Source organism: Lissotriton vulgaris, chromosome 7 (genome assembly GCF_964263255.1).
Source record: "Lissotriton vulgaris chromosome 7, aLisVul1.2, whole genome shotgun sequence".
NCBI lineage: Eukaryota > Metazoa > Chordata > Amphibia > Caudata > Salamandridae > Lissotriton > Lissotriton vulgaris.
The window spans coordinates 853,784,918-854,056,704 of record NC_141695.1 but is presented as its reverse complement, the minus strand read 5'-3'; the positions used below and the strand labels follow the sequence as shown (position 1 = coordinate 854,056,704).

The window sequence follows — 271,787 nt, the reverse complement described above, 5'->3', positions numbered from 1 at the left end:
TTGGGTTCCAGTGGTGGAGCTTAAGAAATGTCTACCACTCAAACATGTAATACATTCTCTTGGCCATCAGCGAGTGGGAACACATGCTGTTGGTAATTCTTTGGCTGATGAGGCAGCAAAATCTACAGTAGCCACGTGTTCCATAGCAGCAGTTACAAGGTCCATGATTAAAGTAGATAATGATATTCTGGTGGCAAATACTGCCACAAAGGATAGGACTGCGTATCCACAGGGCTTCCTTTCAAAATATTCTTACCATTTATCTCCCGAATAAGTTCCTTATGCTCAAATTTCGTCAGTTAGGGATCGCAGGTTTGCTTTGATCATAGCGCGCATGAAGGCATGGCTTCTGAATATACCATAGTGTCTCTATTTTACAGCAATGATATTGGTGGCGTGGTTTATACAAACAAACACGTAATTATGTACTTTTTTGTGACATTTGTCAACAGATCACACCGTCTACGGTTTCACAACCACCTCAAACACAGCTATATATATATATAATCAGCTGTTTGGCTGTGATCACTGAGGTCCATTGACTTCTGATACAGCATATAAATATATTTTTGTTGCAGTTGATTTGTGCACTAGATTCCTATGGGTTTGGCCACAACGCAGCGCTGACGCTCGAAACATCATTAGAGATCTCTTTGTCTGGATGTTTGCCGTGGCACCTTTCATTCAGACCAAGGTCCAGCGTTCGCCTCTAAGACATACAAGGACGCAATAAATTCTTTGGGGGTGCTGTTGCAGTTTTCGTCTCCATACAGGCCTGAGAGCAATTCGATAGTGGAGCGAATGAACTGTGACTTAAAGCAATCTTTGACAGCTAGAGTCTTAGGTACTGGCAGGAACTGGCTGGCCCATTTGTATGGAGTTCGACGTGCACTCAATCATCTCACAAGAAGACCTCTGGGTGGGCGGACCCCATATGAAATGCTCTTTGGCATTAAAATGTTTGTTCCTGGCCTTGATGTTCCAGACGTTGTGGCGGCTGCCACAATTGACGGTGATAACCATTCCACTATGTTACAGGACCCACAAAAGACCTGTGACAGCTTTGCTACAGAACATTTACCCTCTTCTGATGAATCAGCAATTCTGATCCCAGTCGCCGGCTGGCACCCCACAATTGGTGATCTGGGATGAGAAAAGCTGGAGAACAAAACAAAATTTGGTCCCTCTTACCGTCCACCTATCCTGGTTCTTAGACTGAAGGGTACTCATACTGTGATACTACCACCTTTGCCTGGCAGCAAAGATAACCGATGCATTTCAATTTACAATGTCAAAGTACACCCTCTGGCCAATTCTGAATAGTGTGACCCCTTGTGTTTCATGCAACGCTAATTCTTTGAATCAGATGCCTTCAACCTCTTTGAATCATGCCTGTGTCATGGAGGGTGAGATTGAGGCTACCAATGAACTTTTGCCAGTCAAGACTTCATCCGCTTCTAAGGCAAACGTTGAGTATGCTTATCCTGCGGATGAGTCCCACATTGATGTAACAGATGGTCCTTTACATCTTCATGCTGATGCTGCACTGCCACCGTTGTTGAACTTGGGAGCTAGTGGTTATTATGGGGACTGTACAAGCTTCTCTTATGACTCTTCCTCCTCGTCCTCCTCAGTGACACCTTCACCAACAAGAACAAGCATTTTCCTCTCTTGGTTCAAAAAGACTTACATAGTCCCACCCTGGACTGCATCATTTGGTTGGTGCTTATGCTGATTTTCGAAAACACTTTGTGGGAAGTTCACATATTTCTCTGACTACAATGCATCCAATCCTGGGTCCTATTTCTTTAAGGGAAAAATATTTCTCAATCTAAATTTATTCTGGCGCACACTAAATCAATATATTCAAATTCATTTAGAACCGATTTGGCTTTGCAAGGCTATGAGCACTGAAAAAGTACAATTGACTGGTAATCAATTTGAGGCACTAAAGTTTGGCAAGTCCAAGGAACAGAGAGTTTGCATCTTGCATGTCTAATTCCAGCTCAGATATTGTTTCTAAATGATACAGTACACCAAACTACTTGTTTTGGCTTGGCTACGACAAAAAATTTGAACATTCCGTTCATTCAATCATTGATTGAGTACGATAATTGGCATAGTCACACCAATTATACAATTGATCTGCTACAAGCTTTGTTTTTAAATGACAGTTTAAATATTACTGAGGTTGACTCATCAGGGTGATTGTTGTGGCAAACCAATTCTAATGCTTGTCAACTGCGTTTTATAATGCAACCGCCGGCTTCACACAATCCAGAGCTGACCCCCGTTACCCCGATTCACATTCAGTCATTACCTATTCAGTTGGAAAATTGTGTCAACAATGGTTGGAACACTCCACTCTGTCGTCAGTGAAACAACACCTGTCTCTCTTGACGAGTGACTTCAATTTGGCTGATTTCATTTTAGGTACTAGAACTCCTGGATCCAAAAGATTCATCTATGCAGCTTACAATGAAGTATGGAAACTTTCACAGATGGAAGCAGCGTTCCATCTTTGCTAAATTGACAAAGCTAATTTGGAAAAAGTCCTTGCAGTAGTCAACAATAGCATAAATACATTGTCTTCACGTAATTATACTTTGGATAATATTGTTTCATCTGTTATTGATATTGTTCAAAGTGATGTATCCGTGTTATACCATGGTCAGAATCAATTACGATCAGTGATGCAGTTTGCCTGGACATTGCAGACACTTAAAATGGAAAAAGTACCATGGGAATATTTAAACGCTTCAGCATTGTTTTTACTGTTTAATTTAACCGATAAACAGAGATTCAGGTGCATGAAGGACGCTACTTACACACTGTTACACATTGAACAACTAGAACATTTGCCATTTTCGGTGGCCGAAACTGATTCAGCGGTATGGTTAATTCATTGCATTATTTCACTGGCATTTTCGCTGTTTCAATTTAAATTGTGGATGAAACATCTCCCAATTGGCCACTTTGAACTCATGGGTAGTGCATTCCTTTAATAATTGTGGTCCCTGCCTTTCACCTACAGATGTCAACGGGAGGGTACATAAGTTTTCCTGACAGGAGAGTACTGTGATTCAACGGTAGGACATTCCCTAGTTTGCAAACACATTAAATTGCACAGCGCCTGTAATGTTTCCGTGCCAAGTCTTGCTTGTTTTTTAAAGGGAACGCCTGTCCCAACAATAATTCCTGCTCTCACGTTTCTTTCTAACAGCAGTTATCTTATTTGAATAACCACGACGGCTGTAGCTTATAGGCAGGAATCCTGTATGTAGTAACAGTTTCAGAGCAAGTTACTTGTTGTAGCAATGTGCTTTTTCCACCCCCACATGGGAATGTAGATAGTTACTGTTAGATTTGGGGGTCTCTAGTTGGCACAGGTAGGTACGTATGATAAATAGGGACCCTCTCTTCTAGTCAGGATAAGGGGATTACACTCCTGAAATAACCCCTGCCCCCCCCCCCCGGTAGCTTGGCACGAGCAGAAGGGCTTTGATTCAGAGGCGTTGTAAATTAAGCAGTTGTGACCACATACAGTAACCCAGTGACAACACTACAAATGGACCCCACACAGGTTTTATATCCAAAATAAGTATACTTTATATAGAGTGACCACAAGACCATAAACGACAAAAATACACAATAAGATCACTTTAAGATGGTAGATTTAGGCTTAGTTCAGTTCAGTTCTTAGATGCGACACTCTGCGTCAATGTACCTTAGATTGTGTTGCGCTTCCACGACAAGCAGTGTCTCAGCAATGGGAAATGCGGCAAAGTTCAGATACAAAGAAATAAAGACGTGAAGATCTTCCAGAAGCGGCACGCTTCTCGGGGATACGAGACGTTCTCGGTTCGATGCGTGGACTGCAGCGGCGACACCCTTACGATGCGGCGGCAACAGCTCCAGTGGCGATGCTCTTCTCCCACGATGTGTGAAGCTTCCGCTCAATGCGACAACTACAGCGGCGACATCCAAGATGTGATGGCAGCAGCTCCGACGGCGGCGCGCTTCTCTGGGATGCGAGGTGCTCTTGGTCGATGCGGTGCAATGCAACAGTTTCAGCAGCGACACCCTCCTTTGGAGTTGAGACGGCAGGCACTGCGACTTCGACACGCTCCGAACTCGTTCATCTCCTGATGATGTTTTGCATTCTGTCCATCACCTGTTGTTTTTGCATTTGTCACCCCGAGTGGAATGGGTATGCTCAGACGTGAGTCCCGTGCACTCCATGCCACTGGAATCAAGCTATCCAGTCTGATACAGAAGACCTTGCTCATTTTTATAAATATGTCGGATCTGGCCTTGTGACTTCTTTTCAGATGATCTTTGGAGTAATACCGGCATTCATTCTTTTTATTTTTTCCAGTGCATTTGGAGGGTTCCCCTTAATATTAGCATTGGCATTGGCAGCAAGCGTCTTGATTCTTCTGCTCCAATTATGCAATGGCTGCCCATCATGTGGTAATGACAGACCAGGCTAATGGCAACTTTACAGAGGCCAAATGCAACAACTTTTTGGATGCTTACCACTAGCAATGCTTAGCATAAGTTATGACTTAACTTTTCACTTTGCGTATTTCACTTGAGTGCAACCTGTGTTCCATTGCCAGTGATGCCCTTTCTATTGGGCCTTAGATTTATGCCTCTCCAATACGTCATACACAGACCTGGATTATGATCTGTTAATGGGTCCATTAGTGGCCCATGACAAGGCCTGTTCTGAAGATAACCGTATGGCTTGTGCGGATGCAATTGGAGTGTTGGTTGAGTGGAATATCTGTGCAGCTGCACAGCACCTTTTGAAACGGAGTTTCATCGAATACCACACAAGTTGCCAGGATATGATTTTAGAGGCATCAGATTATGAGGAACACGTGTGTTCCTTCGACCTACTTGATTGGATGGCATCCCTTTTTGTTATGAACAACAGGGATGTCCTTTTAGAAAGATTGGTATTCTTAAATTCACGTACCTTGATGGATTTTCCAACTCCAACTTAATCCCATTTAAAAATGAAGAACAACATTTTTAAATGAAATATATATTTGTTCTGTTGAAAATGTTCCAATTAGTTTTTTTCAAGCGCTTCCAGACTCTGCTTACCTTTGAACTTTGTTTGGGTCTTTTATCTATATGCTACGACCTGGCCAAGGCGAGGGTGTAGCATGGCCGCTAAGGTCATTGTCGACATGGCTAAGTTAGCATGAGCTCTTCTGCCATGATGCTGCTTTTCCGCACGCTACTACATGACTTTTTTTTCCAAAACTCTGTTTGTGCCTTTCACATGAGAAGTGTCTGCTTTCTGCATTCTCTGCCTGTTCCTGGAGTGTAGTCTGAACATGCTGAGCAAGGTCGATTAGCAATGCCCCTTGTTATTCTGTTCTGGTCAGTCCTTAGCACCTAGACAAAACACGCTGACACAGCTGCTTTTGCTGAAATTCATGTTTTGCTATTACGGGATGGCATGTTGGTTTAACACACACTTGGAGAGGGGCCTTTTCAGGTAGAAGAGCTTTGCTGTACCTGTGATGTAGAAATAACATCTAGGCACTAAGGTATGGGGTCTGCTGACAAAGCCCAGAGATCTTCCTTTATACAATAAAACGTCTTCTTGCCAAGGGGAGGGTGGTTAGGCCTTATAGCACTTAATCTACTGTTGGTATATCATGACATTCCCCTTTGTAATCTATGGACTTGTTGTGATGCTAACTGTCTTCTGTTTATGCGTTATGCTGCTGGTAGTGCCTCGTATACTGCATTATAGAGCACTATAGTTACAATAAACATTTTGAACTATAACAGTGACTCTGTCAATTCTTATTGTGGACAAGTACGAGTGAGTGAGCGAAAGGGTATGTCTTGCTACCGCGATTTCTGAGAGAGTTGGGAGTGTTGTGTTCTGGGTTGTCTAATCATTTGAAGCTTTGTGATTATGTTGGAGATCGAATGAGACACTATAGCTAGTCGGTCCTGAGATTTTGGGTACCGAGAAAGTAGGAAGGCTTAGCCCCTACACACCTAGGTCCTGTTTTCCTGCGCACAGTTCTGTGTATGTGCAGAATCCCTGCAACAACAGTGGATGGCAATAGAAGGAACTAAGGAAAACATGTCTGCGCAGAGCGCAGTGCAGTGAAGGACTGGAGTGAAGAGGGTCTCCCTTGATTAATTGCAGGGCACGGGGGCCCACTCTTTGTACATTCGAAGGGGGTTGCAGTGTTAGGTGCCCAGGCTAGGCCCATGTAGCAAAGCTGGTCATTTCTTACAATGCCCTATTTTTCACGTTAACATTTCAGCAACAGCCTTTTCACATATTTGCGTCCACAACAATGTTGGATCAATTTTGCTGAAACTTCTTTGTTCACACATCTAGCTTTGTACAACATTATCATGATGCCTTGGTCATCATGTACATGGCTCTTCTACGAACTATGTACAAATGTTGTTTCTATCTTCATCCATGGGGTGACAGGGCTATCTACACATCCATAACATCACTAATTTATATACACAAATCCCAAGACTGCTTTCTATTATAAATAAAGAGCATCTCATAAGATTAGCAGAGGAGGCACTTCAGCTGACACTGAAGGTCCCTGCATGCTGAGACTTCACCACACAGCGGTCTGACATCTCGTGAGGGGTCCCAGTTTGTGACCAAAACGGTGTCCTTCATTCTCTATTACCAGGTAATGGGGTTGGATCGTCCCTTGGTGTGGTACTTAGCTCTACACCTACACACACTCTAGGCACACATAGGAGTACACCTGATTAATGTCTTGTTCATATACCTGCATATATACACTGTTTTAGTGCCATGGTAGAGCTGTACCTACTATTTACTCCTATGGTGCTTGTAATCACTTTCATCTGCTTCTGTCTACTGATTATTGCAGCACATGTTTTCTGTACAAGACTAGTGTTGGATCAATAAATATATTGAAAACATCCCACTGTGTATTCTATATATTTTTCTGAGCACGAGTGACTGAGTGAAAGGTTCTGATCTGTTTCCACAATCCCTAAGGGGTCAGGGTTGTCATGTTCAATTGGCGCCAGAAATCATTCGCTTCCTGGTAAGGCTATGGGGGCTTGTGCTGGCACTATGAGCTATCTGGTCTCTAGGCCAACATATCCTGCGGGGGCACTCGGAATCATTTTCAGCACCACACCCAAAGTTTGTGTTGTCCAACAAATGCACAGGTCCTACAGATTAGTGGAAACTACACAACAGTGGACCCACAGATAGCGTGGAGGAGGGGGCCTCTCGTCCGTCCCCCCACCTGAGTTCTACTTGAGACTGGTAGCATGGAGGCAGGCTGGGAAGTTGCAGTATACCAGAGGACACTGAAGGTGATCTTAGATGGCCACTCGCACTTCTTTGAAACACCAAGAGGCATGGGATTGCTTGGAAATCCATGGAAGTGGCTGCATCCAGGTGATACTATTGAGACGGGATGAGGATGTCACCTAGAGGAGGAAAGGTGGGGGATTCACCCCCAAAGGAGAAGCAGACACAGACGATGGTCATGATCTGATGCAGGAGTGGTGGTGTGACCAGATGGAACGCTGGACTTGGAGGCGCAGCGCCAAGTACGCGAAGAGGCCAGCGCGTTGGTCGGGATGGTCGCATTGGTTGCGTCCTTCAGTATGGAGCCCAATCGGTTGAATGATCCTGACCCCACAGTAGGAGATACTGCCGTGATCTGCAGAGCACAGGGGGGGGGCGATATCTCAATTTTTTTAAGGGTGCCTCTATAGCAGTCCTCTCATTGAAACAGAGAAGTGACTTGTGTAGGAAGGGAAGCCAGACAAGGAAGGTGACTTTAAGCTCGCTACCATCCGGGATCTCTATTCTTGGCTTGTGTTGGTCCCTTTTAGGCCTTTTTCAGAACCTAGAAGCATAAACTAGAGGATAGCTGCTTAATATGATGATAGATCCCTTATTCTTGACTCTAATCCATCTATTGCCTATTGGCTTTGACATAATTATGTGTCCTTTCACCATCCTACCTATAGTAGAGGGTGGATCCTGTAGTCCTGAATTTATATTACATATTGGTATGGTTTGTGTAGGTACTCTGACAGAGCTAAGTGTTATTTCATCCTTCTCAGGCCTACAAGGCCCAGAACTAGAGAGACTCCATTTTGCTTTTGTCCCTGCAGACTGAGATGCTTGCAGAGTAAAGGTGATGTTTTAGTTATGAGGTGTTGTTCGCCCTTTGCGAACTGGAGAGAACCGGCCAGAGCTGAATCTAATCAGGAAGTGTCTCTGGGCTCAGGTCTCTAGACGAAACAAGCAGCTGGTCACTGTGGGAGCGTCTAGAGTAAGGAGCCTGGTACATGGAATCGGTGGGAGGAGGCTGCTGGCTGGAACTTTCCATGAGGAGAGAGCATTCCATATTAGTGAAGTGCAGAGGCGGAGTCAGTTAGAAGTAGAAGGAGTGGAGTTGCAGAATAAGAAGGAGTTGGAGCAGAGGAGAGAAGAAGAGACAGTCGATGCTTGGAACAGAGAGAGAAGTCAGTTAGTCAGTTTGTCAGTGAGACAGTTGGAACCAGAGAAAGAAGAAGATGCTTGGAACAGAGAGAAGACAGACAGACAGTCAGTGAGCTGGAACCAGAGAGAGAAGTCAGAAGCAGTTGTGAGCAGATGGTGTTTTGAACAGAGAGAAGTGAGATAATGTTTTGAACTGAAGGAAGCAGTCAGAAGCAGTTACTTATCAGAAGGAGTTGTGATCAGCTGGAGTCTGAAGTGATGCCTTTTGGAAGAGACTGAAGTTATATCGTGGATTAGTCTGTGGGAGCAGCTGGAGTGAATTGGACATTGGAACTGAGATAATCAGACAGAGTGAAGAAGCTAGTGGAGCGAACGGTTATCAGAGCGGCAGAAACTATTAGGCTGAAGCTGGAAGGTGGAGAGAGTTTGTGGGGGAGAGGAATCCAGTGCAGAGTGATCAGCGCAGATGCGTGTATCTGAGACGAGCTAAGGCACAGACGAGAGAGGAACCCAGATGACAGCTAGAGCAAGACTTCATACTAATCAGGTGATATTTGTCCTTTACATTTAAACATTAACCTTGTCCCTATTGTGTTGCTAATCCTTTTCCTTTCAGCGGTGTGCAGTCTATTTACAGTCCCTGTTAGTTACATGTGGATGTGGTATAGTAATAAAGCTTTACAGAGACCCCGCAGATCTGTGTATGTGTTATAGTATAGTGTTATATTGCTATTGTTGTTTTGATAAATAAAGGAACCCCAGTTCTTAGTGAACCAGTGTGCATGTGTTTTTCTTATGATAAAGCTAACCTTTATCAAAAGGTAGGAGGAGCGCTTAAATCAGGGAATAACTTTTGCATATAGTGTGTACCTCTTGTTTTTATACCATAAAGGTAACCTGTTCTTCTAGTCAGGTGCTACTGTTTGAACAGACGCTACCCCTGATCAGACAAGTAGTAACTGAATAATTAGGGAGAGAGGAGCCCTTGAACTGGAGGATAAGTTGTACACCGTGTAATTCGGCCATTCCATAATATTATTGTACCTCTAGTGAATAGTGAGAGAAACTTCCCAACATAGAGAGAGAGAGCTGAAGGTATTCATAGGAAAGTGATCGTCGTTGTGTAGCACTGATTGTAGTCAGTGTGTATACCCACAAGATTGTGGCTTGGAGACTATAGAGAGCATCAGGGGGGAAACTGATGTGTATACCCACAGGATTGTGGCTTGTGTATGTATGAAATAGAGAGAGTACCAGGGGGGATACTGGTATTTATACCCACAAGATTGTGGCTTGTTTAATGAGAGCACTGGTTGCGGTCAGTGTGTAATGGTAAGTAATCAGAACTGCCCTAGGGTAGAATAGTCTGGGTCTGAGTTGCCGCGAGACTATAAGGTATGAGTGTGGTGTAGGGCATGGACGTCCTTAGTAATCAGTGAGTATTCCTAGTAATCCCTATAGATTTAGTGGTGTTTCTGATGATATGAGCTTGTATATTGCGAGTTCCCCATCCTCAGGTAGGTACCCAGGTGCCTGGATAGATGGGTCCTGAGGAGGGAGGTGGTTGCGTTTCGGCTGGGTTGGTGGTGCTCTGATGAGCTGATTCTATCTGGTCCGAAAATCCGGTCGTTACACTACCCTACTGTGGAGCTGAATGTTCGACCTGGATTGATGTAGCTCTAAGGGCTGTCTGACCCTCACTGGGTCCTGTGGACAGCGATGGAATGGTCATGGGGAGACATTCTTCATGGGGGCTGGAGACACACACTAGTTGGCCTGACCTCTTTCCCCACCTATTTTTGTTATTCTTGCCTTGATTCCTATTGTTTTGCTTCCGTCTTTATGCACAGTGGGAGTGACTGTGGGACAAGTAGTGGTGACCATAGGGCACATGGGAGTAGGAAGGTGAATAGAATACTTACACAGGAGTCTAAAACTTTACCGTTCTTACTTCTTAGTCTTAGTACACAGTCAATGCCTTACACCACCTCCAAGCACAACCTGACGTTACATGGAAGTTGTTAGATTGGGTGGGCGGGTTAGTGCAAATTACTGGGAAGACACTAGTTTTGTTATGGGGTGTTTACCCCAGTGTGCAATGGGGAGCTGTTCAGACGTTACAGTTAAAGTTCATGCAGCAGCAATGGCATATCACATTTTGTGGAGGTCAGGAGGAGATGGGTGTGGGGGCAGGGAGAGATAGCCATGCCTGGACTCACTCTTGGAATGCCTGATTTAGTATCTATTCTCACATGAAATGTGAGAGGGTTGAATTATTTTGTCAAATGTTACAGGATCCACACATATCTCATTAGAACGGAAGCCCAGAAACTGCATAAAAATGGCTGGGGCAATTATATTCCTCCACCTATTCCTCCGATGCCCAAGGGGTGTCTATATGGGTGGCTCTGAGTGTCCTATTCCAGATGCGGTGTCAGGTAGCGGATGTGGCTGATATATATTACTAGAGGTTATATTAGACGGGCAGGAACTATGTATGCTTAGTGCCTATGCCCCAAACATGGGTGATGAAGAGTTCTTTGGGGCTCTAGAAACTGAACTACTACCATATGCTGGAATGCAAATTATTTGGGTGGAGGATTTTAATTGTGTGTTAGACGGTCAGTTGGACCACCACCCACCCCGGATAGGCACAAAACCGCGACCAGTGGTGGGGTTGCGTGAAACCATGGCTAGACTCTAGTTTGTTGATGTGTGGAGGGAATTCCACCCTGCGGTAAAGGAATATTCGTGTTATTCCCTACTCACAATGCACACAGTAGGCTGGATTGGTTCCTTCTTACCAATGAGGGTGTCCATAATGTAGCAACAGTCAGTTATCATTTGAGGTTCCTTTCTGATCACGCCCCCTTGTTATTGGAGTGCGGCGTGAGGGGCGGCAGTCCCACGATACAGTTATGGAGGTTCCGTCCCAAGGTGCTGGGAGATCCAGAATATATGGCAGCAGCATTCCAGAGCTTCATTGCTACGAATTGAAACACCGCTTGCATGTGTAGCATGCAGTGGGCTGCTTTAAAGGTGGTTGTCAGAGTTGTGCACCTAGGAAAAACCTACAGCATTAGAAGAAAGTTGGAGTGGGAGTTGGGGGAGGGAGAGGAACAACTTGCCAGACTGCAGCAGCGGGTCCTGGTATTATTATTATATTTCTTATATAGCGCCAAAATCGACCCCCGAAGGGGTATCTCCGCGCTTGCCTTGGGAACCCGTCCTGGTTTTTCCCTGTGAGATAGCCCCTACAGGGCATCCCCAAGGTGAAAGCCAGGCATCCCGCCGCGGGGGGGCCGTTGTGGAGATTAAGCAAGCTTAATGCCCAGAGTTGCAGAGTGTGAACCCATGATTAGGTCAGGCACCGAAGCGAGAATTATCGAGTCCGTGGACATTTGAGCTCAACACCCTGCCGCGTCGGGAATCGAACCCTGGTCCCGGGTCTGACCTCTGCTTCAGGGTCTGCCTGCTCTAACCAGTGAGCCACACTTCTCTGGTAGGGGAGGGAGATGAGGGGTCTCTTGCGGAGGCAGATAGATTAAAGAAGCTATGTGTAATCTTCCTTCAGGAAATGCAGCTGGCCCGGACCAGATACCTTTAGAGTTTTATAAAACTTTTTGGGGAATTCTGGGTCAAGAGTTAAGTAAAACGATTCAAGCTGCTCAGCTGGGTGAGTCTATTCCAAAGTCTTGGGGGGGTGCGGATATCGTTTTAATTCTAAAAAAAGGAAAGCCGGCTACTGAGCCTGGGTCATATCGCCCGATTACATTAATGAATAACAACACTAAAATATATTCGAAAGCCCTGGCAACAAGATTTGCTGGAGTGATAAGTGCCTTAGTCAGCAGCAATCAACACAGTTTTATTCCCGGAAGAGGAACAACCCATCACACCCGGAAAGTTATAACTCTGTTCGATGCCGCCGAGGTCACAGGAGATCCGATGGCAGTAATGTTGCTGGATGCTGAAAAAGCATTCGATCGGGTCTCCTGGGACTATTTGTGGCATACTTTAGTAAGAGCTGGATTTAAGGGTGGTTTAATAAAAGCTTTACAGACCCTGTACAAGGAACCGGTTGCAGCCTTAAGAGTCAATGGGGGCACCACGGGACAATTTATGATTAAAAGAGGTACACGGCAGGGATGCCCATGTTCTCCATTGTTATTTGCCATGTATATGGATCCACTGATTCGTAAGTTAGATTTATGTCCAGAGATAACTCCGTTACCTACATTGTTGAGACCCTGTAAGATACTCGCCTACGCTGATGACGTGGCAGTGATTACACCAAACCCCACGGAGGCAACTGAATTAATAGAAGAAGAGGCTCATAGATTTGGACAGGTATCGGGGTATGCCCTAAATGCTTCAAAGACCCAGATTATTAAAAATTCAGCGACCATTTGTGACGATAATCGAGTGGTTCAGGCAGGGACCTATCTAGGAATAAATATCTCAGCTGACATAAATAATTTGGTGGAAAAAAATATTGTCCCAATAATAAATAAAACAAAGAAAGATCTGGATCGGTACGAGAATCTACATCTATCGTTAGTAGGTCGAGTCAACATCATCAAAATGATGGTGTTGCCAAAATTTCTGTATATCTTTAGGGCAGTACCGCTCTTATTTGATAACAAATGGTTTAAAATATGCGAGCTAATGATTATTCGTTTCATATGGGCTAGAGGTAAGACACGCAGAGCATTGAGATATATGTCACTCCCGCGGGATCGAGGGGGTTGGTCTCTACCGGATCTAAAGTTGTACTATTGGGCTGCTGCATTTCAAAACATGTTGGGATTGGTCGGGGGGGCTGAGGTGGATGGTTGGGATAATATTGGCTCACTTGCTATTTATGGTTTGGTTTTGGGTAAAAATGCGGAAAATGTTTTTTTGAGATTTAATGAGGAAAGTTATTACAAAAGAACACGGTTTAAGACTATAATGGCTGCTTATAACATATGGAAAGGAATATCCAAAAATATAGGAATTGGGAAATATAATGCTTATACCAGATTTAAAAATAACCCTTCTTTACCTAGCATGGTTTTTTTCAGGAGTTGTATTCCAAGATTGGGAGAGGCGGGGGATAAGAAAGATTGGAGATATCCTGGGAACCCATGGTATACTACAATTCGCAGAATTACAGAATAGATATACTTTGAATACAAAGCATTTTTTTAAATATCACCAAATAAGAAGTTGTATATCAAATAAAAAAGGGGGACCACTGGGTTTTGATAGAACTGTACTGATGGACCTTATAGAAGACGGCTCCGACTGTACTATAAAGAGATTTTATTTGGAAATGACAATACTAAAGAAAGATGATTTGGAGAAATGGATAAATAAATGGTCTGCAGATTTGGATATAGCTAATGATATCTTTAAAGAGTCATTAGAAATGGGAGGAAAGTTGTTGTGTTCATCATCTCTACAGGCTCAACATTACAAGATCTTATATCATTTGTACTACACACCCGGAAAAATTGCTCAATGGGGGGGTCTCTCGGGAACTACCTGTTTTAGGTGTGGTAGTGCGGAGGCGGATTTGATACATATCTTTTCACTTTGCCCACAATTGGATAGAGTAAAACAGGACATTGGGAATTTTCTTCAGAATGTATTATCAACCACAATAGAATTAAATCCAGCTGTTATGTTATTGGGAGTCAGCCCCGACGGACATTTAAATTATGAAAAAATTTTATTTGTAGTAATGGCTATCTTCAGATTGCTAGTGGCCTCGGCATGGCTTGATCCTAATACTCCCACATATCATCAATGGCTGGGCAAGGTATTATCAATACAAAAATTAGAATCTGCTATCTATGCTAGGAAGGGGAAAAAGGGTAAGAAACTTGGTATGCAAATATGGGATCCCCTTATTCGGTGGAAGCTGGGATCTGATCACTGATCATGGGGGGGGGGGGAATGGAGAATGTATTTTATGGAATTCCTTGTTTATATTGTTTATTTTTGGAATAACTATGTATGATTTGGTACTTTATACCTTTATATTTCTATTGTACATATGAATGTGTGCTCTACCATTATGATTTCTATTGTGCCCTGCTCATGTTTTAAGGGGAAAAAAAGGGGGAAAAATTATTCAATAAAAATATTAAAAAATATATTTAAAAAAAGGAGTCTAAAACGTTACCGTTCTTACTTCTTAGTCTTAGTACACACTCAATGCCTTACACCACCTCCAAGCACAACCTGACGTTACATGGAAGTTGTTAGATTGGGTGGGCGGGTTAGTGCAAATTACTGGGAAGACACTAGTTTTGTTATGGGGTGTTTACCCCAGTGGGCAATGGGGAGCTGTTCAGACGTTACAGTTAAAGTTCATGCAGCAGCAATGGCATATCACATTTTGTGGAGGTCAGGAGGAGATGGGTGTGGGGGCAGGGAGAGATAGCCATGCCCGGACTCACTCTTGGAATGCCTGATTTAGTATCTATTCTCACATGAAATGTGAGAGGGTTGAATTATTTTGTCAAATGTTACAGGATCCACACATATCTCATTAGAACGGAAGCCCAGAAACTGCATAAAAATGGCTGGGGCAATTATATTCCTCCACCTATTCCTCCGATGCCCAAGGGGTGTCTATATGGGTGGCTCTGAGTGTCCTATTCCAGATGCGGTGTCAGGTAGCGGATGTGGCTGATATATATTACTAGAGGTTATATTAGACGGGCAGGAACTATGTATGCTTAGTGCCTATGCCCCAAACATGGGTGATGAAGAGTTCTTTGGGGCTCTAGAAACTGAACTACTACCATATGCTGGAATGCAAATTATTTGGGTGGAGGATTTTAATTGTGTGTTAGACGGTCAGTTGGACCACCACCCACCCCGGATAGGCACAAAACCGCGAACAGTGGTGGGGTTGCGTGAAACCATGGCTAGACTCCAGTTTGTTGATGTGTGGAGGGAATTCCACCCTGCGGTAAAGGAATATTCGTGTTATTCCCTACTCACAATGCACACAGTAGGCTGGATTGGTTCCTTCTTACCAATGAGGGTGTCCATAATGTAGAAACAGTCAGTTATCATTTGAGGTTCCTTTCTGATCACGCCCCCTTGTTATTGGAGTGCGGCGTGAAGGGCCGCAGTCCCACGATACGGTTGTGGAGGTTCCATCCCAAGGCGCTGGGAGATCCAGAATATATAGCAGAGGCATTCCAGAGCTTCATTGCTACGAATTGAAACACCGCTTGCATGTGTAGCATGCAGTGGGTTGCTTTAAAGGTGGTTGTCAGACTTGTACACCTAGGAAAAACCTACAGCATTAGAAGAAAGTTGGAGTGGGAGTTGGGGGAGGGAGAGGAACAACTTGCCAGACTGCAGTAGCGGGTCCTGGTAGGGGAGGGAGATGAGGGGTCTCTTGGGAGGCAGATAGGAAGGTAGCGGCCATCTGGAACAGACTGGATTGTCATGTACGGTGAGACTATAGACAGCGCCTTCATACGGAGGGGGATAGTTCGAGTTGCATGTTGGCCTGGCTGCTCAAAAGAGTACGTCCCCCCCACTTATTCTTACTCTGAATAGACCGGATGGCTGGGCAGCTATGGGACAAGTGGCAATCACCCAATTAATATGTGATCACCTCACTAGTGTTTATGCTGCTAGAACACACATGGAGGCCCCCAGAGTAGAAGAGTTCCTAGCACAAATAGACATGCCCCAGTTAATGGAGGCTCAGGCAGAGGGACTTGGAGAAGCCATAACTCAGGAGAAGCTGAGCGAGGCTCTCAGGGATATGACCAGAGGGAAATCGCCAGACCAGATTGTCCACTGGTTGAATATTATCAAGCACACTCAGCCACCCTGCTCCCAGCGCTACATGAGACCTTTCTCGAGGCACACGAATCTGGTGATCTCTCTCCTAATATGCGAGAAACCATTATAATTTTGCTCCCCAAAGAGGGTAGGGACTCTACTGATCTGGGAGCGTACAGACTGCTAATAGTGTTGAATGTGGATGTTAAACTGCTTGCCAAGATTCTAGCTTTACGGCTGAGTCGGGTTATTACACACTTAGTTAGAGATGATCAATATGGCTTACTACTTGGAAGGGGGACACACATGAATCTAAGATGACTATTAAATGTGATGCATGAAACCAGGGCCACAGTTCTTCACACAGGCCTGATTGCCTTAGACATAGAGAAGGTGTTCAATACATTGTCCTGGACGTATCTCTGGGGGGTGCTCAAACAGATGGGACTCGGTGATAGATTCCTGGTATGGGTGTGATTATTATACAAGGCTCTAATGGGGAGAGTACGCATGGGTACCGAAGTGTCTGATGTTTTTAGTATTGAGAGAGGTATGTGGCCCCTTTTTCTGCTTTTATTTGCCCTGGCTATGGAGCCGCTGGTGATGTATCTCAGGGAGAGGATGAAGGATTGGGGCATACAGGTAGGGGACAAGGCTCAAATTGTGTCCATATATGCAGATGACACGTTAATCTATGTAAAAGACACAGAGGACTCGGTGCCCCTCCTCCTGCAGCTGATGCTGCATTTTGACAAGGAGTCAGGTCTGTACATAAATCACCACAAGACAGTGTTGTACCCCTTGGCTGCGCTGGCTCAGTCTTTGGGTCTCCCAGAGGTGGACATTTCTTGGGAGTCCCTGAGTATTCGATACCTGGGTCTGCAAATAGCTCATGACCTGCACCTTCAGTACAAGTTGAATATGGGAAGAGTAATGGAGGGCCTAGAGGTCTCAGTGCATTTCTGAACCACGCTCCCCTTGTCGGTAATGGGTAGAGTAGCTTTAAGTAAAATGGTCCTATTACCACGTTGTCTTTACGTGATGCAGAACTTGTTCTGTGTACTCCACCCACACTCTTTCGACAGATAGATTCGCTGGTGGTGAACCTGGTCTAGGCGTGTAAGCAGAGAAGAGTCTGACTGGAGATCCTGAAACTGGACCTTGACTGGGCTGGTCTTGGCCTCCCAGTTCTCCAACTGTATTACTTAGTGGGTTTATTGCAATATGCGAGCTGTGGTGCAATGATGGACCTAACTGGGAGAAGAAATGACTTGCAGGCTCCACTGAAGTGTCCAACCTTCCCAAGTTGCTGATGAGCGGTAGTAGTTACCAGGGGGCACTCTGTTTATCATTTGTCATGTGGCCCAAGCATGGGAAAATTTCAGTCACAAAGGTTTTAAAACGGGTGCCTTATGCTCAGCTCCTCCTGATCTGATGTTTGCGACACTTCATACGTATCTGTGAGTCTATGGATGTCACTAACTGGCTATCGGGGAAGCTAGAATGCTGGCGATCTCTTTTTAAACTGTACTTTTATGTCAGTGGAGGGGGTTGAAACTCATTATGGCATCAAGTGGAGACAATTTTTGCAATATGCGCGCATATATCGCACAGCCCATGAAATCTGAACTTCCTTTCCTGAGGAGCCCGTGCAATCTTATGTACTGCAGCTGATTTTAAACCCAGGCTCCTTCAAGGAATATAGCCTTAAATTATTATAGGCAGATGAATACAACACTGAAGCAGGCCGCTTGGGATGGAAAGTTGGAGTCACCGCTTAAAGATGGGGAATGGCATAGAGCCCAGGCACTGGTGCAGAAAGTAGCTAGCAACGCCCGATTTAAGTTAGTACACTTTTACTTTCTCTATAGGGCCTATTTGACTGCAAATCGTTGCACAGCTGTACTAGGTGTGTTGATACCCCTTCAGATTTTGGGCACTTTGCATGGGACAGTGCGTGGCTAAAGACGTTTTGGGGTGGGGTACGACAGGAAGTATGCAAAGTGATAAAGGTAGTGGTGGACCAGGCAGCCCAACATTATTTATTAGGGCTGTTGCCTATTTTCAAAAAGGGGGAAAAATTAGATACAAGTTTACCGAGTTGGGCCTAATGCTGGCACGGCAACCAGGAGCGGCTCCGCCGCTAAGGCGGAGTAGCATCGCCCCACTGCTCTCAGAGCAGGGAAAGGAAAAATACAATTAGAATAACCATGTAATTATCATTTTATTTTTCACTACGGAGCTAGGTTAGGGTTGGGCTGGTGTCACGGGGGGAGGAGTGGTGGCACACCCTTTAGTGCGCAAAACTGTTTGGCCAGCCGTCATGAGCCGGCGAAACAGTCATGTGCACTTTGCATGTTCCCCACCTAAACTGCATTGCACAGCCTAATTGGGAGCATACCCAGGCTCCCTGTCTCCGTCTGGGCGCTAAACCATGGCGCTCAGACCAATTACAACGCTGCATTGCACTGTTGTGATTGGCTTAGGGGAGGGAACCTGTGTGCTCCCTGCATCTGTTGAAGCAGAGGAGAAGGCAGCATGAGAAGGGACCGAAGCTGAGGAGAGCCAGCAGCTGGCAAAGGGTAAAGTGTTTTTAATTTTTTTATTTTTTGTCCTGCCCGCCATCATCGTTCCCTGCCAGGCGCCACTGACAATGACGAATAGCCATAAACTGGGCCAGCCATAACCCCCCGACTCTGCCGAAATGGAGGGCTGACTATTTGGAGTAAGTAGCTGCAGAACAGTGTCGGCTCCAGGAGGTACGCACTGACAAATAAACTGAAAGAGACCTAGAGTGTTGTGTTAGCATGCTGGAAACATTGGGCAGGAATCGCACGGACCAGAGTAGGGACGTGGTGCCGGTCGTATCAGAGGGAGGAAGTGAGGTCTCAGTGGTACCTGACTCTGAGGCTGGTCTGATTGAGCAGCTGCCGCTTTTGCCCATACGCTCACCTACCCCTTTCACAACTGGCGGGACCACCTCTGAAACATAACTGGCCTAGGCTTATGCATATGTCCCTCACCACCACATGTGAATATATGAATGCTTGGCTTTTAAATGTGCCCCCGCCCCCCCAATTCTCTGTCCTCACCTGGGAATCCCTAGTTCTGTACCTACCACGTCTCTAGTGTGTAATTCCTTGACAATATTATGCTGCGCTATTGATTTTTGTTTTGACTCAAAAATTGAATAAACAAATGTTCAATAAAAAAAACTATCAAAAATATCAAGATGTTCCTAAAGGACCTTATCTGGAAAATGTAGTGGAACCCCACCAAATCGATCTGTGGCGAAAAATTCAAGTTCTCTTTTACTTTTATTTATTTATTTATTTAAAAGGTTTTATATAGCACTAGCTGGACCCAAGAGTATCAGATCGCTTTACAGGATAAATTACAAGTTCCCATAGGAACAGATCAACAAAGGGCAATTTGATAACATAGAAAAAGGCATTTGAATCTAACAAGTGGATAAGGATAAAACATACTTCAAAGATAATGTTAAGAGAATGAGGACTGTTGATTAAGTAGATAGAGAGGGGTTGATTAGTTAGATTGAGGATGAAAGAAGGAGAGAGATAGTAGGAAAGGTAGTAGGAAGGAGTAAGAGGAGGTGAAGCAAGGATTAAATGGACAGAGAGTTAAAAAATAAAAAAATTAATGACCTCAATATTTGTTGAGAAGAACCAGCTTGAGGTTTTTTTTTAATAGGGGGTAGGAAGGTTTGCAACGCAGATCTTTGGGAAGGGCATTCCAAATAGAGGGGGCATTACCAGAGAATGAACGAGATTGCTTCTTTTTATTTTTGAGCTCAGGGGGGATTAGGGCAAGGGTGTTAGTACTCCTCAGAGATCTGGTACACCCTGCTTTTTGAAGTTTGTCCGAAAGATACGAAAGGGAGTTTTGGTGAAGGGCTTTGTGAGTGATGCAGTCAATCTTGTAGGTGGATCTGCCTTCAATTGGAATCCATTTGAGGTTTTTGAGGACAGGGGAGATGTGATCATGTTTCTTACAGTCAGAGATAAGACTGGCCACCAGATTGAGAACAGATTTAATTGGGGCAAGTTGGACTTTGTGGGAGCCAGCAAGGGTGGCGTTGCCATAGTCAATTCTGGAAAGGACAAGTGATTGTACAACGGATTTGAAGTCGTCAGCTGGAATAAAGGGTTTAATTTTTTTGAGGTGTTGTAGAGTGAAGAGAGCACCTTTAGCGTGTTTTTTATATGAGGGGTGAGATTGAGATTCTGATTGATGCTAATGCCGAGGGATTTGACTGAGTTGGATGTGGTGAGAGAGCAGATGAGTGCTTTGATATCAGAAATCAAGTGTTGGATAGGCAGTGAGTTTTTCTTGCGAGCGGAAAGGATGATTTCAGTTTTTTTGGGGTTAAGTTTGGGGTGGTTAAGGTGAAACCAGGCTTGGATTTTAGTCAGGGCATCGTTGAGATGTAAGATGTCATTGTAGGATGATTTTATAATAAAGTTGAGTATCGTCGGCATAAAGGTGGTAACTGATTTTGGCTTGTTTAAGAATAAGCGTGAGGGGTTCCATGAAGAGGTCGAAAAGAGTTGGGGAGGGGATAGAGCCTTGTGGGACGCCCAGTGAGATAGGTTGAGGTTTGGAGAGGCAGCCGCTAAGTATAATTTGTTGAGTTCTATTTTGGAGATAGGAGGTGAACCACTTGAGGACATTGCCGTCAAAACCGAAGTGGTCCTTAAGGGTCTTAAGTAGGGTGGCATGGTTAACAGTATCAAAGGCCACGGACAGGTCAAGGAGGATGAGGAGGGAGGATTCGCCTTTATCCAAAGAGCGATGAATTTCGTCAGTAATGTGGAGCATTGCAGTTTCCGTGCTGCATCCCTTTCTAAAACCTGATTGGAAAACGTCAAGGAGCTTGAGTGTTTCAATGTGATTACCAGTTGAGTCAGGACGCATTTTTCAAGCGCTTTGGAAAGGAAAGGAAGGTTAGGGATAGGGCGCAGATTGTTTAAGTCGTTAGGGTCTGCTGCCGTGTTTTTGAGGATGGGGGTGATTTGGCCTAGTTGGAGGGAAGCCGGAACACCACCTGTAGCAAAGGAAGAGTTGATAATATTGGTCCGTAGTGGGGCAATGATGTGCTTAAGTTCCTGAACCAAATGTGCGAGAAGGTGATCTTTGGTATGTGAGGATGGTTTGAGTTTGCTGATGATGTTGAGAACAGTGCATTCTGATATCGGATGAAATTCACTCCAGGATGCATTGTTTTTTTGCTGGGGTCAGTAGAGTTAGTATCATACATCATGAGCAACTGCCCGGTTTGGTCGTTGATTATGATAAGTTCATGTTAATAGGGGATTTAAATTATTGGTATAATAACTTGGAAGCAGGACCTCATGCCACAGAACTTTTTGAGCTCCTCTCCAACCTGAACTTCCTTCAACATGTCTTGATTCCTACCCATGAAAAAGGACATATCTTGGACCACATTTGGTCTCATATTATTCCTATTTCCAGCCCCACCGCCTTACCTTGTATATGGTCTGGCCACCATCTACTGCAATTTTCCATCACCTCTCAGGGCAACTTAAAAAACCATGTGCCCTTGGGAGGGCTAGCCAGGAAATGGAGATCTTTAAACATCCAAGATTTCCTATCCACCTTGACTAATTCCCTTCCTACTCTGGCCCCTGACATCAACGTGATGGATAAAGCACTCATTGAGTGGCTTTTTTCTGCTTGTAATGAACATGTTCCCTTAACTAGGTTTTCCCGTGCCCGCCGTATGGATGCCCACAGGTGGTTCTCTACCGACTTAAAAAAACAAAAATTAGAACTCCGCCAACTAGAAAGAAAATGGAGGCATGGCTATCATGACAAAGATAGATTATCATACATGACAGCTCGTAGGAATTACAAGAGCGCCATTTTATCTGCCAAAGCAGCCTTCTTCTCAGAAAAAATCTCCAACGCTCAAAATAAATCGAGAGAAATCTTTAGAGTCATAAACGATCTGTGTAATGATGCCAGAACCTCTCCTTCTCAACCTCCATCCCAACTGATGTGCAATCAGCTTAATGATTTTTTTAAGGAGAAGATTGACATCATAAAGGATAGTATTCAAACTACCCATGTCACTGCAGTCAGCTCGGAAATCTGCAGAAACCCACACAAACTCCAGGCTATCCCTCCCATCGACCCACCCAAATTGTTGGAGCTGATGAATCGAGTAAAGTCTGGTTCCCCCAATGATCCCTGTCCTCCGCATATACTGAAGGAAGTCTACTCTACACTCCCTCAAGGAATACTCCCCCTCCTGAACACTTCCTTATCACAGGGAATAGTCCCCAACTCATTTAAAAATGCTACTTTAGTCCCATTAATTAAGTAACCGGGTGCTGACCTATTCAATCTATCAAATTATCGCCCCATATCTCTCCTTCCATATGGCGCCAAGTTGCTCGAAGCCCATGTGGCCAGCTGCATTTCCAACTTCATAGAGACATCCGACTACCTGGAGCCAAACCAAGCCGGATTCCGCCAGGCACACTCCACCGAGGCGGTGATCCTCGCTGTCCAGAATACTCTAAGGACCAACGCCGATAATGGCATACACCAAGCCCTCGTACTCCTGGACCTGTCGGACGCGTTCGACACGGTGGATCATACCATCTTATTACAGCGTGTCGAACAAGCCGGCCTTAGCGGCTCGGCTTTTGGCTGGATTAAGTCCTTTCTGATGGACAGATCCCAGGCAGTAAAGCTGGAGAACTTTATGGCACCTAAACTCTCCACTACCTGCGGTGTTCCGCAGGGTTCATCATTATCTCCCCTCCTTTTTAATTTATATCTCAAACCGCTACTGCAATCACTAAAAAACAGGAAAGTCACCATCTACAATTATGCGGACGACTTGCAGCTGGTATTCCCTCTCAACTCAACGGACTCTGCTGAGGAATTCCAAACTACTATGCTGCACATTCAGAGCTGGATGGATCAGAACCATCTAAAGCTCAACCCTGGAAAGACCGAGCTGGTACTCCCAGGTAATAGTGCATTGAGTTGGGGCCCTCATTTTTGGCCGAGCTCGATGGGCTCTCCTCCATCTCCCTCTCAGTCGGTGAAGAGCCTTGGGGTCACTCTTAACTCCGACCTTTCACTGAAAAGTCAGGTCGGAATGGTGATCTCTTCCAGCTTTTTTCAATTACGAAAGATCAAGAAAATTGCCCATCTGCTTACTCAATCTGCTCTCATTCAGGTGGTAATCGCCTTGGTCCTTTCCCGACTAGACTTTTCCAACTACATTTATTTGGGCCTACCCCTTGCCCTTTCTAAACGCATGCAGATTGTTCAAAATCAAGCTGCTAGATTAATATTTAAAAGCAATCGCAGGAATTCGGCCAAACCTCTGTTAGCCTCCCTTCATTGGCTTCCTATAGCCCAACGGATCACCTTTAAGGTAGGCTGCATAATTTTCAAAGCTCTCCATGGCAAAAGCCCTAGGTTCGTCAATCATCTGATAAACAAATACGAACCGACCCGTGACCTTCGTTCTGCCCACTTGTCCCTCCTCACGTTGCCTATGTTAAAAAAGAAACGACTTGGTGGATCCCGATTCGCTTACCTTGCCCCAAAAACATGGAACTCCTTCCCCCTGTCACTCCGGAATTGTACTAAGCTGGCGGAGTTCAGGGGAGCTCTGAAGACCTGGTTATTCAAGCAAGCGCACGGTTAGAGTATAGCTTACCATCTGTCTCATTTTAGCGCCATGAAACCCCCGGGGTGACCGTGCGCTTGACAAATTCCGAATAACATAACATAACATAACTGGGGGAGAGGGTGTAGGGGTTGAGGGGGAACAGGTGTAGGGAAGGAAGTGGCAGAAGGTATAGCTGGAGTGCTAATGAGGAGTGGTTGGCTGAGTGGAGTGGGGATGGGGGAGAAAGATTGCTCAACCTTGTTGACTTTATCGGAAAAGAAACTAGCAATTTCTTCACACCTCTCAACAGTGGCTAGTAATTTTGGAGGGCCTGAGGTAGTTTGTTTTCTGACAATGTTAAAAAGTTCTCTGGGACGATTTCTAGCCTGGTCAAATAGGGAACAAAGGAAGGAGGATTTTTCATTGAAGATGTGCTTTTTGTAGTTGGCCCTGGCATTTCTGAGGAGTACCAAATTAGAAGAGGAGGGTTGGTTCCTCCAAATGCATCCTCAACAGCATGGTCCATTCCATGGAGTCTCATAGGACCACTTCCACTGAATTAGGCCAAGGCCTTCTGAAGCCAGCCTTGCAAACACCTACTGCTCCGCAATCTAAAGTTGAAATACGAGGTATAATTTTGGTCCGGAAATGTTCTGCACCTGCATGCCACATGGCTTATTTGCTCGTTTTGCAATTTGAATGTGATCCATCCTATCCGTCCTTATTGGAGTAAAATCTCAAATACAAAAATTGAATTGCAATTCCTTGTTAGTCGGGATGCCACAAACCTGCAAAAACTTTATAGGACCAGCAAAATGTAGTGCCAAAAGTAATTACAAATACACCAAGTGTGATGAAAAAAACAACCCTTAGGGGCTAATCCTGGGTCAGCAAAGGGCAAGTAAATCAGTGCATTGACTTTGGTCCCAAAGTTGCTAAGTGTTAAAAATAGCAAGATGTTCCTAAAAGTTATTATCTGAAAAAAGTAGTAGACCACCACCAAATCAATATGTGTCAGTAAGGGGAAGAGGAACGGTTAAGGTTCTGTCTATTGTTCGTCACACGATTCAGAGACCTGCCCTTATCTGCATCAAACTAATGGTCAACACTTGCATGCTATGAAGATGTCTGAGAGCTAAAGGCAGTAACCTTCTAATTGTTCATAAAATCACCCCCAAGAAACCACTAAGATGTAATTTGTGAATGTCTGACATAATATCGACAGACAGAATATCGAAATGCAAAAATAACGGAGCAAAAATATCGACAGCAAAAATATCGGAATCCTATCTTTATTAAGGTAAGTACAAAAATATCGAAAAAATAATATCGTAGTACAAAAATATCGGAATCAAAAATATCGTTTTTTTAAATGTATTAATAATAATGTAGAAATAATTTTAAAATACATATAATTTTACAAATATTAAATAAAAATATTAAAACAAAATTAAAACTAATACATATACATTTAAAATAAATAAAACACTTAATAATTTAATGTAATTTTAATTTTTTTCATGTAATTTATTTGATTTAATGTAATATTTTTTTGTTTTTACCCTGTACGCCTGTACCCCAAAAACCCAAAACTGACCCTGAACCCTAAAAATATCCCTGTACCCCAAAAACTCAAAACTGACCCTGAAACCTAAAAATACCCCTTTACCCAAAAACTGAAAACTGACCCTTATCCCTAAAAATACCCCTTTACCCAAAAACTGAAAACTGACCCTAAACCCTAAAAATACCCCTTTACCCAAAAACTGAAAACTGACCCTGAACCCTAAAAATACCCCTTTACCCATGAACTGAAAACTGACCCAGAACCCTAAAAATACCCCTTTACCCAAAAACTGAAAACTGACCCAGAACCCTAAAAATACCCCTTTACCCAAAAACTGAAAACTGACCCTGAACCCTAAAAATACCCCTTTACCCAAAAACTGAAAACTGACCCTGAACCCTAAAAATACCCCTTTACCCATGAACTGAAAACTGACCCTGAACCCTAAAAATACCCCTTTACCCAAAAACTGAAAACTGACCCAGAACCCTAAAAATACCCCTTTACCCAAAAACTGAAAACTGACCCTGAACCCTAAAAATACTCCTTTACCCAAAATTAATTAATATTATTTAATTACCAATTAATTATTAATTAACAATAACAATAAAGTAAATATATTAGCACATTTGCTGTAATTAATTTAATTTAATAATTAATATTATTGTTCCCAATTAATTAATTAAGAATAACAATAAATTATATATAAAAAATTACTATATTTAATGTAATTAAATAATTAATATTAATTAGTTACCAACTAATTAATAATTATAAATATGTACAAAATCATATTAATTAATTAACTAATTAATAGAAATTAATTACCAATTAATTATTAATTAAAATATGTACAAACATATATCAATTAATTAATTATTATTAAATTACTTCCCACCCTATTCCCCTATAAACCCATAACCCGCTACAGAACATATTTATCAATTAATCAATTAATTAAAATATAATTAAAAATTATTTCTCAATTAATTAATTAATTATTCCTACTAATTAATAATTAATTTAACATAATTAAATTACTTCCCACCCTATTCCCCTATAAACCCACAACCCGCTACAGTAGTAAAAGACAATATTTAATTAAATTACATTAAAAATAAATAATAAAACATAATAAATACAATATAATATACACTAAATGTATTTAAAAATTGATATTAGTAACATCGAAGTTATTAATTTCGATATTATTGACATCGATATTTACAACTTCGATATTACTGATATCATACTAATATCGATATTAAGACTGTCGATATTACTTACCTTCGATATTTTGTCATATTTGATATTTAAACTTCGATATTTTTGTATATCGATATTTAAAAATCGATATTTTGTCTGTGTACCGTAATTTGTAGTTCCAGAAGCTGGTATCAGGAATGCTTTGCCAAATCGTGATTTACTGGAAGGCGACTTGACTACTGAAAAATTAACAAAATTAATTATTTAAGGTATCTGCTCCAAGGGTATGGATTGGTGCTTTAATGTCACCCAGAGTTTTAAGGTGCCTCAAATGCCATAGGGCTGTTATTGGATTTGCTCTGTCTGTGTGTATTCATAAAGAAAGATGATAGGTGGTCTATGGGAGCTTATTAAATTAATGAGGCTGCCCGCCACATGAGGGCTGGGGTTGGACACACTGGGGGTCCGGCGCTACCCATGACATCATTTCTGGTGCGGTAGTGGGTGGGGAGGTAGGTATATAGACCTCCTCCACTTCACGTTGTTTCCCTCCCTACTGCTTATCTGTCGCCTGGAAGGGTGGCTAGGGTAGGAAGGCTGTTAACTTGTTATTTTGTGTTGCAGGGGGAGTTACAGGGCGATCCAGAGGCTGAATGGTACATAGGGGTACCCTCTTCAGGAGCACAACAAGGGTGCAAATGGCATATAGCCCAGGAAGTCCTTACGGCAGGACCCTGGAGGTACAACAGCGCCCCGTTAGTCCTGCGGACGGTTGTAAACCTGAGCCTGGATACGCTCCGCCCCGTCAAGGGGCATGAGTAAATGGGTGGACTCATGGTCCACAGGTGGTAAGGGGTAACCAGGGCCGGCTCTAGGCATGTGCAAGCTGTGCACCTGCACAGGGCCACCAAACCCCAGGGGCCACCACGCCAATATATATCCTTAATATATTAATCCTCTGAGGATGGATACATATTTGCGTGGTGGCCCCTGGCAGGGATTTGGCGGCCTCTGGCTCTGTTCCACTTCTAAACTCCCTGAACCCCTCCCCTCTTTACTGGCCTGCGCGCTCCGCCCCGCCCGGACCCCCTCTTCCGGGCCCCCTACCTACGCTCCCTGCCCAGGGCCACCATGAGCCTAGAGCCGGCCCTGGGGTAACCCCCCCAAAATGGTGAGCACCGATTGGCTAGGGCCACAGTGCAAGTTGGCTCTTAAGGTGGGCATTGCAGCATAGAGGCTGTCTGCCTTTGGATCACCTGTATGTTGACCCACCATGTTGGCATATTTATTATGCAAAATAAACGTGCAGCAATGTTTTCTCCAACAACCAAGGTGTCTCGTGTGTTCTTTATTATGGTATTGCTGTATTTGTGGGCGGGGAGCGATGCCGATATTGGCACTAAGGTTGACTCGTTCATATGTTCTTATTTCAAGGGCCGTTTAGATGGTCTGTGTGTTAATTATGGGAGCACGTGAAATGGTATGTTTGTTTCCCCTGAAGTCGTTCGGATAGTCTTCGTGCGTTCATTATGAATCTCAATTGATGACCAATCTCTTTTCAAAATACGGTGGATTGATGCCCTGTGTGGCGCAGATGGCAGGTCGGATTCTCGTGTTTCCCTACCGCGGAAGGTTTGTGTGCGTTTATTGGCGGTCGTGTGACAGGTTTCTGTTTCCTGAGCGTTAGGGTTGTATAGGCTGCAGCCTGATCCCTCTTTGTGTCACAGGAAGGGGGCGGAGCCAGCGAGGCAGCAGGGGGAAGGCGGAGTTGGAGGGGCAGCGCTCGGAGGCTGCAGGAGGAGAGAGCCGGGGACCGAGCAGCATCCATCCTCTGCCCCCACCCCGGATCCGGGCCCAGGTAAGCGAGAGGCCTGGCGTGCCTCGATCACTGGCCGGGGATGTCCCCATCTTGTGTCATCCACCATTTCCGACTTATCTCCGCGGAGGTGGGCGGAGGTGCGTTGTTTTTCCATGGCTGCATTTTATGATGGCGATTGCAGTGTCTGTGCGGTTAAGCCCACCCTTCCGATCTAGTTTATCCCTCGCCCAGTCTCTCGTCACCTTCTCGACCACCGCTCTCATGCCCACTTACACCCTTTTCCTCCCCCTCAAGTCGTCCCCCGCCCCCACCCCTTGGCTTTCGCAGCTGTGTTTATTCTCTCGCTTGGGTGATTTCTGAACGTTAAAACCCCAGGATGATCACATGGCAAATATCAGACCCAAAGAACTTACAGCTGTCACTGACCACCCCCAAATAACGTCACTCCTCCCCGCCCCCACTCAGAGAGGAGGGCTCTGTCCAGATGGCAGGTGCACGGGGCGGCATCTGCGCCCTATCTAGCCTTCTCTTCACTGTGGAAAATGTACCCGTTATAACGGCCGGCTAATTGTTCAACTACTACTCATCCACCATCACACTCGTCATCATCCCATTACCCTTCCTTTGCCACATCCACCAATCAGCCAGTGTACCGCCATCCACCCTACCCCATCCTCACACCACACCTACTACTAACTTGGCATCTTCTCTGTTGCCTACCCAGCTCTACCCCTCCTCATCCCAACCATCGCCCACTCATCTACCCTGATCTTGGCCATCCTACCCACCCATCATTTCCCCCACCCGTTCACAATCCTACTACCCGTATGTCTTGCACCTAAAATCAAACTTTGACAATACCGTTCCTCCAACCACCCACCCAGCAATCACACCTGAACTATAACCCAACCTCCTTCATTCAACCCAGCCATACTCCAACTAACCTGTCCGACTAGCGGACTCACCCTGTCACATCATGCCACCAGCCCATCTCAACACTCCCACTCTGCCACCTTGCTATGTTGCCCACTCACTGAACCATTCTGCCACGCATGTATCTTTGCCACCCACACATATTCCATTAAAGACTGTCATCCCACCTCTGGCCCCATTATAGCCATTAGAAGCCTCCACACCACTGAGAAAGGGAGCACGAGGATGGACCTAGAGTAGCATCTGCACCATGACGGGAGAGAGACCAGATGCTCCATGCCCACCCCCCTCTTGAGTAAAGGTCTCCTTTCTTAGTCTGGAGACTATTCTGCCCACTAGATTTAGTTTCTCCTGCAACCTCGAATTCTGTCTTCTGCTGAAGTCGACTTTTTCTTTGCTGGCCATATATATTTGCAGCCTAGAGTCAGTTGGTATTATCAGCTGTTCCTTAGTTCCCTTTCTCCTCTACTTAGGTTCTTCTTTTCATGTAACTAGTTCTCATCCAGGCCCGGTCTGGATTTGTCTCCTTGGTCTCGGTTCCTGTTGCTTCTTACACCTAGAAGGACTATCCGAGTATCATAAAGTGTGAGAACTATCAGCAATAATTCACGGTTCTCCCAGAGTACTATTGACAGGCTCATTGACAAATCATGGCAAAGAGCAAGCAAAAGAGGAAATCCACACAGGGGGCTTACGCCATGGCAGAGAATGGGAAAAACTGATCTGCATCATGCGAGGAAGGGCATGCTCCGTATATACCAGAGAGAGATTTGGAGAACACTTCAACCCTAAGGATTTCACCTCTGTATGGAGTCACATCTTCTGTGGGTCAGCACATAGGGTGGGGGAGGTCTCACAGGAGCATTCAAAGACAGTCCCAAGGAATCTCTTAGGAGGAGTCCAGGCACTGGAGTGCCGAGAGGTGGAGCAGTGCAGGGGATTAGAGACTGGTACACACAGTTTGTGGCTATGAGATTCCTACATGAGCATGGGAAAAGCCCTTACTGCCCAAAGTAGCGTCACATGTTTGACCTGGAAGTCAGGCGTTTCACAAAGGGCCATATCATCCGTCATGAACCACAAAAACCGTTGACAGTGTGTCCTACAAAAATATTGCCTGGTAAAATGATCATTGGAACCAGTGAGGTTTGGTCAATCTAATATATGGATATGGGTGAGATTTCCCAAATGCTGGGATCTGGTGCCGCTGCGAAATAATGGAGTGCCCCTCTGATCACCCATTGCCTCAAGGGTAGACTCTTACACAGTGGTGTTGTTGAGACCTGTGGTCTTTTTACTGTGGTTTCTCTATGTGCTTTTATGTAATCCGTTTGCTCAAGTCTTTATTTTCTATCCCTTCCTATAAAATACCTTTTTTCACATAGGTCTTGTGAAGGATTACGTGTTGAGACTATGGAAGGTCCTAGTGGGTCGTCTCCATTGGAGACCCCCCTCCCCCTGGCAGCTCAGCTTGCTCTTTGGAGGCTGAATCTGGCTACTACTTCCCACAGCACACTCCCACCATCACAATGAGACACCAGACACCAGTAATGGCTGCCAAGTAGCTACGAAAGGAGCCATGCAAAGAGGCTCGCTACCAGACAAAGTTCATGTTGAAAGTGAGACCAAATCCATATTCCCGGGGGGACTCTTATCCTTATGGCGATCTCTCAACTCAAATAATCCAGATCACTTGCATGCAGTTCATTGTCTCCATGTTGCGCCCGCCCATAAGGAATCTCTTCCCAGGCGTAGGGGTCCGTCCTTTTTAAAGAGTTTTGATTCGCCATTATGAATCAATGAGTGTCGCACCTCAGCATTTCCATCGCGACACCTCACCACTGACCTCTATGCCCATCCAGCCCCACCACATCCACCCCCTGGTTCACTTAGGCTACTAACTGACACCCGCTCAACGGTGAGTTACTTGTGAGTGATAGATCAGGTATTATTATTCCCTGTCACTTAGTTTACCCTATGCCTAGTACTGCTGGACCTCATTACCCTTCCACCTTTCTACTTTGCCTGATGCAAGATCCCCTACTGTAGTAACCCTCCTCCTTCCTAATGAGTTCCTATCCAAAGCACGTTTCTTATTCTGCTGCGGCTCTTCTTATGAACGACTTGAATGGCTAGAAGTTGGAAGGGACATTGATATGACCTGACATCACGATTACCATGGTACTATTCTTTCTCTTTGTGTTAAAGGGTCAAGCCTGAAACACCAAGTAAGTCAGTCAGAGGTGGGGTTCCCATCTGCGGCTCGTCTTGTTTCTGCTTCTACATTTCTCAACCACCTCTGGGGTTGTGGCGGTGGAGTCCATGATGTGTTGCAATGTGATGGTGATTGTCACAGGGAGGCTTATCAGCAGAGTGACTGCTGAGAAGGTTGTTAAATTGTGTGCAGAAGATGATATTAATAGGAAGTCAGACAATGTCAGTTTCTGGTCCTTGCTCGCTCTTCCCTGATTTGGATGATGTTTTACAGTGTATGAGGTAACACAAATATTAATAATAATGATAATGCATATAAAAAGAGTACTTCTCTGCTCAGGAGCAGAAAACAAAAGAGGAAGAAGATGGAGGCCAGGGGCTTTTATGGGATTGCAGAGTTCTGACTTCATTGTATAGTCATTTAGTGTGCTATAGCTTGGAACTTTAAAGTGTTTACTGCTCAGAAGTTCTGAATAAAACTGAATACATAATGCTAATCTCCTGCCTTGCCATAAAATCCACCCATTTAGGCAGGTACCTGTTGGCCATCTCCCAAGCTGTAGAGATTAGCATGGACTCTCTCCAACAGTGATTGATTGGCACAATTCTCCAGTTAGAATGTGCAAAGGTTTCTCCACTCTCTGGTGGCCTCAGAGATGAGGTATCTAGCTATTCCTTCTTCCAGCAGTATTTTGAATCCCACAAACCACATTTTTTCTTCGTCACAACAATGCGTATATGATTGACGTGGACCTACTGTGTGGTGTGCATTATGGTTTAGCACGCAATAACCAATCCGATACTCACAGCACCAGCCCATTCTCAGTGACTGGCACCTCCAAATTTACCCTCATGATGGGGTCATGGTGTTTCCTAAAAAGAGGGAGGAGCAGGCATTGTCTCACAACAACGTGCAAGTCTGTTGTTTCACGGCTCCTGCTCCACTACTAAAGATATTTAATGCGCTATATGGAAACTCATCTTCTCTCCTTTTTAAGCTAATCTTCCCCTCACTGTACCTGAAACATACCTTTTCTGTTTCCTCTTTGTTCCTGACATAGCCGAGTAACTAGGGAAACATGGCTGAGGCTAGCTGAGACAACTCTCTAAAACCCCTTGACCATTTGGATTCAGAAATTCCTTTGCCTGGCAGCCAGGAAGGAGATGGAAACACCTTGGAATTACTCTCTCTGCTGGTTGGAGGAGAATTTGATTTCTGAAATTTGTATTTTCATTGGTTCTGACTTCCTGACGTTCCCTAAAATTGGAAAAAGTTCTTGCCCCCTCACCATGTACCTAGGCATTCATCTGAACCAGTTGCATAACAGTGTTGCTATTGGCCCTCATAAAAATAGGAAAATAGGCCCCTCACCTGCACTTTGGGAGTCAAAGACAGCCATTTTTGGATTCCACAGGGCCCCTCGAGACTACGGGCTCGATGCTGCTGCACCTGCTGCATTACTGGTAATTAAAGCACTCATCTGAACTACTAGGAGTACATGCCCAGAAAGGCCTTGTGCCAAGGCCACAACCTTGCTGGTAACTGCTTATCCCCGGATACCCGCTTGGGTGATTAGTAAGCTATACAAATCAATCTAAAATAGCATAACATAAGACCAGAGCCAGGCCTGGGTGCCGGAGAAGCCTTCCTGTTAAAAACTACGGGGAAGAAGGAGCGGCTGAACTGCATGATAAAAGAGAAGAGAGGAGCAGACCTTGGTCATTAGGAAGGCCATACTCAGGCCTAGCGGACTGAAGCTCTTTGGAGCTATGGGCACTTTGCAGCCCATCTAGACTGAAACACACCAAAAATAAACCGCAAACACCAGGGACCATATTATGTATGTGGCACACTGCCCTGAGCCATTGTGCACCTTTAAATGGGTGAGCCAGGCACAGACTCGGTCCTATTGCAGTCAATGTGTTGTGCCCACTGCAGCTGCAAACTCGCACCTGGTCTGGCAGAGGCACATTAGTGAAAGGCAACAACCCAGGCTGCATTTGAAAGGAGGGCAGATTATCCAGCTGTGGGTGCAGTGACGGCATCCGGTGCCAGGGACTGTCAGGGTGGAGTGGCCAGGGGCTGTGGGTGGAGAGGGGGGGGGGGACATGAGCCCACATTTACCCCCTTTGAAGGGTCACCCTTGCGGTGGTCTGGTCTGATTCTGAAATTGAGCAATCTTGGTAGCCCATACAATTCTGGGAGTACATCCATTAGGTTGGCATTAAGTAATGGACCCTAAATCCTTGATCCCTGTACCAAATGGTGGTTGGTAATGGTGGGTTCAGTGGGTGGCCTAGTCCCTGTCACTGGCCCGTTCCGAGACCCTAGCTCCTGTGCCAGTACCCGCAGAGAATGTTGCACCCTGACTGATTCCCCATCCCAGCGACTGTTCTAGGTGTTCCGGAACCCCTGAATGTCAAATTATTTCTAACCCTATTACATTTGGCCACCAAAACATTTGAGAATTTGCCATTGGCATCTGGTATATTTTTGGACCTGTGTAAAGCCCTCTTTCAGTGTGTGAATCTCAGTCACACAGCTCTAGCCCGGTATGTCCCGTTGTGTACCAAAGGGTCCCGACAAACGAGGCAGAGTGAAGGTGTGCCATAGCAAAATTGGTGCTTTCTTTCTGGCACCTTTGCATCACTGACGTACGGGAAACGCAGATACCGCACAGGGTCTACCCATGGAGGTGACATTAGCCCTCGGCCAAATGTTATAACAAAACAATGGCACCTGTCCGTCCATAAATGTCAATATGGGTAGGCCACGTAATAAACTCTCCAAAAAGTGCTACTTACTACCTTCTGATTTTCTGTGTAAATCTTCAATGTAACAGACATATTTTATCTAGCTCTTAGTAAATACCTTTTCTTCATAAATGTGATAGCGCTTCCTGGGCCCTGAGGCTTTACTGCGTCACTCTGTATCCCGACCACCATCGCCTCCTCGAGAAAGAACTGACTGGCGGGAAGGGTCGGTGTCTGAAGGGCGCGCCCTGGTGTGGAGTGTAAAAGTACTTGTGGCTTTGGAAACCGGTAGCAACCGATAGTGCCCTCCACTAATACTGCTCAGTTTGGACAATTACAGCCTAGAGATTACAGCACGAAGAATGGAATGCGGAGAGCGTTATTACTGCACTGTTCAGAAGCTTTTGTACACTTAAGTGAGATTGTTGTGATGGTCTTGTGCATTGGCATTCCAATGCATGGTGCTGTTTGCCAACTCCACTGGAGCTGTGTCTCAACCCCTCGTGCGCATGCCGATTCCTCGAGCCCCAACCTGTGTGCGACCCTTTACTTGTGTTAACTCTATACGCTGGCAGACTGCCAGTGCCCACAATTTTAATCAGCAACATTGTTCTTTGGACGTTTTGGAGGATTTTTTACAGCAACCACTGCGTCAGAGTGCCACGTGGGCTGCAACGAATCCTGACCAGTTCTGCAGTCGTGTCTGTGTGAACAGGAGCCCCTAAAAAATAAACCCTAATCCCATTTTAGGCTTTTACAATGAGCATGTTTCCTAAGCTTTGACAGTCAATAGCTCATCTGAGCTCATGCAGGACAGTGTCCCTTTCAACAGAAACTGCATGCACAGAAGCAGAAAGAGTTAGTGCAGGGAGATAAGAGCGCTACGAGGACACTTGGAAATAGGTCCTCACCAAGAGATGAGCCCTATCCCCGGAAGAAGCTCTGAGTTCTTCCCGCTTTGGGATTTTATTTATGAAACTAAAAAAACATTGTAAATTTGCAGTATGGCTCCATCATGTTGAAGGAGCCGTCAATTCAACTTACAGGGCATTAAGAGGAACTGCTGTGATAGGGGTTCCTGCCAATGCTAGAAATGTCTGCTGAGCCAGCTGGCATTTCTAAATTTGGAGGGCGGCACCTAATTCTGGGCGACATAATCATCAACTTTGTCGCCTTGGCGGAGGAAAGGACCACCCGCACATTTTTTATTGAGCCCAAGGATAGTATTCTCTCTCTGTCTCTGATCTATGGTGTCTTCCAATGGCCAAAAAGCAAACAGGGAAAATGGACTTGACGTGAGGGGAAGAGAGAATGTTCTGAGTTCAGTGACAGAGTTGGAAGATGGAGCTAGAGAGATGCATTTATGTCAGGATTTTAGACTTACAGTAAGCCGCTGTGCCACTTCTTACAAACTACGCAAGTTTCAGTGGCTTCCAGAGGGCAGCTTCTTCCTCTTGCCAATCTTTGGCAATTTGTCCCTGTAATGGATAAAATACCATCTGATCTTGTGAAATTGTAACCCAACTCCAACTTCTGAAATGGCAACTGTCCTAAATCCGAATGACTGCAGAGATTGCACAATTGGTTCTCAGGTTGAATAAGTTAAGTAGATAAGATTAAAACCTTTTGATACTCCGCGTCCATTAGATCAATTTTCCAAAGTTGGGAGGTCTAGAAGAAGTTTTTGAGTAAATGAGTACACAGCCTGCCCAGGGAGTCACACAGTAAATCACAGAGATTGTCTGTTCTGTTACAATAGCACACAGATAATTCCAGAACAATGCATTTACGAACACGGACACGCACACGCATATTCATAGTGCAATCACAGTGGAGTCCTGCAGGCAATCCGAGGGCAGCAGCATAGACAGTCATAGTGCAGTCATACAAAGACAGATGCACAGGCAATGACAGACCAGTACACACGAACACCTCATGTGGCCAAGAGCGTTTGCTATGAAAGTGTTTTGCATAATATTCAGTGTGTAAGTCTTTGAGCTGCCTCTGAGGGAGATTGAGCCTCCACTTAAGCAGTATCACTGCAGACGTCAAGAGGCATGTTTCCTCAGCAGCAAAAGCTAAGGATACCACACCGACCAAGAGGCTTGGACTCTAGCAGCTGAGATCTCACTCAGGCCCTGGAATAAGAAGTCTCTCAGATAGCCAGACCGTGGACTGAGGGCTCTTACACCATAACAGGGGAAGCAGAGCTCTCCATGATCATATCTGGTCTGGGACCACAGTCTTAAAACTTAAAGGAGTCCTGATGTTGTTTTGGGCACGAAGCGATGCATTAAAGGCTCAGGGTTCATACACGGAGGGCTTAGGGTTCAACAGAGCTAGGGGCCCAAAAACTGGAAGTTGAGGGTTTTGACACTATGGAATGCTGACACTGAGAGCTGAGGGCCCTGATGAGCCTAGGGACATGACCTGAGGGCTTGAATGGTGCACTAGTGCTGAAGCCTCGGACCCACACACCCCTTGGAACATCAATGTTGGGGTCTACAGAAGCAGTAACCCCCAATATCACGTGTTATGGCAGTTATTAGTCACTACCACACAATTATGAGTTTGACCTTTGGAATAAGGAGTGACTGGAATCTGTGTGTTGTGCCTATATTTCCTCATGTTTACCTATCCATCTTCCCAAATAAATTCCCCCTGCTTTTTACTGGTGAAATATGTCAGAAGAAAATGACAGAAGTGTGGGTTTTCTGCACAACACATAATTCTCGTTAGCCTATAAATGTACTTTTGCGGTAGAATCAGGATTTCAGGAAGTTCACAATGAGAGGTGCACCATGAGTGATCCACAGCCATGTATAGTAGAGTTAACGCTGCTGTGGAACGTGCGACGGACTTCTACTGAAGTGTCCCTAACATGCTGGGATACATGATCGTCCCCAATGTCAGTGCTTTAAATGGGCAGGTACTACCCAGCACTGAGTACCTGCCCTTCTTTAATTTCAGAGGGAGTGTACCGGCACTTCTCATCACTCCAGCAATACATTTAATAGGAGAGTACCGGCACTTCTCAGGAGGAAACAGGCACTCCAAATAGTGAGTACCTGCACTTCTATATTTCAATTTAAAGCACTGCCCAACATGTTATGGAAACGGGCACTGACAATCTGTCCACATTTTTCAGGTACATTTTAACTGCCCAAATTTCGTGTTTACACTTTTCTTCTTACAACGATAATAATGGTGAAAGTTCACCAAGCATTTACTCTCCTTCCTGAAAATGGCTCATTTGAAGATGTGAAACCCACTTTGGTTGAAATGCCTCTGCCGTCATGGCAGAGAACTCGAGTAGAAAATCTGCCAGTCAAACTCTAAACAGACTTTCGCTCCCTAGGGAGGGCCTGCTGCATCCCTCTGAGAGTCTGCTGGTTTCTGGGACAATTTCCTCAGTCACTGGGGTATAGCCATTCTTTTAGGAGGTTATTCTTCATCTTTAGTCCTTGAGATGAGCCTGTCTGTGTGATAGGGTTAGTGCTATCACATTCTGCCTCTGGGGTGTGGTGTGTGGCTTTCTCTTCAGTGTCTGTGGTGTTGTTTGTGTGAGTGCTCTGTCTCTTTTTTTATTTCAATATAATTTTTATTATTTTTTTACAACATATAATATATAATCGTCTGACTTGGGATGTATGTAATCACTTTCAGTGTCCAGGTGCGGTGAGATCACCTCAGAAATGCGACCTGTGGCCTCGCTTTGGCCCGCCTCTCAGGTGCGTCATTACCTCATGCTCAGGGTTTGACTTGACCTATCTGTGTGTTCCAGACTCTTGCTGCCGGGGTGGTTGCACGTGCGGAAGCACACGCAGGCGTCATGACCACTCACGTGACCTTGGAGGACGCGCTGTCCAATGTGGACCTCTTGGAGGAGCTGCCGCTACCGGACCAGCAGCCATGCATCGAGCCGCCGCCCTCCTCCATTATGTACCAGGTAAGGATGGTTATGTGGTTCCATGTCGCTGTTTAGAATGTACAGAACACTTTGATTCTTGCAGTGTGTCCGTAAATGCATCACATTTACACCCAGCCACGTGCTGCCCACCTGATGCTCTCCCAGCCCCGGTGCTGCTCATGCAGCGCACCCTGATCCAGCTGCACCAATTCATCGGGGCCGGCTTAAGGTACAGAGGGACCCTTCTTAGACCCTAATCCTATGAACATGTTTTGGCCACCTTCCAGGGACAGACGTGCACCACGCAGTAGCAATAAAAAAAATATTATAGCATGGAAACTAACAAATACTTCAAAGACAATATATACAAGCCAAACATTAGTAGCACAGTACGAGCATCAGGGGTGGGGAACACGGTATATTTCGGATGCTGTCAGCCTGATTCTAGCGTAAGCTGCAGGCACCAAGGTCTCTTCATCACGATGAAGGGATCCCTCAGAAAGCCAGGGCCTTTTTCGAAAGAAAGGGATGAAATGCCCTGACTCTGCCACTGCAGTTCAGACACACCCACCCCTTGAATGGACGTGGGCTTCTCTGTCGTGAGAGTTTGGGAGAGGAGCCGAAGTGAGCATGCCTGTAGACGCAGCACTACTAGATTGGTGGGTAGGGCACATCGCAGCCTGGATTCTGTGACTAGCAGATCTATGCCAGTGTAAGCCACTCTGAATCATTTTTAGGTCGAGGACCGTAGGCTGCGCTTACGCAGTTCAGTCCGGAGATTTAATGTTTCTTAGAATGGGGGCTTGAACCCGCCCCTCTTCTCCATTGGCTGGCTTCCTAAATGGAGGCCAGCCATTGGAGGAGAGGGGCATCACTCCGTTCAAGCCCCGTATTTTTCCGATCCGGGGGCGTCTTTTTTCGCTTTTTTCTTGTTTTCTTTCTCTCCTCTTCCCATTGACTGGAATTTGACCTTCCAGCCAATGGGAAGAGGAGAGAAAGAAAACCACGCCAGAATCAGAAATTTATGCTGTTTTCTCCGAGGCATTTCTGCCTCGCCTCGGAGAAAGATGGTGGTGTCATGGCGTTGTACAGGTACGTTTTTTGCCGTCTGTTCCCTTGTTGTGCGTCTGTTCCCTCGTGCTTTCCACACCCCCCCTCGTTGTGCGTCTGTTCCCTCGTGCTTTCCGCCCCCCCCCTCGTTGTGCGTCTGTTCCCTCGTGCTGGCCCCTCGTTGCTTGTTGTGCCTCTGTGCCCTGCTTGTGATCCGGTTTTCGTGCCTCTGTGCCCTGCCCTGCCCTGCTTGTGATCCGGTTTTCGTGCCTCTGTGCCCTGCCCTGCTTGTGATTGGGTTTTTGTGCCTCTGTGCCCCCCTGCCCCCTCGTTGCTTGTGCTTCTGCCCCCTCGTTGCTTGTGCTTGTTTAGCAACTGCCACTGTGCAGAAATTAAACCAAGCCGTTGAAATGTTTTGTCTTTAGTGTGGTAGACTGCCAAAATAAAAAGTATTTAATTAAAAACCGTACTGTTTAGTTTTTACTAATGCTATCTGTGGAAATCAAGTGTTTTGTGTTGGAAGGCTGGCGGTCTTGGCAAGTTACCTGTGCAGTGTCATTTTTATGTGCGAATACTACCAAGCATGCATCTTAATTCCGCGTGCGTGCTTCTCCGTCTCCCCGAAGCACGGATTAGACGAAGCCCTGGGTGTGTAATAACAGCCAGAGCACACAGCTCCACAAAGCCCCCTGAGCTCTGCGCCACGTTCTTGGAGTGCCTCGCTAAGACCTCTGCAGACAGTCTGTCATATCCCCGACTAACAACTGCGAAAGATCTGACAGGCCTGATCCCTGCCTCTTCCACTTCAAAGCCTGACAAGGGCATCATGGGAGTGCCATCTCCTCCAATCTCCACATCAGAGCACCGCCGCTCCTTACAAAAACAGTTCGGAACCGAACCCTAATTGTCTGGCCTGGGTTCTGTGAGTTTGACCCAGCCATGTCAGACTAGTAAGCTCAAGGATGCGTTCGTTTCACTTTCCAGTTGTGTTTAGCTGTTGTGATCCTTGTTCGTTTTCCCCCTTTTCTTAATTGTGGTGTTTGCAGATGGAAAAACTATGGATCTCGACAGCTTTAGACCACTCCTTCGGATATATTCTAATATGCATACATGCCCTTTGCACCATAGCGTCACATGTGTCAACTCACCCTCATTTGGCAGGTGTTACCCTCTTTCTACTGCTATAACCTGCCTGACAAAATGGCTCCATAGACTTTAATGGCATCATCTGATTTTATAAACTATTTCACCCACCCCCTACCCTCCATAGAACTCATTCCCCATTCACCGTAATGGGTTTACCCTCTTGAATGTCTGACATTACCCGTATTTTTAAGTCAAAAGGTTGACAGGTCTGCATAGTGCATTGGTGGGCCCTGAGTTCCCTTCAGGGATCGCGACTGCAGGCAGAGAAGACTCGTGCTTGCTGTCCTGCCCCCCCTCGTTGCTCGTGCTTGCTGTCCTGCCCCCCTCATTGCTCGTGCTTGCTGTCCTCCCCCCCTCGTTGCTTGTGCTTGCTGTCCTGCCCCCTCGTTACTTGTGCTTGCTCCCCTGCCCCCCGTTGCTCATGCTTGCTGTCCTGTGCCCCCTCGTTGCTCGTGCTTGCTGTCCTGCCCTCCCTCGTTGCTCGTGCTTGCTGTCCTCCCCCCCTCGTTGCTTGTGCTTGCTGTCCTGCCCCTCGTTGCTTATGCTTGCTCCCCTGCCCCCTGTTGCTCGTGCTTGCTGTCCTTCCCCCCTCGTTGCTCGTGCTTGCTGTCCTCCCCCCTTGTTCTTGTGCTTGCTGTCTTGCCCCCTCGTTGCTTGTGCTTGCTGTCCTGCCCCCTCGTTGCTCATGCTTGCTCTCCTGCCCCCCTCGTTGCTTGTGCTTGCTTTCCTGCCCCCCTTGTTGCTTGTGCTTGCTGTCCTGCCCCCCTCATTGCTTGTGCTTGCTGTCCTGCCCCCCCTCGTTGCTTATGCTTGCTGTCCTGGCCCCCTCGTTGCTTGTGCTTGCTGTCCTGCCCCCCTCGTTGCTTATGCTTGCTGTCCTGCCCCCCTCGTTGCTCGTGCTTGCTGTCCTGCCCCCTCGTTGCTTGTGCTTCCTGTCCTGCCCCCTCGTTGCTTGTGCTTGCTCCCCTGCCCCCGTTCCTCGTACTGGCTGTCCTGCCCCCCCTCGTTGCTCGTGCTTGCTGTCCTCCCCACCCCTCGTTGCTTGTGCTTGCTGTCTTGCCCCCTCGTTGCTTGTGCTTGCTGTCCTGCCCCCGCTCGATGCTTGTGCTTGCTGTCCTGCCCCCCCTCGTTGCTTGTGCTTGCTGTCTTGCACCCCCTCGTTGCCTGTGCCTGCTGTCCTGCCCCCCTCGTTGCTTATGCTTGCTGTCCTGCCCCCCCTAGTTGCTCGTTCTTGCTGTCCTGCCCCCCCTCGTTGCTTGTGCTTCCTGTCCTGCCCCCTAGTTGCTTGTGCTTGCTCTCCTGCCCCCCCTCATTGCTTGTGCTTGCTGTCCTGCTCCCCTTCATTACTTGTGCTTGCTCCCCTGCCCCCGTTCCTCGTACTGGCTGTCCTGCCCCCCCTCGATGCTTGTGCTTGCTGTCCTGCCCCCCCTCGTTGCTTGTGCTTGCTGTCTTGCACCCCCTTGTTGCCTGTGCCTGCTGTCCTGCCCCCCCTCGTTGCTTATGCTTGCTGTCCTGCCCCCCTCGTTGCTCATGCTTGCTCTCCTGCCCCCCTCGTTGCTTGTGCTTGCTGTCCTGCCCCCTTGTTGCTTGTGCTTGCTGTCCTGCCCCCCTCGTTGCTTGTGCTTGCTGTCCTGCCCCCCCTCGTTGCTTATGCTTGCTGTCCTGGCCCCCTCGTTGCTTGTGCTTGCTGTCCTGCCCCCCTCGTTGCTTATGCTTGCTGTCCTGCCCCCCTCTTTGCTCGTGCTTGCTGTCCTGCCCCTCGTTGCTTGTGCTTCCTGTCCTGCCCCCTCGTTGCTTGTGCTTGCTCCCCTGCCCCCCGTTCCTCGTACTGGCTGTCCTGCCCCCCCTCGTTGCTCGTGCTTGCTGTCCTCCCCCCCTCATTGCTTGTGCTTGCTGTCTTGCCCCCTCGTTGCTTGTGCTTGCTGTCCTGCCCCCCCTCGTTGCTTGTGCTTGCTGTCTTGCACCCCCTCGTTGCCTGTGCCTGCTGTCCTGCCCCCCCTCATTGCATATGCTTGCTGTCCTGCCCCCCCTCGTTGCTCGTGCTTGCTGTCCTGCCCCCCCTCGTTGCTTGTGCTTCCTGTCCTGCCCCCTAGTTGCTTGTGCTTGCTCTCCTGCCCCCCCCTCATTGCTTGTGCTGGCTGTCCTGCCCCCCTTCATTACTTGTGCTTGCTCCCCTGCCCCCGTTCCTCGTACTGGCTGTCCTGCCCCCCCTCGCTGCTCGTGCTTGCTGTCCTCCCCCCCCTCGTTGCTTGTGCTTGCTGTCTTGCCCCCTTGTTGCTTGTGCTTGCTGTCCTGCCCCCCCTCGTTGCTTGTGCTTGCTGTCTTGCACCCCCTCGTTGCCTGTGCCTGCTGTCCTGCCCCCCTCGTTGCTTATGCTTGCTGTCCTGCCCCCCTCGTTGCTCGTGCTTGCTGTCCTGTCCCCCCTCGTTGCTTGTGCTTACTGTCCTGCCCCCTAGTTGCTTGTGCTTGCTCTCCTGCCCCCCCTCGTTGCTTGTGCTTGCTGTCCTGCCCCCCTTCATTGATTGTGCTTGCTCCCCTGCCCCCGTTGCTCGTGCTTGCTGTCCTGCCCCCCCCTCGTTGCTTGTGCTTGCTGTCCTGCCCCTTAGTTGCTTGTGCTTGCTCTCCTGCCCCCGTTGCTCGTGCTTTCTGTCTTGCCCCCCCTCGTTGCTCGTGCTTGCTGTCCTGCCCCCCTCGTTGCTCGTGCTTGCTGTCCTGCCCCCCCCTCGTTGCTTGTGCTTGCTGTCCTGCCCCCTCGTTGCTGGTGCTTGCTCCCCTGCCCCCCCTCGTTGCTTGTGCTTGCTGTCCTGCCCCCCCTCGTTGCTTGTGCTTGCTGTCCTGCCCCCTAATTGCTCGTGCTTGCTCTCCTGCCCTGCTATTGGCATTGTAAATGACAATGCCATTTATTTATGTTTTTAAAAAAAACATAAATAAAAATAATGTCATGAGCAATGCCAATAGCTCTAACTTTAAGAATGCCGAGACCATTGCATTGTAAATACTTGTTTGTTGCTTGTGGGTAGCACTTCCCAGGGTATGTGAGTGGCCTTCCTTAATGCCACTCATTAATATGTCCTGCTCTGTGTTTAATTTGAGCCGGTGGTTGCAAGTGGGGCCTACTGGGACTTATTTTTGAAGACCACTGCTTATTTTTCCTCATCTGACATTGATCCAGAGCAAAGAGAGAAAGACAGAGAAGGAGAAAAAAGGAGGACGAGACATTCAGAAAACAGCGACAAAGGGGGGGTGAAAAACGAGTTGGCCTAATGGCTAGGGCGGTCGACCTAGAAACTGGGGAACTGGGTTCGAGTCTCGGCAATGACGCTGAACATCCTGTGATTCTGGGCGAATCACTTAATCGCCCCGTGCCTAACAAAAATGAATGTGTCCTCATATAAAGCACTCTGGTACCCAAAACTCTGTAAAATAAAATAATAATAAAAAGAGTGAAATAAGGAGGCAGAGAGTGTATGGTGGTGGATGAAAGAGGCATGGGGTAGAATAAAGACTAAGCAGCCCTCGTATTCGCCAACCCCAACATTCTGCAGGGCTAGCAGCTTCCAAGCGTAAGTTTGGACTTCTGCGCTTATATATTTTTTTAACAAATTAAGCACTAATGTTAATAACTAGCACTCCTCGATGCCTGTGAGTAGCATACTTCGATGCCCTTGAGTGCCATGTCTTCGATTAGCACTCATGGATACTTGTGAATTGTGCGCCTACCTACCCCTGAGTGAGGACTCCCAGAGGCCTGCTAGTAGCATTCCTGGAAGGAAGTATCGCTCCTGCACCTTAGCAGCGTTTGTTGATGTCGGCACCTGGCACGTTAATATGTCTGTAAATCAGAATTCTTGGGTAACTCTAAGTGGCATGTACATGTGTGTATAGCAACCATGAATACCTCCCTATGGCATTCCTGTTCGTGTGGGAAGCATGCCTCGCTTACTATGAGTATTATTTACAGATGCCTCTTTATAGACTCTTGATTGTCTGACGACAGTAAGCTTGGTTTTCTTTGAAGATATTGTTATATTTTGGTGTTATTAGCATGGAAAGAGGCATGTGATTAGTACTCGTATATGTCTGGCTGCCGGTGTGTAACATGCCTTAATACATACGAGGAGCACCCCTGGTGCTTCAGCGTACCACCCCAGGGGACTGGGTGCAGTTAGTGGGTAGTATATTTGAACTGTAAATGTCTTAGGGATAGGAAGAATGGTTGTCATTGTGCTTTCTGTCCCTTAGTTGAGGTTCTGTTCTTGTTTTCTCACGGCCTCTGTGTTTGTCCTCCCAGTAGCATAACACGGGCCCCTGCAGCCCCTGCAGCCCCTGCAGTGCATGGGGGGGCAACCCTCCAGGGGGCTCACCCCACTTCAAGGGGGCCCTATTCAGTCCAAGTTCAATGAGTATCTGGAGAATATGGGAGGCTCGGGGTTCCTTCATCACAATTTGCAGGAGTGCCATATCATTTTATGTTACTCTTCTGAGTCCTCCATCATGCTTCATGGCTCATCGGCCAGCTCTGGGGTGGCCATTCCAGTGCTTAATTTGAGCTGGTTGTTACTGGTGTTTGGCCCCGGCACTTGTCAACACTCGCACTTATGACTATCTACCACATGGTGGCGCTGTCTATCTAATTTAGAGGCGAGGACAACAACAGTTGCTTATCCCTTCAATATACATAACAATGACTAATACCAGCACCCAAGCCATACTCTTCTTGATTATGACATTTTTGTTTCTATATGTCTCTGCTCCATGAGCATTTGTAAAGCGCTCTGATACCCGCACAGGTCATGTTTACACTATATAAAACTATCAAATAACTAAATAAATTTTTATAGCTTTGGGGGCCTGGAATAGTCATACTTGTATGCGTGAGATGGTTTTCTAATTGAGTTTGTGGTGTCATTGGTGGCACTGGCACATGCAATGTGTGTGTTTGAGCTTATATAGCGCACAGCTACCCGCAGTGGGTTTCCCGGCGCTTGCTTGGGGAACCCGTCCTGGTATTCCCCTGTGAGATAACCCCGGCAGGGTATCCACAAGGTGAAAGCCAGGCATCCCGCCGCGAGGGGCCGTTGTGGAGATTAAGCAAGCTATTGCCCAGAGTCGCAGAGTGTGAACCCGTGAGTCGAGAAGGCACCGGAGCGAGAATTATCGAGTCCGTGGAATTTTTAGCCCAAGACTCGCCGAGGCGGGGAATTGAACCCTGGTCCAGGGCCGATCTCAGCTTCCGGGTCTGCCACCTCTAACCCCTGAGCCACACTTCTCCACGGGTGGGGCAAGTTGCAATTGCCTCCTGATGAGGGCCTTGGTAATTATTCTTTTACAAATTAGGCACTGGGCAATTGGGCACGTTTTTGACTCGATCAGAGTTTTCTGAGCCGTGACACCGCTGAGCATGGAGTCAGGTGTGGCTACTGTGAGAACAGGGTGTTTCTCGCATAAACTTCCTGTTCATGTGTGGTTTTAGGGGATCTGCATCTCGTTAAGCACATATAGGTCAACAGCAAAAATAGCTTGGTTCTTCTCATTGCACAGCAATTATTAAATGCTAATCAATCATATCAGTTTTGGCTTGCAACCGATACGTGAACAAGTAAATTATTGTATAACAGCACAGTGTGTCAGTACTTGCACTAGTCGATTACAGCATTGTCTCAAAATTAATTTCAATGTATCTTGAGTATTGCTCAATGGTATCTGTTTGCTTAACTGTGCGATGCCTCAGTGTGCATCAGTGTGTGCCAGTCTTTGCATTAGGATGCCAGTATAGCAGAAGTATTTGCACTCAGTAAGGGGTGCCAGCATTTGTCTCAGTTTAGTGTGCCAGTGTTTGTGTCAGGGTGTGCATTCATTGTGTCTATCTATGTCGCATAGTGTGATGTGTCATCATTTATTCCATTGTATAACAATAAATCTAGCATGTCAGATCCATCAGACTGTATAGACTGGGCCCTCTGGTACATACAATAATTGTGAGGTCCATCATGCTTTATGGCATGAGGAAACCTTAAAAAGGAAGTGTTCAGATAGTGCCTACTGTAAGGATCAAGAAGATAAGTAGAATCTTCGAAGTGACATCCTGGCAATTATGGAAATCCCTCACAGAACTGGTCGCACACATCAACACCCAACGAGAATGGTACTGTAATCTTGGCAGAAATCTGAAAAGACTGAGCAGCCACAAGTTATATCTTCCAACACAGAGTTCAACAAGCTTTGGCAAAGGGAATAAGGCAGGCGTTGGCCTTCAGCTGTTTGGCTTTGTCAATGTTTGTTTTGTTTTGTCATGGTTTCTGCAAAATATTATTATTGGGAAAGCTGCTGGGCTCTCAACAATCTAAAAAAACATTGGCTGAAAGATAAAAAAATGTTTGGTTTACAAAAGCACACATTGCCATAGTAGTCCCAGGAAATTAAACAAGCTACTTTGTGTGTAGGTATGCTTCTTGTGGAAGGGCAGAATGCTGTCACTCACTGTGAAGTTAGCCTATGGCTCTAATGGGCTGGCCCACTGCCTTATGCTGTAGTGGGCGGAAGAAAAATATGAATAACACAATAGTAGGCCAATAAATAATGAGGTCTGGGTGAAAGCCCCTACAAGTAAGTATATTATGCATATAGGTTTTGTAAAATCAACGTGTCTGGCCTAACACCAGACCTAAAAAAGGACATGATCATGAGATGATTTGGGTAAGAAGGTTTGCATTTTTAGAAATGGTGTCCACAGAAGGAACCATCAACAGCATCACCATATAAGCCTGTTTATCATTATAACAGGACTCTGTGGACATTTGTACTGGCACATAACTAGAGAGAGAAACAATACCTCAATTTTGAAAAACACGCCCATGTAAAACCAACTTTGGAGACACTTCACTACCTTCTTGTGGCACCCAGGAAAAAATTTTAAACGATTTGCACCATTGGCAAGGCTTCCTGGAGTAAAGGCCCAGGATACCTTCTCAATCTGCCCCTACTTTACATTCCAGGTAGGAACCTTAGATTAACAAACATACACCTTATCCAGCAGCGAATCGTCAAACAATAAACATGAGAAGGCAGGTCTCCAAGCCCCTAAACTGTGGAATACCATGAGCCACATCCTAAAAGCAGAACATAGTAATCCCCAGCAGGGCCGGCTCTAGGGCGGGGAGATCGGTGCCACTGCACCGGGCGCTGACTTGGTGTGGGGTGTCATTTTTGCAAGGATATTAACATTCCAAAAGCACCTGCTGCTGCGTTCCTGACCTCCAGCAATTTTCAGGCATTAATTCAAATGTCAAGATAACTCCCGTGATTAATCATCTTCCTGGAAAGAGATAGGAGGTTTGTCTAGTGGAAGTTTTGACTCATCATAATGTAACGCAGAGGGTTAAAATGCCTGCTGCTAAGAACGTGTACCATGCAGATCAGAAAGTGCATATGATGTAGATACTAAATAGGTCAGTGGGTTTCTGCTTCTGTAAAAGAGCTCTTTTTGTTACTTGTAGTTTATAAGTCAAAATCCTAATATAACATTGAGCTATTAACTGCCATCAAAGAACTGCATGTATACTGCAAGGGATATATGAGCGAGCTATATTTTTTTTGTTGCAGTGTTTTATTATCCTAATCTAATTTCTTTCCCCTGTCAAATCCTTGCAGTATGGGGTGCCACAAGGGTCGGCCCTTAGTCCGACCCTATTTAACATCTATGTGGCGCCCCTTGCGAGGTTAGTAAAATCACAGGGGATGGAAATGGTGTCATACGCCGATGACACAGAAATCATGGTGTCACTGGCCCACTCGGTTTCCACCTCCGCCACCAACTTCAGGATCTGCATGCAAACAGTCTCGGACTGGATGCTCCAGAATTCCCTGAAGTTGAATGGCGACAAAACTGAGATCCTGGTCTTTGGCAAAGACCAGGATATCTGGTCTAGTGAGTGGTGGCCGTCAGCGCTGGGAACCTGTCCATCGCCCTCCCAGTCAGCTAGAAACCTAGGCGTAATTTTTGACACCTCTCTGTCCATGACTCTACAGGTGAATCGAACTGTGGCTACCTGTTGGGGGGTCATAAAAATCCTTAAGAAAATCCTTCACTATCTCTCTCCTTCAGTACGCAAGCAGACGGTGGTGGCATTGGTGGGTTCCAGGTAGGACTACTGCAATGCACTTTATGCAGACTCCAACAAGGGACTCATTCATCGACTTCAGGTCGTGCAGAACGCGGCTGCTCGATTTGTCCTTGCACTTCCCAATGCATCCTCTGCTACAATGGCCAGAAATAGTCTACATTGGCTCCCCATACATCTGAGGATCTCTTTTAAGATGTTATGCTTAGCATACAGAGCTCTGGCAGACGGGCCACTGGATCCTCTAGGTGCCCTGCTGACTCGTTACGTGCCCTGTAGACCTCTTAGATCCTCGGAGATGAATTTGCTGGTGGTTCCTCGTGCCAAAAAGGGTACGCTGGGGTAATAGGGCATTTTCCATTGTAGCCCCCAGACTGTGGAATTCTCTTCCCCAGGAGATTAAGACCCAACCATCTCTGTCCCTTTTTAAAAAAGTGCTGAAAACCTGGTGTTTTATCAAGGCCTACCCACAGTAAGAGTATACTTTAATAGCTGGTATCATTTGGTTAGGCGCCTTGACGTCCTTTGGGCTTAGTTGCGCTATAGAAATTTATTTTCATTTCATTTAATTTCATAATCTTCCCAAAATGGTTAATTTGGTGGAAAACTGTTATTATTAAAGAGAAACCCTAACAATGGTCTTACGTTCTAATTTCAGAATCTGGGCTTTTCCAGAATAGTGACTCAAACAATATTGCCTACCAGTATGAATGACATGTCACTCCTACACTAAACCTTGTAGTCTTGTCTGATGTAACATTTCCTATACACTGATTTACACACATATGATTGTCTTTGTGCAATGTGTGTGTGATGTGAAGTGCTCTGACACCTTTCACTGGTATGAGAGGTGCTTTAATACTAAATGAATCTAGGAGACAGTGGTTATGGAGACTTGTGGGACACTTCTAAAGGGTGCTAGTGAGGGAATCCATGGCACAGGTGCCCATTGGAGGGGGGCGCCAACAAACATTGTCTAACAGGGCGCCACCAGTGTTAAAGCCGGCCCTGGCCTCCAGTTGAGAAAACACTTAATGACTACAGCAGTCTGGGTTTGTGGGTTTGAAACTTGGGGATAGTGGTCTGTGCCGAGGGGGCGCTCACTGATGGCTATTTTACCTTTCGGAATGTTTTGCAGCACTCATTGTCAGCACCACTTAAGTAGGCTGACTTTCTCTGAAGAGTTTTAAGGGAAGCAAAACATCATGATGTCAGGAAGTATTTTAGTGAAAATTTAACTATTAAAATAAAGCAAGATTACTGTATTGAAAATGAATCAGTATTTACATTTTAAATGAAAATTAAAATGAAATGAAAGATGCAAACATTAGGCCTACCATAAAGTTATGGGGCCTTAGAGGAACGCAAATAACTGTGCAAAACTCCGTGCTGCTTTGTTTGAGAATTGTATGTCAAAATATCATGGAGCCAAAATAAAAAACCTAAGTATAGAGACCAAAATATCATGAAGGTATGTGCATTCAGGTGAGTATAGATTTACTGTTTTTAACCCTACATCTACATTGTTTGGCCTCAGTACCGTCTTTGAACTCCCTACTCTTTCTGTCAGTACTGTCCTGTTCTCACAGTATAGTTTGCCTGTCTTTTCTCAAAACCCTCACACAAATACATGGAAAAGTGCTACCAGTTAGGGCTTTGCCTGTGTATAACTCTCCTATATGCCTCAGTGTTTCTAGTTTAAAAAAATGAAATAAATTATCTGAATTTTTCTTCCCTTGCAGGCTAATTTTGACACCAACTTCGAAGACAGAAATGCGTTTGTGACAGGAATAGCCCGATACATCGAGCAGGCCACGGTGCACTCCAGTATGGTGAGTCTTTTTCTTGAGAACACTGAGCAGATCACATCACTCTCCAAGGTCAGGCAGTCACCAACTCCATGTTGAAGAGGCCTTGGTGCATTCATTCCCACATGGAGGCTGACTGTCCCTGTAGCAAATGCATAGCCCATACTACCCCTCTGTGTGCACCGAGCATGTGTCCAAGTATTTATCACACTACACCATGTGGGTGTATAGTCAGCTCTGCGTAGTCTTTGCTTTAATCCTATTTTGGAAGTGTTTCCATGTTGTGGGTGAGGGCCACTGAGGTGTGGTAATCGTGTTTTGGGATGCAGTGCTTGATGGTGACGGATGAGGAAGTGTGAGAGAAAGACATGAATTTTTCATACTTTGTGGCACCTCTAATTAGTGCTGCAGATTGAACAGAGCCCGCCTCTCCTTAGTAATGTATTGACCCGTCACAGGGGGCCTGATTCACAAAAGGCATCTGCACTCCTAGCGGACGCCCGCAGTCGCGGGGGAGTCTCCGCGCGCTGGAGGAATCTCCACAATGAGATTTCTCAGAGCGGTAATTCCGCCAGAGTGCGGTGACACCCCCACGGCTGAGAGACTCTGCCAGGAGTGTGGAGGCCCTTTGTGAATCAGGTCCAGTGTGTTCAAGCAGAGTGTCCAGTAATACCCGAATACAACACTGATCATGCCATGGTGCTCTCCATTCCTGTAACAATCCGTCCCTGGCTCTGTTTTTTCATTTTATATGATTGCCAGGGATCTTGACCACTTGAGTGTCTTCAAGGGTCTTCAGCGCACAGAAGCCAACATTTATTGATTACTCTAGAAATAACCTAGATCTGGTCCGTATAAGGCAGTGAAGAAAGAAATTGGAATTCCTTTGAGGCTTGATGAAACTCATAGTATAACAAAGGTCGAATCAAGTCTCTTGGACTAAATGTAATTATTGGCTCTACCTGAAGGAGGCAGTCTATTTTTGGAGAAATGGAGGACACCTAGGGCCTGATTTAAAGTTCAGCGGATGGGTTACTTAGTCACAAACGTGACAGATATCCCATCCGCCATATTACAAGTTCCATTGGATATAATGCACTTGTAATAAGGGGAACGGGATATCCTTTACTTTTGTGACAGAGTAACCCGTCTGCCGAACTCTAAATCAGGTCCCTAGAGTGGAATTTGGAATTCTGATCTTCCAGTGGGAAAAGAAGCCTCCATCTGTATCCCTATGTGAAGAAGACAATGTAGAAAGAAACCAGCGGAGGGTGGGGAATACAAGGGTCTATTAGTCACTTTGTCACGTTCTGAGGCACTGGGATATTGATAATACCTGCGACAGAGTTTTGAGTTTTGGGACCATAGGTCCCTGGAGGATACTTACTGCTAAACACAAACAGACATTACCACTTTCATGGTCTGTGGCAACAGATGCAGAACATACGTCGTATGAACAAGAGAATACCTATAAGCTCTCAGGAAGCTGTCATCAACCTACAGTGTTTCAACTGAAGGCGAGCAGCCTTGCAATAAAGATGTCTTTACATAGCTATGCATACCTTCAGAGCACCACAACGTTTCATCACTAGATTACTACAGCTGTTGTCTTCACTGAGATAGATGAAATAGCTCGGTCGAAGGGTGATTCTATGTTGTAATGAGACATAAATGGGTGACTCTCTTTCAAAGAATAAGTACAGGAAATGTGTTAAAAAAATTATTTCTGACCTTAGCTCACCTGTAGAACACTCTCCATGGTTTTGTACATGCTGCTGCTCTAAGTACTGCCAATTTCACAGACCTATTCCATAGGCAATGAACCCGCCAACATCTTATTGCTTTATGTTTTAAAACAACATATGGGTCACTCCATCTTCCAAGCATTGACTCCTCGCTGCACACCTCTTTGCCAGGATACAGCTGCAGCCTTCCATGTGCTCATGTGTGCTGTATCGGTTGACCACTCACCAGTCTTGCTACAGGTTCTCAAAAGTTGTGTGTCTGTGATCAGACACCCGCGATCTCCAGCCTCAATGTGGTTTCCAGTCCCCTATGCAATTTGCATAGACTTCGAGATAGTCACTACAGGTCAGACTTTTTCTGAAATGCTGTGTCCAGTTCAACTATGAATTTTACACTTTTATTGGGAAAAAAGATAACACAGAATCCTAATAATGGCGCTCTGGAAAAACAGAAAAGGTTGCTGCTGCTGCTTCTGCTTCCTCGTACACTTTGCAAAGGATTTTGGGAGCATAGAAAGTTCCTTCAGTGGAAAGCCTATTTTGCTGATTCAAAATAGTTTACTAATTTGAGCAGGTATTTATTTTTAAATTTGTAGATTATATGCATTTCTCCATTACCAAGAAGTGCAGTTTTTCTACTGCTAATTTATCCATGTACCAGCCATTGTGACGTCCTTTGGAATTATTTTTTTTTGCTTAAGGGCTTAATTTTGATTGTGCTGGTAGATCCCATACCCTACGTAATCCCTGGCATAGGACCACTTTTCTCCTGCATCTTCCCTTTCTTGGCGTTTTCTCCTGCCAGCAGCTATAAAAGCTCTTGGCTACTCTCCGCCACCTTTTGCATCTTATCATTCTTTAAGTTATTGTGCGGATATGAGTTTACGTGATCTCAAAGGACTCCTCCCCTTCCTACCCTTCGTGAGTATTTGATTCAGTATACACATCTGAGGATTATTCTATTCTGTATACACGTGCACTTGTTCTATTCTTTCTTAAAGGTACTAACTGCCACCAAAATCATCTCATCACTCAGTGGCCGCCGTCACAAGTAAGAGCAATGTGGGGTGGGGTTGGTGGTAGTCGACAGACGAAGAGATAGTGAAAATTGAATTTTAAAAAAATTAAACCACTTACCTTTTGCTCGCCACATCACCGACTCGGCGATGCGGTGAGCACAAGGTAAGTGGTTTTATTTATTTATTTATTTACTTTTCACAAGTCAACGCCGTCTCCGCGTCCTGCTTCAACATCCTCCGAATGCTCCGCAGGATCTTCAAATGGATCCCCCACGACACGAGGAAAACAGTCACCTAGGGCCTCGTCACTAGGAGACTCGACTACGGGAACGCCCTCTACTCAGGAACATCAACCAAGCTACTGAAACGACTACAACGAATCCAGAATGCCTCTGCACGACTGATCCTCGACACCCCCCGTCGCAGCCACATCACACCCCATCTGAGAAGCCTTCACTGGCTCCCCGTCAACAAGAGGATCACCTTCAAAATCCTCATCCACGCACACAAAGCGCTACACAACAATGGACCCACATACCTCAACGACTGACTCAGCTTCCACACCCCCACCCGCAGCCCCCGCTCGACCGGCCTCGCCCTCGCCTCAGTTCCTCGTATCCGGAAAACCACCGCCGGTGGCAGATCCTTCTCCTACCTCACCGCCAAGACCTGGAACGCTCTTCCTATCAGCCTACGACAGACCCAGGACCTGCTGGGCTTCAGAAGACTTCTCAAGACCTGGCTCTTCGACCAATGGCGGCACCCCCACCTGCCCCCCCCCCTACCAGCGCCTTCGGACCCTCACGGGTATGTAGAGCGCTTTATAAATGCAGTGATTTATTGATTGATTGAGATGTGGTCGCAATATTCAGAGCAGCATGCAGAGGTGGCTTGCATAGTGTGCCATCCTGGCGGGATCAGCCCTCCCTTTGCAACTGTAATTTAAACAAAAATATCCAGTGTAAAGGGGAAACATGAAATCCTGATAAGTATGTGTTCTAAAGTCCCAAAAATCCTAACTTGAGGTCTCTTGGAGATTCGCACTGAAGAAACAGGACCACGAGTAAAAATTATAGTTTAGCACAAGGCACTAAACCCAAATGGGCACTTCAAGAGGACCACTACTCTAGAAAAAAACATGCATGTTTAGAAATAATGACGCAGAGGGTAAAAAACCTGATTGTGATGTTCACGGTAACCGTTGCAGAATGAGCAACATAACTGCAAACAGAAATAGCGTTACAGCAAGCAACACACTCCAGCAGTAAGAATCAGGAGGCCAACAGTACTGCCCTTTTATCTCCTTTGCTATCACTTCCACACTTTAGTCTCTTCATCCCCGGCTCTCTGGGCCTGATTTATATATTGGTGGAGAGTGTAGTCTGTCAAAATGGTGTTCCTTTCCCGCCAATCTAGTGGGCCGCCTGCAAAATTAAATTGCAGACAGAACCTAAATTTGGCCAGGGTGGAGACTACACTGTTTCTGCTATGGGCTAACTTCTCCGATGGCCCTGGGGAGTAAGAGCTGTGGTAAAAAATGGTTACATGGCCGGCCACCCAATGTAGTTTGGAGGACATGTAGTACTTTCTTACTGTTCCACACCCCCAGGCAAGGTAAAACCTGGTAGTAAGGAACAGTAAAGACATTCTAATGCTTCCCTTGCCATGGGAGGATTTCCTTGGCGAGGGAAGCATTACTTTTTTCTTTTCAAAACGAAAATCCTGTTTCAGGATTTTCTTTTAAAAAAAAGAATACCGTTTCCCCTGCAGCAAACTGTAAAATGCATTGGCAGGACCTGCCGTGACTGTGGTTCCTGCCAAATAAATGACAGCTTGCAGTCATTTATAAATCTGTCAGATTGAGTATTCTCGACCTCGCAAGCGTAAAGTTCTCCACCAGGCCAAAGGAGAATATTCCGTCTGACAGAATATAAATTTGGCCCTCAGTCTTCATCTTTAGCTACCATGTCATCCTCTACATCGCATGCACTATGTTGACCATACCTTCAAAGTCCAAACTATGGGGTTCAGGGACTCTTTACTTACCTGCAGTAGCGGCACAATAGGATGTGCAGTGCACCATGGAGTTCCATTACATGTACACTTTGTGTATGCATACAAATATCACTTCAGCAATGTTAGAATATACAACTAGGATGCACCCTTATATCCAGACAGGAACAAGGCTCGACTAACACAAACAGATGCAATGGTCCAATGGGGGAAATGTATCCACAGATCTACCCACCTAAGCTCATCAATCACTTTGGGGTGTAGTAGTACGACACTTAATGAATCACTGGGGCGCTAATCAAATTGAAATGCATTGATATATTCAGACGTCATAATAAAATGTGTATTACTGCCTAGTTGACTCATGGCCTTGAATCTTAGATTAAGACGTTGGAATTCAAAGTTTTAATAACCATACAAAGTCACATTTTTACCAGATTCGAAAACTGGAATAAGATCATTTAAGTTAACGACTCCTAGCCATCTCTCTGTCTAAGATGTTTATCTTGGTGCAGCTCTTAGAAGTTAGGGAGGTGTAAACCCTTCTCATCAAAAGAGAGCTATTATTGCTTCACTTCAAATGGGTTTGTCAATGGGTTTGACAATTTCCCCTCTTCAAATGAGTTTCTCAATTTCCTCTTTGCCTTCCTAGAAACAGAGATAACATTCCGCCTAACCCTTTCAAAGCACAGGTAAATGCTACAGTTTTTTTTCCAATTTCAAGAAACGCAACCTTTCAAATGTCAAGGGAATTTTCCAAAAGTCACAAAAAGGAACTGTGGATTTGTTAATGTCTGTACACTGTGTGTAATATTTCTCACTGTTCAAGCAGTGCTACAGATTTCATTCATCTCCAAAGAAATCATTTAATATACACATAAAAGATTTTTGGTTTGGCTGCTTTTAAAGTTATTTTTTTTTCAAAGTTTTCTGCAGCATAAATATAATGCCATTTCTTGGGTCCTGTGGTAGTCTTTGGTTACTGACCAGTAACTGCTATAAATTCTAAAAATGAACATGACTCTTTCAGCATGAGTAAGATAGGATAATTAAAAACCCAAATATAAAAATTACTAGGTGATACTGTCTCCTGGGACATGGTTATAACCCCAGACCCGCTTATAAATAGGTCTAGGCACTGTTTTTCACAAAAACATTATGCCCTGCTGCTGCCATCATCCCCTCTGGCAAACCATTGAATTGCTTTATACTGCAAAGTAAGTGGCTTGAGGAGGCTCATGATCTGGTTGAATGAATAAGACTTCCTTGTTAAATATATATAATAAAATGGGGCAGATGTGACAAACAGAAAGCAGAAACATACACTGCTGACAATGTTTATGCCTTCTGATATGGGAGTCTGGGTGAGAAGCTGGGCAACTGCTCCGCTTCATGCTAAACTCAAAAAGCTAACAACAGCACCTCATAGTCGCACCGGCACATTAAACTAACGATGGCTACATGCGCAAAACAACACACTATAATACGCTGTATAAGGACTGCTGCTCCATTCAGGACAACTACTGCCAGCCTAGCTTTTTCTGAAGCACAAGCACTTTAGACTCACTGACGAGCTTAATGCCCAATTGTGTCATTTTAAACAATGTCTAACAATGGTTTTTAATACTTTTTTCCCTACTGAATCACCCCAACATTTTTGTTTTACTGTTAAGTGTATGCAAAGGTTTTAATTAATCATGCATAATAAAAATTACGTACTTGCTGCTCTGCATATGAGTTGCCAAAACAATCCTAAAACGAATTTACCTAAAGCAACATGCCAGAAAACAAGAGCAGGGTCCCAGCAAAGTTCTAACATGATAATTTAGGCTGCAAAGTCAAATTCTCCAGTCTCCAATCTTTGTATCACTTCCTTGTATGTATGAATACCACCATCTTGTGCAATTTAAGCATAGTGTCCCAAATGACCACCAGTGAAAATACACAGATCTCAACCACACAATCATGAAATATAGTGAAGTGTAGGAGGGGCTGCTGATGTATAGACAGTAGCGGTCGGCGATGCAGTGCGCGCAGCGAAATTCGTTTTATGTATTCATATGTTTACTTACCTGTATTTGGCCGTATTCTGCAGTTTACTACCCCCCACCCTGCCCCACGTCACCATCGGCAGCACTCCCACCACCTACCGCTACTGTGTATAGATACATGGTAAGTAGTGGATCCTGCCCCTTCTTGCCCATGTGTGTGATGTATGGCCCAGTAAAGGACCGATACTCTCCCTAGTGTGGCATTTCTGGATGGGTGTGCCCTCTGTCCTATAGCAGAAAAGGGGGACCGGACAGATATTGTGTGGTGAATGGCAACTTAGAGTGGTTGAGAAACATAGCCATGGTTCAATAGACACTAATAATGGCAAACTGGCCAAACAGAAACTGTCACAAAGCGCACCTTACCTTCCAACTAGAATATTAAGAGTAGGCAAGCACAGTGAATTGTGCAGCTACACACATCATGCATTTCTTTGCTCTGAGTGCTGCATTAATCTCACGTCTACACTGGCTGCCTATGACCAAAAGGATTGACTTTAAAAGCCTATGTCTGACTTTCAAACTCTTAAAACTCTCATCCCCTGAGATTCTGTCCAATCTGCTGGTACCTTACGTACCTACACCCCAGTTACGCTCGGCTGGGCAATATTTGGCTATGATCCCTCGTATGAAGCGCCTCCGAGCCGGGGTGCGTTCCTTTTGCTGTTTAGCGGCTAAACTGTAGAACTCTGCCTACTCAGATTCGTCGCCTGGAAAGCCTGCTGTCCTTTCGAAAGGTCACTAAAACCTACCTGTTTCCCGTGGTTTTGTCCCTAGCCTCTTTATTGACACTGCTACCAGCACCGGGATGCCTCTTCGCTGAGACAGCTGTGCGCTATATAAAAAGAATTAACATAACATAACATAACATTGGTTTCCAGCTCAGGAGTGTACTTGTTTCCCTCAGAGTCTGGGCTTCTTGATGTGTACAACTTGAGGTCCTTGGTCAGATAGAAAGTGATTACTTAAACGGGACTCCGGTTGGTGTAGCAGCTTGGAAGCAGAGTTTATAGGGCCAAAGAAACGAGTCCGTACACAAACGGATGAACAGAATAAGTGTCAATATGTGTAAAAATGTATGACAAAAGGTAGATGAGCCGCTAGGCCCACACCAACCGGTGAATGGGGGGAGGGGCGGTCACAGGATAAACCAAGTTTTAGGCACTATGCCCTCACTTGCCCCTCCTTGGTGGCAGGGGGTAATGCAACAGCCTTATCGCTATTGCTACAGGGGCTTGTCAATGAACACATTTGCAGGAAGGCATTGTGGGGTAGGCCACAAGTGTAAGAGTAGTATGGTGATCTATGGCTCTGATGACACTGAAGGCACACCGGGGCAGGCTGATGCATGCCACAGCGGGAGGCCTTGCTCTGTAGGTCTGTCCCTCAATATGAAGGAATCAGTATATGGACTGCTCACAATGGGCAATTTAGGACTTTCAGCTACTCCAGCAACTGCTCGGGTGTCTTCTTCTCTGGCTGGCTGACAGAAACAGAAGAAGGCATGTTCACATTGTATGACATTGCTGTCCTTTGGAGATGACTGGAAGCACTCCAAAGGCAACGTGCACTTCCTGCACTTGTATGGTAAGCATCAAAGCAGGGGGTGGAAGCTTTACCCTTCCAGAACTTTTTACAGCCAATTTTATTGATGCACCTACCTTACAGACCTATGTGGGTAGGCACAATCCCCCTTTTGCTGTCAGTGAATAGCTTCTCACCGAGGCGTAGCTGTTCAGCAGGCCTCAATGAAGCTGGGACCTAGGGTAGAACTATAATCCACCCAGAGGGTCACCCTGGCAGAAAGTGTCTGGGTCTACAAAATGGAACCAATTTATACCGATCACATGGCTCACTCTCCCCATCACGGACAAACTCCCTGGTGCCCTCAGAACGTGACCCGGCTTTAAAATTTGGAGATATAATTTTCTGTGAGGGGGCGGGTAGGTACAATATTAAGAACACTAGCCTAGCCAACATACACACAACATTCACAAGCACACATATACACACACACACAAACACACTCTCTCTCGCACTGATCTCCTGCCAGCACTGCATCTGGTATTAAAGGGAGGTAAGGATTTGCCACTCTTACTATACTTGTGGGTGCACTTTAAGTGTAGATACTTTCAGCAGAGCTATGCAAGTCATTTGAGTATCCCTCCATTGGCCTCATACACGTTTGAGTACAGTCAAAACACTTAACTGAATAGGTCAGGGCAGCAAGCTTTTCCCCTTGAAAGAAAGCTGTCAACAGGCATATTGTAGTTCCAAATGCATTTCTTCTATTTGCATGCTAGGTGCTACGTTTTATTTTGTATTGAGTCATATGGCCAATGTAAACCAATGGAACAGCGTTCAGATGTTCTCAGAGGGGAAACATCCATTACAGCGCAGTCATTACATCGCACTGCTTTTACAACGCAACTGTTACAACGCAACTGCCTTTACATCGCATGCCATTACAATGCATGTCACTAGAACGCATGCCATTAAAATGCATACCATTACAATGCATACCATTACAACGCATTATAAGGAAGTAATGGTGATTTTTTAGTTTTAGGGTGAGTATGGGTTTTGGGGTAGATGGGAATAGTAATCTTTACCCCTACACTATCCAACATTTACCCTAGTGTTGCACTCACTGTAGTGGGAATAGTAATTTTCACCCATACACTATCCAACACTTACCCTACTGTTGCCCTAAAAGTATTATGCATTGTAATGGTATGCGTTGTAAAGGAATGCATTGTAAAGGTAGTTTTTAAAAAATGTGTTGCAATGGCATGCGTTGTAGAATCATGCGATATAATGGTAGTTGCAATATAAAAACCGCATTGTAAAAGCATGGGTTGTAATTGTAACGTCATATATTCTCTCAGAGACATGCAGGGCTCCAGGGATGATGTGATCTGTTTTCCATGGGCTCAGTCATTGGGGTAGAGGTGCTGGATAAAGTCGACATGACTTACTTGTATATGATATGTCTGGCCTTCTGCACTGTTATCTTGGTTGCTCTGGGCTCAAGTCAGGATAGCTCAGAGACCTTAAGCCCTTACGCCTGAGTATACCAACTAAAATGTCCCAAAAGTTGAGAAAACCGAAACCAACCACTACCAAAACAAGAACCGAGGTTCTAACCAAGGCCTGCAAGTGTTTAGCATGCCAAAGAAAGGCAAGCCCTTTAACGTCTCAGTGCCAGTTTCAACATAGGATTTTGTGGGTCCCATACCCAGTAGCCGATGCACACAGTTCAAAAGTCCTGAAACCTTATAGGGGCTCAAGTTTATCTTCTCTCATACTTGGACTAAATATGTTTACTAAAACATCTGCAACTACACGCTGTGCTGACTTAGTGTTTCCACCGGCAGTATTGTTATTATCCTTCTTTTGAGAGCACACTCACGTTATTCCCTATCATGTGACCATCTAATAGCGAGCGACAGGTTTCAGGAAGGGGGGTGACACCTAGTTTTTGAAATCCTGAGGGCCTGACATCAAGGTCCATCTGATTGGCCACTCATTCATCATTATGCCCATTTTGTGTTCAAATAAAGATTGAAATGTGTGTCTGGTAAGGAACAAAGAAAGACTATTTTTTAATCCATTCTCTGTTTTTGATGGGGTATCTGTGTCACATCTGCGGCCCTGTCAGGGATTTCGTATGGATGGTGTTGGATGACTATGCCATGCATATGTTTGGGACCTTGGCTGGGTAGTACTTAGCAACATGTCCTTTGAAGGAGGGCATACTGTTCTTCCTTTCATAAAAGGGACTCCTTAGCTAAATCACTACTTCATTCATACATTCCACAGATTACATTCACAGTACCCTCCACTCCAAGTTTGCTCTATTTTATTAAATCTTTGAAAAATATTTTTTTTCAGAAGTATGTGTGAAACAGATACAATCTCTGATGAGTCACTGACCCCGTTATCATAATAAGCAACTCGGAAACGCCACAGTTCACTATAGGATTTGCTGCTGATCAAAGCAGCTGAGATCCCCAGGTGAAAATCTATTCAGAAATAAGGAATAACTTGGAGAACTGGATGTGTTAAATATGATTCCCCCATTTATTACCATCCCTAAATTGTCCCTCAAGATCTGTATTATAATGGGCCAGTTTTTTCGACCCCTAATGATAACACTCCAGGCGCAGTAAGGGTACCTCTGGGGGTTGGACTAATCGCACATGTTTATGAAACACAAAGGCCTTCCTTTAATTTCTGAAAGCTGTAATTGTTGGTCTTTGTGAGTGTTGATGTTGTGTCTGAGTGTGTTCTGCTTTGCTGTTAGACACAGTGTTGCACCAAGGCCTGTTTGTGATGTGCATATCTCAGGGCTTGTCCTCTCTAGCATGACGCTAGATGTTCTTCACATCATGTGTGTCTGAATGGCAGTAGTTTAAAAGACGATCTGTTTCACACCAGGCTTTCGAGGTGTTAAGCTCTGTCCATTACGACAAGTGTGTGTGTTGGCGGTAGTGATCTCCAGCTGTCTGCTATTGCTTCTGCCTGTGATGGGGATGGTGACGTGAGCACTATCATGGCTCTGCAGCATAGTCTCCAGCCGCAGGATCCCTAATCGCTGAGCTGTGCATCACTGACATGAACTCCTTGTGTACGAGAAGCAACAGGGATCTGGTGTGGTAGGTCTTCTCACAGGTCTGTTTTCTATGTCTTTTCCAGAATGAGATGCTGGAGGAAGGTCACGAGTATGCAGTGATGTTGTACACCTGGAGGAGCTGCTCGCGAGCCATCCCACAGGTACGAGGGAGGTGCGCAGTCACTGGCACTGGTGTATCTGGGACTGATGCTTAAGATCAGCTGCTGATTTTCATAGTGTTCATCAACATTCATACCAAAGTTGTTCAGTGGCCTCACTGGGTAAGTCCCACTGCTCCGGGTTTCGCCTGGTGGAAAAAAAGATTTCAGCACACGAAGAGCTCACAGAAAGATGACAAAATGATGGAATACTCTGCTTAATGGGCAGGAATGTTAAATAAATTGATTGATCCCCGAATAATATACCACCTTCAATGATATGTGTACTTGCAGGAAAATGCTTCATCAGGAATTTTGCTAATGTAATCTCCCGCCCTCCCCCGGTTTCTCCTCATTTGAAAAGGATGATGCCTCTAAGGGCGCATGTGGTGTTTAATGTCAGAATGGCCTGTAAAGGGTGCACGGTGAATAACACTATAACTGTGCAGTTGGATGTTACTGATAAAAGTCAATGAAAGAAGATTACAAAAAATAATAATAACTGTTCAATTGCCAATAAGTTCTGCCCATGATGCCCATGAGTTACAGGTTGCCTACATTCTGGTTTTCTATAATGTCCTCCGAATGATATTCCTGTTGCCTTTTATTAATACCTCCTTTGAACATTAGTGATGTCCACGTTTCCATTGAATAATATTCTCATCTGCTATGAGGGACAGCTCACTTCCTCATGAGTACATTTTCTATGGACCCTGAATGATATCCCTGTTACCCTTGCCTGGCAGTGCTGTTTCCCATGAACTACATCCATGAGTGATGGCTCTTTTGCTAATGAGTGTGATCTGTTTGGCCCATAATTGTTGCCCCTTTTATCACTCTATGACATCCCTGTACCAATGAGTAAAGGCTCTAATGACCACGAAGTGTGTTTCTACTACCTATGAGTGACATAACCATTGCCTAAGAATAAAGTAGCTCCTGTTGTCGTGAGTGACACTACTGTGATCCTCTTTTCAGGTGAAATGCAATGAGCAGCCGAATCGCGTTGAGATCTACGAGAAGACGGTGGAAGTGCTGGAGCCGGAAGTGAATAAGCTGATGAGGTTCATGTACTTCCAGGTCAGTACTCTGACTGGCTCAACAAGCCCTGGGGTAGAAGTTATGGGGAAGAGGAAGGATAAATGTGAGCAAAGGTGAGAGTGAGAGCGGATTAAAGAAGGCCGGTGAAGATGATGAGTGATTGTGTATGGAGAGGCGTGAGTAGCATAGGAGTGGCATCAAGCTGGATGATGCATGTGGCTGGTAACCACCCTAAGGCCCACAACTGTTCGCACTCTTTTTGCAGCGTAAGGCGATCGAGCGCTTCTGTAATGAAGTGAAGCGGCTCTGTCACGCGGAGCGCAGGAAGGACTTTGTCTCCGAGGCCTACCTGCTAACCCTGGGCAAATTCATCAACATGTTTGCAGTGCTAGATGAACTGAAGAACATGAAGTGCAGCGTGAAGAATGACCACTCGGCGTACAAGAGGTAAGGCAGGAGGGGGGAGACCTATTGAAGCCAGAGGGAGATGGAGAGTGGGAGACCCAAGAGGAGTCCATAGGGCACAGGGTTAGACTGAGGGTCCAGCAGAGGGGGGGGGCAGACCTGGGGAGAAGAGGATACAGAGAAGTGGCCCACAGGGAGAGGGAAACCTGGGATCTGAGAAATAAGTGAAGAGTAGGGTTTGGGTTAAGAGAGACCTAACAAGATGTAGATCTGATGAAAGGAATACACAAGGCAAAGGGATATACGGGGTTGGCAGAGAGACACCAGTGAATGGATACACCTCTTGAGAGTGAAACCATGGTAACCTGGAGAGACTGTGATCAGCAAACAAGGAGATCAGTTTACCTGATAAAATGTGCTTTTCCTATTGTACAAATAGGGCTACAATCGCCAGAATGAAAAGTGATGTGACCGACAAATCAGTACTGGCTGAATATCTGTAACTAATACTGGTTCTGCCCTTGAGGGGAGACGAGGCCCTAGGAAGGACAGGGATCTGGAATCTGAGATGGGGAGGGGAACTTAACAGAGGCCTAGAAGAGAAAGGGGGGGAGCAGCAAGAAGACTGCTTAAAACAACCTGTCTGGAGCGTAAACATGAAGAAAGGGCGATCTCAGGGTTAGAGGGCAGTAAATGTCCTCGTGTGTGACTCAAATGAGCATCGTTTTATAGAGGGGCAGGTGTTAGAGAAAAATTAAAGGTGTGAGTGAATACCTGGCAGGTCTCCATCTTTATGACAGGGATTATGACTCCAGATATTAACACCTAAAATGTTGTGGTTTTTCCTTTATTTAAAAAACGTGTCTCGACCACAGGTCGAACGGCGAGTTTTCTGTTGAAACATATTTCTCTTGAGTGCATTGCGTCTAGTTTGGATGATGGGCACTGGCGTTGCTCTAAAGGCATTTGGAGTTCATTGAGATGGACAGTTCAGTGATTAGAATTTTCTCACAGTCGGGAAAAAGCTGAAAACGAAGAAAAATTTAAACTATACATTTAACAGGTGAAGAAGTCTCTGGAACCATAAGGGATTTTGGCTTGCGGTGCAAAATGGGCCATGTTCACAATAAAATATGATGCGGGATGTATGTGGTTGATAGTAGCTGGGTGGGTGCAATAAAGCAAAAGATTCTAGATGTTAAAAAGAGGAACAAGAACCTAAAATAATAAGATGTTTGCTCTGTCTTTGACATGTTTGTGCTGTTTAATGTAATTTCTCTGTCTGCAGAGCAGCACAATTCTTGAGAAAGATGGCTGACCCCCAATCCATCCAGGAATCTCAGAATCTTTCTATGTTTCTGGCAAACCATAACCGGATCACCCAGGTCAGTGGAGCTGCCATCCCTCTGTGTAAAACTGTGCTTGGTCGTTGTGCGTGCCTATGTAAGGATCTAATATCCATCTGTAACCCTTTGTAAGGATGGACTCTGCCTTTGTCAGATTCTGTTGTCCCTTTAATCACAGTGCATATGGGTCTACTCTGTGTCTCTTTGCACACACGTTCAAAGATCTCTCACAACTCTCTTAATAAGGACCTGCCACTGTTTGCACATGTGTTGCTAGGTTCAACTTTCTTTGCACATTCTGTATAAAAGAATTACTGACTCGCGCTTTGCACTATCCTCTTAATGACCAGATCACTCTTTACACACTCTTAACTTACTTTCTGTTTCTCTCGTTCTCTGTGCATACAATGTATGAACTATTTTCCCCTTTGAAAACGGAGTTAAAGGAGTCGGTTTTCACTGTTTTGTTTTCCCAGTGCCTGCACCAGCAGCTGGAGGTCATTGCTGGCTACGAGGAGCTCTTGGCTGACATAGTCAACATTTGTGTGGATTATTATGAGAACAAGATGTACCTGACGCCCAGTGAGAAGCACATGCTCCTAAAGGTAGAGTATGAAATGCTCATGTTGAGCATGGCAATATTTAGGATGTTTTCCTGGGCATTAGGTGTTTATGGAAACACTTGAAACCTACTATCAAGAAACAAAGGAAGTCCACTTGGGTACTCTGTTTGGATGTATGTCATTACAACGCATGTTTTTACAACGCATGCCATTACAACGCAACTTTTACAATGCAAGTCGTTACAATGACTTGCGTTGGGGGGCGCTGGATAGTGAATAGTTTAATTTACTATTCCAACTCCAGTCCCCGTGGATAGTAGGGAAGGTGTTGGATAGTAATTAAACTATTCCCTATCTTAGAGCGCCCTCCAGCGCAATTCGTTGGAATGACTTGCGTTGTAAAAGTTGCGTCGTAATGGTAATGCGTTGTAAAAGTTGCGTTGTAAAGGATGTTTCCCCTCTGTTTACCACACTGCTTCCCTAAAACACCCACAGCAGCTCCAGTACTAAGATCACCATTAAAGCTCTGCTGCTACATCTAAATCCCGACCTGGATCACCGCCTTTGATTCTAAGTTGTGAGGTGCAAATGTTTCCACTACTGTGCACTCTGCAAGAACATGGCACAAATCTGTGATGCATTGGCATGCTAGATAACCACTCAACAACTGCAACACTTGCTTTTTCCATGTTGATATTATTCACATACAATTATGTAAAAAGTTATACAATCATATAGGGCATTTCTATAACAGAAAGGAAGTGAGAGTGGGGCTCTGACATTTAGACTCCAAAACCGAGGATGGCCAATGTACACTGCTACCTGAAGGCTCATTAGCGACAGTACACTCCTCAAAACTGCTAGTGTCTCTTTCGCATTGAGGTGGGGGTTTTCACGTGGGGCATGGGCCTGAGTCTGAAATGATTCAGCAGGACTTCAGTCAGGCCACAGCTGCATTCTTGGCCACTGCAGGGAGCAGTCCCCATTCTTCACTAAAGCACACAGGCTGCTCTGAGATGCCTGTCCTCCCTGAGAGCTGAGAGTACATGCAGGTGGAGCTAGCAAGACACAAACTGAACCTGTTTCCATGAAGGCGCCCAGAGTAGTGGATCGTAGTTACTAACAAAGGTGGGCATACACATGCACATCAATACTCTCACAAGCGCACACATACTCGCACCCACTATTCACAAGTACAGACACGCAACCATGCATCCACATTCACGCTAATACACATACATTCATACATGCACACCCAAACATTACAAAAAAACACTTACCAGGACGTGGCGGTAATGGGAGGCTCAGTGAGTGGTGGGAGGGAAAGTAAAAGGCACTGCAAGGAACTGTAAACTTTAGGGAGGTAAAACATAACTCGAAGACCCCCCTGTCGCCTGTTAGAAGTGTGGTGTCACTCAGCAGAACTATGCATAGTTTTCTATACAGAAATGGAAAGACAAAGTCAGATAGGAAGTTATGGCTTTTTTCACAAGTGTATGTGGTAGTTTATCTTCATGCTTCCTACTCTGTGTTGAACGATAGACACTCGTGCTTACTTTACCTGTGATAACTCGGAGAGAGATAGAGGTGCGTGAACTGTATAACGATTTGTAAGGGCATAGAATACATTACCTAGCATGGCCACTAGATGGCAGTGTTTACTAAGCAACCCAAAGTAGCTGCACAGAGCTACAAAGCACTGATAACGCTTGGTAATATATATTAGCAATTCGCTTCAGAAATTTTAAGGTTTAATAGCTAAGTTAAAATGAAAAGCAGTTAATTCACGCCAAACAACATTTTATTTTTCAAAAATGTAAATGTGCACATGAAGTGAAATCTCTTGAATTTCCAAAAGTTTAATCATGAAGCCATTGCAGATGTGTTTCTTGAGTTGCGCTTCTACAGTATCATTCATCAGCAATACTGAAATATATGCATGTTACAGGGAGAGTCAGACTAGTGGAAGGCGATCCCTTAGTCGCAAAAATATCTTCTGCCATTGCGCTTCTCGTATATCAATTGTGGCAACGAAGAATGTAGTAAATGACAAAGATTCTTCCACTGCCCCTCTTCGCAGTGCATGTCCAGCAACAGTGCGGTATTTATTTCTACCCCTTCCAAAGAGACAAATATAATGAGTCACCTTACACGTAATTCTGAGAACAGACCTGCTGACTCACAGTCCATACCAGGGGCGGTGGGTGAGATTTTAAAGTGGTGAGGCGGAAAGTGATTTGCATACTGCACCTTAGCGAGCGAGCGAAGCGAGCGAGCCCGAACTCCTAAAGGGGGGTTTTGGGGGATAATCCCCCCCAAGAAAATTTTGAAAAAAAAGAAGAAAAATCGTGCATTTTCAAGCAAATTTGAGAAACCAGGAAGGTTAATAAAGCAATTGTGAAAGTGCAGTTATTACATTAATAGATGGCATAACATAGGTAGCTGCTTATTAGCTTATTAGCCTTAGCTGGCTGGATGGACTCCCACTGCCTAAAGCTCAATGGTTCTAAAACAGAGGTTCTGGTTGTGGGGGGGGAGAGCGACAGCTGGTCGGCAGAGTGGTGGCCTCCATGTCTGGGTCCCACCCCCACACCATGTGAGGAAGCTAAGAATCTGGGAGTATGGGTTAACCCCACTCTCTCCTTTGAGGGCCACATAAGGCGCCTTGTGGGTAAGTGTTTTGGGGTACTGAAGACCCTCAATAAAACACTAGATCTGTTACCCCTAGAGGCCAGAAGGACGATGACGCAGGCGCTGGTGACCTCTCGGTTGGACTATGGGAATATTCTGTTCCTTGGGTCCACCGAGGGATGCTTAGGTCACCTGCAAGTCATCCAGAATGCCGCCGCCAGACTGGTGCTTAGGAGACCGAGGAGAGCAAACTCGCAGAAGGCGTTGGATGCCCTTCACTGGTTGCCAGTGAAGAAACGCGTGTTGTTCAAATGCCTTCTGTTCTGTCACCGTATTGTCTGGGGCAGGTCTCCCACTTATCTCCGGGACTTAGTCAGCCGTTATGAGCCGCCAAGGGCCCTCTGTTCAGAGGGCATTGGGCTGCTGACAGTTCCGAGGGTAAGGAAGGCCAGAATGGGCGGGCGTTCTTTCTCGCTTCAAGCCGCTCAGCAATGGAACAAACTTCCTCCTGCTATGAGACTGGAAAGCAGTGAGACGGCGTTTCGGTCTAGGCTCAAAACACTTCTGTACACTTTGTAGGGACGGGGGTTATGAATGAGGTCTGGGTGTGCTATTAGCTCCACCAGCGCGGGGACACGCCGTGATGGCGTTACTGTGCGCTTTATAAGCTCTTTTATTATTATTATTATTATTCAGTATAACCACAGAGCTTCATACATTCCGTCCTATTATGCTCAGGTGCTGAATTCAGACTATAAGACTTTCATGGAAATCTCAGCTCTAAGAGTAGAAGAAGTTGCATAGGTGGCAATAAACAACCGTGATGGGAAAGCTCAGTCTGACAGACTTTAATCTTTGACCAGGGTCCAAGAATGGAACGCTGGGGCAATTCATGGCTGTCCAAGTAAACTGCGTACAATTTTTCCTCCACGGCCTGCAACATGTTACAGGTCACTTACGTTTCAAGATGTCAGAGTACCTAAGTCCCAACAAGTAACTTTTCTGAGCACAAGAGCCACTGATAGCTATGGGGACACATTATTACATTTTAGAAATCGTTTATTTCATAAAGCAAAAATACGAATTAACCCAATGCTGTTCAGTAACTATCTTTAACTATTGGAATAGTCATTAATTGGCCTCATGAATTACTCATGCCTCAGTAGTCAAGCTTCTAAACTCTGTGCATCTTACCTAGGCACACCCTCACACTGAATCCTGTCACCAGGCCAATTGGCTCTCTTTCAAGAACAGGACCGTATTCAAACCACTTACATGGACATACAAATCAGCAAATTACATGGCATTCAACCTACTCTCTGACACCCTACCATGCTACACACCAACACGGAACTTTAGATTCACCAACCACAACTTTCAAATCAGCAAATTACACGGCTCCCAACACCCTCTCTGACACTCTACTATACTACACGGGATCATGCAGGTGTGACCTGGTGGCATCACCTTACACGTGCATCAAATGTGATCTAAAAGTATCTCTCTATAGCAGCCTGAAACCAGGATCTGAGGTCATCGTTCTACAGGATCACACACATGTGTAAGCATGCAACCATGATCTGAGTGCATGTCTCTACAGGATCATGTAGGTGTGATGCAAAGCAGGTACACTTTTGCTGAATGGTAGAAACCTAGCAATACAAAGAGGAGAGGAATTCACTAAAGGAATCTGACAGGTAATTTGAGAGCAAATCAGCACATGAAGGTGGCAACGTAAGCCGAAAGCATCTGTCTACAAGAAAACTGCAACATGATCTGTAGACTTATGTCTAAAGGAAAATTGCAGCTGGTGGCTATTCATGCGTGCACCTGGTAACATGAGCCGAGACTAACTCAATATAGGACCATTCTGCTGGCAACACACTGATGAAAGAGGCTAGTGGCATTTAGTGCAAACACAGTGCTGGAAAAGAGAAACCTCACCTGAGGTACCAAGGCTGCCTTTACGGAGGGCCAGTGGTTCCTTGAACATAGTAACTCATGCTGAAGGCCACTCCATACAGAAAAAAGGTAGTGTCACCCATGGCAACTATTCAAATAACCAGAGCCACCTCCCCTGGTGTACCTCTCTACAGGATCATACAACCCTGACCACAGGGCAATAGACACAGGATCCTCGAACACTGACAAATGGCCTCTCTCTACATGGATGGGCATCTTGCCTAAGGGATACCTCATGACAGAGAAAGGACAGTGTCACCCAGAAAAGTTCGCTAGAGGGTCGCAACAAGCTGTGGGGTACCTCTACAGGCGCATGGCAAGCTCCCCGGAGGATTACTGATTATAGGAGGGTAACCTCAGGTGGATGCCACAAACTACAGGAATAGAGTAGTGTCAACGTGATAACTAACTTAAGCAACAGGGCAACTTGACCTTATATAACGTTCTGCAGAAACAGAAAAAAACAGCTCAGGAGGCAACTCATCATAGGAGCTGGGTGCTGGGAAAACTCACCCCAGGAACTGGCCAACATAGGTTGGGGCAAGTCACCATAGGAACAATGTCAACCAGAGCATGTAACTGAAGAGGACTACTTCAGGTAGGGGTCGGTGTAAAGAAACAAATTAATCATACAGGAGCAGAATAATGCCATCTAAAAACAACTCAATGTAGGCCTCCAGGATTGTGGACAACTCAACAGAGAAATATGAAAACCTCCATCTGCAGGAAATTGACAATCTAGGCTGTGTGTAATGCACTGTGGTGCTACAATAAACACACCCGAGGGCAGCTCGTTACAAAAACAAGGCAACATCGCCGAGGAGAACTTCATACTTGAGCCAACTCAACTCTCTAAAGAGGCGGAACGTCTCACCCAGGAACAGAGCAAAGTCACCACAGAGAAATACAATACAGGAAATGCGTAACTGGGTACCAGGAGCTAAGGGTGACTCAGCAAACTTACCCAAGAGAACCTCTCTGCAGAAAAAGGGCAATTTCAGCCGAGGAAAACTCTATCCAGCATCAACCATTACAAACCAGAGCAATGTCATCCCAGGAAGGTACACTTTAGGAAATGGGCATAGGAAGCTTGGGCGATACACTACATCAACACAGCAAATTCACCCAAGGACAGATCACTACATAAATAGGCCTCCATGAGCTGAAGAAAACTTTATGTGAGAAGGACCTCACCTGGAGTTACTCTGCAGAGACCCAAAGGTCTCTCCTTCCCCTGAAGGCCACTCACTAGAGAAACTAACCAAAGTCAAAGGAAAGCTACTTGCTTTAGGACCTGGGAACCAGGACTGCCATCTAAACACCACAACAATATGGCAACTTCATCAGAGAGTTTCTATTTCTAGGGATCTGACAACCTGAGGTGAAGGTAATGTACTGTAGCGGCACAACAACCACAACCATGGACAGTTCACCACGGAAGGAGAGCAGGTTCAGCCGGAAGGAGCTCTAAAGGAAGAGTTTCACCCATCGTCACTCTCCGCAGCTATATGGAAAGGACTCCAGCGGATGACTCAGTACAGGGCATTGCTACCCCGGAGAATACACTGCAGAAGATGGGCACCCTGAGCAGAGGGCAGCGCACTTTAGTGACACCAAATGACAGCTTAGTACATCAACCGGGCAACCTCAGCTGATGAGATCTCACTATCGGGAGGAACTCCCTGGCAAACAGGACCACTCATCCGTGGCTACTCACTCCATACACATAACAAGCCACTTGCTGCATGACCAGGGCAGCTGCATGTGAGTGTCAATCACTGCATAAACATGACGACCACATCAGAGTGCCACTCACTGCATGAATAAGGCGACCACCTCAGGGTACACAACACTGCATGAACATGGCAACCACTTAAGGGTGCCACACACTGTGTGAACATAGCAACGATCTGTGACTGCCAATTACTGCATGAACAGGGCAACTGCAGGTGAGTGAGGGCATCCTCATGGACATTTTCAACAAGAACTGATCCACCTGTCCTACATAGTAGACAACCACATCCAAAAGCAACTCATTATAGCGAATATGTTGTTTCCCTTCCAGTGCAAGGATTGTTTCAGCTTCTGTATATTGTGCGCACCCCCGGCCTTGCAACAAGACAGTCTTCCTTGAAGCTGATTGTTGCTGTCTACCCTTCTCTGGTAGAGGTGTTAGGGACAACAGTCCCTTTAATGTATGCTCCCAGCATGCGGGTCCTCAGAGGAACTATCTCTCATACATCATACATGTTCGCATGCATCAGTGTTATAACTATTCCTGCCCCTATTCTTTAAAAGCGCCATAGGCTTAACATTTAAAAGCAGGCTACAATCCACCTGGCGAGCTTTGTAGTGTGTAAAATTCCTCAAACAAAAGGAAACTGCAACACCTATAAGCCCTTGCTTCTAATCAATCTTCGATAAAAAATAATCCTCAGTTAACCCCATCCTGTAATAGGTGTGAAGATGACATTTTTATTATGGAAGTGCCGTCAATCATAATTCCTGGACATAGAATTTCTTCACCATTTTCTCTTTTTATATGGTTAAAAACTGTGAAACTGACTTGTGTCACGAATCATTTCCAAGCCTCCCGACTGTATCTTACATGCCTCTCCCATGCCCTCAGTTTCAATTTTCACACAAGATGCCAGCCATTTGCTATAAAACACGTATTTCACATAATGTATGTGAAAATTACTTGTATTGCCCTGATAGAAAACATGCAATTTCGCCCACCTCTCAAGTACCCTTCACTGGGTTTGGGAAATCTGAAACATTTTTGGAAGCATATATTTTGCAAAGCGTTTTTATCATTGCTGTGGCCATCTTTTAACCTTTAGTTTTGCAGCTTATATCTTTAATTTATCTTGACCAAATCTCGCTTATTCTTAAAGAAATAACACCGCTCTAAATGTGCCACCAATAATATGTAGTAAGGGCAGTGTGCAAAAAGGACAAAATAAATGCAGCAAAACAAACAACTACTTTAAAGAAGGGAAAGTTAAGCCGCTACGAATAAAACAGCGATAAAATCTGATTGAATTTGGACAGGCACTTTTTCGCCTGTGATCTTTTGTATTCCTTGCAAACTTTGCTGATGATTCAACCCAGAATGAAAAACGGCCAGCCACACAAAACTGTGCCAAGGGACTCTCTATAATAGTATTGACTTTACCTAATAAGCATGTACAGCATTGTAGGAGGATATGATTAGTCACTTGCGGCTACGACATCTGCCCGGGAGAGCTGTGCATATTCTCTGACATAAAATGACGTGTTTTACCTAAAGACAAGGGGAGGGTGAAAACCTACCATAAAAACGCTGAACATGCGGCACTGACCTCCGCTTCTCTCTCCTGCCTCGGTGCCTCCTCCTCGCTGCGGGTTGATGCCAGTCTGAAGAAAGCAGACCCACGAGGAGAAATGGAGGCGTCACATCCGGGTGCGGCGTGACATGAACCCGGTGTGCCACCAGCCAATCCTGCGCGATAGGGGTGCACATGCCTACTCGCCCTGTCGCCCCTTGCAAATCTGGGCTACGGCAGGCAGAGAAGTCCCCGCAGGGTCCCACTGGGGTACTGTAGTGCGCATGCTTGAGAAAGCTGCCAACTTTCCCAAGCATGCTCCCCAGCGGGACGGTCTGCTGCAGCCTGGGTGTACTGTCACTCAAGCTGCAGCAGACCACCCCCCTTACGCATTCCTGAAATCGCCGGGTGTGTCCCGGCGGCTGACTCGCAATCCATACAATAAATTACTCTGTACAGAGTAATTTATTGTAAGGATTGCGGCCGCGATGCGGGTCCATGGGGCTGGTGGGGCTACGCCCCTACGCCCCAATGGGCGCACCGCTGCTGGTTCATACGATATTGCCACTCTTTTCATAATCAGTCGGTGAAAAACCAGTGAATCACTAGGATGACCACCTGGTAAAAAGGGAAATTCAGGACAAAGGATCAAAATTCAGGACAAAAATTCAGGACAAAGTGCCATTTTTAGAAGCACATGTGAGGACGTCCCGCAATTATAAAATAGACATCTGATAGAAGTACAAGGCAAAATATGTTTATGTTCTTTAGTATGTTTTACACATTGGAGTGTTGAGCAAACATTCACAAATAGCTGGACAAATTTAAAGAAAAAAAAACTTGTAAAAATACACACTTCAAGCAGAATTTGACAGCCGACATAAGAGGCAGATTTCACAATTCTACCTCACTACCATGTATAATAGTGAAAAGCAGTGGTGTAGCAAAGGGGAGCCGGGGGCACATGTTCTAGGGGCGGCGGCCTCCGCCTTCTCTTAGATAAGGCAGCTTCTGGCAGCAAACGCAAGAGCTGCCACGGGTGGCCGCAGGTCTAGCTATGTCGGCCTCGGCCCAAATTCAACAGGTTTCCGCTGGCTGTTTTAGTAAATTAAAACATCTCTGTAAATTCTTACATTTGCTACCAGAAGATTGGCATAAATCTGTAGTCCATGCCACTGTTACATCCAGGCTGGACTACGCAAACAGCTTATATCTCAGCCTGCCCAAATATGCGATTAGACACTGGCAGATGGTGCATAATGCGGCTGTGAGACTGATCAGGTGCATTCCAGTTCGGCATCATGTCTCTCCCACCAGACCCGGACTGGCCATAGCGAGCACCGGGCAATCCCCCGGTGCGACGCACAAGTGGGGGCCCGGACCCCCCCCCCCCCCCCCCCCCCCCTGGGAAGGGGGATGGGGAGGGCGGCTGAGCACTTTGCCAGGGCCGGTTTTGGTTCCCATTCCGGCCCTGTCTCCCACCTACAGGATCTGCATTGGCTCCCAGTAGCAAAAAGAATATAATTCAAGGCACTGACCTTGCCCTACGGCGCACTGAAGGGAAAGTGTCCCAGCTATCTTAAACTAAGACTATGCTGCTACAAGCAGGCTCGAGTTTTGCGATCGAACACTCAGAACCTGCTCTATGTCCCCCACTTTGCGAAAGCCCGGCTGGGTGAAAGGGCATTCTCTGCTAAAACAGCCAAAATGTGGAATGCCTTACCTGCGTTCCTACGCCAGGCAAATACAGAGTCCTGCTTCAGAAAAGCACTGAAGACATGGCTTTTTAACAATAATTAGGTCTGATCCCAGTTTTCGAAACCACTCTGCATGTGTTGCTTGCTGCTTGAGCGCCGGGACACCTCTGTTGTTGAGGTAGCTGTTTGCGCTTTATAAAACTTCAGTATTATTATTATTATTATTATTATTATTAGTATTATTATTATTATTACATGACTGGTGCCAGAAGCATTGCTCTGTTGGGGAACATAGACTTAGAGTGCACAGGCAAAAACACTACTAGAGAATGTGAAAAAGATAGGAAAATGATGGAGAGAATGAAGAGACAGCTATATGATGAGAGGGAGAGACATAAGGTTGGTCCAGTGAGAGTGAATAGTGAAAGAAGAGGAAAGCAATCAAGGGCATGCCAGCTGAAAGAAAGAACAGACGATGAAAGGAGAAAAGAAGACAGCTGAAAAAGATGGAGCTGAGAAAAGAGTAAAAAACAGACACAGAAAGATGGTGAGGGTGACAGAGATAAGGGTGAAAAGAAAACAAAAAGCCAGAGAAGCATATAAAAGGTTTGATAGGGGGAACCGGGAGAAAGCATGGGGGGACAGAGGCAGAGACAAATGACTACGTAGAGGAGAGGGAACAAATAGAGAAAAGGGAACTGAGAGATGAAAAATTTGAATAGGAAAAGGAACTTTTGGTCAAGATTGCCACTGACCTGTGAGAAGGCCTGCCTTGTGGTCTGTAGCAGGGGGATTTGAATGGTCGCAAAGTGAGTCTGTACTGACTGTTCAATGTTCAGCACACGTTAATTAAGTCAAATGACTGTGTCAAACCCTCACCTGCAAGATGGCCGATGCAGGTGGACTCTTCTGTCCCATAATTACTTTGGAGGAGGAGGATCTTGGTAGTCCTCTAGCTGGTGAGATCCTACAGGATTTGGGAGACCTTTCTCAATTGATAGAAGATGACAGCTCTGGGGTATTCAGTGTTGCACCATGTCTTAGCCTGCAGCACTGTGTAGCCAAAAGCGCCAAGAGATCCCTATGGGGATGATTCGTTGGGCGATATAAATTCTAAATAATAATAATAATATGGAGTGAACAGAGAGATTGGTTCACTTTGTAACTTGTCTGTCAGACCTTTCAATCCCAATACCCATGCATTATATCTTTGAAAATATGGTATTAATCTACTCTTTCACGCAACACAGCACAACAACTTCACTTACTGCACTGTGTTGTATGAAGTGTAAGTAAATATATCCCTCCAAGATTTGGCACAGGTGTCCAGACATATTGTGTTTTGGACCTTGTACAGTGCTCTTCTGCCCTTTAGCTAAGGTTGCAATGCTGAACTCACATACATACATACAGTCAGAAAATCACTGTTAAGAAAAGGAAAGTACATTTTTCAAAGAATTAGGGAGAAATCCATCCAAGGTTCCAGCAGTAATCTGGCAGGTTACAGTGCAGCACTAGAAGATTCTGGGTTTAGAGCACATCAGTCATGATATGTAGCCATTTCTACTTGTGCTCTTCATTTTCCATTAACCAGAAATGTTGAAACAAAAACTTTATAGAAACACTGATTACAATCAAATTCAAACCTTCCGTTCATAGCCTATGCCTTCCTACCAGCTGTACATCAGTCAGCTGCTGAAGTGCTGTTACCTCAGGACTTGGGGTACTGCACAGGCTGCAGGATTGATAGCTATGGCGCTGACAGGGCCGACTTTAGTGCTGGTGCCAGATGGTGTGAGAATTTGTGTTGTGACTCACCCCTACACCTCCTTCTCCAATGAGTTAATCAGTACCACCCTCCAATGGTGCCCCTCATCTCTACATAGATCTGCTCTCATGCGCAGTTAATTTCTTTTACACTGATACTCGTTCCAAGTATGTAGGGTAGACTAGGGTGTTGGAGTACATTATATCACACACATACAGACACAATGGCTTGTATAAGTGTGTAAGCCAATGTATAGGAAATGTTACTTGAGACCAGGGCCACTGGAATTATTCAAATGCCCAGCTGCTGCGATTTTCGTTTACTTATAGATTTGCTGCATTTGTCACATAGTCCATCATCTGCCACATATTCTGCGGAATTTAGCTCAAATAATTCAAAAGTTACAAAAAATATGGCAACACATGTTTCTGCACAGTGGAAGGCCCTTTGCAAAAAGTGACTGGTCATCTTTTTGTTGCTTATTGATATATGTGGGTGTTAAACTGGTACGAATGAGGTGTAACCTATGCCCAGACAGTGTTAACAAGTTTACAAAATGAACAAATAATTAAGTAATACTACTACAAAAATGTGCCCAATTACTCCACATAGTTTGTTTTTTTCTGCTTCATAATTAACTCAAATCTGCCAAATAATTTGGCCGTCTCTGAAGACATAACTATAGTGGCCCTGCTTAAGACAACGAGGACTACAACGTCACATGTTATCCATATTGTTAGGGATTATACGTTAGGACTGCTTAGTCCGGAGAAATAGAAACACAGGATTTAAAACATAATATAGTGGTTGGGGCTGTAAACCTGTTGCTTTCAACTTGAATGCTGCAATTTGATTTTTGTTTATGGCTCACTGTGCTATATTAGGATTACATTTTATGAACTGCAATAAACTAAAAGGTTCCTTGTGACAAAAAAGCAGTAACCCACTGGGCTGTCAACATAAAAAAATAATTCTTAAATCTGCCTGGTACACATTGTGCTTTGCTGGAGGCACACTATCCCTCTGCGCTACTTTATGATGAGTCCAAACGCAGGCACGACAAAACTCAGATCTCTCAAACAAATACATTACTCAACAGAGTTAACTGACATTTTTTAACGTATACATTTCTGGCACACCAGTGATCTGAAATCTGCACCTTTAACCCATAAGAAAATGTCAAAATGCAGATGGCTTCACCTCCCCAGAGTTTGGCCCCTGTGAGATGACACCAGCCCATGAACAAAAGTAGAATGCCATGTCAACGGCTGGGGCAGGAGGAGTCCCAGCAAATGCTGTAACTGCCATGAGGGTTCATGTATGAAAATAAAATGTAACATGTATAAAATTAACAACTGGTCCACTCCTGAGCTTCAGTTCTCTTAAACCCTTCTTCCATATTCCGTAATGCATCTCAATTACACATAATTTAGGATAGGAGTCAATTTTAGGATAACAAACCAATTCAGATATGGTCTCTGAGAGCTGAAAACATATTTAATGCCCATCATTTGAATAACTTGGAAATCAAATCAACATCCTAAAGACTCTCAAACATGGCTCTGAGTGGGCTTTTCAGATGAGTTCCTTTCAGAACACTACAGATTAAAGGACTTCCAATTACAAAAGCACCATGTAACAGAGAGTGCCCTGCTGCTGTTGCCAACCGGTAACAATTAACTGTCCAGTAACTCATGCCTTTCCCAAATCATTCTGCCAAATGTTTGCTATCTTTACTTCATCAGCCTCCACAAGATCTGAACAATTGCCAAACACCAGTGTAACCAGTCCACAAACACTGATATCTCTTCTTTGCCCCTGAGGCTTAGATTTCTTTGAGGAATTCTGAAGCCTCTCTAATGAAAAATCTGTGAATTTTCCTGAATTTTTCCAGACTTGAAGGTTGAGCACACCTCACTAAAATAATGGATGTCCCTCCTCTTGTACGCCTACTACAAACACTTTCAAGGTGGAATCAGAAAAGTAATTTCCACTACCAGTTCCAAAGCTGAAGAAAACAATGTCCAAAAATGGGGTCAGTAGAACTCTCTGACAATTCTACCTTCTCTCTTGGAATAAAACTCGCTAAATCGTAGAGAATTGAGGAAATGCATAGCCTTTCATCCCTTTCCAATTCTTACTGAAAGCATCCTTTACCAAAGCTCTGGATCCGGGCTAACAGACTGATGTAATTCTCTAGTTAAAAGTCAAATGGGAAGCAAATTGATCTCTATAGGTCCCCTACCTGCTTTTTGAAATTGTGAAGTGCAAAATAACATGCTGTCATCTCTAAAAAAAAAATGCATGTTTTTCTTTCCTCTACACTTAGTTTCCTGCAAATTCCTTCCGCATAGATGTTTTTGCTTTATCCAAAGCATTAAATGTGGCCACATATTTCCCATGGGATTTGACCATTTCTTCTTCAAACAAGAGTCTCTAGTTGCCTCGCTAAACTCTTTTTTGGCATTATGTCCCAATGTTAGATTAATTCTCAGTAAAACTGCTTTACTTCTCTATAATATTAGTCCTGCATTTGCAAACTATTGTCACCATTCTGGTAACTTCTGATTTTCAGTTGTGGTTGTCTCCAAACGAATTCCCTGTAAACTCACACATTAAAGTACGGCATCTTTTGCAGGGATATCCTTCCCTCTATTAGTGCCTCTTAGGACACCAAATCCATGGGATATGGCTCAAAAAGTCTCATAAAAAATGTTTCCTCTTCTTGGTACATTTCCTTCCAGGACCCCTAATGGTCATCTTCCGAGACTTACCAAGCTGCCGACTTGTCCTGGACCAAACCCACTTTCCTTTTCCTTTGTAACAGGGCCTTAACTGCATCTTGTAACATTTTCCTTATTTCTTTAAATAATCGTTTTTTAATCTCCTCCTGTGTGTCCATTGTTACTAACTTGCTCTGACATAATAGTAAAAAATAAATGTCATAACAAGTCCTTAAACATTCAAATTATATTGATATTATTTCCCTTACAATCTATTTAAAATTGTTTAGATATACCTTTGTTAGCCGTCTTGTCAAGTAAACTTCCAAGTATTTGAAAATTGAGATAGAAGCGTAACATACATTGAAGAGATGCACACTGCTGAGCGTCATCAGCTGTACTCCTTCTGTTCAGCAACAAAGGCATTTCAGTGTAACATGGTTAGCCTATGCTCTTAGCTAAAATGGTGCATTGCACCTCAAATTTTCCTTTGAGGTTGCACACTCCTCTTCTCTGTATATGCTCTTAGCAACTTGAATGTCGAACATGCCTTGTATCAGCGGCTTAATTAAGTGTGCAAGCACTCGCAGAGTACCAATCGTCCAAAGAATACCTTCATATATTCTAGGTTGTAAACATTTTCTTAAAGAATTTCAATTAAATGCTACAACTTAGAATATATTATTATTTTTCTCTAAGATGAATGTAATTGGTTTACCAGAGAACTTCATAACAGTTAACACATTTCCTTAAAATATTTAAATTTTAAACCACTAAAATGACTCCCATAAATTGTGTAAAAGGACTAACAACTACTCGTACGTATTTAATAACACGCTAAATTAAAGACTATTAAAGGCATTTGACTCTACTGACTGGTCTTTCTTGGATGAAGTCCTAGAATGTATGGGGTTCAGATCGAGAGTCACTCTTATGTGAGGCTCGTCTACTCTACATTTACCCAACGACCCCGGTCCAGGTGAACGGGCCCTGCCAGAACCCTTCCCTAGCCAAGGGTCTCCACTCTCTCCATTCCTCTTTGCTCTGGAACTGTTGGCCAGACTGGTGCGCTGCAACACCCACATTGCTGGCTGGGATTGGGGAGATGGCTTTGAAGACTAAAACGCAACTTTCTCTGACTATGTCCTGATGTTCCTTATTAATCACCATCTCTATGGACCCAAATAAGTATGGCTTCTAACCTAAATGGAGAGGCCTTAGGCCTCCGACTGAATAAAAACAAATCCCTTCTGGTTTCAGTCTGCAGCAATAAGTAATCTGTCTCCTGGCAGGGCACTATGCCGATCTGGTACCATAGTTTTAAATTCCTGGGTGTCATTATAGCCCTGGAACCCAAGCTCACGAGGTCCCTGAACCTCAAGCCGCTCCTTACCAAGAGGAAAAGGAACTATTGTGTTGGTCATCTATACTGCTCACCATCCTGGGGTGAGTCTCCCTCTTTAAAATGATGGTCCTCTCTCGTTTCATGTATACCCTTCAAAACCTTCCATTGATGATCCCTAACTCTTGGTTCACTGCCCTAGCTCATAATGTCCGTTCCTTCCTGTGGTCTAATAACCCCCCTTGTATCATCATAAACAAATGCCAAGAATCACCATATGATAGAAAAATGGGAATGGTTGATATACAGTTGTAATTTCGAGCCTCCCATGTCCTGTCCAGTAACTCATGCCTTTCCCAAATCATTCTGCCAAATGTTTGCTATCTTTAATTCATCAGCCTCCACAAGATCTGAACAATTGCCAAACACCAGTGTAACCAGTCCACAAACACTGATATCTCTTCTTTGCCCCTGAGGCTTAGATTTCATTGAGGAATTCTGAAGCCTCTCTAATGAAAAATCTGTGAATTTTCCTGAATTTTTCCAGACTTGAAGGTTGAGCACACCTCACTAAAATAATGGATGTCCCTCCTCTTGTACGCCTACTACAAACATTTTCAAGGTGGAATCAGAAAAGGAATTCCCACTACCAGTTCCAAAGCTCAAGAAAACAATGTACAAAAATGGGGTCAGTAGAACTCTCTGACAATTCTACCTTCTCTCTTGGAATAAAACTCTCTAAATCATAGAGAATTGAGGAAATGCATAGCCTTTCATCCCTTTCCAATTCTTACTGAAAGCATCCTTTACCAAAGCTCTGGATCCGGGCTAACAGACTGATGTAATTCTCTAGTTAAAAGTCAAATGGGAAGCAAATTGATCTCTATAGGTCCCCTACCTGCTTTTTGAAATTGTGAAGTGCAAAATAACATGCTGTCATCTCTAAAAAAAATGCATGTTTTTCTTTCCTCTACACTTAGTTTCCTGCAAATTCCTTCCGCATAGATGTTTTTGCTTTATCCAAAGCATTAAATGTGGCCACATATTTCCCATGGGATTTGACCATTTCTTCTTCAAACAAGAGTCTCTAGTTGCCTCGCTAAACTCTTTTTTGGCATTATGTCCCAATGTTAGATTAATTCTCAGTAAAACTGCTTTACTTCTCTATAATATTAGTCCTGCATTTGCAAACTATTTTCACCATTCTGGTAACTTCTGATTTTCAGTTGTGGTTGTCTCCAAACGAATTCCCTGTAAACTCACACATTAAAGTACGGCATCTTTTGCAGGGATATCCTTCCCTCTATTAGTGCCTCTTAGGACACCAAATCCATGGGATATGGCTCAAAAAGTCTCATAAAAAATGTTTCCTCTTCTTGGTACATTTCCTTCCAGGACCCCTAATGGTCATCTTCCGAGACTTACCAAGCTGCCGACTTGTCCTGGACCAAACCCACTTTCCTTTTCCTTTGTAGCAGGGCCTTAACTGCATCTTGTAAAATTTTCCTTATTTCTTTAAATAATCGTTTTTTAATCTCCTCCTGTGTGTCCATTGTTACTAACTTGCTCTGACATAATAGTAAAAAATAAATGTCATAACAAGTCCTTAAACATTCAAATTATATTGATATTATTTCCCTTACAATCTATTTAAAATTGTTTAGATATACCTTTGTTAGCCGTCTTGTCAAGTAAACTTCCAAGTATTTGAAAATTGAGATAGAAGCGTAACATACATTGAAGAGATGCACACTGCTGAGCGTCATCAGCTGTACTCCTTCTGTTCAGCAACAAAGGCATTTCAGTGTAACATGGTTAGCCTATGCCCTTAGCTAAAATGGTGCATTGCACCTCAAATTTTCCTTTGAGGTTGCACACTCCTCTTCTCTGTATATGCTCTTAGCAACTTGAATGTCGAACATGCCTTGTATCAGCAGCTTAATTAAGTGTGCAAGCACTCGCAGAGTACCAATCGTCCAAAGAATACCTTCATATATTCTAGGTTGTAAACATTTTCTTAAAGAATTTCAATTAAATGCTACAACTTAGAATATATTATTATTTTTCTCTAAGATGAATGTAATTGGTTTACCAGAGAACTTCATAACAGTTAACACATTTCCTTAAAATATTTAAATTTTAAACCACTAAAATGACTCCCATAAATTGTGTAGAAGGACTAACAACTACTCGTACGTATTTAATAACACGCTAAATTAAAGACTATTAAAGGCATTTGACTCTACTGACTGGTCTTTCTTGGATGAAGTCCTAGAATGTATGGGGTTCAGATCGAGAGTCACTCTTATGTTAGGCTCGTCTCCTCTACATTTACCCAACAACCCCGGTCCAGGTGAACGGGCCCTGCCAGAACCCTTCCCTAGCCGAGGGTCTCCACTCTCTCCATTCCTCTTTGCTCTGGAACTGTTGGCCAGACTGGTGCGCTGCAACACCCACATTGCTGGCTGGGATTGGGGAGATGGCTTTGAAGACTGAAACGCAACTTTCTCTGACTATGTCCTGATGTTCCTTATTAATCACCATCTCTATGGACCCAAATAAGTATGGCTTCTAACCTAAATGGAGAGGCCTTAGGCCTCCGACTGAATAAAAACAAATCCCTTCTGGTTTCAGTCTGCAGCAATAAGTAATCTGTCTCCTGGCAGGGCACTATGCCGATCTGGTACCATAGTTTTAAATTCCTGGGCGTCATTATAGCCCTGGAACCCAAGCTCACGAGGTCCCTGAACCTCAAGACGCTCCTTACCAAGAGGAAAAGGAACTATTGTGTTGGTCATCTATACTGCTCACCATCCTGGGGTGAGTCTCCCTCTTTAAAATGATGGTCCTCTCTCGTTTCATGTATACCCTTCAAAACCTTCCATTGATGATCCCTAACTCTTGGTTCACTGCCCTAGCTCATAATGTCCGTTCCTTCCTGTGGTCTAATAACCCCCCTTGTATCATCATAAACAAATGCCAAGAATCACCATATGATAGAAAAATGGGAATGGTTGATATACAGTTGTAATTTCGAGCCTCCCATGTCCTGGTGGTAAACGACTCGCTATGTGGAAGCTTGATCGACCCGGCATACAGTGCATAACTCTCCTTATTAGGGTTGGGCAAGGTGATTGACTCCTATACAGAGACCCAATCCTCTGAAACCTCCTGGAGGCCAGAGGAATAGTGTGCTTATCTTTGTAGGCGACACTGCGCTTCACGGGTTTGAGTGGTAGATTGACCTGCTAGATCCCCTTTTGCGCAGCCGATACCTCCACCATACAGTGCAACTGAAGAAGTTTGCCAAGTGGGACCAGATCAGAATTTCAACTCTAGGGGGCGTCTGGGGTGAAGCCAATGATGTACCTTCCAGAAACTGCAGGCACAATTAAACATCTCCAAGACCCAGTTCCACAAATTCCTCCAACTCTGACACGCCCTGGCAGAATATAGAACTGACCTAGTTTTCTTGCCCGAGTATAACCCTCTAGAAGCCAAATTCGTAGAGAGAATCAGCAAAGTAGGGGTCTATCAAATTTATGTGACACTAGTAAGTAATGCCCCTGTTCCCCTTCAGACAGAAATGGGAATGCTGTATGGATCCCCTCGAGGACATCAACTGGCGAGAGACCTGTATGGGTCGCCATAAATGGGCTAAGCTTCCTCCACACCTCATATCCTACACCTCAAAACCTATTGCATGCGAGCCGGGTTGCAACCCCTGCCTGTCCACAATGTGACTACCCAGAAGTTGACTTCTACCACGTGACCTTGCAATGACCCTGTATTGAGGACTTCTGAAAACGGACTGGTGACTCCCTCTCCTGAGTACTAGGATATCCGATCGCTCTGACACCGAAGATAGCCTTACTTGGAATCCCGGAGGACCTGGGGAACAATAGGGAAGCCAAGCAGCGGTGAAAGGAGCGACCTATGACCCTGCTCGCAGGCAGGTCGCTCCCCACGCTGCTATATGGCTCTGCCTGCATTGTTTTTGCCTAATCTTGAATTTTTCCCCTGTGCCTAACTTGCTTTCTTGCCCAGACTTGTTTTTATTCCCCTGTGCCTGCACTTGCTTTCTTGCCCAGACTTGTTTTATTCCCCTGTGCCTGTACTTGGTTTCTTGCCCAGACTTGATTTTATTCTCGTGTGCCTGTGCTTGCTTTCTTGCCCAGACTTGTTTTTATTCTCCTGTGCCTAACTTGCTCTCTTGCCCAGACTTGATTTTATTCCTCTGTGCCTGTACTTGTTTTCTTGCCTAAACTTGTTTTTCCTTCCTGTGCCTAGTTCTCCCGCGGCCCTCACCCGATTTTCCCACTGCTGCGTCCCTGCCCACCTGCAATCCCATTCGGCGTCTGCTCCCGCCTCCCAGCTGTTCCTCCCTCCCACATCCCCTGATATGGAAACCGCTACACGGCCACATTACGGCCGCGCTCAGCGGGGGCGCCGCTGGCGCACCAAAGGCAAGCCCATCTGCACCGTCCGTGCCTGGACCGCACCCAGCGCTGGAACCCCTGGCCTCCGCGCCCCCCACCGGACCCGACCCAGACTCAGCTACGACGCCCACTCCCTCCATGCTCTCAACACCGGCCGAGACCAACGCTGCAACCAGGCCACCCCGAAACACACCCACGGTCTCTTCTCCTGGCGCAGCTGCAGATTCACCTGTGACAGAGCCATCAAACCAACAAGAACCAGACCCAACCACCTCCGCTGCATACTCCTCAACACCCGCTCTGCACGCAAACACGCCATCGAGCTCTGGGACCTGCTCAACACCACTGGCCTGGACGTAGCCTTCCTGACCGAGACGTGGTGGAACGACTCCTCTGCACCAGACATCGCCGTAGCCATCCCAGACAGAATCACGATCACCCGCAGGGAACGCGCCAACAGCATCGGAGGAGGAATAGCCATCGTCCACAAGTCCACCCTCAAGGTCACCACCCACGCAGACGACTCCCTCAACACCACCGAACACCTGCACTTCCGGATCCACACCGACCTCAACATGGAACTCTCATCTACAGACCCCCCGGACCCCGTGCCCGCTTCAGCGACTCCATCGCCGACCTTGCCAGCACCCACGCACTCGCCTCCACGGACTACATCCTCCTCGGGGACCTGAACTTCCACCTCGAGAACAACAACGACACCAACTCCTCCACGCTGATCGACAACCTTACCAACCTCGGCCTCAGACAACTTGTCACCGCGCCCACCCACGCCGCTGGTTACACGCTGGACGCCATCTTCTCCACAAGCACCCACGTCACCTTGGACCACACAACTGAATCCCACTGCACCGACCACCGCTGCATTCACTTCACCTTCAAAAAACCAACCATGCTCCATCGCACCCAACAGCTGTCTCGCCACTGCTGGAGCAAAGTCACCGAAGATCAGCTGATCACCACCCTCTCCAAGAACCCACCCACCTAACCCACCAACCCAAACGCCGCAGCCCGCAACCTCAGGCAGTGGATCAACGACTGTGCCAACCCCCTTGCCCCACTGAAGAAACCCTCCAACAACCACGCGAGCAAGAGAGCCACCTTGTTCACCGACGAGCTCCTGGCCTCCAAGCGCGCACGCCGGAAACTGGAGAAGAAATAGAATTTGTGACAAATGGTGGTATTACTGCTGTCTAGGCCTTACCACGGTAAATGTTTAGTGATGCTTGGTGTTGATAAGTGTATAAGTGACAGATATGTGTTACCTACATTTGCTAGCAATTTAAGATGCTTACTTTTTGTATTACTGTTTTCTAAAATTCCAATAAAATTGGTTATAAAAAAAAGGAAACAGAAAATAACTCCTAGTGATGTTATTGACATTGCATCCACAGTCTACATATATTTGTGTGCCAGTTCTTAGAAAATACAATGTGTAGCAATAGGGAAAGGGCTGATTGGAGAGTCAGTAAAAAACATAAAGATAAGATTTCGAAAAGGAATGTTCTTTTGGCTCTAGAGCAATCAGTGTTTTCGGTGCCAAATCCTTGCTGGGTACTCATGGGCATCATGTGATTTGATTTAGGATTTGTAGTAAACAGAATGTGATATCTGTGCCTTTATATTACCCCTGTAACCCTTGGCTTTCAACCACGTTCTCTATCCCCACAACCTCCCATTCCCTGTGCTAATCCACATGTCTTCTCTGACAACATCACCAATGCCGTTTTCCCCTTGATGCACAGCTCGGCCCGGGAGTGCTTCCCACACTATACTGTTCTGTCTGTCCTTCCCTCAACCCCGTGCTCCCTCAGCCTACATTATTACCCCACACAGTGATGAAAGAATAGAAAAGGCAATTACATTCCTATTGGGAACAGATGTTGAATCCCAAAGCATGAACTAATTAAAATATCACCGGGGTAAGGCAAGGTGCTCAAATCACTCAATCTGATCATGCACAAGGGTTAGATGCCAGGTGACCACTATACAATTGCCCCTATCTGACAGATGATAATAAAATAAGCTTCTGAGCAAAATCACCAGGGCAACTGCAGCCTACTGAGCACCCTCATGTAAGGACTAGCCACAAATGTAGACTCAAGAGCAAATGCACATGGATTAATCCAAAGGATGCATATGACACACCAATGCCAAGCCGTCAATGCACTCCTGTTCGATGGAAGGCCACTGGACTGATTTCTTCCACCTCAGAGTGCACGGGATAGCCCACGTTGGAATGATATGTTTGGCCTTTTGAGTGTGGAATTGCAGTAAATAAATGCAGACGCTTTTAAATATGAGTGTGAACACATTTAGAGTTGAGCGGATGCCCATTTACGATGAGTGTGAGCCCATTCTAGGTGAGCATTAGCTCCTACATTTTGAGCGTAATTCCCAACATGGTGAGCATTAGATCTTTAGAGATGAGCATGAAAAGATTTATGTTCAGTATGAGACCATTTAGAGTGAGAGTTAGAAAATTCAAAGTGAGTTTGAGATCATCCTAGGTGAGCATCATTTCTTCAAAGTAGAGCGTGAGGGCATTCAAGGTGAGGATAAGACCATTCAAGGTGAGGATAAGACCATTCAAGGTGATGCTGCCGCCCTTCATGTTAGTTGTAAGGTCATTCAAGGTCAGTGTGGCACTCCGATACGTGGGTCAGCATTCTTTGAAGATCTCTGGGAGCATATCCTTTTGATAAGGCCATTTTGAGGTGATGAAAAAAGTTATGTATAGGTGCGAGACCATTAAGTGAACTGAGTTCTTCGAAACAGTGTGAGTTCGTTTTAAAGGGGTGTAAACTCAGTGAAGATAAGTGTGTGCTAACAGAAGAGAAGTGTAAATTACTTTCTGTACATTTAGCTCACTCAATTTCAGTGTTGAGATGAGGTGAGTTGGTTTGGGAGGAGATTAGCTCATTTTTTTGTGGCCATGAGTCCTTTTCAGCACTGTGTGTCTTCATGGAAAGTGTGGCTATTCTTGGTCAATGAGCTTTTTGGAGGTGAATGTGAACTTATGCAATATGAACCTTATAACATGTTATTTCTTTATGAGTGAGGGTAGCACAATTGAGGTGCATGTCTTCCAGCGGGCTTCCCTGAGTACGGGTCCATTCTAGGTGAGTCCTAAGATATGAGTGTGATTTCAAAGAAATAATAAGCATAGTCTGAGCGTGAGATTGAGTGTGACCCCATTTGTGACATGCACTCCATTTGTGAGTGAATGTGAGTAAATGTCAAAGTGAGTGCATCACCCTATGTGAATGAGAATGCCTTTAAGAGAACTCTTATGGATCACTCATTTTCTCGGCAGGTGATGGGCTTCGGGCTCTATCTCATGGATGGCAACATCAGTAATATCTACAAACTGGACGCCAAGAAGCGTATTAATCTCAGCAAGATCGATAAGTTCTTTAAGGTCAGGCATGATATTCTTTATTTTGTATCCAACCAGGTTTTAAAGCAAAACTAATGTTTCTGTTCGGCAGCGGCTTCCTGAGTTTTTCTCTCTTCCGCTAGTATTTTCTGGTATTTCACCCTTCACTGCTTTGTGACCCTTCCACTACTCCTACTGTTTTTCATCAAACCTTTCGAGACCCTTCGCCACCTGTCTCCTTGCCTGCTGTTGAGTATTAAGCCCCAGTGCAGGTTGTGTATTGAGGTTAGGTGTTTGTCTGTGGCATATTCTCTACCTGACCTTTTTTCCTCTCTGGCAGAGCATGTGCAGACTATGTATCTGTGAAAGCAGTTTTTTTCTTTCTGGCAGGTGAGGCTCAGTCCTACTCATCATGGGATCACTAATGTGGGCCTTGTGTCTAGGGGCCGGGGTGCAAGCATCTTGCATAGGGGCTTTGGGCTTTGATACTATGGGTATGTCTCGGCCCTATAAAGATTATGTCTTCAAAAAGGGTCTTCTTCCTCCAGACAGAGAAGTTGAGTGCTGGTAGCTCCCTGTTTATTTCAGGGTTCAAACCATGTCTGCACTCCAGGATCCACAACATGTTATGCCTCTGATTTAGATAAGCGACCTGTAGACTTTGTACTCTGATCCGATTTTGCCAGTGGTGTTTTTATTACAAAGACCCTCTTCTGTGTCTTGGCCTCTTCTGAGTTCACAGCAGCCAGGACGTTTCAGACACCTCAGTGGAGGTGGTTCTAGGGTCCAATATCATCCTAGGAGAATTTTCCAAATGGTTGCCATCCCTTTTGGATGTTTAGTGCACAAACAGCGTGGCCCTCAGGCTTAAAGAGATGAAACAGATTATTGTTGTAAAGTACCAAGCTATGTCTTAGGCCTAGTACTTATTTAGACAGAGAGGCTATCAGTAGTTAGTGGATCCCAATTCAAGATGATTCCAGTTAACAGTTATGAGAAGATCCCATGCATTTAAGGAAATCTACAGAAGTGTCTAATGTCTCTACCTCACCTGGTGTTCCGGACGAAGAGACTATGGTCTGGTTACACCCCTTCCTCAATAGTGCCTATTGAAAGCCTCCCTCCCTACTATGATGTGACGTCATGCCACTTTCAAGCTACGATGTTACCAAAATCAATGCCACTAGATGTGCATTGGTCTGTTGTAAAATGTTTCTGCTGCAGGGTCCTCGTGCCATGTTGTACTGCATACATAAGTAATGCTAATAAGGGCAATAATGCCAATACAATATAAATGCTGCCACATGAAGTTTGCCTTTTAATCTTCCCTTTGAGTTTCAGGTTCAACATATGCCTAGGGAACTGAGGGCCCGCACTCAATATTCCTGCTCATCTTCAGATATACCTGTGGTACTTGCTAGTGAAGAGAACTAAAATGGTACAGGCCTGAACTTACCAGCATGGGAAAGTCAATTTTCCCCCTCACAAACTGCATGTCCCAAAATAAAATGCCTCTTTAGAATGCTTCTGCCCCCCCCCCTTTCTCCCTGCCTGTAGTCCAGCACAGAGTGTATTTAGGAGGGAGAGACTGGTTTTAATGATGACGCCGACCACTGCAGACTCCCATACCTGGGAAATGTTGGAGTATTCTCACCCCGAGACCTGCCAGAAAGAAGTTTATTTCACAGCTGTAAATAGACACATGCCTGAATTGCTTGAGGGATGGCATCACATAGGCTTCTCATCCCCAAATGATGGTGATTGATTTATGTCATAAATGTAGGCCATTGCAATGGTTATGGCTTATTCATATGTGTAGTTGCGATGAAACACTTTTTCTATTGTCGCAAAGATTAACTCAAGGATACATTTAAATAGTTCTCTAGTATTTGGAGTTTAGAGGAAATGTGGGACTCCAGAGAAAGTTGCTTCTGTCTCTGAGACCATGAGATTGGGCCCGGTATGCCGTCATTTTGACATTATTTCCTCCCTGAGGAATGCCTGCCTTAGGAAATCGGGCTGACAAAACTACCTGTGAGAGAAATACCAAAATGACAAAATGCTTTTTCCACAAAAATGGTATGTTTTCTTGAAAAGGGCATATGCCATCAAGAGAAAGGTAAAAGGGTAGAGAGGGTGTAAAGGGCGAAGACAACGGAGGTGGGTAGCAGGAAGTAATCGATCGAAAATTTAAAAAGGGAGTCAAGCAGGAGTGTAGAAAACGTATGGGTACTAAAAAAAGTGAAGGTGAAAATAAATCAGGAGAAATTCATGGGTATAGTATGGTGAATATAGTAGGAGTGGTCTCTGTGCCCTTTTGTAGGTATTATGTCCAGGAGGGGGACTCCTTAATATCATACTGAGGGGAGGCCGCTACCAGAGGCAGGCACTGTGTCAGAAATGTAGGTATAGCTCTTCCTTCCTGTTGATGTCTCTCCGCCCTGGAGAAAGCAGTGTCTGAAATGGGATCTCCTACTTACTACTGGGTGAAGATCGCCATTAGAAGGTCTTTCTCTGCACAGATGAAGGCAGTGTCTAAGATGAATCTCCCTTCTCGTGCTAGGTGAATCTCTGGGCTTATGGAGCCCTCTCCGCCCTTGGGAAGTCAGAATGTATGACGTGGAGTCGGGCACCTCAAGCTTGCTCCCAGGTGAAGCTTGACACTAAGGTGATCACTCTGCTGTGTCAGGCTTTATGATTGAGATGGGGATCACATTCTTCTGGCAAGGACAATTTAAGGATTACTTGGATTTTCATATCCCAGTAAGTCTGAGATAGGGAACCCCTATTTCTCACAGGTGAACTTCAGTGCTGACAGGTGCTTTTCTTCTCTCTTGCAGCAGCTGCAGGTGGTGCCTCTGTTCGGGGATATGCAGATAGAGCTGGCCAGATACATTAAGACCAGTGCTCACTATGAGGAGAACAAGTCCAAGTGAGTGCCTGCCGTAATGTCTCTTGGACTCTCTGGGAGCTCAGGGAGGGCAGTCATTGGATGTTCTGTGTCATGTGTAAGGACGAATTTCTGTGCACAAGGCCTGTGTTATGTGTGTGAAGTGCCTGCGGGTGTGACGTGTAAGGCTGTGTATGAGATATGAAGTATGTGTGTGAGATATATGGATTTGAGTGATATAAAGTTGTGTGAGAGACCAGGCGCATATATAAAGTGTGCCATGGACACAACATGCATGTGCACCCCCTTTCTGCTCTCCCAGGGCACTTTGGTAATACAGAAGTGGTTGCAGAAGCTTGCAGGGCTACTTCTGTGATACAGGTAATGCAGGTTCATGTGTAGTGCCAACATGGTTTTAAGGAGGTGTTCCCGCATTTCCATGTGTATATGGCCCCACGTCAATGATGGAAACACTTTGCTTCTGTGCCATGCTGCATAATGGACATGTGTGTACAGATGAAAAGGGGCTGTCATGGGATGCACTGACTGAGCATCACAAAGAGGTGCTGCAAGGTCAATTGAGCTACCCAACTGCATCCTCTAAAAGGGGGAAAGGGCATCCCATAGTCCCCCCCCCCCAGACATCCTCCTGCATGCTGGCACAGTCACTCATCTCTGTCTACCTTTCAAAAGCAGGCTGTGTACCACCTGCTCTGTGTAAGACAGAGTGGCTGATTCAAAGAGTAGTCTTCCTTACATTAATGTGCTAGGCACAGGTTACTCCATATTGGCTGGAGTGCCGAAGACTAGAGTATCGATTAAGAGTTTGGTGAGCAGCTTGTCTGTCCGTCAGGGTTGTAAAGCACATTACACCCGCCACCCTGTCTGACTACTGCTCGCCAAATTTAGAGATCACTTCCAGTAGTGTTCTCTGTGCCTTCAGTGGAAACACTGTAACAGCGGCTTCTGTGAAGGGACTAAAAGTATGATGGATAGTTGTTGCGCGTTAGGTGGCGTACACCAAACTATTTTATTTTACATTAAAAAAACTCCCAACCTGAGAGTTTGTTTCCACAAAACAAAAATGACTCCACAACCTAGGAGATTTCCCTCAGGGTATCAGGGGCATTATTTTTGTCTGTCAGTGACTGCCATGTTTTTGCACATGGTGACGGACGCAAAAAATACATTAAATTGTCAGCACTTAATAGGATGGACAGTCTGATGTCCTTATTCGTATGGCACCTGTGATGGGCCATTGGAGTGAGGTTGCTGACAGCGGAGCCAGGGAGGGCACTGCGGTTGAAAACAATGAAAGTCTGCTCGACTTCGAATACACTAGGTAAACTGAGGATTTGGGGGACAGGGTACTCCATCACACGTCTGACCTCTTCATGCTGACTATCACACCTGGCCCATGAGAACAACCACACGCAGTAGACCATGAAGGTAAGGGACTGGCCTTAGAGTCTGCAACTCCCTAACTCCATAAACATCTCTTGTAAGCTTTAAATGTGCCTCAGTGGAAACCTGTGTAAACGGTATTGGTTCAGGCATATCTAAGCGTAGCCAAAAGAGGGGGAATAAACGTTTGCCAGTAGTGTATTGTAATATTTATTTAGCGCTTACTATCCCTATTTGGGGTGCTGAAATGCTTACCTATATGGCTAGCAGGACTACAGAGTGTATAAAAAGAGAGGTCCAGAAGAAATACAGTGGTTCTCACCTGGAGCGCTAAAGCATTATGTAAGAGTGTCAAAGAAAAGAGAAAGCTGTTTTGCAGGGTATTTGGTAAAAGCAATTTACTTTGTGCCCCTGGAGGCAGAGTTACCTAGTGCCTAATAACGTCTATAAATGGTCCAAAGGCAAAGTTCAAACGATCCATAGAAGGACGAAGTCCAGAGAAATCACAACACACTTGAACACTCATTCCACTCAAGCACAGCTATCCATGTAAGCAGCCCAATAATTGAAACAAAGCTGCGACACACTTCAGCCATATTGCACGGCAGAGAGTAATACAAGAAAAATATCTTCGAATCACACTTCAACGGAGCAACTCAAGTGAAATACCATGTGATTCACAACATCTGTTTTTTAGGTGAAGGGTTGTACTTGGCTTGCATATGCCTTTCTGAGGCATCAGCTTCCTTAAGGTTATGTGCAGGTCTAGTTCAGTTTTCTGAAGATGAGTACACAAAACTAGTGGGAGGTTGCAGGTGTATGCTTGCTAACTTGTGTGTCCACAAATTACATGCTTGTAATTCCAAGAGCGTATGTGTTTGTGTAAGTGTATGTGTGTGTGTATGTATAATGTATATGTGTTTGTGGGAGCGTGTTTGGCTGTGCACATGTGTGTGCACTCTTTGGTGTCTGCATGAAAAACAATCTTTGAGTGTATGTCCTCATGACTTTAGATGATGGTCTGTGTGTGTGTGTGTGTGTATATATAAATATATATATGTATAAACATATTTATATATATATATATTAGTGTGTGTGTAACTGTCACTGCTACGCTTCATTTGTCTTTAGGTGTGTGTATACATATTCGTGCTCGTGTCTGTATATACTTGTATATGTGTGTACATATTCGTGCATCTGTGTGTACACATACCTCGCCTTTGTTCCTGCTTTGAGTTCTTTCTTCTCCACCATTTACTTCCGGTTAAGACATTGCTCAGAGCAGAGACCAGAGGCAGCTTCCACATGGCAGAACTATGTTCCTAGGAATTAGTTTAGGAGGAGGGGGTGGCAGAGAATGGCTGGTTCAAGTGACTTGAATAACTGTTTAGCAAGCACTGTAGAGGGGTGATCATCATGTTGATATGTGAGTGTATGTACAGTTGTTGGATGACGTTTCTTGAGAGGGTAGGTATGGCTCATCTAGTAACGGCGTGAGCGCTCTCATTCTCTTTTAATGGCGGAAATGGTTCTCTAGGGCAGAGGTCTCCAAACGGTGGGGTGCGACCCCTATGGGGGCATTGGAGTCCTGGGAAGGGAGTCCGCATTTCCAGGCCTCACTTCTGTCTGGATTCTAAAAGTTGTAAAAAGAAAAAGACAACCATCCGGGAAGCGTCAATGCTTTAGCCGAAGTTAATTGCGTCTCATGTGCTGTGAAAGGAAAAGTCAAGGAAGACAGGTAAAACAATCCTTCCTGCTTGCCTGAATGAAATACACATGTGCGAGTTAATCTGCAAATGTAAAGAGTGCTTGGAAGTGGTTCTGGCATTAATTGCTCAAATCACTCCAAGCATTGTGATGGCAAAGATTTGTCTTTTTTTAGTGGTAGTACGAAGAGTTAACAACTGGGCTGTGAAGTGCACACTTTTAATCGTAATTGCATTTACACAGTGCTTAGCACCCCTTAGGAGGTGTTCAAGGAACAGTTATGCAAAAAACAAAAAACATTACATATGGTCTGGTATTAATAAATTCTACATTTTGGAAGCTCCATTTTATCCTAAAACTATTTGCACAGTTGTAGCAGTCTATGTTATAATATGTGCATGCAAGTATAGAATAATGTCTTAAACATTCATAGAGCTTTCTGTCACAGGCTGTGACCTCTTAGCACTAAAACTACACAAGTCACTATTCTCCACTGCACCAACCAAATTTAATTCTGTGGCTCTCTGGTTACACACAGACCTCTACAGTACAATAACTAATAGAGGTTTCCTAAATTACTACAGTGCATTTCTCACTGAGTAACAACTTTCTAAAATGTATTTTTCTATTTTTCATTTAAGCTACCCATTATTTTATATGTAGCTACCTGATGGTGAATGACCTAAAAAATGAACAAAATATTTGGGGGCTGATTTCTGAGAGACTTGCACCGTCCGAGCGTCACATTTTTTGAACCTTCGATTGCACAAGCTTCTCAATCATATCTATCAGGTGACAAAAAGTAACCCTACGTGGCTTTGCATGGCCTCATATATTTGGAGTAAGACAAAGCAGAGCAAGTCACTGCTTTTTCTAACTCAGTCAAGTAGGCGTTCCATGGGCATTGTGGTGGTTGTTCCCATGCAACGCCCATGGATTTTGATGCTGCTCCAGATTAACGAAACCATGTAAACCTGGGGCAGAGCCTAAACCTTATGCCTCCCCACAGCAGGCTTAAAGAGGAGACATGTTTTCATTTCTCCTCGTTTTTTCCTCTTTCCATGGGTGCTGCATTCTGTAGCTCACATAGAAAGAGGAAAACTCCTCTTGGAATTTTTTTTCCTGCACAAAATCAATCCTGCCTATATTTGCCCTAGGCAGCAATTTGTGTGCCAACGCAGTGGGAAAGGGCAGGAATGCACCATATTTATAAATATGGTGTATTCCTACCCTTTCGCATTGGCGTATGACAGTGCAGCAAGAAGACTTGCGACACTGCCTTACGCCAATTCCTCATAAATGAGGCACTTTCTTTTTAAGCATACCTCTGACCACGCCCTCATGGTCAATGACCTTTGGTTTGATAAACACTCTTTAATATTATTTCCCCACGGTAAAAATGATTTGCTATTGGAATTGGGGGTGTTTATGGTTGTTGATAGTTTTTAATGATGAGAATTACAGAGTTCTTAAAATGTTTGTCAGGAAGGGGTCCTTACGCGTAAATAATTTTGACAGGAGGGTCTTGGCATGAAAAAGTTTGAAGACCTCTGCCCTAGGGTTTGGGTAGAGGGTACATTTAAAAAGTGGGGATTTAACTTTATTCAGGAGGAGGGATTTAATGACTGGGAGCACTGTCTGGAGTGGTGTACTAAAGGAAGAGTTATGTTCCAGTAGAAAATGGTCTGCTATGGAGCACGATGACCAACTAACGTATTTTGCTGGCAATATGCGGCCAATGATCCAACATTTAGCAGCAGCTTCTTGCAAATAATAGTGAAGCAGCAGAGTCATCATTAGATCCCTGCAGCTTTCTAGGGGGTGCGCTGTCTTCACATGGAAAGTTATTTGACCACCATCTTCTCTGCATGAAATCATTGTGGGGTTAAATACACATCTGTGTACCCTCCTCACCCAATGACTTCATACCTCTCACCAGTGATTCATAGCGCCCTCTGTTCTTGTTATCTGGTTTAACTCTGCTTTTCTAAATAATCATCATTGATACCCTTAGCCACCTCTGCATATCTCAAATTGTGCTCCTACCAACAGGTGTTTCCACACTCTTAAGCCTCTTTCCCCAACTTACTGAACTTTCCGTCTGATACTTCTGCCCCTTCACCTGAAAGATCTCCTGACCACTCTCAATTTGTTATTCTGGCGGCTGTTCCCTTGGACCATCCTCTAGCTTTTAGCAGGTGACTCCCACCCAGTTCCTATGCCTCTCAGACTCTCTTACAGGTTTTACTTTCCTGCCCAGGTGGACCTGCACCCAAAGCAGCATCAGCCCCCAGTACAACATCTGTGAGCAGATGGTGCAGATCCGAGACGACCACATCCGATTCATCTCTGAGCTAGCTCGCTACAGCAACAGTGAGGTAAGAGTGAACCCTAGAGAAAATTGTGCATGGGGTTAAAGACTATATTAAAAGTGGTAAAAGTGGCCTGGAAGGACGCAGCAGAGAGAGGAGCGATACTGCCCATGAAAAGATACTGATCTACAGCGAGGCCAGGTGCGAAAGAGAAATCACTGATGGGCTACAGTAGCAAGAGATAAAGATGGCTCCAAAGAAAAAAAGGCTTGAGGGGAAAGAGCTACAGCTCTTGTGAGGTAACAGTGGGACCCAAGGGAAGAGAAGATGGGAAGCAGAGAGACTGGGGAGTAAAAGCAATAAATAAACAGCGAGGAAAGGATTGGTATGGATGGCACGTGAGTGGTGGGCTGGAAGGAGAGGGTGACAGTATCAGTGAGATGGCAGCAGATCCCCTAGAGGAGAAGTCTGTAGCAACACTGAGAGGTCTGTAGCAACAATGAGCTAAGGCTGGATCCGTTGAGTGAAGCTAACATGAGCAGCAAAGAGGAAAGGCAGGGAGGTGCTTCGGAAGCAGGCAAACATCTTTATTGAACAGGAATTTCCAAGTAATTAGCTAAATTAAGACAGTGGGAGAAAGGCATATTAAAGTGAGATGACACTAAGAGGGCACTGAAGAGGCAGAGAGGAGAATGGCATTAGGATGCTCCCCGTATTGTAGGGTGCATGAAGGAGGTGTGCAAGGGCCATAGGAATATAACTATCAAAAGCAATGAATAGAAGGCATGGGAAAGCTAGCAGTGGCCCACATAAAGTAGACAGTATGACAATGGCAACAAAATGTCAGAGAGCAACAATGCATGGCGTTCCATTAAAGGAAAAGAAAGTGTATCCTACCTGGAGTTCCAAGCTGTAAAATATTGTCTGTTTCCCTTTAGGTCTTCTGTAGCTCTGTGGCCAAAGTATGCCAATCCAAAAGTGTGCCACAATGGAGATGTGTGCTAATTTAATATTAATTGTTGCTCTGTATTTTTGCCTGCCTTATGTCTTTGCTTCACAGGTGGTGACTGGCTCTGGGCTCGACAGCCAAAAGTCAGACGAAGAATATAGGGAGCTCTTTGACCTAGCCTTACGTGGTCTCCAGCTGCTGTCCAAGTGGAGTGCCCATGTCATGGAGGTGGTAAGCAGTGGGAATGTGATGTTGGGGTCAGGAAATCCCACAGTATAATAAGGGTGAGGTTAGTTTGGACTGAAAACTATTTAGTCTAGGTTTTTGTGAGCCTACAGCCAGGAACTAAACATTATTTAAAAATGTTTGGCTCAAAGCATTGGAGGGCATATACAGAACTATACATTTAGATAGGAACATAATAGAAATTTAACATGGCAATGTCATTTGTTTGACTCCTTTACAAAAGTTTGTGTGGTCACCAATTACATTTACAACTGTAAAAACGTCGCCCCCCGAATCTGGGTTTAAGCACTTGTCTGACCCTAAATCTCCCTTGCTGCTTAAGAAGTTGTGCCAATGTGGTACTTTTTCCATTGTATTAAGTTTGGAGTTAGGATGGTTACATGGGGATTCCCAGGAGAGAAGTTAAGGTGTCCATTACCAAATAAGTGAATGAATAAAATGCAATAGCCTTGTTCGCATTCATACATTTTTCGAATTGGTTTCTCACCCAATGTGGGTTCTTAGCCTTACTATGAAAAACAGTATTAGTAAGTACATAAGCATAGTGGGTGGAAATAATAGATACATACTCCTGTATTTTCAGAGAACGTATTTTTTGCTGGTGTTGGAAAAAACATGTATTAAAGCACATTTTTACCACACTTAGTCCTGTGGGTTTCCTGGTCTCTGGGCAGTACACAGGGGTACTTGTAGCAAAGGGGCAGTGCTTGAGACCCTCATGGGTGAGTAGCTGCTATTTATAAACCCCCAATTGGTTGATTGATGGAGGTGGAGTGTAGAAATCTATCAGTATTATTGGGCTTTAGCATGAATCTCTAAATTCTCGAAATCTCTAAATGTAGTAGGATCCCTACGTTGAACTGATGAACAGACCATAAATCAAGTTACCAATGCCAGAAGCAGATATTGTTCTTTTACTGATCATTGTTCATTTAAGCACTTGGGTTTTTATTTAAATACTCATCACTTGCTGTCTTCTTTATGTTCTTAATTTTAAAGGTCAACAGACAGGTGCACACACAAACAATCACACACACACTCACACACATACAAAATGTCTATAAGTATATCACACAGAGTTGTTGAGAGTGAAGTTATGTTTTAGTCACATTTGCATTTGCAATGACATGATATGAATTACTTAGAATTTTGCCTCAGGTAACCTATCAGGTCAAGATATTATAAAGAAAATATTTGTTCTACTAACGTTTGATCAGAATTTAAGGGCAGAGAGGTGATAGGAGAGGCTAAAAATAGTGCTTTCCATTCAGCTTCCAATAGGAATTTTTGGGGAAAGCAAAAACACTGAGTTGGACAACAAAATGTAACCTGAAGTCAGAGCTCACCTCAACATGCAATCCTTTTGTGGTTTCTTGAGAAACTGTCAGCATTTAAAGAATATGTAAACTAATAATGAAAAGGAAATATGAATCTAATGATGTTATTCAGTGACCTGCTTTTAATTTGGACTGCTTCTTTGATTGACTGAGACAAGACTGTCTGAAACCTTTTGATGTGAAGGCCATTTCAGGGCCACAGACTATATGCTGTAAATTTGCTATCTTCATGAATGTCAGCCATACCACAGCCATCCCTTGTACAAAGCAATATCCTAAAGGTGCATAAAAAGGACTTTTGGAGAATTATACATTTTTCAGCAGGGTTTACAGACCTGAGGTGCCATATTATAAATTTTAGGTCATACTTTTGCAGTTAGGGTGGCTCAAAACCTTTTTTCTTTAGGTCTCAAGATTTCAGTCCAGGGTTAAACAATTTAGGTAATCGGAATCGGAAGGCTTGCCATGCCCGGGGCTTACACACTGAATATTCTGCATCTTGCATTAACGTCAGCTGTACTGAACAGGAGGAATAGTCACAGGTCATCTATTCCCTGTGAGTTCTAATCACAGTTCCACTGACCACGGCAGTAAACTATCATTGTGGTTCTCTTCGAAGGTCATTTACTGACCTAATTGAATACAAATCCTTCCAGTTTCCCTCAAAAAAACACTTTCCCATATGACACCGCCTTCCACTTTATTGATGACATTGAGCTGTGCAGTTGCAGCGGTGACCCAGGATGCCTGCACCCACCGCATGGCAGGCAACGTTAATGATAGCATCACACATGGCATCACCAAACCCAGTCCTTAATGGCATTGATGTGTCCAGTTTTCACATGCCCTGCAGCGATATAAAATCATGTTCTCTCTATGAAGTCACAGTTCTCTGGTTTCTCACATAACAGTCCTACATCAAAATGCTTTGATTGTTCACATAACTGACATGGCTGGTGGGCTATGTAAGCAAACGACAAGCTGTCTCGTATTGTCTCTGGAGCGCTATTGTTTGAAATGTGTGGTGTGTTTGCCTGCTTTTATTAATTTGTCTGTGTTGGTGTCATATGAGCTCAAGTGCAAGCTCAAAACATGACTCAGACCGCAGCCTTGTCTGTTTACAGACCCTTCCTAAAACTTTGAAAAAAAAAGTAAACCATACTGAAAACAGTGAGTGAAGAGTGCTAAATTGTTAAAGAACACTTCTTCAGAATGCAAAAGGATTGTAATATCATAAAATACTTCTTCTCATTTTAAATTTAATTGAACACTTATAATTTACATTATGCATTCATTGATAAGCTCCATTCTGAATGGGGTGCATTAGATTACTTTCCTAGAACAAGTTGCAAAACGTTTTAATGTAGAAGGTTATTGCAGCTCATAACATTATTGAAGTTAATGGCCAAAATTCTAAATTTAAGCCAGATAACAAATACGGGGATGCACTCAAATGGTACACTGGAGGAAAACATAATGACCCCTTTAGTAATGCCACCTAATCTGTACTCTAATGGCTGATTCTCTTTGGGACAACCAATGGAAGGATGTAGTAATTTTCTACATTTCCCGTAGTTCATACTGTCTGCAGGTGGAGGTCCTCTTTGTCATACAGTACAGGTATACAAATTATGTGGAAGTTTCTGGGCAAACATTTAATTGTGCCCATTGTCTGCCAGGGATGGAGGGACAGTGTGTGAGGTGTGGTGCTTCTCTTTCCCAGGAGGTATGTCTAATGCCATTACTGCTCTGTCTATGTTTCTCCCTGCAGTATTCCTGGAAGCTTGTCCACCCCACAGATAAGTTCTGTAACAAGGACTGTCCAGGTACAGCTGAGGAGTATGAGCGGGCCACGCGTTACAACTACACCAGCGAGGAGAAGTTTGCATTTGTGGAGGTTGGTATGTGCTGCCTGGTTTGCCCCAGTCAGGATGCCGGCCACTTAAGATGATGTGGACAATGAAAATGACAAGGATTGTACTAAAACACAGTGGCCCCTTTTAGATGAAACAGAAGAAAGTTCACATATAGAAATGCATCCCAATTATAGCGTACCCTATAAACAGCCATTATTGTTAGCATTATTTCATAGCTGCAGGTCACATGTTTATTGTGTTGCCCAATGGACATTTATATGCATTACCTCTGGAATTTAGTTTCCTGTTTACACACCTAGCTCTGAAGTGTTGGTGTCAGGTGTGAGTTTGGTTTCACACACATGGCATCGGTTTGTATATAACACATTACACACTGAGATAAGCACTCCTCTGGAACGTATGAGGTGGGTTTCTCTTGCCTCTGTGGTGTAAGGCCCATGTTGTACCCCTGCCTCCTACATTTAGAGTTCAGATTCCACGCTTAGCTCTGGAGTGAAAGGTGAGGATCGAACACTAGATTCTGGAGTACAATGTTTGGGCTGCGCCTTGGATTCTGAAACGTGAGGTTGTGTTGCACTGCTTTCTTTGGAGTATAAGGGCTTAACTACACACCTGCTCCTGGAGTGTAATTGCTAGATTGAATGAGTGAGTGAATGAGTACATATATAATGCAACTGGGCTCTTAGCACAGTAAAGCCAGAAGTGTAATGGTGGTTTGCACCCCTACCTCTGTAGTTTGAGGATTTGGTTGTACATTTTGGTTGGAAGCTTTAAGAGATATGTTACATACTTGTATATTTCAAGTGTAATGCCTAGATTACACTGTAAGGTATGAAGTGTGGCATTCAACCAGAATGTCTAAGTTTTAAATATCATACTATGACACTTTTGTTGCCAAATTAATAACTATCAAAACATTTTGAAGGTAAGTATATACAGGTATAAAATACAGTTGCAATTATAGTACAAATAGGAAACAACATGCATTAAGATACATAGTGACTCAGTTAGAAGCCCAATGATGAAGTGTGCCACGTTTTCAATATGGGTGAGGGCCTTAAATTTACCAGAAACCAACCGGCTTGACTGAACAGATAAGAGACCTTTACAAAATCTGGCTTTTTTTGTGTCTATTGATATTGTTGGAGGAGGAAGGTCCAGGCATATTACCTCTATCACCTTTATTGTATACAGAGTCAGGTTGCACACATAGCTATGTGGTAAGGATCAAGTTAGACACATAGCATTGGTACTTACTCTCCTTTCTTAGCTGTTATCTCGTCTGTCATGGTCTGCATTATGTCTTACGTTATTTATCTGATAACTGCTATCCTATTCCCTCTTTGTTGTCTCTACCCTTTTCTGCTCTCTTGTATTTCCGCCCTCTCTCCCATTTGTGTTTGTTTCACTGTTTCTCTGCTGCATGTGCTCTTCACTGTTAGCTCTTTGTTTCCTTGTTGCCTCTTTAATTCTCTGCTGCCTTCTCTGTTTATCTTGCCCCTTCTCAGTCATCTCTTACTTTCTCGGCTGCCTCTACCTTTCTCTGTAGAATTAACCCTTTTTTCATATCTCTTCTCTGCTCTGTCTCCTCTTTGCTGTGCCCACTCATCTCCAGTCTATCTTACACTATTGCTGTGTTATACTTTTGTGATACCTCTTCTTTTTTTTAATGGTTGTATAAATGTATGCTCGTTCACCTATTCGTTCACCTATTCTCTGCTGCCATTTCTTTACTGTTTTTACAAGTGGTCTTTCACAATTTCACAAGCTACTTTGCTGTCTTCTATCCCGCCCATTCTTTACTGTTTTTCTAGTTTACCTCTGTCTCTCCACTTCACTGCTTCGCTTTGTTTGCATGTTCCCCTTACATACTATCACATATTCTCTCTCTTACCTCTCTTTCTCTGCCGTTGCTTCCAATATCTGATATCTCCCCATTTTCTGACATCTCTTTTCTCTCCCATCCTCTGTTGTTTCTCCCTTTTTCTTCTGCTGCTTCTCCCCTTCCCTTCTTTGACCCCCAGTATTTGTTGTCTCATATCTTCTTATCTGTCTCTTCTCCTCTGATGTCCCACCGTCTTGTGTTATCTCTCCCTTCTGCGTGTTTTGTATTGTGTTTTGTTTGTGAAGTGAATAAAAAAAAATAGTATGTTGAAAACAATTGTTACAGAAGATTGTTATTAAGTTTTTCTATGAGTCTTCTCTGGCTTCTCAACATTGGGTGGCCTATAAGCACCTTCTTCATCTTCTGTTCCTACCATAAGCAGTCTTTCAGATGCAACTATGAGCTCTATCATGTATCTAGGTGGCCATCAGGTAGTCTGCAGTTCCTGCAAGGTTGGTTTGCAAAGGCCTACTTTGAACATTGTTGTCTGAATGCATGATGGTCTCTTGACTGTGTTCCTGTGCTATTCATTCTCTGATGTTCTTCATCATGGGTACCATTTCTCCATACTCCAGGTTATCGCCATGATAAAAGGCTTGCAGGTGCTCATGGGTCGGATGGAAAGTGTCTTTAATCAGGCCATCAGAAACACCATCTACGCGGCACTGCAGGACTTTGCCCAGGTGACCCTGAGGGAGCCTCTCAGGCAAGCCGTAAGGAAGAAGAAAAATGTTCTGATCAGGTGAGCAGAAATAATGGAAATTGCAGAAAGCAGGAGTTCCTGGAATCAGTAGCCAAGCACTTCCTTGGTGTGAATTGTTAATATGGTGTCTGATATCTGGAAATATCTAGAGTCTCTGGAGTTATTAGACATTGGGCACACCTGGAGGGGAGGAATAGCCCAAAAGAGAGGATGGCAGCTCCTACTACATATGAGAGAAATCCATTACTGGGTGTTTGACTGAATTTGGGTGTTAATTATTTTGTTTATAGTAGGTATTTACATGGTGGGGTAGCTGAGCCCTTTATAGAACAGTGTAAATATACCACATGCTGGTTAAATATGCATAATAGAAATTTACAAAAGTGGACAAATAAAACATAGTTTGATCATCAGCAGAGTAGTCCTACATTCTCAGAAATAGTGAAGAATGGTGGGCCTTGCATTCCTGTACCTTATTTGTACACGTATTCAAATTCTATGACTTTCCGTTGTATACAGAGAAAACAAGGGTTTAGTCTCTTGTTTAGATTGTCGGGAGTGGAGGGCAGCCTCAGGTGGAGGAAAAGATCTTGCCCATGGGGGTCAGAAGGTCTCAGAGGTCACAAACAATGCCTGCTCTGGGAGGAGTTGTTCACACCTCCTCCTCCAAGAGGGCAAGTAAGTAAGGAGGTTAAAAGGCCTCTGCCACCTTTGATATGCTACCCAAGGCTTCCCCAGACAGGGGAGATGCCACCCCCTGCACTGGGTCCATGTGGCACCAGGACAGGTGGGAAGATTAGCTATGCAGGAGCGTGTTGCACTGCCAGGCTGGACACACCTCTAGGGTGAACAACCAGAAGTGAACACAAAGTTAGGAATTCCACCATCTTGTGTGTGGTGGAATTAGAAATCCTGGTACAAGTTGATGCCCTCTCCCCAAAGGAAGTAGTCATCTAGGGGGTGTAGTGACCTCAGGGGTAAATAGCCCATTCGCTACTATCCGTCACTCCCCTAATTTGAGTATTTAGGGGACCCCCTGATACCAGGACTTCAGATTTCGATGGACAGAGAGTAGAGGTGGACAAAGAAGAGTGCTGTCACAAGACCAGAGGAGCAACAACTTACTTGGTGGCAACCCTGCCAGCCTGCCTGCTGCCACTGTGCAGACTTCAAGAAACCTGGAGGGCTGCCAGAGCTTAGCCATTCACCAAAGAAACTCCCTTGAAGTAGAGGAGCAACTCACGAGCAGGCACCAAACAAGCAAGGTCCGGTTCACAGTCCTGCTGCTTACCGGTACCATCAACTATCGATGCCCAGGAAGAGGTTGACGTGCTCCCACAGGTCAGATCTGTCCTCCCTCCAAGAGTGGGGATGCCAGGATCAACCAGAGCCGCACAGCAGCAATACGCAAGGTACCATACCCCTTGCAGCCACCAGGGCTTGTTGTGTCCAGTCTGGACACCAAAGTCTTTGAAGACCAACCTGCATGTCGAGGGATTTCAGGGACAGTGAGACCCACATTGACAGTGGCCCAGCTGTCCTGTTTGCCCCTCTTCAGCAAAAATCAGACAAAGAGAGAGAGTCTCTGACCGCCGCCACCAACACCTCAAATTACCTCTGCACCCTCGCCCTATAGCCCCAGTCCAAGAGGTTTAACAGTGCCAGTGGGGTTTTGAGACCTTCAAAGACTGAGCCGACTCTTGGGTGTGCCTGGACTGACTTTCAGTTGCCACCTGCAGCCTTTTTCATGCTGACCCCCTCCAACCACGAGTGTCTCCAGTACGTGACCCAATGCCAAAAGACACCACTGGACCCGAGCCCCACAGCCCGAATAGAAGTGGACCAAAAGTATCCCTACAAGCCCGAGCATCTCAAGGTTTGAGCCCCTCCCCCCCCACGTGGGTTCACCTGAAATGGCCTCCAAGTCCCTGCTTACAGCCTTTTTCTAACTGGACCAATCTTCATTGAAGTGAATGGGGAACCCAATGCTTTAAAGCAACTCTGCACGCGGCCGCACCAGTGCCACTTGAAGTGGCCTGTTGGTGCTGCCTTGGACCTTGCACCATACTCACCTTAAGCCCAAACAACAATTCCGTAACTCATTTTTAAGTTCCAGAATGCAGTACATGAATTTCCCCCATAGCACAACACTACTGCTGCCTGAAATTGCACTGTCAACTTTTGAAAACTGTAAAAATTAATGTCTTTAAAAATAGTTACCCGATTCTGATGATCTTGGCATCTAAATTCATATAAAAGTTTGTGTTTATTTTTATTAATTGGTGTTGGATTTCTTTATTGAGTGTGTATCTCACTTACTGCCTTTGTGTGTACAATAAATGCTTAGCCCTACACTCTGATATGCCTAAATGCTCGCCCACACTACCACAAAAGAGAGCATTTGGGGTGTCATTTGTGACTCTGTAAACCAGTTGTGGTTTCCCTGGACACTTTACACAGTGTATCTTTGGTCCACTGTATAAAGAGCCAGCTCCCTACGTAGGGTACTCATGTTTGATGGGGGGGGGGGAGGTTTAGAATTGTTCATTTGAATGTATTGATGGCTATGGGGTTTTTTTTAGAAAAGAGGAGAAGCATGAGAGAACTGTGCCGAATATGCCCATGTAGTTGTAGTGGATGTCCTGTAGGACTTGATGATCCTTGGTGTTAAAGACATTTTGATGCGTAAGGCCTGGTCAGAGACCAGCTGACTTGCACTGGACGTGTGCTGGATAGGTCTGAGGGATATTAGAGGGAACAGTGTTTGAAGATATGTGCATAGGACAGAAGGGCACAAAATAGAGCTAAAATGTTGTTGAGTGACACTTTCATGGAAGACAGACAAAAGTGCATTAAACAGGACAGGATGACAAGGTGGATGGCGTTTGAATGGGACAGTTTGGATGACACTGGCTGAGGCAGAGTGTCATTATGTATAAAAAGGTTGAAGGCATCAACTAGGAAATGATGGAGTATTACAATGACCTCTATGGAAGGCACTGTAGTGGATGTTATTGAGGGCAGAGGGCTTGGCACAGTAATGCAAGGATCACATATTATTTGGATAGCACTAAAAGCAGCAATTTCAACTTAAGGAGGACAAAATGTTCCTTTAACCAGATTATAGTGCCTAGAAATTAAATGTGGGTGTTGTTCCCAAAACTGTGCAAGAGGTAAAAAAGTTAGATTAATTGTGTCTAGTACGGCACTGGTCAGGTTGAATCAGATGAAGTAGATTGGGAATGCAGATTTAATTCGGTGGGATCTTGTGTTACATCCCCCAAAACAAAGATATCAGTTCTTGCGCTAACAGGGTATAAATGTTGAAGCTATAAACTAATGCCTTTATACTTTTCTGTGACTTTGTTTTATGGCTGAAAGCTTTACAGTAACTGCCATTCCCATTCCCCTAGTGTCCTCCAAGCAATTCGGAAGACGATCTGTGACTGGGAAGGGAGTCGAGAGCCTTCCAATGACCCGTGCCTCAGAGGAGAGAAGGACCCCAAGGGAGGATTTGATATTAAGGTCCCGCGACGAGCAGTAGGACCCTCGAGCACTCAGGTATGTCCATTACATCCATCTATTGCTTCTCAGCAGAGTAATCACTATTAAATGAAGAGGTGGGTAGCAAAGTACCTTAACCTGTTTCTATGTGCAGTGGAAATTCTTTTGATAAATTAAATCCTTATCAACAGTATTCTTAATAAATGGGTTCATCACTGCATACTCCAGAGTCCATCTGCTTCCCCTTATGAAGTCAAACAAATACAGGAGGAAATGAGAAGGAAGTAAAGAGTGGAGTCAGAAGCTTTGTTCAGACTTCTATCCCCATGGTGGCATGTAGCGCAAGCATATGTTATCCTGAGAGATACCTTTTCCGAGTGCAACTAACCCATCTTTAGAAGAATGAAAAACACACAAAGTATCAATCAGGAAAGGATGGATTTCTGCATTTTCTAAAAAACTATTTACTAAGTTCTCTAGATTAAAAACCCATATTCTGCAGATCAATACATTTCTCAGTCATACATGTGTACCTCACTGAGCCATTCTTCCTGTCATCCTGGGTGACTAAACACCCATTCAAAAACTTCTCGCTTAAAGGGTATTTCTTGGTAATAGGAAAGAGAGGCAGGTGTACCATAGATAGTGGGATCATATGCTCACTGGCAAGTACAAAGTCACATCAACAAAATAAAATAGTAAGAAAAAGCCAATAGATGGGATATTTAGGGACAAATAGAGGGGACAGAATGGGTATTGGTATGGTACCAGAATATCGTTATCAGAATGTAGTCAGAAACAAATATTGGGTACTTAATGTTGTTTACAAAAATGCTGCCACATTGGTGTAATGGATAGAAGGTTTAAACCCAATGGGACAATATTTTTGTAAACAATATTAAGGACGTAATATTTATGTCAGACAGTATATCTGTAGATGGCATTCTGCCCCTGCAGCAGTTAGAGTGCTGACAAAATAAATATGTTTTGCAGGGGAGGGGTTCTCATGAAGGTTTTCTGCTAGCCTGTTTGTGGTGCTTGCTTAGGATTTCATCTAGCATGTTCCAGCTCGCACTATGTAGAATGGCACAGCTCCACAGCAGATAAATCAAATACAGAGCATTATTTATGTATGAGCAGAGCCATCCCTCTCAGCTGCCACCATAGGTGAGTTCCCTATAGAACAAGCCTGCCATACAGACTCAGAACCCCTTTTGAAGGTCAAATCTGTGGGGAAATAAAAAGAAGCATCAAATTGGTCACTCACGGGGAATCTGCTGCAGTTAATGCTGCGATTTCACAGGAGGAATCTCAGACTTGTCTTAGGGGCTAATTTAGAGTTTGGTGTTCAGATTACTCCACCACAAATGTGACAAAGTACCCTGCCTGCCAAACTGACGATCCACCCTCCTCATTTAGTCAGGTGGAGCGTAAATATTCAGTTGACAAAGCCCTAGTTGGCTCAGTTGACGGAATACTTTCCGTCTTGTTTTTGTCTTTGAAGAAGTCTTGTAGTCACGAGGCTGGTGACTCCTCCTTCAGTGGGCAGTGTGCATTTGGCTTCGGCTTCATCGTTAGATTGTTTTTTTTCCGCCATTGGGTTCGGATGTGACTTGCTGCGCTCCGTATCGGAATCATTCTCGATGGTATTGTCTCAATCGCGTGCCTTCGATGCGCACCCTCGACAACTTCCATTACTCTTCGACGCCTGCAAACCTTGACGTGGGCCGTTGGGCCTACCCGTGCCGATAAAGACGGACGTTGATGGAACGGACTCCATTTAAAAAATGTCCACAGGGTTGGGCTAAATTTCAACACTCGGACCTCCATCCTGTCTGCATTCTGTGCCTCTCTCCTGAAAATCGAAAGGACAATTGTGAAGCTTGCCTCTCATTTAAATCAAAGAAGACCATCCGGGATCGTCGAGCTTGACGCCGTGACATGCAGCGAGGCACAGGTTCCATTCCGGACATCTTCCATCCAGGTCCCGACAACCTTCCGGAGCCAGAAGAGGTTCCGCACTCCGAAGCAGACGTCTCCAACACCGAAGATGACATCGCCCCGGCTCAAAGAGACGTGAGTACTAAAACCCCGGCCTCGGCCAAGCCCACACCAATTGCACCAGTAACACCTTCGCCTTTGCGCTCAGGTTCACACCGTACTAAAACTTTGAACGCCCCGCCCCCGAGCCCGGCACCGAAGGACAAACAAAAGCCAGCCGGCTCAACCAACCATCCGGTACCAAAAAACTACCCTCTGCACTAAAGGCCCAGCAGGCCGAGTTGCCACTCCTCTTACGACGGCACCGGCGAAGCACTCGGCACCGAAATCTATAAAAGATTCCAAGCACCGAAACACTCCAGTAAATCATGGGAACCGAAGCAACTCGATAAAGCATCGACGCCGAAGCTGCCGGATAAACCACCGGCACCAAAACAGCCGGATAAAACCTCGGTCCCGAAGCAAACAGAGAAATCTTCGGCACCGAAGCACACCGAAAAGACTTTGGTACCATCAAAACACAAAGCACCAAAAATTTCGAAACCGGGTAAAGCTGCTATACCGGACAATGTCCCAAAACATCCAAAAGCAGCTCCCAAGGAATCTTCGATGCCAAGCAAGTCTGTTCAGCCCGAAGAGCTTTTCTTCCTGGATCCAAAGCAGACTACTATATTTATTCACCCAAAGACTGGTCATATAGTCACCAAGCCATCTACAAAGAGGAATCCAGAACATTTCCCAAAAATTCCAGTTCCTCCAAAGAAAATCCATATAGCTACTAACACTTCACCACCACCTTCACCTCCACCACCTATTAACCCTAATTTAATTATTCCACCACTGTACTCTCCAGATTTACAGGATAGTGAAGTTTCACAGGGGCATGGACAATTAGATGAAGACATAATGCCATTAGGTCCTGATAATTCACCACAGGAAACAGACCCATGGCATAAGTATAACACTGAGCCAATGCACGTAAAAGGGCAAACTCCCAAGGGTCAGGTGACACACCACCTCCTGACAAAGAATCTAAGTTATTAGACACATCAGGTAAACGTATGGCGTCTCAGGCTGCGAATTCATGGAAAATAGCAAACACACTAGCCCTTCTAGCAAGATATGATAGGGCTCACTATGATGAGCTAGAGAAGCTCACTCAACATCTGCCCCCAGAATATAAGGACAAAGCTGATGATCTTGTACAGGAAGGCAGACTTATTACTAATACCTCAATCAAATGTGCTCTGGACGCAGCAGACACCGCGTCACGTGCTATAATTACTAGTGTTCTGCTACGTAGACACGCCTGGCTCAGGGTGTCTGGGTTTAAGCAACAATCCCTGCAAAATACAACCCTAAATCAACCATTTGATCAAGAGCACCTTTTTGGACCTGCAGTTGATGCATCTCTAGAAAAAATAAAAAAAGACACAGAAACAGCAAAGTCTATGGGAGCCTTACAGTCATCATCTGCCAGAGGCTCCTTTCGTCGCTCCTTTTATAGAGCAGGTTTCAAAACCAATACGTCAGAACACCCTACATCTTCCTATAAAAGTCCCAACCAGGGCTCCTTTTCTAGGGGATACAATAGAGGAGGTTACAGAGGTAACAACAATAAGGGTAGAGGCAGAGGTAATAACACCCACAACTAACATTAAGCAGTGACTTCCCTACGATTCCCCCCGATCATCCCACTCCTTTTGGGGGACGCATCTCACAGTTCCTACCTGTCTGGAATTCCATCACAACAGACAGGTGGGTAAGACAAATTATCCAGTATGGTTATTACCTGGAACTCACTTCTACACCCCCCAACATTCCTCCAAGACAGCGTCCAATGTCATTAGAACATCTACCGCTCCTCAAACAGGAAGTCGTGGCAATGTTACAAAAAGACGCAATAGAGCCAGTTCCTCTACTTCATCAAGGGACTGGATTCTACTCCCTTTATTTCCTAATCCCAAAAAAGGACGGCTCTCTAAGACTAATTCTGGACCTCAAACCTCTACACTTTAACATTCAATCAGACCACTTCCACATGGTCACTTTACAACAAGTGCTTGCACTACTGCAGCAAGGCGACTTTCTCTCCACTATAGATCTAAAAGACGTCTACTTCCACATTCCAATACATCAATCTCACAGGAAATATCTCAGATTTGTGGTAGATGGTCAACACTACATGTTCAAGATGCTCCCATTCAGAGTCACCACAGCACCCAGGGTTTTCACCAAATGCCTCGCGGTGGTTGCAGCCCATCTCAGAACACAACAAATGCATGTGTTTCCCTACCTAGACGATTGGCTCATAAAAGCAAACTCCCAAAACAGCTGTGTTCAACACATACTTCAAACAATACAGTTGCTTCACAGTCTGGGATTCACAGTAAATCTAGCCAAATCCCATTCCAAACCGTCTACAATGCAACAATATCTAGGGGCAACAGTGAATACTCTCACAGCACTAGCATATCCCAATCCCATCAGGATAAATGCTGTACAAACACTAGTTCGAAGATTTCAACCACAACACACTCTACCAGCAAGAATGTTCATGCAGATAATAGGAATGATGGCATCTTGCATTTTTCTCCTCCCTCATGCAAGACTGCAAATGCGCCCATTACAAGAATGTCTAGCACGTCAGTGGAACCAGGCTCAAGGTCAACTAACAGATCTGGTGTTAGTGGATGACCGCACCCATCGCTCTCTGCAGTGGTGGACCACAACAAACCTTGCCAAAGGACGGTCGTTCCTCAAGCCAGTTCCACAACTATTGCTAACAACAGATGCATCGCTCACCGGCTGGGGAGCACATCTTCAAAACCATACCACTCAAGGTTTATGGACCCCTCAACAAAAGCAATTCCACATCAACTACCTGGAATTATTGGCAATCTCTCTAGCATTGGAGTCGTTTCATCCGCCACTCCTAAACAAAGCTGTCCTAATCCGTACTGACAACATGACAGTAATGTATTACATACAAAAACAGGGGGGGCACACTCTCTCCAGTTATCCCATCTAGCACAAAGCATCTGGAGGTGGGCCATTCCATGAAACATATACCTTCTAGCAGAACATCTACCAGGAGTACACAATCAAATAGGCGATCTGCTCAGTCGTCAAACACAACAGATCCACAAATGGGAACTTCATCCTCGAGTTCTTCTTCCATTCTTTCAGATGTGGTGACAGACAGACATAGATCTGTTTGTCACACACCAAAACACAAAATGCTCAAACTTCACATCCAGGCATCCACACCCATTGTCCAAAGGCAATGAGATACGGATGAACTGGTCAGGCAAATTTGCTTACACTTTTCCGCCTCTCCCACTCATTCCATTGCTAGTGAGGAACCTTAACAGCATTCCCTTACAATGATCCTAGTTGCTCCAACATGGGCAAGGCCACCATGGTTCACAACTCTGTTGCAGCTATCAGTCGTACCTCTCTCCCAAGTTTCTCACTCAGAACCATGGAGAGATAAGACACCCAGATCCCAATCAGCCCAACCATATGATCTGACTCCTGAAATCCTAGAGTTTGGCTTCCTCAATCTTCCACCAGACTGTATGAACGTTATCAAAGAGGCTAGCCGCCCTACAACAAGGGCATGCTATGCTGCAAAATGGAAAAGGTTTGCCACTTATTGCTCTCACAATAAAATTGACCCATTGGCTGCTTCCATTCAAACATCATCTGTTACCTTTTGCATCTACAACAATGTAACCTAGCGTATACAGCCATATGATTACATTTAGCTGCCATAGCGGCCTACTTGCCAAACAGACAACATTTGTAGTTGTTTAGAGTTCCCCCAATTAAAGCTTTTATGGAAGGGCTTTAAAGGATAATCCCACCAAGAGCTCCACCCTCCCCAGTGTGGAATCTCAATATAGTCCTTATCAGACTAATGGGTCCTCCATTTGAACCTCGACACAAATGTGAACTACAGTACCTTACTTGGAAAGTAGCATTTTTAGTCGCCATCACATCTCTCAGAAGAGTAAGCGAACTCCAGGCATTAACCATACAAGAACCATTTTTACAAATCCATCATAACAAAGTGGTTCTTAAAACAAATCCAACATTTTTACCCAAAGTAGTGTCTGCCTTCCATCTAAACCATTCTGTTGAACTACCAGTATTCTTCCCTCAACCAGACTCAGTGGCAGAGAGAGAGCTACACATTCTTGATGTTAAAAAAGCATTACTCTATTACATCGAAAGAACAAAACCCTTTAGAAAAACCAAACGTTTCGTAGCTTTCTCCCCACCTCATAAAGACAATCCTATATCTAAAACAGGAATTGCAAGGTGGATTGTAAAATGCTTACAGATATGCTACCTTAAAGCCATACGCACATTAACCATTCCCCCTAGAGCTCGTTCTATACGCAAACTAGGGGCATCTATGGCATTCTTAGGGAACATTCCCCTAGATGACATATGCAAAGCAGCAACTTGGGCCACAACACAAACCTTCACTAAACACTATTGTGTAGATGTGCAAGCAAAACAACAAGCTAGTGTGGGCCACGCTGTATTAAAAACACTTTTTCAAACTACTGCAACAGATACAGGTAGCCACCGCTAAGGAGGATACTGCTATATAGTCTATGCATAAGTGTACAATCTGCAGCTCAAATGCCTCAAACAGAAATTGCTACTTACCAGTATGCATCTGTTCTTGGCATGTAGAGCTGCAGAGTTGTACATGCCCACCCTCGTTCCCGGATACCTCTATCTGATCCAGTATTATCTTAATTAGATACATCACGCATGGACACCTTTCTATTACTCACTACTTCATCTAACCCTACTGGCAAAACAATCTAACGATGGAGCCGAAGCCCATGCGCACTGTCCACGAAGGAGGAGTCACCAGCCTTGTGACTACAAGACTTCTTCAAAGACAAAAACAACATGCAAACATCTGAGCCCAACACCAGATGGTGATCTATGCATAAGTGTACAACTCTGCAGCTCTAAATGCCAAGAACAGATGCATACTGGTAAGTAGCATTTTCCTTTCTGTCTGTCCCCGGCAGAAAAACCTACTGATAAGGGACAGGAAAAAAAGCTAAAGAGAGCTCCACACACCTGGGGAAATCTCCTACAGTGTGGGGGTCATTAATGTTTTCTTTTTTTAAAACAAAGTTTTGAAAAGCTTGACAGCCGGCCGTCATGGTTGATGGTACCTTCCATCAAATTTTTTATACCTTGATAGGAACTGCTGTGACTGTGGTTCCTATCAATATGCAGAGTCATCTTAAGGGCTGGTGGACAACTCACAATTCAGTGGATTAGATGTTCGTCAGGACGACGGGGTCAAGTACTCCATTGCCCTGAGGGTACATAATCCACCTGCCAAACTCTAAATTAAGCCCTTAATTACAATCCTGTCACCTCTATCTGTGGATCTAAGTCGCTGAAGTACTGAAGATTGTACCTAGAACTGCCTATTGTTATCAACAAAGAGATCTCTGCACTGTGCCTGGATCATAGTGACTGTTGCAATCAATCATTTTAATTTAAGCTGTACATGGTGAGGACAATGCTTGAATCTCTCATCGCTGACAAAAGTGGTTCCAAGAAGACTCTGAGGAGCAGCTTGGATGGGCCCATCGTTCTGGCTATTGAGGAGTTCCACAAGCATTCCTTCTTCTTCACACACCTGCTGAACTGTAGTGGTGAGTGTGAAAACTTCCAATGCTCTTTCAGAGCTATTTCTCCTCTAGATGTCTTTTTCCAAGTTTGAGACTGTTCTGTGTCTTTTCAGAGGCCCTGCAGCAGTGCTGTGACCTGTCGCAGCTTTGGTTTCGGGAATTTTTCCTTGAGCTGACTATGGGCCGGCGGATTCAGTTTCCCATTGAGATGTCCATGCCCTGGATTCTTACCGATCACATACTGGAGACCAAGGAGCCTTCTATGATGGAGTACGTGCTCCGGGGCTGAAGACTGGTGGATGGGGTGCTTTGATCTCAAATGGGATCCTGCTTCTTCAATAGTTGTTGCATCCTTTGTAATTGAAAATAAGTTGAGAAAGGGGCTCCTAGGTTATCGATGGAGACTTTTGTTGTAATTGGAGATAGGGCATCAATACAGCAATCATGTGCAACACGATGCAACACTGCTGATGTGTTCCTCAAATTTAGGTTAGCTTGTATAATATGTGTAAAAAAAGAGAAAACGTTTCTGTGATCTTCAAGGCAGAACCTCTACAGGATATCCAGTGTGCTGGTGTATGATATGCTCTCAATAACCTGTTTTTCCTTTCCGAAGGTATGTCTTGTACCCTTTGGACCTGTACAATGACAGTGCCTACTATGCTTTGACCAAGTTCAAGAAACAATTCCTCTACGATGAGATTGAGGCAGAGGTATGTCTTTGCCACAGATGCAGAAAATCTAAATTCTATCCACAGATCTCTGCTGTTTAGTTTTAATAAAAATAGGAGTGAGGGGATATGAGAGAATGAGAAACTTCTGAAAGATAGGAGAAAGAGAAATAAGTTGAAGACTGCTGGAGATGTGTCCTTATAAAGAGCTTGAGTCCTCTGTTGTACTTGAAGGAAGGTTTGTCTTCTGGGTCCAGGAGTGAGTGCATCCTTATGTTTTCCCCTGGTTGTTGTTATACAGCCATGCCCAGTGTTTTATGTGTCCAGCTACCATCTTGGGCATCAATCCCATCCTATGGCACTTCCCATGCTGTGGGGCTAGCTAGCACTTTGTTCTTCTGCCTTCATACAGGTTCATTTGTGATTTCTTGACTTCACTCTGGAAATATTGCTTCTGGGCTGAGTCCTTAAGACTTCCCATTGTCATCTGATGTGCTATTAGACCTTTCTTGGTCCTTGGAGGTGTTTCTCAATATTCACCGGGTCCTGGGTTGTGTCATTTAGCCTTCTTCATGTCCAATGATGAGTTGTTAGGATGTTGTAATCCCAGGGATTGTTCCTTCACGTTTTTCAATGTCCTCTGATTTGCTGTTGCCCTCTTTAGCTTCAGAATGTGTTCTTTAGCGTTCTCTTATTCCCGAGATATGTGTCTACAGCTTCCCAAGTTATGTTAGGTCCTGGGATGTGTTCTGTAGCCTGCCCAGATCCTTGTAAGAGGTAAGTCAGCTTTCCCAAGCTTCTGGGAGATGTGTTCATTGGCCTTCTCCTTGTCATTTATCTTCCTAGCACGTATTTATTTCCTGGATTAGTCCCTCAGCATTCCCCAGGTCCTGAAGTGTGTCATTTACTCTTGTCTTGGAGCTTGAATGAGTGGGCCATCTGCCTTCTCCAAGGACTAGTGAGACTTCACTTGCTTTTTTCTAGTGTGTTGTGGTTTGTAATTCATTTAGTAGTAGTGGGATGTACATTTTCAGCACCCGCTAGGGAATAGTGTTGTATACTTCTCTCTTCTTCAGGACTCTGTATCCTACACATTCTCTTTGATTCTAGTGCAGTATTTCCTTTAGCATTTCTTGGATTTTAGAGTAGTGTGTTTTGAATCTTTATTTGAGTACTCAGCTGTGTCATTAGGTTATTGCATGTTCCTGTCGATTGTCCTTTTCTCTAGTCTTGGATGCTTTGGTTAGTCTTTCCATAATCTTTTGCAGGGTTTACTGGTTTGTGGTTCTTCTTTCCTTTAGTTACTGAAATGTGCCATTCCCTTTTTATGTGAGTTTTGCTCTGATCCTTCCCCGGTATACTGTGGCATCTCCTCTACTGTTCCTGTCGATTGTCCTAAGTGCTAAGGTGTGTCCTAAGTGCTAAGGTGTGAATTATCGCACCTAATGGCCTTGGCCCTCTGTTAGTGCACTTTACAAGCTCTTTGGAAAGTATAAGAGAAGAATGATGCATTGCTTATTTCAACTGATCTGTATTTATTGCTATTCTCCTAGGTAAACCTGTGTTTCGATCAGTTTGTTTACAAGTTGTCGGATCAGATCTTTGCCTACTACAAAGCTATGTCTGGCAGGTAAGTGTGTCCTAGCCTTGTGTGTATGAGAAAGATAAGGAAAGTGTGGGAATAGAATGTAGTTTGTTTTTGAAGGAAGAACCACAGGATGAGTGCATTGTCTCATTGTGGGAGAGCTACAAGGGGTTATCCAAAACCAGACTATGTAATAAGGGCAAGGCACCAGACAGTGTAGAGTGGACCATGAACCGAGTGATAGTGTTAAAGTCCCTGGGGTGATGATGAGGACGATGCATGCCAAGCCCTGGGGATGATAGTGACTGTGATTATTTATTGTAAGGCACTAGGCCTCATATTGAAATGCAGTGTGTGATAACCTTGGCCCAGTAGTTCATGCCTGAATCATCAGTAGAATGATCTGTATATTGAGACCCCACGACTTTGCCTGGATCCTGGTCATGATGGTCTCGCTCCTTTTACTACAGTGTCCTGCTGGACAAACGGTTCAGAGCAGAGTGTAAGAACTATGGAGTGATCATACCCTACCCACCATCCAACCGTTATGAGACGTTACTGAAGCAGCGACATGTCCAGGTATGTCAGGATAGGATCCCAAGCGCACTGAACACACAATTTTTTTGACATTTTGTGCTCTCACTGCACATTCATTTTGCCTTCTTTCATTCCATCTCCCTTCTCTTTCAGCTGTGCCTTTCTTCCTTAATTTCTTTTGCTCTCTTTCTTGACGTTCATTTCTACAGCTGCTGGGTAGATCCATTGACCTGAACCGACTCATCACCCAGAGAATCTCTGCTGCCATGTACAAGTCTCTGGATCAGGCCATCAGCCGCTTTGAGAGTGAAGATCTGACATCTATTGTGGTATGAATGCCGGAGATAATCTCTTGGCCATATGAATAACTAGGAAACAGGATCAAGAATTTGTTTCTCTTGCTTTTTGGCCGTTGGTTGACTTTAAAGCACCATGGGGAGACAAACCTGTTGGTGCAGTTCTCATAGTGGCCCTGTGATTGAGCAGCCAGCCACGCACATGGCGTAATTCTGGGAGAGGTTCAGTGGATTAGCTGTCAGACATAGCCCATTGCTCTGTTTAGTTCAGTTTAGTGTGATGCCTAGATTCCCAAACCAACAGACATGACCACAGCTGAAACAGATTAGGTTTGGGGTCTAAAGATTTGAACCCCCACAGTGAACCTGCTCAACCACATCACATGTACTTACTGGGGCTGGCCATCAGACAAACCACACAGAAGCTCTTTTTTGTGCAAACCTACACCCAGTGACCAAGCCTAACTGGCCAACTAATTGATGAATATTTTCTATATAAAACCACAGAACAAAATATAGCACATTTTTGATCTCCAGAACACAACAAATTCCAATCACAACACCACTCTTACTCATCAAGGCCATGTTTGTCTTGGGGCACTTACCAGATGGTCCATTTGGGAAACACCACATTCATATATAGGCTCTGTATAGAACAGTGCTAAGAGGCCAACTAATTGCTATATGTGCAATATATAGAAACTTCAGTAACTTAACTCACTTCTAGGAGATGTTCAGTTGTTAATTTTCATTTGTAAGATCTGGCCTTGCAGCTCAATTTGAGTTTTGAGAGGTAGTGATGTTATTCAGTGATGAAACTGTTGTCATGTCTTAGGTATTGTTGGTACCATAGCTCAGTGGTATAGCTCAGTGACACTGTGCCTTGACGGGGGACAGACCATCTGGGTGACTCTTGACTCTGTAGTGGGAAGCAGGTCCAAGGGAAAGTGGTGAAATGGTTCAGTTTCTAATGCTGGTAGTGTCAAACAACTGGTTATTTCATGGCTTACATGACATTGGTTCTTACTCGTGCAGGAGTTGGAGTGGCTGCTGGAGATCAATCGGCTGACACACCGCCTCCTCTGTAAACACCTCACTTTGGACAGCTTTGATGCCATGTTCCGAGAAGCCAATCATAATGTCTCTGCTCCCTATGGGCGCAACACCCTGCATGTCTTCTGGGAGCTCAACTTCGACTTTCTGCCGAACTACTGCTACAATGGCTCAACCAACAGGTGGGTGCAGGGCTGCCCACAAAAGCTAGTCGTACTGCAGACGCTGGCTTATTACTGCCCCTGAACATCTGTGACTCCAGACAAGTTTGGGACTTCCTGTGTAGGCCAGCGGTACCCCAAACAGACCCTCAGTGCTGCTGGAGAGACCAGTTCTCCAAACACATACAGGTGGAAACCAAGCATATTGCAGTCACTCACTCACTAGTGCCTCAAGAGATCCAGAATGTCCATACACACACAGACACTCACACACGCTTGCACTCTCAGCACTGTGATTAAACATTCACCAATGACTCAGACATTTTAGGAGTGCCACAAAGACACTGTATTGCCCATGGATTTGATGAGTGTGAGGAAATGCGCTGTATTATATGGTGTTGTTGTGTGGCCTCAGCATGTAATACACTCACAATACCATCTTTGATCCAAGCATGCTTGTTTTTGAAACTTTTAGTTCAACCGTGGGTTTCTGTTGGTTCGAGCAACAAAGCTTAAACAAAGGAACATTTGTAAAGCATTTAGAAGTACCAGAACAAGGAAATAAGAAAGGCAATAAAAATGAAAGAAATCCAATACCCAATTTATATAAAAATGAATCTTATGTTTATGAAGTTTTAGACACCAAAATTAACAAAATCTGCAAGAGGGTATTTGAGATATAGATTTTAAGTAAACAATAAAACAGTGCTTTATACACAAAATTCTAACAAGCATTGGTAAGCAGAAAGTTTGGAAACTTTGTAAAACGTTTATAAAGTTGTGTTTGAGGCTCACTGGTTAGAGGCGGCAGACCCAGAAGCAGAGGACGGCCCGGGACCAGGGTTCAATCCCCGACGCAAGGCAGGGTCGTGAACCAGGGTCAGCAGACTCGATAATTCTCGCCTCAGTGCCTACTCTAACCAGGGATCACACTCGGCACCTCTGGGCATTAGCTTGCCTCATCTCCACAACGGCCCCCCACAAACGCCGGGGATGCCTGGTTTCACCTTGGAGATATCCAGGAGGGAACATCTCACAAGGAAAACCAGGACGGGTTCCCCAGCGGTCTATAGCGCCAGGACGCCTCCAGGTGGCAGTGCGGTTTACAAGACACACACATTACATTACTACACCTGCCCGGTTTTGCAACCAACTACAGTGGAGGCAGTTACCATGTCACCAAAGCAGTCTCAAATCCAGTTCCTAGCTCTATGGGTGAACTGCCATAGACCTCAATGGTGTGGTCCTGATAAAAGGGACACAGGATGCTGAAGATGCTGTAAAATGCTGAGGATGCTGATGCAGTTGATGAGGGGTTTTCTAGGGTCACTCCATGGTCTTTGTGGGGTGACTTTGGCCACAAGAGTCAGTGTCCTTCGAAGACATCTTTGGTTCAGCAAAAGTCCAATGGCCATTGGACTACTGGTCTCCGGTAACAGTAAAACTAGTGGTTCCCTTTGGTGAAGGCTAGCGTCCGTCTTAGATGACCAAACCACACTCCAATGAGTCTCCGAGGTCCAATAGCCTTGGGCCCAAATATTGGGTGTCGGTGATCAGTCTCCTGGGCCACTGTAAAACGAGCAACAGAGTGGCAACTTTTTAAAAGTTGTATTTACATGAAAGTTACACTAACTTCGAGTTGAGCATTAGGTCAGGTTTAATGCGATTATTTTGATACCTTGAAGTACCCACTTTAGTATTTCCATTCAGAAGTTACGACAGCTGAGTTGTCAATGTGTAACCCCAATCACCAAAAGGGGCTACTAGCCTTTCAACAGTAAGAATGTCAATTTGGGACTTTTATAGTTCGGACATATAAAATGCATGTCCTACTTTTTAATATACAGCACTCTGCCATAGGACTCAATAGGCCTGCTGTAGGGGTAACATATATGTTATAAAGGAGGTTTGGGCTTACCCATTAGTTTAAATGGAAGGCTAAATGTTTAAAACTGCTCTTCTAGTTGGCAGCTGTGAGACATGTTTTCATGCAGTCACATCCAAGATGGCACAATAAGTGCTGCAGCCCGGGTGGAGCACTTTAACTTACAGGCCTTGGTACCATACACTAGGGATTTGTAAGTCAGTAAAGTTAAATCAGTTTGGTATAAAGCAAGCAAACATATACTTTTAAGAGTCAGATTACTGACACCAAGGTCTGGTAGCCGGCCTCAGTTCACTCTCAGAGTAGAAAAGCCAGGAGCATCAGTCCACAACTTCGGGGGTGATCATGCAAAAAAAGAGGCATTTCTTTAAAATGAGTGTAATAAATTAACCCTAGTTGAAAGTAAGTGCCTCAAACTCACACAACAACATTATCCTTGGAGACCAAGCTTGTAATGAACATCTCACACTGAGCAGGGATCTGGGAGGCCCGAAATGAGACATGCAGAGATCCAGTGTGCCCCAAGTGGGGGCAGAGTGGCCGAGGCATAGTAAACGTTTCCCTTGCAGGGCGGTCCTAAAACATACACTCCCAACTGCTCAAAACAAATAAAATACTAGCAATTAACATGTCCCGGAACACCCAAAGGCTCTCACACTCATCATTTCACTGGAGATGAAGATTGCCTGAGTGCCCCACACAACCACTATACTGAGTATAAGTAACAGGGGTGATGTAAACACACACACTTGGCTCCGAACTTGGACACCACATGGTTTTATCCAGGTTGAGTACCTGGGGTACCTCCCTGGAGAACTACAAGTGACCAGCGTTTCCTGAGCCAGTAATCCTGGCTTGGTAGTCACCAAACCGAGTTTAACTGGGTGTGAATCCAACCGGCCATCACCGGTTTAGTGTGTAAATGGTCAGCAATGTGGTTGTTGAATATTAGAGCAAAGGTAAGTGTGTGGCATGTTTCTGCGATTATGAGCATGTCAAGGTTGGTGTGTTTTCAATGAGTTAATCTGTTTAAGATGCTTACCATGGACAAAGCGTCACTAGTTCCAGAGGGTCTCTATTGACTCCATTGAGAACAGAAGTTTAAAAACAAATCTTTAAACATGGTTTATAGGTCAAGCAGAGGAACACTGTTCTCAATTGTTTACAGAAGTACAAAGCAGAATAATGTATAAATGCATGGCTGTCCCGAAGCGGATATGTATACAGTGATGCGTCCATATTAGTTTAAAACGCAGGCCGTGTTTAGATTTAATGATGGATAATGTGACAAGCCGAGAAGGTAATCTATATAAGCTCTTTAATGACAAGATGTGCACTACTGAACAGTGTCATGTTATGCCTGCAAATGAGAGTGTGTGTTATCCTGCATAACAAGTGGCATGACAAATGGACCTAGAGAGGAATGCCCACGTTTTGCCTCCAAAAATTGCAGGCAAAAGCATGTGACAGTGTCATGTAGTAGTTGACACTGCTTCCATTATGCATCATTCTGGCCTTTTGCTTTCTGTTTGGATTGTGTGAATCCACTTGTCCTCCCCTGTCTTCTCTCTGCTTTATCTCTGCTGTATGACCTGCACGAACACATTCTTGTCTTACAACCAGACTCTGATTTCTCCTTCTAGGTTTGTCCGGACTGCCATACCATTCACCCAGGAGCCACAGAGAGACAAACCTGCTAACGTCCAACCCTACTACCTGTACGGGTCAAAGGTCGGTGAAAGTACAAACCCAAAAGTTTAGAAGCTGGACAGTGCATAAGGAACAGGACTTTTTAGGATGCAGAGATGTACATTAGCAACAGTGTACGGCCTGAATTCGGTGACACCCACATACACACACAAACACTGGAGGCCACGTGCATGAGAGCGAGCGATTTAACAGACCCGAAGTACTTGAATGTTAGTCTCTGGTACAAGGCAAATCATCTCGCTTGTAGGGTAAATCCTCTGTTACTGAAAAACTTCCATTTCTAAACGTGATATAACTAGTTTGGTGGCATCTCCTGTAAACCTTCCAGGGACTGAGCTCCTTGACCTGTGGTGAATCTGTATTGATAATTCTCCTTGGCCAAGCAGCAAGTAGTAACTCACTCTGGGAAGCCTGTACACACAAGTCTCTACTCACAAGTGCAGTGGTTCAATCTGATGTTCTGCACAAACTGATCTCTGCTTCCTTCTGCAGGCAGTGACTTTGATTCTTCTGTTTTCTAGCCTTTGAACATTGCTTATAGTCACATCTACAGCTCCTATCGGAACTTCGTGGGCCCACCGCACTTCAAGACGATCTGTCGCCTCTTGGGCTACCAGGGCATTGCCGTTGTGATGGAGGAGCTGCTGAAGATCGTCAAGAGCCTGGTATGGGGGTAGAGATGCCTTGTTCTAAACATCACAGCATTTTCTGAGTCAGCAATCACCTGCCAACGATGTATAAGTAAAGCGCAGGCAAGCCAACACATTGTGGACAAACAGCGGTTCATGACACATACCGATTGTCAGGCCTATGTCGTTTGACCCATGCTGTACTAGCATGTAGGCCTTAAATTATCTTTTTTGTTTGAGCTTCATGAGAAGAGTCTGATCCTATGCACTGTTAAAGGAGCCTAGAAAGGTATGCTGTAACTCAAAAGTGTTTAGGCAGGGAGCTGTCAATCACCCCTATTTGTTTACCTTTTACTTTTAATCTTTTATAAAGCGCATCCTCTGCTGTGGTTTGAATCCTTTTCAGAGATTGTTGGGGTTTGATTGTTGCCATTATGTTGGTTACCTCAGGATCCTAGGACCAAAATATGTCTACTCTCCAATAGGATGAGCAGATATTACCTTTTAGCACTTGACTCTCCTCCGGTAGAGGGGTCGAGTCATCAGCACTTAATCCCGGTGTTGCTATGAGTTAGACACTTAAAATAGTTTTGTTTAGTATTGAGACCTATTGCACTGCACATGTTTTTGCGCGGAAGTAGTGCATCATACATGGGACAGTGTAATGTGTACTGATAATCTAGGCTATGTAAAGTCTTAGCAACATGAATGTGCATTCACAGACACCTGATGTTCAGCAGGGAAATGTTCAAAGTGCTGATAAATGTATTACCACTTTTGTGTGCTCCACCCCAATCTCTTAAGAGAATGCCTAGAATTACTTAACAATACATTCAGCAGGTACTCTCTTTCCAGAGGGCACTGACATCCTGAGAAAGCGGCCTTCACAGGAGCTTAGTAAAGGACAAGAAAGAGCAAATTCCTTTGTAGACAGTAAGTAGTTGTATTATCAGGGCACTCACTAGTCATTCCTTGCACTATACCTGGAAGCCTTCAAACTTATACGTGTGAGGTTAGTAAAAGTTATACTCAACAAAACTGACAGGGCCAACTGAGCCCAGGCAGGTGTGGTCTTACTGCCAAATGGGGAATGACAGTTCTTTGGGGAACATGCCAACGTAGAATATAATCAAATAAATTCATAGAAGTACAGAGAATCTCAATTGTGGTTTTAATATAACAATCATGTTTGTGTTGGCTATCTTGTATGAGAAAGTTAAAGTGATGTAATCATCAGCTGGGTGCCCAGCAGAGGATAAGCTTATCAGTTCAGTTACTAGAAATATTACTTTTCAGTATTAATGAGCAGCCATAAAATGTATTTTTCCTATCCAACTTTCTGATCAGTAGAACACAGAAAAAAAACAACTTCATAACACACAGAGAAAGTGTAAGTAGATAATGCATGATCCTAGTTCTGTGTTTTTAAATTGGTTCCTGCCGTACAGAGAACTTTTTCCCTTAAAAGCAAGCTGCCCGTTTAACGTCAACGTCATCGTTGAAAGACCAAAGCAGGTGCAAAACAATGTTCTTTTTCCTATCTCTATAACATTGAAGCAATTGTGCAAAAGACAGTGGGTATTTAGAAATGCCCTACTCTGAAATCAGAAAACCCAGAGGAATAAGACACAAATGTGTTGAGAACAGCTGAATCTTAGCTATTAGTAATTTGTATGTGCTTGTCCTTCCTTCCTTTACATTCAATTAGTCTTTGCTGGGGTGAAATGAAAGCACTCCTCATGAACAGATCATGTTTTTGGGCCAGAGTCACGTACACCGAACTGGTTTGAGTGAAGTGCTGACATGGTCTATTAGCCCAAGCCCCACTGTGCATCTAAATCACTATTAGAAGGAAAATAAAATACTCCCTTAAGCTAATGGTAGTTTTCATATAAATATACCGAAAAATATATTGAACAGGCATCCTGCCTCAAACACAGTCAGAAGTGTTACCCCTTTTACTAAAACCGCTTTTTAAGTGGCTCATGTCTATTCCCATTTCTGCACAAAGGTGAGAAAACCTGGACAAAAACATTCATAGAAGTAAATTGAGCCAGGGGGTTCATGTGTTACTAGTGTGTTGTGCTGATGTGGTAATTACTGCTCACTGCCATCAGTAGCAGTAATATTTTCTGCACCTGTCTTTGGGATATTGTAGTATTCAGTGAAATGCGTTCAAGTTGCTGTAGTGATCTCTATGCATGGGTGATTTTAACTTTAATTAAAAAAAATTGAATAACTTGAATACACCGGTTGGATTTAGCATGCCCGTCGCCAAGTGGTTTTAACATTCTCTTACTGTCTGTTATTATTGTGAACAAAATGGCTGCCTGGATTTTGTATTGAGTATGAGCGAGTCATAAGCTGCTCTCTAAATTGTTTTTTTAATATATACACATGTTGCTGTGCTCCTCTACTCTTTCTTTGTTTTACCAGTGTGGGGCTGTAGTGGTTTCCTCATACAGTCAGGTCAGACTGACGATTCTCTTTTCCCTTCTCCAGCTGCAGGGAACAGTTCTTCAATATGTGAAAACATTAATTGAGGTGATGCCGAAAATTTGCCGCTTGCCAAGACATGAGTATGGCTCTCCAGGTGAGTGTACAGGAGACTGTACAATTGCACAACTAGAAGCAGGAAAACTGCTAGAGGATTGTAGTAGTGGTTTATAACCATGAAAGTTAAGAGGCTCTAAAAAAAACCCTCACAAAGGCAAGAGAAGTCCTGGTGCAATTATAGGATTTTTGTTTGGAATAAGTTCGGAGTGAAAGTAAAAATGCTTAGGATATGTGTGGTAAATACAAAAGTCCATGGGCCATGTATATAAACCCAGATAGATTTATTGAAGCTTAGTTACAAGGTAAGTTCATCATAAGTAGATAGGTAGATGGAAAAGTAACCCCACCAGGTGCAGCCTCCCTGCCGCTCAGCCTGCATCCACCAACTGACACTCCACACACAAGCCAGCACTCAAGCATTCCGTGAGGTCATCTGACATTCTATCAGGATGTACGACATTACAACGCATGCTTTTACATCGCATGCTTTTACAACGCGGGTTTTACAACGCATACCATTACAACGCATACGGCTTTGGGGCGCTGGTTAGTGAATAGTTTAATTTACTATTCCAACTCCTGTCCCCGTGGATAGTAGGGAAGGTGTTGGACTGTAAATTAAACCTATTCCCTATCCTAGAGCGCCCCCCAGCGTAATGCGTTGTAATGGTTTGCGTTGTAAAAGTTGCGTCATAAAGGCACTGCGTGGTAAAAGTTGTGTTGTAAGTGATGTTTCCCATCCTGGATGAGCAGCAGGAAAGACACAACTAGAGAAATAAATATCACAAGTCAATTATAACAAAATGTTTTGGGGGAGTTAGAAATATCCGCTTTAGATACAAAAGGGAAGAAGTGAAATTGAAATAATATTATTGTCGGTGATAAACATAAAACCTTGGGAAGGATTCTGCTAGCTATTGACCTTGATTAAAATGTCCTAAAATATTCATCTAACTGGTCATATAATGACTATATAAGAATATAGAAGAAGTAACAGGATTGATTTTATACTCTAGTAGAACTACTTTTAAGTTCTCAGTAGTATGTTATGTTTCCTTCCTCTCACCTCCTATGTCTGTTTATTAATGTCTGCTTCATCTTGCCTCTTCTGTCTTGTCTCCCTGGAATGGTTGGTTGTTGAGGTCTGTACTGCTTTGTCTCACATACTTTATCTATTGGCTCCACAGGTATCCTGGAGTTTTTCCATCACCAGCTGAAGGATATTATAGAATATGCAGAGCTGAAGACAGATGTGTTTCAGAGTCTGAGGGAAGTGGGGAATGCTATCCTCTTCTGCCTCCTCATTGAGCAAGCGCTGGTAAGAAAAATCTCTTAAGTCCTCTCACAGAACAGGCACTGAGCAACAACCCGTGTGTGCCCAGATCAGCCAGGATGCCACCCTTGTCCTGTGTTGTTGCATAGCTGCTCTAGTTCTGTGGTCCTCATGTCATTGTCTACTAGCAAAGTAGGCACAGCCACCCACACCTCTTATAGGGCAGGGATGATGCCCCTGCTGTACCATCTTCTTGATGCATTTGTCCTCTTGTCATCTTGGAGACAATGCAACGCCCAACCATTGTCTTGTTATGTCACCTCTGCTGGGGTGTTTCCTTATGATCTCTATCTCAGTTACTTGTGAACTTTCAAACCGGGTCTGGGCTCTTCCAGAGGCTAAACATTTTTTAACTTCTTCAGCTCACATTTAGAAACATTATTGAACTCAAGGCAAGTTCAGTTGTAAAGGGATCATATTTGTGCAAGATCAACACATAGTGGCCCAGTTTAACCAAAGTAATAGGCCACACTTTGAGTCACTTTGAGTAAAAGGCCATCAGAAAGTAATTATCATATTTGCATATAACACTAAGTTATTTTTAAGATGGTTCACATTGACTTTCTGTTAAAAAAAATGTTCTTCAGCGGAATACATGCATTCTTCTTCACCAATCACAAATCGAGGATGTCACTAAATGCTGAGTGACATGGCTTTGGAACCCGCCTCCCTGCCCTGTCTCTCCTCCATTGGCTGGCTTCCTAAATGGAGGCCAGCCATTGGAGGAGAGAGCCGTCACTCCGATTTAGCCCCGTCTCTTTCGGATTCGGGGGCGTAAGTTTTGCTTTTCTTCAGCTCGTGACGTCGTCCATCACTCAGGACAGCAAAACACGCCCCCGAACCCGAAATGCATTGGGACAAACGCACACAAGTTTAATAATTTTCTGTTTTGCTTATCAATGCAATTTGAAAAACAATGACATTTGTTGAATTTGCTTTTGGCATGTTTCTCAGTTTATATGTCAAATTAGTGCTTGATTGCAAAAAAGTAATGCACTGTAAATAATTTTTTGATTATATTCTTTCATTAGTATGTACAACTTTGAGCATTAAATGAAATATGATTACACACCCAACTCATATGATTATGTTAGAAGGTAACTTTTGAAAAGGCATATAGCCCATAAGCTGTGCATCTGGCAGACCAGGGTTTTCCTTGGCCTTATACATATACTTCTAGAACTTGGTAGGGAGGGGGCACTATCCCTTACATCCAGAAGCACGCTAAGATTGACAACCGAGTGATAACACAGGACTATTGAAAAAAACAAGGTGTGCAGATCCACTCTCCTATATTTATAGAAATGGCAGCAATGCCATTTTAGGTCAAGGACCTAAAGGCTGCGCTTACGCAGTCTGGGGTCGGAGAATTATTGTTTCCGAGTAGGGCTTTGGAACCCGCCTCCCTGCCCTGTCTCTCCTCCATTGGCTGGCTTCCTAAACGGAGGCCAGCCATTGGAGGAGAGAGCCGTCACTCCGATTTAGCCCCGTCTCTTTCGGATTCGGGGGCGTAAGTTTTGCCGTTCTTTAGCTCGTGACGTCGTCCGTCACTCAGGACAGCAAAACACCCCCCGAATCCGAAAAATTTCAGAAGCTTGAGGCCGCCATTTTGTTTCCTTCGCAGTGAAGGTGAGTCGTTCCTCGCTGTCCTCTTGCCTTTGATTTGTTGTATTACGCACATTTATTTCCATATGGTTTCAATTAACGCTTCCAGACGCAGGTGCGATAATTGAAAGTATATGGGCGCGTGCACCACTCGCAGCTTTGTTTTTTCCTAAACACGAACGCTTTCGGTTTCGTGATCAGGCTTTTTCCACCCAGCGGGTCCGGAGGCATGCGAGTTAACCCGATCCCCAACACAGCCTGCCTGCAAGCGCTGTGCATTAGGTTTGAAGGGCGAGGCGAGGCAGCTGGGTGTGCTTCCAGGGCACAGATGTGTGCGGACGGCGCGAGCCGGGCAGGATCAGCCGGTAACGGGAACCCGAGCAGCGTCGGACACTGCGAGAAAGCAGTGTCCCGCAGGTGCCGCCGCCGGCTGCATCCTCTCCCGCTGCCACTTAAAAGGCAACAAAGTTCTGGTAATTCCCGACCCAAGGCGATGCGAACTAAAAGACGAGCTCTTCAAAAAGTCAAGTAAGAGTTCACGCTGGGTATGAGGGCACACGCCCCTGCAGCACAAAGACATGAAGTGACATCCGAGCAAGAGATGTAGCTTTAATAATATGGTCTCTTGTATCTTAGAAAGCCGTATTTATTACTTTCCTTGAAACCTAGCTCATCGCCATGTGCACATCTTCTCATCATGGCCTTCATCCCTTAGTCCGCCCCGAACCTTGGGGTCTGAGTTGAGACAAGGGCGGAGGCTTGGCTGTGCAGAAGGGGGGAATAGGGGGGGGAGATGGGACCTGCATTCTTCAGTGGCATTTACAAGGAGGTTAACCAAATCTCGTTTCCCTGATTCGTATCATATGTTGATAAGATGCTCTGTACTGTAGGGAGCTGTTCTGACACATACTCTGTAGAAGAACATGTGCAACTTCTCTGCTTGGCGGCTAGATGTAAACAGTAGCCCGTGACCTCTCCATGACCCTTTCGGCTGTGGAGTCGTATTCGTTTAATTTCGGTGGTGTTTGTGAGTTGCTGCCGCCCCCTGATAGGTGCTGTGTTCTTTCAATTAACTACTGTGCCTGATGGGGTCGATCTGTGCCCTATGCCGGGGGGCAGTGGGAGGGGTTAGGAACATGTTTCCAAGTGTCTTATATGGACATGCACTCATGGGTACGGAGTAGCTGCACTTTGGTCTCTTAAAGGGGGAGTAAGTAGCACAACTCAGCAGGAGTGCTGTACTTTTAACAGGCAGTGCTAGCATTTCTCGGTAGGAAACAGCACTATGGGGTTGTAAGCACCTGCACCTTTAATTCTATTTCCATTCTAGGGACTGGTTACCCATAGATGCCAGGTGCGTGATTCTCGTGTGCTGTGCAGCAGCCAAGACTGAACAAGGGTGAATGCACTTTACAGTGACATTCGTTGTTCAGGTGATGTTGTATTCCGCCTTCAGCTGTTCCTCTTAGGAGTGTGGAAAGGCAGGAACCTGTGAGGTAAATAAAGCACCTATTGTCACCCCTGTATAATGAAATATTATCAGCACTGACTTGTTACAGAACTTTAGGGTGGTCAGGGTGTCAAATATTTTTATTGCATTCGACCACCCTATTGCTTTTCCTGTCGTTTGCATAGTAGCAGTGCTACGACAGATTTACCCTGGAGCGCTCAACACTCCTTCCTCTTACTGAATTTACGTGCACTCATCGACAGCGGAAGGATGACATCTTTAGCGGCCTCATGCAAAACCAAAACCTTTTGAATCCGGGGCGAGCGCACAACTGAGCTGCTCGCGCTTAGCTGACTGAGCTATCGTGGTCATCTATTAGTAATGCAGTGGTTCTAGAACCCCACTGTCGTGCCTATGAACTAAGAATTACAACGGACGACTTTGGAGCTGGGGATCCTGGTTCGAATCTCGGCGTTGGCTCAACACCCTGTGATTCTGGGCTCCTGTAAAGCGCTCCAATACCTTCGGGTCGAGTTCGCGCTCAATATAAACTGCAAATGTACACCTGATACAAAAATATGCAACTTTGTGGTATGTTTTAAACACAAGGCACAGCTGCCCTTCACTTGCCAGGCATTGCACCCAGCTCAGTTCACAGGAAGGCACGAGTGTATTGCAGTCATGGTGTAATTAGGGCCTTCGCAGAAATATATTTTTGACAGTAGAACGTGATGCAATCCTTTTTTTGTAGTTTGGGGTCACCCGTTCAAAATGCCCGCTTATTGTCTTCATTCCTCAAATGCTGAGGTGGCAAAAGCAAGAAACCTAATATGAACATTCGGACTATCCCAAAACAATTTATAGCACACTAAACTTAACCTGAAAATTGCAAGATGCAATATTTATTATTATGACATCGTTCACTAAATACCAAGAAATGGAAGAAGGGATGTACAGAGGCTTCAACTGAAAGGTTTAACAAAAAAATGCTTTAGTGAGTATTGGAGTATTTCATAAAGAGAAAAAAAGCTTTTTAAATGAGAAGATATGTAACTCATTATTGAATAACCTTCAAAGGATGTTAAAAGCTCAGAACGCACCAACTCATCCATCTGGGCCCTGGATATCCCCAAAGGAAAATAACCTTTTTATTTTATAATAAAATGGAAGAAAATTGTGGTGTCTTTGGAATGCCATTTTTTGCTTGCTCTTTGAAGCTCTCTGGTATTTTTGATCCAGTGTCGCCCCTCTCTGCTTTTGACAGCATGTTAAAAGTCGAGTCGAGTGGTTGTTTTGGTGAACTGTGATCCGGATTTCAGCACTTCAAATCCCAGTCCGGGCCTCTGTTTCCTCTTAAAGCCCCATTAACTAGCTTAGGCCTTGCCTGTTCGCTGTGGTGCCCTGGTCCTTCCTCACCTCCTGTTTGGGGTTTTGGGAATGTGTTTGGAGGAGATCACTTTACAAAAGGCGCTACAGCCTCTGAGGGATCCCTCTAACCCAAGGCCTGCTCCCAAGTGACAGCAGGCTCTCTCGATAGAGACAGGCCAAAGCGGGCCCTCCAACTCCCAGGGGTGCTCCCCTCCCGCTGTCCGTGTCTTTTTCCCGCCCCCTCCCGCTAATAAGGTCGCCGCTCTCGTTTCTCTTGAGCCTGGAGAGTTTGGCGGTGTATCAGGAAACTGTTGCCTTTTATGCCAGGTCCATGATGAGCAGTGGAACGAGCGCTAATGAACCTGGGATAGATTGTTCCTGTTTCTCCTGACAGCTTATGTGTGCTGATCAGTGGCATGAGAGGTAAGTGCCGGTCTTGGGCTGGGAGGTATTTGTAGCATGTTTGTTTGTTGCTTATTGTTAGCATGCATTCCAAATCACTCTCAAACACACTACCTCACAACTTTACTCTCTCTCTATCTCACTAGCTCACTCTCTCTCTATCTCACTACCTCACTCGATCTATTTCTATCTCACTATCTCACTCTCACTACCTCACTATATCACGACTCACTCCCTCAAAAATTCACTACATCACTCTTTCACTAACTCAATCTCTATCTCACTACTTCACAACTTCACTCTCTCTCTAACTCACTACCTCACTCTCTCTCTATCACACTACCTCACTCTCTCTCTTTCTATCTCACTAAGTCACGTTCACTCTCTCTTTCACTACCTCACTCTCTCTCTATCTCACTACCTCTCAAACTCACTCACTGTTTCTATCTCACTACCTCAGAACATCCCTCTCCCTCACTACCTCACTCTTTCACTACCTCACTCTCTGTCTCTTACTACCTCACTCTCTATCTACCTCTCTCTCACTACATAACTCTCTCTACCTCACTACTCCACTCTATCTATCTCACTACCTCACTATCTCACAACTTCTCTCTCTCAAAACATCACTACCTCACTCTCTCACTACCTCACTCTCTAGCTCACAACTTCACTTTCTCTCTCTAACTCACTACCTCAATCACTCTCTATCTCACTACCTCTCTCTTTCTATCTCACTAACTCACTTTCACTCTCTTTCACTACCTCTCTCTCTATGTCACTGCATCACAACATCACTCTATGCTTATATCTCACTACCTCACAACATCCCTCTCCCTCACTACCTCACTCTTTCACTACCTCACTCTTTATCTCACTACCTCACTCTCTATCTACCTCACTCTCTCTCTATTTCAATACCTCACTCTCTCTTTCTATCTCACTACCTCACTCTCTCTCTCTGCTAAGGCAATAGGTATCACATATGCACAAAAAAAAGCTAATGCCAATAGAAATGACAATGCCATTTATTTAGGGATACAAAAAGATTAAAAAAAATAATGAGCAATACCATAGCTCTGCCTATAATATTGCCGAGACCATTGCATTGTAAATGCCTGTTAAAAAAGAAACCGAGCTTTCTCAGGAATGACCCTGAGAATTTGGAACTCCCTGCTCCCTGAAATCAGACTGAACCCTTCAACTACATAATCAAAAAAATAAGTTAAAATACTTTTGATGCACACATTTCTACCCTAGAACCTATGTCTCCTATAGCGGGGCACTGAGAGGACGCAGTGTCTACACACATGTTCATCACTTTCCTGCTGTGTCTTGTTTTTTAACCTACTGGCCGTCTCTTGAAAGCACATATATTTGTTGGTTGTTCTACCTGTTTCTTCTTTGCCTAAACATATGTAAAGCTCTCTGAATCCCTGTAGGGTCAAGTTTGCGCTATATAAAACATTATAAATAAATAAGTACAATTTGAAATTGACTAAATTACACTGAATACGTCTTAAGTATAAACTGGGGAGTTTCAACAGAACCAGACATGGAGAGGTGCATTTTTCGGTTGGCTAAAGTATTGTTTGTCATTGCTGGATGTGAACCGTGAAGTCCACGCAATAGTTTACATACTACTAGATGCCAGTAATTATCTGCAAATACAGATATTTGGCCATGACGATGCAGCCTAGATTAGGTAGCCAGTGCCTAATTTGAGCTGGTGGTTGCCCGTGGGGCCCACTGACACTCATCTTTGGGAACCAACACTTAGTTTTTCTCATCGCAAAATGAGAAAGAAGAAGAAATTAAAGGGAGAAGAGTGTCTAGTGTCTAGTAGTCGATGAAAATGGCATGAGATGGACTCCTTGCTACTCACCCTTGTTATACAGTGTGTTGACATGTAATATCGCCAGAAAGGGGCTTCCATGCAAAGCTTTGGGCACAGCACTCGTTCTTTTACAAACCAAGCACGGAAAGTAGCAGACTCGCATGTCGCAGCTCAATGTTTTACTCCATAAGTACAAGTTGTAGAGCCCATGGTTCTCTGGCAACCCCAGATCTCAATCACTACACAGAAGTAGCTCTGTAAGATCATAAGTATTAACATTGATTGGAAAAGCTGTGCGTGTCAGTCAGTCAAAAAGTCTTTATTGCGAATATTTCATCATAAAAGACATACTATACAAATCATTATTTATACAAATATATAAAAAAAGAATCAATTAATCCAGTTAATACAAAGTGGAAGTAGTTATTCATAGTATGTACAGATTAAAACAATTAAATAAATAATAGCTAAAATCGAAGATAAAAAGATATTAAATAGTTAGGCAAAAGACTTGATAAGTTAAAAAACATTAAAAATAATGGGACACTCCTCATTTGACCTTAAACCTTATAGCAGGGCCACTACACCGGATACCCGGCATAAACCTATAGGACCATTTGTTACGGGTTAATCCTTCTAGTCCGAAGAATCCAGGCCCAGCTGATGAATTTGGCCACACCTGTAACCACCAGTTTTGACGTATCGGATTTCAGTATTCAACTCGCAACCTGAGCAGATCTTGTTCCCATTATCCGACATACTGGACGTAACCAAAAGTGTCTAGGATGGGAGTACACAGGGCAAACAAACAGGAAATGGTCAATTGATTCTAACGAACCCACACAAAAGGGGCAGTGACCATTTCCAGCAGTATTCCAATTTTTCGTTAGACCTCGTAAGGGTAGCGAACAGACTCTAAACTGGTGGTACAGCTTACGATCCTGTGGCTTAGTTATAATGCCAAAATGTGGTCTGTGGCGCCTAGGATAAGCGCCAACTCTCTGAGCACAACCTCTGTGAAACGAAATCCGTTTCTATGTTCAATGCGTAGAATACCAAAATAAAGTTTAAACCAAAGTTGTATCAAACTTCTTCATGTTTTATTCACATGGGTTTCTCATTTACGAAGTTTCATTTCCATAACTTATATCTGAAATGCACTTTAGTATATGCATTATAACATCATTTCCCAATGCATTTCGGACAACAGTCCTTCATCAGGGGAATCTGAAAGACAATAATCCAATCTAAGTATGATCGACCGAGACAAAAACAAAACAAAAAAATGCATTCAATCATATCCATTACTAAGTTGAGCAATATATCAATCACTTCTAAAATACAGAACCAAGGTGCCAAATCATACAGTAGTATTGTTCCTGAATGCGTGTTATCCCGAAGTTGTGTTATGAGATAAATTAATTTTAGGTTAAATAAAAGGTAAAGCAAACCCAGTGCTAAGAAGAAAAGTACCCAGAAACTCAATGGTGATTGATTGTGCAAAGTATAACCACAAAAAGATATCCAAAACCAAACAAGATCGTGCGAGCCTCGTGTCCATGAATAGAACTTACAGATAAAGTTGAGCAAGATCCCGCGTCTCACTCGTGTGCCCTTCGCTGGTGAATGTGAACGGCGTGTGCCGTATATACGGAAGTAAAGTGAATGAAACTGACAGCATAGAAAGTGGACTTCTCAAGTGGCGGCCATCTTACAGTGGTTCCGAAGAATGGTGAAAAAAGAAACCGTATACCCGCTTAGAAAATAGTGCATAAACAACGAATGATCAGGGTTCTTATACAAAATACCGGTTCTGCATACAGTGTGAACTTATGGGGAGATAAAACATTTCAGTTAGTTACCCAAAATAGCGGAATTAATGAAACAAAAAATGCCATTCTGAACATAGTTATCTACAGATAACATGTAAATTCCATCCGGTCATTAAGACCGGATGGTTTCATGGATTGAAGATATTTAATCCAGTGGTTTTCACGCTGCAACAAGAAATTGTTATTGTCTCTGTCATCACGCTTAGTAACCACTTCCACAGCAGCGAACCTGAGTTGGCTAATGTTGTGTCTGCTGTCTTTAAAGTGTAAAGCCAAATTAGATTTCACATTCACAGTTCTTATATTACTTTTGTGTTCGTTAATTCTCAATTTCAATTTGCGAGAAGTCTTTCCAGTGTATACCAATCCACACGGACATTTAATGATGTATATTACATTCTCAGTGTCACATGTTGCATTAAATATCAATTTTATGTTGGTGCCCTTCATTGGGTGTTTAATCACAGGCCCTTTGATAAGGTTATTACAGTTTTTGCAATTGAGACAAGGTTGATTCCCTTTGTACGTGATGGAGGAAATGTGTTTAGGGTTTTTTATGATTCCCTTCAAGTTGTTGCCTCTTTTGTATGCAAATAGTGGTTGGTCACAAAAGATATCATTGAAATCCTGTTCTTTGCTGATAATCGGCCAGTGTCTTAATATTGAACTTTTGTATGCCTTTGATGCCTCTGAGTATTTTGATACGACCACATGTCTTCTTACATTGTCCTTTTGTTTTGTCGTCAATACATCCTGACGTTTCAATTTGTCACAGCGTTCTTTGGCATTGGCCAAAATGGTCTTAGGATATCCTCTTTGCTCAAAACGTTTTAACATTTGAGATGCTTGTTCTTCATACTCAGAGGTGTCAGATACAATCCGTTTTACCCGTAGGAGTTGTGAAAATGGAAGATGATTCTTCAATGATCTCTGATGGTAGGAACTGTAATGAAGGGTGTACACTGGAAAGACTTCTCGCAAATTGAAATTGAGAATTAACGAACACAAAAGTAATATAAGAACTGTGAATGTGAAATCTAATTTGGCTTTACACTTTAAAGACAGCAGACACAACATTAGCCAACTCAGGTTCGCTGCTGTGGAAGTGGTTACTAAGCGTGATGACAGAGACAATAACAATTTCTTGTTGCAGCGTGTAAACCACTGGATTAAATATCTTCAATCCATGAAACCATCCGGTCTTAATGAGATATTATAAGGGTATCGTCCACGAAAATGATCAAGGGGACTTTCATGCCAGCTATGGAGGGAGCATCAGTCGGATGGTTGCAGAAATACTTCATAACCCCATTAATAAACAGGGAAAACAAAGTCGGGGCCAAAACACAGCCTTGTCTGACCCCTTTAGAAACATCAAATCTTTCTGTCACTTCCCCTGGCTTGCCCCAACGTACCTGGGCATATGTGTGTTCATGTATGCTAACCAGAAACCTCACTAATTCCACAGGCATACCCATTTCCTGTAGGACTACCCATAGTTTGCTCCTAGGTACAAGGTCAAACGCGGACTGAAGGTCCACGAAGGCTGCAAAAAGCTTGCCTCCCCCTAGAAGTACTTCCTTCCAGTACAAGAGCACAAACCTGAAAGCTTGGTCAAGGATCCCCATATGTATCCGAAACCCCGCCCGTAGCGGTGTTAAAATATCTGTTTCGGACATCCAGCTCTGAATATGTCCCAGTACTAAACGGGTTACAATTTTCTGGGCTGGGTCTATAAGGCTAATCGGCCGATAGTTGGCCGGGGCAGATCGATCACCTTTCTTGTAGATCGGTAATATCTCAGCCCTGAACCAAGAATCGAGAACCGATGCACCAGCAGCAAGGGCGTTGGCTAGAATAGTTTGGTAAGGGACCCACAGATCTTGCTCTTGTTTATACAGATTGGCTGGAATGCAATCAGAACCTGGTGCTTTACCACTTGGAATAGATTTCAAAACAGACCTTACTTCACTGTGTGTAAATGGTGTGAGCGCATCAGAATTAGGACCCAGTAATACCACAGCGTGCCTAACCCTTGTTTTAAACTGGTTCTCAAAAAAGCTAACCCACTGCTGTGGCTCAACATAAGTAGTGGGATTCATATCCTGCGGGCACTTACCCCATTTAAGCAAGTGCCAAAAGTGAGTCATATTCCTTCCCTCACAAGCCTCCAATAAATCCCTCCAACGGTTTTCGTCCCAGCTTTTCCTTGCTTTTAATTGGGCAGATTTGTATATGGCCCTGCAACTTCGTATTGGAGCTGATTTTAAAGCCATAAGCAGAGCTTTATGGGCCTCTCTAAAGCTTGCATCATACCAGGAGCCTGTTCTCTGCACTTTATTTTTGCCGCTGATTGGTATGCTTTTAATAAAAAGATTTTTAAGCCCCACAAATAATTCATTATGAATACTCGGGATTCTGTTTTTAATCATCTCCTGTGTATCACAGTTACTTAACTCAGCCATAGATTTCCTCACAAGGCTCCTAATAGAACCTGAAGTGTCTCATTTGTGGCTAACTTAGGCCACCGAAGCCTTCTCTGGTCGTTAGATAGTGTGACTAATGCCTGCACTGTGTTAGCAGTTTCATTGGTTCCTCCATGAATGAAGCTATCGGTTAGGGACAACTTCAAGGGGTGGTGATCGCTTTCTAGTCTATTAATTACCTCCATATCTGCAATAGTTGGCCAAAACTCCAGATTGGCCAAGATATAATCAATACGACTCACTGATCTACCATTATCAAAAGTCATCTTCCCTACCCTGTCTGACTTTGTTCTTCCGTTGGCTGCCCTCATACCTTTGTCAAGACATAGTCCCTTCAAGTACATGGCCGCTTGTCTCCACTTTCTTATAGGTTGTAATTCCAACTGGGGGACACCCCACAAAGAGTCCTCAACCTCCGTTAACTTCCATCCTCCCCATCCAGGGGTTCAAAACAAGTGTTAAAATCACCTGCCACCATCCTGTGGCCTTCGCTTATCTCCATGCTGAGGAGATTATCCAAAAGCAAAACTGTTGAGGAACATTTCCCACCCTGTAGGCCCCTAGCATAGATATTAACAAGGAGGACATTGAGGCCCTTCATAGAGCACACCCTGGTGACCAAAATATCTGGGCTGTCTATCGACACCTCTACCACCGTGATACCCTCACACTGTCGTACCCAGGTAGTTAGGCCTCCCACTGGTCTCCCACTGGTCTACCCCTATTACCTTTTACCGCGGTTTGAAAAAATTTAAATAACCAGCGCGAAAAAAGGGTTCCACTGCTCATGTTTCCTGGAAGAGCCAAATATCTCCCTGATCAACAAACTCCACCCAATCTGGGACATGTAACTTGGACTCTAAACCCGCTATGTTCCAAGAAAAAACCAAAGTAGAGTCACCAACAGCGTTTGGAGTTATCACTTGGTTAACTAATGTGGTGTGGTGACATGGGAGTACTCTTCTCGGACTTCCAGATAGGGAGATTAGTGTATGTACATGCTCCACACCCTGAGGCACTGATTCATCTTGTTCCAATGCCTCCCACAGTGATTGTACCGAATTCCCTTTAACCTCTGACCGAGGGGGGCATTACTTACCCTCAGTCAGTCATTATCCTCAATGGTGGAAAGGGGAGCAAACCGGTTAAAGGTCATGATAGGCTGAACAACTGGGACGGGAGCTCTGGAAGAAACGCAACGCTCCCTGGCAAACCTAGCCCTCCCAGTTTTATAAAAAACCCCAGGGGTAAGATCTTAACCTCCTCTGTTGTGGGAACATAGTGTGCAGCCATATCTAGAATGTGTTCTACCAGCAACAGGGACCTAAAGCTCAGTACTATACAGTCGCCTGCCAAAGTTTTATGTGAGTGGCCAATCCAATTAATACGTCTCACCATTTTAAATTCCTCAAATAATATTTTGCTGTTCCCAAATCTTTTCCCCAAACAGTGTAGGGCCTTATTCTTAAGATTAGTCCAGTGCTCACTGGACCCGTCAGATAGGGGGGGCACATTGGCTGGGATAACAGTATAAGGGGTTGCTTCCGGGGGGAGATGCAGGCTTGGTAGCATATCGGAGCAACCTACTTCATCCCCATCTAGTCTAGATCCAATATCCAATGACAGCTGTTGCGACGGGATCCTACTGTCATTTCTAGGGGTCACTGTGCTCTGTGTTGGATGTTCCTTGACCGCTGTATGAGACTGAGGGTATCCTACTGTGACACATGGGGCATAGTCACTATTTTTTACTCTATCAGTGACATGGGTAACAGCTAAGTTGCGACTGGACTGGGGTAAAGATGCATCGAGTGATGGTTTACTATTGTTAAGATTAGCTTCGATGCGGTTAAGTCTCTCCACTACTAGATCCAGTTTGTCCAAGACTGGTTTTATAAGGGCTCTTAGCTGGTCCCCCAGAACTGTGCTCAATGACTCAGAACTAAATTGGGCAGTAATTTGCAGTGTCTTATTACTATTTGGGGCAGTAGTGTTCCCATGTGGTTGATCCCCTGGAAGATTAGACGCCGTCGTGGGGGCCTTTTGCTTGCTGGGTCCTCGCCCTTTCCTTTTCTTGCAAGGTGGTTCTATTACTTTCCCTTCATTAACTTTTCTCCCCCTCGTAGTTACCCTGGCTGGACTTTGGGGGCTACTTACAATTAGCGATCGATCTGTAATACCTGACCTGAAGATAACCCCTCAGGGCCAGATGGGGAATAGACTTCTAAACAAATGTCCTCTGGATTGGCCAGCACAACAGGGGGTTGAGCGCATGGTAATGAAAGGGTCGGTTCCAGGGAGAGCCTACGCTCAACAGCTTGCATCTTCTGGTTCAGTGCAGTCTCAGCCCTAGTCAAGTAATCATCAAAGGTCCCCACCACCCTATCCCCAACCTTCCTCTTGCTCATTTCGTATAATTTCTTACACAAATAGAGCCCCTTACAAAGATCCCAAACCTCAACGTTTTACTCCATAAGTACAAGTTGTAGAGCCCATGGTTCTCTGGCAACCCCAGATCTCAATCACTACACAGAAGTAGCTCTGTAAGATCATAAGTATTAGCATTGATTGGAAAAGCTGTGCCACTTAAGCTCTTCCTTTTAGGTGACTTGTCTTGTGACTTTCCCTTGTAGAGGTGACAGCCTGCGGTGCACCATTACTTTTCCGTTGGACAGTAGAGCCTCAGCTGTGCTATTATGTGGGTACAACCAAAATGTACCCTTACAGAGCACATGTGGGAGTAGTACCTGTCCTACCACCTCTTCATTTATCAGACATGTTGCAGTGATCATACTGTCATCTCAGCAGGTTAATGCCTGAAGTCCTCAAGTGAACGATAGGTCTGTGCAGTGGTACCTTGCTTTTCCTGCAGGAAGTGATAATAATAATAATAATAATAATAATAATAATAATAATAATAATAATAATAATAATAATAATAATGAAAATCCACATTTGTAAAGCGCGAACATTCACCCGTAAGGGTCTCCAGGCGCTGGGGGCTTTCGGGAAGATTAAGCAAGCTATTGCCCAGAGTCACATGATGCTAGGCTAATCTGCCGCCGGCATCGGGGATTAAACCGTGATCCCCAGATTCCAGCGTCAGTCGACCTGGCCGCGGCGCCACACCTCTCCCCTGATAGGGTATCAGATACAGGGCACACTCCTTGTGCAGTCTGTACATTGCCACTCATGTTATGTGCTGATTTGTGAGAGAATTGCTTTCCAGACTCTTATTCTGTAACAGAACTCTCATGCAGACTCCTTTCTTCTCCCCACATAGTCGCAGGAAGAAGTCTGCGATCTGCTGCATGCCGCTCCTTTCCAGAACATTTTACCCCGCGTCTATATCAAAGGTAAGAAGACTTCCTGTCATTGCTGAAAGTTTTTATGCTAGCTAGTCTTTCTTTTTTCTCTCTCATTTGCTACTCCTCTGTACAGAGTGCAAAAGGTACTAGAATTATTCTGCAAATAATAGTAGACAACAGGCATTTGGAAAAATACAGTCAATGAGCCCTCTCCAAAAAATAGCTTCAAGCTAATGCACAAAAACGTTACACAAATTGATAAAACCCTTGGATCATCAGACCTCCCATATGCCAGGGTACAGGCCAGAAAGTGCACTTCTCTCCTCGAATGCTTTGCTATGACTTCATTCAAGTAGTGCAGTTTGTCAGCCATTTCCTTGTCAACAAACATTGCTATTGTTATTATTTAAGCCACACTAATGGCCGGTTCTGTCAATCCAGCAAAGCAAGATTATACCTTTCAGCTAACAGCATTCATGAGATAAACAAAAATCACGTAATTGAACACTTCTCTCCGCTTCCATATAACGTCAGCAGGGTATGGCACGCATAACATGAAATCAACGGATTTGCACGCACAACATAAACAAATTTAGTATTTAGTTACAGTTTCACATACTACATGCTAAGTGAAAAAAGACATGGTTTAGACAATGCATGGTGCTTCTTTTCCTAAAGAAGTTGTATTATTTGTCAAACCTAATAAACAGGAAATAAATGACTTGTCTAATTCTCTTCTTGTCAATCAGCTCCTGATCCAAGCAACGTTACCTCATAGCCAAGTGGAGTTCATCGGTGACATTTTGAAACTATAAAATGTTCCCTTACCTTAGGGGGTCATTAAGAGTTTGGCAGATGAGGGGCTTCTACCAAAAAAGCAGTGTGTTCCCCATCAACCAAACCTGTGGTTTACCTAATCCATTCAAAGATGAACAAGGCCAGTGGCGGCTCGCCGAGAGAGTGCTGCAGGTGGGGTGGGGGCAGGGTGGGGCATAGTGGACCTGGGCATACGACTATAAAACTATTTACCTTGTGCTCGCTGCATCGCCGACCCGGCGATGCAGCGAGCGCAAGGTACATCGTTTTATTTATGTAATTCTTACCTAACTCCTGTACGTCGTATGTCCGGGTCCACTACCCCCCACCCTGCCCCTCCCTGCCCCATGCCCTCTGGCCCCGCAGCACTCCCTCGGCGAGCCGCCACTGAACAAGGCACCAACATTACCCTGGTGGTGCCTCAGCTTGCTCTGCAGGCAGAAATACATACATTGACAGCTAAGGGGCTGGGTCAGTCGATATCAGAAAGTCAATTCTATTTAAGTTTTGCAAAGTTATGTTTTTAGTTTTTCTACCCGATTGGAGGAAGCACTTTAGGTAAAAACAATTCTCGTCATGTTGGCGGACTGTCATCTGATAGGAAGCAGTGCTTAATTTGAGCCGGTGGTTTCCGTTGCTAACGGCACTTAATTGTCAAAACCGGCACTTATGACAGCTGCCACATGGTGGTGTTGTTTGTATAATTTAGAGTAGAGGAGAACAGCAATTTTTTTTTAATAAGGCTCCGTTTTCCGTTTTTACAGATAAATACTGACAGAAAACCATGTGCTTCCTTGTTTGTATTTATTTTTAAATGAGTATAAAAATGGAAACCGGGTTGCTTTTGGGTGATTCTAAAGGGAATTTAGTAAAGTGTCTTGAGCAGCAGTAGATATGCACATGGTTGATACTAAACAATAAGGCACAGTGGTTTATTTTTTTCGGATGTTCATTTACCAGTTTCAGCCTAATTTTTCTCTCACAACCCAAAATAAATATGGATAAATACAGATATGATTACCGAAAAATAAATATGGATTAATACAGACGGAAATGCCAAATAAATAAATGCCATAAAACCGGGATCCCTATTTATTACTTAAGTATACATTAAAAACAACTAATACCTGCCACCCAAGCCTTTTTTGAAGACTCTTGGTGGCAATGGCTGGTGGCAGCTGCTGAGGCCTCCTGACGAGGACCCTAGCACTTATTTTATTACAAATTAAGCACGGATGGGAAGACAGAGGTGATGTTCTCCACTGAGCATCAACCTGGCTGACATTCTAACCCACCGTTTTTCACCCAGTATGCCTCTTTGGATAGAGGGTCTGATTTAGGGTTGTTGGATGAAGTAAAGGCAGACATGGTGGTGGAAGACTTTATGACCACCACCCTGCCTTGATCTCACCCGCCAAATTTAGAGATGTCTGCAGGCCCCCAGATATCTCCATACATTGGCATATACCACTATCATGGTGGTTTCTTTCCATGTAGGAAAGGTTTGTCCGGGGGCTCTGTCAAACATGACAGCCAACCAGCAAATGTTTCCATTTTTTTTAAATTTAGTTTTCAAAAATAAAATCCCAAAACAGGAGTTTGTTTAAAAAAAAGAAAACAATGCCCCCCGCATCATTGGAGTTTTCTCCCAAGGTGTGGGAGCATTTTTTGTTCTGCTACACCTCACCTCCAGGTTATACCTGTTGATGGCGAACAATAATTTTTAAAAAAAAGCCATCTGACTGTCCACTCTAAATAGGGAGGGCGGTCAGGGTGTTTTCCACCAAAGGCCTCATCTCCATCAGGCCATCAGTGGACGTTTTACTCAGATGGAATACATTTTACTCTGTCAGCATGAAAACTTACAGTCTGCCTGACTCAAAATCAGTAAGGTGGTCCTTGAGTTTGGAGGACAGAGTGCTCTGTTGCAATTGTGATGTAGTATGTTGTTTACCAAACTCTAAATTAGCCCCAGAGTCCCACCTCGTGCAAATCAGTACTGGCCATGCTCCCCATGGGAACATCCACTCAGAAACTTGGCCATCTCACCCAGTCACCCTGAAACTCTCTGATTTTTATTTGGGGAAACTTAAGATCCACACCCGCAAATCTCACTGAATGAGATACTTCCCTGGATTAAAAGACAAATTGAACAGAAACACTAAATAAGGCACAGGAAGAGAAAAATAGGACCAACCATAGCAGACAGAAGGATATCTGTAGAAAATACATCAGGGCGAGTAGTCCAAAGGCTGGCTACTCGATCTGATGTATTTCAGGCAATCAATTTGCACAATCTAAAACCTGAAACTTTTACATTTATATACATAAACCTGATGTTTTACAGAGCAGTTCTGAACGGCCCCTGGAAGAGTGAAAATCTGCAAGGCACCTTCTAGCTCAGGCAAAGGTTGACTGCTGCAGCATTTGGATAATCTGAGCTAGACTTATGGAAGAGGAGGGCACGTTTTCCTCATCATTTGTGCTCTGTGAGCAGCACAGGCTCTGATTCGCTCAAAACATGCTTTAAATTACCCTCTTAGTAAATTGTTCTCCATTCTAATATGAGCAGTTCAAGCTAATTCCCTTCAAATATATTAGCAGTCACTTCATCTTCCCATCACTTATCTCAAAAACTTGCAACTTCTCAGTGCCTGTGATAGCTCCTGACACCTCTGACCACACCTTACTACTTCCTCAGTGTCTTAACTGACTTCCCTACCTCGAATACCCTCTCACAGCTACTCACTTCCTCTCATAGTCTGTCAAGGCTTCTCACTGCTACAGTCCCTTTTTTATGATTTTCCTCCTGAAAGGTTCTCGCCTCACATGTTAATGTACATTGTTGACTGCATTCCTGTCCACTGACCCTCCATCCCAAGTTAGACTCTAGGCCTTTAGGCCTGGTGGTCCTGTCCACAGACATCCTAACTGTATAGACTGGCACCTCTTATATCTTTGGCTATTGTTGTTATACCACAAAACCCACTGAGATGTAGCTGGTACGTCCTAGAGTTTTGGCCTTTGTGCATCCATCTGGAGATTTACTAATCAGGAGCAGCAGTTAGTCCAATGGGCTACTGTCCCATGGCGCTCCTGACCACAGAACCCCTGGCAGAAGCAGCTTGTTGGTCAGTAAATTGTAGCTCATTGGTGCTTGGGTCTGCAGACCCACTGAGTGCATAGAAGATTAGACAGTGTTATTGTGTGCATTGTTTAGTTTTGCTTCACCATTTTGCCTCTGATGTTGTGTGTTATTTGTGTTACTCTTGGCAGAAGGCGAACGTCTAGAGGTCCGGATGAAGCGATTGGAAGCAAAATATGCCCCTTTGCACTTAGTCCCACTGATTGAGAGGTTGGGAACACCACAGGTAAGAAATGAAGTGTGGGAGCTGGAAAGGGGTGTTGTCATGTCCCTAAAATGCCAAAAGCTGTTTCCATTCGACCCTAGATAACAGATTGATCAGCCAGACTTGCATACAGTGCTTCCTCTCACATTCTGTCCTCTACAACTAGATAGTTTGGGTTAGGACACTCTACAGTGTATGTTCTTATGTTCCATGTTCTATCTTCCTTGAATGGTCTTGGTTGAGGCAGCTCTAATTGACTTTGGTCATGCCAGTAGATTGGACAATAATGTCACACTTCCTTCAGGCTGCTTGCCTTTAACCCAAGAATTGTGCACACTGGAAAATTAACATCATAATGGCTACCTGCAACAAAGGTTTCTTCTTACTCTTTTCTGTGCAAGGTTACGTGCGGCCTTCTGTGACGCCAAGTAGCAGCAGACTTGAGGTAGCTGACATACCACAATATAGGCCAGAACATTATATCACCTAAACCCAAGTGTTCTCAAGCACCATGGTTGCAGAAATTCAATGGTTTCTCAAAGTTCTATGCAGTAAGGAAAATGTAATCAATGCCTGATTTGTAGGTTTTATTACATCAAATTGATAAGTTGATATAAGCTTAATAAATGTGCTCATTATCTGTGAAGTATGTTATTCAAAACCTGAGCTCTATAAACTCAGAAATATGCCTATATCTCTATCAGTAAATCTAGGTCTAGCTATCTATCTATTTCCGTCTAGATAGATAGATAGATCGATAGATAGATAGATAGATAGATAGATAGATAGATAGATAGATAGATAGATAGATAGATAGATAGCTAGATAGATAGATAGATAGATAGATAGATAGATTAAATTACATTAAGCCACGCCATACAATGTAACAGGAGTCATATTGATGAAATATAATCAATTTCATTGTAAGAAGGTGTTCTGCCATATTTACCAACTGTTAAAATAATGTTATGTTTAGTATCTTTAAAACCAGCTCAATTCTTGATCTATATCAAATGTAGTGATACATTATTTATAGGCGGCCAATATGTAAAAATAATATAAAAGGGCATTTAAATCAAATTTGAAATTATATGTTCATAATGAAACCAAAAGAGTCAGCAAGAAGGATGCAATTTGAGTTTTCCCAAGTAGACAATATACTACTAATTATTGATTGTATTTCCATAAATTATTTTCCAATAGCACCCTTTTTATGAAAGTGTAGTGTACTCTGGAATACATGTAATTGATGTATGAGACTACTGAAAACATTATCTCCATAATCATGTAGTACATTGGAGCCAAATCAAAATAGTTATATTGGAAACCTGTACTTACAGGTACATGCATCAATATTGCTTTTTGCGATTCCTTAATTGCGAAAAATAAGGAATCGCAATTAAGGAATTGCAAAATGCAATGCATCAAGAAATCGCTAAATAAATTGCGATTTCTTAATATTCCTTAATTGCGACTCGCAAATTGCGAGTCACAATTAAGATATACCTCCCCATTCATTCCTATAGGCCTAGAGGCCCATAGGAATGAATGGGAAGACATTCTCAATTTGCGATTTGCAATTAGCGAATCGCAAATTGAGAATGCGATTTCAAGGGTGCAGGGGTGTCCAAAGGACACCCTGTTGCACCCCTGAAATCAATCTGTGCACATATGTTGTGCACACACATGTCCTTAGGGCATGTGTGTGCACTACATGGAACTTTGAAAAATGCACAAAAGTGCATTTTTCAAAGTTTTCGCAAATTACTATGAGGTTCAACCTCATGGTAATTTGCTCCCCCTAATTGCAAAATCGCAATTTATTTAAGTTTCATGCATTGCATTTAAGGAATCGCAAAATGCGATTCCTTAAATGCAATCGCAATTTGAGAATTCGCAGATATTTGCGAATTCTCAAATTGCGAGGGCCTTCACCCTTCATGCATTCCAAAAGCAGATTTTGCGATCGCAAACGGACGATTTTTGCGATTCGCACAGTTTGAGATCGCAAAATCCTTTGATGCATGTACCTGGTAATGTTTAGTTTTGCATTAGTGATATTAGAGGCTTTTCTGAAGATCTATGATACATCCGGGGACCAGCATCACTCTGGTTGCTCTGCGAGAACATGTATCTGAACTTCCAATGATTATTCCTTCACTTAAGGCATATTTGAGTATTCTAAAGTCCAGCAAAAAAAGAAAGCAACTACCTCAAATATGAGCTGTAAAACAGTTCCACAGATAGCATTATGTTTCAATGATGAGTTCCAGCTTTGGAGCCTTCAAAATATTCTTGAACTGCTATTATTCTGGATTTAAGGTCTCCCTCACTCACTTCCTTTGCTCCATTTGCCAACACAGTGATTTTTACAAATCCCATTGGATGCCCTGCCTTCTGTTTAGCTTTCAGAAATGCAAAAGTGGAATCAGGACGAATTTCCAACTCATGCAGCTATTATCTTCCCTTTGTTTGCTGTAGAAGACTTTGGCACTCAGAATTTTAGACACAAAAGTGTCCCATTTACAAGGAATTATGGCAGCGCTGTGCCGCAATCAATTTGGCTGCGCCGCGCTGTGTTAATTCTAAAGCACAGGGCTGCGTCATTTCTACAACAATATGACGGACCCATTTGCTCTTTCGATGCACAATTTGCTGCCATGCGTCCATGCAGGTACCCTTTCACCATAGTGCAAGGCTGCCTGCGTTGAGGGGAATGATTGTTGATGTGCAGGAAGGTGTCCCTTCCTGCACATAAACAATCTGAAATTGTGTTTTATACTTTTATGTGTGCTGCTTAATGTAGCACACACAGAAGTTGCAAAATGTCACTTTTTAAATGATTTCCTAGTTCTATATGTGTTGCAGAATGCAGCACGCCTAGAAAGAGGAAATAAACAGGGATAAATAAAACATTTCTCCTCGTTGCACCTCCCTACACCTCCCCTGGGGAGGCATAGCATTCTGATGCATTTCCAGGTTCACAATTTCTTGTAAATCTGGAAATGTGATAGAAGCCTTTGGTGTTGCGTGGGAACACCCACAGCAACACCCATGGCACGCCCCTTTCAAATTTACAAGGACACTAAAACCCATCACAGCAACACCCATGGCACGCCCCTTTCAAATTTACAAGGACACGAAATCCCATGCAGGGTGGCTTTTAGTGTCCTTGTAAATATAGGGCAGCAGATTGCACCGCCAGTCTGTCACACAAAGTGATGCACAGGCGGCGCAAGGGACTTGTAAATAAGCCCCTTAGACTTTCAGAAAGTGAATCGACTTCCAAAATGTGAAGCATGCTGTTGTACGGCTCTCTCTCCATAACTAAAAGCTCTTGCTCTCACTGTACCTTCTCATACGAATCAGATCAATTATTTGTATGGTGCCCGTATATGTATTATTGATCACATGGTGAATAGTTTACTTTTAATTTGTTTATCTTATGTATGTAATGTAATCAACATTACTGTTGCTCATATTTAACATGTATTTGCTCCAGTAGGGCTTTCAGGTTCTGGTTGCCTTTTGGGTTATTCCTTTAACCGTTTGCAGACTCCACCTGAATATATTCTTCAGCTTGGGTGTCTGTTGTGCTCTTGGCTATCTTAGTGCCATCCTTCCACCCCTATGGTACTGGGGAGGGCCAGAGCTGATTAACCCTAGCACAGCCCAGACCGTGTTGTGTACAGGTGTCTAAAGACCATGGCATCTCCCTGGTAAAATGAACCCACACCGCTTTGGTGGGAGCCACAGCATCCCTAAAGTTAATAGGGGCAGAAGGGACAGGGGGTCATTTAAAAGCAGGTAGATGGTCCATAGAAGACCACTGGGTCGTGAACCAGGGTCAAAACGGACTCGATAATTCTCGCCTCAGTGCCTACTCCAACCAGGGAACACACTCGGCAACTCTGGGCATTAAGCTTGCCTCATCTCTACAACGGCCCCCCACAAACGCCGGGGATGCCTGGTTTCACCTTGGAGATACCCAGAAAGGGACCATCTCACAGGGAAAACCAGGACGGGTTCCCCAGCGGTCTTCAGCGCCAGGATACTCCATGGAGTCGCAGTGCGCTTTACAAGTACACCCACATTTACATTTACATTCACTCATCATAGACCCCTGCCAGGCAGGAAGGGATCTTTCGCAGGGAGTAAATGACGACAGTGAAGCTTTGCGATTAGGCACCATGTTTAATGAGCACGCTCAGCAAAGTTTTTTGTTTTTCTAAAATAAACTACCAAAGCAGGAGTCAAAAGCAAAAAAGTAAATGACCCTACCATGGAGGGAGTTTCTCTCTGCTTGAGGGGGCCATTGAGTGACTTCCCTGCCCGGGGCGCCATGCCTCACAGGGAAATCTTCTGACGGTCACCCAGCCTACGTAAGCTGGGATGACTATAGGAATGAGCTGACAGCTCTCAGGCGGACGGACTGAAGGTGTGGTGTGTCCTACCTGGGAGTAGGAGATGCTCCACCATCATAATCCCAGTGCTAATCCCGGCTCTAAATGGAATTGGGGACCGCAGAGTTCCTTCCACTCTGCCAGATTCTAAATTGAATTCCTTAGTCTTATATCAACAGATGGCTGTCACCTTGGAGAATTACGGATATACGAATGGGGCAGGCTTATGTCTCTGAATCTGTTTTCTGCTTTTAGTTACACTATGCTCAAGTCTGTTTAGTGACTTCACTGTAGTCAGAAGGGCGATACTGAGTGGTTGTGCCTTACCCTGGCATGATTCCATGGCATATACAGACGGGTGCCTGTTCATGACGTACCTTGAAGGCACTGAGTAGCCGTTATCTGGGTTGATGTAAACTGAGATCATTAACAGGCCTGGGTCTGGTTCAGATATGATCTCTGTCCACTAAAGAGTTGGTGCTGATTCTGATACATTCTTATATGTTTTAGGGTAGTAAGGAGTAGGTGTTTGCTTCTCTTCTGATTTGCCTGTGCCAAGGTACTGCCTCGTTCGGGCATGATCTGGGTATGATGCAGAGGAGTTGGTGCCTCTTACTAATATGATCTGGAATGTGTTGAGGGGCGAGAACATGCGTTTAATATGACCTGAGAAGTCTGAGGTACTTGGAGTCCGGTTCAGGCATTGTCTGAGGGGAGTATAGAACTGCTTCGCTGTTTGATATAATCGGTGGGGGCTTCAGAGCTGCTGTCTCAGAGCTGGTTTGATCCGATCTGAGAGTCTGTCCTGGCTGGTGAGTGCCCGGTGCTGGCATTTTATGGGAATGCTAACAGGCTGGCACAACATTCATAAATTGCGCGATGACTGGTTCCTCAATGTTCCACAAACTCTTTCAGTTTGATGCCTTTTTTCCGATTCTGATATGCCCATGCTGGGCTACAAGAAGCAGTGCTTGGGTCTGTCTTGTTTTATTGTGTGTGCTTTATTTACTCATGGTTGATTATTACAGATCAGGCTCTGTGGCCTGCATGAGCTGGCAGCACAAACACGTCATCTAGTGTTTACCTTGGCCTGCTCATGTGACATCTGTGACTGCACCTCATCCTGCCTCTTGAGATGTCAGTGTCCGCTCTCCACCTGTCTCTTGTGATGACAGTCCTCGCTCCATGCCTGTCTCTTGCGATATCAGACTGAGAGCCCCGCCCCAGCTGCCCCATATGCAGTTAGTGCTTAAACTTAATAATAAATACAATATCCATGAATCCAAAATGAAAAAAGTTCATAATGAAGAAAAAATTACCATTGATATAATGTAAAGTTTCAAAATTAAAAAGCAAACAATGCAACAGTTAAAATATGGGCTAAGGAAGAAACTGGAGATGTGTATGCGTTACAAATATGGTTAGGATCAGTGTTTAAAGTGGGTTTGGGATACACAAGGATTAAGGATTAATGTTAGTTAAGGGTTAAATTGGGGTAAGTAAGTATTAAGGTTCGCAAGAAGGTAAATGAAAGGTAGCAATGCACACGGTTAAGATTCACTGTTAGATGTAGAAAGAAGAAGAAAGAATGGCAAGGGATATTGTTGATGCCCTAAATTGGACATTTACCCCCAGATTCATCATTGTCATGTTTTGCGAGTCCTTTATAGCGATTATTAAGGAATCGCTATTAAAGACTCACAAAACGGGATTCATGTAGAAATCGCAATATTTATTGCGATTCCTACAGCTTCCTTATTTGCGATTCGCTAATTGCTAAAGGCCCATAGTCATTCCTTATTTGCGATTAGCAATTTGCTCATTGCAAATAAGGAAGCGATTTCAAGGGTGCCAGGGTGTCCAAAGGACACCCTGTAGCACCCTTGAAATGGTAATGTACACTGGTGTTGCGCACACAAGTTTTCGCTATTTACCACGTAGTTAAATTTCGCGGTAAATAGCGGCCCCAGATTGCGAATTCGCAATTTTTAAATGGTTCATAAATTGCATTTAAGGAATCTCAAATTGAGATTCCTTAAATGCAATTCATCAGAATTTAGCGATTTCTATAATTGCGATTTTTGCATTTGGGATGATGAATCCCAAATGCAAAAATAGCGCTCGCAAAGAATCTGGCCCTTTGCGAGCCGAATTTCCTTTGATTAATCTGGCTGTATGTCTTCCTTGATTCCTCGGTTTCATGAAAGGTGCAAAATAAAAGTTTGTCGCTGTGCTTTCTTTCATAATGAGTTAGTTATTCTGCTGTTCTTTATTGTAGCATTCTTCATTTTCACACAGATCCGTTTCTTGCATAATCACCTCTTGTGGAGGGGGGGAGTTGGTGGGTTTGTGAGTGTGTGCTTGTGTGTGTGCATGCATGTGTATAATTGTGTGTTTGTGTGGGCGTAGGGTGTCGTATGAGGCTGCATACGTTCTTGTCTTTCCTGAGACCATCGCAAGGGCAGAGACAGTCTGGATTTAAAGCTCAGTTTTTCTTTTCCCGCTCACCCCAATTTCAGCAAATCGCCATTGCACGAGAAGGGGACCTGCTGACCAAGGAGCGCCTGTGCTGCGGCCTGTCCATGTTCGAGGTGATCCTGACCCGCATCCGCAGCTACCTGCAGGATGCCATCTGGCGGGGCCCGCCCCCCACCAATGGTGTCATGCACGTGGACGAGTGCGTGGAGTTCCACCGCCTGTGGAGTGCCATGCAGTTTGTCTATTGCATTCCAGTGGGGACCAACGAGTTCACAGCTGAGTAAGTGTGTCAGCCCACAGAATCTGCCCATCTTAATTGCTTTTCCCTCTCTCTGCTCACGCTGCTTCTCTGTGGGCTGCAGTTAGATCACTGCCACGTAAATATGTCTGTCTCCAGTATGTGCAGTGCCACTCAGCATAGCCCAGTGCTGTACACTTACTGCCTTCGGTATTTGTCACGTGCTTTGACACCATAGACAGATTACTGCCGCAATAGTCATCAATTCCTGCTCCTTAGTCCAGTCACGTGGCAAAAGCTGTGGGTTTAAAGGTTGCTATCAGTGAGGTATATCCTTAAAGTATCTTTGGGTAAAGAATGTTGGTTGCCCTAAGTGGCAAACGTCATTTGCCAAGTATTACATATTTTAGCGCACATTCGTCCCTCAGTGCTTTACAGGGCATACATTCTGAGTTAGTGCCACACTGGGCAGGGCACGCGTTCTTCCCCACGCAGGGCACCTGGCCCTGTTACAGAGCCTTCTGTAAGCGGCGTGTGTGGACTGAGCCCATATCCTGCCTCAGTGAGAGGTTTAAATGGAGCTAAATGGACCACTTCCATTTCAGCCCTGCATATCTGTCACCATCCTGGCCTGTCCTTTCTACACTTCTCTCACTCATTATCCCTCTCTCCTGTCCCTGATGTCTTTAAGCCCATATTCTTCCCATCCATGGTAGACAGTTCACCATTGTGTTCCATCTTATTCTCGCAGGCAGTGTTTTGGGGATGGCCTGAACTGGGCCGGCTGCGCCATCATTGTCCTGCTGGGACAGCAGCGCCGCTTTGACCTCTTCGACTTCTGTTATCACCTGCTGAAGGTGCAGCGCCAGGATGGCAAAGACGAGATCATAAAAAATGTGGTAAGTTTGTTACATTGGGTTATTGCTTGTGTATTGAACACAGCTTCTTGCAGTGCTGTTCTTTGTAGCATGCGATTCCAGGGTTTCCATCAGAGGCCAGTCTGGGTCTCCCTGAGATAATATGCTTTGGGTATTGAGTGCTGGCACAACTCTCATTGAATTGCATTGTCCTGTTCATTGAGTTACGAGTGTCTCATTTAGATGTTAGAGAGTTCCTGTGTGCTGTTCATTGAATTATGGGTGTGTGATTTAGATGTTAGAGAGCTCAACTGTCTTGTTCGTTGAGTTATACATGTGTGATTTAGATGAATTTTAGCGAGATCACATGTCTTGTACATTGTTATGTGTGTTCAGCTTAGATGTTATAGGGATCTCATGTCTTGTTCGTTGAGTTATACATGTGTGATTTAGATGTTAGAGAGGTCACATATCTTGTTCATTCAGTTATGCATGCATATGTGATTTATATGTTAGAGGGGTACCATGTCTTGTTCAATGAGTTATGGGTGTGTGATTTAGATGTTAGAGGAGTGACGTGTCTTTTTCATTCAGTTATGTGTGTGTGATTTACAAGTTAGAGGGGTCCTATGTCTTGTTCATTCAGTTATAAGTGTGTGTTTCGATGTTAGAGAGGTCCCATGTCTTGTTCATTCAGTAATGTGTGTGTGTGTGTGTGTGTGTTTCGATGTTCAGTTATGTTAGTGTGATTTAGATGTTTGAGGGTCACATGTCGTGTTCATTAAATTATGCGTGTGTGATTTCAATGTTAGAGGGGTCACATGTCTTGTTCTTTCATTTATGGGTGTGGCATTTAGATGTTAGAGAGGTCATGTCTTGTTCATTCAGTTATGAGTATGTAATTTAGGTGGTAAGAGGCCCCCTGTGTTGTTCATTAAGACATGGGCGCCTGATTTAAACTTTAGAGACATCATATCTTGTTTATTAAGGTATGGGTGTGTAAGTTAGATGTTAGAGAAGTCCATATCTTGTTCATTGAGCTATGGGTGTCTGATGTTGATGTTAGAGAGGTTATGTTTTGTTTATTGAGCTATGGGCGTGTAATTTAGAAGTTAGATAGGTCCCATTTCTTGTTTCGTCAAGTTATGGGTGTGTAATTTAGAAGTTAGATAGGTCCCATTTCTTGTTTCGTCAAGTTATGGGTGTGTAATTTAGAAGTTAGAGAGGTCCAATGTCTTGTCTATTGAGCTATTGGTTTGTGGCTTAGTTGTTAAAGGGATCTCATGTCTTGTTCATAAACGTATGGGTATGTGATTTAGACATGTCTTGTTTATTGACTCAAGGGCAGGGCTTAAAGTGCCATGAAAAACGTGGGTGTCTCTAAAAGGAGCATGTCCTATGTAATTTAGGTAAACTAGAATTCTGTGGTTCCCCTCCTGTGCCATCCGACTGGTACCTTAGTTTCTCGCCGAGATGTTATTGCATCACAATATATATAACACAAGTGGCACATACCTTAAACCTCCAGGACTATTGACTGTGTCAAAGATTGTTAACTTCTTTAGATAAATGAGTAACAAAAATGATCTTCTTGTTAATATTTAATAATCAAAATATTGTAACTATGAAATAGTGAGAGTGTGAATTTAAAATTACTGAGGGGTAGTGGTCTGCAGAGTGTCTCAATCACTCCTGTTATGTTCACTTTGTGTCAGACATGGCAATCTTTTTCTAGACTCATCTCGTCCATCTTATTTCGGGCCAGATGCACAAAGCTTTTTTCTGCTTGCAAACAGCCCAATTAGCAAAATTGTGTCGTTTGCGACCAGAATAAAGCATTTTTAATTGTACAAAGTCCAATTTGCTATTCAGTAAGCTATTACTGAATCGCAGATTGGGTTTGCGAGTTGCTATTAGAAAGGGGGCGTGATAAGGGCGTCCCTTCCTAATATGGAGTCGTAGGGGCATGCATGACTGTTTTGCGACTAGAATGCAGCTATCAAAACTTTCATACTTTACCAACTCCGTGAAGGAGGTGGTAATCCATTCGCAAACGGGAATGGGTCCCCTTTGTGAATGTGGGTGCCAGCATTTTTTAAGAGCAGGTAGTGGTCCCACGGACCACTTCCTACTCTTAAAAAAATGAAAAAGACATTTTTAATTTTTCCTTTTGTAAACGCATCCCACTTTCCTCAAATGGAAATGGTCTGGATTTCAAAATAAACGAGCATTTATAATGCAATCGGTCTCACAATTGCGAAATTTTGAGCTATTTGCATTGTAAATGGCAATTCTTTTTATAATAATAAAAGGCATTGTCATTTACAATACCAATAGTTTTGCAAAAAGCGATACCTATTCTATTGCAGAGCACGGTGTCCGTGAAGCGGTCGCTGCGCTCACTATTAAAGAAAGAGAACAGAACGCAGGCACAGCGCTCAGACTGCAAGTAAAAAAAAAAATCAAAACTGAGCGCGGTGTCCTGGAAGCAGGCGCCGCACTTAGCACGCTTTTCTTGTGGAGCGACATAGCGCTCCACAAGAAAAGCGGCCACCATTGTCCTATGTGGACGCACTGCAAATACAAAAAGAAGCTGCCATTGTCCCCATCAGTGTCAATAAACAAAATATTGCTCACTGACTTATAATGCATAATGTGTAACAAGCCAAGTAAAAGGTCCAGTCATTATGGGAGGTAACAAATACATACAAGGCAGTACCAAGGAGGGACTAACAAACCTATTTACGAATCATAAGCCAGCATTTACGAAGGGCAATGACACAAGCCAATGACAAATATGGGCGGAGAGTGGGCGGGGCATCCAGTGCATACTCCAATACAGTATGCCTCGCAGAGCGCGCTGCCGCTAGACTTGACTTAAAAAACTGCTTTATTTAAAAAAAAGCCATCACAGACATGGTAGCCTGCTGACCCCTGCAGGCCACCATCCCTGTTATGTTATACATAGCTGTATGTGATTTCCTAATAGCGAATCACAAAGATTTGCTATTAGGCACTCGAAAACGGATGTCTATGTACATCTGGACCTTCTTTCCTCCACAGAGCCCCCTTTCCACTATTCTGGGTGCACCTATTCGCTCTCTTTCACATTCACAGTTAGGGACATGCCAGAACCTATACAATCAAATGCATAAGCCCCCGCCCCTCTCCAGTCTGATAGAGGTCAATTTTGCACAGGGGTTTGCACCAAACAGCCTCGTTTGTGCTCTCAAAGTAAGACCATCTCCAATCGGGGGCTCTAGATGAGACTTGGCTAAAGCACTAAGGAAGGGTGAGTCACAAAACGGTTGAAACCAGCTGCTTGCCCCAACAAGATTGATCATGCCATCCCCTCGTACTGCCATTCCTCCTCCCCACATTTTCAAACATTTATTCTAGATCCAAGGGACCCTTACTGTGTATCAGAGTCTTTTCAAAATATTTTGGCAGCCTGGGATTTAAGCAATACAGGGCCCTTTGGCAGAACTTTCTGTAACGTTATTTATTAAAGACTCGTAGGCAGTGGTTGATGCGCTATACTTATTTATTCGATGTTTATTTAGGTTTGTCCGAGGAGCGCCGGCCGGCGCTCTGCTCTGTTGATTGCTCGGCGCGCTCATGATGCGCGCGCACCCCGGCGCCAACATGGTCGCCCTACGTTACGTCAACGTGACGTAAAACAACTAGAACGCTACATATCTCCCCCTTTTTATCAAACCCAAGGTCAGTCACTTACAGTTCGCCGTCTAGTTCAAAGTCTTGAAATCGGGCAGGCCTTACAATTTGTCTTCCACTCCTGGTCACCTTATCAATGTTCTCTCGAGCCCCTTGACCCTGCGTTTCCGTATCTTCTGCTCCTCCGCTCATCGCTCCCTCATCGTTCATATTTCCTCCCGGCACGTCCATCTCCGCTCTCGGAGTCTCGCTCCCTTCTTCACCTTCTTGCACTTCCCCTGCACTTGCTCCATCCCCTTGCTCACTTCCGCTGAACCTATCTTCCAAATTCACGTCATCCATGTCTTCACCCTCCGAGGATCGCCGTCCCCATCTCAATATCTTGTTGCACCTGGCCATGAGGTCCTGCGACCACACGTTTCCATCGCTGAGCAGAGCCGCTCGATCGTATACTTCCTTGACTTGCATAGGCTTGCTATACTTGCTGTCTCCTTTCCTTTGTAAGGTGGCTAGCCTTACTCTTACCCACTCTCCTCTTTCTAAGTGAGTGTCCTTCACATTCCTTCGTTTGTTGTAGTTATTGGTGTAGATGGCTTGTGCTCTTTCCAGATTGGCCCTTACTACGGCAGGAGACCACTCACTAGTTACCACCTTCTCCTTCCAGATCCTGTTGTCATGCGTGAAGGGCTCACGTCCTCTCAATATTTGAAACGGGCTGTACCCCGTGCCTGTGGGGGTTATTCTGTAGGCCCACACCATGTTCTCCAGCGCTCTCTTCCAGTCTTTATTGTTAGAGATGGCCGCTTGTATGGCTCCCATCACTACTCTGTTAAATCGTTCAACTAGGCCATTTCCCGCTGGATGGTAAATGGCCGTGTGCTTTATGGAGATGCCATTTCTCTCCATGAATTGTTTCCATCTTTCCGACGTGAACTGTGGTCCATTGTCACTTAAGATGGACTTGGGAATTCCTTCTCTGGTGAACGTTTCGGAAAGAAACTCTAGAATGTTCTCAGTGTCCATAGATTCACTCACTTTTATCTCTGGCCATTTGGAGTAACGATCTATGAGGACACACACATATTTCTGTGTGCTCTGGTCATCAAGCACCGGTCCTAAAATGTCTATAGATAACTCTTCCCATGGGTTTGAGGGATTGTCGAACTTTCCAAGAGCTGGACGTAGTGGCCTCAATGTTTTGTCGGCCCCTTGGCATTGGGGACACTCTCTGACATGCCTCTCTGCTCTTACGTCCATACCTGGCCACCAGTAATTTTGTTTCGCTCTGGCCTTGAGCTTCCCTATGCCAAGATGGCCTTCATGTAATAAGTCCAACAACTTGTTGATGAGATTCCTTGGGGGAATTACCTTGTCTCCCCGGTAGATGAATATACCCTTGTCTCCTACTGACAGTTCCTCTTTCACCTCGTAAAATGGTTTAAGGTTTGTCTTCACCTTTCTCTTCTCTGGCCAACCTTGTATGATGTGCGCCCTTACATCCTTAATGTCGGTATCTTCTTCATACGCTTCAGTCCATTCTTGTATGCTAATTATCTTCTCTTGGTCTTCTATGAGAGCCACCATCTCCCCTCTGTCTGCTGGATCTTCTTCTCCAGGCTCCATGGCCGCTGCTCGACTCAAGTAGTCCGCCACTCGATTCTTGTTTCCAGGGATGTACTCTACATCATATCTGAATTCCAGTAATTTTAAGGACATTTTCGATATCCTGGGTGTGGCGCTGGCATGTCCGCACGATGTTAGTACCTTCACTAACGGCTTGTGGTCCGTCTTGAGCAGGAATCGGGTGCCCCATAAGAATTGCCGGAACCTCGTCGTGGCCCACACTACCGCTAGCATCTCCTTTTCGATGACGCTGTACTTGCCTTCGGTCTCCGTCAATGCTCTGGAGGCGAAGCTGATTGTCTCCATGTCCCCTCTTCCTCGGTCTTGCATAAGTACCGCGCCTAGCCCTTTGTCGCTGGCGTCGGTGATGAGCACGGTGGTGCCTTGTGGGTCGTACCCCTTGAGCGGTATGGCTCCCGAGATCTCCTTTTTGATGACTTCAAATTCTGCTTGGGCTTCCGGTGTCCACTGAAACGCCGTGCTCTCTCTGGTCAGCAACCTCATGTTGTAGGTCTTGGAAGCGAAATGTACCACAAACTTGCTATAGTACTCCGCCATTCCCAGGAACGACCTGACTTCCTCCTTGTTCTTGGGGGGCGGTGCTTCAGCGATGGCCTTCACGCTCTCCGCCTTTGGCGTGATCCCCTGTTGTCCAATTTCATGGCCTAAGTATGTCACTGATTGCAGTCCCAACCGACATTTCGACCATTCTGCCGTGAGACCTTTGGCTTCCAGTGTTTGTAGTACTTTCTCTAGTTTCCGGTCATGATCTCTCCTGTCTCTCCCCATCACCAGAATATCATCCTGGAAATACTGGACGTCTTCGCAGTCTCTGAATAGTTGGTGCATCATTTTTTGAAAGACGGCTGCCGCCGAGGCCAGCCCGAACGGCATGCGACAGAATCTGTAGCACCCAAACGGGGTAATGAACGACGTTAGGCTTTTGCTGTCCGGGTGCAGTGCTACCTGGTGGTAGGCCGATGTAAGGTCAATGGTGGAGTACCACTTGACCCCTCTGGTTTTGGCCAACATCTCCTCTATCCTGGGAAGGGGAAATTTCTCCACCACTATGTTTTTATTAAGTTCTCTCAGGTCCACACAGAGCCTGACCTTTCCGTTGGGTTTCATTACAACCACCAAGGGCGCCAGCCATTCGGCGCATGTGATTGGCTCTATGATGCCCTTCCTTTCCAGGTCTTGGAGTTCCGTCTGGACCGCTTCCCTCACTGCGATGGGCACGTTTCTCACCTTGTGTGCCACTGGAATGGCTCCTTCCTTAAGCACTATCTTATGTTGAAATTTCTCCATTTTTCCTACAGTACCCCCGAACACCTTCGGGTAGTTCTTCTTCCATCTGTTCATGTCCGGCCATTCCTCCTGTTCTGTGAGGAGAATTTGTTCCTTCCCTCCAGGGTCGAGTTTTATACCAAGATCACCCTGGTCTAGCCATCCTAGAACGGAGGGTCCTTTCTCTGCGACATATAGTTTGCACCACGCTGATCGGCCTCTGAACTCAAACAATAGGTGTCGGAAGCCTAACATGGGAATGCGATCCCCGTTGTAGGTGACTGGCCGTATGTCTAGTTTCTCCAGTTCTGGGCCCAACTTGGGTTGGAACTCTTCTTCCCACACTGCTCTCTGCACGATGGTAAAAGGAGATCCAGTGTCTGCCACTACCGTGATGGTGATGCCGCCCATGGACATGTCTAGGACTGGTTTGGTTGATCTCTTGCCGTCCACGCTCATCACTTGGTCGTATATGCATAAGACGGGGACCACTTCTTCCTCCGTGACTTCCTCAAGGTCTTCTTCGCTTTGGTCAACGTATTTCACCATTCCCTTCTGCTGTTTCTTTCGACATACCTTCTCGTAGTGACCTACGATGCCGCAGTGTAGGCATTTGGCCCGGAATGCCGGACATCTTCTGTCGTGGGCTTCATGGGACCAGCTTCCGCACCTGTAGCACGTTTTCTTGTTCTCACTGCTCGCCTGTTTCCCTTGCCATCTGCTGGTTCCTTTGGTTACTGGTTGCTTGTTTCTTTGGTCTTTGCGGTGATCTTCTTCCTGTATCCTGTTCACCATGGTTGGGGTGGCCACCTCTTTCTTGGTTGCATTTGCGCACCTCTTTGCGAGTTCTGCCCTCTTCACTATGACCAACACTTCTTTGAGCGTGGTGTCACCGCTCGCCCACAGTTTGTCTTGTACATTTGCGCTCGTGGTGTGCATGACCACCTGGTCTTTTATGAATTCATCTTCCCACAGCGCGTACTTACACGTGGCTGCCAGTTTTCTCAATGCTGCTACGTACTCTTCGATGGTTTCTCCCACCTTTTGTTTCCTTTGCTGGAAGTTATATCTATCCACTGACACGCAGATGGTGGGGCGATACCGTTCATCTAGGTCCTCCACTGCATGTGCATACACATCGTCGTCTGTGTCTTCTCTCTTCTTCGGTACTAGACTCTTGTATATTCTTAGTCCTTCTGGTCCTAGATTTAGTAGCAGGATGCGTTTCTTCCTCTGAGGAGTGAATTTGTCTTCATTTTCATCTTCTAGAACCCCTATGAAATTGTCTATATACTCCTTCCAGTCCTCCCACTTCATCAGAGGCTCTCCGGGCTTCGGTAGGAATTGTACAGGTGCAATTGCATACCCCGCCGGGGTACTCATCTTCACTTCCTTGGCGCCTGTCCCGTCGGTGTTTTTTTCTGGGGGGCTGCCTGGGGTACTGTTTTTGTTCCCTGTGTGCTTGTTCCTCTGGGGGCTCTTGTTGCTAGACCCCACTTCCTCCTCTTTGGTAGCCAGCGCAGCGCTCCCTGTGCGTGGGTGTGCAGGAAGGTGGCACGTGTGCTCTTGGCTACACTGTGGTCGTGCTGCCTCTCTGGCCTATTTGCCGCTTCTATGCTGTGCTGTGGCACTGCCACACTCCTCGGGTTCCACAATACCTCGGTTCGTTCAATTATGGCTGTCTGTGACGTTTCCCCGACCGTGCTGATCCAGGTAGACCTTCCTGGTGTCTGGATGGGCCAGGTGACCTTGTGCCTGAGTCTTCCTGTGCCTCGTGGGAGCCACGTGGAGTGCTACTCCCTTCTGTGCTCCTAGCGTCGGTCTGGTCGTCTCTCCCGACCTCGTCGCCACTGTAACGTTATTTATTAAAGACTCGTAGGCAGTGGTTGATGCGCTATACTTATTTATTCGATGTTTATTTAGGTTTGTCCGAGGAGCGCCGGCCGGCGCTCTGCTCTGTTGATTGCTCGGCGCGCTCATGATGCGCGCGCACCCCGGCGCCAACATGGTCGCCCTACGTTACGTCAACGTGACGTAAAACAACTAGAACGCTACACTTTCCAATTTTATAAAGTGGCATAAGTACTGTTTTCTAAGCGTCAAAATACACAAAAATGGCGTTTGTCGCCCTCTAGTGGCACTGCTACGTAATATGACTCTCTAGTAATGAAGGCAGTAGGATTGCTTGCAGTTAAAAAACAATAATATAAATACATTTTACTGAAGGATCACGGAGGTCTCAAAGGAGCAAGGTTGGGGGCATATTTTTGACAGCCCAGTAAAGGGAATGAGAGCTATTGTTAGGGAGTAAGCGGGATTGTGGTTCGTTAGGTACCATCAGAGTGGGTTGTAAGTAGTAGGATGTGTAAGCTACAGTGGAGACCACCAAAGAGCCTCTTGACGCAGTAGGAGCACTAGGAGTTAGCTGGATGCTGGAAGGGTGGCAGAAGAAAGCAATAGAGGGGCACTAAGGGTGGCAAAGGACAGAAGACAGCAGACAAGGGTGAACAGAGCTTTGAGGTCCAGACGATGAAGCAGCGCGGGCAATGTGAAGTAAATAACTAAACAAGAGTTGCCTCAGGCACCTGGGAGCAGGAGTGGGGGCAACAGCTGGTGCTGTGGCAAGAATCAGTACAGGACCGAAGAGAAGAAGAACGCAGTCGAGGCAAACCTGTGGAGGCAGAGGTCAGTTAAAAGCAGTATGGGCCAGCAGGCACCATAAAAAGCAATGGGCAGTGAAAAACAGCCAAACCACCAGAGTAGCTCCAGGGGGATGCACTGAAGCAGAAGATTGCAGAAGATAGTAGTGAGTGGCACCAGGCAGAAGACAGATACATACACCACTGCCCCCTCCCTACACACACACGCAACTTGAATTTCACAGGTCTCAGTGAAATTGAGGTTGAAGCTTTATGTGTTGATAATGGTTTCATTGTTTTCAAAATGTTGTTGTGTATCACGCAGCAACTTCCGTGGTGTGGTGGGATTCGCACACTTAAGGTCATCCTGGAGGGTAAAGCAGAGGAGTGTTTTGTGCACTTAAGGGGCACATGTAAGCAGAACAATCAGTTATAAAATAGCAACAAAAGTGAGACTGCAATAACCCACTGATGTCGATGGCCAACTACTGTTGCTTTTATGTAGTTAACTCAATCCGGTCTTACTGTGGATCACCTGTTTAAGTCAAGCTGCACAGGTGTTTTTTAGAATGATGGACTTAAACTCTGGACTATAGGCTCTGCCAAAGCGTGGATCGAACCACCTGCAGTTCATGAAATATCTAAAAACAGAATGATTCAGACTGACCTTTGACTTGGGATGTCCAACCTATGTGTTGATACTGAAATATACTTCCATTACACTCCAGTGAATTCACACTTTCCAAAATATTTTGCTAATAAAATCTTTTTTAAAAAAACAATCTCTCTGATGTTCGCTGCAACACTTTTTATAACTGCTAAATAGATAAATAAACCCACCAAACCCATTCCACCTACCACCAGGAAGCAACATCCTATATCCAGTGTTAAAGCTCCATTAGGGAAAATGAATGTAGTCACTGTATTTTCTGACACCTAAAGAGCCCATCAAAATGAAACAGGTAAGAGATATCCAACTGATGAACAATAGATACAAATAGACAATTTCATATTATTGATAGTGCAGTGCGTAATTCCCACCATTTAAGCAAGGCAATTATATGACAAACATAGACCCTCATTCCAGTGCAACCAGAACACTAGCGACTCTTGTTTAACCACTGGCTGAACACATTCAGGGTTCGTGTTCCTGCCATTCACGATAGCGCCAGTGCCTGGAAGTGTAACAACGTGCCTCTCCCTGGTGGGGGTCCAAAGGAGAAATGACGTCTGTCCGTACCTAAGGAAAGGCTGGTTAGAAAGTGCACCTGAGCAGCTTGGAATCAGGCAAACTAGGCATAATGCATCTGCTGAACCAGTGGGTTTCAAAATTATCATAGGAAAGCCTCAGCTAGTACTAGCGGGAAGATTGCGATTTTGTGACATCACAGATTTCAGACATTTAAGTGCACTAGTATACCAATCGGAGGAAAGTGTATGGTCTTTCAGTGAGGTCTGACAGTTGCATCTGGCAGAAATGAGCTGAAACCAGCTCCTGGGACTTATGGTATCCTGGGCACCTCTGATCCTACGGGCAAGCAGAAATATATGTCGACCAGAAAAATGTCTTATGTCTGAAAAACGAAGATACACAGTCTTGGTGTGGTGACTGAAGTGAAGACAAACAGAGATCCAGTGTCACAAGGAAGCCTCCTTCAAGGAATGAAAACACGAGGGTAATGGAAATTAACAGAAAACATGCATCAAGCACAACACCCGAATCTGAGGACATTTATCCTTGCATTCCCTGACTTCGTAGTGTTAATCTGGATAAGCAATACAACTGCAATCGAAATAACTATATAAAAAGATGCCTTTAAGCTGACTAGTGCAATGAGCAACAAACTTATGAAAGGTATGCTTCAATTGATCTCAGCCCACGGCAACAGGTTGATGTCACATTCCAGTCCATTGTTTTTCACCCACTGTACTGCTCTAGAGAAAGACCAGCCATATACAAAACACCCTTAGTCCTGCTCCAATACAAACAGTCTTGCACGAATTGCTAGATCAGGTCCTCTCCAGTTAGAAATACAAGCAACCACAGACTGGGTTTGGAATTTTCGGCCTTGTCAGTGAGCTGTAGGTTCAGCCCTATGCCACACTGCAACTGGTACGCCCAGACGTGGGTCCGATGCTCGCTGTGCCAGTGGAATCATGCTACACATCAATAACAAGGTGCAATAGGCTAACACCAGCCCGGGGTTCCTTGTTCTCGTTCATAGGTAACCTGGCCTGGTAGTCGTGTTGCGTTGTTGCTGCTGGAGCAGGGCGAAGCTTGATTTGCATGAGAGTGGTTGTTAACTGGAGAGCAGAGTGGGCAAGAAAATGATGAACTAGAATGCAGCCGAGAGTAATTACCGGAGGCAGAGGTTAATTCAGACATTTCACTCATCACCTTTTGTTTTCCTGAGATGGCCATCCTAAGTGAGAATGATATATCCAGACTTGCGCTCCATGCTCACTGTGCCACAGGAATCAAGCTGCAGCTCACTGACAAAACCGGTCTTAAATTATTTGTTTCTGATCAAAGGGTACCTGGCATGGTAGTTCAACTGGGCTGTTCCTATTGGTGCAGCACTATGCCTGATTTTCTTGGGGGTGGTTCGTGTTTGGCATGGTGCAGTGGGCAAAATAATCACATTTTGTTTTCCTCAGTTTGAGCTGTGTAGGACCCTTTGGGTGTGACCCAAGGTAGATTGTGTTATATCTGTATCAGATTCCCAGCAGCTCTGAGTTTTTCACCCCACAACAGCTGACATTGGTGGCACCAAAAAAGAGTCATGTGGTGCCGAACTCAAACGTCAACATGAGGGTTTGGTTACAGATAAATCCTCAGGGAGATGCACACTGCATTAAAAAAAAAATACGCACAACTAGCCAGATCAACAACTAGCCGTGAACACAATGTACAATGCACATAAACATATTGGTTTAGTTCAATTAGCAGTGTACCAAACTAAAGTTACAGCGAGTAAGATATTTCTGCACCAATAACCCTCGGTTTATGGTGTTTTGATTCTCCATAAATGGGAGCATGAGTCGACACTACACACCCCACTGTTCTCACCATTCGCACCCTGGATGTGCATTTTATTTTTAAAGCAATGAGTTCTCTCTTGGTGAGTTTTCAATGCATTGTGTCCGTCTGCACACTGAATTCATGATACTTGAGTTTATGATGCGAAGCATGGATCTAGAGCTGCAGCTATAACAGATCAATAAGTAATGTTTTTGTTCCCAGCCGTCTTATTATATGATTAGTATATGATTTAGGGGAACCGACGACTGTGAACTTAAGGCGTCATTCATGCTCTTCGAGGTGGGAGCCACAGTTCCTCAGGAGCTTTGTGAGTCAGAAACCATACATATGAATGATGTTGTAGTTGTGTAGAGCACTTCAAGGGGATAGTCCTTTTTTCATGGTAAGCTGTAAGGGGCGCACCAATAGGGCATCTAGGTCTTTTTTCGCTACCAGCAAAATATATAGATGTTGAGTTGCGAGGATGATTTTTATCGATAGGTCTCCAACTGCACTGAGAACTGTGGCCATAGAGTTTGGTTCGCTACAGCTCACTGAATGAGCAGCATGAAGGTCTGTTTTTCTATCAATGATCAGGCAAAAATTCTCACAAGACAACATAATAGTACCAAATGCACAGAACTTATTCCAAAAGTTCACCTGCCCCACTTTAGAAACACATCTAAATCAGTGACATCAGTAGTTGTGTACAAACGATAAAGCATATGTTACATAAAATAAATATAGATGTATTTTCTATTACTCCCAGCTTAACAATACGCCATTTGTTGCCTTATTATTTACAATCACTGCGTAAACACCTTTCAGAATTAAGGGTACAATTTATGTAGTTTCTTTGATGTCGTAAACAGCCCTATTTGCAGAATCGGGACATTTGCGACAGCAAATATGCCTTTTTACATGTGCCAGCCCTATTTTGCAATTCATTAACCTATTACTGAATTGCATAATGGGTTAACGATTCGGTACTAGGAATGGGCGTTCTAAGGGCATCCCTTCCTATTAGCGAATTGCAGTGGTATGTGTGAATGTTTTGCGGCCAATATGCGATTGTAAAACATTTGGATTTAGCACCTACTACAAGTAAGTGGTAACCCATTTGCAAATGGTAAGAGGACCCCTTCCCCTTTGTTAGTGTATGCAAAAACGTTTTTTAAGAGCAGCCAGCTGTCCCATGGACCAAGGCCTACTCTTAAAAAATGAAAAGCAAACTTTAAATATTTGTTTTTAAACGCAACCCATTTTTCTTTAAGGAAAACGGTCTGCATTTAAAAAAAAGTTGCTTTATTTGAAAGCACACACAGACATGTTGGACTGCTGGGAACAGCAGGCCACCATCCCTGTGTTTCTAGCGATTCCCAATGGGTTGAAAATGACGACCTACATACAAATATTAATAAGGTATCTCAATTGCGACCCACTGGGAATCGCTAACAGTGTTAAACACACTGCAGTACATTGCTGTTTGTGATTTCATAATAGTGAATCACTAAAATTCGCTATTAAGGAATCGCAAACTCCCAATTTTGTACATCTGCCCCTTAAAGAGGAAAAAACCCAGAAAATAATGAGACATGCAGGTTATGCAGCAGTAAGCATGACCATCTGTATGTTGTGCCCCATTTTATGGACAAAACTTGTAATAGGTGCCAATAAATTCACCTGATAAATTCTGAATAACTCTCTTCAGCACATTCGTGGAATGGGCAGTATACAAGTGCCACCCCAGATTTTAAAGGATAATAACTGTATGCAAGACCGGAACAGTAGTAATTCCCTGATTGGTTGGTGCTCTTTGTTTCCAATTGTTGTTGCCCCATGCACCACCAAAAGCTGCAACCAGAGAATTTGGCTCTCCTGTTACCCTTGAGCGATTGGTGCCACAGTGCCCTTTTTATCACTGTGCCTTAGGCGACTTGTACACCTGAGCTCACTGCAACTTGTTCCCTGTTCATCTGATACCTCTGTGCTCTTCATCTGCAAGTCTGGTGGATGTGAGCACCTTCAGTAGCGTGCCCTGATAAAAAGGTGGCCCTGGGCACACTGATAACTGTGTCCGTAGAAACTGGTGACTTTGGTAAATCCCATTGAGAAATTGATGCTTCTTGCTTCCCTAAGATACGTACCCTGAGTGATTGGTATTCCTGCATGCCCTGTGGGTATTGCACAGTAAATCGGATGCTCAAGTTCATCTTGAGATTTATTAAGTACTGTATGCCCTCAGGTCTTTGCCTTTCATGATTGGTTCTGGTGTTTGCTCCTGAAAACTACGCCTTAAGAAATTGTGCACCCTTTAATAATTGGTGTCCCTACTCCACCCCCAAGATCCGTGACCTAAATCTTTGCACCTGTGAACTCCTTGTTCCTATGTAAATGTGATTCTTTTATGCACCTTGAGAACTGTGCGCTGGGAGTTTGGTAGCCCTGTAGGCCCTGAAAACAGAATGTTCGAGGCATATGAGCTGCAGATTACACACTGTGCATAGATGGCTACCTAGTGTTGGGCCCGGGTGTTTGCAGTTTGTTTTTGTTGTAGAAAAGTCTTTGGAAGTCATGGGATAGGTGACTCCTCCTTTGGATGATACTTCGCATGGACATCGGCTCCATCCCCAGACTGTTTTTTTCCGCCACCGGGCTCGAATGTGTTTCCAACGCTCCGTGTTGGAACAGATTTCCTTCGGCGTGCAATCCTCACCAGCTTCTAAAAATTAGTTTTGAACGTGTTTCCAGTCGACGCTACTCTTCAACACCGAGGACTTCGACTCCAGTCGTCGATGACGGCCTTCGGGCCTAACTAGGCCTCATCCCAACTCATGGAAAGGACGCCATTTAAAAAGTGTCCTCAATGTGGGTCGAAGTTTCCCCACACCGACCTTCATGAGGTGTTTAACCTTTGCCTCTCCCTGGAGCACGAGGCCAGAGACTGTTCGCCTGTGCCTCCTTCCGCTCCAAGAAGACGATCCGGGACCGAAGAGCTAGGAAAACAATGGCTTGTTCTTCAGCTCCGATTCCAGGCGACATCTTCGCAGAGGGCATTGACGTCCCAGAACAACATGGCGTCGACAGCAACTCCGAGGCAGAAGATTCCGATGTCGAAGACGTCACTCCAGCACAGCGGGTCATAAGTAAGACCGTCGGCCCTCGGGCTCGGGTGCACACCAAGACCTTCTACTGCCCCACCTTCGGGCCCTGCTAAGAAGCTACCTAAGCCTTCAGGCGACTCGGGCTCGAGTCGACCTCCCCACAGTGCCGGCGCACACCTACCGGCACCGAAAAAGACAACATCAGCTTCCACCCCAACATCGAAACAATCGGCGCCGAAGAATACCGATACCCCCTCGGCACCGAAACCAAGATCGGAATCAAGCAAACACGCTTCGGATCCTTCAAAAAAACCCGATCCAAAAACTTAATCGGAACCCAGAAAATCATTGGAGTAGAAAAAACAATCGGAGCCGAAAAAGACTCCTGCTTCTCCTGTTAAAGACATTGCCAAAAAAACAAAAGAAGCCATTTCTGTGCCGAAACCTTCCTCTGCACCAAAAGATCAACCTCCTGCAGAGGACTTATTTCACCCAGACCCTTCACAAAAGACTCTGGTTAAAGATCCAACCACTGGTCGACTAACTTTAAGTAAAAAAAACAGCCAGTGGATAAACCTGCATCAGTTCCTCATCCAAAGAAGAAGGAGATGGCTACATCCCCACTCAGAGTTTCTTCTCCTTCTCCTCCACCTATGCCATCACCACCTGTTCCCCTACCACAACATTCCCCTACATCCTCTATCGTACCACATGATGACAACAGAGATGATAGCTCTGACGACATAGGGGGTAATGCAGATGATCCATATATTCCTCCAGGCTCACCTGACCCGTGGGATGATTACAACACCCCAGATGTCCCAAATGTCCCTCAGGACGGCATATACCCCTCTAGGCCTTCCCCACCAGAAAACACTATGAGCTTTAATCAGTTAGTACACAGGGCTGCGCAGTATCATGGGGTGGACATGCATACAGACCCTGTAGATGAAGACTTCCTAATGGATACATTTGATAATGAACAAAAGTCCTCATCCATTTTACCCATGCTCAAAGGAGTAATTAAGCATGCTCCTGAAGTCTTCAAAGACCCAGTTAGAACTCGGGTCATTAACTCACGAATAGACAAGAAATATAAAGCTGCACCTTCAGGTCCAGCATATATTAAAGGCCCAGTTCCACTAGACTCGCTTGTGGTTTCCAATGCACGCAAAAGAGCAAACTCACAAACGTCAGTTGAGGCTCCCCCACCAGACAAAGAGTCTAAACTCCTTGACGTGTCAGGAAAGAGAACTGCCTCCCAAGCAGCAAATATGTGGCGTATTGCCAATCCACAAGCATTATTGGCAAGATATGACAGGGCACATTATGACGAATTGGAATCATTAATGCAGCACCTCCTTGATAAGTATAAAGATAGAGCAAATGAGCTTATCCAAGAAGGGAAAAATATTACAAACACCTCCATTTGTTGTGCACTTGACGCAGCAGACACTGCCTCCAGAGCAGTTAACACTAGTGTTCTGTTGCATAGACACGCCTGGCTATGCATATCAGGGTTCAAACCTGAAGTCCAAAGTGCTATACTCAACCAACCCTTCGATGACCAACACTTATTCGGACCCAATGTAGATGTATCCCTTGAAAAAATGAAAAAGGATACAGATACAGTCAAATCTATGGGAGCCCTGCCAAACGTTCATTTCAATGCTCATCTTATAGAGGCGCCAACAGGGGATACTCTTCAGATACACCTTCCACCTCGTACAAAGCCCCCACACAATCCACCTATAGTAGGGGTTACCAAAGGGGTGGTTACAGAGGTAATAGCAACAAGGGCAGAGGGAAAAACAACAACTCACACTCTGCCTCCACCCCTGCCCAATGACTCCCCTTCCCCGCCCCATTCCACTCCTGTCGGGGGAAGACTACAACAATATCTACCAGCCTGGGAAAACATCACATCAGACAGGTGGGTGCTTCAAATAATCCAGTCAGGTTACTGTCTAAGACTAAAATCCACCCCCCACCCCCAAACATACCACCCAGACAGCGTCCAGTGTCACAGGAACATTTTACACTGCTCAGACAGGAAGTGGTATCTCTCCTGCAAAAAAAATGCAATAGAAATAGTTCCAAAGCATCATCAAAACAAAGGAGTATACCCCCTATATTTCTTAATCCCAAAGAAGGACGAATCTCTAAGACCTATCCTAGACCTCAGACCTCTAAACACAATCGGACCATTTTTATATGGCCACACTTCAACAGGTCCTTCCGCTCCTGTTACAAAACGACTTCCTTGTCACTCTAGATCTCAAGGACGCCTACTTCCACATTCCCATCCACACAGCGCACAGAAAATATCTCAGATTTGTGCTAGACGGGCAGCACTACCAGTTCAAAGTGCTCCCATTCGGAGTCACAACAGCACCAAGGGTGTTTACCAAATGCCTAGCAGTAGTAGCAGCACACTTAAGACAGCAATTTCACGTCTTCCCATATAGCTAGACGACTGGCTCATAAAAGCCAGCTCATACAAACAGTGTGTACAACACACTCATGCTACAATTCAACTGCTCCACAACTTGGGATTCACAGTAAATAACACCAAGTCAGATCTGCAACCCTCACACATACAACAATACCTCAGCGCTACAATAAACACCTAATTAACACTAGCCTACACCTCTCCAGCCTGGATAGCAAGTGTACAAACTCTCCTAACAAGATTCAAACCGCAACACTCGCTTCCAGCTCGAGTGTTCATGCAGCTCATAGGAATGATGGCATCTTGCATATTTATAGTACCTCACGCAAGACTGCAAATGCGTCCACTTCAAGAGTGCCTAGCGCACCAATGGAATCAGGCTCAAGGTCGATTAACAGGCCTAGTGTTGGTAAACAGTTGGACTCATCGCTCTCTGCAATGGTGGAGCACTAAAAACCTTTCAAAGGGCCGTCTGTTTCTAGAGCCAGCTCCTCAAATAATCATGACAGCGGACGCGTCGCTCTCCGGCTGGGGAGCTCACCTACTGCATCACACCATGCAAGGCAGGTGGACACCGCAACAAAAGTTACTCCACATCAACCACTTGGAGTTGCTAGCTATTTTTCTAGCCCTAAAAGCATTCCAAAAACAAATATCAGGCAAAGTTGTCTTGGTCCGCACAGACAATATGACAGCCATGTACTACATAAACAAACAAGGAGGGACACACTCATGTTCCAGGAATACAAACACGTCAGATCCACGAGTTGAAACTTCATCCGCAAGTTCTTCAACCGTTCTTTCAAACGTGGGGACAACCTCAGATAGACCTCTTCGCCACCCACGAAAATGCCAAATGCCCAAACTTCGTACCCAGATACCCACACCCAGTGTCCAAAGGCAATGCGATATGGATGAACTGGTCAGGACAATTTGCGTACTCTTGTCCTCCTCTCCCACTACTTCCGCTAGTGGTACGCAAACTACAGCAACATTGCCTGACACTCATTCTAGTTGCTCCAACTTGGGCCAGCCAACCGTGGTACACCACACTGCTGCAACTATCTGTGGTACCACACCAAAAACTAAGCCTATCTCCACGCCAATTAACACAGAACCATGGAGAGATCAGACAACCAGACCCGGCTCAGCTCAACCTAGCGATCTGGCTCCTGAAGTCATAGAGTTTGGTTACCTCAACCTTCCGCAAGAATGTATGAACGTTACCAAAGGAGCTAGACGTCCCACTACTAGAGCATGCTATGCTGCTAAGTAGAAACGGTTTGTGATATACTGTCAAAACAACAACATAAATCCATTAGATGTGTCTATTAAACACATCATAGGATACCTATTACACCTTCAAAAGTGTAATTTAGCCTACACGTCTATCAGACTACACCTTGCTGCCATTGCAGCATACTTACAGAATAGACAACATCTATCTCTTTTTAGAGTACCAGCTATTAAAGCTTTCATGGAAGGACTTAAAAGAATAATCCCTCCCAGAACACCACCTTCACCAGTGTGGAACTTAAACATTGTTCTCACACGGTTAATGGGACCTCCCTATGAACTCTTACATAAATGTGAGTTGCAATTCCTAACTTGGAAAGTAGCTTTCCTAATAGCCATTACTTCTCTCAGAAGAGTTAGTGAACTGCAAGCATTTACCATTCAAGAACCTTTTCTGCAAATGCAACATTACAAGGTGGTTCTCCGTACTAATCCTAAATTCCTTCCAAAAGTCATTTCACCATTCCATCTAAATCAATCTGTTGAGCTGCAGGTATTTTTCTCGCAGCCACAAACAGTCGCAGAAAGAGCTCTACACACCTTAGATGTCAAATGAGCGTACTGTACTACAGTGAAAGAACACAACATTTTCGTGAAACTAAACAGCTTTTTGTGACTTTTTCACCACCACATAAAGGCAACCCCATATCTAAAACAGGGATAGCTAGGCGGATTGTTAAATGCATACAAATATGTTACATAAAGCCAAACGTATGTTAACTATTCCTCCAAAAGCCCATTCTACAAGAAAAATAGGGGCTTCAATGGCATTCTTAGGGAACATTCCCCTAGATCAGTGGTTCCCAAACTTTTGACTCCTGAGGACCCCCATTGAGCCATCACTGGAAGCCGGGGACCCCCAAGCAATTTGTAAGAGTTACATTTCAAATATTAAAACCGTAATTAAAAAAAAATACACACGTGTGCATACAAAACAAATACTCAAAGTACTAAGGATTTTGGGGCCAGATGTACGACCATTTCATTTAGTGCCTCGCAATTGGCGACACATGGCAAGTGGCAAATTGCGAGTCGCTAAATGAAATGTACAACAGTGTGTTTAACACTGTTTGGGATTCCCAATGGGGTCGCAAATTGGGAGGTTCATTAATATTAATGAGCCTCTCGCAGTTTGCGAGCCCATTGGGAATGGCAGCCCTCCCAGGTATGGTGGCCTGCTGGGCTCTGCAGGCCACCATGTCTGGGACTGCTTTTAAATAAAGCAGTTTTAAAAAGAAAATGCAGCCCATTTACCATGCATTTAAAGAAAAAGGAAATTAAACATTTTCGTTTAATTTTCTAAGGGCAGGCAGAGGTCCCTGGGACCACTGCCTGCCCTTAAATAATAATTTTGCATGCATTTGCAAAGGGGAAGGGGTCCTTTGTACATGGTTTTTAGACTCGCTATTTGGAAGGAAATGCCCCTTCCAAATAGCAAGTTGCAAAACGTATTTAGCGAGTCGCAAACAAATTGCAACTCGCAAAGTAGGCAATGCACATGGCCCAATAGGTTTTTGCATGCGCAAACGGGTTCGCGAACCCGTTCGCACATATAAAAACGGATCATATATCTGGCCCTTAGTATTTTATATTGAAGTAATAGCCCCTCTGTCACATGCATTTCATTTGTTTTATAGCATCTCTCATACCATTGTAGAATGCCAGAGCACTTTACATCACACACATATAGACACATTGATTCATACATGTAAATCAGTGTGTATATAAAATGTTTAAAGAGTGCTTGGTCTGGAAAAGCACCAACTCAGGATTCAGAACATATCACGGTGGCTAGCACTGACTTTAACATTAAAAATGTATTTCCACCCAAATAAATCTTTTTAGCAGCATCAGGATAATGAATAACTGGGGGAAAACATAAGTTAATAACTGGTACCATGCAGTTTGCAAGCAGCTCTTTGATGACAGTTTATAGGTCCCTCTGCTACATTACAATTGTCACTTGTGAAGTGCACAGTAACGAAAGAATCTCTGTGAAAAAAGCAGTAACCACAAACCTCTGCACATAAAATACTGCGTTTTAAAATGCATGTTACACGTTCTTTGCAGTAGGCACATTAACCCTCTGTGCTACATTAGTTAAGTCAAAGCTGCCACTGAACAAAACTCTCCTCACGCTCCAGCAGGTACATTAATCACTGGCATGATCTTGACACTTTTATTGTTGCTGGAAAGCTGCTAATTATACAAGAAACTTTTCCGTGCTTTTAAAACTGTTCCCTACGGACCCCCAGGGAATGTGTCACGGACCCCTGGAGGTCCGCGGACCCCAGTTTGGGAAACACTGCCCTAGATGATATATGCAAAGCAGCTACATGGTCTACACCACACACATTCACAAAGCACTATTGTGTGAATGTGCAAACTAAGCAACAAGCCACTGTGGGCCAGGCTGTACTAAAAACTCTGTTTCAAACAACTGCAACAGATACGGGTGGTCGCCGCTAAGGTGAGTACTGCTATACAATCTATGCACAGTGTGTAATCTGCAGATCATATGCCTCGAACATAAAATGCTACTTACCAGTATGCATCTGTTCTTGGCATGTAGAGCTGCAGAGTTACACACACCCACCCGCCTCCCCGGCTACCTTTATCTTTTCCAGTATTATCTTAATTAGATACAAATCACATGGACATCACTACTTCTTGTACAGCTCCATCACTTCCCTAATGGCGAAAAACAGTCTGGGGATGGAGCCGATGCCCATGCGCAGTATCATCCAAAGGAGGAGTCACCTATCCAGTGACTTCCAAAGACTTTACTACAACAAAAACAAACTGCAAACATCCGGGCCCAACACGAGGTGTCCATCTATGCACAGTGAGTAACTCTGCAGCTCTAAATGCCAAGAACAGATGCGTACTGGTAAGTAGCATCTTCCTTCCTGTACAACTGTACTTCCAGTACTAGCCCTCACAAACCCTGAAAATTGTACTTAGACACACAGAGATGTACACTATGAATAATTAGCCTCTGTATGCCTTTTATGTCTTTAAAATAATACCATACGAATCAGAGGCCCCTTTAAACGTAGAGTGTCATGCTGGTTCTGCTTCTCACATTTAGATATCTGTGCCCTTATGTGCAAAACCCCATGCTTATTTACTTGCAGTACCATATGCACCATTGCCAAAGGCACTCCGGGGCACAATTAGATCCCTTTCTTATTTAACTTTTGTGATCATGACACTTAAATGTGTTCTCCGTTACCCGCCTCCTCTGCACAAAAGTCTCTATCTCCCCAGTCCCACTATCAACGGCAATCTGCTGGTTGAAGCTAATCTCCTCTAATACTGAAATAACTTACTTTTTGGCCTCATCTGCCATTTCCCCTTTCTAACAGAAACCCTTGTAACTCTCCTTTACTTTCTGAAACCTTGAAGTCCAATTTAATTCCAGCATGTGGGTGGAGTCATCAGTCTCTTCTACAACCACGGCTTCTATGGGCCAACAGCTTCCCATCAGAAAAATCTCTCAGCACTTTCTCTTTCAAACAGTCATAGCCACATTAAATATATTGGTCATGAGCAAACCATAACTATTGTACCAGCATGCTCGTGGAACATCCCTATACATAAAGCTCTAAGTCATAACCCACCTCAAGCAGTCCCAAAGAACGCTTGTTGACCTCTCCCTATACATAAGTGGAAAGTGCATTGCATCTGAGCACCCTCCACTAGCATTAGAACCTCTTCATGGAACTCCCCCTGCACACCCCCTTTACTCCATTTGACAAAAACATTATTTTTGGAGAAATACATCGTACATAATGTGCCCAACCCCCACCCCTGCACATCAAACAGTTGACAATTTGGATGACTATCAGAAACAATCCGGGCTCATTACAAATACCTCCTCCTAGTTTCTAAAGCCATTCATGATATCACATTCCACACCTCTATCTATTGGTCCCACTATAGACCCCAACCTGCTTCTTACCCCAGCCAACCTCCACAGTCTAACTGCATCAATACTCACAAGCACCGTCCCTGTTTTTCTTTTGAACACACGGTTCGTCTCTGGATCGGGCTCTCCTGACAATTGTGGTGCACTCCATCCTTTCTCAAGTTTAAATGAGATCTCAAAACCCATTCCTTTAATAAAAAACCTATTTTCCGGCGTATAAGACGACCCGGCGTAAAAGACGACCCCCTACTTTGCTTGCTAAAATGTAGGTTTCGTGCTATACTCGCCGTATAAGACTACCCCCACTTCCAGCGCAGTCCATCGCAGTCCTGCATAGCCGTTTTGAGAATTTATTTTATTTTATTTGGCTCGTACTTTGTTTGCTTTTGTAACCTGCACACTTATCACTTTTTTCTCCAGGAATGTACCGATTGCTACCTCATGTATTTTAGTTGCTCACTATTGTCACTTTTGATCCATGTAACTTAACGTTTGCTTTTGTAATTTGTTCATTTGTAATTTTTCCTCTTGTATCAATACTGTTCCTACTGTAAAGCGCTCTGACACCTTCGGGTAAAGTCCGCGCTATATAAAATCGCATAAACCTTTTAGTGCATGATTGACGCATGTGCTAGTGACGTACCAGTATCCCCCCACAGCCCCCGCGGTGCAAGGGGAGGGGGAGCTCCGGCACTGGGCACGGACGGCAGATTAGAGCCCCTGGCTGGGTCCGAAGCGTGGGCGGGAAATGGTGCAGTTTAGGGAAGTCAAACACAAGACGAACACAAGATCAGCCCCTCGCCAGCCCCTTGCCAGCCAGAGCGGCCAATACGCCTTAGTATTTTCACTGCTTGAGCAATTTATGTTACAGGAGGATTTCTGTAGAAAAACAACCACATCAGCCAAATTAGCTTCGATTCACGCCGTAACGTAACCTGTGCTTTTGCATACAAAGTGCAAGTCTGGAGATTGCATACAAAGTTCATATTTTATACCTATTGCCAAAAAAACACGTGCTCTGATTGCGTGCTCGCGCAGTGTTTTATAATGCAGAAGCAGTCTGACACCTTCGGGTGTAGTCCGCGCTATGTAAAAAACGCATGAAAACATACCGTCAAATTTGGCACCCGGCGTATAAGACGACTTTTTAACACCTTAAAATTTTAAGGGGTTAAAAAGTCGTCTTATACGCCGGAAAATACGGTAGTCATAAGTCATACTAGCTGACAAATCTGCTTTTACCACAGGTGGTGATAAAAAGCGTTTTTACCACTATCTATTTCATTCTTGAACAGTTTCATCCATTATAGTAGGGACACTTGTGGGCTCATGTATTGATTAAGTAAATGGTCTATATGCTGGTTATTCTGTGTATCTGATAAACAAATCACAAATGAGTCAAAGTACTGGAGTGAAGATGACTTCGGGAATCCAGAGAACAGGCCATGTCACTAAAGGGTGTCAACCTCTTAGTGGCTGAGAGTTGAAGACTAGCTCCATGTTGTAAATGTACATGTAAATGTACATGTATTTATATAGCGCAAATCACTGACCCGGTATCTAAGCGCTTGCTTAGGGAACCCGTCCTGGTATTCCCCTGTGAGATACCCCGGCAGGGTATCCACAAGGTGAAAGCCAGGCATCCCATTGCGAGGGGCCGTTGTGGAGATTAAGCAAGCTATTGCCCAGAGTCGCAGAGTGTGAACCCATGAATCGAGTAGGCACCGGAGCGAGAATTGTCGAGTCCGTGGACATTTTAGGACTCAAGACCCGCCGATCTGGGAATTGAACCCTGGTTCCAGGCTGACCTCTGCTTCCAGGTCTGCCTCCTCTAACCAGTGAGCCACACTTCTCAACTATCTTCTTCATTCCTCTCCTTCCGCTGTGGTAAAATTCCTAGGTTCTGGGCAACACAGCTGTTCGCAGCATGTGTGGCTGTAGATCCACATGCTCTGCATACTCCTGCCATCTCGTGTTGGGACCGGGCATTTGGAACTTGTTTTTCTTCAGAGACACACTGGTTCCACCTCAGATTATTTTCTTCCACCATCAGTCTCAGACGCTCATGGACGCTGCTATGAAGCTGACACATTTAATCGTGATAGGTTGCCATTTTATTCAGTGGCAGTTTGGGTCAAGTAGCTCTTACCTTGGCCCCTCAGTAGGAAAACAACTTTTTGAAGTAATAGAAGCTACAGTTCACACTAACAAGACTTAGGAACCGTCAGTTAATACTCGAAGCACATTGAAATACTCCAGCATCACCACAGGCTGAAATGAAGTCTACACTGCATGACCACAGCGCATTTAAAGATCAGTGTCAGTCCAGAATGCCTAATGGCGGAGCCTGAGAAGTACTCCTGAGGGAGTTGTGCATCAAGTATAGAGTCTTGCCACAAAAGAGGTAAACCTTCGGAACAAGCAACTCCAGGTGGTACATCCCAGACTTGAGAGGTTGCATCGACACCTTGAAAGGTTCGCCCAGGGGCACCAAAGATAAATCCGTACCAAGGCCACACTCAACACTGATATCAAAGTGTTCCATCTTCCAGAAGCTGGCAGATGTGCTGGATGGAAAGCAAAAGCAGATTTTCATACACCCTGACACTGGCAAGCTTCTTCCCTGGGCACAGCACCAGGCCTCAGGCACACACTGAAAAAGTGATACCTAGACTTCGAGGAGGAGCTGCTGGCTTTCCCTTTAGTACTAAAAAGGGTTTGAGACTCAGTTACCAGCCCCACCACCACTGTCACCCACACCCTGACATCCATCACCACTGCCCAGTTTCTCCTGTAACCCTCAGACCAATCCCAGACCTTCGGCTGCTAAACAGGTTCATACATTCAGAACACTTTTAGATGAGCACCCTGAAGGATGTCATTCTTGTGGTGCTCCAAGGTGACTTTCTAACAGCTCTCGATCCGAAAGATGTCTACCTCCATATACACTCAGTGCACAACCAATATCAGCAGTTTGTGGTAAGTGTACAGCATTACCACTTCATGGTGCTACCTTTTGGAGTCACATTTGCTCCAAGGGTATTCACAAAGTGTTTGGCAGTGATAGCAGCTCATCTGTGCAGAAATGTCATTCAGGTCTTTACATATCTAGATAATTGGCTGATCAAGAGCAGCAGCAAGAGACCGTGCACACACTTAGGAAGCAATCTCTCTCTACTCCACAGACTGGTCTTCACCATCAATGTGAAGAAATCACATGTACAGTGCCAACAGATTCCGCACTTTCTAAGGTCTGTCCTCAATACGATAACAGTAATACCCCAACAATTTGAGGATGATGGCATTCCAACAGCCACTGCATCTTTTTCAGACTCACAGTCTCGTTCCTCTTCACCCTGTCATACAATTGTTGGAAATTATGGCCTCCTGCATAGCAACTGTGCCATATGCCACATTGCACATTTGTCTCCTCCAGGAATGTCAAGCAGCGCTATGGGCACAAACAAAAGGGCATTGGGAAGATCTAGTGCTGGTAACGACTAAGGCTTTGTATTCTGTGCTTTGGAGTAACAGCCGTTGCAGTTTACCTCCAAAACATGCAATACACTTCACTTCAATTCCAGTGGTCAAAGCCGTTATGGAGGGCCTAAAAAGCTTTTATGAAGGGCTGAAAGGGGCATCCAAAGGCTCCTCCAGCATATAACCTTAATATTGTACTCATAGATAATTCTGTGGAGCTTCTACACTCATGTCAACTACAGTTTCTCTTTTGAAAGGTTGCCTTTTTAATTGCAGTCACCTCTCTAGATAGTGAGCTTTACGCTTTCATAGTACAGGAACCCTTTAGTCACAATCATAGAGACAGGGTTGTTTTACGTGTCAAGCCCAAATTTCCAACTAAAATGTTAGCTTTTTTCATATCAACCAGACCATTGGATTCAGTGTGTTCTTTCCTCAACCATGGTCGGTGGCAGAAAGGGCCCTTAATATACTCAATGTCAAAAGGGTGCTCATGTATCACTTTAACAGGACTAAGCCTTTGGGAACTCTACTCGACGTTCAGTAGCATTTGCTAACCCACACAGAGGTTCTGCCGTTTTTAGGTCGAATTCAACGTTTGCTGACAACATCTTGAGGACATTCGGAAAGCTTCCCTGGCTGTGTGGTTTGTAACTCACATTTGCTTGCTTTCTATTTGCTGGCTCTATTTATTGGGCTGTCCAGCTTGAGTTTGTCCCTACCCTTGCCCAAACCATATTTACTGTACTCTTCCACCAGTACAGAACTTCTGTAAATAGGCCTTTAAATCTTGTTCTTATCTTCTCATATTTGCTGCGCTTTCAAAGACGGAGGTCAAATGTCAGGCTCTGTCTTCCAGGGAGCTTGGTGTTTACTTTTCTTTCTCTGACTCCAAAGCAAGCAGGCTTACATGACAAACATGCAGACTACTGCGGGAACTGTGCACAGATATATCATAATTTAAAAAGAACTAATGAAGCCCTTTTTTGATAATTCTGCAGTGTGGTGGAAACAGATATTTTAATACAATCAAAACAAATCATGTACACATATTTTCTACTTTTTTGACTTGTATTCTTTTATCAGCAAAACTATGTCTGTACAAATGTAATGGTCATTTCATTTTGAAGATGTGTTGTCTGTAATGGCAGTATCAATCAATCAAGCAGGTGATTTGTAAAGCACGCTACTCACCTGTCAGGGTTTCAAGGTGGTGGGAAGGGGGGGCGGCTCCGAATTAGTCGAAGAAGCAGGTCTTTAGGTCCCTCCTGAACGTGTGCAGGGTTGGGGGGCGTCTGATGTTCACAGGGACCTCGTTCCAGGTCTTGGCTGAGATGTAGGAGAAGGCTCTCCCGCCTATTCTAGTTCTGCAGATGTGGGGGACCTCTGCTAGGGCGAGGTAGGCGGAGCGGAGGTTCCTCTTGGGTACGTGGAAGGAGACTCTCTCGTTGAGGTATTTGGGTCCGATGTTGTCTAATATACTCTGCACTATTCGCCACTCCTCTCTATGACACTGTACTCTACTATGCACCACTCCACTCTACTCTGAAACAATCTACTCTATGCAACTGCACTCAGTGCCACTCAACTCTGTGCAATTATACTCAGCACCACTCCAGTCTGATCTACTTTGCAGCACTCCACGCTGTGCCACCGTACTCTACTCTGCATGACTGCACTCTATGCCAATGCACTAAGCACCACTTTACTCAAAACCAATGCACTCTACACCAATCTTCTCTGCATCACTGCACTCTGCACCACTATTCCCTACTCTGCAACACTTTATGCTACTGCACTCTGTGTGATTGTACTCTACATCACTGCACTCTATACCACTCTATTCAACTCTGCACCACTATACTCCATGCTACCGCTGCCTATGCCACTCCACTCTGCTCTGCTCTATGCCACTACACTTAGAGCCATTCCACGCCATTGCACTCTTCACCAGTGTACTCTATACCACTTTGCTCAAGACCAATGCACTCTACACCACAGCCTTCCTGGCCAATCTACTCTGCACTCTACGCCACTATACTCAACTCTGCAACACTTTATGCTACTGCACTCTATAGAATTGTACTCTACGTCACTGCATTCTACGCCACTATCTTCTACTCTCCCGACTGTACTCTACCCATTGCCCTCGATGCCACTCTACTCTGCACCACTCTATGCCCTTGCACTCTACGCCACTCTACTACACACCACTGCACTCTACGACAATCTACCTTGCACCACTCTAATCTACACCACTGCCCTCTACACCATTCTGCTCTAAACCGCTGCACTCCACATTAATTCACTAAACACCACTTTAATAAAATCCAATGCACTCTACGCCACTGCACCCTATGCCAACTACTCTTCCCTACTGCACTCTACTCTACTCTGCAACACTCTATGCCACTGCACACAAATCCACTGTATTCCACTCTGCATCACTGCGCTCTATGCCAGTGCTTTCTGCACCACTTTGATCTGCACCGCTCTACTCTGCGACATTTCCCTCTATGCCACTGCACTCTACGACACTCTACACTGCAAGGCTGCAGACTCTGCCTCAGAACTGAACGCCACTCTACTTTGCACCACTGCCCTCTAAGACACTGTACGCTATGCCTCTCTACGCTATTGTGCTCTACAGCACTGCAATCTACGCTGCTCTATTCTACTCTGCACCACGCTGCTCTATGCCACTGCTACTCTGCACCACTCTACTCTATGCCACAGCATTCTACATCGCTGCATTCTGTCACTGCACTCTATTCTGCACCGCTCAGCTCTATGCTACTCTAATGCACTCTACGCCTCTGCACTGCTTCACTCCACTCCACACCACTCTAATTTATTTTGCACCACTGAACTCCATACCACTGTACTCTACACAGGGCTACTCTACTCCTCTGCACTCTACCCTGCATCATTCCACTCTACCCTGAACCACTCAACTCTATGCCACCTCACTTTGCTCTAAAAGAATCTACTCCACGCCACTGCACTCTATCCCACTGCAAACTACTCTGCACAACTCTACTATACGCCTCTGCACTCTACGCCACCCTACTGTACATCACTGCACTCTAAGCCAATGCATTGTACACCACTTCATTCTAGGTTACTCTACTACACTACACTCTGCATTGCTTCACTTTATGATGCTCTACTCCATTAAACTACTCCAAAATGTTGACGTTGTACTCCATTGTATGCCACTCCACTCTGCAGCACCCTACTCCACTCCACGCTACTCTACAACACTACACTACTCTACTAAACAATGTTCTACGAAACTCGCTCAATGTCACTCACTTTATTCCACTTTGTTTATGACACTCTACTCCACTCTATGACACTCTCTGTGTCTCCACTCTATGCCATTAACTCTACAACACTCTACTCCACTCTATGCCATTCCACATTCCTACACTACTCCACTTTATGTCCCTCCGCTCTATGCCAGTCTACTCTGCTCTACACCACTCCACTCCTCTCTTATCCACTCAACCGTACACCCACGATATTCCATGGCACTCCACTTCACTTCACTCAACACCACTCTACCTCACTCCATAACTTCTCCACTCCACTCCCCTTTATGACACTGCTCTCCATGCTACTCTCCTTTACCCCATTAACCTTTAGCCGTGCTGAACAGCAACCACACTGGTGTACAACATGGCTCAAACATATTGCCAAAGCCAAAAGTTTTTAAATAGGCGAGACCTATTGGCTTTGCCAATGCTTGTTAAAGCTGGCATTGACTAATGGATAGTTGAGTGCATCCAGACTTGCTATATTAAGACTATATTTACTTTCAGTTCCCCCTAGAGATAATTTTACTCACAAAAAAGGGGGCCATGTTAGATTTCTTTGAGAAACATCCCTTTTATTGCTATAGGTCAAACCGTAACATGGTCTGTACAACATTTACCGTGTTAATGTGCCCAACATCAGCAATCTTTAGTTGGCCAAGCAGTCATAAGAACAATCTTTCAAACATCTGCATCTTTTACTTACTAGCCACCGCTTTGGAGAGGAACTTGTTTATAGTCAAAGCAAAGCATGTGTATATACAGCCACACATGCAGCATACAGAAAATGCTACTTACTCTGTAACCTTTTGTTTGTAGTGTGTAGTGCTGTAGATTCACATGAGCCCATCCCCCTCCTCGGAACGACACATGATCACAGATGTTATCTTTTTTCCAATGCATATACACAATTCTTCATATTATGCATAACACAGTATGTCTTCGACCTTGCACTCCATGTACACTACTCACCTGTTCAGCTGGAAACAATCTGAGGAAGGACAGGTCTGCTGTTGCATTGTAGACAGAGAATGGAGTCACAACGGGTGTTCTGACTCGAACTTCATTGAAGAAAAACAAGTTGCAAAGTCCGGGCCGAACACCAGATGGAAGGAGTATGCAGAGAACGTGAATCTACAGCACTATGAAGCAATGGTTACAGAGTAAGTACCATTTTCCTTAGACACCAAGAGACATCCTAAATATAGTGTTCACTAAATAAGGGAGGTAAATCAATCAATCGCCATCTTTCACACACTGCATCCAAAATGTAAATATATAACAAATGTAGATATTGTTGGCAACCACTTGTAATTTTATTGCCTGAATCTACGTCCTACTAGACAGTCTGCTCCCTTTTATATGCTAGTGCCAATCATTTCCCACCTAAACTCCTCCTTCTGTATAACACACACTACTATGTACAACACCTCTGAACAGTGGCAAAACATTTCAAATAAATACAAATTAGGCTCCAATAGAGATGCTCTTGATTCAAAGTGAAACGGAGCCAAGAGGGTCTGCACAATACTGGAGCGGGGGCTTGAAAAATCTTACAGACCCTCAGTGTCAGCAATCCTCATCAACATAGTAGCCCAGCAGGGTAAACAAACAGCAGGGGCCCTCAGTGGTAGGAATTCTCAGCAACAGAGATACTTCATGGCTGTAACCCTCCAGACCCTATGACCTGAGCAGCATAGAACCCCAAATGGCACAGACGTTAGGACGCATGGGCCTTCCGCATCAAGGACCCTCAGCAGAAGGGACACCGAGCTGCATAGATCGCTAGTGGCAGGGACCTTTCTGCGGCACTGAACCTGAGTAGCAGGAATGCTCATTGGCGGGTCCCTCCATCGCAAGTGCGTTCAGTGAGGGTTCACTGTGCAGCATTGACCCTCCATGTCAGATATCCCTAGTGTGAAGGTCTGTTATGGAAGATAAATAGGCACAAACTGTGAGTCAAGTGCATGCAGGAAGCGGTCGACCAGACCCTTTGCCAGAATAAGTACCTTACAAAAGTTCAAATAATAGAAATTAATTTCAATGTATGATAGGTTTTAGTGAGTTTTGTGACTGTGGTTTGGGAAGCTGGAGGAGGGAGGCCCGAGTTATGTCACTTTGGCCTATGAGCAGAGGATGTGCACTCACATTTTCATTTTTTTCCTCCTCTAGCCACTTAAGAAGATGGCCGACCGCATCCGCAAGTACCAGATCCTCAATAACGAGATCTTTGCCATTCTGAACAAATATATGAAGTCTGTGGAGACGGACAGCTCAACTGTGGAACATGTACGCTGCTTCCAGCCTCCCATCCACCAATCATTGGCTACGACCTGCTGAGGGGGCGCTTCCACCTGGCGCTGGTATCACATGGGAACTTACCGACAGGAGCCAGACTTTGAGTCCATCAGCATCAAATGCACATGATCAAAAATGCAGATATGTTTTATTGACCAGACCTGAGCACACACGTAAAACTCTACCCCATTTATGTTATTCACAACCCCTTAGAAAATATGGTGCCCCCTGGAAGGAGTGTCCTGCAAATTCAGGTGTATTCTGCAACCTGCTTGCACCAAGTACCAGTTCTGACATCCCTTACAAAATGATCACACCAAACACCAGTTCTAACTCCCAATATAGACTTTGTCCTCCCCCTTTGCTTAGTTGAAAGCTCAGTTACACCACCCAAGAGGCGCACCAACCTATGAAAGCTCCTTACAACTTTCACTAGCTCCATGAGTGCAATGTCATTTGGATGAACAGCTCAAAGCTCTGAAAGAGCCTCCTGAAACTGCGCCATCCTGTGAGTTGGAACATGCGAGGCGTAGAGCAGCCGGCTGCTGGGTCTATCAAGCCTCAGGGCTCCTTCTGCAGATCAGGCTTATCCACAATCCCAAATGTTATACACTCTGCACCATGTACACCGTGGCTGCTGAGGAAAATTAATGATTAATCACTCTTGGGGAACTTGTGTTTGTTCTCAAAAGTAAGTATTATCATCATGTTTGGACAGATAAAAAACACAAAGGAACGGAACTACAGGGCCGGTCAGATGACTGGAAAAGTAGAAGGCTTCAAGTGGGGCAAGTGTGATGGGGTGCTGGGCCTAGAAGAGAATGAGCAGAAGGGATGTGGCAGAAGACCAAAGGAGGGGAGTGAGGTGAGGGGTGTAGTCAAACATGGTGTGGGGGCATAGGAGGAGTTTGAGGATATGGACTTGCAGGCTGGGTGTGAGTGTTTGTATTCAAAGGGCATGGGAGAAGATATATACCTCTGTATGATTGTGTATTTTCATACATAAATGTGTGTGAGACTTACCTAGTACAAACCTTGTTACAAAACGCTGTACATAATGTGGTTTTGTTGCGGTTAATGCAGAAGAATGGAGGGACGTGGACATGCAAGAGAGAATGCGGTACCAAGGGAAGTTGTATCAAGTGGCGAGGGGAGCATGTTGGGATGACGCTTTCGAGGAGGAAGGAAAGGATGGACTGGAAACCTAAGGCAGTCCTTCTAAATTGTATCCTATCAGCCCCCATGTGGTGCATAGCGAGCAAGCCTGACCACTACAAAGGTGCTTAAGGAGGGGGCTTCCCCCCAACACATTTTTTAAAGCATGACCTTACAGTGCACCAGGATACGGCAATCATTTTTTGGGCTCTTAAATGATTCCCTCATTGTCACCCTCCAACTGCGCCTCTCGTCTCTTCATAGCCCCTCTCTCACATGTATTTGATTTGTTTTATAGCGCCTCTCATACCAGTGTAGGGTGTCTGAGAATTTTACATCACACACAAAAAAAAAACAATGAATCATATGTGTGTGAATCAGCGTATAGAAAATGTTACATAAAACAAAGGGACTACAAGGTGTAGGAATCATGTATTCCATACTGGTATGCATTTTTTAAGAGTGCTTGGTCTGGGGAAGCACAAACTAAGGATTCAGAACGTAGCACAGTGGTTAGGATTGACTTTATTAAAAATAATTTTATCTACCCAAACAAATCCTTTTTAGCAAAATTAGGATAATGAAAGACTGGGAAAAAGCCTAACTTTCTAATCAAGCTTCATGATTCTTACTTATGAACTGCACAGTAACAAAAGGATCTCTGTGACAAAAGCAGTAACCCAATGAGTTATGCACATAAAACACTGTGATCTGCATAGTGGATGCTCTTTGCAGCATGCATTTTAACCTTCTGCGCTAACTTAGAAGAGTCAAAACCGCTGCTAGTCAAAGCTCCAATCTCTCTCCAGCAGGTACATTAACCACCAGAGTTGTCTTGGCACTTTTATTGTTGCCTGAAAACTGTTGGATATTCATGGAACTCTGCAGTGCTTTTAAAACTGCTGTACTACTACTACTATCCGGCCCCCAGTACCAAAGCGGACCCCCACCCTTTCAGCCTTCCGGGAAAATGCCTGAAGCCCTGTACAGCCAGCCTGTCCTTGGATGTTGGAGACCGAGAGCAGCTATAGCAGCTGTACTTCAGAAAGGGAGTGGAGTGAGAATGTCTGGAAGCAGGAACTCTTAAAGCATATTCTAAAATCTGACTAAAAGGGAGCAGGTACCGAAGGACACATGGGCCAAGGACTCCCTGAGTGTGCAGAGACAGAGGAGTGAGTAGACAGAGATAAGTGTATCAAGAGACGTGCAGGGGCAGAGTCGAAAAGAGTGCAGGAGTGGAGGACCAGAGGAGAAAGTGCATTCAATAGTGGTGAAGAGTACAAGGACTAAAAAGAACAAAGTGGTGTAGGAACAGGGGAAGCGATGAAGGTTTTCTAGCAACAGAGATGGGTTGTAGGGAGAGGGTAGCAAACAGAGGCAGAGGAAATGAGAATATGTACAGATATACATTTAATTTATGCAGTGGCGTTACAAGGGTGCCAAGAGGAAAATGAGCCATCTGATCTCTGGTTAAGTAGAAAAATATAGCACTAATCAGAGTTCTATGGGCTCCTCAGGCCTTTGGGCAGCGGTGCAACTGTACCGGCAGCACCATCAATGGCTATGCCCCTGACTTCAAGGGAAAGTACATGGACAGGATTGAGATAAGGCAATGCCAAGCATGAGGAGTGAAGTAAGGTCCGTGTGGGTTCAGGGACATACCAGGGGTTTGCTGGTGGTCTCGAAGGAAAGTTAAGTCAGGGGTCATATGGATATTGCAGGCAAGGAAGCCTAAAGTGCATCAGTGCTAGAGGAGAGTGCAATAATGCTATATCATAATAGATATGGTGCTGTCCTACACTCTCCCTATCTCGCAACACAGTGCAGCAACTTTGGTTGTTGTGCTGTGTTACGTGACTGCTTAGTTAAGTTGCGCCTCTATTTTGGCAGTGCAAACGTCCTCGCATTCCTTGTGTCTGGGTGCGAGCAAGAGCCAGTTGCTAACAGTTACCAGTTACTCCTGGTGACCTATCTGTGGCCTTCGTAACGTGGGTTTAGCACACACTGCAGCAGTGGCACTGGGAGAACCACCTGCAGCTGTATTAGAGAAATGGGTAAGTATTTGAGAGAAATATCGTGAAGATGGGAATGATTTCAACTTCTTAACTGATCACAAATCATCGAGCTATCATTCAGATGCAACTCACCATTCAAATTCAATGCAGTGTTCCAAACCCAGCACACCGTAGAACTCAGTGTATTATTTCCAAATAATCAGTGTGCTTTGGACCCACTGTACTAGTCTACATCTACAGCACCATGCAGACCAATCACAACATTAGAGCACCTCACACTGCTCTGACAAGCACACTGTATAAGCCTACTTCATCATCCAGTCCAACCCACCACTGAGTTCAGACCCGACACTCTGATCACACTCATTCTTCTATTCCAAAACCACGAAACGATTCGTTACCTGCTCACTGTTCAGGTTCAATATCTATTTTGATCAATCCACTATTCCCAAACCATCATGTCATTTGATGTGCCATTCTGTTATTACAAAACCCCACATTTTTGTTTCAGGCCACCTTCTGTATACTGTTTCGAATTCAAACCAATGTTCTTATCCAGCGTACCATTTGGATCCAAACCACCGTTTGGTTACAGCCCACATTCAGATCCAACTCACTGCTTCAGTCCGGCACTACTGTTTGGATCCATTCTCCATTCGATTCTAGCTCCCCTATTTCAGTCCACAGTTCCATTCCACCCCACAGTTTGGAACATGGCCACTGTTCGGTCCCAGCCCACCATTCCAGAACCATTCCAGAACCAGTGTACTGTTCAGACACTGGCCGTTATTTCAGTTTGTATGTTACATGAGTATTTATTTGAAATCTGCTTCCTGGCAAACTGTGTTTGTTCAGGATCCTATTTCTGTTTTTCAGTGTTATGGAGGGGCCCTGCGGGACCTCAGGATTCCCCCTTTACCCCAAAAAATATGTGCTTGAACCACAAGGATATGTTTGTTTTATTGTTATTGTATAAAAAAGGAAACTTCGCTCTGTGTAAAGTGTGTTCAATGGGTGTGGTAGTGGGTGGGGTGATGGTAAGCAGGGCCCCAGATTCTGTGCAGAAGCTCTGGTGTGGGGCAGGCCAGTTTGTAGGTAGGTGTGATATTCCACACACTCTATAGATCAGTATTTTCGGTCAGCCCTTTAACCCTTTCGATGCTGATGACGAGCTCAGCTCGTCATGGTGCCACTAAAATGGCATTTTCCAGCACAGGGGGGGGGGGGAAATGGCCAGCAGCCATGTGGTTAACTGTGTCTAAAATATACAGGTGACCACACTGTCTGCCCAGATAGTAACATACATTACATAAGGACACTCCCTGGAATGTAATGTCAAGCAGCAAAGGCATAAAATAACCTCCTGGTTGCCAGTCCATGTGTCTGGATCAGCCCTGCCAATGTTATCTTCAGCAAAGTGGTGTGAGCTATGACACAAGGGACTGTCGATTGAGACTCATCGCTAAAGTCCCAGTAATTGAATTTGAAACACTTAGCAGAAGAAGGCTGCGCAGCAGGCATAATAGATTGCTCTTGCTCCATTGCAACTGCATTCTCCATAAGGATTGTGCACTGGCTTCTGGGTTGAAAGACAGCACCTTGTGTGTAAATGACATCTTGTAACACAACTAGAGGCAAAAGGCCAGGTGGGGACCACCAGAAGACCTAAGTAGCCAGCCACTGCCCGAGCATCTGACATAAAATCCACGCATAAGTAGACAAGTGCTCTGTAAGTGTAGCTATATCTGGGTGCACAGTCTACCAACATAGGCAATCAAAGACCATGTTTGAGTTTTAAAGTCAGTAACAGGTTTGCTTGTGGTGCAAGTGTATAAACACCATTCAGAACCACATTTTATACCATACAGTCAAGGAATGGTGAAAAACGGGTGTCAGGGAGAAAAGTATTTGTTCGAGGCATATGAGCTGCAGATCGTACACTTAGCAATAGATCACCACCTGGTGTTGGGCTCGGATGATTGCAGGTTGTTGTCTTCTTGGAAGAAGTCTTTGTAGCCACGAGATAGGTGACTCCTGCGCATGGTCATCGACTCCATCCTCAGATTGTTTTTTTCCGCAACTGGGTTCGGATGAAAGTTTTCCGCTCCGGCTGGAAAAGACTTTTTCAGCAACTTCGAAGCGTGAAACTTTATATAAACTTTTTCGACATTGAATAGACTTTTTTGACATCCCCAGCTACATTCTGGTGCGTCGACGCGTGCCGTTGGGCCTATCGGCGCCGTACGGCCTACGCCTCATGGACAGAACTCCATTCAAAAGATTCCCGGTATGTCGAGCAAAATTCCCTCATAGCGACCATCTTGAGGTGTGCAACCTCTGACTATCGCCGGAACACGATGAGTCGACCTGAACAGCCAGTGCCTTCTTCCGATCGAAGAAGACCATTCGGGATCAGAGGGCCTGTCGACACGAAATGAGATCAGTGCCAGCACCGGAGGCCATCTTTGAGGAGGAGATCGTCGGAGAGGACGTCTCCGGGGACGAAGATCCACTCGAAGATATCTTCGAGGACGAGGCTCCATTTGTCGCCGAGGAAGACTCGCCTGATCTCCAGATCATATCGGGGGGCAGAGGACTCGGACGACTCGATTCCATCTCAACAGCTCGCGAGTACCCCTACTCCCGCACAACATACACTACCCAAGACAAAGGCAGCGGTCGGCACTCCACCCATGGGGCCCAGTCAAGACCAAAATCTACCCTCAGACGCCCCGCCTTCCGGCTCGGCTCCGAGGAAAAAGACTACGCCTTCCGGTGCCTCGACACCGTAAAAACAACATGTGCAATTCCACCTCCTCCATTGGCACCGAAACATCCTTCGACACCGAAGGACTCTTCGACACCGAAGCCAAAACGCCGTTCAGTGCCCAAAGAAAAAGACCCTTCAGCACCCACACCAAAAGATACATCGGCGCCGAAGCTTCGAGTACGAAACCTTCTGGTTCCAAAAATAAAGATGGAAAGCCAGAGTACGGCGCCGCAGGCCCAACAAAACCTGTCTACACGCCGAAATCTCCAACATCGGTACCGAAGACTCCAAGGCCTGATACAGACATGCCTAAAAAGCTTACCAAGCCTAAACCACCTTTGGCACTGAAGAATTTGCCACAGGACTCCATAACTCCTCCTAAAGCAAATAACACTAAACATCCACTATCGGCACCGAAAAAATCGACGCCGAAAAAGACTGTAGAAGAGGAAGAACTGTATGGACCAGATCCTAAACAGAAAAAGGTCCATATCAACCCAAAAACTGGACATGTGGAAGCAATTCCTTACAAGAAAAGACCAGCAGACACACCACTTCCACCTGTGGTTCCTGTCAAAAAGAAGTATTGTGCAACTTCTCCAATGCGCCCTTCCTCTCCTTCACCTTCTTCCTCTCCTATCCCTCCTTATTATGAACCTATAGCTTCTCCTGTTCAATCTCCTGCATCATCACACCACACTGACGAGGAGTATGATCTAGGTGGGGGAAATGACGTACCAGAGCCACACGCATACACTTTAGATGAGGATGTCAATCCAAAATATCCTAAGGATGACGGCACATATGGTTTTCCACCACACAATGTGCCAGACATTCCTGATCCTTAGTACTACCCAACAAAACCTTCCCCTCCAGAAGATAGTATTGGGTTTAATCATCTTTTAAATAGAGCTGTCCTTTACCATGGAGTTCCAATGCACTTTGATGCCATTGATGAGGATTTTTTACTGGACACTTTTGAGCAGTCACAAAGGTCTGCACAAATACTACCCATGATCAAATGAGTCATTAAACATGCTCCAGACATATTTAAAGATGTAGGGTGTTAAATCCCAGAATAGAAAAAAAGTATAGACCAGCACCATCTGATCCAGTCTATATAAAGGGACATCTGCCACTAGACTCTTTGGTAGTGTCTAATGCATGTAAAAGAGCCAATTCCCAGACCTCTGGTGACACGCCCCCGTTGACAAGGAATCTAAAGTTATTGATGCGTCAGGGAAACGGATTGCTACGCAGGCAACAAACATATGGCGCATAGCAAATATTCTAGCCTTACTCTCACGCTATGACAGAGCTCACTACGACCAGCTAGAAAAACTCATGGAGCACCTCCCACATCAATACAAAGATCAGGCAGCAGAGCTCTTACAAGAAGGCAAATTGATATCCAATGCCTCAATTAAATGTGCACTAGATGTAGGTGACACAGCATCCAGAGCAGTCAACACTAGTGTCTTACTCAGACGTCATGTGTGGTTACGCATTTCAGGTTTCAAACCAGAGGTTCAAACTACCATCTTGAACCAGCCCTTTAATCAGAACCAGTTGTTCTGGCCGGAAGTAGAGTACACACTAGAAAAGATGAAGAAAGACACGGACACAGCTAAGTCTATGGGTGCATTACAATCCACACAGACTAGAAGTTCTTTTTGCCGCTCCTTTTATAGAGGAGGCTCCAAGCAGACCGGCGCAGACACAACATCATCTTTTAAGACGCACACACAGACCTCCTCTAACAAAGGCTACTTTAGAGGAGGATACAGAGGCAACAATAATAAGGGAAGAGGTAGAGGTAATAACAACAACCGCTCCTCTTCCACTCCCAAACAGTGACTTCCCTCTGCCTCCCCTACAGCATTCCACTCCTGTGGGGGGCAGATTATCATAGTTCCTACCTGTCTGGTATTCCATCACAACAGACAGGTGGGTAAGAGAGATTATCCAACATGGCTACTGCCTAGAACTCACAGCAACGCCCCCAAACATACCACCCAGGCAGCGTCCAATATCCACAGAACATATAAATCAGCTTCAACAGGAAGTTCTAGCACTTCTACAAAAGGATGCTATTCAAGTAGTTCCTTTAGAGGACCAGGGAACAGGAGTTTACTCCCTGTACTTCCTAATTCCCAAAAAGGACGGGACACTAAGACCAATTCTCGACCTCAGGTCCTTCAACCGTTACATACAATCAGATCATTTTCACATGATCACTCTACAACAAGTACTCCCACTACTACATCAGGGAGACTTTTTATGAACACTAGACCTAAAGGACGCCTGTTTTCATGTTCCTATACATCCTGCACACAGGACGTATCTAAGGTTTGTCATACAAGGACAGCACTATCAGTTCAAAGTCCTTCCATTCGGGGTCGCAACAGCACCATAAGTGTTTACAAAGTGCTTAGCAGTAGTATCAGCAGCACATCTCAGAAGGTTAACAGATACATGTCTTCCCTTACCTCAAAGATTGGCTCATAAAAGCAAAATCGTTCAACCAGTGTGTACAACACACAAAACAAACAATTCAGACATTGCACGACTTAGGGTTTACAATAAACTACACCAAGTCGTACCTAGAGCCTTCGCACGTTCATCAATATCTAGGAGCTACCATAGACACATCTACAGCTCTAGCGTATCCCAGTCAAGCCAGGATACAGAGCATTCAGGCCTTAGTCTCCCTTTTTCAACACCAGCAGTCTCTCCAAGCCAGAGTGTTCATGAGACTAATAGGCATGATGGCGTCTTGCATCTTCATAGTTCCTCACGCGAGACTGCAAATGCGACCATTACAAGAATGTCTAGCACAACCGTGGAATCAGGCTCAAGGTCAGCTCACAGACCTGGTGTTGGTAGACAGCTTTACATATTGCTCTCTGCAATGGTGGAACACCAAAAACTTGACAAAGGGACGGCAGTTCCTAGACCCTGTTCCACAGAGAGTGCTCACAACAGATGCATCCTTCACAGGATGGAGAGCCCATCTCTTGCATTATACAACACAAGGCCAATGGAACAACCAACAGAAACACTTCCATATCAACCATCTAGAGCTGCTAGCAATTTTTCTAGCACTCAAAACGTTTCAGGTACAAGTACAAAACAAAGATGTCCTAATACGGATGGACAATATGACCCATGTATTATATAGAAAAACAGGGGGGGGGGACACACTCTCTGCAACTGTCCCAGCTTGCTCAGACCATTTGGAGATGGGCCATTCCTCAAAACATACACCTGACAGTAGACCACCTTCCAGGAATTCACAATCAGATAGCAGATCTGTTGAGTCATCAGTCACAACAGATTCATGAAAGGGAGATACACCCACAAGTACTTCAACCATTCTTCCAAAGGTGGGGGCATCCACAGATAGATCTGTTTGCTACCCACGAAAATGCAAAATGCCCAACCTTTGCCGCCAGGTTTCCACACCTACGTTCGGAGGGGAATGCAATATGGATGAACTGGTCAGGCAGATTTGTGTACGCTTTTCTGCCTCTCCCACTCATTCCACTAGTGGTACGCAAGCTCAGACAACAGTCTCTCAAACTAATACTAGTGGCTCCCACATGGGCACGTCAGCCGTGGTTCACCACACTACTAGATCTCTCACTGGTTCCACATCAGAAATTACAGCTCACGCCATCCCTGTTAACACAGAACCATGGAGAAATAAGACACCCAGACCCAAGCCAACTGAATTTGGCGATCTGGCTCCTGAAGTCTTAGAGTTCGGTTACTTAAACCTACCACCAGACTGTATGAACATAATTAAAGAAGCTAGAAGACCCACTACCAGAGCATGTTATGCCGCTAAGTGGAAAAGATTTGTGATATATTGTAACAATAATCATATTGATCCACTGGATGTTTCCATCCAAAATATGATTTGCTACCTTCCACACCTACAAAGGTCCAATTTGGCTTAATCTTCCATACGCCTGCATCTAGCAGCAATTGCAGCCTATTTACAGAATAGGCAACATCTATCTCTATTTAGAGTACCTGCAATCAAAGCATTTATGGAAGGATTAAAACAAATAATCCCACCTAGGTTACCACCTGCTCTAGTATGGAACCTAAACGTGGTCCTTACAAGACTTATGGGACCCCCTTTCGAGCCTATACACAATTGTGAGTTGCAATTCCTAACATGGAAAACTGCTTTCCTTGTTGCCATCACCTCTCTTAGAAGAGTTAGTGAAATACAAGCATTCACAATACAAGAGCCATTTTTTCAGATACATCCAAACAAAGTGGTTCTTAGGCCTAATCCTAAATTCCTGCCAAAAGTCATTACCCCTTTTCACCTTAACCAATCAGTAGAGTTACCAGTGTTTTTTCAAAAACCGGACTCTGTTGCAGAAAGGGCTTTACACACCTTAGATGTTAAAAGAGCTCTGTTATACTACACAGACAGGACTAAATCCTTCAGAAAGACAAAACAACTATTTGTATGTTTCTCTCCCCCACACAAGGGCAATCCCATCTCTAAAGGAGGAATTGCCAGGTGGATTGTAAAGTGTATACAAATATGCTATCAAAAAGCTAAACGTACACTAACGGTTTCTCCTAGAGCGCACTCCACTCGCAAACTAAGAGCCTCTATGGCTTTCTTAGGAAATATACCACTAGAGGACATAAGCAAGGCAGCAACATGGTCTACAATACACACCTTCACTAAACACTATTGTGTTGTTGTGCAAGCCAAGCAGCAAACTGCAGTAGGCCAAGCTGTTCTTAAAACACTATTTCAGTATGCTGCAACGGATACAAGCGACCACTGCTAGGGGAGACACTGCTGCACAATCGATGCTAAGTGTACGATCTGCAGCTCATATGCCTCGAACGGAATTTGCTACTTACCAGTATGCATCTGTTCTTGGCATATAGAGCTGCAGAATCGTACACGCCCTCCCTCCTTCCCGGGACTTGTATCCATGATCAGATATGAATTTATGAGATAACTCATTAAGATTAAAAACTTTGGAAATAAATATTAGAACAGACAAAATACTCTGGATCACTAGAAAATAGGCCATATTATAAGAAATGATCTACTTACCAGAATGGTAATCCATTCTTCAGACCGTCAAGGCCCTACTGTATAATCCGCAGACATAGTTTGCCAGGGTTCTGGATGTACAGAATTGGTTTCAAGAAGATCCACTGTTTGCTGATAACGTTTCACCTGTGCACAACTTGGACAAATCTGAACATAAGATTTAACATACACACTTACAGCAGGCCACCAAGAAGAATTTGGACTAATGCCAGGCAATTCGACTACGACAGCTGACATGAAGTTATGCCATCATGCAAAACTTTTTTTTTTTACTTTATTTTCAGTTTTCTTCAATACAAAAGAATTATACATGTATATTCATTCACCAGTGCGTGATCATACATTGTCACATCATAACAGTTCTTGTTGCTGATACAATTTTCAGTCTTATAGTTATTCACCAGATAGAAAAAGCTGGAGCATTTACAGTGCATTTTGAGTAAGAGGGCCCCTCTATAATATCCCCCCACCCCTCAATAAGTTTCAGTAGAAGTGCCTTGTGTGTAAGGAAATCGACATATATATGGGTTAGTCATGCCTTCAGTATTATCATAAAGATAGTAGAACATGCAATGACAAGTTTACCCCACTCCCTCTGGGACGATGCCCTGCTCCAGCTGGGAGTCGGAATCCTGATATAGGGCCTCAATGTAAGACCGGTAGGTGCCCCATATGCCCTTAGGACTGAACGTACTGAGCATCACGTTTGCATATAGTTCACTATTTACATTTCAATAGGCAAGACTGTGCAGCCAATTCTGGGTAGTTGGAGCCGAATTGCGCCCCCAATGGATGGCCATCTCCCGCTTCTCTAGCAGGAGACCCAGCGATGCGAACCGTCTGATCTTTTTTGGCCACTTCTGGGGTGGGAGTCAGAGGGAGCTTTATCATCTGCCCTAACGTGTGATGTATGCGTTCCCAGTCGTGTTGTAATTTCGGGCATGTCCAGGTGAGGTGTGCAAAATCGGCATGCGGTGCGGAGCACTTACGGCAGTTGTGTGGCTTGGACGGGTCTATCCTGTGTGCTAATGCTGGAGTGAAATATATGTGGCGCAGAAATTTGAAGTGTAAAAGCTTGTGCCTACTGTTCAGCAAGACGTCTTGTGTGACCAAGTAGCATTTGACCCACAGCTCATCCGTGATTGTCGTTCCCAGATCGGCTTCCCAATCGCTGCGGACCTTGCTGTCATTTATGGGTTTCAGTGCAGCACATGCCCTATGAAGCTTCAAAATTAAGTGTACATTATCTGTGCTCTCTATAACCATCGTGATAGGGGAGAACAAAACTGTCTCAACTGGGAATGTTGGGAAAGTGGAGCGTAAGGCGGAACGAATGCGGCCTAGAACGAATCTGTCCATAATGCTCCCTGATTGGAAAGGTTCATCCTCCAGTAAGGAGAAAATATGGCCCCCTGGGTACAAATCGCCTATCCGCACAAGTTCAAACATCGTCAGAGTGTGCTGTACCAATCAAACACCTGTGATTGGAATCAAACGGGAGTTAACAATAGGTAGAGCCGAGGAGCACATGACATCAGTACCAGTGATGTGGCCTAGTTTATTACATGCCCAGCTTGTGGAGAAGACGGTTTGGATGTCTAATGGGTCTCTGGGGAAGCCCGTAGGTAGGACACTCGAGAGTCGTTCCGGAAGCACGAGGTCTGCCTCTGGTTGCAGATAGGGAATCCGGGCGTCTGGGTGATACAAGGAACACACATAGCTACATTCAACCACTAGGTAATAGAGCTGGAAATCCGTAACATTGTAACCCCCTCTCTCATATGGTAACATAAGGACTGCCCATCTGTCTTGCGCCTGTTTCCCGCCCCAGACTAGGCAGCTCATAAGGAAATGAAGCATGCGAAAAAAGTTATTGGTAAGAGGAATTGATATGTTGTTAAAGAGGTATAGAAATTTAGGGGGTACTATCATCTTTAGGATGAATACGTGACCTGCTAGTGACAAGGGTAGCCTTAGCCATTTCTCTATTTGCATCGTAAGCGTATCCACAGCTCGCCCATAATTAAGACTTAGTATTTGGGCAGAGTCTAAATGAAAATTGATTCCTAGATATTTAACCGACTCTGTGCACCACTCTAGGGGTAAGTTGCAGTCAAATGGCTTTGTGCTGCTTGTCAATGGGAATATGATTGATTTGTGCCAATTTATGCCTAGTCTCGAGAAATGGCTGAATCTAATAATTTCCCTGAACAACTCGTCTAGGTAATCTTGGGGGTCTCAGACATATAGGATCATGTTGTCCACATATAGTGAAACCAGTAAAGTGCCGGTGTTGAATTATAGGCCCCTTTGTAGGTGCCGTTCTTGAAAGTGACGTATTAAGGGGTCCATGGCCAGAATGAATAGTAAGGGGGACAATGGACAGTCCTGTCGGGTTCCGCAAGATAGCCGAAAGGGACTGGAGAGTGTACCATTTAAACGTAGTCTGGCTGTCGTTTTATTATACAATAACAATGTTGTGCCGATGAAACCCATGGGCATGCCCATGGGTTGCATTAAAGAGAGAAAGAAGGGCCATTCTAGTGAATCAAAAGCTTTCTCTGTGTCTAAGAGAATGGCTGAAGCTGGTGTGGCTGGGTAAATCCTATGAATAACCGTGAAAAGTGTTTGGAGGTTTAGGGAGGTGGAGCGATGGGGCACAAAACCGGACTGAGCCAGAGAAATTATGAATTCCATTAATTGGGACAGCCGATTAGAAATGACTTTGGCTAATATTTTATAATCTAAATTTAGGAAGGGTAGCGGTCGATAAGAGCCACATTGCGTGGGGTCTTTGCCAGGTTTAGGGAGTAGGATTATGACAGCTTTCCGGAGATTGGGAGGAAGAATTTGTGCCTAGAGAGCCTCTGCATATACCTCAATACGTTTTGGTGCCTAGAGATCCGTGTACTCTTTATAGAATTCTCCCATGAATCCATCTAACCCTGGGGCCGAGGAGCCACGTATACTGTCTATGGCGCTGATCACGTCTGTAACTGAGATGGGCTCTGCTAAAAAATCCTGCGTGTATTTTTCGAGATAAACTAAGGCTTTCTCGTCCAGGTAACCCTCTTGTGCCTCGTGGTTGTTCTCCAGAGCGGTGGAATATAGAGCGGAAAAATACTCCAGAATCTATTTTGAATATCTGTTGTGGAGGTGTGTTTGAGCATATCAGAGGAATGTAATTCAGTGACGTAAGTCTTGTGATATGGCGGTCTCAATAGTTGGGCTAAGACTGCCAGGTCTCTCACCTTTGCCGTAACGTCTGGCTGTCTGGTTTTTCCGCAAGAATAGAATTTCGCGGTCTGCCGTTTCCCTGTATTCCTCCAGCAGAACTAATCGTCTGCCCTCGTATCTGGGTTGTACTTGATGTGTGGAAGCCCCATCTAGCGTTTTGAGGTCCCGTTTGAGACGTACCAACGTGTTACGAAGATCTCTATGGACACTTGCGTGTTTAGCTATGCAAGTGCCCCTAGGAACAGCTTTTAAACCTTCCCCCAGAACCGCCCAGGAGTCTACTGAGCCAGTGTTGATGGCAAAGTATTCCTCAATGGCCTCACGTATCTCCGCCTTGAACACTTCATCATGTCAGGCACAGCTGGGGAACCTCCATTGTTGTTCAAAGCCCTCCGGGCGGGGGATCTTAAGATATAGTGCAACTGGGGAGTGATCTGTCGTGCTCTCACCTGTTGTTGCCTCAGGAGTCTCTAATAAAAGAGAGAGGGACCCCTCAACCAAAGGGATAGGGTGCCACAATAGACACAAGTCAAAAATGAAATTCCCTTTGGGCAAGTGAACATTAATACAAAAGTACTTACAGACAATAAACTAACTAGTACATAGGCATAACATAGAAGCAATGAAAAAATGGAAATCCAAAAACGTGAAAACACTGTAATACGATCAAAGCATTAAAACAATTTATTGACATACATTCTAATTATAAAAAATTGGGAAACAAACACAGGACGTAACAATAATAAATAAAATCATTCCAATAAAAAAGGAGTTACAGGAAAAAGGACTAAATTCAAACACCAAAATTATTTCGAATTTTCCTTAGTTTTATAATTCACATTCACTCCTTGGGCATCAACGCGTTTCGGCGGTATGAGCATATGAGCAAAGTATGACCGCCTTCATCAGGATATATGTATATCTGTTTCCCAACAATTCTCAGGGATATGTTTCAGTCAGTTTATATTATAAGGGGTATATGTCCTCCTTATCCTTTTCTTAGGGTATTCGGCCAGCGAATTATCCTAAAGTTCTCTGATATAAAAATGTAGTTGCTGATATAAATTCAATTTTTTAAAATATGTCCAGCGCTATTGCCGAGAGTGATAAGAAGATATTGTTGCTGTTATAAAATTCAGTTTTTCTAATTCCAACCAGCACTATGGCTGAGGAACAAAATAGAAAGGTGTAAGCCTGGAACGCGGTACAATCTTAATCAGTTTTAAACTTGATAGGGACACAGCGTGACTCCCGATGCCCCTTTACTTAAGGCGGCTCAAAATGGGTCTCTGTCCTCAAAGATTTGCTACACCGGCGTTCCGCGTCCTCACATACGACAAGGCCTTGTCGTATGTGAGGACGCGGAACGTCGGCGTAGCAAATCTTTGAGGACAGAGACCCATTTCGAGTATATACTGGTAAACATCTATTGGTGACCAGGGGGAAGAAGGGAAAACAAAACAAGGAAAGGAGGGTAAGGAAGGTCTTCTTTGGATAGGTCATCAGGAAGCTTGTGTAATCTCAGCATGCATCAGCTATATAAAGAAAGAACAAATTAGTGTTTAATATCAAGTTCTGCCTACACTATATCTATCTATGCGATGTATATACTTAATGATATACCTCTTCTTCTTTCACTCAGGAGGAGAAATGGCAGCATGGGAAAAGAACAAAGAACTTTCTGAAACTATCTGTATTAAAGAAAGGCAAAACGTCAGTGTCTTGGGGTGAAGGGGAAAATATGAACTAATTCTCCCTTCGTGTATGTACTCTCACCTTAAGAGTGGACCAATGCACATATAAAGAGAAACACGAAATGAAAGCACACAATACAATGTGCTTCTGTAGTCTAGAACCGTAAATAATAATAAACTCTATATCTCCTGTTGAGAACAAAAACAACCTCAACGCCCATCGATGAACAATAGGAAGTATTCTCAACACACCAAACAATAATGTACAGGTTTAAAGAAACCAAATGCAAATAAATATCTATCTTTGCTTATCTGTTCATGAAATGCTCAGGATATTCGCCCCGAACATCAAAAGCCACGGAGCTGGTTTACAGATCGCCGAAAACCACGACACTGCACTCAAAATGCCACAGGAATCTCCAAAGATGTGAACACGATGCCGTTTTCCCCGACGCTACACACGGAACGCTCCGACCCGGAAGTAGCCAGAAAGACCTCGGAATCAAAACACGAAGCATTTCTAATGAGGCGAGGAGGGCTTAAGAACTGCTCCTCTATTCATGCGCATGCGTTGTGGACTGCACATACGCCTGGGTGGGCGGCGGCCATCTTGCCAACCAGCCTGTAGTCTTGATTTTTCCAACCACAGGCATGGCATGATCTGAGTAAGTCCTAGAGAGAGTCTCAACCGATGTGCACCAACCGTAAATATCTGGGGAAAGTAACCAGAAATCAACCCTCGTCCAGGTGTTGTGTTGGCCTGAATAGTGGGTGTTGCGATTACGTTTTCAACAAAAGAGTGTGCCTTCTCAGGAGAAGAGCAAGCATGAAGAATCAAACTTGATTCTTTACAAAGCCCTCTAATCAAGTTTGATTCTTCAAGCTTGCTCTTTTCCTGAGAAGGCACACTCTTTTGTTGTTTTGATTATTCGAATTGGGGAACCAAGACTGCTCTTTAGATTCCCTCTCTCTCTTGTTGTTCATTGGGATTACTTTTAAGCCAGATGTCCAACAGAGTGAACCGGTCACAGAGCTCTCGAAGTGCACGGCGGGCTCGTGGTTTAGAGTCTGGAGACACAGAGGCGCTATCTATCTCAGGATTAAGTAATAGGTTGAAATCTCCACCGACAAGCAGTGTCTGTGGGTCTGGCCTAAGAAGCTGTGAGTGGAGGGCTTGAAAGAAATCAGGGGCATCAGTGTTAGGGGCATATATGCAAAGAAACGTAACATCCCTACCCATGAAGGTCCTGGATACTTCAAGGTACCTTCCGTCGCTATCTTGGGAGCTAAAGCGGAATGGAACTCTTTCATGTATTAGAATGGCTGTCCCCCATGCGTAATTGCTGTAATTAGCAAAATATCTATGTGCGCCCCATCTAGTTCCAAAGTGTGCCGTGTCAGTTTTGGGAAGGTGCGTCTCTTATAAATAAGCAATGTCTACCTTGTGTCTCAATAAATAATGGATCACCTGCCTACGTTTCCGGGTGTTATTAAGGCCCTGTACATGCCAAGACATTAGGGAGAGGTCTGAAGAACCCTCTATATTACCAAACCTGGTCATCTCTCTGGTGCAGCATTTTCATCACAATATTGTAGCGACCACGAACAACAACGATCAACAGTGAACGACTCAGCTTGTCCAAGTAGACATGGATTTCAAATGTGAACAACCCACCACCCAGCTAAACCCCAACCAGGCAAAGGTCATACCCCAAATAATAATGAACGTGAAGTACCAAGTTGCTTAACGCTGGACTGATATTCCCCAAAAACAGTACCCCAGAGTGAACCAAACCAACCTCAAAGGATACACCATGGGGGGCAGCCACACCCTGGCAAGCCTCCAGCTAATTGGAATAACAATGTAGGATTATAGAACATATTCCCCATATAACTTTAATACAAGTTGGTGTGAGTCAGGTAGTCCAATCATCCTGTACCAGCACTGGAAAACAGTTTGGCGCTTGCATCAGAATCACTGTGTGGATGGGAAGGGCCAAACCCCGCCCTGATGAAAGGATTGTTATTCTGTTTGTAGATGCGGCAGAACTCCTGCGCTTCTGTTGGGTTCTCGAAGATTCGGGCCCTGCCGTCCATGTCGATTTTCAGCCTGGCCGGGTATAGCATACTGTAGCGCAGCCCCAAGATCATTAGGGTGCCTTTGATCCCGTTGAATTTACGCTGTGCGTCCTGCACCATGGCCGTAAAGTCTGGATAGAAGGACCCTTTTGAGCCCTGCCAGTCAACGTCTCCCCTTTCTCTGGCTAGGCGAAGTGCTGCATCTCTGTCCCGGAAGTTCATGACGCATGCCACAATGGGTCTGGGGGGAGACCAGGGTTGGGGTGGGGTCCCAATGATCTGTGTGCCATCTTGATTACAAAGCCAGGAGTAAAGTAATCTTTGCCAATCAGCCATAGTAACAAGGTTTCTACGAATAAATCCATGCGGCCAGTAGGGGTTGTCTCCGGGACGCCAAGAATGGGTATATTATTTTAGCAGCTGCGTGCTTTGAGGTCCGCATTTTTGATGGCCACCTCCTTTAGAATGCGCTCAACTCTTTCCAGACATTTAACAGATTGCACAGTCCCATCTTCGATGTTGAAGATGCGTGCTTCTGCCACATCGAGCCTTCTGTCGTGCACCTGGATTTTGGCACCGAGACTTGAGATATTTTTATCAAGCAAGTCATAGCGGCTTTCCAACGCTTTAAAGCCTGCTCTCATCTTTTGGAGTAGAGAGGCCATCACATCTGAGGGGCCATCTCCCTTCCCTAAATTTTGCGCAGATTCTGCCATGGCGGGGTCGTGCTGTGGGGCGGTGTTGACCAGTTTCTCAAATGGTAGCGTTCTTTGTTTTGGATCTTTGCGGCCCATGCCGCGTCAGCATGGTGTTGCCGTGACCCACCAGGCCCCAGCGGGTATCCCCAGCGTATCTGACCCTCTCTGTTCCACTGAGTGAATTATCACGCAAGAGGAAAATGCCAGGCGGATCCTGCGCCCTGCCGGCCAGGAAGTGGGGCAAATGTTGACCGGGACCAGGCAGGAGGATCACCCCTGTAGCATGTATATGCACGTTGGGCCCGCAGGTGTTAGCCCAGACAGTGGTGTCCACATGGGGGATGAAGCCCCCAGAGGCCTCGGGGGCACAGGCGAGACACGCGTGGTCAAATGGAGGGGGATGCACCTCTCTTGCGGGCCCTGGATGTGGGTGTCGACTTCAGTAATCCACTGTGCAATGGGAGGGGGCCCAAGGACTAGTTATACTTGGCAGCAGTGCAAACGTTGGAGCCGCGGCCAGAGGCTTAAATAGATGGTAATGAGATGCCTGATGCGGAAAATGGGTTGTGCAGGACGCTCCGGTCGGCACCCCTCCCAGGCTGGCCCGATGTACTGTGCTGGGGCAGGCATGCAGCCGCGGCCCCATTTCGGCCGCGCCGCTGCTGGGTTGCGTGACTTTCTTGCGTCCGGCCACAGTGCAAAGCGGCGCCATTGGAAATGGCAAGGGAGGGAGCGTAGTTCTTCTCACCGAAGTCAGCGGCAGTCGGCGGTGTCAGGCTCGATCATGGGTACAAATCCTCACACCATGCAGGCCCTGCCCGCAGGGAAGAAGGCAGGGCACAGAGCTCGTAGCAGCCGAGCTGCACCGCGAAGCCCACCAATCCTCGGACTAGCTCTTCCCAGGCACCTCGCGGCTTCGTTGTTGGATCGGGGGGTCAGCTCATCCTCCGTTACTTCTCACAGCATGCTTGTGGCACAATGTCGACACCAGTCGTGGGAATACGTTAGGAAGCCAGAAAGCTGGTTGAAGCTTCAGAGCCAGGCGGCCATTTTAGTCGCCGGCTTGGACAAGCCCCCCACATCATGCAAAACTTGCCTGTGAAATTTCTTACTAGAACTATACAAGTCTTTGCTTTATAATTTATACCCTGTCTTAAAACCAGTAGATGGTACAGTGATGCCGACAGAACACCCTCAGCCATTACCACATGATACTGGAAGGAATATGGGACTTTACAAAGGCTGCTCATTAATAAAAGAGACACTCCAGGGTAAGGTTGAGATAAGATATCATTCACAACAATATTGTTTACTGGTGTTCGGGCAATAGGACATTCATAAAATGGGGAGAATGTGTCAAAAACGTTTTTGACTGTTATGGAGCTGATATCTGCAGAGCACATGCAAACTCCTGTATTTGGTAAACTAAAAGAAAACAGGTTCCCAATAATAAAAGTCTCCAATCAGACAAGGAAGCATTCATACAAAGAAGTTATTATTTCCCAATAACCTTTTTTTTATAGACACAACATATAAGAGAAGTAATAGGATGTTCTTAATGATATCATCTTTTACTTGAAACAGGACAATCCTAATAATTCTCTAAATCATCAATATCAAATTTTGGATCAAAGATGTCAAAAATAGATGCATTTTTCAAATTGACAACCTCTTCATCTGACGATTCATTCTAAAAGAAACACTTCTTCTATAAAAATATTAGACTTTCACATAACTAACAGGAATAAACCTTAAACATTGTAAACGTTTAAAAATCATAAAAAGTATTGAATGTTCTTTCTCGACGTTCCATTTGAGAGGCCCAGTCAGCCAATAAGCAATATTACAAGGATTCAGAGAAAAACGGGTTTAAAATAACAAAAATCTAGGGGAATATTACCAAGCAATAGCGATAATTATCGCTATTGCTTGGTTAGAGACAAAAATGTACCGCAGAGCTGCGGCGATATTTACCGCAAATAAACCTTGGTATTACCAAGGTTTATCGCAAATGCGATAAAAATCACCGCAATACATGAATATCGCTGAAAAGTCCGCGATATTCATGCATTACCGAGCTAATGCTCTTAGCCATGTTATCCACCTCCCATTGGATAACATGGCTAAGAACTGCTCAGGGCAGGTGTTAGCTATTGGAGATATTCGCGCTTAGCGCGAATATCTTCAAAAGTTGGTAATAGGAGATAGCGATGTTAGCGACTGTTTTCAGTTGCTAACATCTTGGCACGCCCACTTTGCATGTCATTAGTGCTAAATATCACTGACATGCAAAGTGGGGCCCAAGATGGTCGCTATCTCCTACTAGCTGTCGCTAACTGGTGTTAGCGACAGCTAGGTAATAGGGAGATAATTTTATCTCCGCTTTCTTGGCTTTTAAAGCCAAAAAAGCATAGATAAACCCCCTTGATAATATGCCCCCTAAAGTATTCTTTTGATTGCATTTCAAATTCACATTTCGCACGCCCGACTATTTACTGTTGCTAATAAAACATCTGATAACAGCTCGAACATAATCAAAATATTTTACAAAAGAAGAAAATATCAACACTGTGTAATATAATTTATTCAAAATGGCTGATGAACCTAAACACATAAAACATTGAAATATAGCCCGAACATTATATTACACTAAACTCTTAGTAGCCAAATTGTGCTCTAAAGTCTGAGCTTTATTGGCATTAGGGGATTGGTTCCACTTAGATCCAAGTTAGTAATCGTCTGTAACCTCTCAAATATTACAGAATTCACTTTTCAAGGACAATGAATAATGCCTATTAACTGTGTATATCAAGACAACTACCACAGGCACTACAAGGATGAATTTCACAAGAAACAAATACGAAAACCTGAAGGAAAAACAAGACTGTTTTGGAAATTATTTTAAAGATAATTCTTACGTTCACCTTTTCCTAATTTAGACAACTAATACATTCATCAACCTGGAGTCACAGATCAAGACTCTGTTTTGCAATTGTAATTACAATGAAATGACAGACTACATTGTGTTTGTTTTATGAATCAATCCATAAAAGAAGGTACCTCAGAGGAACTGAAGACAACATAGCAATTGTGATACTTTCACTCATTTCTCAACTTTAGGAGGAGCCCAGAAATCGGGAGGGGGTCGGAGGAGGGGTGGGGTGGGGTGTGTGTGTGTGGGATGGAGGGGTAGGCAGGGGCAAACGAAAAGTCTTGTGAGTTGAAGTTGCACAAATTAGTTTAGTTTGATTTACTCAATAAAAGTGCAAATGGCTCTGTAGAAGCCAAGGTGTTCCAAACGTTTAGGAGTGGTTAGGAGTGGCAAAGGGATTAAAAATAGCATTTTGTTCAGAAGTTCATCAGGTTTTGTGAGCCCTTGTTTCTGGATCCCTAGCAGTTAGTAGTTATTCAACAGTATCTGTGGTGGGTACTGTGTTTCCACTGGTGTCCCAGGACCACAGACAATATTAAATTCTATTTGGATAACTAAGTTACCCCTTTGCCCAAATGCCTGTCTTAGGGTAATGAGTCAACCATTCAAGTCATACACATGGAGGTGGGAGACGGTTTAGAACTCATTACCTCAATGTCCTATCAAAGCAATAACTTTCAAAATAAATAGGTCATTCATTAGCAGGGATACAATTAAGGCCTTTTTTAAGTAGGAATAATACAAACAAGCATTTACAATGCAATAGGTCTCGCATTATTAAAGTTTGAGCTATTGGCATTGTAAATGACAATGCCTTTTATTCATTTGTTTTTAAAACCTGCAATCGGTGCATAAACACGCACTTTGAACATATACAGCCTGATTCATGTACATGCGGTTTAGCGATTAATAGCGACTCGCTATTGAGAAAACGCAAAACGGCATTCATGTACTTTTCGGGGAAAAAATAGCGACTCGCACGCGGGCGCTAAAGCCGTTAGCGACCTACAAAAAACGCAGAATAATCGCAATTTCCGGCCACCAGTGATCGGGATTGCGACTCGCAATCCCGATCGCACGGGATTGCGACTCGCAATCCCGATCGCACGGGATTGCGACTCGCAATCCCGTGCGATCGGGATTGCGAGTCGCATTCTCGCGGGATCCGGAAATACGGGAAGACGCATTCCGAGCACCGTGATGACATCACAACCAGGAAGCAGCCAAATCCCACCCCCAAACACCACAGTGACGCTATCATTCGACTGCACACGACGGAAAGCTGCCGCTAAACCTCCGTTAGCGACTCCCGACCCGGCCGAAATAGCGACCGCCATGTCCGACGAACCTCTGCCTGGCCCCAGCAACAGCGCTGGCCGCAAGCGCAAACTCAAGTTCTCCGAGCAGGAGCTGGAGAACCTCATAGAAGGGGTGGTGTCCAAACACGACCAGCTCTTTGGTGCCAACTCCAGGAGGGTCCCAGAACAGGAGAAGCGGAGGATCTGGGTGGGGATTGCCTCCAGCGTCAACTCAGTGGGCGTTGCGGACAGGTCGGTGGAGGAGCTGAAAAAGCGCTGGTACGACCTCCGAGGGCGTGCCAAGGAGAAGGTGGCGGAGCGCCTTGGTGCGGCATCAGGCACTTGAGGTGGTGGACCGACTGTCCCACCCAACACCCCCCTGGAGGACCAGGTAGAGGACACCTTGGAGAGGGAGGCATGTGTTGGCGTGACCACTCTGGACTCCTCCCGCCCCACCCATGACACCCAAGGTAAGTGGCATGCGACTGCGACCCTGTACCCTATGACCGTCCCTGCCCAAATAGGCTCACACATTGGCCCTTAATCATGCCTATGTTGTGCATCAGGAAATGCCCTGAGGCATTGTGGGAGGCGTAGTATGTCCACAATGTAGTAGTACCACAATGCGGCCAGAAAGGTTCCTAAGCGAACAAATCCACAGCCATCCAGGGAATGTCACCCAGCATGCATGTAACATCTGCACGTCTGACAGTCACATGCACCTAATGAGTATCCACTTACCCTCACAGGTGCGGATGATAGCAGTGACAGCGAGAGGCTGGTGATCGTCGAGGAGGCCCAGGAGGAGGAATCCCTACCCGCTACCCAGCCACCAGCCCCTGCCGCTGCGCCGACACCAGCAGCCAGGCCCCCCACCTTACCTGCTGCAACATCTGCACGCCCACCGGCTGCCAAGGCCAGGCCCCCCACCTTACCTGCTGCAACATCTGCAGGCCCACCGGCTGCCAAGGCCAGGCCCCCCACCTTACCTGCTGCAACATCTGCAGGCCCACCGGCTGCCAAGGCCAGGCCCCCCACCAATATGCCTCCAGTGCCTGCCGCACCTGCGACACCAGCTGCTACAACACCTGCAGCTCGTCCAACACGATCTGGGCCAGCCACATCCGCTACACAGCGGCCGAACAGCAGGAGGGGCAATGGGCATCTCTATGCCTGCATGAGCGTGGAGTGGCGAATGCTCCGTTTACACCAGCGCCAGTCGCAGCAGCAAGGAGCCATCCAGCTCCAGCTGCATAAGATCGGCCGCAATGTGGCGGGAGTCGGCCAGCGGGTGGACCGCATGACGGCGGCCATGGAGCGCATGACGGCGGCAATGGAGGCCAATACTGCAGCGCTGGGGAAGCAGCGCAGTGTTGCACGCAGGCGCCACCACCAGCTGTTGAGCCAGCTGTCGACCTATAGTCGCTCAAACTATGTGGCAGCAAATGCCACCACCCAGCTGTCGCGGCGCTCTATGACCCAGCAGCACCAACTGGTCCAGTGCTGCGAGGAGATTACCCGGGTGCTGGAGCACTTGACCACCGCCGTGATCCCACTGCTCGCACCTGTGCTACCGGCCATCGCAGGGGGAGATGATGCGAGTGAGGCTGCCTCCAGCGTGAGCAGCAACTCTGCCACGCAGGCCCCCCCACCTAGGCGCAGCACCAGGGCTACGCCTGGTCCAGCTGCCCAGGATGAGGAAGAGCCTCACAGGCGCCTGGGAAATGTGCGCCGGAAGCACCAATGACATTGTGTCAGGGACACAGGCGCAGGCTGAAGCTAAGTCTGCCATGAACCTTTACATGCAGTATGTTGGAATACTTGATTTTGAAAAAAGTTGTTAACATGACCCTTTTATCTTGTGAATCAAACAAATACATTTATTTTGCTGCACACATTCGCCTTGTGTAATCATTACATTTTGCATGCAATTGTGATATGTGGGGTGGGGGAAGGGGGTGGGCTAGAAATTGTTAGCTGTGATGTGGTTGCGACGTCTGTGGCCTTCAGCTGGGTTCTCCCCGCGTGCATGGTGCGCATGTGCTGGTGGCCGGTCGTCCCCTTCAGATTCACTGCCTGAGATGTCAACTGGTATCCGGCGCTTGGTTGCAATGTTATGAAGCATTGCACAGACAGCCACAATGCGGCAGCACGCTGCAGGACTGTAATACATGGCCCCACCTGTCTTGTGCAGTATACGGAACCTGCTCTTGAGCAGGCCAAATGTCCTTTCAATACAGTTCCTTGTCCGGATGTGCGCAACATTGTAGCACCGTTGCTGAGGTGTGGCAGGGTTGAGGTAAGGGGTCAGGAGGTATTCCCGTAGGGCGTAGCCACTGTCACCTGAATGAGAGGAGCAGATGTTGATTGCCTGTGCAGCGCAGTTACTTCATAGCAATGTGACATTGTCGACAAAGTGTACTTACCAAGTAGGTGTCCTTCCCCAAACTCTCCCCTGATCAGTCGTGTGTGGAGTCCGCTGTGCCTGAAGATAAAGGAGTCATGGGTACTCCCTGGGTACTGGGCCACAATGTCAGTGATGATGGTCTTGGCATTGCAGACCATCTGTATGTTGAGGGAGTGGTAGGACTTCCTGTTGCGGTACATATACTCCGTGCCAGCTGGTGGGCAGATGGCGACGTGGGTACAGTCTATGCAGCCGAGGACATGGGGAAAATGGGCAACATTATAAAATTGTAGTTTAGTGAGGTCCAATTCCTGTTGGCTCGTGGGAAATGTGATGTGCCGGTGGAGCTGGCTGAGCATGGCGTCAACAAAAGTGTGGAGGCAGCGTGACATGGTGGGCTGGGATATCCCCCCAGCAGCGGCTACTATGCCCTGGAAACTGCCGGAGGCCAGGAGGTGCAGGCTGCACAATACCTGCACATGTGTGGGCACAGAATTGTTTCGCCTTGTTGGGTGCTGCATGATGGGGTCGAGTTCTTGTATCAGCCAGGTGATCATTTCCCCATTCAGCCTGTATTTTGCATAAATCTGTTCTCTGGTTTGGCCCAGCAAGGTGACCCGCTGCCAGTAAATCCTTGCCTGCCTCATGCGTCTCCTCCGTGCTGCTCGCTGTAGCCTTCGCCGCCTCACCACCATGTACATCCCAGGCATTGTGGAACGCCTAATGCTGCTGCTGAATGTCCTTATGTGTGATTGGTCAGGCCTGGACCTGTTGGTGATTGGCTAACAGTTTTTCAAATTTTGCTTCATCATGGCTTTTATGGTTACCACCTGCTTTGAGTTGTCCTTAAATTGCGCCGCGCAAACGTGCGATTTTGCGCTTTTTCGCTAATGTATTTCTTTCATGAATGCCGATTGAGACAATATTGCGTTTCGCTAATCATTTCGCAGATTCCGTGGTTGGTCGCTATTTCCGTATCGCTAATGCTCGACTTCCCGGAGTCTGCGACTATTTCTGCGTAATCGCTATTCCAATCGCTATTATTTTTTAGCGATTTCGCTATTTCGTACTTGAATGCCGATTCCGTGTTTTGCACCCGCAATTGCGTTTTTGCAGCCATTGCGGGCGCTATTTCGCTTCATGAATCAGGCTGATAGTCCTTCCTTAAGATGAGCAAGGCTGGCAGTAAAAGAGACTGCCAGCCTTGCTTCTCATAAGCATGGACTAGAAGTACAAAGTGCTTGTTTACGCACCAATGCAAATGAATAAAAGGCATTGTCATTTACAATGCCATTAGCTCAAACTTTAATAATGCAAGACCTATTGCATTGCTCTAACCATAAGGCTACATCCTCTCCCCTTGAAAATCGAAAAGTTTGCACCTTAACCTGCTTTGCTTACTGTACAGAACCAGAATGACAGTGGTTTACCAACGTCCACTAGGCCGCAAGAATTTACGCGTATGAAAATCTTGGGAAAAAACAAACATTTTCACAACAAATATCTCAGGCCTACTGCCTTTAACATAACTTTACATAAACAGATCCGGCACACAGCCAAGATCACTGGCTAGAGACCATAAGCAACAATGTCCTGCTACTCAAGGCAACCAACATGTATGTGGGTGACGCCTAAGCCCCTTTCAACAGTTGTTATGAAATCTGTTTTTTACGTTGACTACAAAAGGTCACTCGACAGCTGCATTAGGAGCAAGAGCTGAAAAGTTTTGAAACTGCGATGAAAAAGTATATTGCAATGTGGTAAATAATGACCTGGTGGGGCACAGAGGGAGGTGGAGAAAGGAAGAACTCAGTGCAAGGGCCGATACTTAAGTTTGTAGGAGGGAGCGAGAAAACGAGAGCAAGAAATACAGAAGGAAAAACATAAAGAACTAGTTTTAAATGCGTGCATGCTGTTTGCGAGGAATACAGCTAGAGAAAGCAAATTTAAAATACAAAACACGTGTGCAATGTTATCAAGTGGATTCTTGACGTAAAAACAGTGTTCAGTAAGTGTCAAATACTGACCAAAGACAAATACTGCAGCTTTCACATAGGACATGCAAAAGAATTGTCAATGGCAACGGGCGCCGACTAGCAGGAAATGCAGCAGGAGGTGGTGCGGGACAGCACGCAGCGTCCCAAAAAAATAAATAAATAAATACCGCCTTCGGGTAAAGTCCGCGCTATATAAAAATGCATAAATAACTAACTAAATAAATATGGCAAATCACCGCCGTCACTCTGCCGGCCTGCGACCAGGAAGTCAGGCAGGCCGGCGCGACAACAGGAAACAGGAAGTAGGAGGGCGGGAGCCTACCCCGCCTCCCACGGAAGAGCCGCGATTGGACGGAGCCGCCGTGTTTGGAGCACCGGAGCAGGCAGGAGCCTACCCTGCGCCCCGGTGCCGAAGGAGGGAAGAAGAGTCCTGCTGCCGGGCCCTGCAGCTGAGGAGAGCCGCCGCACGAAGGAAGCCGGTGAGTGCGTTGCTGAGGGGAGGGGAGGGGAGGGAGGGAGGGGGGGGGGCGGGGGAAAAGCATGTGCGCGCGCGAGTGCGGGCGGGCTTTGTATGTATGTGTGCGTGCGTGTGTGTGACTGTGGGGGAGGGCGGTGTGTGTGAGCGAGTGTCTGTGTGCCTGAATGTGTGTGCCTGCGTGTGCATGCGCTCGCCTGTGTGTGCGTGCATGCAGAGGGGTGGGGGCTGCCTGCCTGCGTCTGTAAAAGCAAGGGCTGTGAGTTACTCTGCGCATGCGCGGGGGCAAGCCTGTTCATTCCAAGCCAGCCTCAGCCAGCCTCGGGAAAAACGAAAGTAATAAAAAAGCGAAACTGACACTGCCACTGCAGACAATGCTGCGCGCTCCCGAGGTGAAATCCGACACTGAAAACGCTTGTAACACTTTGGTGTCCACTCTCCTAAATACGGATCACATTAGTTGTCGAGCTGACAGCATTCATGCTTCGCATGAATGCTAACGTCAGCTCGACCTAAAAATGGTATAGCAATGACAGCAGCTGAGATAAAACTCTAAACACAAATCTAGCATGTAAGCAGGCAGATGCGATAATAACATTCATTCAAAAACCTTATTTCGGTCATAAACCATAAAAGTTCAGTGTGCAATACAACTCATGTAAAATCGTTAAAAATGTAATAAAACATGGATTAGATAGTGGGGAATATCAGTCAGATGTTGGAATGAAGCCAGAATTACAATCAGCGTGGTGGCCTGACCTCTCTATTGTACAGATGGAGACGGCGACAACAAAAACCTCAAGGTAGCCATGAAAGAACGTACAGGGTCCTCTATGCTGTTAGTGTTCTCCTGATATCCTGCCAATAACATTCCTTAAATACATCCACAGTTAAAATATTAAAACATCATATTAAGTAGTCAGTTAAGGCTGTTAAAAACGTCTACTTCACAGGTTCTGCAACTTCCTTCTAATGCCCCACAAATGACCCAACAACTTTCCGACTGAACAAGCAACGACAGGTCTTGGGTCTGATCTAAGGATTCGCAGAGCTTCGCCATTATTGCGTGTTCCCAGCTGCTTGCATATAGGTGTGAGCCACTTGGTTCTCAGGAGTGAATAGGCTGGACAAGCAAGTAATACGTGTACAGGTGTTTCGGATGCTACAATGCAAATAAAACAAAACTGTGAGGATGCTGGGGTACAGTGCCAAGTGCTTGTGAGGGAATTCAGGGAAAGTGTGCCAAACCTAAACTGCATATTTAATTTCCTGTCGTTGGGTGTCTGAATGCAGGGCTTTAAGTGGACAGGGTCTCAAGGGGTCTGAGCACCGGCAGTTTTTTTAAAGGGGGCTCGAAACGGGTCTCTATCGGGCTCTGTTTTGAGCCCTGGCACAGGCTGGCCGTTTTTTTCCCCGAACTGCAGTCACAGCAGTTTGCTGTCACTTCAGTGCGGAAAAAAGTGCCAGCCCGATAGAGACCCGTTTTGAGACAGCAGGCACGTCGATGTGCGCTGCCCACACTGCTCACTTCTCACTAGTGGAGAAGTTACGCATTACGTCATGCCAGGTGAGCGTCATGGGGGAAGGGAAATCCTTAAAGAGTCATTTTCTTTCTGGATTTCCCTTCTCTTTCTAAAACGCTAGAGCAGCAACATTGTGGTAGGGTCACCAGGGCTTTAATTTGAAGCTTTTTCAATATTATGTGTAACAAGCAATAGATGCAGCTTATTTATCTTATGCAACTAATAACCATTGACAAAGCCAATAGTCCTTACTTGTTGTAGGTATGATGTTACTTGTTGTATCACATATCTGGATGCAATGACAGAAACAGCAAATTACAAGTCGGGCGGCACACTATGCCAAGCACAGATTTTTAGCGTGTTTTAAAGCCACGCCCCTAATTACACTGGCCACGCCCCTTTGAGAGACCCCCCAGTTTTTTCATCCCACTTAAGGCCCTGCCTGAATGGTATCTAGATAGCTTTCCAAGGAACTAACCAATTTGAAGTCTAAACTCTGAGGATAGCCGTCCCCACGACAAATTGGTAAGCGCAGTCTGTGCTACCCAATCCCAGTACTGCTAATAACAATAATAGGAAAGGGTGGCCAGGAGCAGAAGATGACAAACATCAACTAAGGGGGTATTTTTGGGGCACCCAGGAGAGATGGGGGCATCCCTACAGGACACTCAAAGGAAGACTAGAAATGTAGGGTAGAGCACCGCTGTTCCAACTGAAAGATTTGCGATGTTTTCGTGCCTCCGGGGCTCTCTCCCCGTCTGGAGAGATATGATTCAAACCTCCGATAGCAGCTATACCTAGTTGGGTATAGCTGACCCCCCGGGCACCGATGTGTGCTGAATCAGCTCTAAGTTTGCCTGTTACTCAGGTACCGAGTTTTTAATGATGTGCGTTTCTGAATAAAACGGTTACTCCATTGTTTATGAATATTTCATTTATTCTTCATGAAATTGTTTTCTTTTCAAAACATTATTTTCCATTATTTCACATGAAAATCCAATGCATTTCGGCAGTATGTTTCTGCCTTCATCAGGGAAATAGTAAATCTACAAATCAAAGAAACACATTTTCAATCTTATGTACATTTAGGTATATAGCATCTTTTTTCAACTTAACTGTTCAATATTTACAATTATTCCATTTTAACTTCATCAGCGGGCATTCTGTTTCAAATTCATGGGAACCTCGCGTTTTCATTGTAACTATGAGAGTTTTAAGAGTTGGATCTAGCTGAATCTCACTCCGTTTCTTAAGACAATTGAGTTCCCTGAGCTCGATTTCTAACTTTGGTTTCCTACCGTCAGTGAAGCGGTTTACAGAAATGAAAGCCTCGCGTTACGCGCTGGCAATGGTGATTTAAGCAGAACCGGATATCTAAACGTGGTGCATTATAACACTCAAAGGAAGACGCCAGCTCCCGGGGTAACCGGAGAACACCGTGATCACAAAACATCGCAATTGTGCAGTATTATTAAGATGGCTGCTGCCAGGGCATAGGAGGATGGCTATAAAAGAACAATTGTCGGAAAAGCAATGCGGGTGGAGCAGTCGAACATTGGCCCTGACAGGTGCGGGAATCGGGTGCATGTGGGGTGTGGATCTGTGCCAATGCATCTGAAAAGACAGTAGAGATGTACGAGAGGACTCAGTGCCTCACAGTATACCACCAGAGAAGGAGCTTGTGATAGATCCCCGCTGAGAAGTACCCAAAAAATACCCCAACGCCCCAGCGATGAACTAACTGCAAGCTAGATCAGCTGCATCAGGTGCCTGGAGGCTCTAGGGATAAATCAAGAGGAAGGCTCCCTACAGCCGGTAAATGGCACCCACAATGGCTGCCTCCCAAAATAGGAAGCCTCAGCCACGCATGCAAATCCCTGGACTCGCTATGAGGGCGTGATTCCCTTGACACCCTGGGTACTAACATTCTGGAAAATGCGTAGGACATAACCCCAAAACCACAGCTGAGAGAGCTCGTCAGGGGCCACAGCGAGGGTGAGCTGAGCAACTAAAAGAACCAAAAGCGAATAGCAAGCTTTCCCACAGCTAGCCTGGCGAGACAGAGCCTGAGGAGAGAATGTATAGAGACCCAGCATAAGACTACAATATTGCCGTCATTACTGAGGAGGAGAAGATGTGGATATCCTAGAGGAAGTGACACATCTAACCATCACGCCCCCAAGAAACTTCACCGAAAAGAGCCAGTGAGATCATCAATGGAGGGTATTTCATGAGAGGTACAAACTAAGGAGCATATTCACAAGCCCCAATCGCCACAGGTACGTCACTTTTTCAGAGGTTCCTGTGGCGATAGGGGCTTCACCTTATTTACAAAGCAGCTTTAAGCCACTTAATGTGGCTTAACACCACCTTATAAATAAGGCACCTTTTCACTCTACACTTAGCATGAAAGGGGGGGGGCAATGGGTGTTCCGCCGCAAAACCCAGTGATTTTGACTCTACCCCCTTTTTACAAGTGTGGCGTAAATAGGAAAATAGGAAACGCCACAACATCTACTCCTACCTGCGGCGCAGGGGTGTGCATATCGCATTCCTCCAGGAGACATATCTTAACAGGAAGGAGGCTGGGAAGGTGAAGTAGAGGTGGCGGGTTAAATCTCCACAACCACTATCTCTGCCTCCGTCACTGGGATATTAATTTGGGTGAGGCCTGGGGTTCCCTTCCCTCTAGAACACTCATGGCTTGATACTGAGGGCGGTATATCCTACTTACGGGCAGGCTAGCGGGGCAGGAGGTGACGGTAGGCAATATATATATGCACCTAACCAAGACCAAGTCAGCATCCTGGAGTCTTTCTCCGCCCCACTGGCTCACGTCTTGACAGGTTCTCTAATCCTTGGGGGTGACTTTAATTGTGTAGCCGATGTCTTTGCTGACCGATCACATCCTCCCCTGCCGGAGACCCAGCCACATCGCACGGCATTGGGTCTCCGAACCTGGATATCCCAATGGGGTCTCGAGGACACTTGGAGACTGAAACATACAGGAGACAAGGAGTACTCGTTCTTTTCGCCGGTCCACCAGGTTCACACTGGGCTTGAAATATTTCTTTGTTCCCCGGCCTTTAATGGTTCCATTTCCCATTCTGAATACCTTGGACGCACTCTATCGGATCATAGCCCACTACTCCTGCTACATCACTTGCCAGGGCGGCATCCCCCGGTACCTACATGGAAATATAACCCGTTGTTGCTTGACGATGGCCCCTTCCGAGCCTCCCTGTTGGCTCTGGTTGACACATAAGTCCCTATCAATGCTGGCATGGCCTCCTCTCCCCAGGTGGAGTGGGAGGCGCTTAAAGTGGTTGTGCGTGGCCACTGCATGGCTCTGGCATGTGGGGCCCACAGGGAGATTAGCTGGGAACTGATAGACTTCGAGGTGACCATCCGTAGGTTAGATCATTTATAGGGAACGGACGTTGAGGCCAGGGGGTCCCTACAAGATGCACGGGCACATTATAATGACACGTCAGGCAGGCTGAAGTGCTAAAATTACTGGGACTACTTAGATAAAGTGCAAAGAGAGGAGTGGAGGGCGGGCCGATTGTCAGTGTTATTAATTAAACCTGAGCTGGGGGGTGCACCCGTCATGCGGCTTGGTGTAAACTCAGGGGTCACGGTGCATGACCCGGAAGTCATTAATGACTCCTACTTATCATATTATGAGCGCTTGTACGAGGCCCCATCTGCGGCCCTCTTGTTGGATAATAAACAATTTCTAGGCCCTCTGCCACTTCGTACATTGGATGCGGATGCACAAGAAGACTTGGGGAACCGATTACTCTGCAGGAAGTCAGGGCAGCCATTGTGGCGCTGGCTCCTGGTAAGACTCCTGGGCCTGACCGCCTCCCAGCTGAGTTCTATCAGTGGTTCACTGACACTCTGGCCCCACGCCTGGTGGCATTGTACATGGAGGCATATGAGGGAGGGGGGTATGCCCGACTCCACCCAAACTGCCCTGTTGATTCTGCTACCCAAGTCTAAGAAACCGGATGCGGGAGTGATGGATTATTGGCCCATGTCCATGCTCACTCTGGACTTCAAGATTTTGAGAAAAGTGTTGGCGGGCAGACTGCTTCGGCACATGACGTCCCTAATCCATAAGGAGCAAAATGGGTTTATTCCCACTCGTAGCAACTCCTATAATATTTGTAGGCTTTACTCTGTACTTTTCCACGAGGACACAGATAAAACAGCCCTCCAGCAAGCGGCGGTTTTATCTGCTGACCTGGAGAAGGCATTTGACACGGTAAGCTGGGAGTACCTCTTTGAGGTGATGCTGCGCATGGGTCTAGGCGATGATTGGGTACAGTGGGTATGACTTCTTTACACCTCACCCACTGCGAGAGTTAAGACGAGTCGATCCATATCTAGATTATATAGGATTTCTCAAGGGTCCCGTTAGGGGTGCACTCTTTCCCGACTCCTGTTTGCCCTAGCTGTTGAACCGCTAGCGGAACGGTTCCCTCTCAAGGGGAGAGGGTTGGGGCTGATGTTGGGTGAGCAAAGACATCACATCTTTCTTTATGATGATGATTTGTTGTTATACCTTTTGGAGGCAGTTGGGTGTGCCGCTGAGGCTTTGCATTTTCTGGACGACTTTGCCCTGGATTCGGGCCTCAAAGTCAACAAATCTAAGACATATCTATTTCCCATAGCTGGGCCCCTGCCCAGATCTGAGGCGCTGCCGATCGACACTCTTTGGGTGAAGAACTCATTTAAATACTTGGGCATACATATCTTTCATGACCTAGATGATTTAAAGGATGGGAACATGGGAATGGTGCTGCGTTCTCTTCTCTACTGTGTCCATTTCTGGAGCACGTTACAGCTGCCAATCATGGCCTGGATCACACTGTCCAAAATGGTCATGCTGCCTAGGCTGTTGTATTTTTTCGTGAATCTCCCGGATTTAATGCCCAGGAGCTGGTTGCGACCACTGCATGCACTCCTGCGAGATCTGGTCTGGGGGGATGGACGCCCGAGGGTGTCCCTGAAAACTTTGCAGTGCCCCATGTCCGAAGGAGTATTAGGGGTGCCGAATTTTTAATTTTATATGCTGGCCGCCCAGTTACAGTGGCTAGCTCAGAGGGTGGAGGGTGTGAATGAGGTGTGAGTATGCCTGATGGACTCAGCATCCAGCTCAAGGCTAGTGACGGCAAAGCTGCTGCTGGCTACGCCCATCCCTAGATGCTCCTTAATGCAGCGTACTGCCTTACAAGCATGGCGATGATGCTACTAGGGTAGGCAACTACCTGCAACGTATTCTCCTATGCTACCTCTGGTGGGGCTACTGCATGGGGACCCCCAATCTAAAATTATGAGTGCCCAACTGACCAGATGGTCGGAGGCCAGACTGGATAGTGTTGGGGACTGCTACCTAGACAAGTCACTGATTACTTTCACAGAACTGGTGGATGGTAGTGGGCTCCCCCAGGTCACTTTCTATGTTTGTGCTCTTATGGGGCTCTAGGAGGCAAGAACCTGACACACACTTTGGCTTAATGCTGTGCTAGTATAGGCATCTGTCAGCCCCTTGGACCGATTGAAAGAACGTTGGGATAAGATGGGATAAGATGGGGGGTAGGGTCCTTACCGACTCTGAGTGGTGAAAGGTTTTGTTGTAAATGAATCTAGGACCCTAGTGTAATTTTCCCGATTCAGGCCCTTATATAGGTATAAATTTCCCGATCCTTATATAGGCATAGAAATCATTACCATATTTAGACTGAGCCTTTACAGCCCACTAAGTTCCAAGAATCAACAACGATTTCTTAGAGTAACCCGCCTTCAGCAGCTAGGGACTTCCCCTCGCCTGAATACTAATTTATCAAACTCGGCACCTTCAAAGTATAAATATGCCTACATTTGCCCAGACAAACACACAGTGGTTTGGAGCAGATCGACTAACTACTTGCCCGACGCCCTGCAGCAGCAGCAAGTCCTGCAGGAAGCCGACCCTCCAGCTGACGCACTGAGAAACGCTGTCTTTTCTCCTGCCGAGAAATCCAGCTCCAGTGTTTCCAGGCTACCCTTGTGGGTTGCTGGGAAATCGAGTCCTGAGAGAGAGATACAAGACCTCCATCATTCTAAACCAAGGTACGGAGCTGATTAAACCCTTAGGGAATTCTTGGATAGATCCTTGGCAAAGAAATACTAAACTTAAGCTACTCCACACTTACTTCTTCCCTTGTACTAGACTTAGGTTAGGTACACTGGAATAGGCGTATTTTAGAAGCACCAGTTGAGTACTTTTAGTCATTATTTTATTACTGTATGTATTTTATACGTTTTAGGCAACTTATGGCTTAGAAACCATATCATGCTTTTACAGTACTACTTTATAATACTTTTCGTATTATATGTCCTGTACTTTATAACCAGTATTACGATTGTAGCAGTACATTTCTTATGCTTGAGAAAGAAGAATGTTCAATAAATACTTTTTATTGAAAACGCCCATCTCTCTATTTTCTCAGCACCTCTGGTAAAATGAAGCATGCACGATTGACTGAGTAAAATAGCTATCTATTTTTTCCGCGACTCTAGAGATTGATTTCTTATTCATGGGAAACAAAGTTGTCATGTTTATGCGGTTGTCAGAAACTAATCCCTTCTTTTTTATTCGAGAACGTTTCTAGTGACCTCTGAGCTAGCTGGCACTCACAATTAAGTTTAATATATACGATAGGGACCTAGTTGACCTCAGTCCTACGTCTAAACTATAGTATATGTTATTCCAATGCGCAGAGCCTATTGGGAATATAGGAACTACACTACAGTTTTACGTTAATTAAAAAAGGTCTCCCGCAATACCCGTTTGAAATATATCCAATTCAACTACATACACATGACCTATATGACGCCCCATCGGCTCAACGTGTCGTGCGGAGGGGAGGTGCCACAGTGTCCCAGATGTACCCACCCTAATGCTGACTTTGGCCATATGACCTGGGATTGCGAGGGGGTGCGTCCTCTCTGGGAGGCGGTATTGGGTAAGATGAAAGACGTGCTGGGAAGGGTGTTGGCTCTTACGATGCAGACATGCCTGTTGGGTCTTTTCCCTCAGCCACTTAAGTGCTTAGTCGGGAATCGGCTGATAGATCTTGCGCTTGGCAAGGCCAAGTGCAGGATAGTGATGGAGTGTAAATCCCTGAGAGGGCCACAGGTTGCAACCTGGAACAGGGATGTTATTGCCTGGGCAGTGGCTGAGGGTAGATTGCTGACATGGAAGGAAGCCAAGGGAATGAGAAAACGCCCCATTGCTGAGCAATGGAGAGAGGTAATGGCCGAGTGGGAGAATCCGGTGGGCCACAGCAGTGGAGGGTATGAGTTTGAGCAGGAGTCCTGAATGGGCTCTTTAGTACGTGCTACTCCCTTAAAATCTCCAGTGGCATTGAGGGTTGAACCCAAGGGGAGGCAGTGCATAGACCTGTGAGGTCAGCAGGAGTGCTGGCTGGGTGCAGAGGCGATACCAGGAGTGAGGAGGGTTCCAATCCTTGGCCCGCCCGTTGGTCATCTATGTTGTTAATTTAATTAGATATCAGTGATTCGACGGGGGCCTGGTTTGCAGCCCAAGATGGTGGTTTCTTAAGCGACATGCTCCGGGCCGGTGCCACTGATCCGGAAAAAATCTGACATTCCCTACCTCATCCGATGGCTGGCAGAAATGCAGGGAACTAGCTGCCCACACCTGGAATTCTACACCAGAAACTCCAATCCTCCGAAATGACAGAAGAACTGAATTCAGGAGTGCGAAAGATTCCAGTACGACGCTGGACCTGGACTGTCGGAAGGGCCTAAACTTCAACCAGGCTGAATGAGCCTGTGACTGGCTGGCGCTTCAACTCAAGTCTCCAGGCTAGGGCCCCATGCCGGATGCCTGCACTCATTGCCCAGAATGACCAGCTGTGATCGACTATGAACTATATCGCCCGAAGTGAGCTGGGGCACCCCTGCCATCATGATACACTGCAAGAGAGGCCATACCTGTTTGGTGTGAGAGACCCGTCTGCCATCGGTGTGGCTACTTCTTCCCCTGGATCTGCATTACTTCGTCCGTCGATAGCAGTGCCATCTCCTGGAAGGACTGCGCAGACCCCGACGGCAGAATCTGCCTGTGCCGTTGGAGACACAATGCCCCCCTGTGGTGACCTCAGCTCCTGGGTGACGGCTGTAAGTGAATTGCAGCCATTAGAAGCCTCGGGGGCAGGGTTTAGAGCGGTGATCCGCCGGAGGCACCCTGACATCGACCGGGTTGATCTCAACCCGGACCAACCTGCGCAACCTCTGAAGGAGCATGGTAACTGGCGGAGCCCCGAGACGCTACTCGCAGCGGTGCCGTGGAGGTCCTTGAGGCCGCTTCCTATTTTTCTGTTAGCCCTGCAGGTTGGGCCTACATTTGCATGTCAGTGGGGGCCCTCTATTGGAGTCCGCTGAGAGGGTGAAGAACGGTGAAGCAGTGGACTCCCTAACAAGAATATAACGTGCTATACTGGATCCCCACCATACTTGACTTCCTACACGTGTGTGAACTGCTGGTAGGAACTTTTGTGGATCGTAGCAATTGGTACCGACTAGGATATCTCAATCAAACCAGGAATTGAAGGTGCCACTGTCTCCAGAGGATGATAGCCCCACATTGCGTCCACTGGTTTATTCTACCCCGGCCACCTGGAACCCCCTCTCCCTTTTCCTGCTTGGGTTAAGGTTCCACCAGGGAGACAGTTCTGAAGCTGAGGCTCATCATCGGCATAAATACTCCTGGCTCTGCAGCGTGAGAGTACCATTCTTCCACGTTGGATTTATAGTCTGAGACTGGGTGGGAAGCTTGGCCGTATCCGGCAGAGGCCCGGGGTGATCAGATCAGTGAAGGAGTCTTCTTGAGGGCACTGAGCAGAAACGGACTAGAAGCTTGGGTTCACTTGTGGCAGGATCAACGTACGTTTTTGAGGTACGACAACGGAGCTGTGAACTACATCTAAATATTGTGGTCCCCACAAATAGACAATGTGTGTGTTTTTGTTAATTGTTTCCCATTTGGGATCCATGATATACATGGTTCATTTGTGTATCCAACCCTTAGTGGGACCTTTTGATAATTAGTATGCCTACATTTCCAATTTATAGGTACTACCACACGCTCACCCCCAAGAGGAGCCTGCCGGCCCTTTCGAGAAATATCCTTATCTTCCAACCCTTTTTTGGTAAATACCATATATTAGATGTTGTCTTTTGCAAGTTAGCTAATTCATGGTCTGCTTACCTAATTCCCCGTTTTTAACTTCAGGTGCCCCTACTCACACCACGTCCTGATGAAGACCCCACTGTAAGGTGCAACCAATCTACACACAACAGGGGTCGAAACGTCGACTGTCTTCAAAAATGTATTAATACTGTGTTACAAAAGACATGAGATAGGATTGAACGGATGTTCATCAATGTATGGGGTGACTGACTGTAGCACCCATGTGATTTAAACCAATTGAATGTTGTTCTATCACATGCAACTTCTATAACTGTTCACTCACTACCTTCACCTTCACGAAACCTATCTCCCCCCCCCCCTTTTTTCCTACTCTATGGGCACAAATGCAAATGTTGATTATGCATTGTACATAAGATGTATGATTAAGAGGATGTGAATAAACAACATCCCTCTGAAAATCAGGGTACACATAATATGTATCTAAAGTTTGTGAATTTTCTGGTGCGCATAAATTCTACATAGTCTGGGACCCTTATCTATGTACTACTTGATACCCAGGTCCCAGTACCATTGGGTTAACCCTTCAATTGTAACTCACAAATAGACAAAGCAGCTAAATGGTGAACATCAAAGTGAAGTATATCGCCCTCCTCAGTGGTCGCTGCTGGTGGAACTGCACCACTGAGGCATCCAACGATAGGGGCTGCACGAAGCAGAAGTCAGATATTGCCAGTCTCCAGCAACGACCCACAACCTCACAAGCACAATAGCAAATCGTCAACTTGGACTGGAACACGTATCTGATTTTGTTGTCGTTGACTACAGGCACTTGCCTCCTTTGAACATAAGCTGAACACATAAAAGTTGTAAAGTTTAAACTGGTTCATCATATAGTCCACTGCCACTCAGTCACCCCACTCACTAGTAATCGTGGACAGAGGAAAGCCGAGAACAACCTCCAGATCAAGAAGGATAGGGTTGCTCTCACCGCCTTCGGAGCACTCATCTGGTTGTTCACATCAAGCAGAAGAGGGGGCTGTATCTAATCCCCAGTGGATAAATTGGACATGATCTTGAAAGAGATACGGGATTCAAGGTCCTTGCTGGAAAATCAATTAGGCATGATCTCATTGGAACTCAACTTACTCAAGGACGACCATAGAAAATTAGCTGATAAAGTGAAGTCCACAGAGCAAACTTTGGAAACAGTGGTACCACAAGTAAACACTCATGAAGAACAATTATGTCAAATGCGCCGGCAAATCGACTCCCTCCAAGCTCGTACGGATGATGAGGAAGGTCAGACCCGACGAAATAACCTCAGAATTGTTGGCTTCCCGGCGGGATCAGAAGGCCCTAACCCGACGACTTATATAAAGAACTGGTTGAAAACTAGTGTGGCCCCTGTCTGCACACTTTATTGTCGAGCGTGCTCACCAAGTCCCTACACGATGGCCAATACCTGGTGCAAACCCCCACCCAATATTGGCCAGAATTCTGAACTACAGAGACCGTGACCATTTGTTACAGGCAGCAAGAGATAATGGCCCATTACAAGTACACAACGTGAAAATCTTGATTTTCCCAGACTACATGCTAGCTGTGCAGCCTAAACATTTTTCATTCATGGAAGTTAAAGCTCAGGTCCGGACTGCAGGCCTCACATTTGCCTTAATGTTTCCAGCGAAATTGAAAATCATATATAACCAGCGCTATTTATTTTTTGATACGCCGTCAGTGCTTGGGATTGGCTAGACAGGAACTTCCCAGATACACTACCTGTCAGACGGATGGACTCTATGCAGCCGAAATCACAGAGTGCTCCCCAGAGACGCAGAAGGGGTCTCCTCACACAGAGTACAGGCTCCTGTACTCCCCCTCATCAGCAGGTGATGGAGGGTAGTCAGGGGGCCCTTTGAGCTGCCACGACCTTCCGTACCTCTCCTCCACCTATCAGCACAAGCCCTTCTAATGAGGTCAATTCGGGCTCGGACTCGGGCGGAAGTGTAGCACTGTTCCCCTCGGAGTCCACGCGGCTAAGTAATGATCTTTTGGGGTGACATGTTTGTGTGTAATATGGAACATTGCCCCCGACCAGTTCAACTGTGTACTACAAGCTTCCCAGGTTGGCGTAACACGGACCCCAAAGTCATTTTAGCTAGGTCACACATCACTATGCAATTAAGAGATACATTTTTCGCATAAAAGAAAGGGACAGATTGATAAGTCCCCTGGCTCGGCCTGTTTTTGGCGGTTCCATGCATTGATCACTGTTTCAGGTAGAAGTGGTATATGCAACCTCCCCCACAGGCGTTAGCAACTGTTTGATGTGAACTATGTTGACTTTTCTTACACAGTTTAATAGATCGAAGGTAGATTGTTAGACCCAGTATTGGGATAAAGTTGTACTGTTTGTATTCTTGCTACATAGTCCGATGTCCGGGGGGATGGGGGTCGGGGGATAAGGGGGGGTCGGGGGGGTTTTGTCACTGTACCCCGACGATGTTGATTGCCAAGTCTTATGCTATCATATCTTGGAATGTTCTAGGAATGGGAACTCTTCACAAGGGGCATAGAATTGCTGCACAATTACAACGCTGTAAAGCCCAAATAGTATGTCTCCAGAAGACACACCTACTACCATCAGAAACTATGAAGTTACAGAGACGCTGGAGGGGTCAATTTTATGCAACCGCCTATTCTGCCTTCTCGAGAGGGGCTGCAATTTGGATACGGGCGGGAATCCTCTTCTCCCTTAGTGAGAGTAAGATAGATGACTAAGGATGATATATGTTTCTACGGGGGCATTGGATGGTACACAGGTGGTGTTAGGGTCCATTTATGCTCCAAATTTGGACCAAGATGCCTTTTTTTCATGAGTCTCCCTGGCGCTCTCAGACTGGTCACAATACCCATGGATATTGGGTGAGGACTTGAATTCAGTGTTTGATGTGAGTCTAGACCGCTCTCATCCTCCGTTATCGAATACTGTTGCATACTCATAAGCTGTTGCATTAACGCGATGGGCAAAGGGATGGAATTTGCTTGATGTTTGGAGATCCCTGCTTGTTAACACGCGAGAGTATTCTTTTTACTCCCACCCAAACAAGTTGTATTCCCGCTTGGATCACTTCCTTTGTTCACCTGACTAGTCCTCATTAAACAATGTACTTATCTAGGCAAGACCATATAAGATCATAATCCCATAGAACTAATGCTAACTTGGGGTGGTTCCCCATGCCTATCCTGACTTGGCGAATGCAGCCTCTACATTTAGAAGACCAAGTGTTCTGAACCACATTGGCTACAGCCATAACCACATATTTTACAGACAATGAGGGCTCCGCCACGACTAGATCCTTCGAATAAGAGGCCTTTAAAGTAACAATCCAGTGAGTCTCCAAGGGATCCTTGGTGGGAATTAGGAGGGAAACGATTAGAGACATAACAGAACTGGAGAGTGTTTTACAAGCAAGAGATGGAGCAGCCCAAGTGAACAAGGATGGGGCAGAGACTCTACACGCAGCCAGGATAAGGTATGCGGAATTATTCGAGCGCTTAAGGACAATCAACTTAAACGCATACACACTTTGCACGCCTTCTGAAGCAGATAGAGCATTCACATTGTTAGCACGATTGATTAAACCTCAAACAACCCACACTTCCATATTAGTGATAAATAATGCTCAACATACGTTGATCACCTCCCAGGCTGAGATAAATGCTACCTTTTAGAAATACTATGCAAACGTATACACTGCTCCCTTCCTAAACGTGGCAGAAGCTATGACTTGCTTCCTTGCAAATGTAGAACTCCCCACTATTTCAGACTCAAACCTCAAGGAATTGGTACCTCTGATTACTACATCGGAGATCCGTATGGCTATAAAGGCATTAGCCAGTAATAAAACGCCGGGCTCGGATGGGCTCCCTATTGAATTTTATTCGGCATTTGCAGCAACATTGATCCTTAAAGGCACATTGCCTCCCACTTCTAGGGAATCATTAGTCACATCCCTGTTGAAACCGGACAAGGCCCCTACTGAACTTATGTCCTATAGGCCCCGATTGATCCTTAATACTGAGTATAAAATACTCAGTAAGATTTTAGCATCAAGGCTTCTCCCCTTACTTCCCCAGTTAGTACACACAGATAAATGTGGGTTTATACCCAAATTCAGCACCTCACTAAATATTTGCCGGCTCCATGCTTTGATGCATGCAGCTTCGGCAACAGCACCGTTCGCTAGATGTTTATCATTAGATGTATGCCAAGCTTTTGATACCCTGAGTTGGCCCTATATGCTTGTCGTATTGGCCAAATTTGGGCTGCCCCCGGCATACTGCAATTGGATATAATTACTCTACACTAACCCTACAGCCCGTGCTCTGACTGGGTTGACTATCTCACCTACTTATCAGGTTTCTCGTGAAACACGCCAAGGCTGCCCCCTGTTGCCCTATTGTTTGTATTAGCACTAGAGCCTCTAGCACAATATTTACGTCAGATTATGGTCCCTTACGGTATTCCAATAAATGGCACAATCCATTCTGTGTCACTCTATGCAGATGACATGCTGTTGTATTTTAAAGATTTGAACAAAAGCATGCAGACGATAGCTGCTGTGTTCGCACGGTTCAGGGAAGTATCCAGATTATGTCTGGACGCCTCAAAATCGGTAGTGTATTCTTATTTATAATACGTATACCAATCCCTATTTATGGTTTGGCCGGATGCAATTTAATGTAGAACCCATAAGTTTTAAATACTTAGGAATATACATCTATAGAACCAGTGCAGATACAATAGATGGGAATATGGTGAGAACTATTAACTCACTTTGCTCCCAGATCTCGTTTTGGAATACTTTGCCAGTGACAGTGACAGGCCGTTTAGCTGTGTCTAAAATGGTCATGTTACACGGACTCCTCTATCATTTAGTGAACCTCCTGGTTGTTCTTCCGGCATGGATTTTTAAAATGTTGGACACCTTGTTATCATTCTTACTTTGGGGACTGGACAGACATAGACTAGCATTAGCCAAGATGCAGCTTTCTAGTGCTGCGGGCGGTAAGGGGGCTGCCGATTTTAAGGCAAACTGTATAGTCGAGCAACTATAGTGGCTGGCATATTGGCTGACGGCCCTTAATTTATTTGACCATTTGCTGCACAGAACTCTGCAGGCACTGTTATGTCCTAGGGCTGACAAGATACGGGATCCTCCTTTTCTCCTACATATAGCGTTGCACTATTGGAAGCACAGAAATATGCAAAAATACCCTTCCCATACCTCTCGAATATCCCGCTCTGTGGCCTACCCACTAGACGAGGAATATTATCAATTGCTCAGATAAGGGATTGAACACAGACGGGTATAGAGATGGCCGGGGATTTTTTGTTAGATGGTAACCTGATGCCCCGTGAGGAATTTGTATGCACTAATGCACTACAAGAAACCCTATTTATCACACATGCTGCAATTACGCAATTCATTCGAAAATATTGGTCGGTAGAGCAAAAGGAACCTCCCACCTTTCAATTATTGAAGAACATACACATAATGGGACATGGTTGCCACCTTATTAGGCGGTTATACCGAGGATTGAGGGAACATCTAAATACCCCACTATGTCATCTTAGACAAAAATGGGAAACAGTACTAGTACAATAACTGGAAGATAGATAATGGGCCCTAGTGTTAGAACACCCTAGACAGGTATCCCGTAATTTCCAGCTGAACACAACACAACTATTCATATTACACAGGGCTTACCTCACCCTGAGGACACTACAGAAAATTGACCCTACTGCCTCTTCTGGCTGCCCGAGATGTCCTGCTCAGGATGCAGATTTTATTCACATGTTATGGTCCTGTCCTGTGTTGGGTGGGTTTTGGTCGGAGGTTACTCAGGGCCTATCATTACTATCGGAACACACACCTTGGGACACTATAGAGGCCTGTCTCCTAGGCCTCTTACCTCTCCCCAAGAAGGTGAAATTGCTATGCCGATTTGCGGGATTAGCTCTGATGATTGCAAATAGATTGATTACACAGCGCTGGAAATCCCGCACAGCACCACACAAGGGCAAATGGATGGAGGAAGTTCTTGGATGGACCGTGGCGGATAGGGAAGTGCTTCAACGGGAGGAGTATAGGGGGCTGAGAAAACGATCAATCTCCCTGGACTGGGCACAACTGGTAGAGCATTTCAAGGTAGAAACAGAGATGTCGGAGGGCTCACGGGATACACGGGAAGACTGTGGAGATGATATTTGATTCCTAATCATGCAGTGACCCGGCTCTTTAAGATTGTCCCTGTTCCCCCCGCCTCCTTTTTCCTTGCGCCTCAGCCTTCCCTCTCCCCTTGTCCTTCCCTATGATATTGGTCATGACTACCACATTGTACAATGCACCTGAAAGGGTGTTATTCAACCGCAAAGGCAACAGTTTCTTTTGTTGAAGGGTTTATTTGTGGGGTGGGTATGTGGTGGGAGGGGGGTTTTGGGTAATTATAACTATTACATTTAACTCACTGCTACAGGTTGTTAAACTATAATTGGAACCATAGTAGTATTGCTAACATAAATGCTAATAATGTACATCATTACAAATGTAAAGCCTACAGCAAGTGTATGAATTCACATAACGATGTATATATATATATATATATGTATATATACCCTGTCTCATAGAAAATATCTTAAAATATGCAATAGAATATGTGATTATACTCGAAAAATCTGCATTACTCAATAATGTTTGGGTAAAAAAAAAGGATATCAGTGATTCGACATGCCCACACCATTCCTCTGCACAGGTAACTTTTTTAGGTCTCGGCCTGCGTAGGCTGCGCTTGCGCAGTCTCGCTGGCGAGATCTTATGTTTTCCAGAGTGGGGCTTGAACCCGCCCCCTCTTCTCTATTGGCTGGCCTCCTAAAAGCTGGCCAGCCATTGGAGAAGAGGTTTGCCCTTTAATTTAAGCCCCCTCTTTTTCAGATTGAGGGGAGTGTTTTTTAGTTTTTTTCTCTCCTCTTCCCATTGACTGGAATTTTACATTCCAGCCAATGGGAAGAGGAGAGAAAGAAAAACACGCCCCCCCCAGTCTGAAAATGATGGGGCGTTTCTCCAAGCCGTTTCTGCTGGACCTCGGAGAAACATGGTGGTGTGGAGCGCTTCTCTCTTGTTTAGGACTTGTGCCCTGGGGGATACTTGTTTCACATGAGAAGCAAGGAGTGATAGAAAGGGGCACAGGCAAGAAAGCTCCACGGAAGCGTGGGAGATGCCCACTGGTGTGCGAGGGCACGGGCGAGCATGCAGGGCACGCCGCTGGGGTCTTGTGTTACCGCAGCCTGCTATACCCCTCTGATGAATCTGACTGAATGTGGCTGCGTGGGGAGGGGAAGTGGGCTGCCGTAAGCTTCTTTTGTTCTTGGTAGCTGAGCAGGATCACAGCCTGGCCTGCATCAAAGCACAAAGGGATGCGTGACCCTGCACTGGGAGACAAAACCCCGCACTGCCTGGCTCCGCTTCTCTCTGGCACAGAGCCGATGAGTCATTAGCAGCAGCGGAATCAACCCCCTTGCCACCGCTGCCTGTGCGTGTGCGCCTGTGTGTGCTGGTGTCTGCACGTGCGTTAGCGGGTGTGCGTGCGCCTGTGTGGGGGCATTGTTCAGCGTGCGTTTCTTTATGCCCATGCATGTGCGCGCGCATCTGTGTGTGTTAATATGAGAGCATGATCTTACTGGTGTGCGTGTGTGTGTACTTGTGTTTGTGTCTGTCCGCGACTTTAGTTGTTTTGCATGTGTGCATTCACTCGCTTGTGCTGGACCATGTGCAAAGGAAGAGTACATGATCTTACTGGTGTGCGTGTGTGTGTATTTGTGTTTGTGTCTGTCCGCGACTTTATTTGTTTTGCATGTGTGCGTTCACTCGCTTGTGCTGGACCATGTGTAAAGGTCCCGCCTCCTCTCCCATCTCCTTCTGGAGGCTGGGCCCAGATTGCAAGAGTCGGCGCTCTGCTTGTGTTTGTCAAACAGGGCTACCTCTCCTGAGACGGAGGCATGTGGCGGGTCCCAGTCCCAGATCACATTAATCAAGGCATTATTTACCCCGGGAGGCGCAGCACAAATGAGAGTAAATCCAAATAAAATTGCATGACTGCGGCATATAGCGCTGGAAGTAATCTGCTATCTCTGAGAGACGCACCTTTACATCTGCACCATGCGCCGTCTTAAAAAATGCAAAGCAGCATCTCCGGTTTACATATTTTTGTGACTAAACAGATCGGTTCAGGTGACATGATCAAAATGTCCCCTGGAACAAAAAATACACAGTAAATGAAAGAATAAGAGTAAATAATCAGCCGCAATCTTAAAACATGCAGACACAAATCTGGAATATTTTGAAGTAGAAGTAGAGATCTTTCTCTTGACGCTGTATTTTGATCAACACTTTGTGTTTTTTCCAAATTTAGCGGTGCAGGAGTTACGCAAAAGCTGTGGAGTAGGGGTGGGAGAACCACATCAGCGTGTCTCCAGAAGGAGGGCAACTAAACACCCATTCCGGCAAATTTCACTATATGTATTGACCGCACTCCAAATGACATTTACCAAATTAGGAGGGTTAACGGAAGTGACATCATACATTCCTTGACCACTGATGACACCAAAGCGTTGATTACTGTTCCCGACCGTAGCCCCTCAACAGCACCTTACATGCTTCTGATGAGCTTAGGGTAAGACAAGGAGTTCAAACTAAAGAAAGTTAGCACGGTTTTTATAACCCTGTTTACTTTCCACCCTTGTTTTGTATTGTAATTTCATGCACCCAGTGCTTCATACTATAGGTGAAGTGGATAGGCACATAAAGGGATTTGTAGCATGATACACTGTAGGCGTGTGCTTGGTTGGAAGAGGGTTGTATTTTACTATGGCAGATATGGAATGTGCCTGATCAACAGGCATGCACTCACCTCCTTCCGGCGATTTCACCACCATTCTTTTCTGATTCATACTGGTTGCAGCAATGTGAAGTTCCTCCTACTTCTACATAGCCGCAAAAGTTGCCATTGCGTTGCGTAGGTCACAACCTTCATCTGCTCAAGTGGCATAACATATTGGGCACAGCGATGTGTAGTAAAAATGTGGTTGTAATTTCTGGATGAATTCCAGTGTCAGCACCAAGCCCCGATTCAGCCAGCTAGAATTACGCCTGATGATATGGGGCTACAGAGGGACTCACCCGCCCGTCTTAGGTCTCGGCCTGCGAAAGACTGCACAGACATGCACTCACTCTACAACTCACTCTGTTACTCACGCTACTACTCATACTCTACTGACACTCTACTACTCCACTGCTCACTCTTTACTACTCACTCTTCACTACTCACTGTTTACTACTCACTCTTTACTACTCACACTCTAACACTCTCACTACTCACTCTACTACTCACTCTACTACTCTACTACTTACTCTACAACTCTAATACTCCCTACTCACTCTACTACTCACTCTCTACTACTCTCTACTACTCACTCTACTACTCTCTACTCACTCTCTACTACTCACTATACTCACTACTACTCATTTTAGAACTCTATACAACTCTACTATTCACTACTACTCACTCTCTATTAATCACTCTATTACTCTCTAGTACTCACTCTACTACTCTACTCTACTACACACTCTCTACTTCCCACTCTCCACTAATCACTCTATACTACTCACTATTACTCACTCTCTACTACTCACTCTCTACTACTCACTCTCTACTAGTCACTTTCTACTACTCTATACTCTACTAATCAATCACTACTATCTACTACTAAGCGCATTGTTATTTACAATGTCAATAGCTCAAACTCGCATAAATATGCAAACTATTGCATTGCAAATGCAATAGGTCTTGCATATGCAAGAGATTAAGCTATTGGCGTTGTAAATGACAATGCCATTTATTTATCTGTTTTCAAAACCAACACATAAATAAAAAATTTGACATTTACAGTGCCAATAGCTCTAACTTTTGTAAAGGCGAGACCGTTGCATTGTAAATGCTTGTTCTTTTTTCCCTTTTACTTTTGGTTTTTTCATTTGCCTTTCTTTGGAATCCAAGTTTTGTTATTGGTTTGATGTGATTATGCTTAAGGGTAAATAAGCAAGTGATCGATCGATGTTGAGCGACTACCTACAGAATAGTGGTATTGTAATTGTATTAGTGGAACTACTACTAGTGAAAATAATCGGTAACTGCTGATGTGAAATGTTTTGTTTTTTCTTTTTCTCCTGATTTGTAATAGGTATATTGTACTATATAAAATGCCAATAAAAATATCTTTAAAAAAAAGACATGAGGTGCAAAATAATGAAGCCTAAAGGCCCTGTGCACCATGTGGACAAAGACCTTCACACACAAGTCAAATGCTATGAATGCCTGCAACAGCAGGTGGTCACCCTCGAGGAAGAACAATACATTATCATCCAGGAAAAAAGTATACGCATTCGAGGGATATCTACGGAAATTCACTGCAATAAACTAAAAAAAATATGTTCAAGACCTATTTGAAAGCATCTTCAAATAATCCAATCGGGAACCAATAAAACTGGACAGAACACATATAACTGCTCAATGGTTGGGCATAAAAGGAAAACCACCAGATGTCCTGACTACAAGCCATTTATCCTTGAAGAGAGAAGTCACCGTGACACAATCTCACGTGGGGGTAACCGCGGGGCCTATTAACAAGGGCTTTATCTCCGCTGTTTTGGATTACAAGCCAAAGAAGCGGAGATAAAAATATCGCCTTATCAACAACAGGGTGCTAACATGCAAAATTGCATGTTAGCACAATTTTTCACTACGCCTCCCTTTGCATCTCGTGGCTAGAAAAGCATTTCCACCAGAACCCTTTATAAACACCCTGGTGGAAATGCTTTTCTAGTGCACTTACGTTTGGTAGCGATAATAAAGGGGATTTAAGTTGGGACTTCAGGGATGATAAATAAGCATGGGCGGAAAATCCGTTACGCTCGCGGATTTTGCGGATTTTCGGGAAATTCGCAATCCGCGAGATTTGCGAATTTCCCGCAAAATCCGCAAATTCGCACGCAGCGGATTTTTTTTGCGGCGTGCGGCGTTGGTGATACAATTTTTGCGGCGCGCGGCGTTTATCATCGTTTGCCGAGTTGTTTTTCTCGATATTTTGCGAGTGCTGCGCCATTTTGGATCTTGCTGTGTGATCCCGCGGGAATTTGGCAAGCGCGATTACGTCATCGCGGCTTGCCAACTTGCACAGCGAGAGTTTGTCAACGCGAGTACGGCGAGATCACGTCTCGCGGTACTTCGCAATTGCGAGATTTGAGATGCGGCGAGCAGCAACAATCTCGCACAAGCAAAAATATAAAATTTGCAATTCTGCACAAGAAATCCACCAGCAAGCAGCATAAACCTTCTTGAAATGATGATTTTTATCTGAATAACTCCTTAGGTTGACATTTGCCTGCACTTTTTTAGCGAGGAGTCCATTTTGGGGAGGGGGGGAGGGGGTGGGAGGAAGGAAGTGCCCCACAGTCTTCAGCTTCCTGTTCCTGTCCAGCAGGCTCCTCCCAGTGCTTTGTCCATCTCCTGGTCACTTTTCATTTGGATCTGGAGCTGGAAGGATTACTTTTTGTGGATGCTGCTGGATATTTGGATTTGAGGCCTTTTTGACTTCCTTTGGATCACTGTTGGATTAGAAATTTTACAAGTAAGTTTGTTTGGGGCATTACAGTTGCTGCAACAAAAATTTTGGAATTTTCGATTTTTGGGCTGTTTTGGGGCCTTTTGCCCAGGGGTACTCAGTGGTGGGTGGACTGAGTCTTTCTGTGGGTTGTCTTGAACTTAAACATCATGGAGGGCATGGATGGATTGGGATTGTGATGATTTTTCAGTGATTTTCGTTTTTTGGGGCTGTACTTGTGGCCTTTTCACCAGGGGTATTTGAGTCTAGCATGGGCCTAGTCTTTCTGTGGGGTGTCTTGAACTTAAACATCATGGAGGGCATGGATGGAATGGGATTGTGCTGATTTTTCAGTGATTTTCGTTTTTTGGGGCTGTACTTGTGGCCTTTTCACCAGGGGTATTTGAGTCTAGCATGGGCCTAGTCTTTCTGTGGGGTGTCTTGAACTTAAACATCATGGAGGGCATGGATGGAATGGGATTGTGCTGATTTTGCAGTGTTTTTCGATTTTTGGGGGTGTTCATGGGGAGGGACAGGCCATGTGGCTGGGGGCCATTTTAAGTGCTGCTACAGGCCCTGGCCATGTGCTGGGAGGCAAGTGGCCATTTTGAATGCAGGCTTTGTTGTTAGGCCTGCAACCATTTTGCCTACTTTTCAACCTTTATGCCCAGGGGTAGTGAGTCTTGCATGGGCCTAGTCTTTCTGTGGGCTGTCTTGAACTTAAACATCATGGAGGGCATGGATGGAATGGGATTTTGCTGATTTTGCAGTGATTTTCGTTTTTTGGGGCTGTACTTGTGGCCTTTTCACCAGGGGTATTTGAGTCTAGCATGGGCCTAGTCTTTCTGTGGGCTGTCTTGAACTTAAACATCATGGAGGGCATGGATGGAATGGGATTGTGCTGATTTTTCAGTGATTTTCGTTTTTTGGGGCTGTACTTGTGGCCTTTTCACCAGGGGTATTTGAGTCTAGCATGGGCCTAGTCTTTCTGTGGGGTGTCTTGAACTTAAACATCATGGAGGGCATGGATGGAATGGGATTGTGCTGATTTTTCTGGGTTTTTTTTCGATTTTTTTGGGGTGTATAACTGAACTGATGTTCCTCTGTCTTCCATTGTTTTTAGGTGCACAAGACTCAAGAGAACCACCAGTGCCAGGAAGAAGTCCTGCAGCGGTGTGTGTGTGCAGCATAACGTCACTCGACGTCACGTCTGGCCTCAGACAACTCTACAATTCGTGCAACTGCGGCCTGCTGTCTGACCTGCTCTGAAGAAGATGGCCCCAAAAAAAGGTGTCCGTAGCTCCTCTAGCAAGAAAGTTGCTAGTAAGGAGCAGAAGATGCAAGTTACCAAGGAGGCTGGTGTGCCAACCGCCACGTTTTTTGGGAGCAAAAAAAAAGGTACGCCTGCAGCAGCAGGATCTGCTGGGGACCAAGCTGGGAGCAGCACCCCCACCCCCCGCTCCATTGGGTCAGTGCCTCCACCACCACGCCAACTTAAGTCAAAGCCCTTGAGTACTTCAGAGGCAGTCAGTGTACTTCTCCAATCACCATCGACCAGTGATGTTGGCTCATCGCAAGAAAGTAGCAGCAATGTCCCTGAATCAACACAGGTTGTTGTAACTCATCTGACAAGTGTTGAACAACCACAGCCGCAACAACAACATGTGGAAGTAGTACAAGCCCAAGTACATGTGGAAGGAGAGGCAGCACAAGGAGATGCGCAAGTAGAGGTGCATGGAGGGTCACAACATGTTCCCACAATAGTTGTCCCTCCCGAAGTAGGGGCACATCAGGAAATCGACAATCAAGCCGAGGTATCATTGGAAGCCACTTCTCCTGATGATTATTCATTGTCTTCCACATCCCTATCAAGGAAAAGATCAAGGTTGGTGTCTACATCTTCTTCAAGCCCGCCGCCTTGTTATGATCTGGATGACGAATGGGTACCACCACGGCAGCCTGAGAGTGAGGCACACCATGATCTGACAAAGATACCTAAGCGTAAAAGGAAGGTCGTCGAAAAACTCATACCTATGGAGTGTGATGAGGCTCAACAAGAAGTGACGCATACTGCTGCTGATGAAGCCCTTCACGACGACGATCCAGTCATCATAAAGGTCACTGTAGCCCCAGCGGGCATGCAGGAAAGAGACATTTTGACCCTATCCCGAGAAGCTGCTGAGCGTGATGATGATGTCGACGAGGAGGCAATGGAAATGGAAACACAACAATCATTACATTTGGAGTTAACTAGTACACCAACACCTACCGCTTCCATATTTCTTCCTCGCAAGAAGGGACCTCCATCCACCTCGACCTCAATTTGTGGTGGTGAAAGTGCAAAACGTACTGAAGTTCGTCAATCCACATCCTCCACTTCATCTGGCATTAGCAGCAGGACCACCACCACCAGTATCGCCGCCTCCTCCGGCCCCCAAAGACATTTCAAGTCTCCAGTTTGGGACTTCTTTAGTGTTTGCCCAAAAATGGAAAACGTAGCCATTTGTAGCATTTGTAAGCTTCGAGTTAGTCGTGGTAAGTTTGGTACCAACTATGGTACCGGAGGCCAGAGAGGTCATCTTAGGAGAGCGCACCCTGTCCAATGGTTCCCGCACCTAGAGGCGGTCAAGGAAGCCGGAATTGCACGTAATGAAAACGTTGATTTTTCATCTGATGATGACGAGGAGGAAGAAGACGATTCAAACACTTCACTTACACCCAGTACCCCTGTCAGCAGCACACCCCATGTGAGGCACACTAAGAGTGTGGGAGAGAGTGAGACATCAATGTGGAAAAGTTCATAAGCGAGCGTAACTGGGTCGAAGATATCATCATCATCCCGTAAATCCTTGGTCCAGGGCAACATTAAAAAGATGTTGTTTACAGAAGCGCAATATGAACGCAACCACCCACTGACGCGTCTGTATAACACTAAGCTGGCTAAAATGCTAGCTCTGGACCTTCTCCCTTTTTCTTTTGTAGAAGGGGTTGGTTTTCTAGAATTAGTGGCAGAGCTCTGCCCTAAATGGAAGGTTCCTAGCCGGTTCTATTTTGCCCGAGTTGCGGTTCCAGCACTACATGAAGATGTTCTGAAGGTGATTGGGGCAGCTTTGCAGAAGAGTGCTGTTCACACTATACATCTGACAACAGACATGTGGACCAGTGGCGCAGGCGCTGATTACATGTGCATCACTGCACACTGGGTCTCTTTTTCAGGGGCTAAAGCAAAGCTAAACACAGGTGTTGACACGGACATTGTTTTTAAAGCTGCTCGGAAACATGCAACACTAGCCATGTTTGGTTTGGAGAAACGTCACACAGCAGAAAACATTTTGGATGTCTTTAACACAAAGGTCCTTAACTGGCTGTCCCCACTAAAACGCCAGGTTGGTTATGTTTCCACGGACAATGGCGCCAATATAGTTAAGGCCATGAGGCTGGGTGACTATTTCAGAGTGCCGTGTTTGGCGCACTGTATAAACCTGGTTGTCCAAAATTTCTTGGGTAATAAAGGCAGTGCAGCGTACAGAGTATTGGACACCTGCCGAAAAATGTGCAACCATTTCAGCCATTCTTTTAAGGCCCGGAAGCAGCTGAGGAGCCTGCTATATCAACGTCAAATGCCAGTGAAAGCACTCATCCAGGAGGTGGTAACACGTTGGAACTCAACCTTCTACATGCTTGAGCGTCTGTATGAGCAGTATACGGTACTCGATCAATATTTCTTGACAGAGGGTACAGAGGACCTGAGGATGGGTGCGGCGCAATGGAACATAGTTCAAAGCCTGACACGCATGCTTCGTCCTTTTGAGTTCTTCATGCGTGCAGTCAGCAAGGAGGACTGTAATTTGGGAAAAGCTATCCCATGGTTGTACATGCTGGAGGACCAACTGAAGGAGGTGTGTTCTGTGTTTGAAAAAGATGTAAAAAACCAAGACTCTTTTGTTCTGGCTGAGAAATTATTAAAGCTCCTACAAGGTGATGAACGTCTTAAAACGATCCACTCAGAAGAGCATTACATTTGTGCTACTATTCTGGATCCACGCTACAAAAAGGCGCTGGCAGGCCAAGCATTTTTTCCTTTTGATGATGAACATGTTCCAAAGTACAAACATTGGCTAGCCTTGTCAGCCAAGAGGTTTGAAAGAGAACGGCTGAAAATTGAAGGAAATGGCAGTACATCAGCAGGCCATCCCGAGTCAAAACAATCCACTTCTGCACCTGTGGCTGTGGCACAAGTGACCTCCCAACCGTTAAAGACACTGGCAACCGGATCATCTGCACCAGACACAACAGAAACATTGGAGGCTGAAGAGGATTGGCTAGCTCTGCGTGGGTTTGGTTCTCAAAAGGTCAGAGGCACAGCAAGAGCTAAGCAAAGTGGAGGAACCTTGGATGAGGACCTTGAGTCGATGGTGAAGGACTATCTGAATGACTCAACAGAGGTCTATGTTAGTTCTGACCCATTGGCGTATTGGCATGGGAAAAAAGAATTGTGGCCACAGCTCACCAACCTGGCTTTAAACTACTTGTCTTGCCCACTCGCAAGCGTGTCTTCTGAACGTGTTTTCAGTGCTGCTGGTGGCATTGTAACTCCCAAACGGAGCCACCTCTCGCCCAAAAATGTGGAGAGGTTAACAATGATCAAGATGAATCAGCACCTCATACCACCAGATTTCAGAGTACGAGAAATCGCGCCGGGTGAAGACGAGGTGGCCAGCAACAGAGATGAGGGAATTTCTACTCTGTCAGGTGACACTGAGCTCACCCTGCCTGAATTCGCAGAGTATGATGACGAAGCCTTATTCTCATTCCTGGACCGTGATACTGAGCCCTGAAAATGAGACAACGAACCAATAACTTTCTTTTTCGTCCTTATTCACTTTTATTCCTGTGTGTCTGTCTTTCTTTGTTGTGCACAGTTAATATATTTCAAACTTTAATCAGATAATCACAAAAACAAGCCCATCAGCAGAACTGTCTTCACTGGTTTGCTAATTGATTTGAAGTTGCCGCAGTCTGCATTCCTCAGGTTCACAAGTTCAGAAGAACATGCTCCTCTATCCTCCTCCTTCAGACTCCTATTTCCATCAAACCAGAGGGCTGGTTTACGCCCAATGAAGAAAGACTCAGCACTTGTGGGGGTGTTGTTCTACCTCTTTGCAGGTGAGTTGACGGCTCTGGGACCATTGTTGGGAAGCTCTAATACCGGATGAAAGTGTTTTGGACCAAATCCGAGGCGCACATTTTTTAGTGTTTTTGCTGACTTGCTTGCCTTTGAGGTGCTCTTAGGGGGGGTTCCGTCTGTTTGTGGGTGAGTTTCGGGGTCTGGGAGCACTGCTGGGACACTCTAATCTTGATTGCATTTGCTTTTCAGGAAATCCGTGGTGGCAACCCCGACTTATGGCCTAGCTACGCAGCGCGTTTGGACCGAAGGCCGAGAAATATTGCAAGTATGAGATTTTGCTTTTGGCCTGTTTGGGGGTGTTATGCTTCCTGGCGGGTGGGTTGGCGGGTCTTGGGGCATTCCTGGGAAGGTCTAATACCGGGTAGAAGTGGTTGGGACAAAATCCAGGCCGATTTTTTTTGTTGCTATTTCTGACATTTTGCTCAATGTAGCGTTTTCGGGGGGCTGTTTGTGGGGCTTCCTGGTGTTTGTGGGTGGGTTTCGGGGTCTGGGCGCACTGCTGGCTATATATACTTTACTTTGCAAGAGATTTGAAGCAAATCCATGGTGGCAGAGGGGAGTTAGGGCCTAGCTGCAGAGCGCGCGCGGAGTGATTTGGGAAATTTGGAAAAAAATGACAAAGTCCCCATTTTTGTACTTTTGCTCTTTGGCTGTTTGGGGGTCTTCTACTCGTTTTCTCCTGGGTTGACGGCTCTGGGGCCATTGCTGGGAAGCTCTAATACCGGATAAAAGTGGTTGGGACAAAATCCAGGCCGATTTTTTTGTTGCTATTTCTGACATTTTGCTCAATGTAGCGTTTTCGGGGGCCTGTTTGTGGGGCTTCCTGGTGTTTGTGGGTGAGTTTCGGGGTCTGGGAGCACTGCTGGGACACTCTAATCTTGATTGCATTTGCTTTTCAGGAAATCCGTGGTGGCAACCCCGACTTATAGCCTAGCTACGCAGCGCGTTTGGACCGAAGGCCGAGAAATATTGCAAGTATGAGATTTTGCTTTTGGCCTGTTTGGGGGTGTTATGCTTCTTGGCGGGTGGGTTGGCGGGTCTTGGGGCATTCCTGGGAAGGTCTAATACCGGGTAGAAGTGGTTGGGACAAAATCCAGGCCGATTTTTTTTTGTTGCTATTTCTGACATTTTGCTCAATGTAGCGTTTTCGGGGGCCTGTTTGTGGGGCTTCCTGGTGTTTGTGGGTGAGTTTCGGGGTCTGGGAGCACTGCTGGGACACTCTAATCTTGATTGCATTTGCTTTTCAGGAAATCCGTGGTGGCAACCCCGACTTATGGCCTAGCTACGCAGCGCGTTTGGACCGAAGGCCGAGAAATATTGCAAGTATGAGATTTTGCTTTTGGCCTGTTTGGGGGTGTTATGCTTCTTGGCGGGTGGGTTGGCGGGTCTTGGGGCATTCCTGGGAAGGTCTAATACCGGGTAGAAGTGGTTGGGACAAAATCCAGACCGATTTTTTTTTTGCTATTTCTGACATTTTGCTCAATGTAGCGTTTTCGGGGGCCTGTTTGGGGGGCTTCCTGGTGTTTGTGGGTGAGTTTCGGGGTCTGGGAGCATTGCTGGGACACTCTAATCTTGATTGCATTTGCTTTTCAGGAAATCCGTGGTGGCAACCCCGACTTATGGCCTAGCTACGCAGCGCGTTTGGACCGAAGGCCGAGAAATATTGCAAGTATGAGATTTTGCTTTTGGCCTGTTTGGGGGTGTTATGCTTCTTGGCGGGTGGGTTGGCGGGTCTTGGGGCGTTCCTGGGAAGGTCTAATACCAGGTAGAAGTGGTTGGGACAAAATCCTCGCGGAAAAGCCTTTTGGCACTTTTTGTAACTTAGGGTTCGTTAGGGTTAGCCCTAGCAGCAGGATTGCATGTGTTTCGGGGTGTTCTAGATTTTTGCAACTGAGTTCTGGGGTCTTAGAGCACTCGTGAGAATGTGTAATTTTGGTTGCAAGTCATTTGAAGAAAATCCATGGTGGGAAAGGGGGGATTTGGCATAGTTAAAGAAAGCCTTTGCCACTATTCTTAACTTAGGGTTCGTTAGGGTTAGCAGTATTTCTATTGCATGTGTTTGGGTGGGGGGGTTTTCGAGTCTTGGAGCGATGCTGGCTATGGATACTTTTGCTTGGTTGCTTGCAAGTGGTTTGAATGCAATCCACGGTGGGTAAGGGGGTACTTGGGCCTACTTTTACTTTCAAAGTACGTTTTGTCACCAGTTTTCTGCTAGGCCTAGTTTTTTGAGATTTGATTGGGGGTCTTCTACATTTTTGCGACTGGCTTTAGTAAGGGTCTGGGTGGGAGCACTGCTGGGAAGATCTAATTTTGTTTTAAAACACAGTTTACAGGACACCTAGCTTGAGGGGAAAGATCCGCTACATTAATTTGCCCATACTTATTTATCCTTCAAAAGGTGACTCTGACAGAGTACGCACTTTCACAAATATAGTACTGTCTACTAGGAAAATCAAAGTGTGACTTTTTGCACTCCACAGCCTACATACCTTATATTTATTTATCAGTGGTGTTGTAATATTATATCACTTCCTGTTTTTCGTTGAATAATTACAGGTCGGGTTTCAGTCTGTGCAATGGGGAAAAAAGGATGGAGTCAGGCTTCACATTAGCGAGCCACAATTCAGCATCAGGCAGGCAGTGGACAGGGTGTCTTCTGGTCACCAACATCGATGGACGAAGCGTCAGCTGCAATGGAGGAGTGCCGCTAATAAGAGGATTTTTTTTCTGCAGGCAACTTACTTACCAAATTCAACAGGACAACTACAACAACATACAGATACAGTATCCTTTGTCTTTTTCTCTGACTGTGACTGCATTTCTTGGATCTCTCTCTGCTTCTAAATTGATCCCTTAACACATCACTTAGTCCACTCCACTATCACATCTGCACCACACATAGTCATTTGTAAGTGCTCCTACGTAATTCGCAAGTCGCAGCACGCCCCAGCCCGTAGAGGACTGGGATGGCCCCAATGATGAAGCATGTCACCAAGGGGCAACCCTGGTGAGTGAGGGGACACCTAGAAAAAGAGCAATTTCTCCTTTTCTATCTACTATACCTTCCAGACCAACCCCATTGAGTGTTGTGAATGGATTTATAGTGACCAGCAAGGCTCTCAGGTATCTGGCAACAGAGACCTTATGTTGAATATAGTTATCAATAATTCCACACACGCCCTGTACTGTCGCATTCTTTCTTCCACAGTTGTCGAAAGTACTACTTACTTTTCACTGACATGCATCCAGTAGTGCATGCACTTTCAAAGATTGATGGATAGGTTTGTACCCAAAGATTTGTTTATGTTCACAATTGTTTGTCCATGCTGTGCTATTTTTTCTTGTCTCCCAAAACCTTTCCCAAAAACCCCGTACCCATCCATTTTTCAAACCCTAACCCTCTTCCCCCGGGCTGTGTGGTTTTCATTGATGTGTGACTAAATTACAGCAATAAATCCACACACTTGCTGGGGAGGATAAGGTGATGGCAAAAGGCTGGTGAAGAAATCCGAGGATATATTCTTACTCTGATTGACAAAGACCCATGGCTAATGTCAAAGAACTTCAACCGAATTAGTTATACTTTAACATTTGTTAGGCTACAATGTGGCACTGTTCTAGTGTACTTCTGTCACCTGCTATATTCTCTATTGTACCGTTGTATTGCTCAGGAGGACAAACCAGATTTCATTTTCTTTTTTTTCATAGGCATGCAACTGCCACTGTGTCACACCACTAGTACCACCGCTATGAGGAAATTTTATCCGCCCAGGATTGCCAACCTTATTCGCTGTTTCCCGTGGAGCCAGCCCTGGGCCTAGCCCTACTTTCAAACAGAAATTACAGGTAAGATAGGCGTTTGGTTGGAGGTAGTATAATGGAGTATTAGGAGAGACGAGAGATTGGATTGACGGTAGTACTACTAAAGTCCTAGGACTATTCAGGAAAACAAACTTACTGTTAAACCCCCACCCACCAGACTCAAAAGCAGTAAAAAACAGGTATGGTCAGATAAAGTTTCAAAAAGTATATTTTTATAGCCCTAACAAAAGAATCTCCCGCAAGACCCTCCCTAACCCCAACGATTGTCCTTCAAAAGTCCCCAAAAATCCCAACTCCCAATTCCCACCCCCCAAAAGTCTCTAAAAAAGGGGCAAGGGACACTATGGCAGGGTGCTGTTGGAATTAGCAGCCAGGGCATCATGCTCCTTGCGGAGGGTGGCAAGTTCAAAGCGGAGGCCCTCCACCACGTTCTTATAGTTATGGACCTCCTGCTCCAGGTAGGACAGTCTGAGGGATAAGCGGCGCCGGTGTGCCTTGCAAATCCTGTGAGGGGCAGCTTCTTTCTTTGCTGCTGGGCGGTGGCGTTTGGCTTTGGTAGCCCGGCTCCGTACCGCTGGAGCACTGCGCTGGCTGGCAGCCCGCACAGAGGAGGATGCAGCTGTCCCAGTGGATGTTGTTGTTGTACCAGACTGCGTCTCCTCCTCCTCCAGGGCCACCAGCCGCCGATATTCAGGGACAGTGGCATCCAGCCTCCGTTGCCGGGCCATTCGAGCCAGCTCCTTCCTCCTTGATGGTGTCTTGGATTTGGAAGGAGCAACTACATGAAAAAAGAAAGACATAGTCTGTAACCAATGCTCCTTAAGATTAACACAAAATGATTGAGCAGAAAGTTGTCACAGTACAAGTAGCAAATTGAAAGCACAGTACATAACTATTGAGGACAGTATCTATGTAACCTCCGACTTCTTCATCCTTGCTCTAACATTAGTGGGAGTTTCAGGAACAAATTCTACGAGCACTATGGACTTCCATTACAGTCGACTATGACAGTACACCACTCTTATTCTACTTCTTCTCTCTTGTTTAGGAAAATTGGTACGTTATCTTATGCAAGCCGGCATAATGCCAGCGCAGTGAACTTGCACCCGAGAAAAACAGACGCACACCATGGTGAGTGAGACAGACTTGCGTTACTGTACCGGTCCAGTACATGCAGGTGGTGAAGCTCTTACTTTTCTATTATGGGTGGCACTGAGAATACTCTGTTAAAAGGGCTACTGCTTAATTAATTTAGCTTTCACCCTACAGTGCAAATGAGTATTAGAAAAGGAAAATGAAGAAGCTAAATTATCTGATTATCTATCACTTCACATGAGATGTATTTGATGACATATGGGATGACTTTAGGTGCTTTGTTTATTATTGAGTGAACAGTGATACCCCCACACATGAATGACGTACTACTACTAAACTAAAGTTATTAAGAGAGGTAGGGAGTGTCCACCGTAATAACCGGATATATGCTGTGCTTGCAGTTGCAATACAAACTACTGCTACTATTCATGGTAGTATTTGGACAACGTTACAACTTCTTTTCCTTGCCTTTCCTACACTGGAACGGACGTGCGGGTGCGGTGTTACATGCTCTTCAAAGTAACACTTAGTTCATCCAGTGACCGTCTACTCTCTCTAGATACACATATGCTATCTAAGAGTCAGATAGTACCATGAATGATCCAGGCATCCATCCATTCAAAGTATATTGCACACATACAGTTTCTGTCTCACCCACCCAGGCTGTTCTCCTTCCACCCATCCTTGCTTCATCATTCACCCAGCCATGCACCATACCATTTTCTTACCTTCCCAGCCACCTCGGGGACCAAGAAAACACATATCATTCTTCTTTGCCAGTCAACATTACATTTCTCGTGCTTCCACACTTACTTACACCCTTCTTTCGCTTTTCGTTCATCCCATCCATCAAGTTCACCTCAGATCTGATTGGGATTCTTCTCGCCAAAAACTTCACAGCTAAGTCGAAGTACATTTAGAGGAGGCTACTACCTGCTTTTTTTATAATACACCCGTGCAGAAAGCACGCTCTGCAGTCTTCAATCTCAATGACTAAGGAATGTATAGCTTACCTCTGCCCGCCACCACCGTGTGAACCCTCACAGGCATGTCCTTGTCCGGCACTTGCACCGCCTCCTCTCCAGAGTTGTCCTCCTCGTCCAATGCCACCACCATGTCCGCGCTGGCCCCGTCTCCAGATGTTCCACCTACAAAGTACATTTAATAATGTTAGAATACACCACTCACTACTATATAATATTTGGTCTAGGAGGAAGAAAGAAATGTGAAAAAAACAACAGTATACAATTTAATAATTTATGACTGTGTATTCTAGAGTAAAAATGTCCCTTTTTCCAGGGAAGGCTGCTGTCTTGCTGCACTTTTTGGCACAACTGATGAATGTTTGCTTTTTACTTTTTAACACGCACCACTTTTTCTCCTAACAGACAGAACCTTGACTTCTAAGAACACGAGCAGGGTCAAGTTCAAACCAGGTGAGAGCTCGGCTCGACCACAAGAAATGTGTCCAATTAATCGTCAGCACTAAGCACTTTTCCATTTTCAGTTACACGTTCACTTTTATGACAAACTTGAATTTAATAAATGTGTTTACTTTTAAGAAAGCTTTTAAACTTAAATAGACTCTGTGGTTTTTGGTCCTCCAGACTAGAGTGGATGAGCTAAAGGTTTTCGAATTTTTGCAAGCATGAGTCCGTGCCTCTGCCATCGGTGACTTTGGGAGCTAAATGACTCTGCCACACTATCTAGTTAGTAAGGAGATTGGGGGTTCAACTACAAAGTCTGTTATCACTGAGGTATGTGGAAAGTCTAATAGTTACAGCACCTATTATATTTGATAAGCTAAGCGATGCATTATTTAGTGTCCATAGTTCTGTTTGTGCAGATTTGTCCCTGCAACAGTAGTAGAATGGATTGTCCTCCTATCCAAACCAAAAGTAAAGTAGTATCTTATTCTTTCTTGGTGGTCATTCACCTTTTTATTGTTGGCAATGGTCAAAGCATAAACAATTAGAATACTTGAAAAGACATTATGGACAATCCCAGAGGACTGCTCTCAGTGCATAGAGCTATTGCTGACTAGAATGGGAGTCCAATGGAAATGCCAAATGTTCAATCTTAGTTAGCTACACAGACAGACTAATAAGAATAATCTAGTAATACCACACGGAGTCATAGTCGAGGCAGGATAAGAATTTAGATCCTGTCTACAAGAAGATCAAAGACGATTTAGAAAAAATTGAACGAGGAACGCTAGAAAAAAATAAGTACTCTATATTAAAATTAAAACTTACTGGGGCCAGCAAAGGAGCCCTCGCCTGCCCGGTCCTGGCCTGCATCGTCAACAGCACCCTCCTCCTCCTCCTCCTGTGTCCGCCCCTTGCCCCTGGGGGAAGCTGATGTACAACATGAAAGAAAGAAAAACAGAAAACATGGATGATATTTCTCAACCAAATCAAACATTTCAAAAGAACTAACAAAGTAACAAAATATTTTTGCGAAATAGCAAATAGGGAACGACTCCACGGGATATATTATTGACCAATCTCATGTGGTCGACTACGTCATTACTTTAGTATTGCTTGATTTGCGGACCGTCGAATTGGAACCTACCCTATGTAACTCACTAAACAAAGTACTAAAAAGGTTTGCCTAGGATTGGCAGGCAGCAGTCCGCAGCACGCAAAGTGACAGCCAAAGTCCATCGTGATTGAAGATCAGCGACAACACTAAAGTTTCCTACTACATTAACCAGTCATTAAAATACTCAAACTATTAATCCACCACCACTATTTCTTCTTATCGCCATGTGTACAAAGGAAGGACTGGACTTGAGTCTGTAGGGGCTGATTTAGAAGGCCCTTGCGGCTCTTTTGCTCCATTGTTGCGTGACTTTTGTGACGTAGCGACAGCACAAAAGAGGCGCAATGGTGCGGCGTATATTAACAACGTGACGCATATGGGAGATGCATCACGTTGTAAAGCCCTGCGCCAATAGGGGGCGGTCCGGCGCAAGAGAGGGCGTTCCTGCGCAGGAACGCATCCTAAAAGTGGCTGAGGGAAATATACAAGATTTCAATCAGTCACTTTGAGGACAATGATGCGTGACTCAAACCCTGCGCCTGCTTGAAGCACACGTATGGCTTGATGCAGCATTGGGGAGATAGGGCACCCCAGAGCATTGATGGAGCTGCACCATCGTTGCGACGCAACTCCAGCAATGCGCCGCCTTTACGGCACAGATGCGTAACGCTTTGGTGACGTTTTGGGCCCATGGTGCGCCGCATTGTAAATACGGCGCACCATGGGTGATGGTGGCGTGACGCACAATTACTGGCGCATCCCTGCTACTTTGCAGGGATGCGCCGGTAATTAAAAATCTGAACCTTAGTGTGTAGCATTACGCAGTTCTTCCAACTACACTAATACATAATTTCACAGGCCAATGAAATGAACACAAAATCTAAAACAAATAAGCATAGTAGCAACACTACTGAGAAGAAGGAGAGCAGTGTACCTGAAATGCACAGAAGATTTTGAAATATAATTTACCTACAATGTAATGAGCAGCATTATTGCTCTTGGTAAAAAACAAAAATTTGCAATATAATAACACAGCAGGAGAAAACATAGTAGTAAAGACATAGCTACTACTACTCACCAAGCCCGGGGATCTCAAGGCCAAGGAGGTCGAGCAGATCTCGCTCACGGGTCAGGACATCCGTCCAGCGGTGGGTGGCCTGGTTGTAGGTGCGCCAGACCCGAGAGTGGTGGTAAATGGCCTGGCACACCTTCTCCCACCGCTTCCGGCGCTCCCGGGCCCCGTACCCGGCACTGATCTTGCCGCCTCCCATGATGGTCCTGGGGAGGCGGCGCTGAACATAAAAAACGAGTTGGCCCACCTCCTCCGGGGTAAAGATCTCCCATGGCATCACTAGCTCCCCCCTCAAACGCCCGCACGGGAGCCGGACACGGGGTGCGGGACCCTTACCCTTCTCGGGATGCTTCCCGGCTCCCTTCACCATGGTCTGGGCGGAAAGGAATAAAGAAAATAGAATAGGGAAGAGAAGAAAAGAAAAGAGTTTACAAAAGTAGTTTAAAATTAACCAAAAGTAGCAGTAAACACAAAAATATAGGGCTAGAAAAATAGAGGGATAGATAATAAGTAAAATAGATCAAAAAAAACTTCAAACAAGCAAAGGATGGCAGAGATTGACAGAGGATACAAAGACCATGCCCAGAACCATAGCAATGAATGAGAAACAAGATGGCCGCGCCCGTTCACGACCGCGCGGGTAAGTTTGCGCGAGATTTTCCTTGCGAACACGCGCGAAACTGTACTGGCAAGCCGCAGACTTTGCGAGATTACACTTCGCGCCTGGAAACGGAAATACGTCAGGCAAACAAGATGGCTGCGCCCTTGAACGACCGCGAGGGTAACTTCGCGCCTTGCGCTACGAGCGGCTCGCAAAAACGCACAAAACCTTGCCAACTAACATGCCGCAAAAAAACCAAATTGCATATTCGCACGAAGTTGCGGCTTCCGAATCCGATCTCGCGCGTGTTCGCTCCCCGCGAACCCCGCGAAATTGCAGAAAAACGAGTTTTTCAAAACTGAAAGCACTCGGCAGGGGCAAGAGTTCAAACTCATCATTAGTAACAATTCCCGGTAGTGCTTCCTGACTGGGGCCCCTCCAGAATTCAGTTGCTAGTTGAAACAATTGTATGACCCTGCTCTGACCCTCACAGCAGGCTCATAGAATAGCTACAAGTAGGCCACAAAGGTCCTGGGGAAAAAAAATGCACTGCAACAGAAAGCAAAATTACAGATAAGGAAGCAGGTGCCAGACTGGAATTTTAAAACAGTGACACATTAATAAACTAACCCCAAATTAATTCATCTCAGTTGAAGCATGGCTGGTGTGCTTGGTTTTCCCCCCCATAATCTACAGTAATGATGAACCAGAGGGTGGCATTGATGTAACAGAGGGTTGCAGTGGTGAAACAGAGGGTGCTGGGAACCTGTGATGATGAACCAGACGTAGAAACAACATAATTCGCGACCGTTGCGCGCCGAAATGTAAGTTCGCAATTGCGAACTGGTACGAAACCCTCGCGAACTGGCAGAAATCCTTGCGAACACAAAAAAAAAAAATCCGCAAATTTGCAAGAATTCGCGGATTTTGCGGATTGCGAGTTCGCAAATCCGCAAAATTCGCGAACGCGAGATTCGCAAGATTCGCCCATACTTAATGATAAATGGTTGTTATGTTTATAATTTAACACACGCAGAAAATGTATTTTATCATATGTTCATGTAGTACTTTCTGATTCATTTTTAGTACCCCTGATGAAGAACTTCAATAGTTCGAAATGCATTGGGTGTTTTTTTACGATGCCGGCGTAAACGGAATGTTGAAAGCACGTGTCTTTGTACAAGCTTTGGCAACAAACGACATTTGAAAATGCGACATAAAACATTCTAAGTTATCATTGCTGCCTCCAGAGTGATTTAAGGAAGTATGGATAAAATAATGACTAAGGTTGTGGATTACGACAGATTACATGTCAAGACTTGGTTAAAAGAAGTGAATATGGTTCACTCTAAGAGGGGAGAATCCCCAACAGCAGTGCAGCAGTACGGGGCTTAAAGGTGACCCATTTTGGCAACATATTTGATATGCTGTGAGGGACTTTCACAGCACTGTGATGCACGCACGCATTAGACAATTCTAGCAGAATAATAAATCCCAAACAAAGAAGAGAAGGTGTGCACTCGCTACCTCTACTAATTTTCAGACTTAGCCATGTAATCCAATGGGAGGTGGATTACATGGCTAAGTCCACCATGGGCTATCAACAAGGATATCCCTATCCTTGTAGTTTTATCGCTGCATTACCAGCGATAACGTCCCAAAATGCCGCTATCGCTGGATTTTTTATCGTCTAGGCGGTTAGCGTTGTTAATAACGCAATAACCAGGAGATATTAACTAGCGATATCGGGCGTTAAAAAAATTAATGCTAAGCGCCCTTAGCCTTAATTTTCCCTGTTCCTTGTTAATATGCCCCCCCCCCCATCTCTTTGATCGGAGCATCGATACAGTTACCTATCACACTGGTGAAGTGCAGACCATTCAGACCTGTCACTGATTGGCTGCGGGCCAAATGTATCTTATATACGTGGGGTCACCCATTTCTGATTTTCTTTCAGTGGGAGGGCAAACAATGCATTCTGTGTTTGCTAGATCGGGCATCTGTGCTCCTGGGACAAAACCAACCGAGTACACTCCACGCAACAATGGCTGCAACATATGAGGAGGAGAACTGAGACATGGAAAATAGGCATGAAAAAGTAAAGAAGACCAGAATGTTGCTGAGAAGAGGTTGCAGATGGTAAATAAACCATACAAACACACCTAAAACACATTTCCGAGGACCGCCCAGAGACATCTCTACTCGGCAAAACCGAGATGGTCCCCTGAACTAGAGCCCACTGCAGCGGCTCCTCCATTTGAGCGGGGGAGTGTCACCCCACTTAATTGCCCATTAAAATGCCCCATAGATGAAAAATTAAATGGTAATGAAGCTAATTCATTACCATTTTATTTTCTGTCAACCCGAGCTGAACCAAGTGTCGGGAAGTGGCGGACCTGCTGAGTAGCAGCAGTAGTGGGTTGCCTGTGCACTAGTTTATAGTGTGCATGTCCCTTTGGCTGGCTGGCTGGCTTGCGATGGCCAGCCTGACATGCGCACTATAAACCTCTCAACCCAGCTGTCTCAGACAGCCGGGTTGAGAGCTTACGAGCCTCTAGTGTCCTCAGGAGCTGCGAGAGAGGCCGCTTCCTTTAATCCTGACACTGCTCTCTACAGCATGAGAGCACTGACAGGATTGTTTAAGCCCAGCTAGACTTGATGTCAGGAGAAGAAGAAGACTGGCTTGAGGATTACATGTCTCCGGAAAGATTGGTAAATACCTTTTTATTTATCTCTTTTATTTGTTTAATTTTATTTATGTGTTTTTTTATTGTATTATCCCTTTTTCTTGGCTCTCCAATCACTGTACTTTCCAGCCACCACTGCTAGAGCCAGAGCTGCCGTACCAGGGGTAAGGATGAACTCAAATGGGCACAGCACATGAACAGCGGGGTGCTGAGAAAATGGCTAGGTGGGAATCCAGGAACAAACATGAACAGAGTCTTTACACCCCATGTCAGTCCTAAGAACACACGGAATCGGGGAAGGTGAGACGAGGAAGGGACTGACTGCCTAAAGCCTACCACTTCCAGGACAGACATTCACCCACACATCATTACATAGATCCCCAGTTCTAGTTTGTTAACACAGGAATTAGGTTATACTCTTTTAACAGTTGTTTATGCCTGGAGTAGGGAGAGAATTGACACCACCAATATCTCAATATACTGCAGAAGGATCAGTGCACCACAACCCAATATCTATTCTCAGCAACACACAAATCAGAACCAAGATACATGATGTCTAGAACTTCACAATTTCAAATACTAACATACAATGTTCAGAGTCTGAATAAACCCACAAAGCTCATGACCATTTTGAGGAAACTCAAGAAATCTGTGGCAGGAATCTGCCTCTCACAAAAGACACATCTTTTAGGGAAAGACCAGCACAGACTATGCTCTAGACACTCCCCGTACAATTACAAATGCCAATCTCCTTTAAGAAAGATGGGGTTGCCATACTCCACTGAGCCAAACACAAATAGCTGATACTTGTGGACAAATGGAAGGGCCAAACACTCATGATAATAACCCTATATGCCCCTAGCAGAGGACAGAAGAAGTTGCAAGTCCCAAAGATCTATGATGTGGTACAGATGGCAGACAACCATGTGGATTGGTGGAGATTTTGATATATTTATTTATTTATTAGGATGTTTTATAAAGAGCGAACATGATCCGTGTGGATATCAGAGCACTGTACACACGACACAAGCATGAATAGACTCTGTACAATAGAGGTCAGCATAGTGACACCACAAGGAGTAATACAATAGAGATCCGGGACCATCTAGTGGCCCACCGTAGATCCATTTCTCCTCTGGTGTAAAATACTTCCTGTAACATTCAGCAAAACAAGCAAGAGTGCCCTTGACACAACATAGTAAAATAATTAACAACACTGTAGGGTAAGGACCCTCGGGTAAAATAACAATTAACCATCAAACACAAAATAAATGGAGAAAGGTAAGTTGGGAAAAATGTCAGGACTGTAAACGAGGTAACATGCAAAAGAGAAACGATGACGCAGTTAATGATCATTCAGAAAAATCAATTTGGCCTGTTTCTTGAAATAGGCAGTGGAAGGATTGACTCTAATCTCAGTAGGAAGAGTGTTCCAAACTCTAGGTGCAAGGCCAGAGAAAGCACATGTGTATGTACTTTTCTTCTTAAATTCAGGAGGTTTCAAGAGAGGTGAGGACAAACTTCTTAAGTTCCAAGTTGAGCCAGAGAGAATGAGCTTGTTTGCCAGATAGGCTGGAGTGTTATAATGCAAGGCTTTATGCGTGAGGCAAGCTATTTTAAAATGAATCCTTGCTTCAATAGACAGCCAGTTAAGCTGCACAAGGTCCGGTGTAATGTGATTGTGTTTTTGGAGCCTGTGATGAGCCTGGCCGATGCGTTGAGAGTGGTTCTGAGGGGGGCCAAGCTCGCTTTAGGCAGCCCAGCAAGGGTCACCAGCCCATATTCAAGACGTGGGATCACCAGGAATTGTACTGCCGGTTGTATGTCTTCAGTTGGAAGGAAATGTTTGATTTTCTTGAGGGTGTTAAAATGAAAGTTGGCACCCATTATAGTGGCACTGATGTGAGCTTCCATAGTAAGTAGCTTGTCCCAGGTAATGCCTATCAATTTAGCGGAGTCAACCACATGTGGGGTGCAGTTAAGGGCTGTGAGTTGCTTTAGCCAGTCCAGGGTAGGTGCAGAGTGGTTGTGGGGTGCAATCAGCAGATATTCAGTTTTGAGGGTTTTCAATAAAAGATGGTTCTGGGCTAACCATTGTTGAGTTTGCGAAAGAGCCTCATTTAAAGTTTTAATGTCATCTAGAGAGTAGATCTTCGAGTAAAGTTGGATGTCATCCGCATACATGTGGTAATGAATGTTAGACTGGTTTACAATGACAGTGAGTGGCTCCATAAAAAGGTTGAAGAGCATGGGCGAGAGTGCGGATCCTTGTGGAAGTCCAATCCTGACTTGGGTACTGGGACCAAGGGACTGGTTGAGTTTAACACTTTGAGTACGGTTGTGTAAGAAAGAGGTAAACCACTTTAGGACCAGTCCGGTTAAACCCATCCTCCGTTTTAGAAGAGTAATCAAGGTGTCATGTTTGATGGTGTTGAAAACAGAAGACAGGTCCAGAAGGATCAGAAGACAAGGCACACTATGATCAAGGGATTTTAGAGCATCATCCACAATGTGCATAGGGGCAGTTTCGGTACTTTGCCCTGCTCTGAAACCATATTGATAGAGGTCCAGTAATTGAAATTTCTCTATATGGTTGCAGAGCTGCTTGTGGACGCATTTCTCCAGAAGTTTAGCTAATATCATGATGTTTGCGATAGGTCTGAAATTGTTGGGATCAGATAAATCTGTGTTAGGCTTCTTAGGGATGGGAGTGACTTGCCCGATTTTGAGGCAATCAGGGATATTTCCATGTAGTAGAGATTCATGAATAATCCGCGCCCAAAGTGGTAGAATGGCCAAGTTGAGGTCTTTAAAATTTTTTGCAGGAAGTGGATCATTGAAGTGAAGTGTTAGAATTGCCATCTCGTGGAGTAATTCTGTGTAATCTGGCAGGATAAAGGAATTCAAAGAGGCGTCATTTTTGGGAGAGCAGCTGAGGCAAAAGGAGAGTGCCAAGGGAACCACCAGCTCCTCTGGAGATGTGATGAGGTTTAGAGGCAGCACGACAGGACTGACAGGATGGAGCTCCAGTTAAATTGTGTACGTTTATTGCTTGATGTACCCTATGCAAGACAAACACCAACACATAGGCCACTAAAACTATGCTCAGCAAATTGGGCCTGATTGACTCATGGCGACCCTCACTCCCACTTCAGATAGACTTCTCCCATTTCTCAGCAGCTCATAAAACCTATGCATGCATAGATCATATCTTAATTGACCCAAGATTGTCACGATTAAATCAAAATGTAAACCAAAGACCTCAAGCAATATCAGACAATGGTACAATACGACCTGTAATGGACTGGCTTGAAAAGGAGAGCAAAAAGACAGAGGGAACCTGGTGAATGATCAATGCTCTATTGAGGGTGGTGTGGGACATTCTTAAAGCAGTAGTGTGGGGGCACTTATTAAAGTGCCATGTTGCCTATGTTGCATATGGGAAATTTAACATGAACAACTTCATTGAGAGTTGGATCCTCTTGAGACCCCAACTAGAAAAATTGGGAGCCTGCCGGTTTCAGTCAGGTGCCAAGCTCTCATTGTGGAAAAGATAAAGCTAACTACATATGGCCAGAGTAGGCATGTGTTTTCATGAGGGAGGCAATAAAAGCTGTAGCCCTGCTCTCCACAATATCTTAGCAAAATAGGTACAGAATTATATTGTGGAGTTCAAGGGAAGAGAGAGAGGTGAGATCTAAGCAACAGACAAGGGCAAATTGCAAGCTTTTCGTGCGTTCCACAAATGACTTTATGTAACAGCTTCAATAGGTGCAAAGGCTATAAATTCATATTTGTACTCGGACACCCTTACCGCTGTGCTTCAGGAGGACAAGCAATTGAACAAATCAATATATTTAGCTGATGTCATTAGTGCAATCAAAAGCCTCAAAGTGGGCAAATCCAAGGCCTAGATGGCTACACAGCAGCATTCATTAACAATTTGCACCCCTGAAAGCACCAATACTAATGGAAGTCTACAATAGCATGTAACACTCCCATGCTCTTATCCACTCTTCAGCTGGTGCAACAATCTCCTTGTTAGCTAAACCCAGTGGAGATACCCCTTTGTACACATCATACCACTCCATCTCCTGGTTGAGTATGGATAGCAAAGTATTTGCGCAGGTACGGGTGAACCGCGTGGAGAAGGTTTCGCCACTCCTGATACACGCTCATCAGACAAGCTTAATCTGGGTGAGATCAAATAGCAACAGCACATCATATGGCCTCTCTAATTAACAGCCTTAGGGCCCGATGTAGGTAATTCTAATTTACCACTTTTTAAATACCGAATCATACCGATTCGGTATTTAAGAAGTGGTAAATTAGAGGGGGGGAATGTAGGTAATTCAGAATCGGTAAATACCAAATCGGTAAGATTCGGTATGTACCGATTCTGTAAATACTGAATCGGTATCCCCCATTGATTCCTATGGGCCTTGAAGCCCATAGGAATCAATGTGGAATACCGAATCTGTATTTTCCGATTCAGTAAATTCCGATTGTTGCAAGGGTGCAGGGGGTGTCACTTTGACACCCTCCAGCACCCCAATTCCGGACTTGTGTGCCATGTCACACTGCACAGGTGTGCATTCACAGATGTGCATGCACACCTGTATTCAGTATTTTACCACCCAATAGGATTGGGTGGTAAAATACCTATTCGGTAAGGCCTGTGGGACTCAGAAGAGTCCCACCTACATCTCAAAGTTACCGAATCAGTAAAAATACCGATTCGGTATTTTACCGATTCGGTATTTTACCGATTCGGTATTTTACCGATTCGGTAAATTTACCGATTTGGTAAATTTACCGAATCGGTAAAATAAGGCACCTACATCAGGAATGACCATTTACCGGTTGGTAACGGCCGAAATCGGTCGGTAAATGGCCACCTACATCTGGCCCTTAGGGTGGAAACGCCATAAAGAAGCAATATATTTATCACTAGATACAGAAAAAGCATTCAACAGGGTTCATTAGGACATGATGACTGTGACACTGCACAGAGCAGGGACTAGTGACAGCCTTAGGGGTTGGACCAATGCACAATAAGCCATGCCAATAACCAGAATCTGAGTAAATTACAAAAATTCCTTGCAAATGGAGATACAAAGAGGCACATGATATGGTTGGCCTCTATCCCTTTATGTTTCTCACCCTCTGTCTAGAACCACTATTTCAAAATATAATAGAACAGCATTGTTTTGATGGACTCGACTCACTCCAATATAATTCAAGGAATCTGTTTTCACAGATGATATACCCTTTTGGTGACACTAGACAAATTCACTTGCACTGTGAAATTTTCTAACCAACCTATGTAAATGTGCCAGAAGCAAAATAAAAAATCTTTTTGTAGGGAATCTTTTGAATTCTTGGCGTAATCACGCCATGTTGATGGCTGAGGAGAATAGCGTCCTCAAAATGACAATACTGCCTAAAAGCCTTTACACTGGCCCTGCCTCTTTCCCTCTCTAGAGGTGACATATGCCAGTCACAGGAGTTATGCAATACTTTCACCTGGGAGGGAAAAGGCACAGTCTGCCAAGGCATGAGTGTATGACACTTCCTAGAAATAGGAGGGCTGGAGGTGTCTAATCTGGGCTACTACGAGGCCGCCCAGGTGTGTTATGTATAGAAGAGCTCTGCGGAGAGACAGAAAAATGTGGTGTTTCATAGCTCATAATCCAACAGCTCACAGGCTGGGGAAATTACTTTGGGCCCTGAAGAAACAACAACTCTAAAGTATGAATATTCACCCATAACCAGGGCAACGCTATAGACTTGGGATAATCTGGTGAGATGCAAAGATATCACCACATTTCCATCCCCCATGACACCAGGGGGCATATTTACAAGGAGTTAACGCCACCAGAAAGTCACTTTTGGTGATATTCTGGTAACGTTAAGGACCTAGAGTGGTTTAAAGCTGCCTTGTAAATAATACCTATTCACAAAGCATTTAGAGTGAAAGGGGCAGGCAATGGATGTTGCAGTGGGAATTCTGCCGCAACACCCATTGCTTTCTGATGCTGCACCATATTTACAAGGTGTGGGGCAGCATCAAACATAAGACCAGAAAATACCTCCCCAAGGGGAGGAGGGTGGGGATCACTGGTTGTTTTTAGTGCACGGGTGTGGGAGCATGGGGAAAAAAAGGGGAAAAAAAGTTTGTCCTCTATATATATCGTAACCCAGGATGCAATGGAGCCAGAGAGAATAAAAAAGAAATGACAGGCAGTCAGAAGCCTCGTATAGAATTTCTGTCATGGAATGTAAATGGCCTGAGAGGATCTCATTGGCGGGAGAGGGTTTTGCAGTATTTAAAGGATGCGCCAGCTCAAATTATTTTGCTACAGGAGACGCACTTAACCCGTGATGAGCTGAAAGAGTTCTTTGGGAAAAGGAAATGGGTGCAAAACTTGATATGCACGGAACAGCAACTCACAATAAGAGGGGTGGCGATATTGATAAAAGCTAATGCTCAAGTCGAGTTAATGGATAGTAGAGTGGACAAGACAGGCAGGTGGGCAATCGCGAAGATAAAAAGTCATAATCAGCTAGACACAGTGGTTTGATATTATGGGCCTAACATTGATGACCCTCTCCCGTTTGGTCAACTGATCTCAGAATGATTGGATTTTCCCGATCCAGTCATAATGGCAGGAGATTTTAATGTGATCTTAGACGGAAATTTAGATCGATCTACTAAAAGTAGAAGTATGACGCATAAGAAGTTGAGGTCATTAATAATAAACTCAATCAAAACCTTAGGGTGGTGCGATATCTGGAGGGAAAAGAAGGGGTCGCAAAAAAAGTTTTACATTTAATAACAAAAAATATGGTCATCAGTCTAGAATAGACTTCTTTCTAGTGAATCAAAGTATAAAATATCAAGTTGGAGATGTAAACCATGTTGGTGCGCATATGTCAGATCACTCTGCTATACCTTTGACTCTGTTTCCACAAGATAAGGGGCTACAACAGCGGTGGACTATGGATCGCACCATACTGGTGGATGATGCCATAATGGAAAGATTGGGTCTGGAATCCCAGGAATTTTTTGATAACAACTTAGGAAGTGCTCCTATAGGAATAGTTTGGGACACATAGAAAGCCTTTATAAGAGGGAAAATTACATCAGCTCAGGCATATAAAAATAGACAGAGGAAGGCGGAAATTCAAGACCTAGAAAAAAAGATTCAAAGCTTGGAGTATAAGATACATAACAATGAAATAGGATGTGAGGAGGGACAAGCTTGTATTAAGACCCATAAAATAAATCTCGTAGCAGTTCTAGAAAGGAGGTTACAAGAAAGATGGCGTGCCGGTAAATTGGCACACTTCAACTATGGGGAAGGGTGTGGCAAGCTACTAGCTTGGAAGGCAAAAAGTGACCAGGCGAGAAACTATATAAAAGAGCTGAACTATGAGACAGCAGGAGGCCCAATAAAAGTGGGAGATAGCATGGAGGACAATATACTAAAATATTTCGAGAGAGTATACACAGAAAACTTGAGTACAACAGGGGCCGAGATACTCGAATGGCTACAGCGGGAGCTCCCACATGAAATAACAGAGTTTCAGAAGGAGGGTATCAATGAGGAGTTAACAGAGAAAGAAATAAAGAAGGCCATTAAACTAGGGAAATTGAGTAAGGCAGCAGGCCCGGATGGTCTCCCTAAGGAAATATATAAAAAATTAGACACATTTTTAGCTCCAGTTTTAAGGAAATTGCTTTCTGCAAATATGAAAAGGGTGAAGAGATCCCTCCCCATGGAATGAAGCCACTCTCACGCTGATATTAAAGCCAGAATAACCACCAGTTTATTGCGACTCTTACAGGCCCATTTCGCTCTTAAATTCAGATTATAAGATCTACTCGAAAATATTAGTGGATAGGTTAAATGGGGTGGTGGGGGCACTCCTACATGAGGATCAAAAAGGGTTTTTTGAGAGGGCGGAGCATCGAAGATCTAACACATAATCTTATAGGCGCCATTGATCTGGCCTCGGTAGATAAAGAACCATTAGCAGTTATTACTGTTGATGCAACCATGTATTTTGATCGATACAATTTGCGATATTTGGAGGAAGTCTTGAGGTTATCCAATTTAGGAGAAAAATTCTGTAGGGCCATAATGCAATTGTATAAAGCCCCATCTGTAAAAATATTAATAAATGGAAGGCTATCTAAGAAATGTAATATCTGTAGAGGGACCAGACAAGGTTGCCCTCTATCCCCACTACTTTGTAATTTATATATTGAGCCCCTTGCGGAGAAGATTAGGAAACATGCTAAAATAATTCCCTTTCAAGCAAGAAGCTGGTAAAAGAAAGTGGGATAATACGCCGATGATCTGGTGGTGTATACATCTAACCTGGATTTGGCTTTACCCGTGGTGTATGAGTTAGCTGCAGGTTTTGGAAAGATCTCAGGATACAAAATAAACCAGAGTAAAACGGTTAAAATGGTCTGGAACATCAACACACAGGTAGAATGTGTAAAAAAAGAAATGAGATACGTGGGCATTAGAATAGTGAAGAATATAGAACAAATTCCTGAAACCAATTTTCATAAGATCAATAAGGAAATCAGGAAACTGCTGCTGGGATAGTCACATCTTCCATTATCTATTCATGGTAGAGTAAACATCATTAAAATGACCATCCTTGCAAAAATTACCTTTCTATTCCAACATATCCCGATGGCTTTTAAGGAAGAATGGCTTAAAAAAGGCTCAGTCCAAAATTACCAGTTTCATATGGACCTCTAAAGGAGTGCGTATCTCCTGGAAGAAACCAAGAAGACAATATGAGAAAGGAGGACTGAAGCTGCCGGATTTATCTTACTACGCATGGGTGTTCCTGCTAAAAAGAGGGAACAGTTTGTTTAAAGCTCCAGAGGAGTCGGATGCAGGTAAAATGTATAAAGCGATGCTAAAAGATGTAAAAGGAGGAGACATTGACTTTATACATAAATACGGGGACCCTCGCTATTTTAACCCCTTGGATGCTAATGACAAGGGTAACTCGTCATGCACTGCCCATTCACTTCAATGAAAATTACATAATAAAAATTATAGGGCCATAGCACTGAAGGTGTTAAAAAGATTTGACTAAAAATTCTGCATGGATTAGCTATAACTTGGTATAAAGTCAGGAGGGAACTAAAGAACAAGTACTTTAGCGGTTGGGCGCCAATCCTTAACTCACCAGGATCCCCGGAATGGACTAAGGACAGTTTGGCGCAGCCACTAAAAGAAGCCGGAATACTGTCCTGGGGCCTGGTGATGAAAAATGGTGTTCTAATATCATGGGAGGAGTCCCAAAAACTGACGAATAGACGATTATCAAGATTTAAATATCTCCAAATGTTGAGTTGGAGTCGTATTGAGGGTCTTGGAGCAGGACAGTACAACAAACTGGAATCATTTCTCGCGGCTGGAGTAAACCAGAAAAAAGAGGTGGCACAAGGATATTGGCTGTTGGTGGAGTTGAGGGATGATGATTTTAACCTGCCGAAAGAACTGTGGGAGAAGAGCTTGCCAGGGGAGCAGATTGAAGAATTATGGCAAGTAGCTTGCAACATTTTATACTCCACAGTACGGCCCGCAAATTTAAAGCGGAACCACCTCTTTTGTCTCCACAGGGTCTATTGGACGCCATACAAACTATCCTAATTGGGGAATGGAGCAGTGCCAAAATGTCTTCAATGTGGTAAAGTGAAAGGCGATGATATCCATATGTTTTATGAATGTCCAATGATCCAGGTCTTTTGGTTGGAAGTGAGTAATACAATCTCTGTTATACTTGGAGAGACGCTCCAGGTAAGCAAAATTTTGATCTTTTTTGGGGTTCCTGTTAACTACACATCACAGATAAATAATACAAACAAACTGATTTTCCTCCTTATATTACTGGCCCGTACTGAAATATGTAAAAATTGGGTGGGTGAAAGGGACACCTCCGAGTAAAATAGAATGGTTGGCCTCTATACAACATACAAATGCATTAGACAGATTCTCTAAAAGGAAGCGAAATAATTTCTGGATTCCATATGAGAAATGGGTTGAATCTATTATATAAAAGTCCGATCATTAGGCCGCTATACCATATTGCCAAATACTCTGACGGTGGCACACAGGGGCCGTAACGAAATAGCTACTGATGTGTGAGTAAGGATGGCAAGGCGTAGAGTGATCCGTCCCGGTATACAGATGACTGGGCGGTTTCTATTCATTCCAGACGGGACCTAAGACCCAAAGCTCTGGTATACTTGGGCAATGAGGACATCAAAAAAAAAAAGACCAGAAAATACCTAGTCTTAAACAGGTGATACCATGATACATTTTTTATTTCTCCTCGTATATTGCTCTTTCCATGTGTGCTGCATTCTGGATAGAGCAAATTGCCTGTTAAAAATGTTTATTTGCAGATAGGTGTCCCTTCCTGCACATAAACAATCCCCCTTGCAGCGCAGGCACCCTAGCAAAATGGCGCTAGGATGCCTATGCTGGGGCTAGGTAGCTTCTTTAGCGCTAGGGGAAATGCAGGGGTGTGCCGTATTTCTGTAAATATGGCGCATCCATGCATTTTTAAACTAAGAGAGGTGTAACCTATTTGGGCGTAACACCGTGTTCTGCCAGCTTCTTGTACATATGCCCCCCGGTACTGGGAACTTACATTTTAACTTGCCTCGACTGAGTTCTCTTCTGAGCATGAAAGACTGGGGGCTATTTCAGGCTCTGGGACTTCTACTCCAGTAGGGCTCTCGGCACATTTGATAATGTTAATACTATATATGGAATCCAGGAAGGAGAGAGAGATTACACATCCCCAGATAAGACACTGGATCACACAACCTACATAAGAGAGGGAGCAGTAGAGTCACTTACAAGTTTTGAAAAATTCCCACAATCGTTAACATCCATGCAACATTAGGGACCACATATAAGTAGGCTTCATTTTGCGATTACCTAATAGCAATTTTTTTTGCGATTCACTATTAGGTAATCGCAAACACCTATGTACTAATGTGTCTTTGACACATTTAACAATTCCTACTGGGATCGCAATTGACCTACCTCATTAATATTCATGAGGTACGTCACAATTTGCAACCCATTGGGAATCACTAAAAACACTGGGATGGTGGCTTGCTGAGGACAGCAAACCACCATGTGTGTTTGTGCTTTTAAATAAAGCAAGGTTTTGTTTTTTTGAAATGAAGCTCATTTTCCTTAAAGGAAAATGGGATGTGCTTCAAAAGCAAAAATGAAGTTTGCTTTTAGGACCACTGCCTACTCTTAAAACAAGCATTTACAATGCAATGGTTTCGCCTTTGGAAAAGTTAGAGCTATTGGCATTGTAAATGACAAAATTTGTATTTATGTGCTGGTTTTGTCATTTACATTGCCATTAGCTTAATCTCTCGCAATGTGAGACCTATTGTACCCTACGGACGAGCTCAGCAGACAGCAATTACTACCACACACACACACCCAGAGCCACACACACACACACACACCCAGAGCCACACACCCACCCAGAGCCCCACACACACACACACCCAGAGCCCCCCCACACACACCCACCCAGAGCCCCCCCACAGACACACACACCCTAGCCCCACACACACACCCACCCAGAGCCCCACACACACACACCCAGAGCCCCCCCCCACACACACACCCAAAGCCCCCCCCACACACACACACCCAGAGCCCCACACACACACCCAGAGCCCCCCCCCACACACACCCAGAGCCCCCCCACACACACACACACCCAGAGCCCCCCCCACACACACACACACCCAGAGCCCCACACACACCCACCCACCCAGAGCCTCCCACACACACACACACACACCCAGAGCCCCCCCCCACACACACACCCAGAGCCCCCCACACACCCACCCAGAGCCCCCCACACACACACACACCCAGAGCCCCACACACACACACACACCCAGAGCCCCACACACACACCCACCCAGAGCCCCACACACACCCACCCACCCAGAGCCCCACACACACACACCCACCGAGAGCCCCACACACACGCACACACACCCAGAGCCCCACACACACACACCCACCCAGAGCCCTACACACACACACCCACCCAGAGCCCCACACACACCCACACACCCACCCAGAGCCCCACACACACACACACACACCCAGAGCCCCACACACACACACACCCAGAGCCCCCCCCCACACACACACACACCCAGAGCCCCACACATACACACCCACACCCAGAGCCCCACACACAGACACCCAGAGCCACACACACCCACCCAGAGGCAGGGCAGCCCACATCTCACTTCTTGCTGTTTGAACGATATATTTGGGGACTAAGAGTGTATTGCTACGTTCTCCCTACCTCTCTTTTTGTTGAACTGCATCTTCAAACCACACCAAATAAAATAATCTGCTAGAGGAAAACTTTCAAATAAAATGTTATGATGTTATGTTACAGATTAGCAGAGGTTATATACTGCATTACAGCGACGCCGCTACTTTAAAAATGATGGCTTTACCACCAGTGATGGGACTTTCAATATTTAGGACTGGCCACAGAAGGCACGGCTCGAACGGAATTAACAGTGCTTACTGCACACAATTTACAAGTTGGAACCAAAGTAATGTGGGCACATAACCTGTTCTGACGTGCGAGTTTGACTTTCATTTGTACCGGTGCACGTCCAGGACATAAATAATTCAAATTAATAAACAGAGCACCTGCGTCACGGGGCTGGGCGCTGAGGGGGAGGTGTGTGAAAAATGGTTTGAACCAAAACACCTGCCACGATAGGGAATGCCTGCTCCGCTGCCCTCCACAAACATGGACCACGCTAACGGGGGGAGGGGAGTGGGGGGGGGGGGGGGTTAGCCGGCCCAGGCAGGGCTTCCGGCTCTCAGGGCTGCGGTCACTTGCTTCGGATGCAGTTTATTTTAACCGGCGAAACATCTGCTTGCTGGAACAGCTGGGTAACATTTAGGAGTTTTACATCAAGGCACTAGTGCTATTCGACATTGAATTTCGGGAGTGTTTTCACAGGTTACTAACCACAGAGTAGAAATGTGGTTTCATCACTAATCATGCGTTTTCGCTGTCAAGATGGAAAAGGCTACCCTTCAAGCTGTTAGCAGAACTGACAATATGTATTTTTCGTACTGGCAATCACTTGGCCTCCTGCTGTGTGCTGGGGGGGGGAGAGAATTCAACGAGGTTTTCTGGTGTGCAGAGGGTACCATGGACGCCTCGTCTCTTCAAGTTGCATTACTATGGAAGAGAGCGAGAAGAAACTCCTGTTACAGAATCTATTACCCTCCTTCGGGAGTAAAAGGATGCACGCACACCCATCCTCATTTCCACTGGTGTGTGTAAAACTCGCAGCTCTGATCAGTTTGTATATATATTACACACAATAGTCTGTCTAAATACTTAATTTCGATCACATTGATCGGTAGAATTTGGGATTCAAGCGTGTAGAATGGCTATTCGGAAGTAAATTACTTGCACAAACCATACAGCGTATGGGTAATCCAAGTTAACGTGGAATCTCAGAACATATACAATATAAGGATCATGACTTACTACCACAAAATAAAATAGAAAGCTATCAAGCCTGCGGCCTACATGCAAGATTAGCGATTCCGGGACAGTGCTGCCTTTATTTATTTAAAAATATGTTTATTGTCGTAGAAAGGTCACCATTACATTTTTATTCGTTTCGTTCCACTCTCACAGGAACATAAAACATCAAACCCAAAGTGTATTTTGACTTAAGGCCCAGTTAAGAACCTGGTACACTACTATCTTATAATTTACAGGAAGCACCGCTGTGGTCCCTAGGCTATCCTGCGTCTCTAAGATGCCTGGTAGGTGGGTGGACATACGTGTTACGACTTTCTTCCAAAACCCCATGCACTACTCACAAGCAGGCTACAACGTCGCTTGCGGGAAATTAAAAGCCCACGTCTTGATCGATATTTTAATCCAAAATTTAGAACACGGAAGATGGCCACGCCTGGTCCGCTGCCCCTCTGTCTCTCTCTCAAGACCACACCACAGCCAGAAGCCCAGCAAAGCACTGTTTAAATTAAAAACTGCCCGCTTTGAATACCTTTAAACTGCTGCCCGTCAACGATTGGCCACCTCCGAAAACCTACTTCGAGCTTATTGGACAATGAGAGAAACACCCACGTTACTGAGCAACAGGAAACGTAGCCTGACGTCAAAGCGCATGGACGCTACCAACTCGAACGTTGTCATAGACACAGGACAACTAGTTTCACTCTCTTACATTCAGTTGCTGCTCGCCTGCTCTTTCAAAACAGCGCTGCAGGGAGTATATGAACGCTGGAATTGACAGCCCATAAATAATTTAAACTCCAGTGGTAAACTATTTTGGGAAAGCATAGATTTCTTCCAAAGTCTTATGGACGTAGAAAAATAACACAAAGTGAATGCATGAGCTTCTTTAGATGCAGTGTTTAGCGGCCATCTTAGAAGAGTAGATTCCGAATAAACTTGCTAGTACCAGTTGCCATGATGGCAAAGCCAAAAAGTCTCGCATTTGAGAGGTACTGGCTTTACCTATGCCTTTGATCATGCTAGGCACCATGGTCAACAGAAAAAAACAAGTCTGGAACAGAGCAACAGGTCGTTTCGGGATTCGGGGGCGTGTTTGCGTGCTCTCCCCTTCCCATTGGCTGGAAGGTAAAATTCCTGCCAATGGGCAGAGGAGAGGGCGGGACTTAAAAAAAGACCCAGAAACGCCCCCGAATCGCGTTCTGACTGGGAAAGAATGATTGACAACGATGTCTTCCAATGGCTAGCCTCCATTTATGGAGCTAGCCAATGAAAGAAGGGGCGGATTCAAGTACCCCATACTGTAAACAAAAGTTTTCGCCTGGGCGGAGCACTGCTTCGCAGTGCTACGGCCAGATCGAACCCTAAAAAGAATGTTTGCAACCAGTCACAAAGGGGAAGGGGCCACTTGGGGATCCCTTCCCGTGCGAATAGGTTACCAAATGCTTGAATTAGGTTTTAAAATGTGAATGTTTAGGACCACATTTCAGTTATTAATCATTCTTACAGACCACTGCGATTCAGTATTAGGAATGGATGCCCTAAACAACGCCCCTTCCTAATACCGAATCAGTATGTATTCATAATTCCATATTGCGATTCAGTAACACGTTACTGAATCGCAATTTGGGAATGATATATACCAAAATGCTTTTTTCGGATCGCAAACAGAACAAGCATTGGCATAGCCAATAGGTCTCGCTTTTGGGACCTTATAAGTATTTAGTTATGCAGCACAATACCCTTGGTGCAACAGCATCAACTGATGCATGGGTAAAAAGTGAGACCTATTGGCTATGCCAATGCTTGCTTCAGTCCTAATGGGACACATGAGGAAAAAATGCCTTTTCCTAATGTTATGTGGAAATTTTCCACATACCATTTTTCTTTTTACCATCTCACACAAAGCCACTTTATGGGGACTATACCTACAAAAACGTGTTACCAACAGGTTCCCTCTGTTGTTTCTTCAGGCATATGTAGCTGTGTAATACGTTTGGACACCAGCCAGGGCAAGGATTTTTAAAGATTCAGGCGAAACAAAGTTTTGCTCTTTGGATGTTTCCCTTCTATAGCAAAAGGCAAGTTTTAGGCTGTTTTTTGCATTCTTGCACCTTCTTGTAGAGGCATCTACAGTCAACTGCCTGGAGTCTATACTGTTGCACAGAATGAACACACCTAACCAGGATTCATTCTCATACACAGCTAGACTAGTAAGGATTTCATATGACATTAACCTGTAACCTGGCATGATGCCACACATTTTTTGTTTCCGCAGACAATTTTATATAATCTTCTGATCTTAGATTTCCATAAATCTGTAACCCTTATACATACACCCAAAAGCTTTTGTACATAGACCACATAAAATCCTAATGTCTCTCTGTCAACAGGACAATTTAAATAGCTTTAGCAAGTTCTGCAACACATTATAATGCAATGCAGTTTTCGATACATGCTCAAAATAATACACCCCATGTGGCAGTGCTACAAAACAAATGATTTTACTCCAAATCAAATGTCACAAGATAACACACTCCAAGTAAGACAACTCTTTACTCATGGTCCTATTAATACTCATGTTTTTAGCTCCTTGCAGCACCAACAGGCACACCAGCATTAATTCAAACCATTCCAGGATTCTCAAGTGTCTCACAATTTTCGGGTCAAATATTTTCACCAATTTTGTAAGTTAATTATGCAAGCTAAATATTTATGTAAATTAATTAGGACATTGACTACATTACTCCTACAAAATTGTGTTACCTCTTAACTTGATCAGGGCCATGTGAGTCTCGAAGTCATAATCATAAAGGCTAATTCAGAATTTATGAATAATTACAGAAGCCAAAAAGTAGTTAGTGAAATTCATATTAATAAGGCATCATATATTGAAAATGCAATAGGATTCAACATAAGGAAACTTCCAAAGCAACTAACTACCCAGAGAACAAAATTAACTCAGCAAGAGGACTAACATGGAATCTGCTCAAATAGTTTATGTATCAAGTCAAAGACAGACTAGCGCAGAGTCCGCACAGGATGGAAAGCAAGAAAAGTCGAAGGATAAACAGACAGATATGGAGTCTGTCTTCATGAAAGTAAGCAAAAAGTATAACTCAGCAGGCATAATGACATAGAGAGTGCTCAGTTAGAAAGGCAATATAGATTTAGTACGTCTCCCAAAAAGGGCACATATTATAGGTTCCAAACAGTGAAAATTACACTCTCGATATGGTGAGATCTGACATCATGAGCTGTACTCATCAAGTTACAAACACATTACCAGTAGTGAAAAAAACGAAAGTATGATGTTTCAAATAAGACAAATTAAGGAACACCTATTTTTGTACATATTCATAATCAGGTGCAGATAGGAAATGAAGGAAATAACACATTTGTGCAACAAATTAAAACAATAGACAGTACAGCTACTTAGAGTAGACTCGGGTATAGAGACTTGAATTGTTGCAAATACAGGACCTTTCTGCACATGGCTTCCTTCTCAAGGAACCAAAATGAATACATTTCAGCTCGACAAATAATCAGTACCATGAAGTGAATTCTGTTTCGCTAACTTTCCGAGAGAGAAAGACACGGAAGTGAAACTTGTGGTAGGAAGATCATTCATATAATTTTAAAAAGCCATTTCTTTCAGTCACTGTAAAACAAATGTCACTATAGGCGGACTTCAGCCTCGTCTTGTGAACTGAAGCCTTGTTATGCTAACCAAAATAAATTTAAATGGAGCATTATTTTCTGTTTTTATTAAAAATGCCCTGACAAAGACCCTTGAATTTATTGCAAATACACAAGCATTCTGCACATGGCTTACTCTAGGAACACAAAACCATACATTTTAGATCGACAAACAGTACCATGAAATTAATTCTATTTTGTTAATTCTGGAATGTACAGGTACTACAGAGAAACATCTATGTAGAAAGCTCCTTCGTATAATTATAAAAAGCACATTTCTTTCTGTCACTCTAAAATGAATGTCCGTGCATTTTAACTTCGGCCTACTTGTGTCAATTGAAGCCTGGTTATCCTAACCAAAATGCATTTAAATCAAGCATTATTTTCTTTTCTTTAAAATGCTCTGATTTCATAATTCCAGTAAAGGCATAAAAATGTAGACAAAGCTTTGCTTGACCCAGAAACTCCTTCAGATTCACCATCTTGTGCCTGAGAACCTTCTGAATCAGTTTCAGCTGAAACCGCAAGAAACTTGTAAAAGGTTATAACAAACCTACTGGGAGGCATGCAGTTAAAAAATATCATTATACATTTAAACAAACATACATAAATTCCTTAATTGTTAAAAGCGCATCTAAATAATTAAGAAAATCTGTCAAGAATGGTAATGTTAATAGGTCTCGCTTTTGGGACATGTGCATCAGAATACATGTGCGGTCCAGCCAATGACACTGGCTCCATTTGCTTTTATTAATTAGTTCCTAATCCAAGATGGCAGATGCTGCTTGGACCAATGAATAAAAAAAATTATATTCTATTAGCGCAAAAGCGCCAATTAAAAAACAAATTGAATGGGGCATGGGGTCATTGGAGGAGCGGGTGGGGGAGTGAGGTGAAAAGCAGCACAAAGACGGGGGGTCAGGGAAAGCATAAGAGGAA

General features: G+C 44.9%; 2 protein-coding genes across 3 annotated transcripts; both read left to right on the top strand.

The window, feature by feature from the left end:
• The first annotated feature begins 28,515 nt into the window (after positions 1 to 28,515).
• CYFIP2 (cytoplasmic FMR1 interacting protein 2) lies at positions 28,516 to 186,857 on the top strand. 2 transcript variants are annotated; one of them, XM_086931227.1, is made up of 31 exons: positions 28,516 to 28,612; positions 38,259 to 38,423; positions 50,443 to 50,532; positions 62,035 to 62,112; positions 63,088 to 63,189; positions 63,416 to 63,597; positions 64,844 to 64,940; positions 65,378 to 65,506; positions 88,669 to 88,773; positions 91,572 to 91,663; positions 96,993 to 97,110; positions 98,105 to 98,224; positions 101,348 to 101,473; positions 103,914 to 104,080; positions 107,455 to 107,602; positions 115,095 to 115,248; positions 115,338 to 115,494; positions 115,841 to 115,937; positions 117,449 to 117,525; positions 117,951 to 118,059; positions 118,227 to 118,346; positions 119,349 to 119,548; positions 123,056 to 123,143; positions 123,644 to 123,787; positions 126,254 to 126,344; positions 127,495 to 127,625; positions 141,904 to 141,976; positions 146,021 to 146,115; positions 153,017 to 153,255; positions 153,965 to 154,112; positions 186,069 to 186,857. In XM_086931227.1, exons 2-31 carry the CDS (start codon positions 38,307 to 38,309, stop codon positions 186,234 to 186,236), a joined length of 3,762 nt encoding a protein of 1,253 aa, XP_086787353.1. In that variant the 5' UTR covers positions 28,516 to 28,612; positions 38,259 to 38,306; the 3' UTR covers positions 186,237 to 186,857. The 2 variants fall into 2 exon arrangements, with proteins under 2 accessions (XP_086787353.1, XP_086787352.1); XM_086931226.1 differs by having other exon boundaries at positions 152,987 to 153,255; positions 186,069 to 186,376.
• LOC147702563 (uncharacterized) lies at positions 170,029 to 180,603 on the top strand. Its single transcript, XM_086928397.1, has 2 exons — positions 170,029 to 171,145; positions 180,536 to 180,603. The coding sequence occupies exons 1-2, from the start codon at positions 170,029 to 170,031 to the stop codon at positions 180,601 to 180,603; spliced, it is 1,185 nt and encodes a 394-aa protein (XP_086784523.1).
• Positions 186,858 to 271,787: the final 84,930 nt, after the last annotated feature.

What these genes read in the sequence shown, in the direction of transcription:
- CYFIP2 (XM_086931226.1), top strand. Translation starts at nt 38,307, where the DNA reads ATGACCACTCACGTGACCTTGGAGGACGCGCTGTCCAATGTGGACCTC. An exon ending in CTCGCTACAGCAACAGTGAG is followed by an intron (nt 97,111 to 98,104) that starts GTAAGAGTGAAC and finishes TTTGCTTCACAG; the next exon opens with GTGGTGACTGGCTCTGGGCT. An exon ending in ACACCTGCTGAACTGTAGTG is followed by an intron (nt 115,249 to 115,337) that starts GTGAGTGTGAAA and finishes GTGTCTTTTCAG; the next exon opens with AGGCCCTGCAGCAGTGCTGT.
- LOC147702563 (XM_086928397.1), top strand. Translation starts at nt 170,029, where the DNA reads ATGGCTACATCCCCACTCAGAGTTTCTTCTCCTTCTCCTCCACCTATG. An exon ending in TCAGATACACCTTCCACCTC is followed by an intron (nt 171,146 to 180,535) that starts GTACAAAGCCCC and finishes TGTCTCCTCCAG; the next exon opens with GAATGTCAAGCAGCGCTATG.